At 41.5% G+C, this 288,358-nt stretch overlaps 4 protein-coding genes across 4 annotated transcripts; 1 reads left to right on the forward strand and 3 right to left on the reverse strand.

Moving 5' to 3' along the window:
- Positions 1 to 60,865: 60,865 nt before the first annotated feature.
- Positions 60,866 to 152,879, forward strand: BMP6 (bone morphogenetic protein 6). The gene is made up of 7 exons (XM_074146147.1): positions 60,866 to 61,301; positions 126,923 to 127,115; positions 141,243 to 141,391; positions 142,573 to 142,770; positions 150,220 to 150,296; positions 152,528 to 152,638; positions 152,730 to 152,879. The coding sequence occupies exons 1-7, from the start codon at positions 60,866 to 60,868 to the stop codon at positions 152,877 to 152,879; spliced, it is 1,314 nt and encodes a 437-aa protein (XP_074002248.1).
- A 2,830-nt stretch (positions 152,880 to 155,709) lies between these two features.
- TXNDC5 (thioredoxin domain containing 5) lies at positions 155,710 to 181,318 on the reverse strand. The gene is made up of 10 exons (XM_074146149.1): positions 181,080 to 181,318; positions 175,833 to 175,982; positions 172,986 to 173,091; positions 171,597 to 171,693; positions 169,211 to 169,326; positions 166,925 to 167,011; positions 162,748 to 162,888; positions 159,812 to 159,894; positions 156,451 to 156,580; positions 155,710 to 155,832 (listed from the first exon to the last, which is right to left on the reverse strand). Exons 1-10 carry the CDS (start codon positions 181,316 to 181,318, stop codon positions 155,710 to 155,712), a joined length of 1,272 nt encoding a protein of 423 aa, XP_074002250.1.
- A 30,282-nt stretch (positions 181,319 to 211,600) lies between these two features.
- Positions 211,601 to 225,137, reverse strand: BLOC1S5 (biogenesis of lysosomal organelles complex 1 subunit 5). Its single transcript, XM_074146673.1, has 5 exons — positions 225,005 to 225,137; positions 224,799 to 224,881; positions 222,429 to 222,558; positions 221,703 to 221,761; positions 211,601 to 213,683 (listed from the first exon to the last, which is right to left on the reverse strand). Exons 1-5 carry the CDS (start codon positions 225,093 to 225,095, stop codon positions 213,504 to 213,506), a joined length of 543 nt encoding a protein of 180 aa, XP_074002774.1. The 5' UTR covers positions 225,096 to 225,137; the 3' UTR covers positions 211,601 to 213,503.
- Positions 225,138 to 233,686: 8,549 nt separating this feature from the next.
- On the reverse strand, positions 233,687 to 251,204 carry EEF1E1 (eukaryotic translation elongation factor 1 epsilon 1). The gene is made up of 4 exons (XM_074146659.1): positions 251,060 to 251,204; positions 248,934 to 249,134; positions 241,350 to 241,445; positions 233,687 to 234,297 (listed from the first exon to the last, which is right to left on the reverse strand). The coding sequence occupies exons 1-4, from the start codon at positions 251,165 to 251,167 to the stop codon at positions 234,157 to 234,159; spliced, it is 546 nt and encodes a 181-aa protein (XP_074002760.1). The 5' UTR covers positions 251,168 to 251,204; the 3' UTR covers positions 233,687 to 234,156.
- Positions 251,205 to 288,358: the final 37,154 nt, after the last annotated feature.

Consider the following 288,358-nt stretch of genomic DNA (forward strand, 5'->3'; position numbering starts at 1 on the left):
AAAAATACTGACGTTTTAGAGGTGTTTTGTGATCTGACAGGCCTGAAAACACAAGAGAAGTTTTGTCTTGCCTTTTACATTCAGCCTACAAAGGACTCTTATATTATCAATGACAGTCTGGTATGGACCATAAATGGCACACCCCTCAACATGATTGATCTGGATAGTTCTGAAAAATACCTGGGTGTTCGTAGATATAGACCTATGGGTTGGAATATATAAGACAGATCTACTAGAAAAATGGAAAGAATGATTAAAGTGGATTGGATAGACTCCATTGAAACGGTTTCAGAAAGTGGACATCTTGAAGGGATATACTATCCCATGACTGATGTACTTAGCAGACCAAACTGATGTTAAAGCCACATACCTATAAAACCTCGATTTGGCAATTCAAGCAGCCATCAAGGATTGGTTACACCTATCTACCTGCATGTACCTGTGATGCCACCCTGTATGCTGGCACTCGGGATGAAAGGACTAATTCCTAGTGTGCAGGTCCACAGGCTGCATCGAACTGCTCAGTTGTTTGATGACACTAAAATGGGTCATTGAGCCAGAAGCTATAGAGAAAGAGTTGGAAAAACTATGGCTTGCACGAGGTGGTGATAAAGAAAAAATTCCATCTATCTGGGGCCCCAGAGCAGTCATGGTAATCTCAGAAGTTGTAGGCGGTGAGGAATGAGTCTTGGGATGGGAGATACTGCTCTGAAGGTCGTCTTTCTGAGGTAGTGTGACTGGCAAAAGCAGGAACTTTTGAATTGGACCAAGTTGCTGCCCAAGGGTTGTGGGATTACCAACACTGAAAAGAAAAGAACAAAATGAGTAACAACTGTATTGAATATGATAGGGGCATTCCTCACAGACAGTTCATCATGGCATTAAAATTCAGAGCTACCCCACAAGAGAATTTCTGGCAAGATGTAGGCAGCAATACTCAAACTAAGAACTGCCTGCATTGTCAAGCAGAGCATGAGACTTGGTCATGTGTTATTTGTTATTGCCCTGTAGTTCAAGGTGCTAGGATAAAGAGACTCAACCAGTTGTGTGAATTATCAGCAGAGGAAGCTAAAAAGAAAGAATGGGTAATATCTCAGGAGCCACTTCTAAAAGATCATCAAAATGAATTATAGAAACCTGACCTGATATTTGTCAAGGGAGGTCAGACCTTTGTGGTGGACATAGCTGTTAGATATGACAGTAAACCATCATCACTTGCTGATGTAGCAGCCAAGAAAGTTAGGAAATATCAACATCTAAAGGAGCAAGTCCAGGAGATGCCAAATGCCAGTAACAAAATACATTGGATTTCCTATAGGTTCACATGGGAAGTGGTATGCAGGCAATTATGGACTGCTAGCTGAATTGGGACTCTCAGGTTCCTGGCAAGAGAAGGTTACCTGTTGTGCCTCAAATTGGGCTCTGTCCACGTCTGTGGACATTGTACAAATATTTGTGAGTCAAGCAAGAACTATTGTAAAATCTTAATTGACTCTAAATAAACTGATTTGTTTTCCTTTTTTCTCTAAGGCAGGAGCCAGATCCCAGTGAGGAGTGAAGGAGAGAGGTGGGAGACACCTGATAGTGTGTAGGGATGAAAAGGGACTCTGTATCATGATGTGTCATCTTTCCCACAGACACCAATCATGAGCCTTATTTAGTTGGATGGGCCACCTTTACTTACCCAGGAAAAAGAACATGTATAAATTGTGTATGTTTGATAAATAGCCTGGGAATTTTAGAGTCTCCATTTCTTTCAGGTTGTTATTAGAGTTTCCAGATTCAATAAGGAACATGCTATACCCATTGCAAGCTCCTAGTGGGACATGTTTGAAGACAGGGTGCAAACTCTTCACTAGTGGTTGCCACCTCCTCTTACTGCTGGCTCTCCGAGGTGGTACACGTGAGCTCCACTCACATCCAATATCCAGTTCCACAAGAGTACACTGGACATGTACTTGCTATGTGTGATGTGGAAGTGACAGTACTTGCTATGTTACATGGTGATAGGCCATGATAGCTTCTGGGGAGTCAGCACAGTCTGTCACTGTTCTCGTTTGAGCTCTGTTCCCTGTGACTGGAGCCAGGACTGCATTCTGGGCTATGCTGTGTTACGCTGACACAGCTCTTACCTTTTTCCCAAGTGGCCCTGCCATCCTGGGAGGCCTTAGGGGACTGGTTAGTGTCATTTTTGTAAGGGGAGAGGCACTGGCATGTGTGTATCATGTGCTGCACACTTGGCTATCTGAACTTTGACTGTGCACTGATGAAGTTTGTACATCTGGACTGTAGGAGAAAAACATAGGCTTAAATATGACCAAAATATTGGTGATTCTAGCTGAATGTCCCCCAAAGGGATTTCTAATAAATCAGTTTATATGTGTGATGTATAGCTCATGGATTAGACTCTTTGTCATTCAGCTTGGCCCACTGTACCTGGAGAACAGGTATCACACCTGACTTGGGTAAGGCTGTAGAGAAAGTCTTTTTATTAGACCAATGTCATAGTTGCATGAGGGAAGGGGAAACTCCTGTTGCTGCCTTGTACTTGCTCATGGCTGCTCGAGTGCAAGGAATGATGAATAACCAGCGGCAAATGCTGGCAAGCAGCAGCCCTTCTTGTTTGTGCTAACTCTTGGTAACCATGCGTGGGCAAGGTGTGTCCCAGCTAGTTCCCTTTCCTTCAAAGACCACAAATAATAAACAGCGATGGGTAGATTAACAGTGCAGAGGCACTGTTGTTGCAGTGAGTATTCCCTGTCTTTTTCTGAACAGTACTGTGGCAGTCACAGTACTGTTTCCAGCTGTAGATCTCATAGATGACCTATTTCATACTGCTCTAACTCCTTCTCTACTCGCTTACCATCTCAGCATTACTCCCCGTGCAGCCAGACCACAGAGTCTTAGGCAATTTGAGAGCTCTCCCCCTTCTCCTACCTGCCCCCCCAAATAGCTATGCAATCCCTTGAGGAATGCGGAAAGGAGGTCTCGACTACCTGGGCAGTGCCAGTCCAGGCTGGAGGTGGGAGTTTTCTCTCTGCGCCTGGCGTGTGGAGCAGCTGAAGCAAAGTCTGGAGAGAGCAGCAGAGCTTTGACTTTATCTTCACAGCTGGTCTCTTTGCAGAGGCTGCCAGTAAAGACTCTGATCAGTGCCAAATCTGAGGCAGACTTGTGTGAAGTCCGTCACCTTGCTGGGAAAACTGGATTCTGATAAGCCAGCTTCCAGACCCTTCTCCAGCTGCATTGTAGATACTAATTGCCTTGTTTTCCCTATGAAGACACAGCCTGAACTGGTCAGCCCTGTTTTGGGGATCATTGGACTCTGCTTGTAGCAGGGAGGTGATGCTTCCTGTAGTCCCAGCTGCACCCCAGTTATCCACATCATTCACAGGAAGATTGTAGTTGTGTGTTCTCCTGAGATGGTGCAGTTAGACCTTAGCACCATGGCATCCTCCTGCCATCTACCAGCTTCCCTCCAGACTGCTGTCTTTCCTGCTCAGGCTTGGCAGCAGCCTGGAAACTGCATTCGAAGCAGTCTTAAAAAAAAAAATAAAAATAAAAAAAAAAATTAAAAAAATCACCACTTCCTACTATGCTGGCACATGGAGAGGCATGCACTGCCACATTTGTATTTGTACCAGATTGGATCCTAAAACTGGTACCCAAGCTCCACCACTGAAGAAGTGGCTTGTGCTGTGTAGTGCAATGAAGCCTGGTCTTCTTCAATCCTTGACCTTGTTCACCCTTAGCTTCTGCCAAGGCAGTTGAAAACATCTGGGATCATTCACTTCTGGAAAAGGGCAGTTAATGGTAATAGGCTTTGACCCAAGGTCGCTATGCAGTTAAGGTGAATCTTAAAGTTATTAAGCTGGACTCATTGTGGCTTACGGAACTCTTATTTATTTTTTTTAGTTCTGGAGGAATGATAAACATCTCTACTTCTAGTTCATTTTTACAGCAACCCTGACTAGCAGGAAAGGAGAAGCTTAGAAGGCAACAGCAATAGCCAAGGATATTATTGGATTACATGGCAAGCCTCTTGGGATAATCATAATAAAAATTAGGCTGTAGGAATCATCTGGAGTGCTTTAGCCACTCTTAGATTTTGGCAAGGCTTTCAGCTGTAAAGTCAGTCATACTGTTGGAAGGTAAACCTCTGGAAGATGTTATTTTCTGCTATTGTTTTGTTTCATTTTGTTCTATGTCCCAGTTACTATGAGTGCTAAAACTGATTTCATGCACTAGCCACACTGTATTGTCTTTTGGTCCCAGGGATCCTGTATTGCCCCATAGCCCTGCAATTCCCAAGGGATCCTGAGGAAACAAAGAAAACTCTGTCAGGGTATGCTCTTTGTGCCTGAAAAATGGGCTTCATTAACTTCTTGAAGTGAGTCCTAACTTGCATGCTTTCCTGGACTGCCATCCACTCCCGAGACCCCGTGCACTCTTTATCACGCTGGAAATAACAAAGCATTCCAAATAAAGCTCCCCATCTTGCTCAATATTTCTCAGTGTTACAGAGGATCTTTTTGGTTTTGCTTGTATATCTAAATGAATTTAATGCTCTCTGATAATCTGCTTTGATACCACTAGAAAATTATTTCCAACGTAGAACAGCTTCAAAGCTGGAAGTTTACACATCATGTTCCACTTACGTGCTTTTAGTTAGCCATCTTCAGGCACAAGAGAATAGCTTTGATTTTAGGCCAACTGAACAATGTATGGAACAGTTTGTTTTCTTCCATTTTGCAGCTCACCCCCAAGAGAAAAATCTTGTTAGCCTTTCAGCAAACCAGGGAAATGGCATTTTCTGCGCAATATAATGCAGTGAAGCCAAAGTATTGCAGTGAATTCTTTCCAGGAGTAAGAGTAAGGTGCTGATTCACAGCAAGGATGCTGGTAACTTCCAAAAAGGGGAAAGAAACAGTGTGAAATGTTTTCATTATGAATTCCTAAAACAGATTCTTTAAAAATGACACTTGCTTTTACAGAAACTCCTGGCCCAATTGATATCAACGACATGGGACCAAACTCAAAATAGACCTTGTTTTATATCACACACTCACCTTCTCCATCTCACCCATAACTCCTGTATAACCTTAGGTAAAGCAAAATTAAAAGAATGGTGCTGTAATTAAATTGCCTGAAACTGTGCGGTATGCAGTGTATGACTTCAAAAAGATTGTGATCCTTTGAATAATAGGCATCAGAAAATCACCATCTATAAGCTTTTATCAGTCTTGAATCTCAGAATAGTTGTTTTGCAGAGACCACCGTCAGGGTGAATCACCCTGTATAGTAATTTCCTCAATTTTTACAGTAATGAATAAAATCTCCTCAAGCCTGCAGTGTGTCTGTCTCCTATGTAGCTGTATATTTGGATCCTGTCCTTTGGCTGATGAAGAGAGATTGCTCAAGTGCTTTGTGCCCTTCCTAAGTAATTTGTGCAGAAATAGGAACCTGAAAGAGTAAATGGCTCTCGGTAGTCATATTTGTTTCAGCTAAGCCTCCTGAAAGTCACTGAATCCTGCTTTAAGCTTGACTTTTCCAGTCTTCTAGGTCCTCAGTCCTCCTGGAGTCAGGAGGGCACATTCTGGGGAAAGGTATTTCCATGAATGAGCAAGAATAGTGACCTGGTCCATGTAAAAGACGTTTTTGCAAGGGTGGTGTGGGCTAGGATGTATAGGGCCTGACTGCACTTCTGGGAGCACCAGCACTGGGATAAGTCCTGCTCCACTGTTAATAATCCTACTGGTTTCATTAATGACTACTTGAGTGAGAATACACAAAAGCAAATAATAGTTCTGTATATAGTAGGGCTATAGCGCCTAAATCCGCTGTGATTTAGTTCTGCAAAATTTCTGTGAATTTATTTGACCATGAACACATGAAGGTTTTGCACGTTCAGGGTGTCCGTTCTCAGCATCAACGGAGGCACAACTCATGGTTTGTCCTGCTGTAGATTTGCCATCTCCCCAGGTAGACAGTTGGATCCACTAACACCAACAAAGCCCTGGGATGAAGACTGGAGAGCTGTTATTCAAACACAGTTGTTTATTCCTTGCTAAATTATACCTGTACTCCTTTAGCCTCCACATGCAGCCCTCTGTGAGTTCTCTACAAATTCTGTGCCGTGATGAGTTCTCAAAACGATACCACATTTAAAATGATAAAGGAATAGGGCAAGTTCAGTTCAAATTGGGCTTGGGTGCCTCTCTCCTTGCCCTGTTTTACTCTAGATTCATCTGAAGCCACATGCCAGTCAATGACACCAAGCTTAGCAAACATTGATGCCTGGTGCTTTCAAAACTTCATCAAACTGCAGAACACAGGACTTAGGGATGTGCTGCTGTGTGCACCTCTAGGGATCTGGGTCACTCTCGCTGCATGGACTACCTCAGATGAGCCACCCCTGGGGAAAAGGGTTAGAGTAGCCGGAGCTGGGCAGAGCGGATTGCTTGCCGTGCCTGGAGAGCTGTTCTGTAGACAAAATCTGCTTCTTTAGGAGGCCCATCAATGCAGTATGCATCACCCTCATTCCTAGCCTTGGACATTTACTTGAAACTTCAGTCTGCTGCTTTCCATGCCTAATGATGTCCAGAAACAATTTACAGTCCTTGCCAAGTCGAGTCCCTAATTTTAAGACACAGGTCCAAGCAAAGGATTGTGCCATATCATCAAAGAACCCCAGTGACCCAAGTGAAGCCCTTGTACGCAGCTCTTCCCCTTGTTCCCAGGTTTGTACCAGCAGTGAAGGATTATTTTCCTTTTGCTCCTTAGCCCTATACAAGCAACTGTTCTATTCTGGAGAATGACAAAGCTGGGGATTTGGCTTATTGACCTTCATGTTCCACAGACGTGGACAATCAACGTAAGATGTACCGACAGTTCTTGTTCCCTTTTATACATATGCCGACATGAATCCTCCTACCTAACCTCAGCTTCATCTAGAGATGGTTTTTGAGATAATTTTTGCTGTTTTGTCTTTCTTTAAAAGGCTATTTGAAGTTAATTGTATTTACATCTAGCTGAATTCAGTGGGTTGGTTCTGCAGCGATGCCATCAGCGAATTGCATTGGGTCCATCAGTTCTTGGAAATTGTTGTTTTCTCAGTGCTGTTTCAGGACCCTAGTTCAAAACACAAACCCAAACCAATATTTTATTATTTTAGTCCATTTCTCGTGGAGGCCGTGCTGTAAATCCAGGCCAAGTTTGTGGTTTTAGCCAGTGCTCTCAGGCACTTGATGTCTCTGAGCAAAGCAATGTTTTTCAGCCAATGTATTCGGCATGCTCTCTGAGATGACCTGAGGATGTAGTTTCACAGGCAAATTATGCTGCTCAGTGTGTGGGATGTGATTGAAAGGGGAATCCTGCATTCATCTTGCTTTAGCTGACTTTTCTTACGTAACCTGAGCAGAGAATAGATGCAGCTGGAAACCAACGAATTTAAAAGAAAAAAACAAAAAAAGCAAGCATAGAAAAGGTATAGCTGCTCAGGAATGGTGTGGGTTTAGGATTGGCTTCTGCTGACTGTTAAACCACACCTAAAGAGAATATCTAGGAGCTGCGGTGGGCCCCAGTGGCTGTTTTAGCTACTTCATGGGCAGTAGTGTGTCTTGGCACGTTAAATTGGTGGGATCTGGTAAGCATGAAGAATATGTAATTTGCATAGAGAGGAAAACATGCTGATGTTTGAACTGAAATTTATCTTAAGGATAACATTGCCAAAAGGTATCACGATTAAATGTCTACTTGCAGTGAAATGTTACTATTCGGAATACTCATTTTTTTCAGATCTCTGTTTCTTATGAAGACAGCAACAAGATCAAATATCATAAATGCAGATTGCAATTAGGCTGGTATTTCATATCTTGTCTATAGCACATGAGAACCGCCCCCCCTCACTCCTACCAATACCACCCTGCAATGCAAAACCAGCTACTTTGAACGAGCAGTACGCTTACATTGACTCTTACCTAGCTGCTTCCAGCAAACAATGTAAAAATGCAAAGTATTAATTAGATTTACCCTGCTGACCTGGAAAACTAGGATCTCCCTGTAATGGAGAATTCAGACAGTTAAAAATAGGCACATTGACTCAATTGTGTCTTCATTTCTTGGCGTCACAATACAAACGGTTAGATGTTACTCCTTACTGAGTATGAATTCATCAAAACTAATTTTGGAAAAGGTCAATGAATGATGACAGCCCTGCGCTGCCTGGCTTCATCAAAACAACTAACAAAAGATTGTCTTTGACTGGGAAATATTTCAATCTAAACATAGGACAGGAATTTGCAAGTACAGAAGAGATGTAAACAAGGGTGATATGGTTATGTACTAATTAAGTCAAGCTTCTTATTAAAGGGGAGATATGAGGCAGTATAGAATATTGGTTTCCCCCCTTGAGAACTAACTTTATCTCTTTCTTCAGAAAACTCAACAGTTACTGATGTGATTTTTATACCAACAAGAAGTGGCATTGTTTCAAACCTGTGCACTGTGTGGTAAAATGTCTCTTTTTGGAACCACACAAAATCAAAGTTATTGAAACCTCACTAAGCGATTTGCCTGGCACCTCATAATGAAAAAAGATAAGAGTTACTGAAGAGAACAAAAGAACACAGCAACTAGTATATGTTTTGAAACTACATGGATTGTAATTATGTGTGTTGTTTGAAGTTTTTGATCATTTACCTTAGTTGCTGAGTAGCCAGAGGATCTTTCAGATCCTACTGGGTCTGAGTCAGCCTGTCAAATATAAAGCAAGTACTAATTGGAAACTCTGGAGCTGGGACATCACAGATAAGATGAAATAATTTTCAAGCTGACGTTCTGGTACCATGAGTAGTCCTGAAAAATGGAGGAGGGATGAAAGTCCTTCTGGAAAAGCTGCACTTGGTGCCCCATGGTGATACAGTCTGCAATAGCTCATACGTACTATATACCTTACGTTTTTATGTATATGCATGTATTAGGCTAGTCTAAAAACAGGTTCTTGGGGAGGGAAAGCATCTATCTTAAACCATAATGATCCTGAAGTGTTTCACTGAGAGGCTGTGTAGTAGTGGATGTGCTTGGTGCTCAGCCAAGTTACTAGACTTTCCTTTTTAGTACTACCAGCCAGAAGATAAGGCTTATAATCTGATAAAGAAAGCATTTTCTCCCTAAGCAGGGAGTGCATTTTGTGTGAAAAGCTGTCCAGATAAAAATCAATGCAGATGTTAGAGTGACTTATTGGGGTGTGTGGGGGAGAAGTGGGCAGCAGTGTCAAACATGTAATTCACACTGCAATCACTGATTGCTTGTAATTTCTGTTTCTTATAGCAATTCTTTGCATTTAATACATCTTATATTAGCACACCCTATCACTTTTTGTTAGCTGCAGTTCAAATGCAAGAAACTGCTTTTGTAGTGGAAATAAAGTTAGGACATGAAAAAAATGATTTCATTTCTAAGCATCTGATAAATAAGTATTAATTGCTATTCCTTCGTGTGACTACATGATTGCCCTCTCTGTGGTCACAGAATCACAGAATGGTTGAGGTGAGAAGGCACCTCTGGAGGTCATCTGGTCCAGCTCCTCTAATCAATCAGGTGGTTGCCCAGGACTATGTCTGGATGGGGTTTTGAGTATCTCCAAGGACGGAGACTCCACAACCTCTCTGGGCAACCTTTGCCAGTGCTCAGTCACCATCACAGTAAAGAAGTGCTTCCATGTGTTCAGGCAGAACTTCCTGTGTGTGGTCACTGCCTCTGGTCCTGTCACTGGGTACCACTGAAAAAAAGTGTGGCTCTGTCTTTAGATATTTGTACAGATCGATGAGATTCCCCAAAACCTTCTCTTCTCTGGGCTCAACAGTGCCAGCTCTGTCAGGCTTTTCTCATATGTGAGATGTGCCAGTTTCCTTACGGTATCTAGATGCCCCCCATTTTCATCCCTTGGATGAAGAGCACGAAAACGCTTCTGTAGGGTAAGACATGACTGTGGAAATGTTTGATCGGTCTTCACTTCTGCTGACTTCTCTTGGACGTAAATATGCTTCAGACTACGTTGCATGAATCCCATGTGGAGGAACAGTTCCAGTCACCTAACTACAAAGAATCTGTAATCCTTATTCTAATGGATTGGGATACCATACATCCATGCTTCTAATGGATCATTGCAGCATGATAATGCACCACACATCACAGGGACAGGACAGAGGGGTCAAGACTTCAGGCCAGAAATGTTTAAGAGTTTTCTGTGGCATTTCTGAATCCCTCCTCCAACTCAGCATACATCATTATTGATAAAAGCTAATATGTCTATAAAGAGTTAAGGAAGAAAAATCTTCAGAGACTAGAAAAAGCCTCTCTTCTCCAAAACTTAAATTTGCAGTGGCCCTAGAGCTGAAATTTACACTCAGATTCAAATACAGGTCCCAGTCAGAGTAACCACACCTGCTTGTAATCTTAGGTAAATTAAGAGGAATTAGGAGCGCTTTGATTTGCAGCTATAAGGAGAGAGGCTTTGCCTCCTGGAGATCTAGGATGAAGTTCTGGCTCTACAAAAAGAACAGGGGACTGACTACTGATTCCAGTGGGACCAGTTTTTCACCTTAGTCCTTTAATATTTTCAAACAAAATATTTTAAGCAAATGAGTAATACATTTTTGCAACCCCCTAATGCTTCATGTGCTGTTAGAGGCTTGTTCTACTTTAACCGGTAAATGTCTGTTCTCCTTAACAGGCAGACTGGCATGACCTGGCTCTCTAAAATCACTGCTGCAATCTGTTGGAGTTTCCACGTATCCCAAACTAGCACCCTTGCAGGGAAGGGAGGAAACATGCCACAAGAAAAGCAAATTAGTAGAGTGTAGCTAGGCTGAACTTGCCATTTTTAAGCTGTAGTTGACATACACTTCCCTTGTGAGTTCCAAGCTGGAGAAAATACGAATGTCTGATTTCCATTTTTACAAATCAGAAGTACTTACAGGCAAGTAAGAAACTTGCCTGTTCATCTTCCTATAAGGAAGAAAAGAGGTGAAGGAAAGAACAACAGTGAAAACTAAGCAAATGAATTTAATTAAAATCTCAGGGGAAAGAAACATCAAGGATGTATCATTTGCAGTCAGTCAGCTCACTACCCCAGGAACTTCACAGCAGGTTTCCTCTGCTGCCACGTTATGATCTATGTGAAGTTTAAGCTGTTGCACACCAACCTACAGGATAAATCAATAGGAAGACAGGCTTTAAAATCCCTCAATGGTTGCATTCTAACTCCAGCCTGTCTGCTTATCCATACAGACACCTTCACCAGTGTGTCTGAGCATTTCCCAAGTAGAGGACTGAGTGTAACAATTAATTCACAGTTTGTGGGAGAAAGAGCCTGGTAGGTTTGTGGATTTTCCTGCCTGGGATGGAGAGGATTTCTGGTCCTGTGGTGCTTGTATCTGAAGAACTAATTGTGGAAATATTAAACCTCAAGGAAATATCTTGTGCATTTAGTTTGGGGAGTGTTAAGGTCAGAAGTGATCTCAGCTGGGAGTGAGTTTCTAGAATTTTTTTTTTCTCTATGAAATCCTGTGTTTCTTTTTCCAGGTTGGATGGCCCCGTATTGCTCCAGTGATGGCTTTCTGTAGCAATTCAGGGCCACAGAGGGAAGGCAAATGCTATGGCTGCTGCTTTTAGTTTCCAGGGTTATTTTGGCTATGGGATGGAGACTCGTTCTGTATTTTGGAGGAACCAAAGCAAAGGGCAGAGCACACTCATAAGTCTCTTTTGTTAAACAGAGGGTTGAAGACTTTTGAGCCAGTCACTTCTAGTTACTGTGGAGCACAGCCTTTGCACCTGCAATAAAACAAACCCTGTTCCCACACCCTAAATTCAGACCGTTAACAGCATATCTGCTTCTAGAGAACAGTAACGTCAAAGGTAAATATTAATGAAGTAATAAATTCCTGCTATTACAGTACACAACCAAAGTTGTGCCTAAGGTAACTTGTGGCAGCCAAGGGCAGGTAGAGCTCTACGTACACAAATAAGGTCCTGATGATCACCCAGGGAGTCACATTGTCCTGGGTTCACCCTGCCAGGGCACCATCTCCATCTGCCCTCCTTGCTCTGTAGCGACTGCCAGGGGCTGTGCCTGCTGGCTGTCAGTCTGCAGACACAGTTTGCTGCCTTCTCCTACTGCTCAGGCCAAGTTTGTGCCAGGTTCCACCAAAATCTTCCCTGTGTCATCAAAGATAGTACTTTTGCTGCCAGGCCCTTCTCCAGCTGCGCTGTAGATACCAATTGCCTTACTCTCTCCACGGAGACAGAGCCTGAACCGGTCAGACCCATCTCTGTCCTTTATCTCCCAAAGGTCCCTCGTCACCTTAGAAGTGTCCTCTCTCATTCTGAAGGTGGAGATAATGAACTGTTCCTGAGGAAGAACAAATCTAGAAACAAACCACAGGACAATTTTTGAAGCATTTATTCTTTGTTGACACTGCAACAATATGAAGCTTCATTGAAATATTTTTTTTTTCCATTAATAATACCTGGCATGGGAAATTATGGTTGTCAGTAGAATGGGAATAAAGTTACCGAACAGGGTTTTAAAGGTATTGTAACACTCGACGAAGGAGAAATATCCAGAAAAATGAGTAAAATAGAATATTATAATTCTTGTATTATCATCATCTATTTTAAATCTGAATCGGAAGGAACTAGGACCTGCAGGTTTCAGTAAACCCAGTGGAGATACACTGATTTTTTTTTTTTTTTTTTTTTTTTTTTTTTTAGGAGATATAGATACAATGCATCGTTTTTAATGCATAGTGATCCCAAGCATAACTGACTGCCAAACTGCCATAGAAGATCAAATGTTTACCAATGTCGCCTTGCATACCTGTTTTTTCTTCTGATTTGCACACTTGACCCAAGCTGATATGCCGTGAGGTTACTCTGTGATCCTGGAAAAATATAGACACCAAAATCATTGTCTACATTGAATTGTTCCAACAGATCAATGACTGAAGGAGAAAAGAAATAATAATAATAATAATAATAATAAAAATTATAAAATACTTGAAAGAGATTTCTTTAAAAGAAAGGAAAACAGTTAAATTGTTCAAAAACTTTGGATGAAAAGCCACCTCCAAGACAGGTTTGGAGGGTTTCTGTAACTGAATAAACTTAAGAAAAAAATAAAAATGTTATTCATCTTACATTCCTTTTTTTTTATTTTTTAACAACGTGTCTAATATTAAAATTCTGGGGTTTGGGTTGATGGCTTTTGTTTGTTTGGTTTTTTTTAAGGTAAGCTTAAAAATATATTTAGGAAAAACACTTTAGTATAATTTTCATCACTTATTTTTGTGCTTGCCTATCACTTACCATAAATAACATCATTGAAGATACTCCTTAAATTGTAAGTAGAAAGAAGGAATTGAGTTAGAATTTTCCCCAGTGTTTAGGATCTATTAATTACTGAATCTGGTCAGGAATGTGAGTAACCAAGATGAAGTTCCAGCAAGACTAGACATTCCTGTCCAGAGAAAAAGATTACACAGAGCCTTTTATGAACACAGAGGAAGAACTACTGATTTTGAACACTGCTGAGATATATTGGTTATTTGTTTGGGTTTGTGAAATCAAGAGGCAAGTGCAAAATCTTAGTGTTAGTTTTGCTTTAGATCCAACATCTTTACTAAATAGAGTGTATTTATCTATATACAGAGATACAGATAAAGATTCAATTTAACAAAATTTCAACATTTAAAAAATGCAAATCATTCTGCAAAACAGAAAATGGGTTCAGCTAAAATGTGATTTAAGGTGTCTTAGTCTGTGACACATGGTAATTTTCACTACCTGTCTCTTCTGTCTAGTGGTTTGTCGCTTGGTGAATGCATCTAGAAATCTCATTTAAAATTCCTTTTACTGTAGTGTTTATAAATGAGTGCAGGTTAAACTCAATCACTGGCATTCATTTGATAACACAGTTTGATAACATAGTTTAATATCATAGTTTAACAGAATAGTTGAGGTTGAAGGCACCTCTGGAGATCTCTTCTAACAGCCCTACTCAAGCAGGGTTTCCTAGAACAGGCTGCCCAGGACCATGTTCAGAAGGTTTTTGAGGATCTCTAAGGGTGGAGACTCCACAACCTCTCTGGGCAACCTGTGCCAGTGATTGGTCACCCGCACAGAGACAAAGTGTTTCCTGATGTTCAGAGGGGACCTCCTGTGTTTCAGTTTGTGCCCACTGCCTCTGGTCCCATCACTGGGCAACACTAGAAAGAGTCTGGGTCTGTCATCTTTGCACCCTCCCTTCAGGTATTTATATACATTGATGAGATCTGCCCCCCAATCCTTCTCTTCTCCAGGCTGAACAGTCCCGGCTCTCCCAGCCTTTCCCCATATGTGAGATGCTCCAGTCCCTTCATCATCGTAATGGCCCTTCACTGAACTGTTCCCCAGTAGCTCCGTGTCTCTCTTGTACTGGGGAGCCCAGGACTGGACACCAGCGGAACTAGACATAATAACTTCCAATGACTTGTATGGTTGAACTCAATGATCTCAAACCATGAAGATTCTGTGATTCTGTGGCTTATGAGATAAAATGCAATGCAAAAATATTCGATAGTACCATTTTAAAATCAATCTGAATGTGATTTCAGTGGAAACTAGATTTGGGTGAATGGCCAGCTCTTTCTTTAGGTGGCTATAGGCATCTACCATTCCTGCATGTTATTTCTCCTGAAGTGCCGTATCTTATACTTTAGCAACACTAAATTATAGCTACTCTGGTGCCTTCTGATGTTTAAAAATGGCCCCTGAAATTTCCATTATACTCTCTAATTCTCATTGCTCTAAACAATTTTGCGTTATTTAGAGCACAAAACGACACAAAAATGCCTCTTCACTGTGAATTCCCATCTTCTGTAAAATTAGTCCTGCTCTATGGACTTTGGGATTCCTTTCTGCTGTTTCTGTGACTTTCTCTTTGCTTGGCGGGTTTCTTAACTGTAGCACTATTTTGTCTCTTATTGAATGGTCGCTTACTTTAATATCCATCTGAGATATAAGAAGGGTGGCCTTCTTTTTGTCTTAAGAGGCTGGGACGGAGAAAGGAGTTGTCACTTATTGGAAGCACAGATCCAGCACACCACTTCCAGGTTTAATTTTAAATTAAGATGCTATGGAGCTTGAAGTCATGTTTAAAATTATGTACATGGTTAAGTGCTTTGTTGCCTTTGAGCATGAATGAATACAGATCAACCCAGTGATGAAAATGGACAACTTTAATGATTCAGTGCTTCTCTGAAATGATTCTCTTTAAAAGTGGAACAAAACTTACTATAACAAATTATTTCAGTCACAGTGGCTTAAAATTCTGAAATGGCAGCAATTTACTCAACCTTCCCGTTACCTTGATGTGTCAGAAAGTCAGGAAGTATTTTACAATTTTAAGCAACAACTTTCTGTCTCCCAGTTTTTATTTCAGACCGAAAGTGTTTTTGACCCTGTAGCTATTTGGTAACATGTTACTCTTTTAGGCTAGAAGTCCTAAAAGCCAGCAGTTTACAGCTCTTTGTAGAATCTACAATCTCTTATTAGGATTGATGAAAGTAATATATTTTATTTTTTCATTGTAATATATATGTCATAATGAAGGGATACATGCATGTGTATGTATATAATATACAAAGATACATGTACATATATATACTTTTTTAATACATCAGCTTATCCAAGCAACTGCTTACCCAAGTAGGCCACCCAAGTTAGCAGTGTGTAGTAATCTGCAGTGTGTGTCAGATGTGTGTGTCACGCTGCAATAACTTTTAAGGTACAATTTTGCCTTGCAGATTACCAATCTGTCTGAGCATTCTCCCGTGGGACATGAAAATATTTCCATTTCATTACCATTTAATTTTAAATGGGATGTTTGGTAGAAGGTTATTCAAATCAGGCTGCTAAACTCAGTACTTTGCATTGATGTGGGAACTCCTGAAATGAAAGTTAAAGGAGCTGATCTCAGGTGAAGAGGAGGAGGTCCAGTGCAGTGGCTCTGGTGGAAAATGTGGCTGAATTAATTTTTAGTTTATTTCTTACTTGCCCAGAGAGTGAGGAATCGAACAGAGAATCAAAATACCGAGCTAGCGGTACTGGAATCACTTCTTAGAGGAGACAACACTTTGATGCAGCAGTTTTGTTTCATGGATCACACCATTGCCTGTTGGCAGTCTCAGAGCAACGCTGTGGCAAATACAGCCCTGCTGTGTTAAAGTAATACTGGAAAGGATATGCGTGTTTCCAGCTGCCTTTCCATGAAAGGGAAGGAGCCAGAACCAGGGACCCCATTGACACCCCACCAGGTTCAGCTGGATTGATCAAAAAATGGCCTGAATATTCCTGGGTGCAAATCTCAGTGAGACGGCTCACACGCTGACAGTTCAGCAGCTATTCTATATGTTGTTATACCGTTGCCAGAGTGTCTAGAAATCCAAGACTTATGACTGTATCTAACTTCCACTAGAGTGGAAGGACAAGAGTCTGTCCCCCATAGGTGACTGTGCAGGCAAGTCCATCTTTAATTATAGGTGATTACAGGACAGTGTAACATGAATGTATTTGCATCTTTTTTTCTCTCAATTTTTTCTTTTTCTAGCCTGAAGTTAGAAGAACAAACACATTTGCTCACCTCTTCACATGCAAAATACACTGTACTTTTGTCCTTTTCAGTCACATACAGTGTCTAATTTACTGTCATGCAGTTCTGCAAATGCCATAAACATTAGCTTAATAAATGGAGAAACAGGACCAGCTTGCAGATGACATGGAAATAGATGCCCATAAGAATGCAAGATCAGTCCAAAATTATATAGCCTAAAGTACAGTTCAGGAAATCTTTTTTATAAGATTCTGTCACCAGGATAAATTATTCTAGAAGCCACGCTGTCTTCCAGATCTAATTTTGAGAATAATATTCAGAGGCTGCGATATAAACAGCCTTATAATTAGCAAAAAATGTTAAAAAGGGAAAAGAGAGGTTTTACTATACCTTTGTACTTGAGTCAGACATAATTTCCCAATTACTGGCCTCTAAAGGCCCTAGCCAGACAATGTACCAGTAATCCCACATATAATAATAATTATTCTTTTAACACTTGCCATTCATATCTGCGTCTCTGTGTTTATTTCCTGTCTTCCTTGACTTTCCTTTCCCTGCTGAAATGGTTTTTCAAGGCAGTTTCCCATCAGCAACTGACTGGCAACTGTTGCGTGCTGATCTTTGTGCTCCAGCTGTGCCTATGGCAGTTCTCAAAATGGTGAGAAATACCTGCTTCCAAAATGCAAACGTGTCTGACTTTCTTAGTTTCTCTGATAATTTCTCATCATTTCACCCAGCCCTCACCTCAGAATGACCTGGGAATTAACTAGTACTTAGGATTTATGTATTTTTCATTATTCTTTCCTGTAAGAAGGAAATGTAAAAACCTGTATCAAGAAGAGTGTTGCCTGTGTCCCACTGAAGTGCTGAAATGACAAGTAAAGAACATTTAACGTTCCAAGAAAAATTTAAATCCAGCCTTATTTCAAATATAAAATATTTTCTTTCCTTTTCTATTTTGCAAATATGTGTATTGATATAGAATTTAAAAGCTTTTCCATAACTCACATTACCTCTTAGTATATGTTCCTAGAAGAAGTCCTGACTCCACTTATTTCTTTCACTCCAGCTGCACCTTTCACCTCACTGTCTTGACCTCTCCCACTTCTTTCTTAGATCATTTCCCTACATCTTCTATAATGAACTGAAAATGTCTTCACAAACATCTCCTGCTGTCCCTCAAAGTAAATACTTATCTCAGCTTGCCAGGATCTCACTTCTACTGTGGCAGGTGGTGATCATCTCTTTCTTTTTTTTTGTTCGTTCGTTGGTTTTTGGTTTTGGTTTTTTTTGTTTGTTTGTTTGTTTTTTGTTTTGTTTTGTTTGTTGTTGTTTGTTTTTTGTTTTTTATGTATCTGGCTGCTTTTTCACAACGCGTGAAGAGAACTGCATCATTATTTGCAGTATCAGGACTATTTTTATGAGCGTACAGTCTATTTAAATGTGCAATATAGCCAACTTAGCAGTGATGTAGAACTTTTTTTCATATATCTGAATTATTTGGAAAAATGACACTATGTGGCACCTTTTGACAGACAAATGTAACGAAGTAGAATACTTCAGCAACTTTACTTGAAAGGAAAGAAGGTTGTCATTAAATGGGCAGATTTGTTGATAAACTTCAGGATATAAAATGGTGAACGGACCGTGCTGTACATTTATTAGTTATTAGTCATCTTGTCAGCTGTGCTTAATCCTGCCTGCATCAGCAGCAAATACATTGCCTCAGTATTCCCGTTGGTACTTGATTTTTATCTTGTGTATTTACTAAGATAGGGAAAGATGTAAGGGGAAAAAAAATCAGCGTGTGGGGAGCTCAGCTGTTACAAGCCACCCTATTCAGATGACACACTGCGTGTATTTCTCACCAGCCCAGCGAGGAGTCGGAAGGCCTTGAATTGGGTCAATACTAAATTGACTAAGTTGTTCAATGCTTATAAATACTTAAAGGGAGGGTGTCAAGAGGATGGGACCAGTCTTTTTTCAGTGGTGCCCAGGGATAGGACAAGAGGAAATGGGCACAAACTTGAATGTAAGAAGTTCGACCTAAACATGAGGAGGAACTTCTTTACTTTGAGGGTGGCAGAGCACTGGAATAGGCTGCCCAGAGAGGTGGCGGAGTCTCCTTCTCTGGAGACATTCAAAACCCACCTGGACACGTTCCTGTGCAACCTGCTCTAGGTGGACCTGCTTTGGCAGGGTGGTTGGACTAGATGATCTCCAGAGGTCCCTTCCAATCCCATATCACTCTGTGATTCTGTAAAAAACTCATCTCTCTTGGCCAGCTACTGGCCTCTGCCTGCGACCTCCCTTGGCCTATGTCATACCCCGCTGCTGTTGCTACACGGGGGGTTAACGTTACATCGGCCGTGGATACGGTCAGGCGCGGAGGCCGCTGTCCTGCGGGATGTTCCCACGGGGGAACGGGGCGGCAGGACGTGGGGCGGGCGCTGTCCCCGGTGCTGAACGGCGGCGGCGGGGAGGCGGGCGAAGGTGCACAGAGGGGTCCTGCCCCCCGCAAAGCTAGTGCTCTCGGTCGTGGGCTGCAGTGCTGGTGTCCTGGTGATTATAGCAGTCTGGTGGTATTGTATATGCAAGGTCTATTGTGAGAAGGCCTTGCCCTTGCTTGTACGTTGTTTACTGGACACTTCATCCCTTGGAAATGGATGTGGCAATTCCTTTTGTCGTGCGTGAAATGAATAAAGGGGGATATCCAGAGAAGGAACAGGAGATATGCTGAAACATGCAAGCCACATTAATTCAGAGCTTTGTGTCCTCCAACAACCTGGTGATACAAACAAAACTTGAACCAAAGTAGCCTGTTCCTTAGCGTATGCAAACTAGTTTCACTGAATTTGCCTTTTGTTTCTCACTCAGACTCTGATTAGTCAGACTGTGAGTCACAGCTATTCACTCTAAGATAATAACCTTTCATCTACAATGAAACAATTTTGCATACCAAAGCATTTTTTTGTAAGACATACTAGTCACATACTTTATGTAGTATTTTTTTTGACAGTGTTTTTTTCAAATTCTGTGCTTGAATAAGCAGAATTTTTCAACACCTAGAGTACTGATCACACTGCAGTGAGTAAACTTCCAGAGACATGTATTCTGTCTGGAAAGCATTTTTAGAACTTGACCCCTTATTCTAGTGTCTAACTGTCATTCAAGTTCTTTTTTAAAAAAAGCAAGCAAACACCTGATTTTCATTCTTCCAGCGGAAAAAAAAAAAAAAGAGAAATTTATTCTTTGTATACTCTTCTTTTCAATGTGTTAATTTTCCTTATAGGAACCACATGACAGGAGAAAGAAAAAGCACATTGAGTATTGTAAGTTGCATCTTGTATAAAATGATCCCTTGGTCCTTGTTCCTTAGATTTTTGTCTCCTGCGTTATTCTGTGATACCTCCTATTCTTGTTAATTATCCTGGGTCTTAGCCAAATTGCACAATAGCTGGCTTGACAGGAACAAAAATACTAGCAAAAACGATGGTGAGAAGATCATAATGGAGAGTATGAATAAATGGGATGACTTTACAGATGTTGCTCTGAGTTTGATGACTTCCACAGAGAAAATTCTAAAATAGAAAAAATCTACAGTACTATCAGTAGCTTTGCATGAAAATGCTGCAGAAGGACAATATGCAGTGATCAAGAGCCATCCCTCCCTCCTCCCCACCCTCCCATCCCCCCCCAAATTAATGATGTTTCTGAACCCTCTGTACTTTCTCTTTACACTTAGGCATTGTATGTTCTTGGGGGTTTTGTGTCATATCCTATTCAGGGTGTAAAAAAGTCACAAGCTAGTGAAAAATGCGAAGTGGTAAGATGGCTCAAAGGCATCAGCTCATTCTGTGTTCAAAGACTCCTCTCCTAAGGTCTTTACACATAAGGACAGTCAGGATAGTTGATATAAATCAATGGCAAATGTGAATTCCAAATAAGTTTGGAACACTAAATTAAAGCGTCCTTGTTCTGATAAAAATCATCTACACGTGTATAATATAGTTTAACTAAAAAGCAATGCTTTAAAAGCTACAATAGACCAACTGTCCCAAGATACAGGATCTGTCTGGTAAATCCTAAAATGATATGTTTCTCTTTTACACATACATTAGAGGAAGATTTTTCCAGAGAAATCCAGGGAAGGATACAAATAAATACATTACAAAGGCAGAGTTGCTGGGGTTGAGCAAGACTGGAGTTAGAGACTTAGGCTGGGAGTCATTGGTGGGATAGTAGGAAACAGCCTGAATGAACAAGTTGGAACAGGAAACTCATCTTTGGACCAAGAAACTAGGAAGGGATATAGAAGCCAATGAGAGAGACTCTGACTCAAGCTCAGTGGGAAAAAGTTATGGAGGTTGGAGCCAATATGAGAAGTCAGAAGCAGCATTAGTAGCTGAGGAGACTAGAACTAAGGAGAAAATGGTAAAGATGAATAAGGGCAAGGGCAAGTTGTGGACTGGTGAATCAAACTGGTTCTTTTTGAATGGGTTAAGGAATGTGTGACTACCAGAGTATGCTTTTGACTTCACCAAAAGGTCATTCCAGAGGTTTGCCATTTTTCAGGCAAGTACTATGTTGCAGTTCCCTGTAGGGCTGATTCAGAAAGAAAATGCCAGCTTTGCTACCATGACATTTATGCTGTTAAGGTCATGTAATGAAGGCATTGTTTGGTGTCTGCATTTATCTCTTTTGTCACACATGTTGGACAATGCACATTAGGAAATCAAGCAAAAGGTTGCAAAAGGAGGAAAGATGTCATATGTTAAGATGTATATTCTTCTTCATTTAGCAAGTTTTCTTCTTCTAATCTTGATGCTACTGAGTCAGAATTCATGAAAAAGTAGTCTCTATTTCATTTACTGCATGAGAACTAGTGGAGTCCTGTCTAACTATGTAAACTGATGTAGAATAGTAAATATATAAAATGTCATGTTGTAGGAATTGCCAGCTAAGCAGCCAAAAGTAATGCTTTTAACCTTAATCTTTCTGCCTTCTTTCCCATCTTTAAGATCTCGTCTTGTTTACCCTCTGTTTACATGGGTATTACGAAAATAAATGACTTACGAAGCACTTAGCTATTCAAGAGCTGAATACTTTGGAAAACTTAATGAGCAAATCATAGGAAGGTTTAAATAATGTGCAGCAAATAAAGATCATACATAGAATGACAGCAAACAAAATATATACCAATAACAAAATAACGTTATATATTCTCAACAAAACAGGGTTGGTATGATAAGAAACACTACCAATCTATTATAATGAAATTAAAGACTAGCAGAATTTGTAGACTCAAAGGAAGCAAATGAATGGTCCATAAGTAAACTTAATTCTGGTATTTCCTGACTCCGATATGCTCAACTTTGCACCTTAAAGAGGTTCTTGCACTAGTTTTTGTGTATGTGACATAGGTATTTTCATAATAACTTTTCATTTTCATAAAACCTGTCTTTCCTCATGTTTGCACAAAGAAATTACCCTGGAAAACATTTTAAATGCTTCCTTGTTAACAAAAATTCCAAATCCTTACAGACTAAGCAGACTGCCGCAGTTAATGAGATTTCCATATGCCATCCAAAATGTTAGCTTAATGGAACTAAGCCTTGTCTGGTTCATAAATACAACTAACTTCTGCCCCTTTTCTCAACCACGAAGTTTGGAACTGTGAGAACTTTCCTCCAGAGCTTTACGTTTCTAGCATACCTTGAGCAACCAAATATATAGTGCGCTAAAGGTACTTCCATGGATTACCCAGTTTTACTCCATCTGCAGAAAATCCTTCAAGAGTTGAGGTCATACAGCTTTTATAAGGGCAGCCTTTCTACTGTCATGAAAACAAAGACACCCAGAGCCATTAAACCCCAGCTAATTCCATGTACTATGCATGCAGAGGTCTAAAAAATAACAAGATTCAAGGAGTGAAAGTGTCTGCTGACATATTGTTGGTAGATATTATAGACAGGAGTAGGCAATGAGTGAAAATAAAATTAGAAATTTTCAATCCATGGTGATGAATTCTGAATAGCAGCACACAGGCCTTCTATATTTCAGGTGTTACAAGGTTATATTGATTTGAAACCCACTTACAAAGACGCTAAACAGATTGTGGCCATCTGTTGCACTGGTAACAAGTTTCCATCTTTTTTGCCCTGAGCTAAAAGAAGTAGCCATTGTACTTCTAATGGCTAATTAGCAATATCTTGTGACTTTACATGATGGGATTACTTTTAATATGTATACTGCAGGAGAGTTTTGAGACCTCACTTGGTGTGCACTGTCATGGTGCTGAGAATAGAGAAACATAGAGACAGCCCTGCCCCAAAGAACTTATTGCCTAAAGCAAGTCTTTTCATTATCTGTTTTTAAAACCAAGTTCCTTCACCAATATTGTCTCTAGCATGAGTGGCTGAGAAGGAATAATATAGGAAAGTAGCATATAAAATATAGTCAAAATGCAATAGATTTTCTAGTCTTGTGGCTGAAAAATCTGATCTCTTGGACAGTTTTCAAACTAGGAAGGAGACTGCTGCTCCCACTGTGTCATGTATCTCATCTGTTGTGAAGTTCCTTTCCCTACAGATGCTATAAGAGTTATTGGATGTCATACTAAGGATCCCCATGGTTATATACTGACGGACTTGTGTTTCAGAGAGGATGATGCTATGGGGGAAGGCAGGAGAAATTCTGTCTTTGCTAAAAAGGATTTTTTTCCTTTGCCAAGCTTTTGAAGGGCAATCAGTATACATTTCAGAGAACAGCATTTATTATATAGGTTTACTGTGCACCTTGTGATGAGACCCAGAACCGTAGCTTGAGGGACAGTGTGCAAAACCATGTTTTGAAAGTGCCATCTAGTGGCTCCATTTTTTTTTTTTATTTTTTTTTTTTATTTTTTTTTTTTTTTAATTTTTTATTTTATATCGGAGGGTGAAGCTCATCTTCCTGGAATTCAGGGTCAGACCAAAGGCCATGACGGCTTCAGAGTCAAGGTGGTCAGTGGTGAAACCTTGGTAGCTATTCACTGCCTACAATAAGCAGTGCAAATGCTGTAATCTGTCCTGGCTAGAGGACGCTGGAACACGGAAACCTGTGCAAATGTTCCCAGGAATGGGGATGTCAATCTCATTGCTGCACCTGCATGTGAAAATGGAAGTGTGTGCAGGGATATATGAATAAAGGGCACACAGAAATAACTGAGTTTTAGTTTTCTGTTGGCAGGCCCTCTATTTTTTATATGAAGACAACAGTCCCTAAATCCCCAACTTAAACTGATTAGTAATAAAGATTCTTTTCTGAATTGCTATTCTTAAATACCTTAAAATTTGACTGCAGACCTCTAAAGGTCTTCAGAGACAGAGTGAAAATCACTGATGCGCTTTATTTTCTTAGAAATACAGGGACAAAATAACTGGGCCAAGATGGATGGGGCAGATTTTTAGCAAACCAGTGTCAGTTTTGTTCGGATGCAGGACACGGCTTTGTGACTAGAAAACTGGAGAAAGGAAACCAAACTTTGTTTTCAACCAGATTTTATTGACACAAACCCAAAAACTTTGTAGCTCTGTGTAACAACTTCAAACTGAATTCATTGTTTCCCAAGAGCCGCTGAATTCTATACGGGCTCTTGGTAGCTTTATTATTGTATAGTTTAGAGTTAGTTTGGCACTAGTTCCTCATAGAAATCATCACTTTGACTACTGATCCTTTTCTGCAACTGACAAAGGCGTAGTAAGCCAATATAAATCAATGTACTATTTCATCTTTTTACAGTTTCAGAAGACCACAAATCATTCTCAGAAGTTACAATTTTAATTTACTTGCCACTAATTTAAGGCTCAAATTTTCTTCTGGATTGTTCTCTTGTGTCTGGAATAAATGGGCCATAGACTCCTGGTTCCATTTATGCATATCCATCAGAATGAGTGAAGCTCTGCAGAAAGACACAAACTCTGCAACAAGCAGTTAGATAAGCAGAAATTTTATACTCATTTATAACTTAAAGGCAATGTATAACTGTCATGAAACTGGTCCTGTGTTAAATTTTATTCAATAGCAAGTGGGTTTTTCTGCAGTTCTACTTTCTTGTGGCACTGATAGTTGAATATACAATGAAATATATGATTCACAGAAATACCTTGTTTAGCTCCAGTTGTGCACTTAAATCTTGCCACTTCCATGTGGTTCATACAAATGTTTAATTAAACATATGTTGATTTTTTTTTTTTCTGGATATACATCCTTTCCTGAATTGGGGTCAGAGTACTAACGATTGCACTATACATAAAAATAGATGTTCATGTTGTTGCTTTATCTGTTTTTAATAATTTACGAGACACTCAGGCACCATGGTGTTGAGGCCTAGACATACTTGTTAACCTTCTAAGACCCAAATAAATGATATAACATATGATAAAAAGCCAAAAAGAAAGGAAAAGAACCCACAAAGAACCATCAGCACAGGAATCTTAAAGTCCTGTGGAAATAAGTCTGTTAATTTAGTTCAAGATTACACATTCCTGTTCTTTACAGTTGAAATTAGTTACATCTGGAACAGTAAGAGGCAATACCAATTTTTTTGGTTTTGATAGATATTTTGGTATTAAACCAAATGATGTCCCTTGAAATGAGGAATATGTCAGTGATAAGGAGCCATAAGGCTAGAGAGGAAGGCTGGCTTTTTCCTAATTCTACTGATGCATAAAATCATGCTAAAAATTGATGAACTTCTGCCTCTCTTACACAAATATTTTGGATATTCATTCTCTAATCAAAAGCATTATCAAATGAAAGAAACTCTTCCCAGAAAAGTTTTTAAAAAGCAAAGATTTTTCCAGAAAGTTTGAGAAAAAAAGTCTTCACCTCACCACAGAACATTTGCAAAAGCAAACTGCAGATGCTTCCTCAAGTTCTAGTCATATGACCCTTAATTTAAAATGTGTTTCTTTTTAAAATGTGGCCTATAAACATGCTTGGGGGGACCTCAACACAGTCATTTAGGAAACAGAAACTTGAGACATGTGGTTGAAATATGGGGAGGAGAAAAATAGAATGTATCACATTAATGACATTGAGAGTAATTTCAAATGCAATTTTCTAATTATTTTCTCTTCGAATGGGATACTGGAGAGCCAGGGGACAAAGGCAACAAGGTACATGGCCAAAAAGTTAATTGGCCTTGCAGTTTATCATTTATTGTTTGTACTTAGCTTTAAGTTTGTGAAACAAACCCTTCTGAGGTAAAGCACTCAAGTGAACAACTGTCAAACTCCTTATCTGGTGTTCTGATTGCCAGGATGACCAAGAAACTGGTGCTTTTTCTGTGTATATCTTCTGCCTATAGGTGATCAATTAGCGAACCGGTAGTTTGTGTAACCAGTACAAAATCTTATACTGAGATATTGCAGCCTGAGTCCCTTTTAATTGTGTTAATTGCCAGCCTCAACAGAGGGAGGACTGATGGGATGATAAGGCAGGACACCAGATTTGAATCTCTCATTGCTGAAGAACTCATGATATTTAGTGATCTGCCACTGTCTCTGCCAGTCTGAAAAGAAAGTTTTGCTGTTGAGAGCCTACTGTTCACTGCCAGCGTACCCCACTCTGAGAATTAAAGAGAAGGAAATTGTTGTACTATAAAATAGATTCATCTTTAGGTTTTGCACATTTCCCAGTGGATAGTCCAGTAGACTAAGGGAAGTTCAATATTAAGCTGATATTTAAAACTTGACATTTTCAGGGCTTCTATATCAAAAATTCTTCACGTCCTTTTAAAATACCACACTACTGTACACATCTTTCTTAAATCACTTCCCCAAGGTCCAGGTATTAGGTATGCAGCTGGCTCCTTGCTTTCAGAGCTCTGCTCTGGGTCATGGCCAAGCCCCTTGCAAATAAATTGCTAGAGGTTTTCTACAGGCAGTAAAGAGTGGCTACTGTAACCACCTCTGTTATTCATCAGTTAATTTACTGGAAACCTGGAGACTTCTGTGACTGGCCAAATACTCTTTCTGGAGAGACACAACATTCCCTGACATAAAATAATTAAAAAGGCATTACAATTTGCCAAATTATGTATCCAGATTGACAGCAGCATAAAGAACAGTCTTTTTATCTTTTGCCATTGTAGAAGACTACAAATTCTGCCAAAAATTTATTAAAGGCAGTAGGTATACATGGGAATGGCGCTAATTATTTAGTCATTCCGAAGATCAGAACTCTGGATGAAATCCTGGTTAGTGAAATGAAGACACTCTTCCCTTCCCTTCGTTTTGTAGAATCAATAAAATTCAATAAAAATTCAATAAACAGTCAGAAGGGGAAGGCAAATTTAATCAATTGGATATAATGAATTCTAAGGGATTTTCTCTAAAACTTTCCTCAGACAGAGGACTCCTGACAGAACAGAAGAGCACAGGCTGATTGCAGCAAGTATTTGGTGCATTAAGGAGTAAAAATGTAAGAAGAATAAGAAAAGTATGTGTTTTACAGGAGATATTGGGGTGGTACCTGGAAGTGATATTTCAAATCTAGTCCAGACTTGCTGCAGAGTGCTTGTGGATTGCAGACTTTATAAGGAGGAGCATTCACTGAAAAAGCAAACAGGAAACCACATTTTAAAAATGATAGCTGAACATATGGAAGTTTTCACATGCATGATGTGAAGTGAGGAGTGTGTGTGTGTTACTAACAGGCCACGCTGTAGCTGATTCTGTATCACAACAGGCCTGTATCACAACAGACTCCAAAGCACTATTCTAGTCTAAACTGTAGTCAAGAGCCCACGTCTCAAGACAGAGCTGGGGAGCCACTCTGTAATGATGTACAGATATGTGTGTTTTGACCTACAATGTTTATTATTTGGATGTGTTTCTTTTATCTAGTAAGACGTATGGAGAAAAAGCAAGCAGGAGTATTCACAAATGGCCCAAAGAAGGCCATCTGCCAGCAAGCACTTGAGATTTCATAAATGCTCAAAATTCTAACTTTGAAAACTTTTGCTCCTTCACCAGTCAAGAGCGAAGTTAGCTTTGCTCATACAATCTGAGACTAGCAGCATTCAAAAGTAGAGTGGGAGTTTTTGGAGTAAAAAGGACTTTCAACAGGGTCTCTCTTAAGAAGAAGAGGCTTTTGGAAAAATCAAGCTAGGAGTATCTGTAGAAGGCATAAAAGTTTCCCTTGCAGAGATATGCTATTAAGTGATGTCTGCAGCTGCAGATACACTCATGCTGGGATGTCTGAGTTGTAGGTTATCTGCCTAAGTTATTATGCAGGGGCAATAAAAGTGTTAAGACCCTGAGCAGCAGGATCCTGTGCAGACTGCTCAGCCTCCTGATTACCCAAATGGCTTGTTCAGTCAGGATGCTGCCAGTGTGAAGGCAGGTAGAAAACAGCAGCACAAGTTTAACACGAGATGGCCAGAGATGTCTCCACAGGGCTGTGCATTTATGCTTACTGAAGCCAGTGTCCCTGACTACTGGATATAGCAACTACAGCTGCCATGAGGGAATGCATAGTGCTGTCTGCTAGATTTAACAGAAGTTTAAAAAAAACCAAAACAACTGTCTCGCCTGCTGTTGGGGATCATTGCCAGCACAGTGCGTGTGTGAGCCTGAGCCTCTGTGCCATTCCAGCAGTTACTGAGATGCTGTTACCAAAAGTTGTCCCTCCGCACTCTTTCATAGAATCGTAAAATAGTTTGGGCTGGAAGGGACCTTTAAAGGTCATCTAGTTCAACCTCCCCTGCAGTGAGCAGGGACATCTTCAACGAGACCAGGTTGCTGGTCTGACCAGCCTGACCTTGAATGTTTCCAGGGATGCGGCATCTACCACCTCTCTGGGCAACCTGTTCCAGTGTTTCACCACCCTCATTGTATAACATCTCTTCCTTATACCTAGTCTAAATCTTCTCTCCTTTAGTTTAAAGCCATTACCTCTTGTTCTATCACAACAGGCCCTGATAAAAAGTCCGTCCCCATCTTTCTTATAAGCACCCTTTAAGTACTGAAAGACCTCAATAGGGTCTCCCTGGAGCGTTCTCTTCTCCAGGCTGAACAACCCCAACTCTCTCAGCCTGTCTTCATAGGAGAGATGTTTCATCCCTCTGATCACCTTCATGGCCCTCCTCTGGACCCATTCCAACAGGTCCATGTCTTTCCTGTGCTGAGGGCTCCAGAGCTGGAGACAGTACTCCAGGTGGGGTCTCACCAAGGCATGTTCTGAGGGCTGGGATTTGGGGGAGGGTGGGGGGTAAATATATATATGTATATTTTAATATAATCTAGGCTGCTCATTTGGACCCAGCAGTCCATCAGGGGCTCCAGCACAAGCCCAGCCGCACGCCAAGGCCACCCACAGGCACCCTCCCGCTCCTGGCTGTGGCAGTCGCTGTGGCGCCCGGCAGAGGGCGCTGCTGGGGTGGGCGGCACCTGCCCCAGGGGCCTGTGGTACAGACAGGCCTGTGTGGCTGCGCATGGTTATGCGGTGGGGGTTTTTAATTTTTTTTCGTGTTCAGCTTGTGGGTTTTATTCTATTTAACGGGAGAACCGGGGAAAATTCCACCCCCTTCGCCCAGGGCTGGGTGGGAGGGTGAGGCTGGCTTGGGGTCTAGTGTGGGGCCTTTCTGGCCACTCCCAGCAGCAGAGGGAAGGGGAAGGGCCTTGTGGTGCCTCCCACCTGGCAGCTCTGTCCAAAGAAATAAAATGCGTAGATCGCTTCTATTATTATTATTTTTTTAAGGATGGTGGCAAGGTAGTTTGCTACCAAGTGTCTCATTATTCAGTAATTATTACGATTGCTGCCGTCCCCTCGTCTCTGGACCCCGTGGTTTGTGCCGACCACTGCCCTGCGTGGAAGGAAGCTTTTGGTGGGACAGATGTGGCGAACAGGTTTTGTGCTGGCCCACAGGGCACCGAATCTCACATGGCACTACCTCTGTCCCCTCTCAGTTCTCTGGATCGCTGCTAATGGCGTAACAGAATAAAGGATGCCCTTTGTGCCGTTTGGAGTTGCTGTAAGCTGTCACAAGTGTGTTTTATAGGGGCTGATTTTAATTTTGCCACCCAGGAGACTAATAGTCCCAAGGAAATGAAGTGTCTTTCTGCTATTGTTATATATCCGAAGGAAAAATCCTGGCACATAATTGGCTAAAAAATAGTAGTGTGATGAGTCAATAAATTTCTATTGTGTAGCTTTCTCTGGGTGAACAATACTATGTTCTGGGGTAGTGTTAAACAATTAGTTCACATATCATACAAATAAGCACATCCTAGATGGATACATGTGGGGGTAGTAGAAATTATTCATCTCTGGCCAATCAGACAGCAGTTTTTATTTATTTCAGTGTTTAACGGAATACCTCTCTGGGCTCTGGGAGACCTCGTGAGCAATTGAAAATACAATAACTTTAGAACGAAAGCCAGCAGTTTTTCCTCACTCTCAATCCAGAATAATAATATATGACAAAATATCCTGTTCCCACAACTATTAGCCTTTCTATCCTGAAGTGTGTAAATAGATAGCTGTGCAGGCTCAACAGACCTCTTTGCAGATTATGTCCTGCGTGGGGCTCCCTGCCCTCTTTCTCTAGTGAAAGAGTTTTTGGCATTAATGTTTCCACCAGTACAAGGCAGAAAGAGAGATGAGTCCTTCCCCAGGTCCATCAGAAATGATTAATAAGGCCAGAACCTTAGTTTGTGTAAATGCGACTGGCTGTATTGAGGAAAGTAGGATGAAACAGACTGAAAGTCAGCCATACTGTTTCTTCTGAATTTCAAGCATCATCTCCCTCCATGGTGCTATTTAAAGTCAAAAGATGGTATTTTCAACTATGTGCACTGAAAACATTTATAAGGAAAGTACCTTTATCTGGTACTGGTACTCACCATTTCACTTGAGTTGTTTGGAGTAGTTCTGTGTAAATTCCTGCAGTTATTTTTATTGTTTTGTGTTACAATAGTGCCTAGAAATCTGAACCATTTTGTTAGATGCTGTTCAAACATGTCCTAAAGGACAATCCCTTCCCAGAAGGTTTGCAGGCTAGTTCCTTACTCTGAGAATAGAATTTAATTCCTGGATTTCATTTCTTGGTACATTTGAGTTCTTGTATCTCGAGAAAACTTAATTTTTCTCTGTTCTTATTTAGTCCCAATTACTGCCTAATTAGAAGTTAATGTTTTTTGAAGGGGGACTACCAAGAGAGTTTTCAAGCAACTTGAAGCATGCAACATTCTGTGAACTAAGTCTCTACAGATGGTGCATGCCTACAGACCCAACTAGATCTCTCCAAGGCATTAAGGAAAAGTTTAATATTTTTCATTTTGTATAGAGAGATTAGTGGTCCCCAGCTGTGCCTGAGACCATCCATTCTTCACAGCTGGCCATTCTTATTAATCCCCAGGAAACGGTCTATGTTCTAATTTGTTGATTTTTAAATACAAGCTGAGCAAAATCCATTTAAACACTGCAGTGTAAAAATTGAAATCATACTTTGTGTCGGACCACATTTGTGAAGAAGTAACTTCTGTGGGGGTTAAAAAATAATACCCTAGGTTCACCTCTGGTGTTTATTTTGAAGTGTCACATTAAATGTAATGGGAGAACACAAACATCCCAGACACCCTTCTTAATGAATCCAAATAAGGTTTTAGTCTGACTGGGTCTTTTTGTCTTTACTTAGGAAGAGAGAAGTCAGCACAGAAAAGCACCAGGACATTAAAACAATTGGGATTAACAGGCCAGAAACTAGCAGTGCTGTAAACTAGAAAACTGCTGCTTTATTTTTACTGATGCTCAATACGTTTGTAGTGGATTGCTCTAGCTGTGTTTCCTGAAAAAGATGAAGTTTCTTAGGACTTTCAACCCTGACAGTGAGTGGTCAGCAGATTACTACAGTGAGACCTCATTATGAGTCTTGTGTGCTTTCTAGCCAGATAAATCTGGGTGAAAACTAGTTCCAGTCTCTCTGTGCATATTCTCCAATTGTAGGGACTCTGTCTCGCCATCTTCCTTGCAATACAGATCCTCTTAATTTGCATGTCCAAGGCATTAAAGCAGGTACTAAACTTCTCCTAGCTCCCTCTCAGCCTGTGCTTGGTTTTTTGCAAGCCAAGCTTGGAAACTTCTAATTACTTGAGCACTCTAATTTATCATCCCGCTGGTCAAGAACAAACCACAGCTAAAGTAGAAAGCGCGTGCTTTGCAAAAGAACTTGCTAAAAGCACAGGCTTTTCTCATAAGCCATATAAGACAGTTACAGACAGTTACAGAGCAAGCAGCAGGGGAATATAAACCCCCAGCCCTGACCTTAATGCTGCAGAGGCTTCTGAGGGCTTTGGTCACTCTGCTTGAGAAAAATATGCAGAGCTGTTCCTGTTCCTACTTCTCCAACTGCAGTATTTCTTTCAAGCCCCAGACCAGCACTCTTTCTTAGGTTGCATCTGTGTTTAAAAGTAGTTTATTTGTGAATGCTCTTCTTTTTCTGGCTTTTGGCTGGGGAGTTCTTACTCCACCAGCTCTTCCTTAGCGATAGCTAGGCAGCGACTCGGGCTCTAGCTGTGGTGAACCCCTTTCTTCCCCGGTGGCAGAGCCATTCTGCTGGCACTTGCCAACAAAGGCTCGAGTTTACTTTACCAGATGTAATGAACAGGCTATCGGACCAGCATTAGCTATCAAGGGGATGCTTTCACACACAGTGATTTGTAATTGTAAATGATACTTCACCAGGAAAGAAAAACAAAAAAAATATTCTCTAAACAGTGTGAGATCATTTTCTTCCTCCTTTTTTTTTTTTTTTTCCTTGACAAAGCAAGATTGAAATTTGGGCTTTTCCGTATAAAAAAAAAAACCTGTCCTGATCTCCTCCGTCACTGAAGATGCTAAAATGGTTGGGCACTAGGAAATAAAAAGGCCTGAATGAGTTTATTTTACACCTCTACTGTCTCCTTGCCGTTCCTAAAACATGAGTACGTAAATTAATACTGAAATATGATTTGCCTCTCTGTACATTACATAGATGAGTAACAAAAAAGTAATTTGCATCTATTTAAGGCAAAAGCTCTTAATCCTCCACATTTTTCAACAACTGGATGAAAATGGGCACGTGAAAAGCTTGGATTATGAAATACTCAACTTTTTTCTTAGAAGTCCACTCATGTATTGAAATTAAAATTGAGGCTAGGTGAAACATTTAAAAACACCATACCATTTTTCTTTGATGTTTGCTGTAAAATGCATCTTTGTTTTCTTTTGAGCTAGTGAGTCTTATTTTTGTTGTCTTTAAAGATTTAGAGTAGCATGTTAATATGAAAAATTCAGTACTTTAGTCTCATCCATTGTAAAACTGTGTGGCTTCCTTTATTTCCTCCCACAAAAATTCTAGCCTGGTAATTATTTTCATTACAGTGATTGGGGTACTATTTGACTTCTGAGAATGTTTATTGCCCTTGCATGGAGGCATAGCTTATACAAAATGGCAGAAAACTCTAGTGAGTCATTTCATTCCGTGCTAGCACATCTGTGAGGGTGAAATATAGGATGCATCTCCACTGGCAAATTACTTTGGAGCAGGGGTGTATTTCTGAAGCCTAGCTCCTGGACATCCTCTCTTAATGTGTTTTCTTTTATGTCTTAAGTAGGTGTACAAGCTGGGTTGCTTCCACGTGACACTGAACTGGAAGATGCACTCCAGCGGCTACGCTCCAACCACTGACCAGTGTTCTGTCCATGGGACCACACCAGAACTAAGGTAAACCACCCTTGAAATGTGTGTAGTGCAGACATTGGATCTGTGGTGCCAGTTTTGGGCTGCTGTACTTGTTAGTGTAGCCATAGCCAGAGGTACATGAATATGAAACCCAAAATAGGGAAAGAGGGCACGCGTGTTATTTAATCTTATTCATGCTACATTCATTTATCTTGGAAGTTTAGCAGTGGAATAGTAGACAGGTGATATGTAAAACCCAGCTCTGGAAACTGCAACCCTGCACCTGACTTCAAAGAATATATCAAAGAACTTTCGTGAATTGTCAAACAAAGGTAGCAAAACTGGGAGAGATGTTATTAATTGCTAATTAGAAGTGCCCTGCTGTTGTCTAGGTGGGGAACATTTTTTTCTATTGTTTATCATTAAAGTATTAAGAATGCTTGCTGTAGTGCCTGCAGTGTTAGTTCAAAAGCAGTTATTTACATTTTCAGGGTAAAATCTTAACAATGACATTTTGCATTTCGTTCAGTAGGATCAGCACTTATAACTAATTGCCCTTATTATTATATTAACTTCTTTTTTTGCATGTATGCTTTTGTCATAGAATCATAGAATGGCTAGAGTTGGAAGGGACCTTTAAGATCCTCTGGATTACCTTAGAAACTATCCAGACTCAGAGCTGATTTTATCACTGCTCTAAATGCAAAGAGATTAAATTGAAGGCATATTTTTCCACTAAATTAACTAAGTTAGAATTCAAGTCTCTTTTCTGTAATTTAAAATACTATGAAAGATATGCATATGGACATGTGTGATGTATATAGCTACACACGCATAAGCTCTGCACCCTAGAGTATCAAATATTGATTATTAGCCTTTTAAATATCATTAATAAAAATGGGGTAATTAATTTTTATATGGTGGAATTTCATCACACTTTAAAAATGCAAACTAAATGCATGGAACTTACTTAGTGTTTCTGAAAATTTCTGGATTTTCTGAAATTTCTGGGTTTTCTGAAATTTCTGGATTTTCCAAATACAATCTTCCTGTCATTTTTGAGAGAAAACAGATATTTCAGAGAAGAAGCAATTCGAACACCCAAACTAACATTGCAGAGCTAAGTTTGGAGATGGCCAGACGTTTGCAAGCTAGTCCTCTCCAATGAATTTTGTTTTGCTAAATTTAGTGAATCAAATGAAAAAACAAATGAAAACTTGATCTGTCTTTACTTTGATTTATACCAAACCAGAATGTAGCCAACTGTATAATAACTTATTGCCCGGTAACTGCAGATACAAGCACCCTGCTGGTTACAGCCTGCTGGGATCTTAGCTTTTCTATGATTTTTATTTGAACTGAAGTCATATATGTGGCAGTATAGCGACAAACAAGGAACATGCTTGTGATGTAAGTCATCCTACTTCTCAAAGATACACAAAATAATGAATGTATCAGCCTTCGGAAGTATCATCCCCTGAGCGTCAGAGGAGATGGCCTGGAGCTTCAGGAAGAAGAGCTCCCCTCCCCTCCCAGTACTGGAACAGTTTTGTTTTTTCACTCCAAAAAAACCATGCCGGGCCAAATTTCTGTAGACAGTATCTTCATTTACCTCCACAGAGTTACAGCCTCTATGAATTTAGCTGTCTTTTTCTTCTCTCACGTCTCATGGTTTCTGTAGTGGGATTTACAGTATCTTTTTTTTTTTTTTCCTGCAAAGCTAGTTAACCCCCAAATCTTGAAAAACTCAGATATGCCTGCTATTCAGAATGACAGCATATTCTCTGCAAAAAAACCTGTGTCGTGATGTTACCAGCTGCTTCCAAAAAAATAAGTCACAAGATTGTTTGTTTATGTTTTGTTTTGTGGGAAGCTCTTTCTTAGGTATTGCAGTGCCTAAACAGATGGCATCCTTATGTGGTCTGACATCAACAAATGCAAAATTGCTCTGCTTGTGCTTTAAACTAGCCAGCCAGCATGACCTTTTGGCTCAGGCAGAGCTGTTGTCTGTATGCCTTTGGGACAGTTGCTGGCATCTTTGGAGTGAGGTAGAGAAAGCTTTTGATCGTTTGCAGGGTCTGAATGAGCATGGCCTGAGATACCTTAGAGAGGTATAACCCAAAGGAGCACTGACCACCTATTCTGAAAAAAATCAAACCCCCTCTAAAATACTTTAACTTGAGCATTCTGAAACAAAAACACTGGGAATGACAAGTAGTTTTTGAAAACTTCACCCTGAGCTTATCTACTCACTTTTTTCCTTAGTTTCCAGATTGTTGGTTATTCTATTTTGTAATACTTATGACATGATAACAATGCTAATATGTACATAATTACAAAGCTATGCCTCTTATCTAAAGGGAAATGAGGTGAAAGGAAGGAATTGGAAGCAGTGGTATCGTAAGTCCTACAAATTTGTGAAAATTACTGTAACAAACTTTAATAAAAGAAAAGATGGAAAAAAGAAAGGGACTTGTGTGTGACTTACAGCTTTATTTTCTTGGGGCATATGTGTGAGATATGTAGCACACAAATGAACTGAAGTGAGAAAATTATAACATTGAGTTTTGCAGCCTTTCACAGTGATTCTGTCTGTTAAACTGTACAAGGGAAATTCCTGCTTTCTTTTTATGTTTTGGAGATATTTTTTTGGTGTTGTCATACAGTCTGGTATTATAGTAAATGTCGAGTTCTGACTTCCATCAGTGTGGTTTGATCAGCAGCTGAGTTTTCTTGCAGCACTTAAAAATAACAATACCTCAGTTGTCCAAAAATGAATTTATTTTTCTCTGCCTGGCCTGGTTGCATGAACAGAGGAGGTATACCCCCAGTGATGAAAAACTATGGCTGTGGATTAGGAGGGGGCATATTTGTGGCATAGACTGTCAAAACTATCTGGAAATCTATTAAACTTTTTATTCTGTGTATCCATCCTTAAAATGCAGGGCACATGGCAGTTACATGCCTGCAGTCTCCCTTTGTGTTTTGTGGTATATACACAGCCTTGAGAAGTGCACACCATCCTCTCTTGTCCAAAATGCTCAAATTACATCATTTGCCTAACCTCCCTTTGGGTACCCCTTCATCTTGGCACCAGTCGTTGCAAGGCTTGCTTTGGCTCTGTGCTTGTTCTCATTTCAATGACACGTCTTTGTGGAATGTAGTATCTCTTCAGGGCATAATCAGTCAGGGTGCAAGAAAAGAACATGGGACAGATTACCAGAAAAATTATTGCAATGCTGATATCTTGCTGATAGGCAAGAATCTCCACCATCAGCATAGCAAGCATCTTATTTTGTTTAATCGTTATTTTCGCTTTTTGGGAAGCAATGTCTTAATCACAGTGAGTGCATGCTAGACTTCTCTAGTCTCGTCACAGTGCTGATGGTTGCAGCTCCAAGATGTTTGGCATCTTCTCTACCTTTCAGGGAGCCGTAGTTTTTGCATGGACACTCCAGAGCGACAATTATTTCTTCCCACTGCTTCTTAGGAAGGGTAGCAGGAATTTGTGGCAGTGAAGCTGTATGCTAGACTGTAATTCAGGTGTTCCATATGGTGGACACGGACCCTTTGGGCCTTAGAAAGCCTGTCCCCCTGCAGGTTTGTTCAGGATGCAGACTGGGAGTTCGAAAGTTTTGCCAGTAGATCCCTGGCTCCACAGGCATCCTGGAGAGGTTGAGCTTCATAGTTCTTCCAACTCTGTCATTGCTGTTGGTCTGCAGCTGGAAGAAAATTCCTTCTTTCATACCACTCTTGAATGGGAATTTGTTCTTTAAAATCTCTTTCTGGAGTCCTGCACATACACGCGTCCATGAAAAAGATTTGGGCCTGCCTCTGTCCTCAGACATTACTTGCTGGTTTTGGATAGGTGTGAGAGAAACAGCCCTATGCCACTAAACTATGAATTCTATGGTGTTAAACATAGATTCGAACTCGGGAACAAAGGTAAGGAGTGCGCTACAGAGAGCTGCTTTTGCCTCTCATTCACAAAATATGTCATCTTGGATGACCTCTAAGTTTGTTGGCCAAAACACTTTAGACCTCCTTTGGTACATTACATTGTTCTTCCCCGTTCAGACAACTGGGTTTAATTTTCAACACATAATTATTCTACACTTCTTTGTGCATTCCTTCTTCATCTCCCCAAAACTAAATGCATTTTGACAGTTACCACCAAGAAATAAAAAATGTTATATTCCATGGTTCATTGGATGCAATACTGGAAAGTGAATCATTCCTTTCCTGCATAAGTGCTACCATATACCGCATTGACTCTTGATTTGGAATATATATCTGTGTGTTTTGCTTGATCCTGTATGTCCCTAGGAATCTTAGCAGTTCAATGGCCCTGGCTAGAACATATATTTGAACAGTATTACATCTGGTCCACAGTGAGTGGCTTAATAGCCCTAGAGCCTACTTCAGATACAGTCATTTTTAAAACCTGCTTAACCACAATAGTTGAACCTTATCACATGGCTTTCACAGACACAGATTTAATAGTCTTGAACAGTAGTTCTTGGAGACTCTTTTAGCCAGAATACGCATTATTTCTTTCAACTATTTATGAAACTTCTTTCTTCTCTTTTTCCCTCTTTGAGATTTCTACACCTGATATTTTCTTCACCTCATTCATACTGAAAGCTTGAACAAAAAATTAATTCTGTATCAGCATCTCTTTAGCATTTGTGGGTGAAAAAAAAGCTTGGTTATCATTTAATCTGTTTTCAATTTGGGATGCAGGTAGGCGTTTAGATTTATACAGCTGTTGCTGACTCCCAGTGTTCATGAAGCGCTCCTTTAATGTCTTCCAAAAAGTGGTTTCATGAGAGATTTGCGTATGCATTTATTAATCTTCAACAGCACTGAGACTAACTCATGTGCTGAGATACTTTTCTTTCAAGGACATTTTTGAATTCTGTTTTGACCATCTTTGACAAAAAAACAGCACGTCTTTTTTATATGTGTTTTTCTACTTTCAATTTAAGAGCCTTTTCCTATACCCAGGAGAATACATCCTCATCTTTCACAACACACCCAAGAAAGGTTCAGAAGATAGTCCAGAGGCATGATTTCATTCTTAACCTATTGGCAGGCAAAACACCTCATTATGAGTCAACATACCGTCTTTCCAGGAGAATCCCTGTTCTGGAGCAGAACATCCCTTGTTGTTCATTATGCACTGACACAACTTTGCATCGCTCCTGCTGCAGGAAAACAAAATCCGTTTTATCTTCTCTTCTTGATGTCATACATACAGTGACAAAGCTTCAACCTCAATCTACACCTTTTTTTCCCTGCTGATTTATTTTACCGTATTGAATCAGCTGTTTGTATCCTTGTTTGTAACCTGGCTATAGCTGGCCCTGTAAGCTGGTAGCACTTTGTGTCTGGCCTTCGGTCTTTGTAGGCTTCTTTCTTTTGGCTTTCCTTTATGCACCTGTGTTTGGAAGGGTGCTTTCTTCCTCACAGGATGATGAAATACCTCACTCTCTTCGCTCATTGCAATACTTTACCATATGTGCGGTAGCTGAGAAATAGGGATCCCAACAAAAAGGAAGAACGCCACTTATCTGTGAGTGAAGTTCTTTGGATGGGTTTACTGTTCCCTGGAGAGACGTGCTTTTTTCCATCCATCATCCATCCCTGTGTTGTTCAGGTCATGGATTCCGACCTGTCTGCTTGCAAAGCAGTGGGCCACATTTTCTCTTGGTATAGCTTGGCACTTCTCTGTACTTGAGAGGATGTGCTGACTGCTGCTAGGGCAGGACCTTGCACGAAACTTTTCTTAGCCCCACGGATAGAGCTGTTTGCTTGGGGTGAAGGCAGAGGTGTTCATTTAAAAGTTTAGGAGTCGCGATTCATGACTCCCGTAACAGATGCTGAGGCACGTGCTTATGCAATTTAAAAGGCCCTCAGGAGGTGGCGAACATCCAGCAAACCCACATTAGGAAAGAGGCTTATCCCCTCATTGCTGCCTTAGGTTAGAGAGCACTAAAATGAGGAGTGGAAAGAGAAACTGTTAGCTATGAGAGTGGAATTGAGGTTGTCTGTACAACTTTCTCCTCTGCTCTATTTTATATCCATTAGCGTTTTATCACTCATTAGTGCTTCAACCAGCTATTTAATAGATGTAAAAAAAAAATCTTCGGTGTGCATTTAGCCTATTGCAGTGTTATGGAAATGGATGTCACTGAGCATGTAGTGCTGGTAGTGAGAAATGCAGTGCTGCTGCAATCTGCTCAGAATAGCCTATGACTTTTCCCTGCAGTCTTGAGTCATAAATTATACCTTTGTAAGGACCTTTGAATTTCCACAGTGGTGTAAATAGGCATTAATGTGAGTAAGGACAGAGTACTTTGTCTTCTCTTGCTTATATTTTATACAGCTGAAAGAGAGACCTGTATTAGAACTGTTGCTTCCCATTTTTGAGGGGAACATTTATGAGTCAGATTTATGAGTCAGATTTTCAGCTAGTTTAAATTAGTGTAATCTCCATATGTCAAGGAAACTACCCCAATCTACTGGCCCTGAAATATTACTTATTTATAGGGCCCAAAGCCCCGCTGAATTTTATAATTCAAATAATTTCTAAATGAAAATAAAATACTCAAAAGCAGGATTAGCCTGTACTAGGAACATATTTCTAGCTGTTAGATTTTTTCACTATGTTTGAACAGCTCTATCAAACATTATAATCCATTATGAAATGCTGTAGTCTGACCTAAAATCAGTTTCACAAGTGAGGAAGCTGCTAGTAACCCCTTCTGCAGAGAAGCAAATGACTGGAGAAAGCTGGACTCAGTTGAAAGCGATGCACAGTGACCACGCTGAGGCTTTGACAGCCAGAGATCTGAAAGGATGGGAATATCAACCTGGTGTCATCCGGGGTTAAAGTTGCTCCCATCTGAGACAGAGCTGCAGCTCTTGCATGGCTTGGGTAATGTATTTGCAGATTTTTAAAACTGGGAGAGTTTGACTCACTATGAATTAAACTGTACGCTTTATTAAAGACAATAGACATCGCTGCACTTTTCCTATTAATTCCTTTTGAAAATAATGCCTTCTGAGCTCTGTGCTGCAGACAGTGAATGGGTTGAAAAAAGTGATGATTGCATAAAATTTACATGTAAAGTTTTCTGCTCCAAATCTGTTGCCTCAAATGCTCATACATTTTTCCCCCACAAATTCTGAATTAGGCAATCAAGGCAACATAAATTTCCAAATAAAAGCAAACAGTGTCCTTTCAGCCTCCCCCAAAACAGCTCTTGGAAAACCTCCGAGGGAAAAAAAAAACACATTAATGACGCTTAATGCTGCACTGACCCCAAAATGAAGTTTTCCTGAGTTCGCTGCTGCAGACTCACTTTGCCACGATGTTTCATAGGAGGTAATTTCTGTGCTGGTTATGATTTGAAAGGGCTGGCCTGCAACCCGACCTCAATCAAATTGGAACAACATGTCACCAAAGGTCCTGGTCCCATGATATGTGCTTGGAAATACAGCTCCCCAGTGTGGAGAGGTTTCTGGCAATTCAGTGAAACTAAACTCAATTTCCATGGTTAGAAATTGCTGCAGGAGCATTTCATTGTGTTGCAGTTGTTGTGCTCTGTATGTTTGTGTGTGTGTGCGCGCTTGCACATGTGTGTGTCGCTGCTTTACTGCTAACAGTTAGGGCAACTCTGAAAGTTTGATTTGTAGACAGAAATGACAAATTTCTGTTAAATTATCGACACAGAAGGGAAAATACTTTTCTCCTTTGAAATTAACTAAAACCAAATGGGATTGTTTCCCCAAGGGAAAAGTAGGAGTTTACTTATGATGCGCCCCCTCCCAGAAATCTTTCAAATTATACATACTGTACCCTCTGTTTATATAAATATGAATTACATGATTGTGTGTACAGGGTCATTTGCAGTTCAAATGGAAATGCAATGCTGCTAAGCAGAGGCTATGGAGAGATTGAGGGGGTCCTAGGATCTGCCATTTAACCCTTTTCAAACACGGTGTGTTAAGTAGCTTTGAGTAGATCTGCAGGAAAGCTTAGGCCTGCTGTGAAATGGAGACACCCTAGTTTTGTTGGTGAATCTAGATTTCCATGAAGCTTTATATAAAGGGAGAAAGGCTGGTCATTTCTCATTTACATGGTGGGCTCTGATTGTACATTGTTGTTGATGGTGACAACCAACAGTTTATGCTCTGCATTATATTTGCTTATGTGTTCTCATCCAGCTGTGAAGTTCAGATTTTGCAAGGGATGTTTTCCCACATGCAGGATAAAAAATTTGTCAGATTGACCTAAGGGTTGTTCTTTTCCAATTTGCCAATGATTTCTTTTTCATTCAGCTAACTTAATAATAGTTGGTTTAAATGTCATTAAGCCATAAATAAATTGTTTTCTGAAACATTTTCTCTCTGTCATACCATTGTGTTTTTGTATGTCAGTGGAGATACATACTTCTGTCTGGGTGTCTTTCTATCTTTTAACCTGCGAGTGTATCAAATTTGATTTCACCATGGGACATTCAGTTATGTTTTTGCTCTTATTATCTATATCCTTGGACTTTGCTTTCTAATGCCTTGCGTCTCCTGCAAATTCTCTGGGGAAACTCAGATGGAATTGATAGAGTTCCCTAATTTAGTAGCTCTGGGCAGTCCAAAGTAGGAATGTCATGACTAGTGTCTTGTAGACAAATAGTTTTATTCCCAATCTGTTCCCCCTGCCCCTGTCATCCCGTCCCCCTACAGCCCCCCAATTTCATCAGTTTTCCCAAAAACCTTGTGAGCTTTGGGTAGTCTGTGGCTTATTCCATCTCTAAGAAAGCCTCCTGTCCACAAAATTTCCCACTTAGATGAAGTTTTCTACTGCATAAGGGAGTTAATCATCGTTGGATATGTGTGGTGTCTCCTAAAGACTGTCAGGATCAGGCTAACGTGTATGTTCTGTCTTCCTGAGACCAAATTAGACTGAATCCTCAGAAAACTGGTTGACATTGATTTGGAGATACTTCTTAGCGTGGGCAAAGACATGGCATCCAGCAAGAGCTTCTGAGCTGGTTCTTCAGGTGACCTCTTTTTGCAGTGTTGGTGACAAGCACGGTGCAGGGTTTGTCTGGTGTGTTGAAAGACCTAATTCACTCCTCTGCTCTTGTGGGTGGAGTCCTCTCCACGGCGTCTACTGAGAAGACGTCAGGAGAGCTGTCCCTGCCTCACAGGGGAATAAAGGCTCACTGCAGCATCAAATGCTCCTAAAAACAGTGACCTGTACTTTCAGAGCTGGCGATGGAAAGACTTCTGTCTTACCAAGGAGGCTTGTTACACACTAGCCTGTTACCAGGAGGGAGTGTTGGGCAAGTGGCTTTTTCTACTGCTTCTGACCTATTTGCTGCCGTATGTCCCGTGATCATTCTCCGCTCCTTATAAATTGTTTTAGACGGTATCAAGGGACATGTTTACATTTCCATTAGCAGTGAATTTGCCAGAGGCAACTCATAATGGCCTGTTAATAAAAAGCAATGCAGGTGGATACAGTTTCAGAAAGCAAACGCTTGAATTAGATACACAGGTATCAGTATTGGATTCACAGGTATCAGTATCTATCTCTCTTCACTGTATCTCTTCTGGTCTCACCTCAGGTAATGTTAGAGCCAGCAAGGTCGGTAGGCTTTTCCAGTTGAAATGGAAACACGGCAGTTGTATCACCTGAAATTTGCAGCAGCTTCTCTCATTTGGAGATCACTCTTGGTTTTTGACAGACAAAGCTATGTAACTAATACAGAGGGTTTGCTTCCTGAAAGTTCATTTTCCAAATGCTTTATTCATGTAATCCTAAGAATCTTAGCCTTGACATACTTCCACTGAGTAAAATATCTGGTCTGTTTAAAACTGTTCATGGATCATTGCGAACAGCATCACACTTCTGTTTTTTCTTTTGCTAAAGGCAGTAAGAAATCTGCTGCAGGCTTCTAAACCAGTTTGACGTTGCCTAACAAAAGGTATAGGCTGAGCTGTACGCTATTTTTAAAGTACTGGCCTGTTGAGAATACAGATTGCATTTTGTGACTCTTTACTCTCCTGCTGCAGATTCTGCAGCATCAAATAAGAAGCAGGGGCATAAACTGGTTGTGAATAACTTTAGACTGGAAATAGGAGAGTTCCCAGTATCAGAGCTCTGGTCTTCTGGAACAGCTTTCCAATAGGAGCAATGGAGGCAAGAACAAACTGACTAAATACTTGAAAGATGAATCATGATAAATTAATGAACAGGACAGTATGAAGTGAGTATGCCAGAAGTGTAAAACTCTGTGGGCTGGTCGTCGGACACGATCATGTGAGTTACTTCTCTACTAAGTATTAGTGATGCTCGGTGCTTAGCACTGTCCATTTGTGCCTAGTTATCACAGAGATATTGCAATGTGAAATTTGAGCACAATGGGAGAAATCAAGCTAAGCTGTTAAGCAAAATGATATTCTATCAGTTATCACACTCTATCCTTACTGTACCAACAGGGTTTATGGGGCTCTGATACCTAGCCAAAACCATAATGCAGAAAAGAACTTAATCATGTGAATTCAGTCAGTGGTCATATTGGCATTATCCGGCATTTTTAGATCACCCCTCTAACCTAATTTTCATGTTTTATATAATGGCATTGAATTCCTTCTGCAGCCAGTATACAGCCCCCTCTAACACTCACAGCTCAAACCCATCCTCTCCACATATTCTTGCACTCAGCCCAGCTACAGTGGCCAGTAGCCACAGTGATGTTCAGCTTAAGTCTTCTGAAATCCAGTGCTCCTTCTCCCCTTTACTATCGCCCTGCAACCCTTCATAGCCCACCTGGTTCCCTCCAGCTCCAGCCAGGCAGAAATTACAAGATTCTCTTTGTCAGTAAAGAGATGTTAGGAAGAACTAAAGTTGTTCGGAAATACAGAGAGAAAGATCCAGCCTTTTGAAAATGCTATCTGGGCATTTTACAAACATTTTCACGTTTGCGCAGTAGCACACTGAACCTTAACTCTGTCATCTCCTTCATTATTTAACTCTACAGCTTTAATGGAACACTTTCTTAATGAGCCACAGTAGAAGAAGTAATTACTTTTGGCTGGGTATTTATTGATGGTAATTTAAATGTTGTTTTGTCCTTTGTCAGATTTGTGCATTAATTTAAAGCTCAGTTTGGTTTTGAAGTGTGAATTAATGGAAAAGGTAGTGAGAAAAGTTTCATGTCCATGGACTTTCTTGCTTAGTTGACAAGTTAAAATGGAGTGTTTATTCTAGCTGCTAGCACCTAAAAATCTTAACCTTGGCAGAGAAAGTCAAAGGTTTATCCTACAGTCACATGGATGTTAACAGCCGAAAGACTAATAGACTTTACACAGCTGTTACTGGAGAGAGATGTGGGGTTGTGTAGATGCACCTGAGGTTGTATTTGGGTTTGCAGTTTTATTTAGCCTGTGTAGGGAAGCTTCTGTGTTGGAGCTTAGAAATTCACATCTGTTAACCCTTGCTTAACATCAGTTAAAACCTTGGCATTGGGTGAGTGTTTTGTTGGATTACCTTTTCCCTCATACAGGTCTGATTAAATGGAAGTGGCTCTCATTCAGTTTTATTATAATGCTAGGTGTTTGGGGTGTATCACACTAGAGCAGTCTCCAATAAGTTAAGCAAACTGTACTAATAAAACCATAAACTGATCAAAAGAAATCCAGGGTCAGCATGCACAGCTGATGTGTGGTGGCTGCAAACAGAATTACTGCAATGCACAAGCTTGTAAATACTCCAGATCAGGCACAGGTCTGAGGTCTTGGATGAAATCTTTGCATCCTCCATCCTGTCTATCCACTGAAGTGTGTTTCTGTGGAATTAGGTTCTTCTGTAAAAACAGTATATAAATGTATATATATGTATGTATTTTTTTTTTAATTTCAATGCCATTCTTCCTCATGAAAGTTTTCCTAAGCAGGGGCTGTTTAAAGAAGCAGGTATGCAGTGTTGGTGGACTTGAAGTATTTCTTCTAGCCAACCGACAAAGTGCTTTGGAGGAAAGAGCTCTTTGGTGTCCTCTGCATCACGTCGGAGCGCTTTTGAGAAAGTGTCTATAGAAAAGGCAAATGCTGAATATCCAAAAATGCTGTTACGTTCACAGTCTCTTCCATGTACATATGCACACACACTGATTATACATAGCCAAACCATTTATCTTGTTGCAAATCGTGCTCTTCAGCCTACAGGCATCTGGTTTATGCGTGCTCTAGGTTTGCAAACTTAAAGTTGCAAACCCACTTGAAAATAAGACCTAATCCCTTGTGATTTGCCACTCTTTTTCTTTTGTCAGCTTTTTTAATTGCCAGCTTTTTAAGGCAAGCTTGAAAAAGAAGAAACCTGACAATGACTTTAGTTAATATAGTGATAAGTGCAAAGAGGCTGAATTTGAATGGACCTTGAACATGTGCTGTCAATGTTAGCAAGAGACTTTGTTAATATATAGTAATCCAAGATGACTATAAATTATAATCAGTCAGAGCTGTCAACAGGAAAAGAAAGAGATAATTTGCAAATGCTGTTGTGCTAGGTTTAGGAAGCGACGTGAGAAAAGACCGTCATTTGGTCTGTTCTGCAGTGGACTGAATGAAACCATGATGCTGCTAAAAACGCCAAATCTACTGAGAGTGAAACAAAGGAGAATCATTTATTAGGCCAGTTAAACAGTCCAAGTAATTATTTTGAATATAGTGATAAAAGTATATTTTCAACTTTGTATTTTGAACATACAAGTTTGCAGTGGCAATAAGTAAAAGTGTCGTGGTTTTGACCAGATTGACCAATCAGAATGACAGGTGGTCCCTCCCTCCCCCCTCTAAGGAAAAGAGAGGGGAGGAAGAGATAAAAGAGATTTATGAGTTTAGAAAAAACTAAACTACCGTAATGAAAATATTAATAAATAATGAAATAATAAATAATAAGAAGAAAAGAAAAAAAGAAAAAAAATTATACAGTATATACAAAACCGTGTCAAGCTCCCAGGATGATGATCACATCACCAGCAGGCACAGGGGAAAGTCCCAGGCTGGACTTGGTGATGGACAGGGGCTGGATTCCAGATCTGGAGCCAGGAATGCTCAGATCGGGATCAAAGGCAGACGAACAAACAGGGTCCTCCTTGGACATCGGCCATTGAAGGAAGAGAGTTGACCCTCTCATCCCCCAGCTTTTATACTGGGCATGATGCTGATGGGATGGAATACCCTGTTGGTCAGTTTTGTGTCACCTGTTCTGTCCATTCCTCCCTACAGGTGTGACCCCTCTACGCTTTTCCACTTCTGATCTTCCAATGGGGCAAATAACAAATTTACCTGACCTTGGTTCTTATAGAAATAAGTATAAGCAAGAGCCTCTCTGCCTACCATTCCTTGGTATAATCAGGTCTTATCACTTTGAGAGTGAACAGTTTCTGAACAATATGCTGTTAATTTCAGAGTTTAGTTAGTTAGAAGAGGCCCAGCTAAAAAGGTAAAATTACTGAACAGAAAATTAGTTCTGTTTTACCTCAAACCAGGACAAAAAGACACCTTTTTAAAGATACTAAAGTGCTTGTTGCATGGAGGTATTTTCACATACATGGGATTTTCTGAAGTTTTAAATAGCCTGGTTCCTATTTAAATTGATGGGAACTCCTGATGTGATTTTGGAAATTCTTCTAGTGCCTCACAGCATGCTTGGTCCTTAAATATGTTTAAAAATCCACCCTAAATGACAGAACTAATATTATTTAACCCACTTATTTACTACCTGAGGGGAATAACTTATAACTTTCCTTTGGATTTGGTGTTTAGGGCTAATATTCGCAGAGGTCTCAGTCACTATACAGGTGTCAGAGACTACCAGGAGAAGTATCCTGGAGAAGAAGCAGTGGTGCACTTGGGGTGATTTGGCATGTGGTCAAAGAGAGGAGAGTTAGGAGGTGCTGGCCTCCTACATGTGAGGGATGGGGACTTCTGGGTCCTACTGAACAAAGAGAGGAAAACCAAAGACAGCCCAAAACAGGACCAGCAAGGCTTTTGGGCAAGGGGCAATAGCAGGGTCATGTTGGGGAAGCAGTTTTTTCAGTCCCGTTTCGAGGGCAGGCTGTGATTTCAGTAGCTGGTTCTGTTGAACCAACTGTAGTAGCCTCCAGTGTGTCCCTGGCAATACCTTCACTTGTTTTTTCCTCTTGCTCCAGTCTCTCCAGCTCTTGTATTGATTATTTCTTATTATTATTCTTCAGTTCTTCCCATTCTCTCTACCCTGGAAATGTTTCAAAAGCTTTTCTAAAGTGAATAATTCACTTGCTGTGCTACCATGACATAGGATGTTTCATTTATGCAGTTACTGTTAATTTAAATCAATCAGCTGTTAATTTAAATTCCATTAAAAGCATATCTAGCAGTATAACTACAACTAAGAAATATTCTTAAATTCTACCACTTCTTCTAGCAAAAATAGTTTGTGCACAGACAATGACAATGGAAATTAAAAATGTTAAATGTGTTTGATTAAAGTTATGGCCCAAAGGACTATAATAGCTTATCCACAATTAAAACTGAAGATGACTTCCCATTTTAATAAAAAAACAAAGAAAACCCTTTGTCTTAGTGTTTTCCAAACCGCATCATTGGAAGTCAGGGATATCTGGGAAATCCTGTGAAAGCAGAGTGTATAAAAGCATATTATTGAAGTATTTTCTTTTGTTGTCCTTGTGGGAAGTATGTTATAGAGAGGAGGAGTTGTAAGATTATGGAGCCTCAGGCAGGGTTTGCAGAAGCAAAGGAAAGTTTGAGGAATAGGGTGTTAGGAAGAGGCAGGGTTCAGGAAGGGGGTGGAGAGGCTCAGACCTGCAGAGTTGTACAGCTCCCTGTACTGGCAGCAATACTCAGTCCTGTTCGCCCCTTTATTTCAAGCAGTAAAGCCCAAGCCACTTTTGGAAGGTGCCTGAAATGACAGACAAGAGCCATACGACAACTGCTGGGAAGTGTTGGATCTCTGTATCTTCATTTCCTCTCTTCTTTGGAGAGTGGTATTTTCATGGCTCGTGCACGTCCTTGACTTTCCCACCAAGCTCACATCATCTCCCATGGAGGCATGCTCACCAACAAGTGGACAGCACTGCTTAATAACTGTCAGAGTAGTTATTTGCATCTCATTGGTCATTTACCAGGAAACTTTACAGAGCCTACACGACTTTGAAATACCTTAAGAAAATATATTTGCTTAAGCACAAGAGGGGAAGAACTGCAGGCTGTCTCATATGGAAATCCCCCTGATGTTTGGGGAGTCCTTTGGTGGGAGATAAAGGGAAGTTTTGATTGGTCATTGTTACTACTATTTACTTAGTGTATCTTAGCTGAATTTTCTTTAATTTGTGCATGTCTTGAACTAAAAAAAAACACCTTTGTGAAGAGTTGTCATCTTGTGACTGTACTTCACAGCACAGAGTTGTGTGCTCTGACTTAAGCAGACAAGGATTTTATTGATGACACTGTAGTATAGTCAACACACGGGCCTCTATGTAAAGGAAGTAGTTAATCAAGGATATATCTAATTATTCATTTGTTAGCAGCCTGATTTGTTCTAATACTTTCTTGGATGTGAGTTATGGTCAGATATTGAAGATGATGACGACCGTAGGGTGCCTGGGAATACAAAGCACTTTCACCACGCTGGCTTCAATATGTTGTCATGTTATAATTATTCATTGTCACTAACCTGTTTAAATATTTGAGAACAAAGTGGTGTGGTTATCTAAAATTTTGTGCAAGAAAAGACAACTCTGAAGATCTCTTTTAAGTGCTGCTGTTGGCATCTGCAGTCCCCTTTGATCCCAACCACATATCCGCATAGTAGCTCTGAGGATCTGTGAACCATTTCTCCCTTTCTCCCTGTTTCAGATTGCGGCTGATGCTCGTTAGAAGAGTTCAGAACATCTCTTTGAAGAAACATGGTGGTGACAGTGGCTGATCAAAACCCAAATGCTCGAAAACCTTGGAGGGGAGGAAATCCATATGTTAGAATCCTGTCACAGCTTGAATCTGTTATTGGAGGAAAAATAGGCTAATGTATAGGGCCCTGGTTGGAAATCAGAAAAACAGGATCCAGTGCCCAATTTCCCGTCTAACCACAGAATGACTGTTTCATTCTCCCTGTTCCTTAGCTCTCTGGGTGAAAATCAGTCTTTTCTTTCTCACAGAGGCATCGTTAAGTGTTGAGATATCCAGGTTCACTCTGATGATGGTAGGAGCTCAGATGGGTGTGATTGGAAACATGAGGTGTGGATGTCCTCTGGTGTGTGAGTGATTCAGACCCAAATGATGTCTGTTGGTAGGACAGGGGATGGTGGTTGTCTTGCTGCTTGTAACTCCTGAGAGTTACGTTGGTGTCGGAGCAAAGAGTGAGGTAATTTACCAAGGCACAGAGTAGCCACATGGAAGACAGCACTGACCCTTTGGAATTATTTGCAGCAACATCAGCTCATCTCAGTATGCAATTATAATACATCCCTAATCTGGAGAGTTGGTGTGGGAAAGCAGCTCTTACTCCATGGATTATAGAGATTCCCAGCAGGTCTCTGTTTTTTACTTCTCACAAGGTAAAGAGGATGTGATCTGGGAACTCCTACTCCTGCTGCAGCATTGGCCTAATGATTTACTAATTTACAGCTTCTGTAAAATGCTGTTGATGGCATCAAATCTACAAAATCATGTTTCAGGGCACAGTCTGGACCAATGCGGATGCATTTTCATATGTGCCTGTGAAGGAATGGGCATAGTCTGAGTCTAGAAATTGAGAATGATTTCATACTATTGATGAATAACTTGGAAATGAGTATTAGGTATCACTGGTGGGAGGAAAACACAGAAGTCAACACTGTCATTTTCAGAGTGGTTTCTATAAAATTAACCTTGCAATTGACATTATATATAATTTTTTCCCTCTTCGCAGGGGGATCTGAAGGGCAAATACTAAAAAACCTTTCTAATGATAGTGCTTAATTGTGCAGAGTGCTTCTGGCATGAAACTAATTCAAAGGAAGAGTCTATAATATCCATACGCTTCTGTTCTTGGAAAGAGTTTCTCCAATTGCCAGGGGCACTGTCTGGCTGCCCAAATGAAGTGATCCCCTAGGAGCTTTGGATCTCAGTCCAGGCAGCCAGCGTGGAGTCCTCACCTTGCCAAGCAGTGCTCCCCACGGCCATGGTTACTGCTGAATGAAGCCAAGGTTACTACTGAATGACCTGCATAGGGAAATAAATGGGCTTTCATGTGAGCTTTTTGACAGTGCCACCTTTAGGGCTGCTCTAAGAAGAGTAGACTGTGCAAAAATATTGATACATGTGATAAAAATAACTTGTAATTTCTGTTTTTAGGGAAGGGATCGAATACTTCTTTGCAGAGTCCAGCCTCATAGGGCCCTGAATCCAAAACTGAGGCCTCTTGGACCTTTCGTGATGCAAACAGTAATTTAAAATATACATCTGGCACAGTGCAAAGGGAGAACATCCAACATCTGTCACATTCCATTATCTTGCCTTGCTGCTATTAGGCTATTATTAGTATTTAAACTAAATATATCTTCCTGCAGGCTGCTAACCATAATACCTCATTCAAGTACCCATTCCTTTTATTGCCACAAACTGTTCTGAACATCACGTAAATGAAACTGGAACATCACTTGATGGACTGTTATCATATTTTATTGCTTTATTTTATTTTAAATGGGAGGAAACAAAACTTGCCAAATGTTGTCGTATGGTTTGAAGAAAATGAAGTGGATTTCCCTATCGTTTTGGGCGAGGGAAGTGAACAGAGGCTTTTCTAATGGAGATCAGCTGCAAGCATTTGGTTCCACACTAACAAGGGCCCATATGCTGTCACTGGTGTATCTGGTGTATAGGTTTTGTCTTGGGGCTGTAAGACTCTAGAATGATGGCTTTTTTTTGGTGTTGTTTTTTTTTAAACTGTCTTTTATAATTAATTATCTGCCTCCTCTATCTCTTCAAAGCCAAGTGAAATAAAGACGTCGTAAGAGACTAGAATTACTCTAAGCAAGAAGTTAGCTTAGAAATGTTTCCCTCCCAAGTTGAATGCTGTGTTTCCACTGGGAGCTCTGCCCAGCAGTTAGAAAAAACTGCCCAAACCCTCGAGAAGCCCTTTGAAAAATGAGTCATGTTTTTAATTCACATCAGCACAGATCGCAGCTGCTTGCCCAGGCCCGAGAGCGGTTCCCTTCCCTATGCTGCCACGAAGGATGCTCATGAAGCAGCCAGCCTGCGTCACAGTTTGGCAGGCGCTCGTGCTATGTCTGTGCCCATACATCAAGCAGTGCCCCATTACATTCCTAGATCCTGGGACAGCACAGTTGAATGCAGTGGTCTCAGGCATTATTTTGGCCAGGTAGTGCCATCTCAAATGGTTCCTGAGACGGGTGGCCGCTAGTGCAGACCAGCAGCAGTCCTGGGGATTGAGAGAGCAGTGGTGTGGACGTGAGCTTTCCCTGCCTGGGGGTTCAGTCCCAGAGAGCAGTCCAAACAACATTTAATTTTGAAGCAGGGAAAGTGAGGGTCCTGCAGCCCTAGGCATGTCTGCAGGGGCTGTCCCACCACCCCAGCTCTATGAGCTAGAGGGTAGCCACAGTGCTAGACTAGAAAGCCTAGGAAGAGCATCATGATAATGCAACTGTGCAGCTTCTAGTGTCTGAGCTGTGGTGTTCAGAGTTCCACCGAATATCTCAAAAGTGCCTGGAAATGACCTTTCAATTGCTTGTATCTGAGGCTCTTGATTTTTTTGCTGGAGGAGTCCCCCGGCACAGAGTAGAATAAGTTATTGGAAATTGGCCATATATCAGTCTGACAGTGAAGAACTGAAGCGAAGTGTATCAGTCTGATAGAAAAGATGCAGAGACCTTGTCCTGAGTGTGACCATCTGCGCGGTGCAAAAAGGGGGATGTGGTTCTGGAGCTGCCGTAGCAGTTCTCCCCTCTCCCCAAAATTGCTCTGAGCTGAGCTGCCCTCTCAGCTCAGGCAAGTTACTCCTATACACAGCAGCTACTTGGTTTTAAGCTAATCCTATCTTCTAGTTGACATTATTTATTTATTGGTTTACATTATTTATTATAGTACTGTACTTGTTAAATATGAAAACAGTACCAATATGTTAGGGGTTACACTTTCTGCCCTGTGCAAGGCACCTTTTTACGTATGAGCAAAGACCCATGATGACCCAGAGCAGATCAGCTACCCAGGTCCCTCCCAAATGGCTTTCCTGGGGCCGTGGCTGGCAAGGGCAGCTCTTACCTGCTTTTCAGTGCCACGATCACAAGCCTGCACCCACAGTCGTGCTGGCCTGCATGGGCGTGCTAGCTGGAGGGAGCAGTCACACAGCGTTACAGGCCGATGACACCGAGTTGCGATGTCCCACCTGGCTTTCCCAGCTCGAGCATCAGCAGCCGCGACCTCTCAGCTTGAGCTCCTCGGGGCTCAGCCAGGTCTGGGCTGCTGGCATCCCACAGGAAGGATGGAGGCTTTGGAGCTTGTGTGTGAGCTGGCTGAGACAGAAAATTTGAGCTCTGATTTGGGCCAACAGTGCAACAAAGACAAGCCTTGCATTACAGGCGTGCTGTTGCTCTGGAAACTTGAAGCCTCCCATAAGCAATGCAATTACTAGCTGGTTATCACTTGTGCTGCACCAAGGAGGAGATTTTCTTAATTTAGAGAAGGCTAAGAACATAGAAATAGATTTCTTTTAACTAATAGCCTTTAAAGAAACCACATTTCTTTCTCTGTGATCACTGTAGGACCTACTTCCAGAAGGCAAATGTATAAAATCTTTTCTATCAGCCTCTAAACATTTCCTGTAGAAAGAAAAATGATTACTTTCTTTTCTGAGTTACCTCATCTTGAGCTGGCATGGAAACTTGTTTAGCGCACAGTAGCAGCTGCATCTCTTCAGCTTAAATTGATATACAACTGCTGCTTACCTCAGCTCTTCTCCTGACTTGTTAACAAAATGTTTATTGCAATGGGCACCTCTTAAATCCAAACGTTAAATGGTGTTTGGGAAGAACTCATGTCCCCTTTCCTCCTGGCTGAATTAGTTCCCTAAAGGAACTAATCCGTAAGGCTATTAGCCATGACATTAAGGACAGGTGTTGAAAAATATTCTCTTTGGAGGATGAAGGAGTGTTTCGTTCCTGAAGTATGAAAGAAAAGGCTCAGCTATAAGACAAGAGGGTTTTTCATTTTTTTTAAGCTGCTACAGTTCTTGATGTCTAAAAGTCCCTTTGTAGACTTGCTGTCCAGTGCAGTGTGCCTTCTGAGACCCTGCTTTTTCCTAAAATATCCGTGTTTGGGTTGGCACTGTTTGAGGCATCATTTAAAGCAAAGGTGAATGAAACCGAGTGGCGCCTACCAAATGTCCATAAGCCGCAAAGAACCATAGGAAATGTGTTTTGTTTCCCAGAGCCTGAAGAGGCCACAAGGCAGAAAACCCTTTGGTGGCAGCTCTGCCACAAGAAGTGGGTACGGCAGCAGTGGGGAAGCCTCACAGATGGCTGAGGATGGGAGAAGACATCTGCCCACACTCCCTGCAGCTGCCCTACCCAGGAGGAAGATGTCCACCAGGGTGGGATGGGTGTGAGGGCACTTGGCTTTCAGGCACGAAACAGCTTCTGAGCCTACTGCAGCAAGGGACGATCTCTGACATTTATTTTTAGAGGGTGCTTAGGGACTTAGAAGACTCACCCCTGTGTGCAAATTAGTGAGGGAAAAGCAGTCCGAGTTCAGCCGCTTCTACAATGGGATGCTGCTGGGAACAGTGTTTGTATTTTCAGATTTAAATAATCTGGCAGTCCCTGCTGTGGCCTCATGCTATTTGGGCCTAGCCCAATTTTATTGAAAAGTGTTGTTGAAAAGACATATTTTGCACACTGGTCAGAGCAGACCTCATCAGAGTTACTTTAAATAAGATTTCAGAACTTCTTTTTCCCACTAGTTTTGTTCTCTCCAGGATATTTTCCAGTCCTATTCTCCAATATTTGCTAGCAATCTTAACAGCTGTTCTTTCCTTAATTATTATCATTGGTCATCTTGCTGCTTTGTTTTTTGGTGGGTTTTTTTTGGTTGTTTTTTTTTTTTTTCTGTTCCAAAGCAAAAGGTGACAACCAGGCCCCTGTATCTCAAAAATACACTTTTTCCTCCCCCTTCAGGAAAACATGAAGAGTTAAAACAGAAACTCAGGTGTGTTGGGCATACAGCTTTATAATGGATAGATTGTTTAGATTAATATCGTCCTAAACTTGTGAAGTGTAACTCCCATCTGATAACACACAGCACATTCTGCAGTTGTAAATAATACTTGAAACTATTCATATTTTTCTAGTTTTCTGGTTTCTTTACTCAGTTGCAATGGCTTTTATGAGCTCATGGAGCTCACCATTTGAGATATCCACTGGCACAGGGGCAGAAATGGCAGCTCCTACAAGCTTCGAAAGGGCCTCCAACACTTGAAAGAGCACTCTTCTGTTAATTTAGCCCCTTCTGTTAATTTGCCAAGGTTTAAAGCTGAGCTGGCCTAACAGAAAAGCTTTCTGCTTCCATGCAGTTCTTTGCACAAAGAACAAACATAAATCAATTGCTAGACAACAATGTAAGCCAGAGTTAGGACTACTAATGCATGTTTATTAATTTAAAGCATTGTAACCTAAATCCAGATCAAATATTTGAAAATGGAGAGCCCGATAAAGATCTACATATGGACTCCCCTTTACCCTTTGATCCTTTCCTAACCTTAACCTATCATACAGACATTTTGGCATCCATTCATTGTACCTTATGTGACCCTAAAGGTCATGACCTACCTGCTAAACCCACAGTCTTTCAGTTCATCCTCACTTATGAGTTACCTCAATCAGTGTTTAATTTTCGTTGTTCAAGACACCAGACAACGTACATGGAGGGACACGGGCTGACAGCTCACCAGCCAATACCAGCTGAGGATGGTATGAGGACCTCTCTTCCTCTCATCATCTCTTTGCAGCACTCACGTGCTCGCAGCCAGATACCTCTCTACTTTTTATCATTCCGAAGAAATTTGGTTCTTTCTCTGAGACCCCACTGGAGGTCACAAACTCCAGCTGAAGGCATCTACACAGGCCGGACGCAGCACTGTGTCTTTTGTACTGGTGTCATTGTTACCCAATAGATGTGGGGAAATCTGCAGAGGGGCAGAAGGCCGGGGGGCAGCACAGGTGTGCCCGCAACCCAGCTTGTATGGATTACAAGATGCATCTTTGCTACTGTTGTTATCTGTGACAGCTGAATGCAGGCTAAAGGTAGACTTTTACCTCGTGTTGGCTATTTCCACCTTTACTGGCCTCTCACTTACTCTTTACATGAAGAATTGAGATTGATGTAACTGCCCTTCTAGTTCACTAACTCACAGCCTGTACAGAGCAGATTTTGCTGTTTCTCTTTTACAGTCAAAGATTTACTTTTCCCAGTTTCAAACAGAAAAAGCATTACTAGCAAAAATAAAATGAAAAGCAAATACCATGAAAAGACTCAGAGAAAATATATTAATGATATGATATATTAATATTTATTTAATTGCTGCCATTTCAGGTCAGTTTCCCTTAATAGTTAATACTGTTAACTTCAAATAAACTATATGCTATAATTGTTCACACGTAAGTATATCCTTGATAGGGTGGAGATGGTGGCCAGGGTTGGAACAGAGTTGGAATTGTTTGTGAATTTGTGAATACTGGGACTAACTTCACTTTTAGCTGTTTGCTTTTGCAAGGAGAGCGGTCCAGTCATGTTGTTGAATTAATATTTATAACCCTTTTTTAAAGGGTTCTGATCTGGGAAATCATCATTGCATATTTTTAGATGAGATTTCTGAGTAAAGAAAGTAGTGGTTTGGTATGTGCAAATAAGATGATGTTACTATTTTTCAACTGTCCCTACTTGCAGTGGAGAAAGTAAGTTCAGCAAGCGAAAGGAAAAAATTGAGCTTTCATGGCAAATACTGTTTTTAGCCTCCTTCGATCTTTGAACTAAGATTATACTCAACCACTCTCTCCATTTCACAAGCAGACCTTGGAAACCAGTACACTAAAATTAGGAGGCATGTTTGCATTTTCAGCCTCTCCAAGCGCAGGACTGAAAATAGTCCATTCCAGCTATGTCATTATTGTACAACATAGCGTTTTTGAGGGTTTTTTAGAAAGCAAACGTCATTCTTCATTACTTACAGCTCTTCCACGTTGCTTTAAAAAAATACCTGCCTTTGCTTCGCAAAACAAGTGTGAAGACAGAAGCTGCCCTTACTGCAGTGTCCTTGCTGACCCTTAAGTGCAGGAGCCTGGGTTTGTTGCAGGCTCTTCAGCAGCCGATGGTTCAGCTGGAGGGAAGGTGGGAATGCAAACTTATAAAAGCCAAATGTCTTTTCTGTTTTCAAGAGCTGGAGAAGGGATCCCTAGAATAGTAAGTTCTATGCTATATTCGAAAGTATTACTACTCCTGAAAAAAATTAGACTCAAGGTATATCATAGAATGGTTAGGGTTGGAAGGGACTTTAAAGATCATCGAGTTCCAACCCCCCTGGGATGGGCAGGGACACCTCCCACTAGACCAGGTGGTCTATCATTCTGCTAGAGCTGTGTAATCCTGGTACCTGGGAAGGTGTACACCTAAGAGCATTGACAAAGGTTTTGCTTCATGAATCCAGATGAGATGGTGTGTTTTAAGGCATAGTAATGGAATGCCTCTATTTTTCTGTTTGGTTGTGGTTTTTTTTTATTCTGAAAGCTTCCAACTAAAGTTAAATTACCTTTTTATCATTTCAGTGTTTCATATGCCCATAACTGCTCCTTATAACTTGCACAAGTTGAAGCAACTAAAAAACTTAATTTGCTTAAATAAGAGCAAGGAAGATGGCCGAAACCCCAACCAATCCTTTGTGACTAGAAACAGGTAGCCCAGATTTTAATTGCATACAATCTAAACACTGGCACCGCCAGAAGAAATTAACTGCTGTAGTTAATCCTTGCTGGCACCATGCCACACCTTGGAACGGGAGTCTTGTGGGGTACGGGCTCTGTTCATGGTAGTATGTTCCCCACAAAGCACTGAGCAGGTGCAGCACTTTTGAATAGACTGAAGTTTGCCTTATGGGCAGAAAATTAAATAAGGATTTTTCTGGTGGAGGTAGAGGACGTCTCTGAATTATTAGGGTTTTTTTTAATTTATTTCAGAGAAAAAGAAAAAAAAGGGTTTATTGCTAACTTGCCAAGGAGGGAAAACTTCCAGGAATAGACCCGAATTTCTCCACTTTGCCACCAGATGTCCGTCATGAGCAGGGAAAGCTGATGACCTGAGCGATACCCAGAAGCCTGTAAGAACTTTTGACGATATGACAGTGAAAGGAAAGTCTGAGTGAAAGTAAATGTTAACGCAGAGTTTTGGATGGCGGATATGCTACGAAGGCTCCTTGGCAAGTGGAAAGTTCTGCCAGTAGCACGACAATATATGTTTAATTAACTCTTAAAACATGTGTGTCAGCCTGCAGCAGCTGCTGAACACAGAGCCTTTGCGTTCCTCCAGAAACGTTGCGCTCCTCCAGAGACTTAGGTATTCAGCTCTCTGCCAAAGTCTTAAAATCCTTTGACTTTTCAGGCAGCAGGAGTATCTGAAATCTGTTGCTGTAGGTGACCTCTGTAAGAAGACAATTCTTTCACCCCTCAACGAGTTGCTGAGTGATGCAGTGACTTTCATAGGTCTGATAACGTTGGCCGAAACCTATAGCAAAGCATTCACATCTACAGGCGAGAGGCATTCCCAGGGATAGGTAGTGTACATCTTTGGGAAGTACTGCTGAAAAAAGTGAAAGACTTAAGTTAAACTTAACAAAAGGTGCAATGACTTCCTAAGGAGGGTGTTAGCTTCCTAGCTACACATGGGAACTACCTTCAGCATAAGGCAACTTCACAGGGAATTACTGGAAGGTTTGCTGTGTGTCCCTGTCCCCAGATGGCATCAAACTCATACCCAGATGCTGCCAGCCGTTATTACAGCTGCTATTTATTGCAGTAACCCCTACGCAAATGGCAGTATTTCAAATATTTTTCTTTCAGAATAAAAACGTATAGGTGATACACATTTGAGCATCTGAAGAGCAGAAACGCCCCTCAGCTGCCCAGGAGTTTAACAGTGTCTGTTGCTAAATGTGCAACATCTCTGACTGGGTTCAAGAGGAGCTGGGGACACTTTGGATGCAAGGGTTCATTCTTCGGAGATAACTGTATAATAGAACGCTTCCCTCTGTCACTGTCAAAACAGGAAGCGGAGGCTACAAAGCTCTGCTGGAGAGAGCGACATGAACTACATCCGAACAGGCTCAGAAACTGGGAAGTGAATGGCACAGAAGTGGCTACTCTCCTCCCTCACCACCTGCAGGATAAATACCTGTCTGGGAAATGGCCCTCACTGACATCAGGGCTCCTGTACTTCCTCCCAGCCTCCAAATGTCCTTCCTAAAGTGACTATAAAACACCTCCTTGGCAGGCTAGGAGGAATGGAGGATAGCTTGTGCATCAGCCTCTCCCTCCAGGAGTCTGGGTTTTCCCGGTGGGAGCCCACCCCGCCTTGCAGAAGGAAAGGGGTGTTGCTCATCTCCTCTCTGGGAATGAGCCCTCCCCTCCCTGTTTAATCAAACCAGCCACATCGTGCTAAGCTGTGAAAAGCGGATACATTAATCAGCAGAACAAAAGTTTCCCTGGACGTTGCCTTCCCCACTCAGGGGATGATGCAGACCTCTCTCATGAAGGTAGTGGGGTCCAGTATAGCAAAAGGAGCACGTTGGGTCCATGCTGTCACATGCACCTTCATGTCCAAGTTCTGAGTATCTTCACAAACTGAAAATGAGGGAACAGTTGCAAAAGCAACTTCCATCCTCTTCCCTCCCACCCCATGGTATCTATGCTCAAATTTCCTTAAAGATGCATTTTTTTCCTTCCAAAACCAGCTTTTAAACACCCAGCATTACGGTGTTACTTGACTGGTGCAGTTAAACCACCCATCTGTAACCTTACTTTAACACAAGTGAATGCTTGCTGTAACCTCCACTTCTGAAAATAACATATTCTGTCTTGAATATTCTCAGCTGTGTCTCTGGGAAACTGAATATGAGTTTATTGCCAGATTCTGATTCTAATAAAGTTAATGGAAATTTTGCCAGTGACTTCAAATGGTCCAGATATTATTCTCAGGGCCAACTCCTATGAAATTATCCCAGTTCAAACCCAGAGCCATTGCACTGATTTCAGCGGGGCTAGCCTGGCTTTACTCATCCAACCCGAGCAAGATCCATGAAGTCAGAGACCAGCATATGGGAGAGCTGCTCCTTACTCAACCTAACCGCCGTTATGAGTGTTTTGGGTGGTTGGATTCCCCCACCCCCCCTTTATGAAAGGGCTGAAATCAGAGCTGCAGCCTTTACTGTAGGAAGGAGTATGTTCTTTAATACCAGTATAACATGTTTCACAGCGCACATTGGTACTTCATCCATCAGGGCTGGGGAGGAGTACCCGTTCCTAGCCATTTACCAACGTCCCGTGCTCAGTTGTGCGAGGTATTCCAGAAAAAGCTGTAGGATGCTGCAAACCGTTAAAATTAACTGTGCGGCTTCTTCAGATTTAGAATAGGTAGTACTGCGCCGATTTTCAGGACAATTAGCCTCCGTCCTCTAAGGGCTGGGAGCAGGAACGGGGTGGTTGAAATCCTTTTTCTAAAAAAAGAAACAAGCCAGCGGAGACGCACGGCTAAGGGGGACCGCAGCTCCAGCGCAACAAAGACCGACGGGGCCGGCGCTCACCGAACCTGCTCCTCCGCTCTCCGTCCCCCTCCCGTCCCGCCGCTCCCCCGCTTCCCCCCCCCTCCCGCCGCGGGGCCGCGCTACCTGCGCCCTCGCCCGCTCCCCGCCCCGGAGGAGCGGCCGCCCGCCCCGCCGAGAGGCGGGCGCGCTGGTGATTTGCCTTCGCCTCCAGCAGCCCCGCTCCGGCCAGCCCGCGGGGACCGGGGCTGCAGCCGCAGGAGCCGCTCGCTCGCTCCCCTGGCAGGGGAGGAAAAGTTTGCTGCTCTTCTTCCTCCTCGTCCTCCTCTTTCCCCCCCACCACACGCAGACCCCGCGGCCCGGCGCGGCGACCCCGGGCAGGGGCATGGCGAACTGAGCGGTCGGGCCGGGCCGGGGGGCGGCCCCGCCGCACCTGAGCGGCGGCGGGGGAAAGCTTGCACCGCGGCCATGCGCGGCGGCGGGGGCGAGCGCTGAGCCCCACCGGCCTGGCTACCCCCCGCCGGCCCGGGCGATAGCCGCCGCGGGAGGGTGGGGGGGAAGGAGGGCTGGAGGGCGGCGGGGAGCCCCCCGGGGAGAGAGGGAAGCGGGGACCTCGCCTGCCTCCGCCCGGCCGAGCGCCATGCCGCGGCGGCTGGCCTGGCTGTGCTGCTGCTGGGCGCTGCTGAGCGGCGCCTGCCGCCCCGCCGAGCCCGCGATGCCCGCCGAGGGCGGGGAGCCGCCGCCGCCCGCCGCCGCCTCGGGCTTCCTCTACCGGCGGCTGAAGTCGCACGAGAAGCGGGAGATGCAGCGGGAGATCCTGTCGGTGCTGGGGCTGCCCCACCGCCCCCGGCCGCTGCCGCGGGAGCCGCCGGCCCCGCCGCCCGGGCGGCTGACGGCGGCGCCGCGCTTCATGCTGGACCTCTACCACGCCCTGGCCGAGGGCGCGGAGGGCAGCGCGGGCGCGGAGCCCAGCGGCCGCCCGCCGCCCCCCGCCCCGCCGCCGTCGCCGCTGCCCAGCTCGCAGGACAGCGCCTTCCTCAACGACGCCGACATGGTCATGAGCTTCGTCAACCTGGGTGAGTGCCGGGGTGCGCGGAGTCCGTCCACCCACCCGGTCCGCGGACACCCGTGTCCCGCCGGGGCCGCTGCCCGCGGGCACCTTCCGTGGGGAAGGAGGCGGCTGCTGGCCGGGGAACGCGGCGGGGTCGAGGGCGGCGGTCCGCGGGGGTCTGCCGGACGGGACCCACCTCGGGCTGCGCAGGTTTTGGCCAGGAGGGCAGCTCGCTTCGGTGAAGGGCAAAACCTCCCGTTACCCCACCCCCCTAAAAAAAAAAGCCCCAGAACGCAAAACCCGAGGGGGACAAAAAAGAAAAAGGTGTGTCATTATAGTTTTTAATCGTCTTTTTTGTCCTCATTATGATGACAGTGGTCAGAGTCTGTCGTTTGGGATTAAACCCACCCTGCTGTGGTTCCCGGGCCATGCCGGAGCACCAGTTGTGTTCATTCACTCCGTGCAAGGTCCAGCATGGCACAGATGCCTTTGGGGCTGGAGCAAAGTGACCAATGCTACTCCATGGGGTCCCCATCTCCTTTCTTTTTGTAGAGGGAGTCTGAGCTAGTGTGATGATGAATATGTGACTCTGAGTAGGATATTCTGGCGATTGAGCCAGTGAACGTGATTAAAATTTGTATCATGGAACTCTTGAAATAAGTTCTGTTAGATGTCAACCTGCTCTTCAAACAGATCACGCTGTCAGCATGTTACTGACGTGAAGGGCTCCGAGGTGGGCATTTCAGTGGGAAAGCCATTAAGCTTTTTACTTGAAGGAGCTCTGAATACTAGACTGCAATTATAAGGAAACAGTGTAATTAGATTCAGCCTAATGTGGAGAATGAAAATATTTCAGTTGGCAAATTGCAGGTTTTTTTTTTTTTAGGGAATTCCTGTGAAGCTCAAGTGTCTTAGCTGGTCGGCTGAAAACTCTGTCTTTTCACTAGTGCTTCCAGAGCTCTGTGCCAGAATGATGACACCTGTGAACAGCTCGTCTTATTTTAAAAAAAAATAAAATTTGTGTTTCCTCATCTAGAAGGATAATATGTCACTGCAGCGGGAAACTATCAGTAGATGTGGTCAATAGGTTTATACCACAGTGTATACATTTAGAGCAAATTTAGCCCTAGTACCGAGGGATGGGTGATTTTTGAAGCTGGGGGGTCAGAAGTGTCCCCCTTGCGCAGCAAATGTTTGCTAAAGGATTTGTCTTTGTTGAAATTGAGGCGACTGCAACTCCTATAGGCACAGCGGAGCTGCCTGGGGCACGAAACCCTTACAGCAGGGCAGAGCCCCATAGGCTCTGCATACTGTGTGTGTAGCTGTCAGGGTCTCAGCCTGCTCATTTAAAATTAGTTCAAGGGTGTTTAGGGGTGCTGCGGTTTCAGAGTTCCGATACTTACGATTGAGACATCCTGAAATCGTCCGTCAATGAAGTCAGCGTGGTCTGTGTCTATCTCAGACCCTGGGACGTAGGAATACTGTATGCGTTTTGAGTCCAGAGGGCAGCTGCTTCTGTGCTTCTCCCTTCCCAGCCTCCCCAAAACTCTCTGTCCTTTGAATCCACAGAGCTGCTGTGGCTCTCTCTGTTCTTTGCCTTGGGGACTTTCAGGACCTGTACTTGGAGCTGTGAATTGAAGAGGCGCGTTGTCAGCTGTAGCTATCTGTAAGCAATCCCCGTAGCACGTTTCATTTAAAGGATGTGGAGCAAGGTGCTTGTGAGGGGCTGGGTGATTCACAGAGGAGCTAATTTCAGGGAGAAATGTAAGCATTTGGTGTTTTGGAAGGTATTTAGCCGCCTGCTTTATAAAGTACGAGGAGAGCAGTATTAGACAGTATGCCTGAAAGTATTTGTTTCTTCTGAAAATAATAAAAAAACATTTGTATGATTCAAATCAGGTCTGATAATTTGGATCTAGACACTTATGTAACAACAAGGAAAATTATCCATGTAATGTAGTAAAATAGTGCGATTGAAATGCTAGTTATGAGTCTCAGGAAGTATGAATCAACTGCAGAAATTTCTCATCAACTTCCAAGTTCCGAGTCATAAACCATAATGTCATTTAACGTGATTGTTTGTTACCAGAGGGTTGGCAAATCAGCGGGCTGAGACCGGACAGCTGTTCGGCTGTTTTCTGTAGCTCCTCTGACATGGCAGGGATTTTTGGTGTATTGGCATTTGCTTTTCCACTAAACAATAATTCTTGCCAGAAAATTAGAGAAGCCTTAAGGTTATATTGTGATATAGAAACTGAAGGTGTGATGGGAGAAAGCCAGCCTGTGATCTATCAAAGCAGCTTATCAGATGTAGGCTAGAAAATGCAGTAAAAGATGGTGGGATTGCAGCAGAAAGAAAAGACTTCCTGACCTCAAGGACACTTCCAATGAAGTGTATGCCAAGCGACCCTGAAAACCCACAGCTGGAGTCTCCTTATAAGTAGACCCTGCCAAAATTGTTTTATTTGGTGTTTTCTTCATGTGATCAGACCTGTAATAACATCGGCTTGGTTAAAATTGGCTTCTGAAGAACTTTGTCAGTGTTCAACCTTAGATATCTCTTTTCATTACTGACAGGGCAGCTACCAAAGACATGTGAGGGGCCCTTGCCATTCTCTCAGGATCAGGAAAGTATGGTATTAGCATGGGTATACCTGGCACAGGTTGCCCTGAAGGTACATGTGGGTATGAAGTCTGTGTGGGTGGCCGGGGTGACCTGCCTTCAGGTGCTGATACCGCTTCTGCTGCAGCCCACAACCAGGCAAACATTTGATTGTTGTCAGTTGTGCTGCAAAGACATCATCTAGGTCAGCTGTGTGGAGAAGTCCTGCTTTGTCATGAAAGTTTGCAGGTGTGGATGTTCTTTTAAAAGTGCGTTTATTTTTTCCAGCCCCGTAGCCCAAAAAGAGTCAGTAGCTTGTAGTCACTGCTAATTTTAAATGTTCAGTGCTTCCTGACCAACATACAGATTCCTTCAGTCTGGGGATACAGCAGACGTGTTTTCTGTCTGGGGAAGGCTATGTTTCTTTATGTGCTCAGGGTACAAGTCCTCCTTGTAGAGGTCTTGCAAAGCTCAGGGACTTTGGTGAAGTGGAAACATCTGCATTTTAGATTTCTCTATTTGGGATTTATCAGACCAAGCAGGGTACCAAGCCTCTGTGCCGAGGGATCCTGTACAGCAGGGTTATGGTGCTGGGGGGGAGTGTTTTGGGCCAACGGGTATCCTCGTGAAACTGATCAGCTCCTCTTCGGGAGCATCCTTGGTATAAATGTAGCACTGGCATGTCTTGACGCAGTGCTTTGGGAAAATAACATCTATTAATGTTTCCTATTTTACTAATGTACCTTCGTTGTGGCACCAGATAGGGTTTCTCCTTGCAAAACAACCTGGGGTTAGTAGGGAGATTCCTCTTTGAGGCAATGACACTGGATTGACAGCTGGACTCAGGCAGGCATCCCTGTATTTTGCTGCCAAGGCTGTTTTAGCGAGAGCCGTACCGGGTTCCTCACAACAAACCCCTTCTCCCTCTCCAGGGGAGTGAGGAGAGAGGGATCACTGCTCAAACCAAACTGCAACAAGGGCTGTGAGCTGTGGCAGACCTAAAGTCTCCCTCATTTCCTCTGGCTTGTCAGTGCTGATGTGAAGGGGAGCTGCTCTCCAGCCCCTGTTTGGCTGGCTGATGTTTTTAGACCGTGGTGTGTGCCATGTGTAGCAGCAGAAACAAGACTCTTGGAGACTTTCCTACTTTAACTGTGGCCAGAATTATTCCCTTTATAATGAAAGGTGCTGTGAAGCAATCCTGTGTTAAAATGGGGAAGGAGCTTGTCTGGTCCTCACCCATGCCTTTCTATTCCAGCATCTGCATGAAGGGGAAAAAAAACATGGGCTTTCCATAAGAAAAACCAAGGAATCCAATGACAGTCTTTGTGGGTTTCTGCTATGACCCAAATCTGGGGCTGTTGACAGCTGGAGAGCTGTGCAGGAGAAGTCTGAACCCATCAAACCCTCCATGGACAAGGACGGTAAAAAGTGTGCTTTCGGGTTGTGGTGCCTGGTTATCCACACCATCCTGCCTTTTTGTACGAGACAACAGCATGGATTCACCATATCTCTCTCTGTATTTTTGGAGAGTGGGTTTTCCCCTTTCGGTCACAAGACCCACAGGTCTCCTGGGAGGTCTTCAGGCAAAAGATGAGGGGAAACCCAGCTGTTTGCCAGGCAGCCCTGCAGGCAGTCCTGGAGCTCTTCCACATGATTCGAGCTGGAACCATGGTGAAAAGCCTCTTTTATCTTCAATGCCCAAAAACCCCGGCAATCCCTGTCTTCCCTGCAAGACTTCAATATCTGCCAGGGCAAGGGTGCTCCCTTTCGGTGCGAGGGAGCTGCTTGGAGGTCAGTGCGGGGCTCGCTGTACAAATGCTGTCTCTCCCCTTGCCTATAAAGCAGCAACTTATAGATGTGATGTCTTCCAAACGGGCTTTTCATCTTTTTGGCAGCCGTCGCCTACCAGATTTCCTTCTAGGAATGATCTTGCACAAATCCATGGCAAGCACTTAGGCGCAAGCAATATGCCTTCGCTCCGCGTGGCTTTTCACGGGAAGGAAGCAGCGCTCCAGCATCCCCACCTGCATTTTGAAAGCAGGTGAATTTTTTCATCTGAAGTGTTTGATGAGCCCAACTGTCTTTTTACTGGTATCGTGCTTGGTGTCAGGGGATGTAAAATCAGGCAACCAAGATGTATCAGGGACTTTGCATGATTATGTTGACGGGACCGTACCATTCATACTGTCATCCCATCTGTTTATACTCTTGGCCACATGTTGTAAAGGTCAAGACATCTACTCACAGGGAATAAGCGGAGTGTGTGATGCTGCGGATCTGGCTGTGCTGCCAGCTGGCTGTGTACAGCCTCGCACTCTCGGCATGCAAGCAGCGTCCTCCACGTGTGTCCAGAGCAGGCCAGTATTAGAAATCATGAAGCTGATGATGGGAATGAGTTTACTGACTTCTGCCAAACCTTGTATACTGGGCTTGGATGCCAAGACAGATCCCAAGTGTGGGAGAGCAGCCTTATATTTGCTGTTCAACTGATGCAGATCGAGGTCTTCGTTTATGTCATCTCCTTGAAGTAGTCATTGCTTGTGAGCTGCCTGCTAGTGTGCAGCTGACTGATGACATGATTAAAGGAAAGGCAAATGGTCCTTCGATTGCTCTCTGCCTGGCGTTGCTGTTAGAAGTCTTCAGCTCCTCCAGACTCTGCATTTGAGGGACTGCAGTCATCCTTCTGCCGTTGGCCAGGAGCCCTGGAAGATGTGTTGCTCCCAGAGAAGCTGCTGTTCAAAATCTGCAGTATTGAAATGTGTCATGTTTGAATAAGCAGTTTATCCAGGTCTAAATGTCATCTGGACTAAGCTGCTGGAACCAGACCATGTGGCGTTAGCAGGACGATTGTCCTCTGAAAGGTTTTCAGAGCCTGAAATTTTACACTCTCTTAAGTATGGGTGAAATGTTGAAGTCTTACTTACAATAACAACAACAAGTGATTGTAAATGGAAAAAGTTAGTATTGCCAAAGCAGTCATGATTGATTCGAGTCAAATTTTATATGTGTAAATAACTAAAAATTTGCATTTTGAAATACGAACCCAGGTGTGGGGTTGGTTTGTTTGGATTTTTTGGTAAAAATAAAAGCAGCACGTCCTAGTTCTTTTCCTCCAACAAAGTTGAAACTAAACTGTTTCTTATAACGAGGTTTTCTTCTGGCAGTTTCTTCCAGCTGAGCATGGCTTCATCAGAAAATCCCTTGCGCAGCTCTGTCGCGGATATCTTGTGCTGAGCTCCAGCAGGAACTTCTTGCCTCAGGCTTGTGCCTCTGCCGAGGAGCTGCATGTCCTTGCTGGGTCTAACCCAATGCATCATGGCAGTGGTGCTCTCTCCCATAGTTTATATTTAAAACTTTTACGTGGTGTTTGTGATTTAGGAGGAAGGAAGGTGGTGTTTAAACTTCCCATGCTATGGAGGCTTGATTCTTTTTAAGTCATCTTGCCTCATTGCTAACTTGTGGTGGCTTAGAGGAAGATATGAGTTACTTGGGATGTAAACAGTCCCATTGTCTATTCCTGCTGAATCCCAGTAGATGCACAGTAATGCTCTTAAGTACAGTCCAGCGTTTCCATTTGGCAATTTGAAATGTGTAACAGAGAGCAAACAGTATTGCCTGAATGGAAAAAGGGCTCATGGTTGAGAGATTCCTGTTTGTTTTAGCAGGAATCAAAGCCTGGGAGACCAAGGTTAAGGACCAGAAAGCCTTACTCTGGGCATCTGACTCTTGGAGGGTGGTGTTGGGTCATACCTGGGTTCCCTGTTTGATAGGCCAGTGGTTGTAAACATAAAGAGGGTACTTTTAGATTAGATATAAGGAAGAAACCTTTTACAATGAGGGTGGTGAGACACTGGAACAGGTTGCCCGGAGAAGTTATGCATGCCCCATCCTTGGAAGTGTTCAAGGCCAGCTTGGATGGGGCTTTAAGCAGCCTGATCTAGTAAAAGATGTCCTTGCCTGTGGCAGGAGGGTTGGAACTTTGAAGGACCATTCCAGCCCAAACCATCTATGACGCTAAGCGTGAAGAGAGTGTTTTGGACTGGGATTTTCCAGCTGTGACACGCCAACGGTGAGGGGATGTGTGAAAAACGGTCAGTGGGTTGTTTCCACCTTTTTTCCAGTCACGGCTGGCAGAGGAGGAAGAGTGGTGCCTCCTGGTGACTCCTGCATGGCTGCAGTGCTCGCAGCAGGGGTGGCCACTCCAGGCACCCCCAAAGAGGCACCTGCTCCCCAGGGAGCCCCATGGCCCTGTGCTTTGTACCCAGGGCAGGTTCCCAAGGCTGTGGCTTTGGCAAGGACATGGGGCCAACGGCTGCCACAGGGTTGTTGCAGGCAAAAAAAAGCTTAAGCAAAGAAACTGAGGCCCTGTGGGATTGCAGGGGGGTTTAATGCATTGCACTGGACTTCGATTCCTAAAATGTGCTCAGGGTCAGGGCTGGTATTCCCTGAACTTTCAATTACTTAGGCTCCCAGGTGAAGAAACAGCAACGTAAGGTTGGGTGGATTTTTGGGATGGTTTTGTTTGTTTCTTGGTTGGGTTTTTTTTTTATTTATTTAGTGATGGCATGAGATATTTTTTGTTTTGTTTTTAAGGGCATAAAGATTTTGACAGCACTGCCTGCAGCTCTTTTTATTTCACATTTCAGTGTTCATCATAGTACAATGACAGAATTGAATCAGTGGTAGCAACAGTGGGAATTTTTGGCAAAAAAGGATAATGTAGACAGAGCCGAAGTGTTCTTCTAACTAAAACAGTAGCTGTATTTTCAGAGAGCTAGACATGACTGTTTTGATCCAATGTGGTGTTAATCACAAGAATACATAACTGCTTTCCTATGAACTTTCCCCTTAAAAATATCCAATGATATCACCTGATGTTTTGCACGAACGCTCAGTATAACCAGAATTTAGAACAGCTGGCTCCATATAAACTTGGAATATTCATAGGTCAAATATTAGTGTATAAATAAAAACATTTCGAAAATGAAAACAGAAGCACAGTATTTGAAATATACTCAGTGTGCAGATGTACTTCATGGCTTGAATAGCTTTACAAATTAATCAAGACAGTGTTAACACTTGTTCCGAAGAAGTCAAATTTCCCGATAATAAATGAGAAAGTGTTTTTCAAACAGTATTCCAAAGATGTGTTATCCCATGTATTTTAATGGTCTTTTGCAGTATGAAAGACGTGTGAATTGGCTATTTGAAGCCCCCTTGTAAATAAGATGTATTTGACCAACCCAAAATTTTACCCCTGGCAAACGGAGAGTCACAATTTCTTTTATCTAGTGCAGACTGTAAAGTATGCTGTATTTAAACCATGCACAGAAATGTTCATGGTGAGGTGTACTACTGTATGCAGGCGCAGATGCAATATTCTTATCTTGTCATTAACAGCATTGCGTTTCTGTGGTGTATGCGGTCAAGGTATTAGACACTCTGTTTGTACAAGGGCTAAGGGGTGACATAATGTCTATTGAAGCACAGGCATTTAGCTCCACACCAGGCAACAAGGAGCACTTAAAACATGAGAACAGATTAGAGCTTGCGGGCAGGTTGTGATAGTTGCACCCACAAGCCAAGAGGTGTTGGAAGAAGGAAAGGGTCTGCAGCTTCGGTGTGAAACAGAGGTGCCTTATTACCTCCCTGTGTCTCCTGGGCTTTTTTGAGAGATATATCTGGAAGAATAAAACTGCAAGCAGTCCTCGTAGAAGGAATAAAATTGTCCAAATGTGTTGGAAAAAATGTTGAACGGTAACAAGCACATACAAGATGCAAAAGACTTGTCTGCCTCTGGCTTTGTAAACTCCGTAATAAAATTTGTGTGGACATGAACGCTCACGGCAGCCTACCTTCCGTAGTTTTCTAACCATGTTAAAAGTATCTGGAGTAAGGCTCTGTATCAGGGAATAAAGAAGCAGTTGGAGCTTTAATTCCTCTTAAGTTCAGCAGAGTTGTGTGTTGCAGAAGGGCAAGCTCCTTCTGGCTGAATCCAGATGAGCAAAGGTCGGAGAGGCACTTTTTAATCACCAGATGCTTTACAGCAAAAAAGGACGAAGCATTTTCTCTGTCGCTTGCCATGGGCTTCCCGTTCATATTTCTTCTCTTCTTGTACCCACGCTGCTGGTGTTGGCCAGCTCAGCTGTGACAAGTGCACTTCTTTGTGCAGAAAGAGGCATATCTATATTTTCATGATGATGCCAAGCCCGGTTCCTCAACATGTTTGCGTGCAAGCTGTGAGAGGCTTCCTGGTTCTGACCTGTCCTGCCTTCCTGGGGTCAGACGCAGGGTCCCTTTCTGCACAGGGGTGGTGTGAAGGCACTGTCATGCACCCACCTTGCCAGTCTGTAAAGCATTAGGGATCAAAACTGTCTCAGGCATCTCTAGTGGTCAGCAAGGGATGCTGAGCAGAGAGATAAAAAAAACAGGCTTTTAAAATTCCCAAAGAAGTAGAAAAAACTGAATCTCAATTACATATGTAAGTGGGAGAAGTTGTATGCTTATTTTTAAGTATCAACTTCATGATGAATTGATGGGACCAATTTGATAGGGTCCTCGTTATTAAATCTGCTTTTCTCATTGCAGTGTGCATCTAGGCTGTGCACGACTTTAGTGCAAAATAGTAGGAGCATAGTTCTAAAACTTCAGTCTGGTATGTAATTGGTATTTGAGTATCTACACAAAGATTAGATCCACAAGTATAGAATCCAGGTGCTTGCCTTAAACAACGAAGCTTGGAGAAGTCGTTTTAGAAAAGCAGCAGTCTCTCTTGCCCACAAACCATGATCATGAGACTGCATTTCAAGCATGCAGACCCTTTTGCTTAATTATTGTAACATCAAACGTCTTCGACATGAAAGGGACCAAGCAGTGGCTATGCAAGATAATGACTTGTTTATAAAAATAATTTAAACAGCATATGAAAAGGATAAACATGCGTGTCCTGCCAAAATTCACTGTATGTTCTGCAGGCTTTGGTGATTGTGAATCTCTTGGCTTGCCCTTTCAATTTCTCCTTTTTTTAACCCACAAAGAAAAAAAGGCAGAGGGGGAAGGGAGTGAAGGAAAAAGGGAGATGTAAAAAAAATTCTCATATTTAAGGAAGTTCCAACTTATTACGCTATGGAAGATAACTAGAGAGAAAATACGTTTAACACACTACAAGAGAGATTTTCACTTTGAGATGTCTCTGTCTTGTCTCTTGCATGTGATAGTTTTTACACTTTAATGATTGTAGCAGCTGTCCTGTGCAAAAATGTTCCATTCTGTAGGATGTGTAATGCTCATTACTTTACTAGACAACGTAAGGATACTGCTCTGTCTCTTATCTGGGACTTCAAAACACTTCATAAGCGTTGAAGTCTCACAGCATGCTCTGACGAATGTCAATTACTACTATACTCATTTTCCGAATGGCTAAGCTGAGGCTCAAGAGGGCAGGTCTGGATGGGGGCTGTGATGAGGTCCCTGAAATTCTTGCTTCCAGTCCTGTGATTTAACCATGAAACTGTGTGCCATGTTATTGTTCTGGCAGGTGCCCAAGTGGCTCGTGGAGTTGGTGGAACAGGAGGGTCTTATTTGGTGAAACCTGTCCTTATTGAGGCTGCAGCATCAGTCAGCTGGAGACGACAACTTCTCACTTGGCTGAGGCTTTAGTCCTTCCTTCTTGTGAAACTTGCTCATCTGTGTTGCACAATCTGTGCCTACGCAAGCAGATGTGCTTGCAAACAGCTCGACACCTCCAGTCTCTGTGGGTGCTACCTGAACACGAATATTCATCAGGCATCCATTTGTATGTGGTATCTATTATTTGCCTTAAGTGATGGCTTTTGCAAGAAAGCAGCTCTTCCTTTTGGGTCTCTGACCGAATGGTGCAGGAGACACCTGGGTACAGTGGGTGGTAGCATGAACTACTGGTTTTAGGCTAGGTAGCAGGCTCTGGTTTTAGGCTCTTCTACATAAACATAAGCTGGTTTCCATGAGGAGCTGAATGGGAAAGAAGAAAGAGGTCACAGGCTAGCACATTTTTCACTTCAAACTATTGGAGAGCCTAGTAAAGATTTGGTTAACTTTTGGTAACATCCATGATAATGGTAATGTCCATACTGCAGGGTGGTAATGTCTTTTGGTAATATCCGTACTGCAGGGAAGCTAATAGTAGGTGTTTTTCTGCATTAACTGTTAGTTTTGTTGAGAAACTATGAATAAAAATACGGTGTAATGGCTGAAGTCAGTATAATGACTCCTTTATGTTTCAGGAGCTATTGGGATTGGGTCTGCCTGATACTTTTGCTATCGCTAGTCTCAGTAAAAACAGTCTGTTGCTTCTGGCAGCCAGAGAGCTGGCAGCTCCGACTCACTGAGACTTGAAGAGATAGTTCATTAATTCATGGCACTTTCCAGAATAAACATGGCAAACCTCCTCTGAAATAACAGACGGTAAATCCTCCTTGTCACTCAAGACTGCACATTTGTCTTCAGAAAGGGGCTGTGAAAGAAGCTGTCCATCTCCTAATGAATGAGAAAATAAATAGAAGAAGAATTGTGCATTGTGTCGTACTTGACATGGCGAAGTTTCGGGGTGGAATAACAACAAACTTTTCCTCCCGTCTTATCCCTGTTAAATGTGGACTTAAACCAAGAGATGCCCTCTGGGCAGACTATCAGATGGCATAAACTATCGTAGCTCTTTGGCACGGATCCCTGGTGGGAACGCCGGCCTTTTTTACTCCTCCTTTGACTCTTTTTGGGAAGGTAGATTTCAGCACCTCTTGGCTTCAGGTCCTCGGGGGTGGGACCCTCTGATTTCTCTGTGCTACAGGACTTGTGAAGGTTGCTACAAGCTGGGGTTGCTGGGAGCGCACAGATGTTTTGTGCAGCTTGTTATTTTCTATGTTGGAGGTTATGAGTCAGATTACTGTTACCAAAATGTTTATGTGAAATCATTTCTGAGTCATATATTTGCATCATATACAACCTGTCTGACAATCAAAACATTCAGCGCTCAGCTAATGATTATACTAAGTTTTCCAACACTCTGCTCCAACATAACATAATTACACAGCAAAGTGCAATATATTACTTTGACAGGGCTCTTCATGCATCTTGTGATGTCAGAACATCATCATTGCTATTATTTGAAATTATCAGAGAAATATGGACTTTGTTGCACAAAACAAAGTTAAAAATAGTGAGAGGCATTCACTCAAACAAAATGCCCTCCCTGCAAATGGGCTTTTTTGGTCCCCAAGAAAACATATAATTGCTTAGTGCTTTTAACCTCATTCTGTCCAGAGAGGTGCCCGACCAGGGTTAACTGGTGAATTAACAGACAGTTGAGGATATTTGCATGGAGAAATTGTTTGAATACCAGGATTCAGCAGCTGCCCAGGAGGCTGTTTGGTAGTTTCTGTGTAATATGGTTTATAAGATGGAACCGGAGTATTTTGAGCAGCGTGGAAGACATAAACAGTCTGTGAACGACAACTTAATGCACGCTGTGTTTATCTGTTATGTGAGTTCTAGCATAAATAGGGGTTGCTTACAAAAATATTCTGAATAATTAGGGCAAACTTTTAAAATTATATTTACCTTCAGGTGTGTGAGAACTAGGGCAGGAGTGTTTTCTGCTATGTCCCAGTGAAATTAGATACTCCTCTTTAATTGTTTATTCTAAAATGGGATAGGAGAAAACCAAAGCACACACCCCCCAACTCTGTGCTGAAGAAATGGTCAAGGAGATGAAAAGTATGGAGGGGCATCGGGCTCCTCTTTTGTTTGTTTTTAAATAACTATGTGAAAAAGCATATAGATATTTAAGTGGAAAACGATTTTAGGGCTGACTTGTCTGAATTTGGTTTACAGTCTTTTGAAATTGGCTTTGGGAACTCAGTTACAAGTGTGGAGGGCACTGGCAGGTCCCTTTAAGTCTAAAATATCATTGCATTTCATTGCTCTTACTGAACTGGCAGAGTGCAATGCGCAGGATGGATTATGATGACATTCTTTACGTTCCTAGTGAAAAAGGTATGGACAATACAGTAGTGGACTTTCCTGGCTACAAGTGTCTGAACTGTGCTTAGTAATTAGGGATCCTGCATTCGGAGCATTAAAAAGCATCCCGTGCAGTATGAGCAAGCACCATCTTTGCTTATGGACTCTCCTTGGCCAGCGTCAGTGGCAAATACATAATTGGACTATGAGGACCAATATATTGTGAAGTGTAGTGGAAAATGCCAAAAAAAATTTCAGTTGGATGAAGTCCATTTGTCCTGTGCTAATTTCTAGCCCTGTAAACAAACACAGCTGCTGAGTGTAGAATCAGTGCTCAGAGTGGTTAAAAACAGTGATGCATTGCTAGTGAGATCACGGCAGAAAAAATATGTAACATATGAGGCTGCAGTAAGGATCAAGACTATCCTCAGCTCTGATTAATTGTTTCTGTTTATATATTTTCATCTATTTATGATGCTGTAGGGTAAGTAGAATGTAAAGATGGCTTTTTAATTGCCAGACCGTTCAGCTGAGACAGTCAGAGTATTAAGTATTACTGAGCCAGTTGTCATGAAGTTTTGCAAAAGGGTCTGAATTGGTGACCAAGAGCTTAATGAATGTATATGTACGTGCTTTATATTTCTCTTTTTCTTGCCAATATGTCAGCAGTTTGGTCAACTGGGCTTTGTTAGTATTTATTAATATGTATGAAGGATCTGTGCAGGTAGGTTTGCCTGTCACTTCATCTTTATTAAAATGTCTTCAGGAGTATTGCACTACTGAACAAGGGACCTGAGGCTTCAAACATTGGAAACCTCAGGGCCAAGCCTGCTAGGTCATTGGCAAAGCAGCAGCACTTACACTGTAATTTGTCTTGTGGCCCAGTTATGTGTTTTGACATCCCTGAGCTGACTAATTGCTCTGGGGAAAAAAAAGGAGTAAAGAACAATCTTGGTTACTGTAGTAGAAAAGACAGCTTCCAACCTCCTCTGTCTATCGCATCAATTATTCAGTCACTGCTGCATGGTCATCTGCAGGTCTAGCAGAGAGGGCTCCTATGGCTTGCCACAATGCAATTAATAATGCGCTTGATATCGTATTGTGCATCACCTATCCTACCTCAGCATTAAAGAGACTTCTTTTTCTGCTTTGGCTTTGAGAAAAGTGAAGGCTAAAAGAGCTAGATAGTTCAGGTGGAAAGTTGTGGAGATTAGACAAGACTCTGCTTCATCACATGGGTTGTTAGGGAATCCTATAGTGCAGCAGGCTCGTACGTATGTTGTGTGTTGAGGATGACTGAGGTAGCAATGTCTACATGCTCCATGTGAGGACTGACTTTTGACAAAGCCGTAGTGGTACCTATGAAGGCTTTTTGCCAGGCTATTTGCCTGGTCCTTGGCCACCTTGGTTGTACATGCGTTGCTGGGAGGTTGTGAAGCTGAGACCCAAGTTCTGGCAGCTCAGTGGTTTGCTTTGGGTTCTGCAGTTGCAAGGCAGATCTCTGTGAGCTCCTGGCTCTCTGCCCCTCGTCCTGTCCCAGAAGCCTTGACAAGCTGCCTAGAAGTCCCAAGAGCATCAGGTTATCTCTTCCTGCAAATCTCCATCCACTTTGTAATATTAGAATCTTCTATGAGATAGACTTGGTCTTTTGAACAGCTCCAGTTTGAGAGTTTCAGACATTTCACAGCCATCTGGGGCTTTGAATTGCACTAGATGCTTCACACTTTCCCATAGCACATGGTGGTGGCACCCTCTTCAGAAGCCGCTTGGGGCTTGAGAAATAATTGAGTGTCTGCATTGCTGCGTACTGGACTGTGGTATCGTGAATTTTGTCGTGTCTGCAGAACACAACCAGGGCCCATCAGTGGCCAAGATTGTGGAAACTCTCCTTGCCTCTACTCCTACTCAAGTATATGCCGGCATGGAGAGTTTAATTCTTGAACTGTCAGTCTGGCACTTTCCATAAACACTAAATTGACTCAGAGTGGCTAGGTCTAGTGCTATAAAACATACTGTTCAGGTCTTATTGCCAAGAAAAAAAACCCAACCTGTAAATAGCAGACTTACAGCATAGGGGCTTATTTCTGTGCTTATGCTTTTTACATTTCCACTTTTGCACCAGCTTGGCAAGAAGCTAACTTAAATGTCAAAACTATTTTTATGTAAATATATGCATTATTAAATCTCTTACTCATAAAGCAAATACTACTTTAAACCCACACAAAACAGCTGAAGCTATATATATTTTCTCACTACTGAATTTGGCTTTTAATGACTTGGAGTGGACTGTCCAAAATAAAGTTAGGAATCAAGGGCACTTTATTTTCCAGCTAGTAACATATGTATTCTTGGCTTTGGACTGTACCAGTTTGAGATGGAAGAAATCTTGGATTTGTACTGCAGATCCTCTCAGCAATTAAAAAGAGAGGGAGATACCATGGTTAAACAAACACATTATTTTTAAATTAGCAAACTGTTCTAAAATTCTACAAAGCTACAGAAAAATTTGAAGGACTGTTAAGGAAACCTTGAAGACTTTGATATCAAACAGTGGCATTTTGATGTGTTTCTCCTGCTGAAAGTACAGCCTCATGCCAGATTCACAGGCAGCAGTTACCTAGAGAAAAAAGGCTGTAGTCTGCAAAGAGTCCCGTAGATTTCACTGATGCTATTTGAGGAGTAAGGACAGCAAAACCTGTGCTTAGCAAGTATGAACAAAACCAAACCTGAAGTTAGGGGTTGTGTACCAAGCCCAGGTCGTAATGTCCTGGGAGGAGATGCTCGCTTTCCTTCCTGGGATTCATAGCTTGTCTCCACATCATGTGTTTTCTTGTCCCACCACCCTCCTGCCTGCAGGAAGTTGCCTGAGGTCAGTATCAGTTCCTGAAGATAAGGAGGGAAGAGTTGCTTCAGAAATTCATGCAAACAAGAGCTTGTTCCTGAATCTGAAAAATACCTTGCTAGTGCTTTGCCACAGTCTCTCGACGGGATTCACCTTATTGCTGTCATATTGCTCCCTGCCATGCGCTTGACATTGGAGCAGCTGTAGCAGAGTTGTCCACTGGTTTTGCCTTGTCCTCTGTGGCAGGCAGGCCTCCCCTGACTGTGCAGATGCGTTCAGGCTAACTGGAATGCAGAGAAGCAGTGGAAGAAGAGGGGAATTCTCAGCAGAATCACATGTGATCTGCCCACCCAGATTTCAGTTCAAAGTTTTAAGTCAGTTACCCAGCAATTCAAACCATCTTTGGCTGGGCTGCAGAATATTTGTCTGTTGCTATGTGTGGCATGAGGGGCGCGCATCACTACTTCTGCTCTTTCTGGTTGAATAAACCCAAGCTGTACTTGAGGAGAAAAAAATTATCAGAGTGCTTTTTGAGGCAGATGGGCTGTGAAAGCTGCCTTGGTTATCTGAGGCTGAAGTTACTGTGAAGCACAACTAGGGGAAACCCCTGAAAAAAAACCCACCCTTAAAATGTTGGATACAATCACAAGGAAAATTTGGAAGACCCCGCCAGTGTCGGAGCAGATGCTGCAGTTGGTCATGGGTGGGTCATGTCCAGATGATCTCTTGGGCTGGCTACACATGCCTGACTTCATGGGCATGGAGGAGAGGAGAGACATGGGAGGCAGGAGGAATGACCAGAGAGAGGGGTATGTGCGTGGGTCCTGGCCCTGGCCTGTGCAGGCAAGTGAATTTGAAGGATGGTGTCCAAGAGATCCTAGTTTTCTAAAAATAATGTTTCAGCTGGATGAAACCACGGCTCTCGCTGATGCAGCTTTTGATTATTTTACCTCTTATTCCATCTTTCCTAGTTTGCATGATTCAGACCTGTGTAAACACTAGTAACAGTGCCTCGTTGCTGTGGGAGCGGAGCTGCATGGAAGTGGCAAGGGTCACAGGGGTAAGAGGTTTGCCATCTTTATTAGACCAACCAACAGAGCTGAGGAAACAGGCACTAAAAAGCCTTCGTCCTAAAAGCCTTCTTATCCATGAGATCCCATGGGTGTCCCTCGGTGGTGTCCTGTTGAGCTCCCCGGGTGGCTGTGCAAGCGAGGGGTGAGCCAGCTTGGCCAGGCTTCCTCAGGAGGGAAGTCTGGGGAAATGAGGCTGTTCTGCTTTTCTTGTGATGTCCTCTCCTAGGAAACCTGATTGTAATGTTCTTCATTCTTTCTCATTAAATGCAGTGTGTGTTAAGAGGCTGCTAGTAGTAGGCTGGTCTGGGTTGTCTTTAAACACAAGCCTTAAGGAAAAACTGAAACAACAGATGAATAAAATGGTTGTGGTTTAGCTTGCGCCATAAACACTGTTTTCCTTTTTAAATACATTTTTGGAAGGTGAGGGGAAACCAATTACAATTGAGTTTAAAGCAAGCAGACTTTCCTTTATTTGACTGAAACGTGTGATTCATCTTGACCAGCTTCTTCTTCATTTTTAAATCATTGTGCTTGTGCCGCATTCATTCCCTGAGCTTATTTTGTTAACCTTGCCACCTGAACAAATTAAGTAATTAAGTGTGTGTCTTCATGCGGTGCTCCCTTAATTATGTACCTGCTGGTCACAGTTGGGACACCTATATTTTCATCTGCTTCTCTCTGTAGCCAGAGGACAATTCACCTTGTAGATGTGTGGGGGGTTTTTTTTGTTTTTTTTTCCTAGCCTTCAAAAACTTAAATTTCTGAGTATTGGGCAGATTATGTGAATACACTTAAATGTCCTGTTTTTCCATTGCTTTGGCATTTCTGTGTATGCTTGGAGTGCAGTGGCAGTAAGCTAAGGTACAACAGTTGTACAACAGTTGGTACTTTCATTAGCAGTGTCAGTGCACACAAAAAACCCAAATCTGAGCAAGAAAGGCAAACTGACGTTGGGACTAGCAAGGATCCTCAGGGCCATCGCAGACAACAAAGTTCTAGGCGTTTTGTCCAGGCAGCTTCACAGAAGTTTCCTCCCATGTCCCACAGGTCACAGGGCTCCTGCCAGCTGCCCTGGAAAAAAATTAAGAGCAAAGAAGTAAAGAGCAGCACCTACAGTGTAGGCTGCTGGGGCAGATGTGCCCAGGAGCAGGAGAGATCAGCGGTGTCACTAATGTCTTGGGTCCTTACAGCAGTGCAGCAGCTGTTGGGTGATGCTGGTTCCCAGGTGGGACACAGACTGCCCTGAGTGTTACAGAGGCAAGAGAAAATAGCTAACTCACAAACTCTCCCTGCTACTTTGATTTGAGGAAAATGTCCCTGTTGGTCTTAGCTTTTGCAAGCGTTGTCTTTGTGTGTCAGATTGTCAGTAACTCAGTAATTGGGTTTTGTCAGGCTCTTGCCCCACGAGAGGCGCTGACGCTCTTCCCCTAGCTGGGATCAGTATCTGATGCTTCACAGGACCACAGGAAAAAAGGCTCAGGCCATTGATGTAAGTCATGAAATGTGGGACTAATATGGTATAACTGTGGGCCAAACAAACAAGGAAAAACGATGATCACCTCCTACTTCATTGCGCTCTGGCGGTACTGACAAATTTGACACTTCTGGCCTCATTTCCCAAGTTTCAGGTTCCCATTTCAGGAGCTGCAGGAGCAGTGATTAAGTAGGACAAAACACTCCCCAACTCTTCTCCCAGTTTTTCATGTGGGTGTGTATATTCTGTGCTCACACTGTCTTCTCCTGCTCAGCACCGCCAGCTTTCTCTTAGGAAAATCTGAAATTTGCAGCGAGAAGGTGTTGGAGGCAGCTTGTGAGAGATGTAAATCATAGGAACTGTGTATTGGCTAGGGGGGAAGGATCTCCTTTTGTTGAAAATTGGCTTTTTGGTCTCACTTGTGACATCTGTACTGGTATAATAACACGTGCATTAATATTTGTAGAAGCAGTGGCTGAATGTCATTGTTCAATGAAGGCCCCAGACATGAGTGTTGGTTTAGATAAAGTTTGATGTTATATCCTTGTTATGTATACGACAGAGAATGAACTCAAAAGATCTTGAACTCCATGCAAAATTATTTCAAGTGGTTTGTGGCCAGTAGGTACCCTGTATCAGGGTAACTGGTTTAATTGGGATATTTTTCAAGAAAATGAGACAGTTTCATGATAATGGAGGAAAAACCCTAGAGTTTAACCGAAACAGCATTAACAGATTGTTTGTCTCTTGGAATGCAATCAGTGAGCTGTAAGGGTAGTTAAATAGATACAAAATTTAAGTGACTCTACTCTTCGTAAAGAAGCAGCTAAATAAATATTTCATTAAAACAGTGAAGTCAAATTGCAATAAATTTTATTATTTAGTGCACTTTTAAGGCCCCAGGACAGGAATATATCTGCATTCAGGAAAGCACTTAAGCACGTGCTTTCCTGAATAGGGACGGTCTAAGGCTTGTACTTAAGTGCTTTCCTGAACGTGGGCCAAAGCTTTCTAAGAGTTTATTTTAAAGACACTCTTCCCTTAATTAAAACACTTGGTCAAATTTAACAATTAGGTGTCAGCTTGCTTACTGTCACACAGCAACTTTCTGTAGCAGCAGGCGGTAGCACTATACAATGACTGAGGTCAGGAAGTGAAGACTACTTCATCGGTTGACACTAGGATAGGAAACTTGATTTTTATGGGCCTCCCAATAGTTCCCTCCGGCGAGTGCCGGTGGTCTAAAATAAATCGAAGAGCTTTGCCAAGAAGTGGCCCAAAACTGTTTACAGGGTCTGCATTAGAACCAGCCTGAGCTCGAGGCTTCTCCCCACTGCACCGGTGCTGAGCAGCGCTGGAGCTCTTGCCGGTGCTGTCCGTACGTGTGGCTGGACTGCAGTTGTCCCGCCAGATGTTTTGTTCTGTTTATGCAGACGTTAAATTTTTATTCGATCATTCCTCACAAGCATCCAGTTGCTCTTTTTCTCACTTTGGTGGCTGGGAGCCAGTTGTGCTAATGGCACTATCGGATGAGCTGGGGGAAGTGGAGTCATTGCAATGCTACTTCTCCCCCCGCTGGGGTCCTGGGCGGTCTCTGTGGCTCTGAAACGTTAGGATGGAGCACTGCTTGCTCCTCCTGCCCTTCCCTGCCTTTGGTGATCGCTGCTTCTTACCTGAAGGAGCAAGAGTTGCCGAAGCAGTTAGGAAGTTGCTTTGGTGGGAGGGAGAGGTGGGACCCAGTCACGCTAGTAATGATGAAAATGAAGCTGTTCTGGAATGTGTTGCCGATAAGTTCCCGCAGTGCCAGGAAACAGAATAGTAAGATTTTTTTTGCTAGCAGCTTGGAGGCAGACAAGTAACTTTTATGAGAGCATTTGCGTGCTGTGCTTTGGGCATCCCTGTCCAGAAGCCATGTTGGTGACGTGCTGGAAGTGGTGTTGGACTCATGTCTTGTAGCAGCCTCAGATGACCCAGGGAGGAAGAAATTCACTGTTTGATTTTACTGAGGAGTTGGACTTTAAACAAGGTGTATATGGTTTGAAAGCCTCTTGCATTTTCTTTCTCTCCTCTTAGGTTTAGTGGGCCTGCCCTTTGCCTCATAACCAAAGCAGTTCAGTGCCTTACCCTCCTGCTGCCTGGACTTGGCTGCATTGTTACCACTGTTGTCCTGTCTGGCTTATTTTTATTTTCTTTCCTCCATAATTTGAGATCTCTATTTGTGGGATAACTTGCAGCAATCTGAGCCATTGCCTTTGTGTGTGTGTCTTCCTCTGAGTGACACTTGCACAGGGTTTTCCTCAGGTTGCAATAACCTTGATTTTTAAATCAGCATTTAATTTCTGAAGTCGATAGGTTTTGCCATGGCAAGGCTATTAAAAGTGAGCTGAGAGCAAGTCCGTGCTCTCAGATTTTCCCATACAAAGCCTCGCATGCTGTTGTCTCCTCCTTGTACTTTTGGATGTGGTTTCTACCTGAGCTTGGGAGGACCTAAGGCTTGCTCTCAGCAAGGAGGCAAGGAACAAAGGAGAAAAGTATTTTCATGAAAAAAGGGGAAGAAGGATGTAAGGTCTGGTAAACAAAGTCTGCAAATTGAATTCCTGATAGGTTGAATTTTCCATTTTATGGAGAACGTGCCAAAATACTACAATAAAATACATAATGTGCTTTCTCCGCCTTCCCATTGTAAAACTTGAGAGTCATGGCATATTAACCAAAACCAGATACATCCATTGAGTTTCCATACTCTGAAGCAGTATAGGGTGGGGTGAAGCTGGTATTAATAGGTCTATTCATCACAATAAATTTTCCTGGTAGATGTGGGTGGTTCAGACTCAGTGAAGAAATGGCTCAGAAGCGATCAGTCTCCACCCAAAGAAGCAGGAATTTGTAGCAGGGAGTGTCCCACATACCGGTAATAAAAAATGATGGCTAACTGAAGAGTCTTTTCTTCAAGGGTTTCATTTTAAATTCAGGTGAGCTGAGGTTTAGTTACCACCAAGACTCATTTTGGTTCCTCATCGGTCTGTGCTCCATAGGTAAATCTGCGTTTGATTAAGAGCTGGCTTTAGGCCGTCATCTTCTCACTTCTGTCCCAGCTCACCATAAAAAGCCCTATAAAATATGGAGGTTCTCAAGGGAGTTGACGTTTGCAGTGCTGACCAACAGGAAACCAACATTTTTGTGAATTTGTGTCATTATGTAAATTGTACATTCTCTTCAGAAATTTATCTATTTATTCATGAGTTTAATTGCTATTTCTTTTACAGCAGGGCTTGGAGTTCGTAATGAGAAGTCTGTGCTGGGCGTTGTACCAATACATAACAGGGAAGGCAGCTCTGCCCTTGACAGCTAAGAGGACATGACGGGATGATAGGAGTAACAAAAGGGGCGGAGGACAGACTGACAAAATGCACAGAGATTAACAGATAAATTTGTGGCTTCCCACATGAAACACATTTTTTGAAATACAGTGTGTTATGTATCAATTAGGCGGGCACATGCATTTTAGAGTATTTCATATCCCATTTGGAGATCTACGTGGGGTTTTTTTTGAGGAAAAGTAAGCATTGGACAAAATGTATTTGTGTATACGCAGAGTAGTGTTCTGTAGCTAATCTTGCTTCCGTGTCCCTATACATGTGTACATGGAAATTGTTTTTAGGCTGGTGAAAAAGAAAATGAGGCATTGATGATGTCTGGGTTTAGAATTTGGATATCTGAAGGGATGTTTTGAACACTCTGCTCAGTGCAGAGCAGAGGGATCAATTCTGTTATGAAACGATGGACCTGCATTGACAGTTGGTCTTGGCAGAATATACAGAATCACGCTGCTTTTTGGACAGCATGGATGTAGGGACTCAGGTTGATCAGCTGAACAGGAGGGGAGCGGAGAAATTGCTGTTTCAGTGCAAAGCCTAAACACAGATAGAAAGGAACCTTTTCCTTTAATCTTAGTTTTTTGAGAGGATGGCAACAGTTAGGGTTTGTGACATGAAGGAGTCACTGAGGTAAAGGTAACCTGCCTTTTCCTGCCTGGTTTGCTGTGGGCATCTTCAGAGGTCATAGAGATGGCTTGGCATTTGGTGGTATATTCTGCAGGGGAGGAGCACGTTGTTCCCTTGTCTGCTAGATGAACTTTCTGGCCTTCCTCCTGTGAATATTCACTTTGATGTCCACACTGTGAAATCTCTGAGACCAGGTGGGATGAACGATGGACAAAAGTTGCCTGACGAGATGGGAAATGAAAATGTGTTCCCATTCCTTATGGTAAAGCTGATGTTTGTCTCGGCTCTTGAGTTTTTTTGCTGTGGCCTATCTGCAGCAATTGAAGACAGTCTATGAAGACAGCCCCGGTGGAAGAACATTGTCTGTTCAGCTATGCAACAACTCGTAATTTGATCAAGTAATTTGAGATGGTCACATTTTTGTGGACGAGTGTGGGAGGCTGTGCGCCATGTCACACCCTTACTGTCTCGGGTTTTACCACTTAAGCCTCCTGTTTGGTGATTATGTAAACGCTGAGGTTTCATTCTTGGGGCTTCTTGTTCTTCACTCCGAAGAAAGCAACCACCTCCACCGCAGTCCAGCCAGTGTTCACATTGTGCCTTCTAGGCTGGCTTCTTTTACCCTGTGGTGTGCACTGATGAACTGCTGGCCCTCGTGGGTGAGAGATGGTGGGTGCCGGGCTGAGTGGGGATGCTTCTGGGTGCTTCAGAAATATGTGGCAGTGAGAAATTCAGGCTGCTGGTCAGTGGTGGTGAAAAGAGACTAGCCCTAAGCCAGGCTGGGGTGGAAAAAGTGGCCAGAGGCTGGGGACAAGCGCCCACGTTGGTCAAAGATGGAGGGGAGAGACACTTGGGGCTGGTGAAAGGGGTGAGCTGGTGAGTGGGAGGCGAGAACATTTCTGTGTGGATCCCTGGGTGAGTGAATAAGTGAGCGTGGGAGCAAACGAGGTGGCTTCCCGGTGTGCTGTGCGAGCAGGCTGGGATGCAAGGGTGCTGCTGTACTGCTGGCGGTAGCTGGGACAGTGTTGTGGAAATCCAACATTTTTGTGGAAGGGATGATAAGTGGTGATGTTAAAGAAATTGAAAGAGCGTTCTTTAGAGTTGCGAGATGCTCAATTAGCCCACAAGCAATGTTTTGAGGGGGGGGACAAGTTTGCAAAGCTAGTTGCTGTGATTTTGCTACCATTGACTTTCAGTGGTGCTCCAACCTAAGTCTCAACCACACCCGCAAGAAGCAGGAAAAGGCTCTTGGGCTCTGGGTGCCAAGATTCCTGCTGCAGGTCATCTTTTGCTCTGTCCTTGCCCAGTTCTCCTTGGGGGATGAGTTGGGTACCAGCCTGGTCCCCTTCACTTCCCAGCACCAGCCTGAGCATCCCTGCCACGGGTATAAAATTATTTCAAACCCTTCTTCAGCGTACCTGATAGAGGGGGGGGGCTCGGCATGGCCTTTCCTTGCCCCTTGTTCTCCTGCAAGTGCTGGGAGCCACCAGCTTGTAGTGATTTTGGGGTCCGAGTTGTCAGTAGTTACCAGCAGTGAGAAGATGCAATTTGGCTTGGAAGTAACCCTCCTACTTCTCACCTTCACAGGTGAGAGGTGTCTTTCTGATTATTTCTGGTAAATACCAATTTTGGTATTGCATAAGTATGACTTGTCATGACTTGTGTTACTGGATTTCAGCATTATTGTTCGTCAATGTTTTTGACAAATTAACATTTTAGCTTTTTTTTTAAACAAAAGAACTAAAGCGTTATGGTTTGGACTTTTTAAGGACGTTATTCATTTTTCTATTGAAATGGAAATGAAAAAGGGAAGGGGAAGAAATGAAAAAATTAGAGTGTCTTTTCCATTAAGAAAGATTCTTTTTTCCATCCTTTTACTGGCATATGTGGTGGATATTTGTAAAAGTTTCTTTCATTTTTTTAAGAGCCCCCAGCCATTTTTCTTGGAGAAAATATTTTAAATATGGAAAACCTTATTTTTCATTTACTTCGTTTTGGAGGGTTTTTCTTGCTATGAGCTCAGTTTACCATTTGGAGCTACCTAGTTGGTCTCTTGAATCCATTTTTGTCAGTGGATCACTGCGTAACAGTTGTCCTCTTCTTTTGTGCAAGAGTAGGATTATAATGAGAGAACCAGCCAAAAGATACAGAGTGGGCAGAGATTAAACTATTAAGTCCAGACAAATTATGCAGAAAATGTGCATCTCATGCACTGTGAAAAACACCAGGGGGAAAAAAGTATAATCTTCTGAAGGTTAGCTTGTAGAGTGCAAAGAAAATAACCAGAGTGCTATACTTTGGAGCATTTTTTTTTGCTTCCTATTAAAAATAATTGAAAAATCAGTTCTTTTCGTACAGTCATGCATAAGTATTTCTTTCACAGTGTCGATCTTGCCTTTTCATAACTTTTTCTTCCACAGTACTTCAAAAATTCCTTTGCTGTCTTTCTCAGATTTTATCTCAGAACATGTGGTTTTGTCATTAATTTCTTTCTTATGCATTCATTGTTTTACCAAATTTTGGTTGGCTTAAAGTCTATCTGTGGGCTGCGTGTATCTTATTATCAGTCCCTGTTCAGTTTGTCCTATGAGTGCAATTTCTTCCCCCAGCCCCTGACAGACTCCCTTTGTAGTGCATCAGTGTTATATTATGGAAGCCATTGCCAAAGGATGTTGTGGAGGCCAGAGGTATGAATGGTTCAAAAAAGGATGGAGATAATACATCTCTTGGTAACTGATAGACATGATGATCTTCATTTCCCAGGAAGCTGCTAAGCTTCTGGTGGCTGGAATACTCTGTGCCAGGGTACAAATCCTTCTGTGTTGTCTCTGGCTTTGTGTTTGTCCCTAAACGTTTCTTACTGGCCACCCTTGGAGACAGGATGTTGGGCAGCCTCATCTTTGGTCTGGTCCGTTAAGACTGTTTCTATGGTCTCATGAATCTGACTTTGACTGGTTAGAGCTCTCCAGTTTGTGGTGCCAGCAGCATGTAGCTCATCAGCAATTTAATGGTGGAAACCTGTGGGGAAATGCTAACTATCCTTTGGCTTCGTGACTGCAGAGTTTATACCTTTAAAAGCCAAAGAGGAGGTAACCATCAGGTGAAAAGAATGATGGTTTTCAACCTAGCTTAGGCTCTGAGATTACACCTAAAAGGATGTTTACTTGTCTCCTGGAGGTAATCCTGCTCTAGCAGGGGAGTTGGACTAGATGATCTCTAGAGGTCCCTTCCAACTCTGACAATTCCGTGATTCATTGTGCACACGAGGGAAGGATTTAGCTCTTGTGTCTTACCTGTTTGTATGATGAGCCATTTCAGTGCTTGACAGAGTGCTTGACACATCGTTTGTGGCTGTACCTTCTCTCCAAAGCACTTTTACAGATCACCAGAGACCAAGGTGTCCCAAGAGGTGGCTGCTCGCTCTGCACAGGGCTAAGCTGAGGCAGGTGAGTAAATAAGAGTGACTTGCTCAGTGTAACGGCACAGACCAAAGGATCAGCTTCAGCCCCGCAGCAGCCTTTACTGACTGTGTATTTTGATTAAGCAATGGAAACGTAGGCATATCTTTCAGCTTTTGAGCTTATCATAGAGCAGTGTCAGGAGACTTTATTGGAAATTGTCCCTTTGGTTGACTGGTGCTGATATTCTTTCCTGGAAGGCTTCGCTCGGGCATTGCCTTAGAGCAGCCTGCCATCAGGACAGGAGCTTGTGAGCAGACTTATCATGGGCTTTTGTGTGGCAAAACCCACAGCTTTTTGTGATTTTGCCCCCATCAGCCTTTTCCCACATGAAAACTGTAGGGAGTGGGATTGCCATCTTTTCTTTTGTGTGTATTTCTAGAGCAGAAATGAGCAACAAAGATCGAACTCCTCAGGTAGTTGTCTTGGCTGAAAAGAGCAAGATGTTTAATGTTTTTGTTCTTTGCTTTTGGCTTTTGTTTATTCTTCTGAGTTTTCCTGTAGAAGCTTAGAAAGATACCATTATATATATAATTTAATACTAAAAGGAGTTGACTTTAGTTTAGTGGTTGACTCAAGGTTTGAATATGTGAAAACAAATATAAGTTATTATAAGACTCATGATAAAACTCCTCAATTTGGAATGAGATGAAGTGCCATATCGATGGTACTAGGGTATCGGCTGCACTGTGTCTGGAGGAATCCCGTTCCTATTGGTCTGCTGGACAGATGGTCTGCTGGACAGATTTTGCACAGGCAAGGTGTGTTACGCTGATGAGAAATATGTAGGTAGCAGTAACTGCTATTTTGGTTCTAGACCTGTTCATTAAAGGTCCATGGATGTATAACCAAGTGGAAAACTATAGACCTATAAAAAAGTAAACGCACTATTAATATGGGTTTTATGTTAAGAGAACACGCACAAGTGGTAAGCTTTTGAGGCAAGATTGTTTGGTTTGGACATACCTACAATTAGGAAAAAAAAGTGCAAACAGCTGTTTCAAGGTTTTGTTTTGTTTTGAATAAAAGTATCCAGTCCCAGTTCAGGGTTTTTTTTTATGCCAAGTTCTGGTCAAGACCAGAGGGAGGTCTTACAACTGATTTAGAAAGTCCTGAAATGACTCAGAAAGCAAGTGCCAGCACAAACTGTAATGGTACCCATGGACATCGCTGACCCGTGGATATGGAGTGGATGGAGGAACTGAGCCCCTGGCTATACCATGTGGTTCTGCCATCTCTGCTGAGTGGTGACCCTGCAACGGGGCTGTTTTGACTGGCCCCAGTCCATGTGCTGCGTGTTGTGTTTTGGGGGCAATGCTATATTTTTGTGTGTTTTTTGGATCCTGCAAGAATCTGCTTGTTTTGTACTTTTTTTTTTTTTTTTTTTTGGTGGAGGGGTCGAGTGGACAATTGGAATCTACCTACATGAGAGACAGATATTGATATTTGCATGGCTGGGACCTGGTTTCTAAATATTTATCTTGGAAAATGTGAATTATGTTGATGTGAGCTATTACTAATAGGAGTGCCTTTCAGTTATGTTGACAATTAAATAGAAGGACATGGAGTTGGGTAAAAGAGAAATAAGTTTCACAGATAGTTGCTCTTGCAAAATAACTTTGTTTAACTGTATTTGTGCCTCCTTCTACATTGTTACCTGCAAACAAGTGAATACTTTGGCAGGGATGTTGGTGAAGGGGTTAAAACTTGGCTGAGTATGGGATAATAAAAAGGGAATTTTGAATTAGAAGGTGTTTGTATTGAAAAACTATTAGACCAAAATGGGAGAAAGAAATGTCCTTACCCAGAAGCCTGCAAAAATGTCCGTGTTGCTGAAGCTAAGCGTAAGAGTGCAAGATTTTAGTAGGGCTGTATATGTGAATGAAAAGAAGCTGCAGATTTAGCGTCCACTGAACGAGCCAGTGGGTCAGACAGTGAACTGCTGCTGTGAACTGCCTGTGTGCAGCTGACAGTCCCTGTAAATTAATTGTAGAAAACAGTGGAGTGGATTATTAAAACTAACAGATCTGGGATGTTCACAAACTATTCATTGACAACTGGCAAGTGGAGGCTGGCAAAAGGAGTAACGTCTTTTGGCTGGCTGAATCCTTGTAGGGTTAGTAACTCTGAGAACAGCAGTGCTTGGTAGGGGGGAGCGCTTCAAACTAAACAAAGAGAATTAGTTCAAGATTTATTTTTATTTTGTTTCCTTTCATAAGTTAAAATATTTTTTCATAGCAACTTTCAGGAAAAGTGAGTGTGATAGGAAGCACCGTCACCCTCCCCAGTTCACCTGGGAGGTATCTGCAGCCAAGTGCACATTGTTCCTCTTTAGTCTCTGGGCCAATGGGTTTCCAAGAGCAGGATTTACTTCTTCCATACACTTCTTTTAGGCGCTTCTGACAATTAATCTCAGACCTTGAATTCTATTGTGACTGTTTATTTCTTCTATGTGTTCAGAACATAAATGATACAAGTTTGATTTGCAGTTTGGGGGATGCGAAAGGCTCTTTGGAGGACTCAGCAAAGCCCTCCACTGTATTCAGGGGAAGTAGGACTTTGCATATGGATAAATCCTCTGTAAATCAGGTGTATTAGCTTGAGGAAATACTTGTCAAGAGCAAGGAGGAAATGCCAGTAGCTGAGCATAGATTGTTTCAGTTGAAAGATCTTGGGCTGCTGAGCTGCTGCTGAATCCGGAGACCAGGAGAAACATGTCGTATGTGGCAGCTCTCCCCTGTGGCAGGAGGTGCTGGGAGTTTTGGGGTCCCCAATCCCAGCACAGGTATAACTGGAGGATCTTAACCATGGTCCCCAGCTGCGGAAAAAGTACATCCAATTTAGTCCAAAACCATATTCGAAAGAAATGAAAATTTCTTGACAACTGGAAATCCTGTTTTTCCGCCAGCTCTATGCCTGGCTCTGTTTTCATCTCCTAATGGAAACAACCTGCAAGATCCTAATTACTGGCTGACAGCTCGGGACAGAAGAGGTAATGGCACTGTTAAATGCAGGAAGCAGATTTCATCAGTGCTTTGTCAACTGTCCTGCCTACTCATTCATGTGAGGCAATGACTCAGCCATGGATCCGTGATCCAGCCCCAGATCCCTGCCTCGGACCAGATCACTCTGCAGTATGGATGTGATCTGGATCAGCTGTGAACAGATGACATGGGATTTAATGCTACCTCCGTGCTTTTATGTTGGCTTTATGTTACCTGTGGGAGGCAGAGACTGACAGACGACTTGGCTAGGAGCCTGCCAATACAAAGTAGAATAGGTAGCAAAGAGTGGAGCAAGCTTAAACCACCAGAGGAAATTTTTACCATATCTTGGTTCTTTATCACATTTTTTTGATTTGGTAGTAGGAGTTTGAAAGCTGGATTCACTGTACCAGCAAACCATAGCATCAGCATTAATACTGATTTTTCAACCCCTTCCCCTCTGTTTTATTAGCCAGATCATTTTGCAGATCTGACCTAGGGCTTGGCTCCACAGATGCTTCACTCAGCACAACGAGGGGCCAACAACAGCCATTGGGGATGAGGAGATGTCTAGAATGTCATCCTGGAAGCAGAAAGGCAGACAGCAACCTTTACATTGTCTCTGCCACCAGAAGATGTAGGACATGGGACTCCCCTCTCCAGAGCTAGGACCTGCAATCCTGGCTCTCCAGGTGGCCTCAGATGTGCTTCCTCTGGTGCTGGCTGTTATTCCCTTCAAAGTATGGCTTGTCTTTTCCTTCTTCTGTTTTTTTTTGTTGGTTGGTTGGGTTTTTTTTCCTTTTGGTGCTTCCAAACACTTCTGCGTGTTTTATTTCTTGCTGGAATTCTTGACAGTTTATCATTAGAGGCACAGTTTACGTATTGGTTTTGAAGCCCAGCCCATGGGTCCTCTCTTCTTGTAATGAACCTGAAGAAGGTAATGTAAATTATTTAGTAGTGCGATGTAGAACCTTTAAGTGTTTTTTGTAGGACTTTGGTTCTGAGATGGGTTCATAAACAGTAACCCCAAGTGTTCTCTATTAAATCTGTGCCCCAGAAGACAGTAGAAAGTGATCACCCCCCAAATTCCCCTTCTCTGCCCGTATGTGTGCACGTATACACAGCTACGGATATGCCTAGTTTGTGTGGTAGCCAAATTATTACACGATTTCATTGCAGTGCTTTTAAGATGACTGTCTCTCTTGCTTTCTGCATTGCAAAAAAACCTCATTGTTTTTGTCATTTTAAAATTAAATGTAGGTAGAACTAGTATAGGTATAGCACATATGAATGCTTATGAATCCATGTAAAAAAAGGAATGAAGTGCAGCTGCGCAGAGGGCAGAGTATTGCTTTTTTCTGTTGGAAGGGCCACTACAGTATTGATACATTAAAAAAAAAAAAAAGAAAAAGAAAAAAGAAAAAAACAAACCCAAAAACCAACACCCCCCCCAACCTTCTCTGGTGTGAAGACCCTCTGGGCTTTGCTCACATCTCATCTCCAGCTTTGGGTGAGAAGAGGCTCAGAGATTTGTTGTCTCTTAACTTCGTTTAAGAGGGTTTCCTTTAAAAAATCTGTTTATGGTTGGAGAGGACATGCCTGAAAAAACATTTGCACATAAAACAGCTGTTAAGTGAATCTCCACACACTGAGATCAAGAGAACGTGAAGAAATATGTACTTCCAAGGACCTCTCTGCCAACTTGGAGCCTCCTTCAGAAAATAAATACAATCTCCCTACAAGTCTCTGGTAACTTAGTTACTGAAAAATAAATTGAGCTACTTAGACCCTTGAACCTTCTTTCCCCCCCTCCCGCTAAGTCTGAAGCAAATGCATAAAATTGTGTTGGAATGATATGCACCGAAGCCAAATAGATTGATTTTAATGTTTCTTCGGTATGTTGTCAGCTAGTCAAGTGCAGGCAGCGATGGAGTTCGTCTGTGTGTGAACTAACCACTTCCAGTAGTGCAGCCGCTGGCCTTCCAGCAGTAAATTAAAACGTCCTGAAGGCACCTTTACACCTCCCCTCAATGCCACTCACCGAAAAGAACATCACCTATGAGCTGTACTACAGTGTTATTAAGGACTTTTCCTTATTTATAGTTTAATTAATTTTTCCTTCTTTTGCATGGGCTCCAAAAGCAGAAGGCTCGCAGCGGTGGCCCAACTCAGTTTTTTCCTCTGTTTTGATTATTTGTTTTGCTTTGGGGTGCGTTCGGTGCCAGTGTGCATCTTGTCAGGGTGGCTGCAAAGCCCGAGTCCTCCACTTCAGCATCGTGGCCCTTTAAAACCCTCTGCGGCCGCAGCCAGAGGCGGTCGGTCGGTGGTGCGCTACAGATGTTTTTACAGTTCATTTCCAAACAGCTGCTTTTCCCGTCTTTCGTCTGTTTTTCCTTTATTTATCAAGTCCCCTGAGGATGGCTGACGGCTCACAACCCTGGCCAGGGCTCCCTGGGTGAAAGCCCTGGCAGTGGCCCGGGGGCAGACCCCCGGGCCGGGCAGCACCTGCTACTGCAGAGGGGGGCTTGCTTCAGCAAGTTGCTGTTAGCCAGGGCACAGGGGTCCACAGGCTCGGCCCTGGGGCGGATAACCCAACGTACGTACAGCTTTTCCTAAAATGAGCCAGGAAAAAGATGGAAAAGGGCTTGAGACAGGGGATCAGTTGCACTGAGGCCCCTCTATGGTGGCAGGGGGCAATCTCTGCCTCAGGGACACGCCAGTCAAAGAGCTTTTGCCTCACTTACTGGTGCTTCAGTGAGCTCTGCGGATTAAAACATCAAGGGACATTCCCTGTCTGTCGTCCCGGTGAAGAGCGTGCGCTTGCTTCGCTGCTGCTGCTGCTGCTGCCGTCAGCCCCCCGTGATCCCTGGTGTGCTGAGATTTGACTTGTACCGATATAAAACATTTTGATCTCAGGTAGTGGGAGGCAGGAAGAATGAAAACAAGCCAGAGCGCCCTATTTGGCCAGCTGACAAAAATCCCCAGGCATTTGCGACTCAATCCTTGGCTCATGAGCCGGATTTTTTCCCATTCATATTCCCTTTCAGCAGACAGATTTCTCCGGATTGTTTAAGTGGGGGGGAAAGTCCAAAGATGAATCCTTTCTCCACCCGCTCTCTAACAAAGTTGTTTGTTTCTTAACTTGTTTGCAGAATCATGAATATGCTCCATCTGCTGCTTTTCCTTTTAAATTTTCTTTATGGCAGTTTCTTGCTTTGAAGAAGCGCAGGGCAAGCAAATACTGCCAGGGGGCTCTGGGCTTGTTGCAGCCTTATTTGCTTCCCTTGTGCGAGGCCAATAAATCCAGGGCTGCCTTTTTTTCTAAGCAAGGTTTCAAGTTTTATAATGGCAGGCTTCAAATGCTGCCTGGACTGGAGGATGCTTGGGAAGTTGGTTGGTTGAGGGTCAGGTCTGGCTTTGTTAACTTGGAGGGCCTGTCAGCTCTTTCGTCATCGCATTGTCAAGTCTGGGCTGGGCAGATAATTACTTGTGACAACTTTGCAACTCTGAGAAATAAGGTTAATTTTTTTCAGTGTGGATTCTTGGAGGGTGGCTGGCAGGTTGGATGGTGGACCAAGGGGTTTGCTGGATAAAGAAACAAGTGATAAAATGATTTTGCATCTTGTGTGATTCTTTTGTAGAAGGACTCAACTGGTTGCCCCTCATGCTAAGTTAAATTAACCATGTGATCTTACAAAACTGAGTGCAAGACGATGCAGTTCTCTTTAAATAAACGGCCACCACGCTCTGTCTTCTTGCAGAATGCGTGGAGTGGGGGCAGCACTGGCATGGAAGGAAAAAGTACTGCGAAATCGAATTTGGATAGAATAAATGTTATGCAAGCTGGCAGGGAGGTCTGCGACCTGGAGAGGAGTGACAGGGAGCCTGGAGGCTAGTCTTCATATTTAAGTTATTTCTGGAGATCCTTAGTGGAGTCTGTGGTGGAGGTTGTCTGCGGCAGAGGAGCAGCAGGACCGGAGGGCAGCACCCCTGCTGGGGGTTCTGCCTGTCCAGGGGCAGGGGAGAAACACCTGGGTTGAGCTGGGTGGGGTTGGGTTGCTATCAAATGCGTGTGTGTGCTTGTGTAGCAGGGAAGCCAAAGGGCTGCAGGGATCCCTTGCTAGGAGGGTTGAGGCAGGGATGTGATGGCACCCACCCTCTGATCTGGGGCCAGAGTGCCCATGAAAGAGAAGGATGTGAAGGTAATCACTGTGGAGACATCCCCACACCTTTCCTCCACAGAGGAGTGCCTGTTGCCCGGTTTCCTCACACCCTTGGATCAGAGATGGAGCTTCCCTCTCCCGCTTATAGAGCAGCCTACGGCTTTGCAAGTGGTTGGGATTCCCAAGTTTTACAGTGGATGGTGGTGAATTCCGGTTTGAAACATCTTTCAGCTTAGCTCTTGAACATGAAGCATATAATCAGACTGTAGTAACCATAGTTGGGTCCAGTTGGAGCTGGAAGGGTTAAAACACTAACTTAACTTTCTAGATAAAGAAATAAAACCAGTGCTGGCCATTTCAGATGTCCTGGAAATCAAGGATGTCAGGTAGTACCTGCACTCTCTGACCACAGACATTGGTTATCTGTTGATATCAGTTGAGATATTTAGCAAATATTTAGGGGATGTGGTGTTGTAGGGCAAAAAGCTTTGAAAGGGTGATGCTTTTAGGTCTTTTCTGTATGCTGGCAAGATCTGAGAAGTTCCCAAAGCCTTGTGCAAAGTACATTATGGAGCTGAGCAAGATATTTCGAAATTATTAGCTTGCTTGGACATGATAAATGCATTAAAGAAGATATATGTAGTTTTGACTAGCTCTTGGTTTCAATTTTTCTTTGCTTCTGCATTCCTTTTTGTTGGCATTTGGATGTTAGGACTCTCCTTTCTGTATCACAGTCAGAGTGATCTGCATCTCCCATGCCATATTAAATGGGTCCAAGCTGAACATGCCAGAATTACATGGTGTTGTGCAAAATAAAATGCAGTTTCCTTGCTTACTGAGTTGAGAGGGCCAAAACCAGGGAAGGTATTTGCTAGTTAACTCCATGCTTTGGGTATTTGGCAGTAGCTTTGAACTCTTTTTGCTTCTATTGTCAGGCAAAAGCTACAGCAGTTGGTTTGCGTCAGAGCTTATCTGCTGTTGAAGTAAACTCTTCAGAGTTAGCATGGTGAGGAGGCAGTTTAGCAACAGCAAAGAAATTATGCAGCAAGTTTTTCCTGTAATTTCTTTCTTATTACGGCATTTGCAGCATTAGGAAATGCGATATGAAAAACATAAGGCTAGAAAAGTGTATTTGGCTTTCATGTTTGTAAAATGTTCTTTAGGATGAAACTACTTGCTAAGGTTTATTAAGTAGTAAAAGTCAGGATTTTTTTATATCCTAAAGTGAGGCACCTTTATTCCTAAAAAATAAGAGGTCTGATTTCTTTTCTCAGTTCATGTTGACCTACCAGTCCTACCCAGATGCTAGCTTAGATAGGGAGCTCCTCTTTCTCTGTAAAACCTACTTGCTTCTGATTTAAGTTTGAATTCCACAAAAGCTTCAGCTGATGCCTAAACGTATGTACTCGGAGGAGACTTGAAGTTCAGGTGGAATTTATACAACTTCAAAAATCACGCACATGAATACCATTTTGGAGGACTGAGGCATTCACAGACTGATGAAGCAAAAATTTTCATTTAGGCTCAACTGAAAGAGAGCACTGCTTTGTTCTGTTTAGCCTGAGAAGAATAACCGTGCAGCTCCCTGAGAATCTCTATCAGCAACCCCTCCTCTTACAGAGTTGTTACTGACTGACTTCAGAGGAAGATCTGCACTAAGGAAGTTTATCACCCATGATTGTTGCATTTCAATGACTATTAAAAAAATTCTGTATGTAAATTCATCCTTAGAGAAGATGATGGGAAAGCAATTAATTTCACTTCTCTTTGGGATTATTTTTGGCCAACATTTTTACCAAAAAGGGCTTAGTTTCAGAATACTAAATGTGAAAATCTGTACTGCATGACTTCAGTTATTAACAACAGAAAAACTGTCCCATATGTTTTACTGGCAGAGAAAACATATTTTTACATAATAGAATTAGAGCAGAAAATATTATTCCCCCTTGGAAACATTATAGTATATTAAATATTAACTTGGAAGCTACATTTCCAAACAGTTTGATTCCAAAAGCTTATTAAAATTTGATGTATGCTCTGGTATCTTTGATTTATGTTGGTTGTATGCGTCCTAATTAGCTAGGAAAACGTCAATTGACGGCTGTAAAATTATGAATGTGTGTCTTGCCACTCCTGAGTCTTCAAGCAATTCTCAGGGAATACCTTCGCTTTTATGGGATTTACGAGCGGAAGTGCAGTTTTTCTGGCTAAATATGTGAAGAAAGTGCATACGCAAATGACCTTTTACCCCTTAAGAGCTCCTCCATACCAGGGCAAGCGTTGACATTCATGAACATACTGTTTTGTTTGTGTTATGGTGACATCTGGAAGCCTTGATCCAAACTGGTCCTCTCTTATTGTGCAAAGCACTCTACATAAGGATCATTCCTTGTCTAGGAGTTTACAGTCTAATTAAAACTAGATTCAGTAAGTAGCTTTACCTAAAAGGTGAAAGGAATGGGAAGACAGAAATGGTAAAGCCCAGTATTTTTTGTTGTTTCTAGATTTACAGTTATAAAAACGAAATTCATAGCAGAAGCATGAAAGCACTGTTTTAAGCTATGAGACTCATTGTTTTGCTGATATACTTTGTATTCTTTCACAGTTGGATTTATTCAGCTATGTTCAGATGAAGGTTACAATGGTAGAATGATCTCCTGGTGAGACCCTGGAAAAGTGCAAAGCTAATGGAGACACCTCTGCTGGAGTCTTGGACCTAAATACTGCAGCCTCAATTGTCATCAGCTCAGCCTGCAAAGAAACACAGGCAGAGCACTAATAAAAATCTCTGCATTAATGACACTCCCACTGGGTATTCTTGACCAGGCATTTGATACATGCTTTGACTTGTTGATGATTCCAGGTTGCTACTGGCCCTCCCTCTGCCTTTGATTAAAATCAGGTTGCAACTCATGGAACTGGCAGGAGTGAGCCCTGTTGGAAAAATGAACATATTGCCTTGTAAAGCAGGGGGGTTGAACTGCTGCCTGGTCATCCTTAGCAGTCCTGTGAGGCACATTTGGGATGGGCAGCAGCAATATACGCTTTGCTGTGCTGTTCCACTGGTGTCCTCTCTCCACCTGGGGAGACGATGGCTGCATCCCTCTATTCAGGAGCCTTTCCACAGGGATTGGTAGGAAGGACTCCATCTGAGATGGCTCCCAGATGTTGACATTTCTTCTAGAATCTGGCCTGGGAACAACCACTACCCTTCCTGTCACTGTGTCCTTCATGAATGGTTGTAAACATTTCAGCAAGAGTTTATTCGTTTAGGGCAAACTTTGGTGCAGTGGTGCCAGTAAGGGGAAATCTTTGTGGAAACTGCTGGAGATATCACCATTTCAGCAGCACACCTGGGTCATAACGAACTTATTGTCGTTAAGAAAAGGGAGACATTTCTTGTGACTCTGGACATATGAACTAAATCTTGTATTCAGCCTTGGCTTCTTAACCCCCACCCCTCCTGCGCCCCTCCACTTTTTAACATTGGATATTACTGGAGAGGGGGAGGAAAGAACGCTCTTCTTCAGAGGTGCCTCCAGGCAGTAACTGGAGATCAGAAAAATATTTAAAGACCAGCGTAAGCACATTTTAACAATACTAAAAGAAACCAAAGGCAAAAATCATAGCGTTTCTTTTGTGACTGGGTTTTTTTGTTGGCATGTTAAGTGATCTTTTTATATCATCGTGACTGTCTGGTCAGAGAGCTTTTTATACACACATTCATTAGGCAGAGCAAGTTGGAGTCTGTAACTTTTTTTAGTCTCTGTGTTGCATTGTGTGTGACATGTTCACATGTGCTTTCATGAGCTCCGAAGTCAGTATCTTGACTTGGACCATGAGTAAGTTAGGATTTGATTTAGGATACTTGACATGGAACATGAACAGATGAGGACTAATGAATTCCCCTGTCAGTTGGGATCGCGGGGACCTCCTTGAAAACGCTTCAGGCGCTCTTAAAAATCCCACCCATAAATAATCCTGCAAAATGCCTCTTCCCTCTTTGTATAACAGAAATCTAGAAAGCAGAGCGATTTGTCACAGAGCTGTTTCAGTCCCAGACTCTCTGTGACTGTGGCAAGCTTGCAGGCAGATGGGTGCTCCTTTGCTTAGCTCCACATGAGCCTGTGTGTAGAAAGAATTTTAAAAGAACCAGAAACCAAGCCTGCATGGCTTGACTTGAGGTGGTGCTGGACTCCTTAGCAGTGGTGGGGCTTGTGAGTGGCACCGCTGGTGAGGACCTGGCTCAGGTGTTTGTAATGAAGCCCTTGCTAAGGCTGCTGTTGGCATCTTTGGCCACCAGTGGAAAATCTTCTGTTCATTTTGTTGCTCTTTGGGTTGGTCCCTGAGTTTTGCAGCTGTTAGTTGATCGTGCTGGCACTGAAGATTGGTGCATTTGTTCTTAGTGGTCTTCCCATTACTACCCATGTTTATGGATGGGTTGCAATTGCTGTAGCCTGTAGCCACCTCTCTGTGCCCACGCTGACTTGATAACCAGATATTTCTGCAACAGAAAAGGGGATTAGTCACAGGAGGAAGCAGGTGTGTCAGATGTATAGGAAAGAGAGTGATTAAACAGTAGATTTTCTGCTTAGGCTTCTCCAGTGAACTGAAGGAGTCATCCTGGGCACAGCATCCCCCATGGGTCAGCTGCAAGGCTCAGGGAAAAGAACACCCCCAGGCTCACACCTGGTGGGCCACCAGCTGCACTTTCTACAGAAGCATGCTGCCTTTAACTAACCCTTTGGAGGTTTTCTCCTTTCTGCTTATGAGTCTTCAGAGGAGGAGAAAAAAACCCACAACTTCAATTCACAGCAAATACAGTTAAGTGGTAATCCTTTTGTCACCCTTTAAATGTCACTTTTTATTTATTTCCCCATGAAACGGCTGTTTTTGCTGAGTTTTGCAACCCCCACCACCACGATGGGGGGGATCTGGCCACCCCTGACCAAGGAAGGTGCTGTGAGGGGTGGAGGAGTTTGGCCTTAATGCCGTTGGTACTACTCAGAGCAGGTGGGAAGGTCTGCGCCTGCCATGCCATGTTTGTTCCTGGCTGTCTTGTTGGGACAGCAGCCAAACCTGGGTTTCCAGTGTGATGGTGTAGTTCCTTGGGGTAATTTTTCCTTTGCCTTGACCATTAGTTGGCTTTTGTTTCAGAAGCAGTTTTTCTCATAGGTCAAACTGCTGCCACTTGTGGAGGGAAGGTGCATAGCTTGACTAAGGCTGCACCTTAGCATCCTTCTTAGTTTTCCCTACATCCCTACTGTGCTTTTCAAACCTAGGTTGCAATTGCTATGGAACACTTTGGGTTTGTTTTCTTAAGTCCTTCAATGTTTTATTTTTTTAGCGTTCTGTTGCTAGACCTAAGTTGAGCTCTTTTGTCATCAGTTTTTGATACGTTGAAACCTGGTAGGGAGATACCTGTGAGAACTCACACTGTGAAGTTGGTTTTTGCCTGGCTGGATCTCAGTGCTTCTTAAGGAGAAGCAAACCCAGGCGAAGGGAAAATTGTTTCCCCTTCATCAACATTTTAGGAGTAAATTTCACCTTCAGGTGCACCTGTACAACTACCCTTGTGGCAAAGGGGTGCAGAATTTGGGCTTTGATGCTGTAATCTACTATGATTAAATACTGAGACGGGATACAAATGGGTTTTGCCAAGTCACATGTTGCCTACATATTTATTTTTCTAACATATTCTCCAGTAGTTTTAAGAAATGTCTGAAAAAGTCCAGCATGAAGCCAGAATGTGTTAAGTTTATTGTTATGCTACTGTTGTTCAGGCAATTTAGAGTAAAACACTACATATATTTTGGAAGAGCCAAAATAAATATTAGGACTTCATGCTTCGCTTCCCTTCCGCAGTTGCTCTGCATGTTGCCAGCAGTAATGAAGGAATAAAACTTACAGATAGTCACCTCCCTGGAGTAGTTTCCAACGTGCAAACAGAATTTATAGAGGTGACTTGTTCAGGAAACTCTTTTCTCTGTGGCAGATACCACAACCAAGTTCCAGAATGGTAATATGTCGCTGAAAATAATCCCTATGTATTTTGACAGCAGCTTCACAAAACCTTTATCTAGTTGGAGGATTATCTTAATCTGTCAAGAGATATTGCTGAGAATTTGCAGGAGGCAAAAGCATTTAGGGTGGCTTTATTTACTTTGGGCAGCTAAAGAGAGGTCACAGCTGTATCAGGTTTGCGTGGCAAGGTTTTGGTAGCTGGGAGGCTACAGGGCTGACTTCTGTGAGAAGCTGCTAGAAGCTTCCCCTATGTCCAACAGAGCCACGCTGGAGCAGGCTCTTGGCAGGACCTGTGGAAAGAGAAGCCTACCCTGGAGCAGGCTTGGTGACAGGACTTGTGACCCCACGGGGGACCCATGCTGGAGTTCTCTGTTCCTGAAGGACTGCACTCCATGGAAAGAACCCACATTAGAACAGTTTGTGAGGAACTGCAGCCTGTGGGAAGGACTCAGGTTGGAGAAGTTCATGGAGGACTGTCTCCCGTGGGAGGGACCCTACGCGGGAGCAGGGGAAGAGTGTGAGGAGTCTTCCCCCTGAGGAGAAAGGAGTGGCAGAGATACCCTGCGCCGCCCTTTGGTGGGCACCTGGCATCCAGCTAGGGTCAACTCACCACACAAATTCCGCTGATAGTCTAATTACAGAAAGTATCCAGAACGAGTAAGTGCAGATGCTGTGTTTGGAATGATGCACTGAGTCCTCTGATACGAACAGACATTGCCAACAAGGTCGCTCGTCTGTCTGGTGGTCATCCTGGGAGCACTCTTGTCATGCACCTAGGGAAAGAAAATGATAATAGAACACCAGGGAAGCGACACCTGGGAATGGCCTCATGTTAGGAGACGTGGCTGATCTTGTTCAGAGGAGGCATGGAAAGATAGCAGGCTTGGTGACCTGCATGTTGCTGCTGTCTTTAACCCCCATGGTTCAGAGATTGTATCATGAGAATGTGGCCAAAATATTAGGTCATCGGCAAATGAAAGATTATTACGAGGAGCGTGACAAGACACAAATCATGTGGGGAGGTTTGAATGTGAGTCACCTTTCAGATGCTAGTGCAAACTGAAGGATTTTGTTCATAAGCAGAGCAGTAAGGCATAGTCAGTCAGAAAGTGGGATGGACAGCATTTGATGATGGTCCCAAAGTAGTATTAATATTCTTTCTGTCAGGGGCAGAATTACTTCCATCTTCTCTGTCAGTAAACTTTTATTTGAGAGCCTTCATCCAACTGGTGAAAGGGCCAGCATCATCCTTCAAGTAATTGTATCCACCACAAAAGGTTTTTGTCCAAGGAGCCTGACCCGATTCATTAGGTGGGTGAGGGGCTTCTTTAATTGGTCTGAAATGATGATTTCAGTGATAGACATGGAGAGCAATGATGCTAGGCTTGGCTAATCGCAGGCTTTTCTGAGTAGCAATTAACATGTCAGAAACATAGTTGAGGGAAAAGCTGAAACTTTCCTTGCCTCCTATTAAAAACAAAAAAAGACCACAAATGGAAGTCTCCTGTAAACTAATGTGAACAATCTGGTAATGCTTTGGGAAGCATTTTGAGAGAACCTGTTTGTCAGTGGCGTGACCCGATCGTTGCCTGTCGGGAGATGGCTGTAAAGAGGGCTGCCAGCAGCTCTAGGTTTGCTCGTACTGAAAAGGGAGAAGATCATGCTGTGTGTACGAGGCTTGTTAATACCCCTTGGCAGCTGTAAGAATTTCCAAGACTATAAAAGCAGCTTATCTCCTGAGGAGGAGAGCCCCCTCGCCGCCCCCCTCCAAAATTAGACAGATTAACTTCCTAAGAAATGGAGAGTTATTCCACTCCAAACCTACGCTGCTCATTCAAGCTAATCTCTGGAGGGCTGAAAGGCCTCTTGTCTGTGATTGGAATCATATGATAAAGCCTTGCTTGCTTTCTCTTTTATTGTGCCAAAAAGTTTGTCTTGCTTTTGATCTGGCTGAGAGCTGAAGCGGCTTTTACTGTGTTTATGTGTGTCGTATGGAGCATTTCGCGACAGAATATTGGGTCTTGACTCTGGGCTTCTGGCATGGTATCTCCTCGTACCTGGCGTGGTGCTCTCCTTGGGCATCTGCTGTGCCTTCCCCTTCCTAGTGGTGGTTAAGAGCACCTGCGAGGGGGCTTCTCCATTGATGCAGTGGGATTTTTCAGACCTGGGGCAGAATGCAGAGTAAACAGGGGTGTTAAATTTTTACCTTAATTTGCAGATTATATTCTGCAGGTTGAGGAGAAGAGAATGCTGCAGGCCACCATGGTCATGCCTTCCCTCCTGCATCCTAGCCCTGCGCTGGGGATGGCATTTGGATCTACTGCTGTACTCAGGCATGACCTTTAAAAAATACTGGTAGCAAACACTGAATTGTACTAGCTGCAAAGTAATCAATAGATGTGATGGATAATCTCTGCTTTACTTCTCCCTACTAATCCTTGCTTGATGGGCACTGAGTTTACTTCTGAATGTTATTTTTTTCCCCAAAAAAGACAAACTTTCCAGTTTATTAAATGCTCGAGAGTCTTTCATAGCAATAATCTCTTACAGGATTTTTCCTTAGAGCAAGCACTCTTTCCTCCTCCCACCCAAAAAAGTCCCAAGGAAAAAAAGAAGTCCTTCCAATGTCCAATACATCAGAGTTGTAAAAATACAACTAGCGCTAAGCACATGGATAAAGTTTATGCTCCCCAGAACTGAATCCTCATTGCTTTGCAGAGCTATAGCAAATAGGCTTTGCTTGGATGGACAGAGACAGTGTTTCAGGAGGAGGCGGACTTCCTCACACCACATTTTCAGTGATGATGCCAGACGCTGATGCTGAGGTGTCCCCTGTGGGTGGCTGTGGTGGGAACCTGTCTTCTTATTTTGGCATGAAGAGCCTAGGCTTATGGCAGAGTGCCCTAATGCTGGGCTGGTGCTGGGGCAAGCTTAGGGATGTGGTGTGGGCTACAGACTCCCTCCACAGCTGGTTCCCTGTGCTTTCCCAGGGTGCAGTAGATTGATGCCACTCCTGCTTTGTTTATTGCTGGTTGGGATTGAGGGTCCTGGGAAAAACTTGTCCCTGAAAGCCCTGAAGGGAGGAAGAAAAGAGGAATTGCGGGGCATGTGGTTAGTTGAGCACTCTTTAATTTGGGAATGTCAAGGCAGACTCCCAGGCTCTCTTCTGATAAGATGAAACACTCTAAACTGTGTCAAAAAATGAGGCTTCCAAAAACGTCTGAATTCGGATCATAGTTTGAACCTTGGCTCCCATCTGACCTTATGTAAATCATATAATCTCCCCTAAGAAATATAAGGGGCCTTGCCCTTTGAACCTGTGGTTCTTGGCTCATCCCTCTTCTGGCTTTCCTGTTCAACTCCTGGAAGCCATTCTTGTTTGCCTTTGGGTTGGGAAACTGGCTGCTCCGTCTTTGGAGTGTTTCGCAGAACAATGGGGGAAGATTCATTCATTCATCCGAAAGATTTATCTTGTTTCTGTCACAACGAAGTTTTTGCCTCCCTCATTTTTTTGCGTCTGCCTTGCTGGTCTAAAGTCTGAGTGAGTGACAATTCAAAGCCTGCTTAGCAAACGTCACATGGGGAATAATACATTTTGGAGTAATGGGGGGAGGATTGGTATTGTTTTCCTGCAGCCTGGGAAAACATGTGATGTTCAGCACAGGGGAGCCTGTATCACCCACTGAGCACCCTGAAAGTCCTCTCTGAACCAGGAGGAGAGTAGAGCGTCTGCCTCGCTCGATTCATTTGAAAGAAACAAAAATGCAATGGAAAGCTTTTCGCACATAGTCTGTACTATGCCACATGCACCTATTTGTATCACTCAAAAGCGTTGTTGTATTTAAAATCTTCTCAGTTTTCCATTAATTGATCAGAAATATGGTAACCAGCTTCGCTTGCACTGGGTTTTGCTTCCTCCGTCACTTCTGTGAAGGTCAATATGGATGTCAGGGTGGTTGTTGGAGTGGAAGCTGTCACTCAGGGCTTCTCTTTATTTTTTTCTTTCTATGATGATTGTAAAAACTTTGTGTTTGTTAAAACACCTGTGGCATTTAATGCCCTATTGTTTTCCTGCTTTGCAAGCAGGAAGGGAGAAATGTATATTTTCCTTTACAACAAACCAGCCTTTGTCAGATCCCGACTGACTTGGCCTCGGCGTGCCAAACTGCTACAAGTGAGTTCATTGTAAACGTCTCTAACAATGCGTAGTTCATGCCTTGTGTTTTTTGGATTATGAAATCATATACTGATATACAGGTATGAGAAGGGCTCTGCATCTATTCAGCACAGGTGAGATTGTTATCTGGGCGGTAATTAGCTTGAATAGTAAACTGGAGTTAACTGTTTCCCTATGATAACTTTGCACAGTTCAGACATTCAGATGCTAATATTTTTTGCATTCCATAGGTTCCTTTTCTTCTCATAGCTTATCTCTATTTTAAATGGTTCAGAATAGATGGCATTTTAATTGTGCAGATGCATCAGATACTCTGGAATGAAAGCAGATCTTTCCCAGTGAGGGTCATGCTGAAGTTTTCATGTAATAAGAATGACTATGAATCAATTACTTGATACTTCATTATGACGAAAGAAAACAAACATGGCATCAACAGTGGGTTCAGCAGTCTTTATTTCAAAAAGGAACTTGCAGAACCATTTAAGGCAAAATAAAATCCCACAGAGGATCATCAAAGGGCTCAGATGAGAGCATAAAATACTGCACAAAGAAAAATGTCACAAAAGCTTCAATGCCTTAGATATGTATGTGAAAAATTTCAGGCTGAGCCTTCCCACACTATGGGAGGTCATCATGTAAAGCAGAGTTAGCTCTGTTTATCGCCAGTAAAAGCGACACATGACTTCATTTGGGTTTTAGTCTCATTACTGCTGAAGTGTGAAGTGTCAGGTTAAAAAGACTACACGCTTTTTACCCATAGGGATTGCTCTGTTTTAATGGGTCAGGTCAGCACTATGGCTCAAAGCATTACAAACGATTAATGTTTAATACATTTTAAACTTAAGTCCTTGAGAATACAAAGTTAACCCTGTGGACATCTGTGATTTGGAGTTTTTGATATTCACCCGTTTCAAGGAATACAGTGTGCTATTACTGCTGGCAACAGAGAGCTGAAACAAAACCAGAAGAACATATTTTTCTCAAATCCTATTGTTCTTCACAGAGTGGTCCTGGCAATCTGTGCTCTTGCATCCTCAAAGATTGCCAGGATGAATTATGTTACACAAACATGTCAGTCTTGGACTGTGAGAGGAGAGCAAGTGTCCAATCTAAATCCAGCAAGAAAGTACTGCCTTTTATTCCCCCAAAAGTTTCCCATTTCTGACTTCACCTCTCCCTGTTCTTCGTATTGTCTACCGAAACTTTAAAAAAAACCAAACAAACCCCAACTAAACAAAATAAAACCCCAACCAAACAAAAAAAAACCAAGCCAAACAAAACCAGCCCCCTGAAAAAAACCCCTTGTCCAGAAGGGAGGAGGTTTCTGTCCCATGTTCTTGCAATTTTTGTGACAAAAATTAGCAGACCGGTTGTCCTCCTAATGTCCACAGATTAAAAACATTTGATGAGGTTTTCTGACATACCATGCAATATCTCTGGTGACTTTTGACGTTGTAACTGTAGCAGTGGATGTCTAAAATAGAGTAACTAAGGAGAAATCGGTGTGATTTTGAATCTTGTCAGCGATGTTAATTTCATGGTGGTTTATCATGCCTTGCTGAGTATTAATAATTCAGAAAAGACTGGATAAGAAACTGCTTAATATACTGCCTTTTTTGGAGTGGCATGAGTACAATTTGCCTTAGTCATAATTTTAAAGGAAAGCAATAGTCTCTGCAGTGTAAGGTCTAAGAGGAGCAAATTTTTACGGTGGTAACATTGTTCATTCAGACCTTTTTTTCCTTTTTTTTTTTTTTTTTTAACCTAGAGTACTGACACATTTATTTCAGAAAGGCATAGATAATGTCAGCGTTGAGTTCTGTGGCTGTATAAAACAGTGGGATGATGAGTTAAATTAGTGTATATTGATTTGTGGCTTACTTTTTATATGATTTAGTAAAAGGAAGCACAATTAATTGAATGTCTTAAATTTTAAGATTAACGGTCTCCTAGATGTATCATCTGTCGAGGTCCTCTCATGGCTCTTGTTATTCCTATGTTGTGTGCCAGAGGAAGTATTTTGATCAGCAAAGCCTAAGAGAGGGAAATTTCTAAAATGGGGTTATGGATCTCATAAATCTTTATTTCGGAGACCTTTTCATTGTCTTGAAGCTGAAGCCAGCACGTCAAAATCTATTACTCTGAACTAAATGCAACAAATAACTCAATTGAGATTCTGGGTTTGAATTTTTGTGTATTTTTTTTTAATTGAACATTTGTTCTCAGGCAACAGAAAGGCTAAGAAAGATGTTGATATTTCCTCCTCACCGCCGGCACTAGAGTTGTCTATTTTTATTTACTTTGAGAGGCAGGGAGAATTGGACAATTGGCTGAACCACATTAACCAGTGTCATCCGCTTCTCATTATTTCTGATGCTTCCTTAAACTTCTGCAATCTTGAGACTGTAAAGAAAGCATACAGTTATTTCTTTTGAAAACCACACAGATTCTGGCAAAAATTCCAGTGCTTTCAAACAATGACAGGATATACACTGTCATCTTTGATCCATACATTGGGAAGGGCTTCGCCCCTTACCCATCCCCACCCTCCTCCTCTTTGCAGTTTAACTTGGACTGTCAGAAGTGGTTTCAGCGTATAACCCTTTGCAGACAGAAATAGATCAGCATCCCACGAGTGCTAATTTGGCTGGCCGTCCCCAAAAAAAGACTGGCGGTCCTGACATTTGCATCTGAGCTTATCTTGCTAGGCTGTGAGATTGAAGCCTTTTGGAGCAGATGAGCTGTCCTGAGGAGACGTGGAAGAGCAGCTCTTGAGTTGGGAAAAGAATGCGCAGCATGGATGTTGTTTTTCTTTGTGGTTGGGTGCAGGCAGAAAAGGATGAAAATGTGGTTCGGAAATCAATTGCAGACAACCGCTGTTCTCCTCGGAGGACTGCACAGAAAGCATGTATGTGCAGGAGACACTGCTGACCACTGACCACATCCCACTCGCCACCCATTAGGGATTTTCAGAATCCATAAGAAAGGCAATGGCAAGAGATTTTTATTTATTTTTTTTTTTCTGAGGGGTGATTTACTGTGAGTATCTCTTTTAAGCTTTTGCAGCTGGTGAATTCAGTTTGTATCTGAACTTGAGGCTTCATCTGTGCTGGGAGGGGGTGGGAATAGTAGGAAAAGGTTCAATAGACAAAGAATGAGGCATTTATACTGGGCATTTGCAGGCTCTTCCCGGGGATTTAAACTATTTGTAGACCTAAACCTCAGAGTCAGCTGCCCTTGTGGAAGGGGTTTTGTCTTCTCTCTTTTCACTTCACCCCTAGCTCTTTGAATACAGTAGCCTAAAGTTTTGAAAATACTGTGCTGAACAGTCTTAGTCTTAAAAGGCTTTATTTCAAAGCATAGTTGGCTACATCTAGGCAGGTAGCTTAACCCTGCTCAACTCCAATACGTTGTATATAGAAGTGTGTGTCTAACTCACTTAAAACTTGCATTCGGAGGTTGAGCTCTGCCCCCCTGGGAACTGGGCCAGTGCTTCCAGCCCACGTCCTGGCACTCGCAGCATTCCATGGGCTTGCACAAAGTTGGCAGAGCATGAGCGCCTGCCAATTACCCTGAGCTTGCCAGGTGAGCACTGGTACGGCTGGTCAAACTTCTGGAAAGAGTCTCTTCCGTCAGTCCTCTCGTTAGCTTTGCCCAGGTGTAAAAGAGGCCAGAATTCCTGTTTTCACTCCCACAAGCTTTTCACAGCTCTATTGATTCTTTTCGGTGGCTCTTTACAACTGGCTTTATATACAACATAAAAAACCTTTTCTCCTAGTCCAACTATTCAAAGCTAAATCTAACATGCAGAAGAACTTACCTTTCCAAAACTCTCATCCCCTTGATAAAACTCTGTGCTTGGTAAGAAAAAGCCAGGACCTTGCCACTGCTTTCCTGGTGCTGCAGGTGAATGTGCTGGGGGTGACAAGGGAACCAGTAATTTGTTTCCCACTCTGACTTTTCAGGGTGCTAGAGAGAAGGACGTCATCATCTCCTCTCAGTATCTCACCCCAGTGGTCTGTGACAATGCCGTATACAAATGATCTGATGCATGTAACAAGAAGGAGGGGAAGATTTAACTTTATGTAACTTTAATTTTTAAGCAATTGTCCTAATCTCTTATTGGAAGAGGTAAGAGAAGTGGATGGAGTACATCTGCCACAGAGATACTTCTTACAGATGGAGACAAGTGTCTATTGCTTGGAGTTTGTATAGCCTTTGTGTATCAGCTGGACACAAAGCCACGTCCCTCCCTAGGTAAAAGCTGGCGGTAGGGAGGACCCAAGGGATTTATGATGTGGATGCAAACTCGATATGCAAGAAAATAGGGAATTTGAACACGTGTGTAGACATACCTATTACCAGTCTCTCATCACGAAAATGTACATAAGCATTTACACCTCATCCCACTTTAGTGAGTGTGTGTGAGAGCGAGGGATAGTACACTTGGAAAGAAACAGCCCAGCTGGAGAGTGCAAGAACTGCATGCATGAAGGTCCACTGAGATAAGAATTTTTGAGCAGGAGTATGAAGGCCTGCTTACGCAGGCAAACGTGGTCATGAGTCCTGTACCAAAAGAAGGCAAGGCAAGGATTTTCTGTGAAGTGCTGAAGGTGTCTTAGTTGTGCTTTAGCAGTTCATCTCGGTGGGGATGGTACCTGCTGGTGCTTGCAAGCTTGCAAGCTTTCTACGCATAAAAGCGTAGAAAGAGCATGCATTGCGCACCGAATGAGCAGGGTGGAGACTAGACTGTTGTAAAGAGATTAGCTAGATTTTGAGCTAAACAGATGATGCAGTATTTGATCATGAGATGTGATTTTTATTTTCTAGTCTTTCTGAATGTCTGCTTCTGTACCTTGTGATGTAAATGCTATTTCATGCAAGAGCAAAAGTTTGTTACAGTTTTCTGCTATCTATAGGAATGCAAAATGAACTCTAAATAAATGGAAACTTTCTATTACCTACAGAGACCAAAAAAGCAGATGTCAGTCTTTAGTTGGGAGGTGAACAGCCAAATAAAGTTCAGCCAATTTTATTGGGAAATGAGGAAAATCCAGTAGAATATTTTCCAGCATTAAATTGCCTTGCTTGTCCAGCACGCTACTGGCATTAAAAATATAGATTTGTTACAGATGCCAGCAAAGTATTTCATCTTGTAGAGAGAAAAGCATTGTGAGGGAAGCTGCAAAATAATTTACATTCTAGTTTCCCAGGGTCTTTCCAAGGTATTTTTTTTTTAAAAAAACCAAAAGCAAATAGACTTGTGTTTGGTTTTATGTCAGAAGCAAATATCAGCAATTGGTCAAATAACTTGGAGAGAGCTTGCCTTGTGGAAAGGGGTTTTCGCGAGACTCTTAACAATGAGTTAAGAGAGGAAAGGGGTTTTCACAAGACTCTTAACTTACCTATTGCTGATTTGTGAAAGGTGTGGCTATTACATCATTGAATAAAATAACTTGTCCTACAGCGCTGCTCATTGAGGGACACTTTTGACTGCAGACTTCAAATAACTCAAGAGCGTCAGGTGCGGTTTTGGTTGAGCCTTCTGGCCCAAGCAGAGGTGTGTGCAAGACCTTCTGGTTTTCTGATAAGTGTTTCAGCTCAGCTGAGGTCTTTGTGAATAATCTGAAATGGCGTAAGTGTACTTCTGGGTACTACCTTACAAAGCTGCAGCCTCCCCTGAAACCAGGCAGATTTCCCTGAGGGTTCTCTCTTTGCATGCTCTGGCCTCTCTGATGGGCAATTTCACGCAACGTGATGGAAGCGCTGGCATCCACCCCAGTATCACCCAGGGTTTGCGTAAAGCTAGGCTTAAATCACTGGAGAAACCCCACCTGTGTCTCTGGAAAGGATTTGATTGAGTGTATCCATAAGAGGAAATACACACGGTGCTCCATCAACTCCACATAGAGGACTAACCTCTCTTAGTGGTAGCGATGGTATTTCTGCCTGTTGTGGTATCAGTGCCTTGAAAGTACAGTGGTACCACCGTGCAGCCCAATGCTGTTAAACTTTTTGGGCAAGGGATCGTTGCTGTTTTGGGGGGAGCCAAGCCCTGCAGCGTTCTGCTCCTCCGCTGATCTGCTCTCCCTGTGTGTGTGTCTGGCTGTCGTCAGTGGAGACAGCAGCCCAAGGGCACATCCAGCACTGCAGCAAGGGTCACAGATGGGACTGGGTGGGTATTTTGGGACAAAATTTTGTTTTCTGCTGAAAAATACAGTTTTGTTTGTAACAGAAGTATTTCCCAGGAGCAAGATTATTTCATTAAAAATAAAAAAATCAACTGACTTCTGAATAGATTGAGGGGAAATTAAGCCGTTTGTATCTTCTCGTCTATTGATTTCTGTTTTCTTGCAAGTTTGAATTTTCATGTACTGTTAGCATGAAACTTCTTGCTTCAGCAAAACGTAATTTCGGTATTCTTGGTTCACTGGTTTAACTTTGTAATGTTTTGCTTCCAGTCTGACATTATACAGTATCCACTTGGAAGTGTTGGTGTTTTGGAAATGGAAGATCCGTTTCTAGCCATATCATAATCCCGGGCCTTTTTAAGATGACTGGGTGTGTTACTGTGAGCTTCAGCTTTTAGTGCCTACCTGTAAAACATCTAAGCCGTGATAGTATTTGTAAAGCTTGTAAAGAATTTCTAATAGGAAGAAAAATAAGAACTTTTTACTGCTTATTCAGTAATATTCCTTACTGAAGCTCTGTTTTCTAGTAATGTGGAAATCAAGCAAGACCATTTACTTTCCCGGCAAGGTGGCTGTGTTGGAAAGGATTCTGAGAGGCAATTTCTTGCTGTCGCTTAATGCTGTTAAGTTTGAGCTTGTAAGGTGTATCTCCTTGGACAAGAAAAAGTAAAGTAAAGGGAAAGAAGTAATATTTGCTGTGTTCTGAATACAGCATATTTCTGTCCAAGAGACTTTTGGTTCCGCCTGTATTAGTTATTTAAGAGTGTGCAGCCTTTCCATTAACTTTTAAGAAGAAAACTAATCCATGTCAGGAAATACAATATTAAATCTGTGTGTACAAGAAATACAAGTCTTTGAGGAAGGATATAGTGAAAATCCACCCCACAGCCTTACCTGAGCCGTATAGAAATGCAACTTTAGGCTCTTCTGTTGTTCTTGTAGGACACCACCAATATGGAGCACAGAATGAGAGTTGTCTATTTGTATGTATTAGCAGATAAATTTAAAGGCATTTCACTGTGTTAATTTTTTTCAGTTTCAATTTTGCATCCATTTACCTGTTTTGCTTCTGTTTTTATGACTTCTGAGGTCCTGCTGTAACATGGGTAAAGTTGCTCACAGAGAGGCAATCTATGGAGATATTTTATAATATAATAGCAAAACTTTTTTATTTGAACTGAATCAACTTGCACTTGTTTCCACCCTTATATATGTATTAATTTGGAAAGTTTATTAGTGCGCATTTTGCCATTAGCAACATAACCAAAATAAAAGGACCTTAACAGGTCCTTGTAAACTTGTGTTTATTTATGGATAGACTAGCTCATGAATTTCGTCTTTTCTCTATCCCATCAATTCTGAAAGCAGTATGACTTTTAACATTGATTTTAACAGGGAGGAGGGGTCAAAATCTAGTTTCTTTTGGAGATCCCTTGCAAACTCAACTGTAAAGCTGCTGCAAATAAAACACTAGAAGAGGGAGGGAGGAAGAGATTTTTCCTTCCCTCCATTCCTGTTCACTTTATTCAGAAAAGTGTCAGAGTGGGCTTGCCAAGGTGCCCTGAGACCAGTGACCATGAGCTTTGGCAGACTCTGAGATTGGAGTAACGTTTGCATGGTCTGACCCTGCTACAAAGTGAAAGTGGTGGTGACACCGAAGGGCAGTGCTGGGAGCTGGGACTTGCCATGGGGCCTGGGTAGCTTTGTATTGAACAAGGAAAATAAGGCTGTTTAATTTGCAGAGCATTCAAGTCATCCAGTTACCCATGGGAAGGTTGTTTTCTTGAAAGGTGCTGAGCAGAACAGTCTGTGTGCTCAGAGGGTTCCCCTCTTGAAGGCAATTAGAAACAGGGGAGGCTGTAGGGGAAGGGAGGTCCCATGCCAAAATTCAGATTTGAGTGCCTCTAAAGGTTTTCCATTGCACTGCATGCAGAGAACAGTAGGCTTTTCAATTGTCTTTGTTTTTTGGTTTTTTTGGGGTTTGGTTTGTTTTGTTTTTTGGTTTTGGTTGTTTTGTTTTGTTTTAAATTAAATAGTCGTACTGTTTCAGATACCTGTCTAAAGATCTTGATGTTTTTATTTGGTAATCCCACAGTACCCAAAGAGGACTTTTCTGTGACACACCGAGCCAAATTAAATGTATGACTGTGGTAAATCACAGGTGATAATAACCTTATCTCAGGTCAGTCAGGCTGTCAGTTACCAGACCATGGCCCATGCCCAGGGCCTTTTTGGGTGAGATGCAGCTTGGGTAGGTCCTATGGCAAACAATGCATTGGATGCAGGATAACTATCCCAGCTGCTGTCACTGCATTGATGCTGTTCTTGCTGCCATGAAAAACTATGAAGAAACAAAAAGGAGGAAAAAAACTTCTCATAAAATTGAGCCAGAAATATAAGGTTAAAATACGTATCAAGAAGGTTTGTATCATCTTTGCTGTTGTTGAGCATCAGCTTTTTTTGTATTTATAATAAAAGCTAGTCTTTGGACCGAAATATTTCTTCCCACTAAAAATACCTCATTGTAGCCTTTTTGTTTTCCCTAATTTAAAAAAAAACCCACCCAAATCCAAAATATTAAGAGCATAATTACGAGAAAAACATTTCTAGTAGAAATACTTATTAGGAAATATATTGTATTTACCAGTATTTTTTCATGTCCCAGGCCTTATCTCAGTGCCTACAGTAAGAGCTGAGAGTTCTGTTTCACCCAGACTCTTTCTGGCTCAGCCGAAAGCAGAGTTGCTCAAGCTTTTGATGTTTTCCACATGGTAAAGGCAGAAATTTTGTCTTCGTCCCATAGAAAAGTTTTCTAATGCTGGATGGAAAGATCTTCTAACACTTTGAATGGATGCTATCCCCAATAAGATAAACCTTCTATCTAAAATATTTTCCAGCTCAGATTTTCCTCTGATGGAAAGATATCGAGTGATTCTTTCCATGCGTTTGGGTAACAGGGTGAGAAATAATGTTGCTAGAAACTCTTCAGGATCTTGAAATACAAAGGCATTATTATTTGGGTTTGTTTTTTTTTTTTAAAAATGTCTTTGGATGAAAAGCGTGGGTCAGAAAGAGTCTGCGAGGTTATATACATCAACACCTTGCTAAGAGATCAAGCATGTGGAATTCTATATTGCAGTGATTATGCTTTAAAGAATGCCCGAAAGAATTCTCCTCAGCTACCCAAACAAGTGCACGTACACCAGGTAGTCACAGGTCTTCAGAAAGCAAACAAAAAAACCCTCCTCAGAGTTGGCCTGTTTCCTGTCATTTTCTAAATAGCATAAAGTAGCCAAAATCTGTGGTCTAGACTGGTTTGTTCTGCAGATTTTTTTTTTCTTGAGGATTTACAAACCACAGAGAGTTGGAATGGATCAGAATAAATATTTGCTCATGCACCTACTGATTAGAGCTTTCAAAGTCCCCAATCTTGTTACAACACATGTGAGCATTAGCATTCACATAGGTTAGGTAAATACAAGGGGTTTCCTCTCTACCCGCTTCCCCCCCTCCTCAATTTCAGTTTAATGGAGACAACGCTTTAAATGTGGTGTGTTTTTCTTTTGGTATCCCGCAGTGTTTTCTGCCTGGCAATTCTCTGAGAGGCTGTTATTGTACCAGAGAGCACATTTTTTAGAATCCTTTTTATCCCCCTCCATTAATATCAAGCATATTATTACTCATCTTGGAGCGCTTCATCACTGCTGTTTCTGAGTTGGAGATTTCTCCAAGTATGATACCAGCTGCAGCTAATAACATCAATTGTACAACATTTAGGTTCTTCTTCTCCTATTTTAACTGGCGGAAGTTTTGTACTAGGATGTGCTGTATAATTGTGTTTTTTCTGCATGCAAACATTATACAAAGGCTTAGCCTTGCTGTCTCTACAGGAGAATGGCAGTAAAAACATTCATTCATGCAAGCCACAACCCCGCTTGTTAGGATCATTTAGTGCGCAGGGGTGAAAATGATTTAGTTGATGTGCATTAAAAAGAGTTTTCCCTGTCAGATCACCATACTGTCTATATGTTTGTAAGGAGAGTGCATTGAGGCGCTAACCTGATCCAAACTTTTTAATGGTTGATGGTTTTCTTATTAAAACACCAACACAAACCAACTAGGTATGGCAGCTATCTCCCTGAAGCCTTGCTAGCACTTGTCAGTTCTATAGCTTTACCATCCTACAGTAACTTTAAAAAAGAAAAAAAGATTTTAATAGACTTAAAAAAAAAAAAAAAGGCAAATTTTTTTGGTAACCAATGTGCTTGCCACTGAGTCATAAACTAAAATCTGTGTCTGGGCAATTCAGCTGTTGACAACATTGAAAACACTTCAGGCACGACAAAAGATAAAAGACGTATTTTAAGACCAAAATTTGAAATCAGTTTTGGGTATTTATTTCAATTGATCTCTCTCTATGTATTTATCTTTATTAAAAGTTGGAAGAGTCTTGATGTTTTTCTCCAAGGATGGCATGTGACCAGTCAAGGCAAGAGAGGAGGGCATTACTAAGAAGGAGCGGAAAAATAAAATCAGTGATGACAAGGCAGGATTGGGTGGGGCAGAGAAATGCTGGGATAGCCAAACAGCCCGGACATGAATCGCAAGGAGGGAAGACATAGAAGCCAAATGTCTAAAAATTAATTTGTGGGCAAGCGGTTCTGCTGAGAATTTTAACACCTTCTCCTTTGTTCATTTAAAATTCTTTCTCCAGGAACCTGATATTTTAAGGAAAAGGGTCAAGATAAACTGAAAGCCAAAAATGCCTACATACTGAGTTGGTTTATAAACCAGTGAGGTTTATTAATTTCCTATTTGTTAACCTGAGGACTTTTGGAGGCAATTTATGTGCTGTTACTTTAAGACCATTTGTATAAAACTTTGATTTTTTAAATACCTAGAGCCCAAGGATTGCTTTGTGTATTTGATGAAAGTGAGAGGGGGAAAAAAAAGAAGGGGAAAAAAAAAAGTAGAACTTGGCAGAGGCTTTTCCTGCTGGATGTTTTTCAGGTGAACTACCCAGCTATGCTACTGTATTAAAGTCGGGCCAACAATGTGGAACTAAGGATTATTCCACAAATCCTGTTTTAATAGTTCTTTTAATGGTGTTTTTCCTCAAGTCTTACTTTTTCCCTAGGATTTCCCACCCTGATCAGGATTCTCCCGTCTTCCCTAAAGCGCTGCATCTCCCTGGCTTTTGACCAGGCTGGGACCATGCTCTGTGGCCGGGAAGAAGAGCTGTGTCCCCTGCGGGCCCAGTGCGGGGCTGCAGCCGCCGATGGCTTTATCAGATGGACAGAGACATTCCAAGTATGTTTCTGGTCACTGGGGGATATGGGAATATAAAAATAATGAAAAAGGAAGGCTTAGAGAAAAGCTGTTAGGCAAACCGGGACTTTTTGTCAAGGTTTTTTTTTTTTTTCTTACTTAAATTTTTTTTTTAAAGCGTGAAATTCTTTACCCCTACGCGGATTGTTAAAGCTGTGTGATGTCATTTTCTTTTCTTTTTAAACCCGTGTTTTGAGAAGCTGAAAGGCTTCAGGTTAGGTAAAACTATTAATGACCATTTTGTGACCTCTGCTCCAACCGCCCACAGCGGCTGCAAATTTTTACATGTCTGACAGCTGCTTGGCTCTCTGCAGCATCATTATATTGGTCGACAGCAGATGAGATTTCAGAAGTAAAAAAGTCACTTCCCAGATCGCACCCTGCTGGCATGGCCAGTGGGCAGATTAAAAAATCGGATTTCAGTGGTTTGCTAAGGGTAGGAAAACTCCATTTTAATGAATGAGGCATGTCAGGAGCTCCCTCTGGTTGCCCCCAGCCGTATCCTTCCAGTAGGCTGCATGGAGGACGAATGTGCTCAGAGGTCATCTTGTCTAAACCAGGGTCCGGGTGGTGCTGGGCACGGGTTCACACCATGGTGCTTACAAAGAGAGGGCTCTGGGGATGTATTGGGTAGACTTGCCCTGTTCTGCTTTTTCTCAGACATCTGCTCTCGATGGGTGCAAGGCAGGTGGCAGGGAGCTGGCATGACTGGTCCCATGTAAAAGGCAGCTCTCATGGAGGCGTGTGAACTTGGGGAAATGTGCATGGTGGGCATGAAATGTGACTTGGGGCAAGTGTGGGGAGAGAGCTTTGCAAGATGTTATTGTCTTGCAGAGAGGACAGTAACCTCACATTGATGTAGTTGCTGTAAAATATTCTGGGATTTCTGCCTCTTGTTAGATTTTCTACAGTTTTCATGGTTGTAGCTCTTGTGTGCTTCCCAGAAGTGTTAGGGTTGCACAGCGAGAGCCATCCCTAAGGGGCTTCACAGCCTGTCTGCCTTGGCTGGAGGAGGATGTGGAAGTGGTGAAACTTCCCTCCTTCTTCTTCCATACCTCTTTTCCTGTCTTTCACTCTCCTTCCCAGGTCTCTGATTCGGCCTTAAAAGAAGAAGGGGGCTGGGGAGCAGGGTTATGTGCACCCTGTGGGCAATCAGGCTTCTCCTTACCTCCTGGGGACAGAGGCCATGTCTGCCTTCAACAGGTAATTCGGCAGAGCAGGAGGAATGAGGGTGGCTGGTAATGGGGCTCCTCAAGTTTCCATTAGAAGAGGGTTTGCTTTGCTTTATGTCTCCTCCAGTCCCCAGGGCCAAACACGCACAGCAGAAGGCTGGGGAGAAAGGAGTGATAAATTAGAAAGGTGGCAAGAGAAATAGCGGATTTAGCAAGGGTGCTGTGGTGTTTCTGCATAGACTGACATCTTCCAAGGCTCTGGCTCTTCCAGTTGGTGCAGGGGGTTATCATGGTGCCGTGGTGGTGTCTGACCCCAGCAGTGGTTGGGAGACTGCTGGCCCGGTGACATGTGGGAGCTGCTCCCTCCAAATCTGTGCTGAGCCGGCCGTGGTAAACGGAGGGAGGGAGGGGGTTCACTGCCAAACCATGCTGCTCCTTAGACAAATGCACATGACCAAGTATCATAATCTTTACAATTAGTTTATGTTTCCTCAAATGCTTTTGCTCTCCTCTGTCTTCAGAGCCGTGGCATCTTCTCGCCCATCCTCTCTCCCAGAGAGTGTTTGATCTGTAGTCGCATTGAACTTTGGGAACTTGTGGCATCTGCAGACCATGATTTTGTTCTTTTTAGCCCTGCCCTCACTTTCTGCCCTCCTTAGGTGCAGGGTTCCTTTCTTGTGTCTTATCTTTTCTCTGGCCAGTACCAAGTCTGGTGTCCTTCATGCTCTCTTAGAGAGCACCCTGCCAGTTCCCCAAAGCCCATGCTCTTTGGTGGTCCTTTGGGTGGACGCTGCTTAATGCAGTCATTTGAAATTGCAACTCTGTGTAAAACACTAAACAGTAAGTGACACAATCAGCATTCCATGGTGTCTGCTGGAGTCACAAGTCATGTCAGTGATGCTACCTTTACAGCGTGGTGGTGTAGGCTTCAGGACAGCATGACAAGCTTGGAAGCACGGCTGATTTTCTCTGTGTATCAGTGTCTCGAAGGCTGGATTAAACCTTTTCAATAATTTATAAAACTGTAAGCGCTCTGGGCAGTATTTTTACAGGGAGTGATTGCATTGTGTTCAGGAGGTATCTTTCTCAGCTGGGCTATTAAATGAAAAGCTGAAACCTGCCTGTGTTGCGAAGAGATGAGTGCTTAACAAAATGAAAGTGAGCAACTTAACTTGCAAATGTTATTATGTTGCCTGCTTTCCTATTTGCTGCTGGTTGATTCGCAAGCTTACTGATAAACATAAAACCTCCCCTGTGAAAAAAGCAGAGAGATAAATGCCCATAAATTAAAAAAAACTATCCCACTTTGCACGACCTCAATTTTGAAATTTAGCTCAAACATGAAAGTGAATTGCTTTGGACTGCCTTAAATTCCTGCGGAAGGGCGGATAATTTTGAGAGATGATGCGAGATAAGCCAGGCAACTGCTACGCCATTTCAAAAAATCCTGAAAACGTTTCCAGACCCAGCCAGTGCACCTGGGGCAGCTGTGCGCTTCCAGGGAGCCGCATGCCGGCGGCCATGCCAGCAGGAAATGCGGCGTGACCTGTGGCGAGCCTGGAGGGTGGGAAACGCGGCAAGGAGATGATTTCCACGGGTGGCTCTAAGTGTCCCGGGTGGTTACTGTGTGGGCATGGATGCAGGAGCCAAACGTAAAGCCAAGGGAGCAAACAGGAGCGGTAGGAGCATCCTCTTCCCTCCAAGTGCATAGCTGTGAAGCGCTTCCTATCGTGTGTCCCTGCCGGCAGGCTGAGGGCATCGACTTCTTCCCCAAACACTGGGCTTGCATGTGTGAAACCTGGCTGTGAAGTAGAAATGGTTTTTGGAAAGGATAATATTATTTTAATCATAAATTATTTGGAAACTCAATACAAAAATAGCTCCAGGTTGCTTCTTCCAGAGGGGTGTTTTTACCGTCAGGGTCTTTATCAACTTGTCAGTGGGAACTGCGTTAATATTGCCACAAAAATGCAAACAGTAGTGCCTTTGATAAAGCAATTTGGCATCTCTTAAGCAGAAAGATGTTTTGTTTTCCGAAGATAGAACACTGTTTTCAGTGCAGAGACCTGCCATATGTGCCAGCGTATGGAAAGAAAATACTGGTTTTGTTAACGTTTGTGTTCGGAAGCTGTGGGGAGGGGACGGAGGAGGCGGCTGCCTGTGCAGTTGCAAAGCGATCTCTGTTATTGCTGGGGGGACAGCACAGGAAGCCCAGAAGTGAGTGCCTGTGGTGGAGATGCCGGTGGCCTGCAGTCAGCCTCCCGGGCTTAGCTCCCCGTGGAGAGCGCTCTGTCGAAGGCTCTCCTCCTCCTCCTCACCCTCACTTCAGCTCTTCCAGAGCTGAATGTGCCAGAGCGAGGCTGGTCCCCACTGCCTCCTGCCTCCCAGCGTGGAGTGGAAAAGCTTTACTGGCCATACAGTAGGCATCTTTGTGGATACTGTGAAAATGCCTTTTAGTACTTTCTGGTGTCCCGTGGGTGTTATATATTTGGTTAGTGCATTATTTTGATTTTTAGACTGCCTTTGGTTCAAGAATCCTGAAAGGAAGCTGTTGTGCAACTGTTCAATCTGATTTTACAAGCTGATTCCAGCTTGATTCCCAGCACAAAGAAACAAAGAAGAGCTCAGTTGTTTTTTGCCCAAAAGTAGAAAGCCCTCCTCCTTTGAAGATCTTCTGTAGAGTGTTATGTTTAGAGAGTGATTTGCTATTGTTTAAATTTAATCTCCATAATTACGTTGGGATTGGATTAATGAGGGGTTATTTTTCTGAGTCATTCTTTTCTGGCACTCATAGCTATCGAGCATAAAGCCAGGTCTTCATCAGATGTAAACTGGCATTGCTCCACTGAAGTTAGTGGAATAATTCCACTTTATATTGTGGCGGCCCAGATGTGATATTATAGCTGTTTCGAAGAAACCACTCTTTTTGGAGTTTGTTGGCCTTGAATCTTCTTATTTTTAAGCTGTCTAGGCATTAACTTCCAGTTGTATTATATTTATGGTAACACAGCTAGCCGTTGCCTCTAGACCACCTCAGCTGGACCCAGACAGATCAACAAAAGATTCAATGCCAGATTCAACCATAAGTATCTTGACTTTTTTTCTGTTTAAAAACTGCTTTTTATCACCAAGAGTGCAAGCAGGAAAAGGTCATTACTGATGTCCAGTGAGCTTTTACATGCTCTTATCTATGAGAACAAACCTTGACCTGTTCATTGGGGATGCTGTATTGCAAATCTGGGGAAGATGTATGGGATGCTCCTTTTTTGAATTTAGTTATTTTTGCTCATTCTGCTTTTCAGAAGGGGATGAAGAGGGAAGAATCTGGGGAGACCTGGCACATCAGAGAGTGGCAGCAGGAGCAGTAGGCAGGGCGCTTGGTGTAGGGGACGGATCTGTCACCACAATCAGGGTGAAGGAAAGAAACAGTCTTTTATTAGAGATCCTGAGGGGCTGTGTAGAGTTGCTGTGATCATGGAAGGTATTTGAAGTTGCTGGGCTGAGAGCAAAGCGGGAAGAAGGGATCTACCCCTCCCTTGCACAAGTTGGACAGGGCAGGATTTGCTTTCAGACCTTTTATTTTAATGTCTCACCTGAGTTTTTTGTATTTTAAAGAATTTTCTTGCTCACTATTTGTGAAATGGCATGCTAATAAATCTCAGTTGGGAGAATGGGAAGGTTTTGCATTCTTTTGGGTCCTTGCCATAAGGAGAAAGTGGTCAGTCCTGTTTCTAAGCAGTAGTGGATATAGGACGTCACTGCGTATCTCTTTAGCCTGGTATCCAACTGACAGTAGCATGTACAATATGGAAGTGTGAAAAACAGACAGCAGTGGGCCTTTCTTTCCCTGACGCATCCTCACTGCTCCCAGGAGCCATCTGTTTTTGCTGCTAGCCTACTGTTGCATGTGCAGGTCCACTCAGTACAACATAACTTCTGTTCCGTTGTTAACCAGCAGAAAGTAGGTACGAAGCCTTTTAGTCTCCTGTTCTTCCCATTTTAAGACATTAAACTGGTAGTTTGTACTTTTTTGGGGCTGTACTCTTTGCTCTCTTTTACAGAGTATTTAGGAAATACTGCTTATTTTAGTAATAAAAGTCAGCTTTAATCTTTAGCAGTAACACTGCTTCTACAGTTGTGATCATCTGCCAGTGAGGCAGGATTGTTTGGGAGACTTGGTGTCTGGTTTTAGATTGACCTGATAGATGTGGAAAATACAGACAAGCCTTCGGGCATATCCTGGGCATCTCTTCAGAGTAAAAAAGATGTGCTGCAGGTCTCATACGTGAATATCCCTGTGTCTGATGGTCTAGATAAGCACTTTTTTTTTTTTTTAAAAAATAGGAGGCAAACTGTAAGACCCAAATGAAGACTAAGTCTTACACTGAAGTCGGACATCCCTCAGCTCGGATGCAGGAAAGACTGGCTTGTCTGAAAGCTCCTTTTCTGTCCTCCCCTCCGAGTGTCAGTTAATCTTATAAAAGTGCTACTAACTTTTGTATTAACCCTGCCCTATATTTTGATTCTTACTACGTTTTGCTTCTGTCTACAGCAACCGTGACCAAGGTTGAGGGTGGTTTTTTTTAAGCTTACGTAAGTGTTGTCCTGTGTAAGCTACTGACAGCTATTACTCAAGAAATTCTGGTGATGCAGCAGTAAGGTTGCAGCAGTAGATCAGTAATACATATTGTACATGGTCCTTTTATTAGAGGGGACTGTTGAAGCTGTGGTAATGCTTAAAGAATTTGGGGGTTAATCTGCTGCTTCATTGCTCCAGATGTGATAAATGCTGTTGACTTAATGCAGAAATTGGTGACGTAAAATGAAGAAATTGCCTCTGAGCTTGTTATGTAGCTACAGTGGCAAATCTCCTGTTAGCAACTCCAGTTTGCAGGGGCTTTCTCATTTTATTAGGAAGGGGGTCATGCATGAAGGCTGAGAAGAAATGACTAGGAATGGCTTATATTTGAACTCAAAGTGAATTCATGAATATTTGTGCAAAACTCATGCAATTCTTGTGCATGAGGTGATGAATACTGGTCACTTTGCTGGAGTGTGGTGGCAGCGGTCCTGCAAAACCAAGTCATCACTGAAGATCTTAAGATGCAAATGATACTTCTGAAGTTTCAGCCTTGATGGGGACAGGATGGATGGAGAACGTCCCGTCCCAAATAGTCATGTATCATTCATTTGCGACTCCACTCCTTGTCAGCCACCTCCAATGAGCCAGGTTGCTGTAGAAATTATAATAATTTATATAGACAATATATTTTAGAAAGTTTAGTTTTGGAGCTCTAGGTTTTGAGTATACTTGTTTGTATTTTTTGCTTTAACTCCTAGACTATGAGCTGACGACTTTCTTAAGCCAACCTTGAGATTCTCACCTGAGGACCTGACCTAACACTTTTCTCAACAGCTGAGAACTGGAGAAAAACACTAAATAGCGTGACGCTTGGCACTACTGTTCTGAGTGAAATTTGTGTTTACTCGGGAAAGACTCTTATCCTGTTATTTCTGCCTACCAGTTACTTCAGATCAAAAAAGAAATGCTGAAAATTCCTATACATAAGGAGAGTTTATTTCCGTGACCATCATTAGGGTTACATTTCTTTTTGTCCAAGGTATATGCAACACACTCAAATGGAAGTAGGATGGTATAGTTACCAAAATAGATGCATTGTGTTAATTTCTTAACTAATCTTTTTCGGTGCAGTGTTTTTAAAGTAACAAGTATTGTAAACAGTATGTTATTTTTAAACCAAGGACATTTTGTGCTGAAATTGGCTGTTGCAACACTGGGTTAGAATTAGAATACACAAAATTCAAAACCACAGTAACCCTAATTTTGCCATTCTTGCCTTTTTAACTGCTTAACAATAGTGTTGTGTTTGTATAGTATTTAAAAATATTTGTTAAGGGGAATGTAAAGAGCTACTGGCAGGCTTCTCTGTTAACTGTTTGTGTGTGCTCAGCCGCTCTGCTCAGAAATGAGCTGTAATGAAAACTTAGGGGCAAGTGTTCCTGGTGTCCGCAGCTCAGGCTCTCCTTTGTGTTGCAAGTGAAGGGGCAGCTGAAGCCCCAGCCAGGATGGGGGCAGAGATTTGCATGGTGGGGCGAACAGTCCCTTTGGCTCAGAGGACGTGCACCCATGATGGGCTAAAGCCTCTGGTTGCCATCTCCTTTCCCAGCTCGCCCTGGTACGTGCATGCCTGGATCTGTAGTCTCCAAGGAGCTACTCTGGCAACTGAGTAATAATGTTCAGGATAATATAGTCTGACCATGAGGATAAATTTTATACAGCTGTAGTTCATGTCATGACCCTACAATCCCTAGTTTTGCCTGGCTTGGTCCTGATGTTCCGGCCACTACTGGGGAGAGGTTATGGGAGGCCAGTACCACTCCGGGCTGCTCGCTTTCAGCCTGCCCCGCCTGAGAGATGCCTGATTTTCCCTGCAGGGGCTTTGCACAGTTGGGACATGCACATGTCCATCTTCGGATGGAAATTAGCTTTGGATTTCACATATCACCAATCCGACTGACCTGAACGAATTCACGTGGAAAAAAAAAATATTTGGAAAGCAGCTTGAGAAAGGATTTGTCCTTTTTTTTTTTTTTTTTTTTTTGTTGCCTTGGATTTTGGCGTATGCTGTCTGCATTTTGAATACGAGGTCATCTGATGTGTTGTAACGTGATAGCAATACAGACTGGGCAATCCTGGGAACCGGCAGCTCAGATCTTCCCTGTCCAAATTTTACTGTTCTAAAACTTGACTTCTTTGTTAAAAATGAACACTTTCTAGGGGGTAAAAAGCCCCCAGAGAAGAACTGTTGGCATTTCATATTTTTAAGCTGTCTTGCTGAATGAAAACAGTTGATTATTAACTTGATGGGGTGACAATGAGTATATAGAACTTAAATATCTCACCACTCCCACAAAGAAAAAAAACCCACCCTCCATTGTATCATGGGAAGATACACAGCCAGAAAAACTTTCCAACTCGTTAAACTTTTATATTTGCTTCATACAAGCTTAATGTAGGCTTTTTTCCATCCTGTGATGTTGTAGGGATGCTTCTGAACGCAGCTGAGGAGGACACCATCAACTTAACAGTATTTCTTTCTGAATGTGCCTTTCTTATAACAGACAGAGCTAAATTACTTAATCAGAAGGATTAAAAAAAGATTTCCTTGTTTGTGCATTTCAGGTTGTTTATTCAGCCAAGCCTGATAATGAAATCAGTCTGAATGTTTCCCCTGTAATCAGTTTAGTCAGCTTCTGTGGTTGTATGGGGTATTCAGACAAGGACGGGGATAAAGGAAGAAAGTTTTAAAAAACAGGAAAATACTATTGTAAATATATTGGGCAAGTTATAAACTGGGAAGGGGTACTCGGAGTCAAGCATCATACCTGCTGCTACTTTTGATGCTCTGTGGTAGGTGTTTGGGTGGGTTTTTCTTCCTCTTGCGGCTGGTGTTTGACTTTTTAGAAAAGGGGTATGGGAAAATACTGATTTAAAGGACTTGAGTCTGGCTATATTGCTTTAAAACTGCCTATTTTTTAGTGGAGGCGAGTGGAGGTCAGCCTGCCGTAGCTGATTTTGAGGTCAGAAAGTAATGACAAAACGTGACGTTTGGGCTTGTTTTGAGCCCTGTGCCGGGTGGGACGACTCTGCCTCGTGCGCTTTGAGGCCACAATGTGTTTTGATGAGGCTGGAACTGTTATTGAATATTCCCTCTGCTGTTTCTCTCTGGTGTAATTTTAGTTTTCTGGCACCCTGATGGGGTTCTGCTGGTCATCCTGGTTGTGTCCTCCTCCTTGCTTTTCCTCATGCTCCTTTCTCGTCCTCAGCCTGGGGAAAAGCCGCCTTGCTGCATCTTGCCCGTAGGTCAGCTCGTCCCCACAACGGCACAGGAGGGGACGTGGGTTGCTGCTCGTTGCCTCTGTGAGCAAAGACTTAGCAAGTTCTAAATTGAGAATTGTTGCTTCATACACACGTCTCTCCAAACCCGCGGATTTAGACATTCCCTCACCATTAATTACATCCTCTCATCTTGTAGCAGCAAGTAAAAAGGCCGAGTTGGGCACATTGTCCTGCTGCAAGCAGCTGAGTGTTGCTTGTTGGTTGGATGCTTGCAAGTTTCTGAAAGTACGTGGCCGCTCTGGTTTGGGAAGTGTGTCCTGCGGCACTCGCCTCTGGGTGGGGAGTAACCAGGCAGCTTCGGGCCCCTTCTCGGAGGGCGTATGCATGAGTGAAGCCAACCAGTCCAGCATTGCCAGAGTCGTTCCCAGGGCTGGATGCTTCAAAGGGAAGCTCAGCTGGCCAGGTGGCACTGGAAATGAGCGGTACCATCATTTGCCTTGGTGCAAACTCTGACGGAGGTGTCACCACCTCATTTCTGTCCGGAAGTCATAGGGTCCGGTCCCACACATGTGTCAGTCGTTCGACATCTAAAGTGCTCAGACGGATGCGATGCGAGACTGCCAAAATTGGCAGCGGCGTCTGACTCTGGCAGTGGTTTGTGAGTTTGCCTGTTCGCCCCATGGCAGCTCTTTAATGCAGCATCTCCGAGTGCGGTGTCCCACAAAATGCTCGGCAGCAGTCATGCGGAGGTGAAAAGATTTCCAGGCGAGCTTCAAAGAGAAGGATGTGACTAACTGTCTCGCAGGGAGCCAGGACGCAGACCCAGCCAGATGAGGCAGCTCACATGAAAGGGCTGCCAAAGGAAAAGGGAGAGGACACAGACGAAACTGGGTCTGGGGGATGAGGAGGAACAGGCAGTTGGGAAAGGTAGAGGGGAAAATCTCTGTGGGCTGTTTCCAGTGACCAGGAGACATATCTGCTGTCCGGGGAGGTAACCTGTGGGTAAGCAATGAACCTCAAGCACATTGGCCGTCATTCCTGGCTCCACCACAAGCTTCCACTGCCTGTCCTTGGACAAGTCACTGTCCTGGTGACTCAGTATCCCAGCTGTAAAATGGGGATTGCTGGTTACCTCATGGGATGTTGTGAGGGGAGGCTCATGGACGCCTTTGCAGTTTGATGTATTAAGCAGGGGTAGCGACAAAAAGTGAACAGAAAGATGAACGTGAAAAAGGATCTGTACTTCCCTTTCTGCCTTCTCTGAATGTAATTATGTCCCTAATGATAATATAATGGTGATTTATTCATCATTGACATATACTTCTTCAGTTGCACTGATGGGAACAGTTTTTTTGTTTTATTTTTTTCCCCTCGGGGCTTTAAAGACGTAATTTTATATGTTTATATAATAAGTTAATATTTTAAGCAATTTCTAATAGACAATTAGAAGAAATAACGAACAATAAATCAAAGTCAGACTAAACCAAATGTAATCAAGTAATACAAGAGTGGGACTAGAAGCAGAGTTTGCAAAGGGAGCCTTGAACAGAGAAAATGCAAATCCTGAGGCCTGAAGAAGGAGGGGTTCTGGTTTGCATCTGTCTTAAACTCTATATCCGATCGCGTACCTGAGGAGGGCTAAGGCCAGAAAGCAAAATGGGTCACTCCTCCTCAGCTCTTTCATTCTTCAGTAAGCTTCTGCGAAAGGAAGGGGAGCTCTGGTTAACTTTAACATGACATTTATTTCAAGGGTTAATCTTATTCTGCTCACAAGGAAGTCCAATGGCTAATGCACAAACTCGGGAGCCAGAAAACAGCTGGTTTTAGGACAGTTAGGGAATCGGTTGACCTGGTGCTAGCACTTAGCTCTGCCTGTGCCTTTATGTGCTAAAGCAAGATGGAGCTCATTGTCTCCTCTGTTGGAAGAGGGGTGCAAGGCTTAAGGAAATGCTGTAAACAACATGGAGATCCACAGGTGGAAAATGCTGGGGGCCGTCGCAGCTTCAGAGTTTCACACAGGAACAAAATGCACAGTCATATTTTAGCTGTCAAAGCTGGCCTTTCTTTAAAAAATAGGAAATCTCAAAGGCATTGGCTAGAGAAGGTGGACGTTCATCTTTTCCGAGTACTGTATTTGAAAGGCTTTAGCTGCTTAAACTTTCCTGGCACTTGCCAAGACTATCTTTGGAGAAAAAAATAGGATTCCTGTTTTTTTGAAGGAACAGGTGGCAGCATGTGGAAACCTTTTGTTGTTAAATTTTAGTCACGGTTCCCTTTTTTCCTTTTCCCATCTGCAGTTGAGTATGACAAGGAGTTCACGCCTCACCAGCGGCACCACAAGGAGTTCAAATTTAATTTGTCTCAGATTCCTGAGGGCGAGGCCGTCACAGCCGCTGAGTTTCGGATCTACAAGGACTGCGTTGTGGGGAGCTTTAAAAACCAAACTTTCCTTATCAGCATCTACCAAGTTCTGCAGGAACACCAGAACAGGTACGCAAGAGGGGGCTCGCTCTGTGCCACCAGCCGCTGTCCTGGGCTGAGCTTTTGTGTTCACATTGAGAGGACTGCTAAATAAATGCTGCTTTTGTTCACATTAACGGGGTTGCGTTATTGCGTGGTCCTTTCCTTGTGAGAAATGGGCATGGTGGAGTGCAAAACAGACCTCAGCCTGAGAAAGTCTGTGGTATTGTAGCCGAAGGTGTCGCTTAACTGCAACCTTTTTTTAAATAGAGCAGGAATCTGATGTGAGGCAGTAGATTTTTAAACTCGGGTTATTATGCTGGCATTGCACTTGTGTACTGAAATACACATATCTCCTTTCAACTTAATACTACCAGCATAAAAAGCATAGTCTGGTTGACAAATACTGGTATTTAGCGCAGACTCGACCTGCTCTCAGGACTTACATTAAAGTAAATAACGCAGAAGAAAATTCAGCATGCTGTCCACAGGTACAAAATCACTCCTGGGGTTTCAGTGGCAAAAGAGAGGCCAAACAGAAACTGACACGTAAATCTAAGCAAGTGTAAGTGGAAGGATTAATTTAAAAAGTGTAATGCTTCTGATTGGGGAATCGTGCAAAGCAAAAAGATGGAAATACAAGGTCAATTAAATGACACAGTAATGCTGTGATCCAAAAGTGTTTAATTACTTCTGCTGAAATGTGTCAGGACTGTAACTGTTCCTCTGTTGCAGGCAGAAAAAAAAAAGAAGCTGGAAACAACTGTGTTTTTAAAAAAATCTCCATTTCTTTCCTCTGTGAAGGCTTCCTGGGTGTTTTTCTTTCTGTTCCTTCTTTCTCCAGACTTTCCATTGATACCATTTGCGGGGATCTGCCTTTGATGATTTGCTGTTGTGAGGACAACATCAAATAGTTTTTTTCTGTGGGGAGAGTGGCTTCTGGGGAAATACAGAGAAATACTTGGATATATAAGTGATGGGGAAGGAGTTTTAGTTTTAAAAGGTCAGTGTTCCCCTCGTGCTTTGAGTTGCGGGTTGCTGGAGTGCCTCCTGGGGTAATGTGCTTGCTGGTCAGGATGTTACGTCAATACCCACTTGAAGGTTATGCAGATTTCATAGATGTTAGCTGTATTGTTCATTTGTAGCCACATTGAATAAAAAAAACAGTGAGTTTTGGTCTGGCTTAGATTTCAAAAGTGGAGATCCCACCTCTGGAGCTGGAGGAAAAGCTCTGCCAAGTGCCTGTGGAAGCTATCGATACGCTGCTCTGGGTTGGTCACCAAAGCAGGGCACAGACTATGTCAGGTCTAAGGTTCATCTTCTAAGGAGGACTGTCAGTTCTGTCAGAAGTTCATTATATGTATGTAAACCTTATTTCAGGGTAAACTGAGCAAACAAGCAATGCATTGCAGGAAAGAGAATAAAAGTACAGGATACAGCCCCTAATGTACCCTGTTCCTAACAAATTTGCAAACTCTTTGTTCCAAAAGTGGCTGTTGGTTCTGTGTACCACAATGATGCTGGCACCTCCTATCTTTGTTTCAAATACCATGCCAGAAACATGCCAAAATCATATTGCGCTGTGACACATGTGCTTTGGCTCTGGGCACTTTGGGGTCTGCACATTGGGCATCTCTGGGTGCTAGAGACCTTCCTGCGGATGGAGCAGAGTCAGCAGCTTGGAAGGGGATCACAGGGGTGGTCTCTCTCCAGAGCTGGCAAGTATTTCGGGTCTTTCAGTTCCTTTCTGTCATGTTCCTCCTGCCGTGGCCAGCAGCTGTGCCGCGAGGATCCCGCCATTGGGACTGGGAATCATGAAGCGGCTTCCTGTAGGTCCAGACTGCCAGCAGTCCGCCGTCCCGCCTGACATGGGCTAGGCGTGAACCGCTGACCCAGGGATGAGTGTCTGTAGTTCATTACTAACCTCTGACTCATCTGGTCCCTCAAGGCTCCCTTTTTGTTTCTTTTTCTTCTTTATTTATTTATTTTTCCTGGTGGGAAGGAGGGAGACGTTTGGCTAAAGAAACTTGCACTTCGGGTGAGTCTGCAGGACTTGTCACACCATCTGTGCAGGGATGGCTCACAGGTTCTTACCGTTGTAAAAGGATGTGCCCTTTTCCTCCCTTTTTCCTTTCGGCTTAAAGGACTCTTTCATGTAAAATACAAAAGCACATATGAAAATGTGTGCTTGTGTATAAATACGTGCATATGTATGTATTCTCTGTATGTATATGTACACAGAATCATAGAATGGTTAGAGTTGGAAGGGACCTCAAAGATTATCGAGTTCCAACCCCCCTGCCATGGACAGGGACACCTTCCACTAGACCAGGTTGATTGTCATCTATATTAATTGTCCCCTATATATTAAAAACACGCAGATATTTAAAGAGTGTCAAAATAAGATATTAGAAGCTGCTACCCACTCTTCAGTGTTACCTTCAGTTGAGGTTCTGACTCCATAGGCGGCTGCTGCTGTAAATTCAAATTGCAGCCACACTGATGACCTGGATGGACTTTGGCCTGTAAACATTCTTGAAAACAAGTACTATAAGTTGTATTTAGCTGTTCGCTAATATCTCTGCATGGAGGGGGAAAATGCCTCAGATTCTTCTGGTATGCCTTAAGGAGCTGTGTGCTCTGAATGGCTTTGGTTTTTGATCATCAATTCATTTACTTGCTTTTATTGTGTGGAAAAAAATCCAAAGTGCTTTTTTCTCCTTTTCTCCTCCTTTTTGTCTCAGTGGATTGATTTGGAATACAATGTTTTCTTTTCCTGTAGAGAACATTAGAAGGTTAAATTAAAAAAAAAAAAGCACTGTTTTTTGAAGGAACTTGCTAAATATTTGTAAGGCTTCTGTTGCATTTTAGCAGACATCTTATGAGCCAGAAAATAACAGCTGCCTTTGACTTAAAAAAAAAATACTAAAAAAAGTTGTGTCACACTTCCTTTGGACTAATGGTTTGAATAACAGCCTGATATTTCCTGACATCTGATGATATTTTATTGCATAAGGAAGAGTCTGTACAGATCTTGAAGTCTAGCTGGTGAACTAGCAGGTGAAACAGAAGGAGTTGAAGTAGCTCCTTTTTTCATCTTGTTCTGCTGACAAATACTCCTTCTGGTCAGGAAAATTTGTCTCTGAAGGCCACAGAAAGTACCTATTCAGTCAACATTGGCAGTCTCAAGAGAAAGTTCAAAGTCACCATGTTAATCTTGGCTTTTATGAGGTTAACAGTTGTCCGAGGCATTTATTGGTAGCTAAAAAAATACTTCAGGGCACAAATAATTCTTAACAGGGCAGCTCGCATGTATGGATTTTAAACCAGCAGTCCGTAAGAGAAAGGCAGTGTGCATCTCTGAGGGAAAAATATAAAGAAAAAGAAACCTGCCTGCTCCTCTCCAAGAAATGAGTTTGGGTAGGGCAGGAGATAAGAGAAAGATTTAGTAAATCCAAATCTTCACCAAAGCACGCAGCCTGGAAGTATCCCTTGGCTCCAATTAAGTGTAATGAAGTGGCTTAATTCAGTATTACTTGAGCAAAGAAAAAAAAAAAGGCTCATCTGGACAGTAAGAGCATAAGCGTGTGACTCTAGCCCAGATGTGCATGCTGCTGCACGGAATCGCAAGGCACTGCTGGCCGTTCCCTGATGGCTAAAACCAAAATGAAGCCTGAGGCTAAAATTTATACCAGTTACTGAATCATCAAACTGATTTTTGCCACTGTAGACAAGGCTAAAAGCAAGGATTATATTGGTTTCCTGGGTAGGGGTGTATGCGGAGAGAGCACAAATGATCAGCGATCAATGCTGATTGAAATAGCGTAACCTTCGGGGAGAAATTTGACCCTCTTCTCATTCGAAGCCATCAGAAATATGAAAACGATACTTTTGGAGGCTCCAGGCAGTGAAACGCACATTGAGGACAGTGTGGTCTAAGTACATTCTCTCTTAAAAAAGAAAACATTTTAATACTGACTCACTTGTGTCAGTAATATTTTCATCTCCCCATTCCTTCCACTCTTTCGTAAGGTAAAAAAACAGTGCCTAGAAACTAGGCTTTTGTTTTATAACCAAACCGCAGTTAACGGCCACGTTTTGTCATAACACAAACTGCTGGAGTTGTCAGTGGGATGCTGCGAAGAGATTAATGAAATTCTCAGGATAGGTCAAGCTTGTGGCCAGCCGTCAGTGGTATGCATGTTGGATTGTGTGGAGAAGAGGCTTCACCAAACAAGGCTGAGGTGACGTCTGGTTTGCTCTGAGGGGGTTGACTCTGGGTTTTGAAATGGGCTGTGGGGACTGAGGTCGGGAGGGGGAACTGGTGATACATCCACCGGATGCTGCTGCCCTTCAGCTTCTGACCCCCCAGAGGTTAAGAGGCTGTGCTGTTTGAAGAATAGGGCAGGATATTTTTTAATCTTTTTTTCTTTTTCCCTTTGGTATGCACAGAAAGTGGGGAGATTGGCCAAAGCACCACTTTAGGAAAATAAATGGCATCAGCTTCCAGGTGCTTGTCCCACCTTGGCCATATCTGAGGGGGTGCTTAGTTTCAGCAGGCAGGAGCTGCACAGCCTCGACTCTTCTCCCTTCCACCAACGCACAACAAATGCCCTGCACATGGGCTGGTTTCTAAGGTGTAGCACTGATTTTGTGGAAGGATCAGCAAAGCCCTCTGTGACTTCTGGTACCTCTTGGAAGTGGATTGCCACGTAAGCGAGACCTTTGCAAGGGAAGGGAAGAAATGAGTTTGCCCCTGGAAACAGCTCATTAATTTCTTTTCCTTTCTCAAAAATTCCTTGCTCTCACCCAGAGAGGTGTCAGGTCAGGACTAGTTTATGGTTGATCAAAGATGTTAGTCCTTGGTTTGGATCATCAGTATGTTTTCAAGTGTAAATATCCTGCTAATGCAGACCTCAAAACACTCCCACTCTGTCCAAACAACTGATCTATGAAAAACACAGTGGCCTGTGTTAGTGATCAAAGGAAGATAGGGTACCTTAATGGTCAAAGTTTATTAAACAGTTTCGTTTTCACCCAGAATGAAATATGAGGACTTGATGTACAGAAAGATTTCTCCTGTATGATAAGACACGTGTGGACATAGGTGTGCCCTGCAGAGCGACCGCCTGGGGAGTATATTCTTCTACTGAACACAATTCCTTAAGGGTTAAGGCACTGGTTGGTTTTTAGCTGCCAGTTACAGTGGTAATAAAGTCTTCCTCTTTGCAACAGGATATTTATACAAATGCGATCCGAGCTTCTAATCTAAAGGGCAAATTGATTTGCCGGCAGTGTTTATAGCTTAGAAAATAAATAACCGTCCTCAACTGGGTTTTGGAATGGGTTGTGTAATACAAATGACAAAGCTAGCATCAATCTGTTTCAAGTTGGGGTCAGATTTGTATATAGTGTGCATATATTTGTATATGATAGAGCTGTTTCCATGATGCTATAGAGAAGCATCTGTCCACATTTCAGTTCAACTCCCACTGTGGGCATGCAATTTGTTGTGTTTTAGAGTGGTTAGGTTTTTATAGTTTAAAAATCAAAGTTATACTGGATGAAACTTACTCCTTTTGCAACCAGCTGGCTTTTTCTACCAAAACTAAAGAATACCAAATCAGTGCCTTATTTCTTTTCTTAAAGGACAAAGATAAATACTACCCCTTTGCCCTCTCCCCCATCTTTATGCCTCAAACTGCATTTAAACTCTGAGGTGTAGTACTGTCGCCATCACTACAGCTACAGTGCCACATAGTCTCATTAAATCATAGTCAAGGAAATGAGAAATACATCTTCTGTCCCTGTGACTTGGGGTGATTTTTTTCTTTTTTCACTTTTTCTGTTGGTAAAACATTCATTCCTCAAGAGCTGTGAAGCTCAAGACCTTGAGCTGGATGTGGGGGGACACCCTTGCACTCAAATATCAGTGTTGGCTTTGCTGGGGATTACCAGGGATTTGTAGGCTGAACTTCCTGCAGTCTTGGCACAGGGAGGCCACATCCTCTAGTTCTAGGTTCTGACCTTCTACACTTTGCCAGATGCAGCCTTGAAACCAGTATTTCACTCTGGTGCTTTTCCAGTAAGTCTACAAGACTGAACCCCTCGCTCCTGCAGACCTTGTCTCCAGGTGAGATGCCCGCAGTGATACAGGACAGCTTCTTCAGCACAGGGGAATTTTTATCAGGCAGAGCAATGCTGGTGTGGGGCTGGTAAGTGAGCAGCGAGAAGCTGAGGTTACCTGCCTGTCCCTTCTGGTGCCTTCCCATGCCTAGATGCATCTGGAATGGCTCTCTTCTGCCTGTGCCAAATTACAGACCACATCCATAGTGTCCTGGCATCTCTGTTTAGTGCTTTTTCTTCCATGGCTGTCAATCCCTGCAAATTAGTGCCCAGTTGCCCGTCTTCTGTTTCACCTTGGAAGTAACTTCATTTGCAAGCTGACAACTCTTAGTATTTCCTTCCTCATTTCTAAGGCGTTCTTACAGGTCATGCACTTCTCTCCCTGTCCCCTGGCCCACAGAGGGTATAGCTTCTTCAGGACAGTTAAACTGAGCCTTATTTCTTATAAAACGGTAGAGGCTGCCTTTGCTTTCTATGGCAGCTCATTCCAGGTGCTGGCATTCCCCTGCCTGGGGCTCTCTGTACAAGTGAGCACTGATTGATTAAATTTTGTACAGCGCTTTTAAATCTTTGGAGTAATGGTCATTTAGACATACTAAATTGTTAAGGTTTTGTATTGCATCTGTTGGCAGTACCTCCTGCTGTGCGAGCCCCGCATACAGTCTGTTCTACAAGTAATAAACGCTTTTAAATTCAAAGTAGTGCTTACATCTACTGCAAGGTGATGTATCTACAGGTTTGAGAAGACTATGATTTCAAAGTTTTATCTATGAGGAGCTCCGTTCAGCTCTGTAAGACTGAGTCAGTTGTGAAGGCAGTTATTAGTTCGTCACTAGTTCGTCACTAGTGGATAAGAACAAATAATCTTGCTACTTTGCTATATGCAGGATAATTTTTACAGAAGGTTGATGTCGGTGCAAACTAAAGACTCGGATCCTGAGGTACGCAGAAGAGAAGAGCATTTAGAAAGTGCATTAATTAAAATGTAAATCCCACACACTTCTGTGCAAAATTCCCTTTTGAGAAACTGCTGCTAGGCAGTCTAGACTATTATGTCAACTTGTCTTTGAAGAAAAGTAAACAAAAAGGTTCAGCTGAGGAAAGTTTTAGGGACTTATAGTAATTAATGCTTTGGTAAATGGCTGTTGATGCGTAACAATCCTTTAAACACCTGGGTAATTGCGAGCTTTGAAGTTGGGCCAAAAATGTTGTTCCGAGATCTGTAATTAAAATTAGAGACCTTTAACTTGGTCATTTTGAAGGTGAGATTTCTGTTTGTTTTCACTGTCTCTCTGGTAAAACTTCTGCCTGGTTGGGGAAAGAAGGCCAGGGAGGGTGGGAAAGTAAAAAAAAAAAAACCTAGTTCAACAGATGCTTCTTTAAATTTAGCTTTTTATAGCTTTGGTGTTTTTCCTGTAGCAAAGTTCCATGTTGTAATGTGTACCCAGAACAGAGAAATTATTTTAATGTGAACATTTCACTAAGTAGCAACTAAGATTAACCACTTGACCTGGTTACTGATTTGACTAAAATCTAATCTAATTAGTGTTCAATTAAAGAGAATTAACACCCAGAGACATTTTGTTGAAAGGTTTACACAGAGGTTTCAGTTAACAAAATATTTATCTTACAGCGGGCAAAAGCACTGAAATTAAATGCAAGCTGTTTCTCCTATAAATGCCCTGAGTACATGGTTGGGATGCCAGTGTTAAGAATAGTAGCTATATTTGATATTTATATCTGACAAATCAGCTCACTCTCTGAGGACACTGGAGCTAAATCCTGCCTTCAGAATTACACAGGCCATATTTCTCTGGTAAACTGTATACTTCTTTCTGTTTATTGCAGCCACTTGTGATTGACCTTTGCTTCTCCGTCCTCCTCCAGAGTCTTCTGAAGGCCATGGAAACACTCCTGTTTGTTTCTTGGGCTTGAGACCATGCTTTAGGGCCCTGATCCAGAACAAAGAGCTCCTCTTTTTGAGTTGGGAATCTCTAACTTGCATCTTCCCATTTAGTGTCCTTTTATGTGTCAGGAAAGTTGTTTCAGCTCATTGCCTCAGTTTCTTCCATTTACTTGCTTCCCTTTAATAATCTAAGGTTAATACATATTATGCCTGCGGCGGCCTTATTATGGAAGTCATTAACTGAACTCATCCAGATGGCTGAACACACTGAAAAATACAGATGAGAGTGTCAGGCACCATAGTGACAATGAGGTGACAGCAGCTGTATGAAAGCAAAGAAAGAACAAAACTAAAAAAATCAGTTGTGCAATTTCTCCGTATCATGCAACAGACCACACAGCACAGGGAGTACAAGAAGGAAGGGAGGCAGAAACCCTGGGAGCAGCAGGAGGAAGCAGGGGCAGGTGTAGGCAAAGAGGATGTTAAGAAACTGCCTGTTTTGGTGATGAAATTTCTCTTCTGTACACTGAATTTGGAAGTCCTGCTGTGCAGGTGCCAGAGGTCCTGTGATGCCCTTGACATGCGGGTTTGCTTGGGCATGAAACCACTGGACTGACTGCTTTCTTCAGCCTGTGCTGAGAGCAACTACTCCCTCTCTGCTCAACGATGCTGGCTCATGCGTTTCTTCCAGCCTTTCTAGTTTTTCGTGTTCTTCATGCTCCCTTCCTGTTTCCCTCAGGTCTTACCCTGCCTCTGTTATTCTCAAATGCTGAAGTTTTCTGATATCCTTCGGTTGATGTGACCCAGTGCATGGTTGCATGCTTTCTCTTGGAAGGCCATTGCCTGCATCACTGCACAGGATCAATGTCATCACTTAATGACTAGAAATTCAATACTTTGTTTCATGTGACTTGCTTGTATATGATCTGTTTCGCAACTTCTTGTCACAGAATCACAGAATGGTTAGAGTTGGAAGGGACCTTAAAGATCATCTAGTTCCAACCCCTCTGCCATGGGCAGGGACAGCTCCCACTAGAGCAGGTTACTCAAAGCTCCATCCAGCCTGGCCTTAAACACTTCCAGGGATAAGGCATCCACAACTTCTCTGGGCAACGTGTTCCAGTGCCTCACCATCCTCACAGTAAAGAATTTCTTCCTAATATCTAATCTAAATCTCCCCTCTTCCAATTTAAAACCATTACCCCTTATCCTGTTGCTACATCTCCTGACAAAGAGTCCCTCTCCAGCTCCCGTGTAGGCTCCCTTCAGATATTGGAAGGCTGCTGTAAGGTCTCTCTGGAGCCTTCTCTTCTCCAGGCTGAACAACCCCAGCTGTCTTGGTCTGTCTTCATAGGGGAGGTGCTCCATCCCTCTGATCAACTTCATGGTCCTCCGCTGGACCCGTTCCAACAGGTCCATGTCCTTCCTGTCCTTCCTTCCTCCTGTCCTTCCTTCCTTGAGGACTCCAGAGCTGGACACAGTACTCCAGGTGGGGTCTCACAAGCACAGAGTGGAGGGGTAGAATCACCTCCTGTGACCTGCTGGCCACGCTTCTCTTGATGCAGCCCAGGATGTGGTTGGCTTTCTGGGCTGCCAGTGCACATTGCCGGCTCATGTTGAGCTTATCCACCAACACCCCCAAGTCCTTCTCCTCGGGGCTGCTTTCGAATACCTCATCCCCTAGTCTGTATTGATAGCAAGGATTGGTTTGGCCCAGGTGCAGAACCCTGCACTTGCTCTTGTTGAACCTCATGAGGTTTACCTGGGCCCACCTCTCCAGGCTGTCCAGGTCCCTCTGGATGACGTCCAGGTCCCTCTGGATGACGTCCCATCCCTCTGGTGTATCGACAAGACCACACAGCTTGGTGTCATCTGCAAACTTGCTGATGGTGCACTCAATCCCTCTGTCTCTGTCCACTCTTTAGTCTTTGCTTTGACTATGGGCTTGCATCTACTTGTATGTAGCACTCTTCAGCATGGTATTGACTGCTTCCTAAACTATTTCTTTTTTTGACCTGGCTATAGGGTGAAGCTAATGGCATTGTTCTCGTCATGCAGATGAGAATCTGATGCATATACTGATGGGGGTCAACTGTCTCTGCTAGGTTTAATTGCTACTTTCAGATGTTTGTTTACCCTTCTCCAGCACCACCCTTTGGCTTGCAGGAATCCCCTGCTCATCTGCTGTGTGCACTCCCAACTTTTGCAACAGGTAGGGCCGTAGAGTGTGGACCTGCTAAGCAAAGACCAGTGGCAAAAAGTGGTCCCTGCCAAAATCAGCCAACAGTCCAGCATCAGCTTTAGCTCTCGTGCTTCCTGTCTTTCTTTTGCAGCCCTAGTGGGAGAGGAATGGAATAAATGTGTTTTCCATGGTCTTCAGAAAGCAGAACTGGGGGGAAGAAAAATAATCCAGTTGTGTGGCTGTGTTTCCCTGGGGCAAGACTGGAAGTGTGAGATTCACATTGCTGACATCTGTCACCATGTTTGTTGGCAGCTGTGTTGCCGCAAATGGCAGCAGTAGCAGGTTGTAGCCCTCTGTGAGCCATCGATGCAGGAGGGTGCCAGTAGTTTCCCAACTACTTCTAGAAGCAGAGCAATGCTGAATTGGGAATAATGGGCCTGATTCACAGAGGTGTGGTGGCGATGGGTACTTCCTGCTCCCTCTTCTCTGCAGACTTCTTCCTTTTAGCCAGAGTCTCTCCATCTAGTTCTTGCGTGTTCATGTATCCTCCATGACTGCAGCAAATTCTTCAACCTTCCCCATCTAATTGGATATTCTTTCCCTTCCACCTGCAGCCAGCCTGGGAGATCTCCCAGTCCCTGTTGCAAGATCATACATCGTACAGCTTTTTTGCAAGAGTAGCAAGGATGTTTCTTCTCAGCCATGTGGCTGTAGGGGAGAGCAGATTCCCCTCAGGTGATATGTGTTTTTTTGGTTTACCAAGTGGGAAAGGAGGGGACAGTATGTTTCTTGCATACAAAAAGTTCAGAGGATTTTGTTGCTAAGCTCTGAATTTCTGTTGAGCCTTTGTGGGCAGCAATTTTCAAGTACTTGCTGTTTGGCCAGACTTGAGGTGATTTTCTTAAAGGAGGAAGGACATACAACATTTCCATTCCAAAACATAAAGGAATGGTTAAAGACTGTGAATTAAACAGTTGGGACTCTTTTTTACAAGAGTAAATTCTTTTTTTTCCCCCCTAATTTTGTCTTTGACAATAGATGACTGAATTTTTTTTTTAAACCTTCATTCCAAAACCAAAACTAGTAAGAAATTATATGCAATTTGTTGTAGCCTGATGAGGTTTGGGTGACAAACATTAATTGAAAACAGGCCTAAGCAGAAAGTATTAGGATGTGTTACCTGTTAGCATTACTACTATGACCTGCAATACCTGTGGGGTGAACTTTCAGTGTTGGCTTCATCCAGTTGAACAATGCAAGAGTCAGTTGAATAGCAGAGCTGATTGAAAACTGGTCCTGTATGAAATTTTTTGAAAAGAGTTAACTGGAGTGGAAAGCCCAGTTGTCCATTTTTCTGCATTTTGCAAAGGAATTTAAATCTTTCCAAAGTGAGTGTGACATACTGGGATAAAGTGGAGCATTCTCGTTTGGTAGAATTGTATCTTGGTCAGGCAGTTTGCTTGTTGCATTTGTGGAGGATACTAAGATGGGAGAGACCCACTGGAAGGCATGTCCATATTTTAAGTAATCCAATAATGATGGAGGTTCAATCTGAGGGGGAGGGGGGAAAAAGTGTGATTTGGTAGAAAGAAGAAATGCATTTGAACATGAAGAATCAGTGATGTAGATGCACCCCTGAAAGTGACTGCATCCTTCGTCATTCAGTGGCATGAATCTAAGGATTATAGTAGATCACGAGGTGAACGTGAGTTAACAGTGTGGGTTTTGTGAAGAAGCCAAAATCATACTCTGAGATGTATGAGTAGAGGCATAGTCTGTGAGAAGCATCGAAAGTATCCTTCCATTGTACTCAGCATCAGTGAGATCTTGATCTGAGTTGGGTCTATAAAGAGCAATGAGAATAGTCAGTCTGTAAAACATGGCTTCCAAGGAAAGACTGAAGGTGTTGGTTTTGTTGCTTTAATAAGATGGGGAGTTTGTTGTGGCATTTAAGTTAGCTATTATGGTGAAAGGCCAAAAAAAAAAAAACCCAAAAAATGCTTCAAGTGAAACCTATTCAATTTCCTGGAAAGATGGTGGAGTTCCTGTGGCTGGAAATCTATAAGATCAGGTCAGGCAAACATCTCTTAGGAGTGACGTGGATGTAGTTGATCCTGCCTAGAGTTCAGGGGAATGGACTAGATGATGCCATGTGGTCCTTTCAGGCTTTACAGCTCTCTGATGTCTAAGTGTCTTCCCAAAGTGCAAAGCAATGGGAATATGAGCTCTGAGCCTCCTCTTCATGTTTTTGTACACCTGACTGATCCCATGTGGTTGAGTGTTCATGAGGGTTTGCTCTTACAGAGTTCCCAGTGGCTCTGCAGCCAGACATGTTTGGTTTGGGAGGATGTAATGTCAAAGTTTCTCTAGTCTGGAGGCTCCAGTGGGAGATCTTCTGGAGTGGGCAAGCACCGGGGAAACTATGGCACTTAGAGGAGGATAGGTTGTACGTGAGATCAAAAATCAATTGGTGTGAGGGGGATGGTCAGAGCAGGTGCTAGGAAAACCGCTTTTCAGATGTAGTCCATTTCAAGCATTGGAGAGGACCAATGTGTAAGTCATATTCAGAGGTGGGAATGATTTAGCAGTTCATTCCTCTCTTAAACCTGAAGAGGGGAAGAGTGGTCTCAGCTGCAGCTGCTGTTTGCGGTCTCCTTTAAGCAACACTTCAGTTTAAATACCCAGCCTGGGAAAGCCCAAATCTTTCAACCTTAAGGTTTCCAAAATATGTAGCAGCTGGCCAGCCCCAGCAGCTCACTGCTGCTGGAGGTGAAGGTCAGAGTTGTTCCTGAACCCTCTTCCCATTGGAGAAGTGGTGGCAAAGACTCCTGTGGGAAAGGCTGCTGAGTCAACCACAGAGCGTGCGGCTACCAGCGAGGCGGAGGAAAGCCTCCACACCATAAAAATAGCCTCACTAGGAGCCCTAATATACTCAAGTGCTTATTTTTCCATGTGTGATCTCATGCAAGCCAAGCTGCTGGGCAGTATGACATAGCACTTGGCCAAAAATAAAATGTAACTCTATCAAATATTTTTTTTTTCCTAAAGTTAACCTTTGATAGGTGGAAGGGACAGGTACCTTGTTTTCTCATTTCCATTAAGTTATTGTTAGAAAACAAAAATCCAGGGGGAAAAGACAGGTGAAAATGAGATTGACACCTGGTATCCATTTTGTGATGATGGCCACAGGTTAATGCTGATTATTTTATTATGGATCTCTTGGACAGGAAAGTAATGCCTGTAATACAGTGAGAAAATGTACGTGGAATTTCCCTGCTCCTCCAGCTGATTTCATTGAACTGAGTTTTAGTGGGCATTTGATGCTGCAAAAAAGGTATGGACTTGATAGCATTTGAAGCTGAAGCCCCTGACGGAGACAGAGTGCCAACAGCCTTGGAATAACACACTCTAATCCCTGTTGATAATCTTCAGAAAAATGTCTTTAGAGATCTTCAGAGGTTCATTTTCCTTCACTGATTGATGCTTGTTCGGTGATTATTTTTTTTTATTATTATTTTTTCGTCAATTGTGGTAGATCTTTGTTGTGGAAGGTGGGCTGAAACCACAAAACCTCTTTGATTAAAGCTGTTGAATGCCTGGAAATGCTGGTAGTTTGGCCACTGTCCCGCCAGAGATAGCGTTACACTCTTCAGGAGGAAGAGTGGTTTACGAATCCCTTGCCAGTGAAGAAACACATGGACCTAAGGTCTAGGCTTGCTTTCCTCCATCCTTGAAAATGGTGAAAAACCTTTGTAATCCTGAATTTCACATGCAGAAGTACGTACATCTCATTGCAAAACTCTGGATAAAAACAGGCAGATTTGGGAGATTGTGGTGTTGGGTTTTTTTTTTTCTAGCTATTAACATCACTTTTACTTATTTCAGTGAAAGCCGGGGGAGAAAATCCCAGACCTCACAATCTTGTCGCTGCACTTCTCTGCAGGGCCTCCGACCTGTTCCTGCTGGACACACGGGCAGTGTGGGCCTCTGAGGAGGGCTGGCTGGAGTTTGACGTCACTGCCACCAGTAACATGTGGGTGATGAACCCTCAGCACAACATGGGACTGCAGCTGAGCGTGGTGACCCGGGACGGTAGGTTATGGGCCAGTCAATGTGAGTAACCTCATGAGCTTCTTGGATGCTGTCTAGAAGTGGTGCTAACAGAGTCTGGTTGTGATTTGGAGGTTAAGCACCATGCCTTCATAAGCAGCTGTAGCCAAGCCCTTGAGCAAAGTGTCTGAGGGCACAGATTGAGGGCTGTCAGCCTCTTGGCTGTTCCATCACAGACATGTACCAGGATGAGGTGGTGGAGGCAGGCTTAGGTAGGGTCTCGGTTCCTGAATTGGAGGTGGAAGGGAGCATGGAGGTGGGATCCCAGGTGCGGTGAGGTTTAGGGGTAAGAGGAAGAGAAGAGGGCAGGTATATGGGTATGCTCCTCCCCATGTGGGCTTATGGCAGCCCGGCTGCTCGATTCTCATCAAACCTGAGGTGGGAGCCCTGCACTGGAGAAGTGATGCAGTCACTGTGTGGGGCTGGTCCCTCTGAGGACAGCTGCAATGATAGCATTTCACAGCCCACAGAAACTTTGAAAGGTGGAAAAGGAGAGAAGAGACTGCAAAAGAGCATGAAATGGAGTGTTGGAAGATAAGCGGTGGGGAACGAGAGTATCTAGATGGGCAGAAATTGACCAAAGAGATGACAGTGACATCTTTCCTCTATAGGATCCAGTCTCAAACTTTGTTTTCTTCCCGTTGCTTCATGCTGAGGTTTGGTACACCTGTGGGGTCAAGTGAGACCAGACGGGCTGTCCACTGTTCTCCTGAGGAAACGTTAGTGCCAGCCTCCCCCTCCCGAAATGGGCTAAGAGCCCGTCCCTGTGCTCCTGACAAAAGCGTGCCATCTCTTTGCCCTCTGCTTTCCGTAGAGGTCTCCCAATCCCGTCTCTGCTTCTTGTGTTTTCACGGGCAGCAGAACTAATTTCATGATGCATCTGGGCTTTGTGGTTTATGTATCTATCTGTATACCTCTTCGGTGCCTAAGCCAGAGTAGAGATGACACAGGGGTACCAAAGAGCCAGGTGCTGCAGTGGAGCCTCTTGTCCAGGAATGCTGTCATAAAAATTCCATAGGTCATGGTGGCAGGAGGGGAGCATTTAGTGATAAAAGAAGAAGAGTGTGAGCAAAGGAAACACTACTTATGGCATGCCATGATGCTGGAAGGAATGATCCAGCAGCATCATTCCTCTAACATTCCCTTTTCTGTTTGATTTCAAGGCTTCAGCATAAATCCTAGAGAAGCAGGCCTTATAGGCCGAGATGGCCCTTACGACAAACAGCCTTTCATGGTGGCCTTCTTCAAAGTGAGCGAAGTCCATGTTCGGACCACGAGGTCAGCAACAAGCAGGCGCAGGCAACAGAGCCGCAACCGCTCCACCCAGGCTCAGGATGTTTCCAGAGTGTCTAGTGTCACAGGTAATCATGCAACACCCATTTTGTCTGGAAGCTGGAGCAACTTCTTGTAACGTTTCTATTTGCTTTGGAGTACAAAAGCAAGAAGGGGGACGTGATGTGGGATGCTCTTCCTTGGGGAACAGGTTACACCTGCAAGAGGATGGGAGAGGCAGTCTCCCATAGTGAGACTTACAGGAGTCCTCTTGAATCCAGGGTGGAGTCCAGACCCCCCTGTGAAGTTGCAGCCATTCCATTCAGGGGGGTGAGGCCCTTAAACTTTGAATTTTGTGCTTGTAGGTTGCTTGCTACACAGTATTTCCCTAGAATTACACCACAGGAAATGCAATGTTTAAAATATTCTGTCTCTGCTTACACTGGGATTTATGGTATTGCACATATGTATTTCCAGCAGAGTCCTTTTTCAGTTTTCTTTGGAAAAATGCTGGTAGAACAGCACGAGATCCTTTCTGTTTTTTCCTTGCGAGAACAGCAGTGTATGCAAGGTGAAGCGCATTTCCAGGCAGGCACAGAGGCTTGCCTGTTTGCTGTGGAGCGGTTGCAGGTGTTGTACAGTAGCCTGGTGAGTGCTGTTGTGGGCTGGTGGGACAATAGGATAACTCTGAAATTTTGACAAAAATTGAGACTCTCCTGTCTTCTAAGTCTTACCTGTTTTCCAGCCACTCTGCCCTGCATCACAGTGCTACAAGTCCCTCGTTCATCGAGTACCTTCTCTCCTCTGAAATGTTTCAGCCCGTTCCAAGTTACTTGATTAATTTGCTTATGCTGCCCCCTTCATTTCCAATAGGATCCCTGCTTTTTCCCATGTCTACATATAACTATACCCCAAGGAAGAGAGGCAACTGTATTTTTTAGCCTGTGACCAGACACAGCAGGGGGAGATGAGCCAGTGTTGCTGAAACTTAGCCGGTGCGAATCCATAGTCTGTCCCCCTGCATGCTTGGGTAGTGGGTGAGCCACGCTGCACCCGAGGTGTCCCCATGCTGGCTGTGGCCCTGGGAGCCTGCATGGAGCCAAAGCCAGGCTGGGAGCCCCTCCAGGGCTGGCGGCCAGGCTTTGGGCATGGCCATGTGCCAACGCAGCCCTGTTGCTCCAAGCCCATCATGGTAATGGACTTGCCCTTTGGGCGATTGCGTGCCAGCAGTAGTTGGCCACTGGTGGCCATTGTGTGACCTCACGGTGCATGTTTCAGCGTGGCACTTCCCATCCTGTGCAAGTGCCAGACTCGGTTGGCTGTGAAATGTCTCTTCATGGATTTTAAGGGCAGGAGGAGCAACTCGGTCCTGCAGCCAGACCTCCCCGAGGGGGGCCAGCCAGTGCCAGCATGGCATTGCCAGAGCTTCATCTTTATCCCCCCAGCTTCACAAGCGTTGCAGTGCTAAAAACAAGTTTTGACTACTATTAAATCAGGCAATGTGACTCAAAGCTCCAGAGGGAGCAGTTATATTGGGCAAAAAGGGCCGTTTTTGTATTGCTGCTTTCTTGAGTACACCACACATCAGGTCATAAAATTATAAAATGACAAAAAGGGAAAAAATAGCTGGTCGTTCTGTGGTCTCAAGGGCTTTTTTGAGCTCTTCTAACTCAAAGCCAGCTTTAATTTAAAACCTGGAATTTGGCAGTTCAGTAGTCAACAAGGTATAGTTGAGCCTCTGTGGATTTAAGGCGGGGGAGAGGAGGGAAATGTAAAGTTAAGATGTATGTTTGGTTGGTTTCTGTGTTTAGAAAAGAGAAACTACATCAGCTTATTTTCCTTTCTAAGTGTGACACTCTTGGATTCTGTTCTCCTTAAGAAGTGGTTGATTTAATAGGCCAAAAGGCACTGATAACCGATATGCATTTTTAGCGTTAAAGACATCACAGGGATTTTTTCTTTTTTAGTTGTGTGGGTTCCTACATCCATGCCTTGATGATGCATGGGGGGACTGGGGAAGTGTTTCCCCCAGGATGAAGCAGGAGGCGAGCCCGGGGGTTACCTTGAAGGCTGCCTTGCACTTCTAAGGGTGCCTTGATGCATCTGGATCCAAAGTGGGTGCAGAACTGCGATGCTGCTGTCCCCTCCTATGCATCTCCCCGCTTGCGTGTCTTCCTCTCTCACTATATCTTGCGTCTTGTCAGATTTTTGGTCTGTGCTCTTCCCTGAGCCACGATTGCCAAAATCTACCAGGGCTTCAGGACAGTTTCCCTCCTGGAGAAGGCAGGAAGGCAGCTTGCTGGTGTTGATATTTTTTTGTAGATTGAACCTTCCTTCTTCTGTGTTAGTGAATGCATAGAGTTTTCTTTCTTCAGTCCAAAAACGAAGCCCTTTCCCAAAAAATGCTGTGAGTTGGGCTGGGACAGTATGTTTTAAAAAGCCCTATTTACTATCTAAATATGGAAACCATTTCAAGTCCTGCAGTTTGAAGCGCTTGAAGTGTGCTGCTGGGCTGGTACCAGATCTGGTGGGCCGGGCGGTTATGTGAAGGCATGCTGCTACGTGCAGGATTGGGACCCCGCTGTGCACCCTTTGATGTGCAGTTGTTGTCCTGCAGTCAGTACCAAGTGCTCAGATGCTAAGGTTATGGCTGTGGCATAAGAATCTCAATGGTCTGTATTTTTTCGCCAAGAACGCTCATTTCCCTGTATTATAAACACGTAATTATGACTGGCTTATATAAAGCAGAACTGAGTAACCCCCACGGTTATAAACTGCTTTGACATAGAGTCCTGCGTCAATGCATTCCTGGAGCCAAGCTCTCTTCTTCTGCAGAAGGAGGATGAACAGGAAGAAAAGGAAGTATTTTCATCTGTTGAGGCAGAAAATCATATGCCAGCTCTGGCCCAGGACAGGGATGAGCGAGGTGGGTGGGAGGAGTGTGTTATCTGCTGTTGTTGGCAAGATCTGGAGGCCCTCACTTAGCCTTGTCTTGTGGTGGGTTTAGCTCGTGCGCTCACACTCCAGGCTGATCCTGTAGTTAACCCAAAGAGATGGGGACTCTCTTCAACGTAATGGATGGTGACCCTCGAGCCTAAGGACTTTGCTGCCACATGGCCAGCTCCTCTGTGAGTTATGGTTTCTCTATGGGGCTGTCTCCTTGCCCAGTGGCAGTAACCCTCCTCTTCTGCGAGTCAGTCTTCAGGCACATCCCTTCCTGTCAACCCCTCCTTATGGAGAGGGTTGCATTTAAATGTCTGACTTTGGGCTATACCTGCTGCTCTGAGAGCAACTCATGCAACACCCCTTTTGGGATCCTTCTCTTTAGCCACCCCAGGGCCTCTGGGATTGGTGTGAGGTGCTCCATGAGAAATGGAGAGGCCTTCCAAGTGGCCTTCCCTTCCAGCAGACATGCACGGCACCAGGCAGATGTCTCCACAATTACGGGAACTGAGTACTGCAAAGGGCAGCACGCACAAACATTGGAGGCAAATAAGGCCAAATGCTTTCGCAGTGGCAAGGGTCTTGTTAATAAACATAATTATCTCGCATCCAATCTTCCCTTCAGTAGAGCGCTTAGAGGCAGACAGGAGCATTTCTGTATGTGCCTTCACATGCAGGTTCACATCAGCCCGATGTCTCCCCTTCTTCCCACCCAAGCAGATCGCTTTCATGTGAAGTGAGCTGTTATTAACTGCGTGATCAGTTTACACCAGCTTTATCCGGACAAATCACCAAAGTCAAACACCAAGAAGAAGGGGCTGGCCTTGGAGACCTCTGTCAAAGCTATTTTGGACCACAGAAGCAATTAATTACCATGTGGAATTTGGTAAGCTGGCACCTTGGGAGCAGCAAGGGTGTTCTCAGACAGATCGACCTCAGTAAATATTTATATATTCTTTGCCAGCACTTAATGTGGGAGAGGTTATAGGAAATCTAAGGTGGGTGCATAAGTATCTGTAGGAGGAAGACCATTAGGGTTAGGCTATTCTCTCTCCCTTTTCAGCAACACAAATGCCAGTGTCCAACCTTAAGAGAAACATCTGTGCTCACAAGAAGTCAGACTTGTATTCTGGTGAAAGCAGACAATGTTCAGGGCAAGCAAGCCACAGAGACCACTGTCTTAACTGTGCTGCCCTGGAAGTTATTTCTAAATGCAGAACTAGGGGTTTGAGTTTTTAAAAAATCTCTGTTTTAGACAAAATAATCTGCAGTGTGATTAAATGCAGTGCCTTGTAAATGGCAAGCTATTGTTTCTGAATTGGTTCTCCTTGAACATTCAAGGAGAAAAAAGAGACAATTTTGCTAAACCCACAGTGAGCCTATAGGAGCTCCCAAAGCAGCTCCCTAAACTCACAGAGATTCTGAAGGTCTCTGGCAAGCAATCCTTGCAAATCGTGTCATGGCAGTGTACGCCAGCCCCACAGCAGTTGTTTACAGGGTCCCCCCTGTGCAGGGCTGCCGGGGAGGGACACGTACCCTCTTGCCTCTCGGATGTTGGGCCTTGCACTGCAAACCACCTCAAACAGCAATTCGGGCCAGAACAGTTGAGCACACTGAACTGGGGTAGCTGATACTGCTTTCCAGGCTTTGGAGAAAGTGTTGTAGAGGCCAACTTCAGTAGCTCAGGGAGCTTTAGCTCACCACCTAAAACCCTTTATTGTGTGGATTCCTCTTTTTTAAGGCCCGCAACTGGATGTATGTGGCTCTAACGCATATGCCGAGCCCTGAACTGTGGGGAATGGATCATTATTATGTGCATGTGTATTGCTGCATTTTTTTCCCCATTCAGAAAGCCACTGCTGAGGGTTGACTGAAGGTTTTTAACATCCCTAGAGTTGGGCTAAAGTAGATTCCCTAAAGTAGAGATGGTAGGCAAACATGTAACAAGAAGAGAGGGCAGGGGAGCTTGGGGAGAGGGTTAAACAGGGGAGAGTGCAAATCCCAGGAGAGGGGATGTTTAGTAAGTTGACATTTAAGAAAGCAAAGGCTGAGTTTGGCGAGTGAGGGGGCAGAGCTGTCTGCACCTACGTTGGATGGAGAGTCGCTGATGCTCAATGCAGAGTGTGAATCAGGTGACACGATGGCCAGCCAGAGAAATGGGGCACATTTTGGGAGCCAGTTTCAGGCAGTGTGAGAAAGGACACGTTCATAACATGTTCTGCTTCATGTAGCTTGTTGAGCGGCTCTTTTTTTCCTTTGTTTTCTTAAACTTGTGTGACTGCTCACAGCCTTTCTTCTCACTCCTGTTTCCTCTGCCTCCCTTGCCTTCTCCCCTTTCCCATAGCTGATTTGGGTAAGTTGTAGCTGGATTTGAAACGTAGCATCATGCTGCCCACTCGATTGTGAATAGATCAACTCCTCTGTGACTCCCTGTCAAATACAGATGGTTTTCCCCTAAGCAGAGGACATATTTCCCATTGAAGAGCAAATGAAATCTTGTTTTCAGGTACTTAGATGAAAGCCTTTGACCACTAAAAGTATCCTCTGCTCATTTTCTCCCCTTGTTGTGACCGGGTCATTTAGAAACCTCGGATGCTACAAATTTGCTCCTAGGCTGAGCCAGGGACTGAAAAGCTTCATCTGAAAAAACCCACCACCCCCTGGTTTCTACGGGCTGTGTCTGGTTTGAAAATGGAAAGCTTGAATAGAGAAACTCACGTCCGTCCTTGCTACTGGGCGCTCCTGAAAGAGCGAATGTTTATGCTGCAGCAGGCTGTTAACCAGCTCTGCTCACCTGATTAAATCCGTGATTGAAGCGAAGCTATTGAAAGTCTGAAATGCAATCCTTAGAGTTTAAAACCCAAGCTGCTTCTAAAAACAACTTTCTAATCTTTGGTGGTTTGGAGGCAAGGTTTGAGGTGTAGGGTTTTTTTCAGACCTCAGTGTTAACTGTACCCAGCTGTAATGCTGTGCTGCCCTTAATGTCAGTTGGATGTGCTTTTAGTATTATAGTTTTTCTTTTGAATAAATATTTGCATTTGTAGTTCCCAAACTTTGTGGGGGGGTGGTGGTGGGAAGAAAAAGAAAGGCTTATTCAGAGCCAAGGAAAAAGTCACTAAAAATATTTTTCTATTCCAGCTGCCGCGTTTGGGGAAAGCTAGGCTGGGAGGGTGCCCTTTCAAGCCGCGTTAGGGGCACTGGGGGGGCTGGTTAGCTGAAAGGCCCAGGGCAGCAGGGGGCAGGCACGTCAGTGTGTGGCATCTGCCTGCTGCTGGAACCGCCTTTACTTGAAAATGAGGCATTCGAGGGGAGAAGGAGTAGAGAGGGAGAGGAGAGGGAGAGAAGGGGAAAGGGAGAGGAGAAGAGGGGAGGCCCCTGTGGGTAAGGCACTGGAGGAACACACAGCCAGTCTGTGTCCAGCTCTGGGACGAGTGTCACTGCGCGGACTGGGACCTGTGCTCCCAAGCTGCTCGGCTGAATTTCCTGCCATTTCCTCCCCTTGCGCTTCCCATCAGGCACGAAGCATGGGTTCGAACCACCCCACTGCCCAAGGTGGTTTCTGCGGCTGCTGCGCTGATGTCCAGCAGCCGTCCTAGGAGTGATGAAGTCAGCCACCGCCTGCCAAGGCTGGATTTGTGCAGCCACCCGGGGGTGAAAGGCCCCTCTGTCACGGCTCAGCTCCTCCGCTCCCTGTGGTTCCAGGTGTTCGCATGCGGAGCCGCCTCTCTTTCCAAATATAAATGGGAAATTCCACTCGCTGTCAAAAGCTGCATTTTGTAGGGCCATCGGTACCAGCTCCTCCATGGTCGAAACATCCTTCTACCTTGCGCCATGGCAAGGCTGAAGGTCTCTGGTCAGGGCTTTGAACCCTGCGCCCCCACTCTTCCATGCAATATTAGCACTAAGGAGCAAGTTAACATTGAGAGTGCATCAAAGCCTTTGTCTTCTGCAGATAAGTGGGTTATGGGAAGGAGAAACTTGTTTTTCAGAGCATGGTTTATAAAGGTCCAAGAGTGGAAGTGGTGGATGGTGTGATGTCCAGGGCAGGCTTGGGGTAAGGCACAGAGAGAGACGGAGGCATGGCTTCACTGTCCATGGGACATCTTAGCTGTTTAGGGACTTCTACTAACTGGCACAGGGGCACAAGCCGATGATTAACCTTCCCGGGGTTGTAATTCTCTCAGTAAGTGGGCATGTTTTGCGCACACGTCGAAAACCATGGCCAAGGAGGCGGTGTGAGTTTGAGCACCCAGCAGGGACATAGCCTGTGCTGGGCTGAAGGAGCAGATTGATTTTTAAGAAGTCATTTTACTGGAGGTGTTTTACCAGCACTGCTTGTCAAGTTATTAAAGGCAGCTGAAGGAATTATAACCAAGTCACTGTTACTTGGGTGCCTCCATTCCCATAGGCATCTTAAAGGCTTCAGGCCTGCTTTGGATGTCCCTCAACACCCTGCTCCTTTTGGCTGCTGAGGGAGCTTGCTGTTTCTTGCTGCTGAGCCCGTAATGTGCACACATCTGGCCAGCTGTGCGCTCCAGTGATGCTCTGCCTGTTTTACTTTCTGAACTCTTGTTTTGTTCTTTTTCTTTTAACAGATTACAACAGCAGTGACTTAAAGACGGCATGCAGAAAGCATGAGCTTTACGTTAGCTTCCAGGACTTGGGATGGCAGGTGTGTGATGTTTCTCTCTGGGTAAACTAGACATTTTGTTATGAAATGTTATCTAAACAGTGTCACGGTAATTCCACTCGAGGCTGCCATTATGCTCTAAAATGTCCCTTGTGCCTCCTCACTAAAACCAGTCACAGGGAAGGGCAAATAAATATTGATAGTTGTGACATTTGATAAGATCCAGAGGAAGCTTGATACTTTATGAGATTCAAGTATACAGTCGTTCTCTGTCACTCATGGGAGTCACCGTACGGGCAAGGGCTCATATCTCTGTACGTCTAATGATGGGAAAAAATCTGATATTAAGCAGTGATTTTAACCAAATCAATTTTTTTCTAGTGATCAGCCTAATTTTAACCTTGGCCATTGTGTTGAAATCCTCTACCACTGCCCCGCAATTAGCACTGGCTGCGGTAGGTGGACTGAAGACTGGGTTTAGTTGCAATACTGTGAGGCCAGAGAGTTGTTTAGAATAAGTTATTTAGGACCAGACCACAGTGTCATCAAACATCACATTTCAAAGAATGCCTTCATCTTCTCTTTTTAAAAATTTTTTTTTTTTTTTTAATTCTTTCATTTAGCACTTTTGTGAGGGATGTCCCATTTCTATCAGCTAATGTTTTTACTAGATAATAACACAGGAGGCCAGGGCTGTCCCCGCTGCTTCTGTAATACCCTACATGTGAAAGTCCTCTCCCAGTTAATGGGACAGCAGCCTTTTTTGCAGTTTATGTCAACTCCAGCCCCCAGCCACAACTGTGGCTGCATGCTGTCTCCGTTCTCCATGACTTGTTAGTGGCTTTTCTTTTTACTTGGGCACAGTCTTTCCACCTCCTCCTTAGCTTGTTTGCCCTGCTTCCAGGCAGGAAGCGTTTTCCAGTTGTGAAGTTCATGGTCGCGAAGGCGCTGCCTTCACCTTTCTAGTTGCAGACTTGAGCAGAAAGGTAAGATGCTGCCAAAGGAAGGCCACAGACCAGCAGGGCTCTTTGCAGGAGATGGAATCCAGATCCTACTTGTTGTATAGAGAGGATGGAGGCAGGGCAGCAGCCCCCTGCCGTTGTTGGGCACTGATGGCTCCTTCAGAACATCCATCAGTTTTTTTAGCAGAGTGCTTCCCTTATTCTTACACCATATTAAACCACAAATTTAATTACACGGTCTGTACTGTACTTCTGTAGCAGGAGAGCGACTGTCTTATGAAAAAAACAGCCTGGTTTATCAGGAGCAAATTATGGGTGAGCTAGTACAGTAAAATGAAGAGGTGTTTTTGCTATGCCCAGGTATCCTCATGTTAGCAATCAAACAGCAACCTTTGTTCCTGCAGCTTTGCGAGCCGTCTCTGGCTGCTCAGGCCTGCTGTAGCACAAGTCAGGCTAACCCAGGTGATTGTTCTCAGGTAAAGGGGAAATCATCTAAGAATGATGTGCACGTGAAGCATACCAGTATGTCCCCCCCGCAGGGTCACCTGCAGAGCCCGACACCAAGGGAGGCAAAATGCCTCCTGCTAATTGGTGATGCTTTTAATTTACCTTTGGTACTTTTATGTCAGCAGTAGAGAAGCTGTAATTTATTTTTTTTGTTAGTGCTTTGGTGAAGAGTCACCTTCTTCCATGGCATGGCACTCAAGATTGCCACCGGGGCCACCTGCTTGCACATGCAGCTCGGGCTGGCTGTCCTGCCGCTACTTTAGGAGTCTGGCAGAGGTGAAGCTGTTGCGCAGCTAAAACTTCCCACACTAATGGCCCTGTATAAGGTTGAGTGTCTGTGAGGCACCACATCAGTGTTTTATATTCCTGTTCTGGAGCTCCCTGGTTGAATTGTATGTGTGTGCACGCACATGCAGGCATGTACATGATTTTCTCCAGGAGGGGACACCAGCTGAGGCTGTTCAGCCGGAGGGCCTAACCTTGGAAACACTGGAACATAAAGGCATCCAAAGCTCAATCCCCCAGCAAGAGTTCTAGGAATAAAACTCTCTTAGTTCGTGAGAGTTAAACTGTGCATAGATGTGACCCGTTCTTTGGATGTTAAAATCAGTGTGCCCATGGAAAAGTCAGGGCTCACAAAAAAAGCCAAACCACCCCAAATCCCAATAGCTTCAGTGAAAACACATTTTCACCCTCAAGAAAAAACTTAGTGGAAAATTTTCAGCTGTTCTTAATTGCATGCAGTTGTCTGTACAAGTTGGCAACTTTTTAATTTGAATCACGTTCTGTTTGTTTCCTAAAAAGGACTGGATAATCGCTCCAAAGGGCTATGCAGCCAACTACTGTGATGGGGAGTGCTCATTCCCACTCAATGCCCATATGAACGCAACCAATCATGCCATTGTACAAACTCTGGTAAGTCTCCACAAAGCTGGATGCCAAAGAAATAGGTGAGTTTGTAAACGAGTTGCCATGGTCTCAGCTCTGTTTTCTTTTTTGGCAACAGGTTCATCTTATGAATCCCGATTATGTTCCCAAACCATGCTGTGCACCTACCAAACTAAATGCCATATCTGTTCTTTATTTTGATGATAATTCTAACGTAATCTTGAAGAAATACAGGAATATGGTAGTAAGAGCTTGTGGCTGTCACTGACAAACAGTCTTCACATGGACTCTGTGATGCTACCATAAACTTCCATACTACCTTCCACGCTTCCATGAACTACCTGACCTTGGAGAAAAAAGAGTAATTGATGAACCACCTTCCAGAACACCATGTATGTGCCTTGTGGGAGGAAGGGGTGTGGGGAGCACATGCTGGGGCCCAAACAAACCCCTGGACTTCTCACAGACTGACCCTACGCCCCAGTGGCTGCTCAGCTCTGCAGAGACAGGGCGTGCAAAGCAGCAATATGCCCACACACACTTTATTTAGATGGGATGGTCTTAATCTCCCATAGCAGCTTGGCCTAGCAGTTGCTTGGATGTGTGCTAAAGGTTTACCAAATGGGCACCCAACACTCAAAACAAGTGAGGTTTTCTTTGTGGGGGGTGGGGAAGTTGAAGGGAGACACCGGGAAACTAGAGTAAAGAAAGTGGTGTTAGTATTTCAGACTTCAAGCATACATCTTGTATAAAGTAATAAAAAATTCCTAAGGTTTGGAATTGCCTTTTGTCTAGAAAGACCAGTTACTACAACTAACTGTTTAGTTACTACTAACTAACTGTTAGTCTCTTCCTGAAATCTGTCATGACAGTAAGCATCTTAAATTGTGCCAAAGCAAGTCTTTCAGTTCTCTTTTTCTGCAGCACAGTTTAAGTCTGGTCCTGCAAGCGTAAGATGGCTTGGCTGCACCCTGTGTTAGAAACACGAGCGTGAACTCAGACCCTGGCTGGTCTTTCCCATTCACTATTTGACAGAGCAATATAACTTTATACACTTGTTCTTATGCAGCTTCCTTCCACTCCCCACACGGAGCTGCTTCATCTACCCAGGAAGGAAGTTGGGATGCTTCTACAGCTGTAATTCAAATGTAAAAGTTTAGGGGCCATTCATTCTCTAGCGGGACCATTTATTTACAGGAAGACAGAATGTCAACAACATATGCAAGTCTTTGGCCAACCTTTCCCCTTCAACTCACGCAACTAACAAACTGGTATAAAGGATACATTCACAGTGTAGCCACAGTTTGTCTAGCAGAAGCTAATAGCAAATTGTTCTGGTCAATATTAAACTTGTATTAAATGCACTTACCTCTAATTCTTGCATTTAAAAGACTTCTTGTAAATACAAGCTATAATTTATTGCACTTGTCACTGTATATTCATTGTGCTGTATCATTTATAGAAAGACTGCTTTTTTAAAAAGTTTTTATTTAGAAAAATCTCAGTGTAAACAATTGTACCACTTTGATTTTATACAAGAAACTCATGAGATTGTGCTTCACTAGAAAGTTGTTAAAAACATGGTAATAAAGGCTTCCTTTAAGGCAGAAGTATATACATCGATCTAATACATCTGCCAGTACAACACTTAGCTTTCACTGTGGCTTTTTCACCCTTACATATTTTTAGATTGAACAGAATCAAAAGTTCTCAACAGACAGTGAAGTACCAGGAGAAATTCACCGATTTAAAAGTTTGTTGCTGTTTTGCCTTTTTTTTTTTTTAAAAAAAAAAAAAAAACAAACCACACAAACAACAACGCACTCCATATGATGGACAAAAATCAGCATCTTGACAGATTACTCAAATTAGCCTGTAGCCATTCGCATTCCATGAGTTTCTGTGCACACAAGATGGCAGAGTTCAGTCCTTGGTTTGCTGTTGTCTTTGTATCATATCATGACAGTCTCTGCAGTGTAAATTCTTTGGCTTTCAGTTATGATGTCTAACGTGGAACATCTTATGCACCAAAGAATAGATCCGTATTATAATCCAAGGCACCACAGAGTGCATGGTCCTAGCATTCAAACTTACTTATCAACACTTACCGTTGGAAAAAGGTTAAGGCTTAAGAAGAGTGGGGAACTATTTTACACTACTGTAGAACAGCTGAATGGAAAAAAAAATAATTAAGCATTGTACTACTCGTTATTCTCTAAGTACTCTGAGTAAGGAGCAGGTCAGCACAAAGTCTGGATTCAGGTGAGGGTAGGAAACACATGTCATCAGCTCTGAAGTCTAACTGATCATTTAATATTAACGGAGCATTTAAAATCGCGCCTATTCACTTTGGCTCTATATAAGTAGAGCATAGTTACTCCTCTGGAGCTGGACGGAAGCAGCCTATGAAAATCCACCTGACACATGTACACTATGGCATCAATAATGTTCAGGCACATGTTACAGTACCATCACTTTCATTATGGCTAGACCTCCCATGCTGACAGGATTAACAGGAAACAATCAGCTCATGGTGGCTTGGTATCTTCCAAAGGTGTGTGTGTTTTCAACCTCCTGTGACTTTCCATTTCTTAACCAACAGCTATATTAAGCCAAATAGGGTTTCAAGTACAGTTGTAGAGGCAAAAGTGACTCAACACAACTGTAAGCTTTTACCTTTCTAGTAACGGTAGGCAGTTTGTAAGGATTACACTTTAAGCAAATCTAACCTGAAGACAAAAATATTCTACTGGTGCCCTTAAGTTGGTTTTCTTAATGTATTTTAGTCTCAAAGGAAACCATTTACACTTCATTGCGGAAACACAGAAATGCAGTAATACTACCAATGCTGAAAATACTCTCAGTCTGCACAGTAACTACTTGTTAGTTTTCCTTCGCACACAGGGTAGCAAGCGTTTAACACACACACAGAGGGAAGATACCAATGTTTAGTACATTCAATTTCCTAAAAACAAACAAACAAAAAAATGCCCCAATCCCCACCCACACCCCCAAATACACTATTTGAAAATTAGCAATGATTGAAATCCCTCAGTTACTGTACAAAGACAGCCAGGGATGGAGCATCCAGACTTTTATTACAATTCATCCCTTGCCTGACGCAAAACAAAGCTATGCAGTGATTCAAGGTCTCTCGTTCCGTTGTGTTCACTGACTTTCTTTCCACCTCGGAAAAGCAGAAGTGTAGGATAACCCCGCACCTTCAAAAGACACAAACAAAAAAGAGAAACTTGTTACTAATGTCAAAACTCATGGGTATTCTTCGCTTGTTTTTACCTGACTCTGAAAAGCCACCAAACTCCTCTAAAACAGTAAACCATTTTAATTTAAAAAAACCAAACCCAAACACCGCACCAGAACTTCCAATGCCATCCTGCAATTTCTGAACATTTGTAAGTGAATGGGATAATACATGTTCCTCTAGGTTCTTCCATCAGCAGCTGGGAATGGCAGCTCCAACACTGCCTTCGGTTGTTTGCCTACCAGCACCAAAAGATACTTTTTTTCCTCTAGGAACATAATTTTGCATCAGCCACCGCAAGACTGCTTTGGTGCTTTCACAGAGGGAGGCTTCTTAAATTAGGGACTACTTCAATTTTACCCAATAATGAGAATGGCCAAGTCTGAACAAGCAGTCCAGGAAAGAAACAGTGTCACCAGGTGCTGCTCTGAACTACCTCTTTTTTTTTGGCTAATGGAGAACACAGCTGTGCTGTCACCAGGCTCCCGCAATGCAGCAGCCAGCTCAGCTGCACGCTGGAGCCTCTAACATTTGGTACACAATCCTGTCCTGTTCATTTCAGATCTTTCACACTTACAGAAAATCTGTTGCAGACGCTACGTTCCACAGTGCAGTCTACTTCTGCTATTTTGACATCAGTCAAACCTGGAAATTGCTCTTTGGCAAGGTTCTCCCAAGTTGGAGCCAAGTTCTTACAGTGACCACACCTAGAAACAAAAGAGAGAGATTTGTTTAGCAGATATACCTTCCAGTTTATCTCTACTGTCTTGCTGCAATAGCTCTAAGTTTAACTAGCTGCCTTTCCTATCCCCTAATGATTTAGCCTGCCAACTCCCTTGCACTATTATGTCAGTAAATGAGCTAAGAAGCAACTGATTTTTATGTAAGTAAGTTAAGCACTGAAGTGGTTTCTGGCCTACGTTAGTCTCATCTGGAATGGTATTCTGGATGTCGGTGCGTTAACGTTTTACCCTACAGAGGAATATGAAGCCAACTAAAGATGAGCGCAAAGACTGTTTAAATGAAAAAAAAGATTGCTTAGAAACAAAAATGTTTTAAGTGAGGCATAAAATGTCTATAGTACAAATTAGGTTTTCAGGTAGCACATACAAGTTATGCTAAAGCTACATAGCCCGAGTTTAATAATTTAAAAGAGATTTTAATTTCACTATTAAATTTCTTCCAGTTTGTAGCAGCCTCCTTGCCCAATACAGCATCACCCAATGCTGGAAACTCAATTTTAATAGAGGCGTTTGTCAACACAGATTCTGGTTTTATGAAACACTCCAGTAGCTTAATGCACTTTTTCACTGGGGGTACTTTGAAGTTTAACCACTACCACTTTCAGGTGGATCCACAATGGAATTGTTTGGTAGTCAATAAGTTTCACTTAGCAGATGGAAAAAAAAAAATAAATCAGGCCCTATTCTGATTTGCATTAAATAGAGAATCATTCCAGTTATATCATCAATAACACCAAAAAGTCTTTTTCTATTGTATTCCCATATGTCTTTACAGTAACTTGAGAATGCGGTACACAGAGTACACACAATGAAACACTAGTGTCAAGAGAGAAAACGGTACTGTACAATGGCAGGAACTGTAGTAAAGTATTAATTTTGTTTATATTTTGAACTTGGCCTAGCCAAGTTCATAACTTGAACTTCTTACTGCCTTCAAGAAGGATTCCCAAAGCACTTTAGACTTTAAAACTGCATTGCTCATTCTATTCTAACCCAGCTGCACCTTAACTGGGTTATTAAAACAGTCCCATAATTGCCTCAAGGCTGGATCAGGACATTTACAAAAACATTGAGAGATGTCTCTGCAAAAGTTTTCTTAATACAAGCCAGTGTATAGTTAAACCACCTTGTTAATATACAGTGACAGTATAAAAGCATTTCTGACTGTGCACAAAAACTACTAGAACAGGATGATTTTATGCTTACTATGCAAGTTAACATTAATATTTATCCAAAACTAACTGAAAGACAGAAGTAGCAAGCAATATAATAGCATTTGCTGAGCCCTACATAAGCTAATCCACTTGGAAAAGAAAAAGGTCATTTATATGCAGAGCACTACAACTGTATACATAAGCCTGACTTTCAGAGCTAAAACTAGGATACCAGCTACATAAATATAGGAAGTATTTTCCTAAATGGTGGCTTTCTGAGCATTACAGCCAGGGAGCACACACTTGTTTAAGAACTTGGCTCTCTGCATCCTGAACCACCATTTCTCAGCCTGCCATCCAACACTGATCATTTCTGTGAGATCCAGCAGCACCCCATTAGAATCTCAGGAGATGAGGAGATGGTTGAAGTGTAGTATTATTAAGAAAAGTTAATTAAAAAGGGAGCATTTCTTTATCTCAAACTTTTCCGGAAAAAGTTTCTCAGATAATGAACTATTACCAAGCCCTAGGTTCAGAAATCAGACTAGAAGCTGCAAGGTGTAAACTGAATTTACCAGCCAGTTCTGCTGGTGCTGTAGTAGCAGCACAAGCACAGATTCAATCTCAGTCTCTCACAGTGCACAGAGAGGATAAAGGGAGTGAGGAGCGAGCAGTAAATGTGGAGGGGTATTTGTGTGTGTATGGGCAGGGTATTTCTTGACACAGTGATGGCAGATACTTGCCCACATCCAAAAGCAGATCTTTCAAATGTAAGAGCGCATAGAAGTGGCTCTCAAGCAGCAAACCACACTGTGGTAAAAAAGGGTGACAACACTGGAAAAGACTGCATCACTGAGATTACGTAAAACGAAACTTTCTCTGGTACTTTTTGCCTACAATAAGAAACACATTCATGCTTACTGACAAAGTTAAGCTGCAATATTTTAACACTCCTGAGCAGATTTAAACATGGGTTGCATTTGCTTTTGTTGCTTTGTAATGGTGACCTTTTACCACCACAAACAAAAGAACTTTTTATATTTTGTATACTGCATTAATGGGATGGCTAGTGATGAAATCAGAGATGTGCTATCTTTCACACAGTGAAGTACAGCTTATTTTCATCTCTACCCTTATCCTAGGCTTCCTTCTTTTGGCTAAGAGACTGGGCAATGGATGAAGAAAGATGACATGCAAGTTTCATTAAATTCAATCCAGGCACAAGTAAGATGAAATCTATAAACCAGAGAGAGGAATGTCAAACTTTCTTTTTGTCTCAAAAAGGGAATAGTAAGAAGTCGGGGAAAATATTTGTTCTGAGTTTGAAATACTGAGGTCTTACCCCAGATGAGGTCCCAGGCTCTGCTGGATATGCCAGTAACGGCAGATGCCAGATAGGACACTACCTTTTTTTCCTGTACTTTTTTTCCACATCGGGTGTCTACACCTATACCATCTGCACTGGACATTTCTACCTTGGGTCACTATAAGAACATATTACATGGAATATACTCTTAAGAACATGTCAACACTGTCACTTGTGCAAATTAATTTTTTTGTCAGTTATTTGAAGAGTAACAGCCAATTATCCATAGCTCTACAGTTTGTACCAATTCCCAGGTGCTCAAATGAGGCTTCCAAGAGAGGTTGGTTGTGGCACGAGAGGAGCCAAGGCCAGCACGTTTTCTTTTCTCAACACTGGTGATACACTCCCCTCACCTTACCCTAATCAAGGGGCAGGAGCATGCCGAACCTGCAAAGAAAGCTTCACTCTCGTTGTTCCCCAGTGCTACCTGGAGGCCGACACAGTTAAGCTTCTCTGTCAGCCTTTCCACAGAGAGGCATCCCAAGAAAGCTAACACAGATCGAGCTTTTTTGCTGAAACTCTTGCCAACACGCACATTCTTCATTCAGTTAACTCATGTTTTAGATCCAGACAACAAATACAGTACTATACACAACTGAAAGACCAACAGCAACTAATGCACTGACAGCTTAGCCCAGCAATAATCCTGAATGGCCACAGGTGCGAACTTCTTACCATGGAGCATAGAACTTAATAAAGGTGATCCCCCTAGCAATGGTTGCATCAAAGTCTTTTTCAGAGAGAGAGAGCACCGCAGCCTGTTCAAAAAAAAAAAAGAAAGAAAAAAAAAAAGAAAACAAGAGTCAAAACTTTGTATATATAACATCAGGCAAATGAGCTTTTAGCTACCTGGAAGGGAAACTCAAACTGGAAAAGATAATGTTATTGATAATACAAACAAAAGTAGCAGCAGCACACCTCACTTCTACCCCTCAGCTGCTTTCCTCCCCTAGAGAGATGTAAAGAAACGCGTATTTCACGCTTAATCTCATCCATTTTTGGAGAAACAAAACATCCCTATTTTCAGGGGATTTGCTGTATCCAAGTTTTCAGTTGTTGGGGAAAAAAAAATTACCTTTGTTGTAATACACTGTCATGCAAATGTTTCAAGGAACAGCCCTGAGAGGAGCTAGCTTAAAGCACGTAATCGCCATCTGAGAGTTTGATGAGGTATTCCAGGCATACTAGTGATGTCTTGACAGCTGTTCTCCCTCTGCTATATCCACGCATTACATACGTAGAAAAATCTGTTACCAGAAACATGTATGTGCCTGTCGAGAGGACATCACCACACTACATTCAAATGGATGCCAGGAAGAATTTTTACGCCTGATAACATCAGGAGCAATGGCGTGGGAGTGACGGGAGGACAGCACGTTGCTTACAGACAGTCTCATATGAGAGCACAGAAGCATTACAAACTTCATTTTTTGTGTGACAACCTTAAGGGTGGGAGGGATTAAAAAAATACAAATAAATCTCATGCCTATAAAAGCTTCAAATTCAAATGAAAGCAAAAGAACAACAAGAGTGCAATTGACAGTATTACCAATTCTACTTTAAATGCAGTAAGTCTTATGAAGAGAAGCCAAGCAGAAACTTGAAATTAAAAATTATGCAGTACCTTTAAACATTTCTGTAAATAACTGTTAGTTCATGAAATTATTTCATTAAGTTGAAGTGTTATTACTTCTGAAGAATTATTTGAAATTATAAATTATACTTTCTAATTATTAAATAATTGTGAGTAATTAAATGATGAAAAAATGAGCAGTAAACACGTATTCTTCTATTCTGAATTTCCTAAATAGCTATCTAAAACAGATGTTCCAAACATCATTTGCAATCTAAGATACCAAATCTGAAAACCCCAGAAATAACTTCTTCCCCATGATCCACAGTAAAACTAATTTTAAAGATCTATAGATTACTATCAGAACAGCAATGCGAACTATAGAACCACAAAAATAAATTTAGTATCAGATAGCTCAACTTTAGCTTGTTTCTTAAGAAATCTTATGCGATCACATAATCTGAGCATCTGGTGGTTACTCTACCTTAATCCGTCTGCTAAAGTTACTCAAAAATGATCCGATGTCTGGCAGGAGAGAATTCTCACAGACATAAAAGTACAGCTTTTGTGAAAGGGCTGGCAAGTACTTGGCCCACGTAAGACACGGGGGAATCCACATAGGGGCTCAACACTGAGGCACAAATTTGGAGTGGGAACTCAGTACTTTTACTGCCTGTGGTACCAGCTGGGGGCTACTAATGGAAAATGCAGTCAGTGTTTGCTGGCCACATGGGCTAGTTAGCCCCTTGTTTCAAAATTCATGAAAACAGAACTAGAACAAAGGTGTCCAAAGATGAGCAACCAAGAAATGGTGACATCCAAAGCTGCGATGTAAAGTTACAAAGACAAGTTGAGTCCTACACTGTGTCTACTATTATTCGGCAAAAAAATTCCCCCACAATCCTTGCCTGTCTGTGTGTGTGCTGGTGCATACAAGGCATACGTGGGAATTTGCATCACATATGGTTTGTGTTATTTCTATAAAAATAGAAAGACAACTAATTACTTTCTGCACTGTACTAACACCAGCTTGTTAGGATTTTCCAAATGAGGTCAGTTTTGAAAAAAATAAAATTTGAGGGGTATGAAAATTGCAAATCTTTGTTGTCTATAATATTTGGTAAGTCACTTCATGCAAGATGAGTAATGCTGCTGGAAAAATCAACTGGGAAAGGTAATACTCTCCTGTGAGAAGCTCCATATAAACTGTATTTATATTAATAATATCGATACTTTTTAATTACATAAGTTCATTCTACATCACAAGGGAGTGTAGATCACCGCCCCTCATTTCCTAGGCAGAAGTATGTTTTCCACATTTCATGAAAAAGTATGCTTGAAAACAATCCCTAATACCAAAGTGATCAAAAAAGACAGAAAACTAGATTACATGAAGTACAACTATGCAAAGGCAAAAAAGTGATTCCTGCCAATTCCTTCGCAACATTCATAACCCCAAGCTCCTAGGACCAAGATTAGAATAAGCCTCCAAACCCGAGGACTTCTCTTGTCACAGGACACGTTATCTTGCCACGTTTAGATCAGTCTTCATAATCTTTGCTTGTTTGTTGTTTCTGCAGATAGTCTGTAAGAATGGGACCCTGCCTTTTTTTAGGGCCTTAGCAGCACGTGCCATCCTCCTGGGTTCAAATGAGAATCTTGCAAGAAACGTTCATCTCCACAGCAATGAAACACGCTGTCATACAGACTGAAGTGTCAGCAATTCCGCGGACCAAACAAAGACCACATTTATGCCACTCTATCTAAACAACTTATTGCAACCATAAAAAAGGAGCCAGATTTTTTTTTTTTTTTCCTTCTCCAATTCATCAGATAGTAAAAGTATCACTAGGATTTATGGCCTGATTCCCCTCATTAATTCCTAAAAAAAATAACCAGAAGAGTATTTGGTACAGTTTACATCTACAAATTGTCAAGCTATCAGAGAGAGAGAGAGAGAAACACATGGAAGACTCAGACGGGCTGCTGAAACAGTTGAAACACTTTTAATGCCACTGCAGGGTGCAGGAGCACTTACCTCAACACGGGTGGGTTCTGCGGGTGGCTGTGGAGCTTCGGCGGGTTTATCTGCTGGTGGCTCTTTCCCAGAGCTCTGTAGTTGGGAATCCACATATTCCTTTAAGGAATCAAAGTCCCTCTTTCCTTTGTACTGGTCACCCTACAATTATCAAATAGTTTGTACAAGTGTGTATATGCAGTTAATCTAGCAAATAAATAATTAGCAAATAAATAATTACCAGAAAAACATAAGATTGCCAAGTGTAAGCATATTCATAATAAATATGATTATCTAGTCTTTAAACTCTCTCCATGGCATTCCATTCACTCCATGTCTACAGGATTTGCCATAGATTCTTCTGTACCAAAAGGGAATAATCTAAAATTTCCTTGAAATGCAAGGTATTTTAGAAGCATAGAAGCAAATTTTAGAAGCTTTTCCACTTTGACCTTCATCTCTCACTCTAGTCAGCATTTTCAAGGTTTTAGTTTTTTTGAACCTAAAGCTACTGCAAGGAACAATAAAATACCCATCACTGTTTGGTGGTGGTCCCTGTTACCATGAGAGCTCTGGCCAGTGTTTTGACAGGGCTGAAAGGCTTGACTTGCATGTCACCTGACCACACAGTCGTTCCTCTGGCCCACACACTTGTCATACATCCTCAGAAAACCCAAATGGTAAGGCAATGCTCTCTGGGTGCCTATGTTCATCTGGGAGCAAGAGACACTGTCCCACATGACATCCTGGTCTCTAAACTGGAGAGACACGGATTTGATGGATCCACTCAGTGGATCAGGAACTGGCTAGGTGGCCTCACTCAAAGGGCTGCGGTCAACAGCTCAATGTCCAAGTGGAAACCAGTGACAAATGGCATTCCTCAGGGGTCAGTACTGGGACCGGTGCTGTTCAACACCTTTGTCAGAGATATGGGCAGTGGGATTGAGTGCACCCTCAGCAAATTTGCCGATGACACCAAGCTGTGTGGCGAGGTCAACACACTGGAAGGAAGGGATGCCATCCAGAGGGACCTGGAGAGGCTTGAGAAGTTGGCCCATGTGAACCTCATGAAGTTCAACCAAGCCAAGTGCAAGGTCCTGCACCTGGGTCTCGGCAATCCCAGGCACAAATACAGGTTGGGCAGAGACTGGATTGAGAGCAGCCCTGAGGAGAAGGACTGGGGGGTGTTGGGCTGCATCAAAAGAAGTGGGGCCAGCAGGTCCACGGAGGCGATTCTGCCCCTCTACTCTGCTCTTGTGAGACCCCACCTGGAGTACTGTGTCCAGCTCTGGAGTCCTCAACACAGGAAGGACATGGACCTCTTGGAATGAGTCCATCAGAGGGCCATGATGATGATCAGAGGGCTGGAGCACCTCTCCTATGAGGACAGGCTGAGAGAGTTGGAGTTGTTCAGCCTGGAGAAGAGAAGGCTCCAGGGAGAGCCTTCCAATACCTAGAGGGGGTCTACAGGAGAGATGGGAGGGACTTTTTATCAGGCAGTGGAGTGATAGGACAAGGGTAACGGTTTTAAACTGAAAGAGCGAATATTTAGATTAGACATTAGGAAGAAATTCTTTACTGTGAGGGTGGTGAGGCACTGGAACAGGTTGCCCAGGGAAGATGTGGATGCCCCTTCCCTGGAAGTGTTCAAGGCCAGGCTGGATGGGGCTTTGAGCAACCTGGTCTAGTGGGAGATGTCCCTGCCCATGGCAGAGGGGTTGGAACTCAATGATCTTTAAGGTCCCTTCCAACCCAAACCATTCTGTGATTCTATGACAACAGTTGCCTGCTGTGAGGCCAGCACTTCCAACAACAGCACCACTCTCACAAAAATGAAGTCACATTTTTGAACCTGCACATAAAGCCCTCAACCAACTAGATCTTCAAAAAGACACACTTTGCCTTAGATGTTTCCCCATATCTCAGGTACTTTCACAACTCAAGAGTACAAGAAATCAGAGTATCTCTGACCAGTTTCTAGTCCTCAAATCTACTGTTGGCCATCTCCAAGCTGGCTCTTGCATGATTGCCCTCAGTGCTCCCTATGAAAATTAATACTAATTTCTCTGTTCAGAAGAGAGATCATCACTTCAAGATACTACATAGCCATTTTGGATAGAATTCTTGCATTTTGGTCCCATGAGGTGTGGGCTGTAAGAAATATCTCCTCTCACAGATGAGGAATATTCTTCAAGGAACAGCATACAACCTTCCATACGTTGGAAGGAAGAACAGACACCTCTTCAACTCTTTCCTGTATCTTTGGAACTCTTTCTACACATTTTCCTTCTTTTGTCATTAATAATGTTAATTGTAACTACAGCCACTTTCCCCATAGTGGACTTAAATCACAAAGCAATTGATTTAAGATGATGCAAGGAGCCTGACCTGCTTGTTTCTATCCGTTTCAGCAGGGCAGAGGCAGTGCCCATTCCTTCCTCCCAGAGTTTGTGCTGCATCTAACCAAGAGGGATGGTGTGACGCCAGACTTCAGTTATGACAAATAGGATCATTGTATTACGGACAACAAGGCTGGATGGAAGAAGCAGTTCTCCTCCTCCTCCTCCCCCTGCTTACTGAACAGTATAATAGCAAGCCAGAGAGCTTTCCAGGAATTTCTGGATCAGATTATTGGAAAGTTGTTGGGATTGTTTTGTGTTTTTTTTTTTTAATATATTGTATCAGCCCACAAAGGAACATGCGATTCTGGTGGCAATATGCCACCAGGGAATACCACACTGCCAATGGAGAAAGGCCAGCTTGATGTCAACAGAAATATATTGTTCAGACTAATGGCTGGGATTCAGCTTTACCAAATACAACAGCAGTGATCTGACTTTTTCTTTCACCACACTCTTGAGTCAAATAACTCCAAACAACTCAAACTTCAATAATTACAAAGGGTCAAAAAAAAAAAAAAAATTGATCTGGCTTGTCGAGAAAAACCACAGCTAACTTTTCTAGATCAAGACAGTATGGTTCTGGCAAGGTATCTTGCCATCTGTAGCTATCTGAAAAATAAAACTAAAGCAGGTGGAAGCTATTCTGCAGAAACAGCAGAACACTTCCCGTTCTTTTGACTCACACCATATAGAAACAAAAGTTTGATTAACTGAAAACACCTCTAACCTTGGACATGCCAACATGTTTGACTTGAGCACTCCCTCAGCTTCCAATTCTGCTTCTGATGTGCCAGACACCGCTGCTTGAGCAGTAACAAGGCTGTGTATTTCTTGTGTGAATCGGGTTGTGATTCAAAAATCCAGGTGCTGCTTAATTTAAATTCCCTGGAGTGTCTGATATCAAACCTCACATGTACTGGTATGTACTTATGGTCACTTTTTATTTGAAGTGCCAGAAAACTGCCCAAAGTGACAGCTACTAAACTGGACTGAGTAGCAAAACTTAAATCTCTGATAATGTAGATGTTCAAAAAGGAATGCAAGATGGATGGGACAACCTCTCTCCCTCCTCCACTCCAAAACTTAGTGGGTAAAAGCTGAAAGGAATCCTGTGTTCTCTACTTGCAGACCTATTTTTAATATCCATTTAATACATTTAATTTATCTTGAAAGTGTGAAACATATGATAAGTAACACTACTATTTATATGTTTATTTGCTACTGTTCATGTACACGGTATTTATAGATATTTTACTTCTCCATAACTTCAGAATACTATCATTCTTTGAATTGCATTGGAAATGTGTCAGCTGGGCCCACAGGACTCTCACTCAGTGTCATATGAAGCGTTCAGGTTTATAAGAAGGAAAACTTTCATCACTCAGACATCACTCAGCAGATAGGCACCACCTACAGATGAGAACCTTCTGATACACATTGTGAAAATTACATACTTTTTTACTATTTTTATTTCATTCATGCTTTTGTGTTCCATAGAAGGTAAGGTATTAAGATAAAGTAAACCTAGAATTCTCTCACACAGTAGCGTAATTGGAGATACTGCTTATGAACATTTATGAACATCACACCAGGTATTTGCAGAGCACAAAGAGCAAAAAATTTTATCTGTGGATGAAGTATACCTCTTCCAGCACCCGACTGAACCTCCAAAATCTTTCCTCTCACAAGCAGACTTCTATACGCCCACTCGATCTTTTTTTCCTGGGATACAAGCGTAGTCCAAATGTTATCCAGAAAAAAGATGGTGTTATCTTTTACTGAGCTTGCAGACTCACCTTTTCACCATTCCTAAACCAGAGGAGTGTGGGATAGCCACGAACTTGGTTTTCAGAGCAGACTTCATAATGTTGGGTACAGTCCACCTACATTTTGAAAAAAAATATAAACCATTCAGTGCATAAAATGAACATACAACAAGCATCATAGCCTCCCTTACATTTAAAATCTCAGAAAAACATAGGAACAAGCAATACATGGCTTGGCAAAACTCAGTACCAACTATTGTCTTAAGAATGATAATGTCTGCCTCCCAAACGGTGGTTTGATTGTAGAGCTGGGAGGCTGTGTGTTTGACTTTTTTCATTTTTTTTTTTTAGGAGGGATCAGGGAGGAAGGATAGAAGGTAGTAGCAGCAGTTACAAAGAACAATGAAGACATAATTAAATATTTCAATTAAAAAGTACTTGGTATTCTCAGTGAATAAAATCACTGTATGGCCAGTAAGACACAAAATGCTAATGTGAGAGAGCTTTAAAGTGAAGATATATTGGCTCTTTAATTTTTTGAATCACCGCATCACTCTTTAAAGACTTCAGAAGACATGTCAACAGCTAGCAAGTTCACTTTACTCCAAGAGAAGTTCTAAGTGCACAGCAGCATTCAATTCTAATATGTTGTAAACCAATCTGTAAATGTATTAGTTCATAATCTTTTTTTCGAAGCAGAAAAAACCAAACCACACCTAACTTAAGCTTTGCAGCCTTTGCTCGACACAGCACTTGGATTTTGAATTTTACATTAGAAACACTTTGCACCAGATCACTGAAGATCAATTCTAAAGATTAAACAGCATCCTGCCAGTAGGTATCATTGCTGTTAAGACACTATTCCCCCGGATTACATGAAAGTCATGGTTCAACCTTCTTAGAAACAGTTGTGTTTCCTGTTTACTTACAGACTTACAATCTTAGCCCAGACATGTTTCAAATAGTTTCACAAGGTATACAGTTACACAAAATTGACATCAAGACAAATAGCAACTATCAATAATAGTAACTACGAACACAAAAGACAACTGAATACAACAAATTTCAGAAATTTCTGTTTTTTGATTTATTCTTCTCTAGGCATCAGAGAATGGTAGCTTCAAGAAGATAGTTAAGCTAAGCAAAGATTTTATCAGACAGCAAGCAAGGTTCTCAAAAAGTAAATCAGCAGATGCAACATTTAGTACAGACAGCATCAAAGGAGCAATAGCCTCTAATATTTTATTCTCAGAGGGAATCTAATTTTATATATAATTTTGAGACATGGTGGATATATGTCTTCTCTAAAGTTCAACTACGCTGACCTGTTCTGTACATCTACAGCATACCTGAATTAGCAGATTTTCATTCAAAAGCATTAAAAATAATTAAAAAAACCAACCAACAACTCATCACCCCTAGTAAAAGCTGAGAGTGCTGTGAGGGCAGAGGCAGGGGAGATCAGCTAGGGTTTTGTCCCTCTGCAGGACGGACAGCTAACTGTTACACAGTCTTTCAGATCAGCAGAACCGCTCTGAAAGCTAAAGCACATGGAAGTTGAGTCCAGTCAGTTTTTCACCTTTGGCAAATAGGGGATTCACATCATGAGCCACCTGGACTTAGGTATGGGTCAGCAAATAAAGCCAGTAAGTGCAATTGCCAGACCACCTCCATACCTCTGCAAGGAAGTCACTCCACGTACAAGTAACAAGCTCCCATGGTAAATACACCACAGAACCTGGTTATCAACCCTAAGGGAAATAGTAAAGCAGGACAAGATATCAGTTTTTAAGGTAGAAGACCCCCTGAAACCTTTATAAAGTTCTATGGGGGTAAAGAGGAACAAAAAAAAAAAAAAAACCAAACCAAAAACCAAGAAATAATTAATCATGAGGAGCCCTGTATGTCTAAAGCTTGCAAAGGAATCCCTTGTTGTAATGAGCAAATTAGAAGTCACTTTCCACTCAGAATAAATTCTGAAGTCTATCAAGTTCTGACAAAGGGGAAGCATAATAGAAAATATTATTCCCTGCATCTGAAGTATTAGGCTCATTTCCAGCTCTCTTGAAACACAGGGAGCTAGCTGTGTTTCTAACAAGTCCTTGCTTAAAATGAGGGAGTCCCGTCAACTCTGGATGTGGGAGAAAAAAATAACCATCCAAAAATTAAAATAGAAACTATATGACTATAAAGGGATTTAAGAGCTGACAAACAAAACAATTGTTACTTGTAAATCACAGCACAAAAAGCATGACGCTTGGCTGAAACATTCTTTCACACAAAACACATTTTTCAGGCTAAGAGCACTTCACCTACCTTGCCAATCTTGACAGTTTCCGAATGCTCAAAGGCTTGAGCCAGCTGTTCCCAGGTCGGGGCCAAAGCCTTGCAATGACCACACCAAGGGGCAAAGAATTTGATAAAGTGATTACCTTTTAAGTCAAAGAAAAAGAAAAAAAAAAAAAAAAAGAAAAAATATTTAACTCATTTGGAATGAATTTGGCTGCAATTAAAGACTAGGTACTAATCTCAGACTGCAAATTTACCATGGTATTTCCTGAGTTAATGATAGGAAACACTGCGAATCAAAGGCCAGGACAAAATACTTCAGCAATTAGGTTTTTAATACTGTATGCACTCCCACAGTGTTGCCAATTTCCCTGAAAATCCAAACAGCTTCACAACTTCAAGCCAACAAATGAGATATTAAACCTGGTATTTTTAACCTAACCATTTGCTACAACTTTTAATTCTTCCATGTCAATCACTTGCCCTATTACAGAGTAGAAAGAACCACCAAGGAGCATGTATTTATAACAGCATAAATGAAAGTATTAGACTTCAACTTAAACATTTCTCAGGAAGCATCACTGCATTAAGTCCATGAACTACCTCAATACTTTTGTTCAGCTTTCCACTCTTTTTCTGCCCCACTCTTTGTATTTTCATGTTAACTATTCAGAAATCGTTGCCTTTAGTAGATTTTTGCAGTGTTTTATAGAGAGTCTCTGTACTATCTCCTACTAATATTTAGTTTAAAAGTATAATCTTAATTGCAGAGTACCAGAATATGTAATTTCCTTTAATTAAGATTACTATTAATTCAAGATGCCGCACACTTTTGCACACATCAAGGCATGTTAATATGAAATAAAAATGAACTCAATTAAAACAAGGAAAAAAATCAAATTAAAGGAAATGCTAGCAACTGAAGAAAAGCTCTTTTAAACAGAATTATTCATAATCCTTTGAAGACTGCTTTGGGGCTGATATTACTAGAATTCATTTCTAGTTTGAGGGCTTGTTCACAAAAAGAGGTCAAAGGAAAGATGTCACAAAATAACTAGAAACTGCGAACTGCAGCAGCAGTGTACTCTAACTCGCCTGGTCTGCACATGGAAGACTTTAAAACTGATGGACGTGCTTTGGTCAGGTAAACTGCAAAGAAATTTCTCATGAGTGAATAAGAACATCTAGTCAAAATCAGCTATTCTATACCACATACTCTGATATACTCTCCTCCCCGCCAGAAAAAATAAATAAATAAATAAATTTTTTGCCTTAGAGCACCTAAAAGGTGAAGATTTTTAAGAACAAATCTCAGCCTTCCAGCTGGAACTGCTAAGCCTCCTGCTAAATTTAAGCACTGAACTTCTTGTAACTGAAGTCAGGAGAGGACAACAGCTCAACCATCGGGTATGACCATGAGAATGTCCCCTATGAATGCCAATGGGTACATAATAAAAATATTAAAACATTTACATATACACTAAACTATCTTCTCAAACTGTAAAGTTGTTTAGTGCTTAGCATCTTCCTGATGTCTTAGAGAATCCATGAAGAATTTTGATGTATTTCTGTGTTAAGCCACACAGGCTGGGAAATTTTACGTTAGCAGCACAAAAAAGAAATCTTTTACACTTGAAAATATTTCTAATCAGTTAACAGTTACTTTAAGAAGCTCTCGTATCTGCCTCACTGTTGGTATCATATGGGCACAGGTAGTTAATTTAGGTCTTTGTTTTTAGGAAAAGATCCTACAATGGTAGGATCATCTGTTGTTAAGGCAGCCCAAAGTTCGTACTGTAAGATATTGTTCATTCTCTAAAAAACCCACCATGTGGGGGGTGAAATGTCCCATGTTAGGTACCACTCCTGCCATTAATTCTAAAGCTTCGAGACAAAATATTTTTTTAAAATGGCCAAACAGGTGAAGTGTTTTGCCCACAATAAATTCTGGAGGAAGGAAGCTAAACAATATCAAATAAGGGGCCAGACTGGAGTGGGATGGGGGCAGTGAGTGGATTATATTTACCCAGAACAGCAGCCTGGGAGTAAGAACAAGCCAGCACCTAGGGAAAGAGGAAACGGGACTTGCAAAAACAGAAAGTGAGTGACAAGGCTGCGACTAAGCAAGGAACTCAGGGAAAGAGTTTAGTCAAACAAGCCCCACTAGCTTATTCCATGTGATTAGGGGCCCCACTTTTACTGTCTTTGAGTGGTGCTCTTAAACTTTCTTATGGTGTGCAGTATGTAATTAAATTACTGCATTTTTACACAGACTCATCCTTTTTCAGTAGGTATTACTGGAAAATAGAGGTGGGAAGGAGGTACTTTGAAAACTAACATTTCTACTGCAGACTTCCCACTACTGATGTCTTTGTAAGAAAGTATCTCCTGCTTATGAAAAAAAAACAGTTACCTTCTGCTATGTGCATCTTGAAATTGTTTGCTGAGAGCTCATACATTCCTTGCTTAGGTTCAGGGGCTTTTGGTGGTTCCACATCAGATTCTGAATCCTATTCGTGGAAAAAATTAAATTTTACTTGTCTTGTACAGTAATTACATAAAATTGGATTGCATCACACCATTCTGTGGTACTGTTGTAAAACCCGTACTCTGCCATTTTAAATTCCTAAAGCAGTGTTCTTATTTAGCTTGCTTTAGGTATCTAATTTTTCCTAACAAACAACTACTTGAAAGCAAAACGTGAAAAAGACTACCACACAGAAAAGAGCTATCACAGTCTTTGGAATAACAGAGTCTTTCGCCGTACTGCAGTATAGTCACAGAGCGCAGTAACTGCTTTGGCATTCACCACATCACCATATACTAATAGACTCGGATTGCACGACAGTTCCTCCATAGCATCACACATCAGCCACATCTGCCATCGCACCAGTTTCAGTGATCTTTGGGCTACTTAGATATAGCTAGTGAAAAAGATAGTTTCTGCTCCCCCAATGCCGGAAAGAGGGCAGCAATAACGAGAAAAAAGCAAACACTTTATAGGTATAACTTGCAGCAAACCCATTGCCACTTCAGCAAAAGCAGGTCACTACTTTCTAGAAACTAGGGTCAGAGCTGGAAAGTTTGTTTTTTTTTTTAAAAAACTCAAAGTAAATTTCTTAAAATAGTTCAGCATTTAATGTTTAACTATTAAAAAGACCATGTTTATTTAAATATAATCACATTGTAACTGCGGTTCAGCAACCTTTATCTTGATTAGAAGCAGTAATCACAAATTTAATTTTAGGCAAGGCTTGGCTACTGTATGTAAGTGCTACACCTAAACTCAAGGGTTTTCCTTGTGATGGTACTGGCTTAACTTAATTAACCAATTATTTTAAACTCTTTCTTTAGGCTACAACGTTATCAGATAATAACTGAGCTAAAGCATCCATGTTCTAAGAGATAATTAAGCCCAACACAAATGCAATTTATAATATATTATAGCTAAATTGCTCATGTTATTCTAGCAACATATGGCCTACAGGTGTCAACTGAATTGACACTAAGAATTCCAAACCCCATCATTCTGTGATTCTGTAATTGTATCTAGAAATGTCAAAACGCTAAACATTAAAAACTGTATTATGTGCTGTTGTTTTAAAACCAGGAAACAAAGGGCAGGTCACAGGATGACAGTTTTAGCATTTTGACTCATGTGGAAGCTGTTCCATATTGTTATTGCCACCTGACTTCTATTCTCAGGAGTCTATTTCCTCCTGGAAAATGAAACCTAACTTATAGAAATGACAGATAAGCAAGTCTGCAGAAATTAGTATTTCCTCATTTCCTTTTCACTTACAGATGGTTCCTCATTTAGTTTCTCCAACATCCAGTTTTCCAGAGACTGGAAGTCCCTAGGGCCTTGGTATTTCAGAGGTTCTTGTCCCGGTTTAAGCAGCTTTAGGCTAAAGGATCAAAACGTAGAAAAGAGTGAGGCAAAAATTTTGACATAGGAAACATTCTTGGAAAGCCAACACGCTTTGCTAATCCACAGCAACGCAACTCAGGCTGCAGTAACAGCTCTCTTGGTTATTAACATCAGCATAAGGCATCTCCCTCAACTTAAAGAGTCATGGCTAGAACTTAGGACACTTTTCTATTCCCATGTAAGCTTTTAAAGAAGATTTTTTAAATAGCAAAAAGAAATACCACATTAAAAATCAACATAGCCTAGTATCACTTTGATCAATAAGCAAGAGCAAATAAAACACTGCAGTGTTCAGTTCTAAAGTTAATCACTCATTATGCCTATTAATCCCATTTCAGTTTGTAAAAAAAGTATCAATTTTGTTTTGTTCACCTCTCTCCATCACCAAAGGAAAAATACCCAATGCTTATTTTCCCAGGAATTTCTCTCTCACATTTTGTTCCCTGACTGCTCTTGGAACGTAGGATATTTCATATGGTATTAAACTGAAAAAAAACATGCTGAAACAAGTCAATAGGACAAGGAGATAAGCGACTGCCTATAAGGATTCAAGAGTTCACGATTATGATATTTCATAATTGCTATCAAAACTTTCCCATAAACTACCTAAAGTTTCTACTGGTACACATTTAAATTAAAATTGGAAATATATTTGGTAAAGGGTCAACATTGACTTCTGACCTAGTCTTATTTTTTAAAGCAAATCATAGTTTCAGTTACTACTGTCACCTGGCCCTCCGTTCCCCTTGCCAAGCTGTCATTTAGTACTGCTTTTTATTTTTCTTCAAATGTTTTTCTCTCTCTTCTTGTTCCACAGTTGGAAAAAAAGATCACATGAAAGTGTTGAAAAACCACATAATGCAAATATATTCAAAAGAGATAGGAGCTCCCACTGTCTTTTCTATTTAAGGTATTCTTGAATGTTCCTTGTGATGACAGAAAGTCAAAATTTTGGCCGGGGGAGGGGAAGCAACTCATAATAAGAAGGAAACAATAAAAATGAAACAAAACCTTGTGGCAATAATTCTGAAGAGTAACAAGAAAAAAAGGTATCAGCTTAAACAGCCAGCTGCTGCTTTATTTTCTTCAAATGAGGGTAAGTTTTCTCTAGTTCAGCTGAGAGAGTATTTTGCAGCACCACATAATCCTGTGACAACTGTACTAAAGAGTGCAGGGACCTGCTCAGCCAGCTTTACTCTCAGAGGGCTGGAAAGGGGATGCAGCCCTTCCTTTGATGGGTGTTTGGAAAAGCACTGAAGGGACCAGCACATCCTGGACTTGCGACAATCCCTCTGTGCCTGAGGAAGCTGTGAAATTTCCCTCGCTCAAGGTTTTTAAGAACAGGCCAGTTAAAAACTGACTCAGACAGGAAGAGAATTGATATAATTAATTCCCCTTCATCTCTATATTTCTGTAACTAGCAGAATGCCTTATCATTTATATTTTTCAAGTAGATAAAAGCAAGCACTAACTATTCCTAGATATACAATGACCTTAAAGGGGAGAGTGGAAAGCAATTACACACTTTTTTTTTTTTTTTTCTTATTCAAAATCCCTGTCAGTCTCTCTATTTTACAAGGAACACCACCACAATATAATCTACTCAAATACACAAAGATGACAAATGCTCACTTTTGGGGATATTAAAATAGAGTTGCAATAGTCATTGTTTCTTGGTTTTTCTTAAACTTAGAACTTAACCACAAACTGCCCTTAAGGACAATTCCTATTTCAACAAGGACTTTGCTATTTATAACTCTCAACTTCTACTCAGTCACACTCATCTGTGTCCAAGTGGGTGCAGCCAGGAGCATATGTCAAGTTCAGGCTGTTGCTGGGGTCAGCAGTAACACTAGACAAAGCGAGCGATGGGAAGGAAACTGAAAAATACAGGCCATGGAAGGGCTACAGATTATTACATTCTCCACTTATCCCCACTAAGATGAGTAACTAGTAAAGCAGTAGAAAAGAAGCTTTAAAGAAGACACAAGTGAAAAAAAATCCCTGTTCTCCTTTTTGGCATCTAAAAAGTGACCCCACGTATCTAACCCAAAAGCACTCTCCAGTCTGACCTCCCATCGATACTCTAGATCATGCTCTGCCTACCAAAGCTGAGGTAGTAAGGCATACATCCTTTGTAACAGCACAAGTTTAATAACCTTAAGCTCCAACTGAATTTCTCCTAGATCAATATAAGCAAAATTACCTAGAAAAAGTCTGTACAACATCACCACTGCTATGCTAAGTGATACTATTAATTTATCTTTTTATGAGCACCAAGTTCACTCAAAAATTTAACAGATCACATACATTAATTATGAGTGGTGCAATATACTGATGAACTGTGACACGTTATTTTTAAAAGTACTGTTACCAGAGAGCAGCTCTATCATGCATATCACAGCTGTATGATGTACTGTTGCTTGAGAAAGAGGTACTCTCAGAGAAAAGAAAAGGACAATTTTGGGCTTCATTCAAACATAGCTATCTTCCAAGACATAAAATAGTTTATTTAAAAAAAAAAAATTACTAAAAGAGTAAGAGTAGTATGTATCACATGATACTTGGCAACATGGTCTAAAATGAACATATGAGGTCCAAAGGACTACAAAGAAACCCACCAAAAATGTAGCTTAGAAGTTAGCTTCAACCAATTGGCAGAGAATCATGGAAAACTAAAAAAGAAATAAATACGAGCAGACATCTTTTTATACTTACGTAGGGTATCCTCGTACGCCAAATTCAGAGCACAGTGGAGTGTCTGTAGTACAATCCACTTTAACAACATAGACCTGTGGGTTTTCCATGTTGTTGTATTTATCTCCCAAATCATTCCAGGTTGGCTGGAGACGCTGACAATGTCCACACCTGTGACAGAAGGAACAAGATATTTGCTTAATAGCTGCTCATGTTTAGAGGCGAATGAATCTATGGAAAAGACACATACAGACGGGTCAGAGATTTTTATAAATTTACAAATACTTAAGTCAGAAAGTTTCCATGCTCCAGCACTGATACAGTAAGCAACAGTGAATACTATTAAGCATTGTAGGATGCTGCAAACACACCTGGTGTACAAATTGTCAAGAGATAAGAACTTCTTGCTACTATCTTTTTACATGACAAAGCCTATTGAATACCCCCTGAACTAAGTGAGGCTATTAAGAAAAGCACTCAGTCTTCCAGCTTTCTAGAAAAATCCTGCGAGGCTGTCTAGCTTTCTTCCCGCTCTAACTTTTCAAAATACTGTATATTTTAGCAGAAGGTAAGAAGATAGTGGTTTCTAGCCTCTTCATAAGGTCATTTGTGCTTGTGTGCATCACAGGAGTTGTAACTCAGGAGTCACGAAACACATCAGGACTGATTTCTGAACAAGATTTCTCAAAATCCTCCCTTACCATGCTTTCCCCCAGCAGCACATTATCAACTAATTCTATCTACATATACACAGAAAACTGGCCTCATACAGTTGCTATAATATCAGCTCACCAGAAGCCAAAAATAGTTATTACTCTTTTCATTGTTTTTCTAGTCGTTCCAGTCATTACAGCAATACCTTATTCCTGTAACTACGATGAAAAATTTTAAGGGGTGGATTTTTATTTCTCTTTAATAGTTGCCTTTGCCAACCCTGCAAGGCATCTAAAAATACATAATTGGATTAACAGAAAACATTCTCAGCCTGACAGTATGGAAGCTGTTGTTGCCCTTGGCATGACTTAGTGTACTTTGTAAGTAACAAAACAACATTAGGACTTTGGAGAAAGTTACTCCAATTTAAGACAGTTTCATTTATATAACTGTTTTAAGTCCACTTGTAGAAAGGCTGCAAGGATTCACACCTTTCCAGGTATCCTGATATGATTAAGGCAAAAAAATTAACTTGAGATTCAACTTTATTCAACTTGAGATACAACTTTATGCTAAAGAATGTCTTCTGACTTTAATAAGGTCCTGTTACAGTCAGTCCCAGTGGGTCACACATATTCCTGCTATGTGGGGGAATATGACCTCCCAATGATCTTGTTCTGAATTGTCAAGGCAAAAGGATACAATGTGTTATTACTAAAATTAAATATTCCGTAAATATTTAACTTCAGACTGAAGTCCCTCCATAGTCAACTCTTTCACGGAGCTTGAATTAAGAGGAGGATTTTGGATTCCCTGGTCCCTTCCCCTAGCAGTTGTGAGTATTTTAAACACCAAATGAACACTGACTGGTGTTAAGGAACAGAGCATGGAAAAGTAGGTAACGCAATCTCACGTAATTAACCCGCTGTTTTTTAAGTGCAGAACAGAGCTGCCTTGTCCATATTTAACACTGTAATCTCTGCTATACGCAAAGTTCCCCTTTCCTTTCCTTCTTCAGATTCCATGAGCTAAAACTGGAAATAAAGCAGGAAAAATGCTCATACCTGAATCAGTAATCAACTAGTTAGTCAGTCCTGGTTTTCATAAAAATTCAGTGTTACGTAGAAGGAACTACAAGACAAGATAGTCCCCAAAACACTTTTTCTGAAATTCGTAAGGTGTAGCTGCAGAATATATAAAACCACAGAAGTCAAAGAGGGCGAGACCACGCAATATCGCACGCCTCCCTTAGCCCCATGTGCCCACACAGTGTTTCATCACTAACACTCCACATTACATCAGTGGGGTGGAGAAGCAGCCAGTTCTACCACTGGGGATGGTGGAGACCTGGGCATCAATGAGAAGCCCTGCTCTTCCTTCCCTACCGGGGCTAGGAAGGTGCAAGCATTCATAATCTCTGTTTACGAACATAAACGAAGATTCAAAGGAGACCAACAAGGCCATAGGAAAGATCCACCTTTCTGAAATTAAATCACAAAACAAACCCCCACTTCTTGTACACCACTAACGTCAGGAGGTATGGCTAAAAGGACATTATTTTTAAGAGTTTACAAATAGGTTGCCCATTTTAACTCTGAGCAACCGTGCGCCACAAGTGCTCATGCCTGGAGATTATTTTGCTGTGGCAGTACCTACAGAGTACCAGGCTGCTCTACCTCACACTGACAGGTCAGTGCTCCTCCCACAGCATCAGCACTTCTCATGTGCAAAACTGGATGGTGGACTTCCTGGGCAATGAGAAGAAGGGATGTGAAGGTACATAAGGACCACACATATCAAAACTGCAGTTACTGATAAGTTACTTCTACAGCCAGTGAAGAACATAGACATTTCTGGAGGCCACCAGTGGAGCTTGAGCTCTGCAGCTAGCAAGGGCAGCTCCACAGCAAGATATAGCACAAATCATTATGCAATTAAAAACGTTCATAGGCCCTGGGATAGACAGGTATAATGGTACAAGCAGCACAAGACCACCCTCACTCTGGACAAAAGAATCCAGCTAAGGCAAAATCCAATCAAGAGAGTTCAATTCAACAGCAAAAAACTCAGATGATGAAGTCTGCTTTAGATTAGCGGACTTCCAGAGGTTCACCAAGAGACCACATATGTTAAGAAGATCTGTAATACTCAAAATAACGCAATGAAACTAACATTTGAGATTTCTTCCAACTCGGAAGACAGAGGAACCTCTTTCCTCTGTAGACATACAACTGGCATAGCCAACATCATAACAATATCTAGTGCTACTGAGAGAGTAATCTGCTCACGATTCTGTCCCATGTCAAGTATAGCTACTAAGGGGGACAGCTGGATGATCAAAAACCTTAGACATCTGATGGTAAATAATTTGGAATGCTCTCTTTTTGGAGTAGACACAATAGTTGAAACAAATGTAGGACCTCGTGTACCACTGATGTCTGGGAATGAAGGCCTCAGCAACATTTCTTTCAAGAATTAGGAAGAGTTACATCAGCTGTGTCTAACCCAACTCTTACTGGTAACATTGCTATGGAGGCTGCTAATGTTGCAGTCAATCTGAAAGACAATCCTAGCTGAACGCTGGGTTGTTTCCTAGCCTTCTCCCTTGTAACTACAGGGAGCAGTGCCAAAATGTGTGCCTCTGTGAGAAGCATTAGATTAGCACATTAACATCACCTAGGAATACCACAAGAGGCTCTAACATGGACTCCAGGATTGTCAGGTTACTGCCTCATCCCACTGATGATAAAACTACTGGCGTGTATAAGCACCTCTCTCTCAAGCACTTGGATGTTGCCTTTATCCTTCTCTTTTCCTTGGACCCAAAACCTGGCCCTGTTGCTGCCTGTCAGGACCCAGGAGTCCAGACCAAGGTCCCTGAAGCCATGATCTGGACGTTCTTCCCACCCTTGGCAAGCCTCCTGCAGAGAAGCCGCGGCAAGTCTGGGAAACGACGCAGCTCCCTTGAGCTCGAGTGGGGCAGAGACCCTCAGCGACCCCAAGGGCAGAGCGTGGTCCAAGCTTGCAAGGCCAGCGCTCCCTGATGCACGCTGAGGATGTGCAGCATACACCAGACTCTGCAACAGCTCATTTGGCACAGGGTCTCCTATGAAGACTGCAGGAAGATAAAAGCTCATCTGGTTTCAGGGATGCCTGTGAAACAGTCGGTCAAAGCTTGGACAGACACAGACGTTATCACCTGACAACAGAAGAGAGCAGAAGCGCTTCTACTCTGCATGGGCGCTGCTTAGGCCTTGCAGCACTCTCAGGCAAAGGTCTTTCACCAGCAAGTCAGGCGTCCTCCACTTTTCTGATCTTCAGAGAACAATGGCAGGCATCTGGTCTTTCAAGCTTTCACTTAACGTTTTTGTATGGCATAAATAAGTCCATGTTAATAACAACAACAAAAAAAAAAAGTAGTAGTTCCTCAGTTTTGGAAGGAAATCCTTCTCTGCTGCTGATTTCAAAGAGCATCATGACTCACATATGCCTAAATGGCATATGTGTACCAATGGATAACTTTGGATCGAAACATAACTTTTGCACACTGTTCCCTTAACTTTATTTTACCTAAATTTAAGAAAACTTGAAGAAAAAAAAACCCACCCACCCCAACAACAAAATTCTCAATAACCTCTACTTGGTATCAGTAAGTCAGATAAAAAAGGGTAAGAGAAAAGAAGAAAAAACGAAGAATATGAACAACCACTAGAAAGGCCCAGAAAGAAGTACTGTCCTCTGGACATCCAGCAAAGCCCTGTTCTCCCACTCTTCTCCACCACTCTTGTGTCAAACCCACCAGTCCAGGACAAAAGCCCAGTAGGTCTCTTGTAAAGACTCTTGAGAACCCCCCAGCGCTGCTACAGTCACCTGTGGCCTCGAGGACACAGCACTATCGCTATACCGCTTTCACTGCAAATTTACCTTTAAATTTCACGATTGCAAAGAGAACGTAACTTCTACAGTGAAAGGATTTGTGAGACTGGGGGGGAGGGGGGGGGCACAGGGTAAATGCCGGTCACCGAATTGCAACTATTACCACGCACAGAGGCCCCACACTCTCGATCTCATCGAGGAACGAGGTGAAGGAGAGACCGGGGAAAGACAGCGAGAGCCACCAGGGACCGGGGCCGGCTCAGGGCCGGCAGAAACCCCAGCAGAACCGGGGCCACCCTGGCTTGCCCCCTCACTGCCCCGTGGGGCGACTTCACCCGCAGCCCCCACGCAGGGGGCTCTCGCCGGCTGCCCACGCCCGCCGGGCCGCTTCGGGTGCCGATGCTCCCCGCTGGGCCTCGGGGAAGGGGGCGGCCACAGCGGGACGGCTGCAGCCCCCGACAGGGCCAGCACGGCCCGCGGAGGCCCGGGCCCGGCACACGCCAGGCTTCAGCTCCCCCTCCGCGGCCCGGCTGCCATTTAACGCGTGTCCCCCCCTCCTCCCTGCCACCCCCGGGGAAGGAGCCCGGCCCGGTCCTGCCTGCTGGGGCTCAGGGCGGCGCGACTCCGAGGGCTCCCCCCGCCGCCGGCCCGGCCGCCTCCCGCCGCCACGTCAACGGGGGAAGAGGCGGGCAAGGAGGGCGCCGGGCCGGGCCGGGCCCCGCCGCTCCGGATACCCACCACGGGGCGAAGAACATGACGAAGTGGGGGGCGGCGGCGGCACCGTGCCGCAGCATCTCCGCGCTGTAGAGGTGCTTCCCGTGCGGGTCCGGCTCCCGGTCCCCGTCCGCCGCCGGGCCCGCGTCCGGGCCTGGGCCCGGCTCCGGCTCAGCCCGCCCCGGTCGGCCGCAGAGGACGGGGCCGAGCACGGCCAAGGAGAGCAGGCGCCACCAGGCCGGGCCGGAGCGAAGCGGAGCCATCGCAGCGCCCAGCGAGCCAGCGACCGGCCAAAGCCCCGGGCGGCGGCAGCGGCGGCGGCTGCCGCCTCCCGCCCCGCCCCGCCCCGCCCGGGCCGGCCCCCGCTCCCGCCCCCGCCTGCACCCCCCGCTGCACCCCGCGACCCCCTCTGCACGCGCACACACACACCCCCGCACCCCTCCTTTCTGGGAATTAAAAAAAATTTAAAATTGTATATCTCTCTCTCTCTCTCTCATATATTGTTTTATCTATAGATAACATATAACATTTAAGCTTATATTTATATATTTAATTATTTCTACATTAAATTATTAATTATTATTATAACACATATTTACTATATAAGATATAATTATATATTATGTATCATTTTATATAATACATATAGTATATCATATATAATGTATCATGTATATAGTAATTATGTATTATTGTTATACATAAATATATATTATATAAACTTATAATTATATATTGTTATTTACAAAATACATAAGAATAAGTATATTTCTGTATAATTATAAGCGATTAATATTTATACATTAACTTATTTTAACATATAAGCACATATCTATAAGTGTATATATAACTGCTGTGGGCATGCTTGAGTCACAGCAGTGTAACAATAATCAGTAAATAATAATAATAGCAGTAGCAAATAATACTAAAAGATAATCAGTATGAGATAGCTGCAAGCTGATATAACATGGGAGAGAGGTTTGTATTTCTGTAATTGCTCCAATTTTAATTAATTTCGGTTTAGATTTTAAGTACAAGTCCTTGAGTTTGGGATGGCAAAGTGGGCAAAAATCAGCGGCTCAGCGAGTTTAATGGGAAAGTGCATTTTGATGAAAACATCAGAGGGCTGAATAAATCAGCACACACACCTACAGGCGGACACAGGCACCCAAGGCCTTGGCTGGCACCTGGCATGACCACCTCTGCCCAGATCTGTCCCCCTGTCACACCAGGGCTCGCGCCCAACCAGACCAGGCCAACCTGGCACCGTCCTCGCCCTGATGAGCTGCTGCTTGCACTCAGGTGCACAAATGTGTCCAGACAGGTGGGCTTCCCTTCATACTGTGTCTTCCAGACTCCTCCTTCCCCACATTGTCCCTTCTCTGAAGGCTTCTCTCTCACCCTACCTCCTCTGGAGGGCTAACGCCAGGAAGGAGCTGGCTGTACTGTCCCTGGACATGTCCCCAACACCCTTGCATGGGCCAGTTTCCACTTAAAGCCAGCGCTGCCTTTGGTTGCTCAGTGCACTGTTATGCTACAAGGGCAAGGGGCCACCATTATTAAAAAACACCGCTTACTAAAAAAAAAAAAAAAAAAGGTAAAAATGAAAATTGGAGGTATTTTTTCTTTAAAAATTTTACATTACTTTTGAAAGCTACTACCTCCCTCAAAACCAGGCTTCCAAAAATCCTTACTATATATATGTCAAACAATTACAAAATATTCAAACTACATTTATTGCCAAGCTAAAAAAAAGGACAAGCCTAGTTTGTTTAGAAAAGTAGCTAATCACTGGGTTTTAAGTCCTTTGACAGCAGTAATCTTTTCTTTAAACAAAGTTTATTTCTGTGCTCTTCAAATTAAGTGATTGACTAATCATGAATTCAAAATGAAGAAAGGTCTTTAAAAAAGGCAAACACAGATTATTTCCCCCCTTCAGCATACAAAAAAATACCAACAGGCCCCCTTAAAAAAAAGGCAGTATCGGTGCGGGTGAGAATGACTAATTCTCAGACCTTGAAGAACAGTGTCCCGATACAACCAGGTGAGTTGTCTAACCACAGAAAGTGCCTCCTCTCATTAAGTAAGCTGGTTTCTAATAATACACTCACACTTCTAAGTGTATTTTTGGCCTGCTTTTTCTCTGTGCATCTAACGCATTTAAAAATAGACTTTTTAATTAAATTAGAATCTTAAATGATCCTCTTACCTTAATTAGAAATAGATTAATTAAAAGCTATGTTGAAATCCTTTTTAAGAAATGTGGTTTCCATCTAAGACACAGACCACATAAAAATGACAGAAATACAGCATCACTTTCAGTAGAAACCCGAGTATAATGGTTCGACATTCCCAAGATGAACAGGTACAGATTACAGTTAAGCTCTCGGTGATTAGCAAGAAGTACTGCTAGGTCAGAACTGCCGATAAGAATAAATCTTTCTCTGCGAATACCTCTTTCCTATCCAGAAAATGCTAATAAGATTAATATTGCTTATGTAAATTAGTGCTTCCTGCTTGCTGATTTGGATTTTGATTGAAATTCAATTAGCCTGTTCACCACCTCACTCCAGCTCCCTGCCCCCTCTGCCTTTGGAGCGCATAAACTTTCTTTTTAGCTCTCCTGTTTCTATTGACTGCATTGGGAGCACACCAAGGATGGAGAGAAGAACAGTCAAAGAAGCTCTGCAGGTAGCCTGGTGGCAACTGCTGTCTCTCTAAGTTTGTTTGGAAGAACACCCACAAAGGTGTCACACAACCCAAGCTGTACTCCTGTCCCATCGCACAAGGTGAAGGCACATCAGATAAGGGGCTGATGTGCAGAAGATTTCAGGCAGTCACCAACGTCCCTTTTCGCAGGAGCTGAACTTCCCAGGTGCCTGTCCCAGGGTAAGCACCTGAGCGTCAGCACAGAGCAGCTGAGCATGTAGGACCTGGGGCAGAGTTCCAAGGATAAGGAACCATCAGCAGCAGCTGCTGCTCAGGGATGGATCAGCCATGTCTGCATACGCTTGCCGCAATTGCTCCTCACTGATGAGCAGTTCGCAACAGCTCATTCTGGGTGACAACACACATTGGGGGAAAAAAAGCATGAGAGCCCATCAGGCCATGGGTGGTAGCTGATGTTTGCAATAACTGATCTAAACTAACCACCTAATCGAGAGAAAATTGTCAATACACAGCAATAAACCTGCATTGTTTATCGTCAAGAGGGGCTCATCCCTGAATGTCAGCAGACACTGCTGATTATGACTCCCAGTAACTCCTACAGCCCCTGTACACCATCTCCCAAGCTCCTCAGGGGTCTTACCTCAGTTCTGGAAGCACAACTAATCTCGAAATCTTTGCAGAGGAATAATCCCAATATCCCAGAGCCAGGCCACTGCCTCTGAACTCTCGAGGCAATCAGCTCCTGCTGGCTAAGAGGCACTGGCTCATTCCTGGTGGATGCTTTGGCCTACAGAGGTGAAGCAGTGCCAACAAGTTGTTTATCCACGTGTTGTGGTTGGCCGAGGAAAGTCCTTGGTGGGTAGTGTGTGGTCAGGGAGGCTGTGCATTGCACAGGCCTGAAGTAAAGGTCTTATAGGACCGAGGGAGCCTAGGGCTGGAGAGGACCTCAGAGGTCATGAAATATAGTCCTTGTTCTGCCAGATAATAACTTTGTACAGTCCTGTTTGTAATTTGCCTCAGCTCTATTTTAAAACCAGTGAGAGGTTTTTTGCCTACACCACTCTGAAGTTAGTTCCTTGTCTAGGATTATGAACTTTTTTCATAGTCAGCCTACACTTGTTTATAGCTCATTCATACCAGGATGTTCCTGTGCCAGCATTGTCCTTTAGATGAAAACTCCTTTCCTCTCACTGACAGTATTTAGAGGTAGCAGTGACATCCTTTCTCAGCTTTTGTTCTGCTAGACTAAACAAGCCACCAGCTCTCATTCATTCATGAGTACAGCCCCACAAAGCTTCTGCACAAACCAGACTGGCAAATAAAAAAATAATCAACCATCCTCTCATCCATTCACACATAGCTGAGCAGCAAATGTGTTTTAATGCCTGTACATCATAGTCACCTTATCCCCCATATGTTAAAGGCATCCCTAAAACAGGACCAGCATCTTATCTAAGAGTTTGACTATTTTGCAGATGTTTCCCTTTCTATTCGTGTCACGGACAACTACTTCTCTTCTGCGGCCCTGACATGAAAAGATGATACTATCTATGCATTTAGTTTGTTTGGGGTTTTTTTAAATCTGATTTGCTTACTGGCAACCAAAACAATCCACATCCCTCTGTAAACTGCCCTGCTTGATAGAGTCTAGAAATACATGCTCTGCAAACCAAAGCTTGATCCACACACATCTCTGTACCACACTTTTTTCTCTTCTGTACTACTCGGGTAATACAGGGCTATTTGCAGGTGGGGAAAATGACCCTCAGAAGCAGCTTTGTTGCTCTGTTTTTCTCAGCTTCCATTACTTGCTTATATTTTCCCCCCATTTCAAGGACTTCACTAGAGCCAGGCTTGTTTTCTTCAGAGCTTCCTGCTTCTGATATGTATTTTACAGCGGCAGCTGAAGTTGTGGCAGCAGAGGATGTTAATATCTGGAAGCAGTGAAGGAAAACAAGAAGCTGCCGGAGACCCTCAGGGAAGAAATACCAGACACGTCATCCAGTCAAGCTAATGCAGTCATCTAAGCAGGAAAAGTTGAGCCTCCAGGTTTACTGTTTTAAGACCTGCGCTGGCCATGTTGAGCTTCACTGCCTTCTGTCATTTAGAAATATTTTAACTAAATCGTTTTCATTTTGTGAAGATGGCATGTGCACGCTTCTTTGCGGTGCTCAGCTTTGGATGGAATAAAACTAACCTTTTGGGAGCTGCTGTGGCCCTCGTAAAAATTGCTCTGTTCAGTTCCATTCCTTCAAATGGAAGTGTGGCCATACATTTGACTTACTGTACTTGTTTTGGCTGGGATGGAGTTGGTTTTCTTCATAGTAGCTCCTACGGAGCTGTGTTTCGGATTTGTGCTGGAAACAGTGTTGATAACTCAGGGATGTTTTAGCTATTGCTGAGCAGTGCTTACACAGTGTTAAGGCCTTTTCTGTTTCTTCTGCTGCCCTGCCAGTGAGCAGGCTGGGAGGAAACACAGCTGGGACAGCAGAAGCCAACTGACCAGAGGGGAAAGAAGGAGAAGAGGGGACATTTGGAGTTATGGCGTTTGCCTTCCCAAGTCATTGTTACGCGTAATGGAGCCCTGCTTTCCTGGAAATGGCTGAACACCTGCCTGTTGATGGCAAGTAGTGAATGAATTCCTTATTTTGCTTTACTTGTGCACATATCTTTTGCTCTACCTGTTAAACTACCTTTATCTTGACCCACAAGTTTTCTCACTTTTACCCTTCTGACTGGGGAGGGAATGGGCGAGTGGCTGCGTGGGGCTCAGCTGCCTACCAGGGCTAAACCACGACACCTATCCAAACCAAGAGACTTTTTCCCAACCTTTTTCCTCTTTTTTATTCTTGTTTGGGGAAGTCTTCTAGAACTGCATGAGTTTTTCCCTTCCAATTACATTCAGAGACTGAGCCTCTCTGATTTAACACTCCTTCAGAGTAATTGGCAGGCACTCGGAGCCAGCGTACAGCGGTGGAGGGTGCTACAGCACAGCTGACTTCAAGACATCAGACAAAACCTGGAAAATCAGAGTAGCTTTTACTACAAATTGTATGGTGTGATAGTATAGAAAACAAAGGGAAAAGCCAGTTTTACTATAGACTGCCAAACTCCACTGAGTCAGCATAGCACTGCCATTTGTCTTAGCCCTGGCTGTGGTCCCCATGATTTACAGCAAACACTGTAAATTTTGGTGTGCCATTTTTATCTCAGGTGTGTCACTTAACTTGCTATGTAAATGTAGTTTTCTCATTTACATTCCACTGTTAAGTCTACCTATAATCCACCAAAAAAAAAAAAAAAAAAGGCAAATTCATATGTATGACCGCCTAAGAGACTTCCAAAGCTCAGAACAGAGCAAGTTGTATTTTGACAGCTGTCCTTTGAATCCCAAACTACAACCACTCAGGGGACATAGCATTATGTAATTTTAGTGACAGCACAATTGTCATTCAGCTAGAAAGAAGGATATTGTGATCTCAATGGAAAAGAAAAGCGATACTGCCATCTGTAAGCTTATAGCCCTTTTTCTTTGGTAATTTGTATCTCTCATGAAGGGTTGGGAGTGGAAATTACTACAAGCTGTTGAATAAAATGACATCATTTTGCCACCCACAAAATGTTACGAGTTTGACAGCCTAGAAAATGGCACAGCAGTAAGGAAAGAGCAATCTCATTGCAAGTGAGTGCTCTTCTTTCTGGAGGAAACCTATGCCCATTGCCAGCCGACCACTGTCTCTGTGGGACTCTGACCATCATGGCCACAAACCCTGGTTTCAATAGTTACACTCTCCACTGGCTGCAGGAAAGGAATATATAATTGCTGGAAATGCTACGCACTCTGTGGTCCTCTAATTCTTATGGTTTGGTCAAATGAGACAGAATTTTGCTTTCAGGCAGTTTACTCTCCATTGTAAGTCACTGTGCTGCAAAATTAATAAACAGGGAAATTCAGTTATGCAATTAGAAGTTGTTAGGAAGAATAGGATAATATAGATTGAAGATTTCATAGATCATAAAGAAAGAATTTCCTGTCTATTAATTCTGCAGCTGCTTTAATGTGTTCCTCTTAATGATGGAATACTGGAGGCTATTTTTTTCCATGGTTGAATTCTCTTCCATTACACTGCACACACCCTCTTAAGTAACCTGCAGCTGCTTTTATCTGCCAGTATGAATGCTGGTCCATTGTGATATTTGACATATTACAGAGCCCCTGTGATTTCTCAGCATTCCCTAAGTAAAACCAACCTGAAGCTCAAGAAATGGGGGCTGCAGGCATGAGCAGAATTTTCAAACTTTCTAAGATATCCAGAAGGTGAATGCAGATTAGGAAAAAGAACCCACAAAAAGCACTTGTGTAGAGAGAGTTACTCACTCACAATTTCTGGCCAACTCCACATGCTGTATAGCAAGAAAACTGGTTTTAATTATTTTTTAATCAGCACTTTCTCCCTGATCTGCCCTGTACCCTTCTGGTGGCTCATAACCAGTATACTCCAATATCCACCCAAAGAAAAGTTGGACTCTGATGTTACTCTTTCGAAGCCAGCTGCAATTTAGGGGACCAATAAGAGCATTTTTTTCCCCTTCATTTTTGTCTTCTGAACTGCGACGCCACCTCTGTTTAGAAAAGAAGACCCAAAACCATGGAGGACTGTAATTCTAACTGACAGTGCTGCCATTACTTAATGTTTGTTTTATACTTTCAGTATGTCACATAATCTAATTTGAATGTTTTGGACCAGTAATGAACTTCTTTTCCCTGTAACAGCTGATGTCAAATGCAGTATTTATGGTTTCACAGAAGCAAAGAGATTCAAGTCCAAAGATTCAAGTATAAAGCAAATAGCCACCCTTTTTAATGGGATCTAGCTGATTAAGATTGAACACACATGCCTTCCTTATGCACTTCACTCCCTTCAAACTTGGCTCTTCTGTCCTACAATCTACAATTTTGCACATCTGGTACAAGGACTTTTTTCTTTCTAGCTCTCACCAAGCCAACAGCTTCTTTCTTCACTTTTAGCTCTTCATCTTACTGCTTTGTCTTATATTTTTATACCTATATTTCTCAGTATTTCCGTTCTTCCGCTACGGAAGCATATTAATTGAGAAATTGCTGTATTGCACTATCTATTCTATGGATTTTAAAGTTAACTCTCTAGATATCATGTGATAAATAATTTTAAAAAAACATGTTGACTACTCATTGTGTTTTTTTCTACATCAGGCTAACATTCAATCCCCTTTCTATTTCATGTATGTGACAAATCCATCCAAGACACACAGAAGCATAACCTACCGGTCATGGTTCCCTTAGGTTCACAACAGGAATAGGTCTACAGTCAGGATTTTACTGCACACCATCAGAGGAACAGCACAGCACTAGTAGGAAGAAAATTTGAAGACAGCTAAGGAAAATAATTTGTAAAATAGATAATGTGGGAGCAGCAGGGTAAGACAAGAAGAAAGGTAACCAGATATGGTCTGCAGTAGAGCACAAGAATTTGTGAGGGGAAGAGAAGAAACATCTGAGGTAAAAAAGCATGAAGACAGGCATGTGGTCTGGAGGAGCCAGGGTGTTTATCCATACGGACAAAGGGAGAAGCAATTTAAAAAAAGAGCACCCGAGTCCAGCAACCTGCATGTGCCGGCTGCAGGACGTAGGGTGTATTGCAGCAGAGATGCTTCTTGCCAAGGTCTCTTGTTCTTAATCTGTCAACCAACTGGAGGCCACACGGTCACTCACTGAACTTAAGAGCATGAGAGCAGCTGTAAATTACCCTGGCTGGGAGACCCACACCTGGGGCTGCTGTGGGAATCGGGGGCCGCAGAGCACAACATGCTCCCCACTGCAAAATGTTACTTGCCGGGGAGCAGCCGGTGTGCAGTGAGAGGAGGTCTCAGAAGGGGCTGTCAATACTTACACCTTTTTGTTGATAGTAATACTCACGGATAAGGCAAAGGTTGTCAGAGTGGCAAATATTTTAGAGGATGCTAATTCCTTGGTAATATGGACACCTTAGCAACATCAAATATAAAGTCACACACTTTAAAACAAGCAATTATGCCATAACCTAGAGAATAAAGGATGGTGTTCAAGAGGCAAGAGCTTCACAAAGTGCTCAGGAAGCATTTGGTTATATGGTGAGAAGGCCAAAGACAGACACATGGTGGGACATTTCCCTAGAAACCAAGGAAAAGGAAGGGAGAGCACTCATGGACAAAGAAGGCAGGAAAAGAGAGAGGAAATGGAGAATAATACTGTCACAAAACCCAAGAAAAGACAAATCTTCAAACAAGATAAAGTAAGTCATCAAGGAGGCCAAAGCTAGCAGAGAAGCATGCCATCATTCCTCTGAACACAGAGAGATGTCTAGGAACTTTTTGGAAATGGGTATAACTGTATTTCTGAAGAGATACGAAAAGTGTGACGACTGCAGATAACAGTGATTAAATATAGCTAATTTGCCTAAACAACAATTTAGCTAAATTAGCTTTTTCTAGCTCACCCTGAGCAATCTCTTTAGCTCCTGTTTGGTGGAGAAAGACATCAAAACATCATGAATGTTAAGCACTGTGTTCAACAATCTTATTACCACTACCCCATCACAAGATAGAAAGAGGGGCTGTGGTAGGGTCTTTGGAGTTTGTTTGGGTGCCTGTAGCCAATATAGTTTCATCAGCTTTTCTATCATCTCCTTATGTGTCCAAATGGTTCTGAAGCAGAGAATTCTGTTTTAGGAGCAGTAACTGTGTCCTTACCATTTCAGTTTGCTCTAAACTGCTTTAGCTATCAGAGATTTTGGAATCATCATTCTCCATGAGAAAAGTTGGTCCTTTTGTAGACAGAATTTAATCTTATCTAGTGAAATGTGAATGTGTTTCTAGCTCATTTAATGTGCTAGAAAAGTATTAGATACCTATATTTCTGATCTAATCCTTGCGTAAATACAACCAAATCAGTGACTGTAGCTTTAGGCATTCAGCCAGGGACAAATTAATTTTCCATGCTAATGTTCTCAATGAAAAGTGCAGGTACCTCAAAGAGTTTAGCAACACTAAACATGCTAGTTTTTCTCTGAAGGCTCAGACTGTGTTAAAAAACAAACCACCCTTCCTTGATTGCCCTCGCCAAGATATATAGACTGTATGTGTGCCTACTACAAAAAAGTGTTAAATCAAATATTTTGATTATAAGCTTTAAAACAATTTGATAAAGCTCTACATGTAGAAAACAATTTAAAATCTTATAATTAGGCAGTTATAGTTCAATACATTTTGAACAACTTACATTTTATAGAAACCCTAAGCAGCCAACCATGCAAGGGCAGCTACTCTAGAATTGCATATTTGTCTTATTTTCCTCTCCGAGACAGACCTGTGGCAATGAAATCTTCCTCAAGAGAGATTGGAAATATTCTGAAAACAAAGGAAAACCAATCAGTTATCTGGGACTAATGCTGGAGTTGTCACTGAGTTATACTGACTCCAGTGTGGCATCCTGTAGGAAAACAGCGGTAGCTTGCAAAGAGGCTGGAGCAGGGGTAGGCACATCATACCACTAACCTTTGAACGGTTTAACCTGTTTTCTTCCTCCATCTCATGCAGAAGAATATTTCATTTGATCATGAAACAGGGAGATACCAAGGGTAGCCTGGGAAAATTCAGCCAGTGGCGTAACCCAACAAAATTCCTGTTTCTATCAAGCCCAGTCTTAATAGAAAACCCTTCACCAGGGGCTACTGTGAGTTCGTCATACTCTGTTGCAGGTCATAAGATTCCTTTTAAAGACAGTCACCAGCAAACACCTCTCTGAACCGTCATTCTATACAAAACTTCCAAGTAAATAGTGTCTCTTATTCCACGTATTCTGCTACTCATCTTCCTGCTTGAGAAGAGGAAAGGAGGAAAATCTTACTCTGTTTTTATGATATTAAAAATGTATTTATCCACACATATTGCTTACTGGACTCGTATTGTTTATACTGATCACTGATTTCATGTACTCAAAACTGGCAATTGGCTCAGGATCTGACTTTCTTTTACACTAAAGGACTCTCGAGCCCTGCAAACAGCAGAAACTGAGCTGTAACTACTTGCTTTTTGTGTGTACAGAGCACTACATGGAATTTGCTACGGCAAGCAGATCATATCACTAAATCAATAATACAAGGTAGGCTTTTAACTGTCGTTCCCACTAGCACAGGGCACTTGACAAAGCACAAATCAGGCATGCGTCTCACCCTCTAGGAAAAAGAGGAAAGCAACTTTTCTCTCACACCAGCAAGGTACCCTGCAAAGTGGACATTTTAACCAAATTACAATGTTATCTTCAAGAAATACAAAATCCTTTGAAACAGTATCTTGGGATTTTACACTGCCCCCCACAAACATTAGGACAATAACAGGCAAGGGCTAAGAATTTTTTGGGTGATGGGAACAGGAGAGAGTGGAAACCCAGGGTTAAGATGCAGCACTTGTTCACTTGACATTTTAGATGTGATTAATCCATTCTGCATATATTTTATTCCAATTCTAGCATAAATTTGAAATAAAGAAAGAACAGAATTGGGTCTCCTGCCTACAGAATACCCTTGCTTTAAAGTATTGCAGGGAAAACAACTGTGAAGAAGTGATAAACATTCACCATTCAGGCTTAAATGCCAAGGAATATTTCTACTTAAAGAGCCATGTGACAACCTTTCTTTGCTTGGAAATAAATACCTGGTTCTAGGACCTGCAGAAGCTTTCAGCAAAAAATCAGGAATCTCAGACTTTGAATTAACCACATTGAAATGAAAGGACATAAAACAATCAATGAAACCATCTTTTTCCTCCATGTGTGAATGAGACAGATTCAAATGAAGGCTGCCTGAAACAACTCTTTTGACCCTAATATCAGCAGGTTGGTGTAAGTACCAGAAGAACGGAAAGACATTTCAGCTGTACCTCAGGGAACACACAAGCCATCCATCCCCCATGTTTACAGGCTTTGGATCCTGTTTGATGCACAGCAGATCCTCCTTGAGCAGGTAGCAGCTGGGACAAGGGCGCTTGCTTCACCTGCTGAAATGTGGTCCTGGCCACCATTTATTTCTCTGTTATCTCAAAGCGGAGGCAATACAGGCTTCTCTAGATAAGGCTGTGTACATAGAGCTTGTTTAGAAATGGAAGTTATTTTTTAATGGAAGATCCTGCTTTTCAAGTGGAGCTTTTATTGTGAGCATGAGACTGACAGCCAGCTGACTTGAGCCTCCAGCACTCTCGGTGGACAGGCTCTGCTGGCGCAAGCCTACCCCAGTCATCATCGGCTGAAGTATCCGAACTGAAGCCTCTAGTGCTACCAGGGTTGCAGAGACACAATAAACACAAAACCTTTCTGATGACTCAGGAGTCTTACTTTTGCTTCACTGCAAAGAAATTTATGCTTAATCCACATGAATAATGTGAGGCTTAATTTTTGAATATTTGCAAATTACTTTGAAAAAAAGATAGAATAAATAGTAAATATGTTCTTCTGAGCACTCCAGTTAGCATGCCTAGGAACAACTTCTAGCATATGATTAACTTTTGCTTTATTCTTCCTGTAAGTTTGCTGCTTCTTGTTCCGTAAACATATTCACTCAAACTATGGTAAGGTTACAGCTGTCACACCACCCTGCTTGGACATCCCTACTGTGCACAGAAAGATCAAAACATGGATTTAAAAAAATATAATGATGAGAAATCCTGCTGAAAATAAGCTTTTTTAATATCTGTAACTACCATTAACATCTGTTGTCACAATGGCATCTGGCCTGGGACCTCTCTTTGTTGATATATATGAAGTTCAGATACCAGAAGAAGGAAGTGTAGTTCCTTGACACAACTCCTTAAGTCAACACATGTCATTGGCTTTATTACAATGCTCTTGCAGGCCTTTGCATGCTCAACATCTGGTGGTGAAAGGAGACTTGTAATTGTTACATTAAACTACCTGAAATGGTTATTGTTGAACTACAGTTACTATGATTGTAGTAGTACCGATTGGGACCGCAGTCATAAATTTGAGATGCATATTCAAACTCCTACAAAGTTGGAGGACACACTGAAATCAAGGACTTTGTGTCAGTCCTATCTTTAGAGGTACCACACTGCTTTTAGCTGCTTACATCTTCAGCAGTTGTCCGGAATGAGGGACTGAGAAGAAGGGTGTGGGAATTTATATGCTGCATTTCTCATACTGACACGCCTGAAGCAGTGAGGCCAATGGACCCAGTCTTAGGGTGTAAATCATTAATTTTACATGGTAATACTGTGATATATTGCATATTTATAACCACTCTTGTAAGGCACCTCTCTGATACCCCAGGTGCCTTCAGACATTGCTTTTTGCAGTCACTGACCATCACTAAAATAGGTAGAAAGGCTGGAGGGAGGAAAAATTTTCTAACTTTGTCAAAGTTAGAAAATTTTGTCAAAGAAACTTTGTCAAAGAAACAGGGAGGAAAAGGAGAAAGGAATGAGTTCGTAAAATGTACTTGAATTTTGAAAAAAGCTTAGACAGAACTCACTCTCAGTGGACTGAGGAAGACACTACCCACTGACAGAGGAAGAAGAAAAATGTCTTAAATCAGAAACTAACAAAGAGATGGGAAAAACCTCAAACCCACCGCAATCTGCAGAAAGGAGCAGTCGATGGACAAAAGCGTCCTCCTGAGCTTCTGCATATGTTCAGCACACGGCATAGACATGACATGCTCCATGGCCAGAACCTTACACACTATTACAAACTGTAGTGTAAGACAAAAACCAATACAAACTACTGGTAAAACATGGATAGCTAGGATGAGTTAAAATTGTCAAGCCTCCGGAAGGGACTTTTAAATTAATGGCCTGGAAAAAAAGTGGTGGCAAAAGGTGGCAAAATTTGAAAATGACACAAAAGTCCTTAAACTAGTGAAGAGAAGAGGTGGTCACATGGAACTACAATCAGCTGAAGTTATATGTTAATTAAAATTTTTCAGGCAAGTGCATGTTTTTTAGTTAGTGGTTATCAGGCACCTGGAATATCTCATTAAATGGACTTCAGCAGAGTACTTCTTCAGGTATATTGATATATATCTCTTAATACTTATCTATCTATACAGATATATAAATATATATAGATATACCACAATTGTGTTAATATTCAAGAAAGCAAAGCACTGGTCACAAAAGGTTATTTCCTTAAAGGATAAAACAAAATATTAACTAAAAATCTTTCTTGCAATTATTTTTAATCTTTAATACATTTTCAAATGTTGATTAATGGAAACCACTACAAGACATGGAAAAATCATTCTTTCCCTTTATGCCCTGGGAAAGCAAGGTGAAAGATAAGGCTGGTGTGCTGAGTCCCAGGCTGACCTAGTAAAAGCTCTATCAGGCACTGATCTCTGAGGTGGTGTCCCAGAAGAACACCTGCAGAAAAATCATAGTATCTTCTCCCTCGCTCCTCACAGCCTTATTCCCTTCCACTCCACAAGGCAACCTGGGAGGAACACGCAGCCCTGACCTACCCACAATGAGCATTTTCAAGAGTACCCTGTAAATGCAGTCCTGACATTAGGGGTCTCATCTCTTTGGAGGTGAGGGAAACGTTTGAGGTTTGTATCTCTCCTCCTTGCACACTCACCTACTAGGGAACCACAGCAACTGGTTAAGGCCAGTATTCAAAATGCAACTGTGACACCAGCCTCCCCACCATCTCATCAGGGCACTAGATTACACATTTCTTTGAACGTTACAACAATGTAGACAGCTTATTCTTGTGCTGAGCCCTACACAGTCAATGGCAATAACTAAATACTTTTTAACACTCTAAACCAGCTTCCTTCTTATCCAACTCACAGTTTATGAACAGGAGTCCTCCCTGAACTAAAGGTGAAACTCTGCGAGGTGAAGCCAAATTCAAGCTGATGTTTCAGCAGCTTCCAGACACCACCTCCTGAACCATCCCTCCAAATCAAGCTGCCATCCCACATTCGGTTTTCTTTTGCTGAGGGCTGTCCTGGTGCTGTGTACGCACCATGTCTGAAACTCTGGGAAACCTTCAGTGTCCTCTGCATTGAGAAAGAAAACACAAGTGTTTTTAATTACAAGTAGGAAGGCATTGTCCACAGACAGCTCAGACTAACAGTATTTGTTGAAAACTTCAGAGATCTCGTAGATCTCTAGGTCTCCCATCTGTTTGGATCTGTTAGGGGACAGATTACACTAAAACCTACAGAACTGGATTAAATTAGAGTAGGTCTTGACCTGTATCGGGAGGAAGGGTTATTTGCCTTTGCCGCTTTCAAATGCTATTTTGAAATAACAACAGGTGCTCTTCCACAAGCCGTGCAGTCTCACTCCTCAGTCTCAGAATTACCTACCAGGTGCATTTGCTGAGTGTTAGCAGATTAACACACCGGGGAGGGAAGAAAAACCACGAACAGCTGCATCTGCCTGTGTAAAAAGGAAGTGAGAAGGCAGTTGGAAGTGTTACCCAACTTCTAGAGTCCTTTACTCTGTAAAAAAAAGAAAGGCTACTACCTGGCATAGCTACCAGATATGCATTTAATCAATCTGTGGTGAGAAAGGGCTTGGAGAAAGATGAACTGGCTGCTTAGAGTGCTCTTTGAGCCAATGTTGCTGCTGTACATGAAGAAGCAGCCCTAAAAGAACCAGCTAAGGGTTCAAGTGGAAGATTCACTCTGGTGGTGTAGCCACCCAAAACCTGAAATACCAGGGTCGTGCCAATGCCAGTAGCGGCTGGAAGAGTCCCTCAAGCTCTTTGAGAGAACTCCGTCTTGCTGGTTGTGTGAATACAGCACAGTAATCTGTGAGATGATAAAAAGTGCTATCTGCTGCCAAACGTATCCCGAGGGTATAGGCGGAGAAATGATAAATTACAGTCCAATGTGTCTGGTAATCATAACTGCAGTGGAAACAACTGACAGTCTTGGCACCACACTAACAAATCTTCTCCATCCTGACACATAACTTCTCTTTTGGGCTCCTTCCTACTATTACTCGGGACTGACCAGCGTTTATTGGTCTTTCCAGGTCAGAAAACTATCCAAAGCATTTTGGAGCTCCAAGCACTCTCCTACTCAGACAGAGTCACGCTTCACCTGAAGTGGCTGTATATTTTGTTCTCTTTTTAGAAAGACATTTATGACAACGTTCCCTTCTGAGCTCATAAAAGGTGTTTAACTTCCTCACCCCCTACTTTTCTCTTAGGAATCCGATGTAGTTCATGTTCCTTATCTATATTTTGTTACTGGTAAGACAAGAAATCTACAACACTTTAAAGAATTAGATAACATTCAGCCTTATATTACCTTTGTAGCAGATAGATGGAGAACTGTGTTTCAGCTTCCTCAAATCCTTGTGAAAAAACTAGAATCAGAATGAAAAGCAGAACTGAATCTCAGGCAAGATTAATGTGGCACCACAAAAAGGAGGCTTACGGAGATATTAGATGGGAAGGAAAGAGACACAGTGAAAACTCAACAGGCAAATTGGTTTGATAACACATCATTAAAATAAAAGTAGTTGTTTTACATCAAATGCCAAACAAGTTGCAGCACTACTAATGCTTATGTTAAAGCAGAGGCCTGTCTTTGGTGACACTTACATGGCTTGAATACTTAGAAACATGAAGTAAGATTATGGACTGAAAAGCCCAATACCTTAAGGGAAATGAATACTAATGGGTTTTAAAGCCACATTGGTGACATGTTGACTCCGGGCTAACACTGAGGACAAACAGAAGCTCAACCACTGCTTACCACACTGATGTAAGTAGAAAGTCATGCTGATGTGAGCAGCTCCTGGCCTCACCGCTCCTTCTCACCTCTGGTCCTCCCTTTCTTCCTGTGCTGACACAGCCCTGCATACCCTTGCTCGGCAGAGCCCCTCGGGGCACTCATCCTGCTGGCAAACACCCAGCACAAGGGAAGGCCACTGCTGCAATCAGTAGCTGAAGGTGGGGGCCACTGTCAAGCTCCTGGTCCCTGCCTGGGGTATTGGCAGCCCATGGAGTATCCCTAGCCTTGGCCCTGTGGCCACTGCCAGCCGGCGGCTTGCAAGGTGACGCTTAGGGGAGAACAGCCTGTAGCACTGGTCTGCCTGGTCATTTAGGTGTCCCAAATGTCCTTCCACATCATGGCACTCTCTTTAGACACGAACAGTGCTACTATAGTGAAGAGATGAGTTTCGTTTCACAGAACACCAAATGCATTGATTTCTCCCAAGAGGGGCTGCATTTTGTAAGAAAAATATGTATTTCTAAGTTTGTCGATTTCTTATTTTGCCTTGTGATGTAATGTAGCTTTTTCCTCTCCTTCCCTGGCACCACACTGGCTATTATTTATTTATAGAGCAAGCAAAAATGGGCTAAGCTCTTTAAAAAAAAAGAAGAAAAAAGAAAAAAAGAAAAAAAAAATAGAAAAAGAAGATATGGGAAAGGTGTGGTCTCTTCCTCCAGTGCTAACAACCTAACTTTAGATGTGGTGGGATAAAGTGGGAGTTAGAAGACAGGAGGTTGAGATGGGCTTATGGACAAAGATTACAGCGTAAGTACATTTTGGATGTTTAAATTTTATAATAACATTGTTGATTCACAGAAAATCATTACTTTGCCACCCTGAACTCAGATGTACCTTGGAAATCAGCAGATTTCTCATCTCCTGGTATAGCGGTTCTGGAAAGTTTTATTGCAAGTTGTCTCCACGGTTTTCTTACCCCCCTCCTTTCTGTTGCAAAACAAAAATAATGTTAATGGCTTAGTAAACCCTAACTTTAGAATTCAAAATACCAGGAAATTTAAAGTTTAAAAAGCAACAGTAATTTTGTGTTCTTGCATCAAGGAAACTAGAGTCTTAAATTGGGTATGACGCTACATAGAAGCCAACTCTGAGATCTGAAGTGAGAAGTAGCATGATCAAACAAATAAAAGCAGAGTTTGAATTTAACACCTGTTTTGGGGGGGAAAGCACGTGTCTTTCTGACACTTGCAAAGAGCATGTTGCAAGAGCTGAAGAGCAACACATGGTACAATAAAAGCTCAAATGAAAGATTTGGCTGAAGTAACGGAAAAGACAGATCTACAGAAAAAGAAGTGGAAGGATCTCAATATGATCTAGCTGTATAGATGGGAGAGAGGAAAGAATAACAAAAAATTATCTCTACCAAGCCAGATTGGAAAGATGGTTTCTGACATTGAGTCAGGTCATGAAGAAAATTTGAGTAAAGCATATAAAAAAGATGCAGAACAAATTAACAGGCTCCAGTTTCTCCTTAATCTGAAGGGGGTTTAACAGTATGAAGGCCAGCTGTAGTAGGCAATCCACAACATACCATTTCATGCAGCTTCCCACTCTTAAACCCCAAATTTGCCATATTCTTTTGTTAAATTAAACATATTGAGTCATATTTCATTAACCATAATGAGTTTTTTGTCATACAGAATTCTGCCTTTGTGGGTGTTTTAATTAGATTCAAAATGCTATTTAATAAGATGTCTGCTTTGTCTAAAAAGCCATGCAAATAACAGCTGCACAGCTGTAACTGTCTGAGAGTTACCGTGTTTGTGAAGTATGAATTTATTCGACTAGCTAGCAGGGGGACCTTCTCCAAGAGAGAACCACAATGCAGTCACAAGTTCAGACTTTGATATAAGTTTTGTAAGAAAATTTGCCTCAGGTGTTCTAATTTTTTTCTCTCAAGCAAAAGAGCCATCAAGATGAAATGCAGCTGAGTTGATATGAAGAGCTGCTAATCATTTTGAAGAACAAGACTCGAGAGAAATAGAGTGAAATATCAAATACGTTCGTTTATGAGCAGATTTCACATCATCCGTAATGCAGGATCTAAGAACTCGCTCATGTTTAAATATATGTCTCTTCATCCAAGAAGAGCAGCTTAACCAGTTCAAGGATGTGTGCACATTCATGAACAAAACATACCTCAGGACCAATCTTCAGGTTTTTGTCACTGTGGACGTGGCACTTGAAAAGAGCCTTCTGCTTTAGTCTGCAGTGTCATAGGCAACTTAAAATAACTGGCTGGTTGCCGCAGAGGGTTTTGTTAACTGATGGGTGCTGGCCTCCTCCTCCACCAGGTAAAACCTGCAACTCCAGCTTGGCTCTTGTTCGCATCCTGCTGTTTATCTGCGGCAGGCAAGCAGCAACCCTCTGCTTCCAGAGCTCCAGCCTCTCCCTCCGCTGGTGATAAGTTACTCCCCAAGTCCTTTCTGCCAATTGTTCTTGGCAAATGGACCGGGGAAGACTATTGTTGTTGCTGGCTGTTATCTCTGCCTCTGACTCCACTTGGCGGGGGTGCAAATTCATCTCTCTGGTGTGGAAACAAGCGGCTGGACTCTGGATGAGTCAACTAATTAATAAACAAAGAATTATAAAGGAAATGGGAATCAGTCTTAACAAAATAAGTGCATAAAAAGTTTATTGGATGCTAGGGTGTTTGTCCTCCCCAGCATGACACTTTTATCTCGGCCCCCAGTCTTCCTATCAGAAAACAGGGAAGTTAGTAGTTTATCAAATTTTAATCAGCTTAAATGTTGATGTATTACTTACACAGCATGGAAAGTATTTTCTCTGTTGTTACTAGTGAAGGTGGGTTATTTTTAATTATTAATTTATATCTTTTTCTCTGTTTCTATACCTTCTCTGCTTAGTGGAATGTGCCAATGCTAACTGGAAAACCTTCCATCACCTACTGCTTACCACGTCTCTGTGAAGGAGCCCAAGCCAGCTGCTCTGCAGGAAGCTCAAGACTGAAGTATTAAATTCTCATGAAATTTTACTCATTGTTGAAGCCGAAGTATGTGATCAGATTCAGGAGCGCTGGGCTTGAGACTTGGAGGAGGGTGGTTTGCAGCTTTTTGGTTGGGGGGTTGGTGGGGTTTGCAATCTGCTACTTTTTTTTAAAAAAAAAAAAAAAAGGAGGTGGTTTTTGTATTTTCTCCTTACAATAGTAGCCTTGTCTATAGCTCCCCATAAGCCAGGGAAGATTTCATTTGGATTGGGCCTTAGTGCTTGTCCAGCAGTACCATTATAGTAGTAAAAAGAAAGCCTGGCTCTTCTCAGGTCGCTTGATGCTCCTTATACCCATAAGGACAGTACTACCACTTTTCTTGCAGGAGCAGTGGGCAAGTCTCACAGATTCCTCATCTGTGAGATGTCCACAGCCATGTCCCCCTCTTTCATGATCAGAAGCCAGTCTTTCTCTCCAAGAGACACTTCAACAGTCAGTCTCTACACAAGCACACAACTACAGTGATGTTAAAACAAAGCGAGATAGATACATTACGCTTTAGAGGAAAGGTTAGAAGCAAAACCAGCTGCAGGCAAACATACACTGCTGGACTACTGAGTTCCACAAAAAACACAGCTGGATAGAAAGCTGATTTACAGTAAACTCTTATTAAGCAAGAGCAACAAATCATTACAGGTTTGGCACAGACAGCAGCCACCTTGTCTTCCAGTATCTTTGCAAGGTAAATTTATTTCAAGGCCTCAGAAAGTCTTTCTAATTTCTAAATAGATCTATTTTCTTTCTAGGAAAAAATGGGATTCTTTGTGTTTTCACAATAGCAGTGTACTCTCCATCTCTCCCCCAAGTCATCATACTATGTAGTTATCCCCTGTACCACGTTCCAGTGGTGCAAGATCCAAAGCCACCCCACTTCCCACAAGGTATTTCTAACAAACAGCACTGCCTTTGTTGTTCTTCCAGCCCAAAATTCACTGACAAGTTCAACTCTGGAAATAAATTGAAGACGACCAACCATGTGCATTTTCCTCATTAAGCTTTTTGTGAAATACAAATGAATCTATATCTACCCAGAAAAACATCAAGCTGCAATAGGACAGGGGATTCAAAAAGAAAAAAAAAAAAAAGAATACAACAGCATACTTCTCGTAAATTTTTGTTTTATTGTGTTTTCTTAATGCATTCCCAGAGTTCCCTAATTAATTATGAATAGGACAGCTATTGTTACATAGACACACGGTGTGAAATATCTTTTGAAAAAGTAAAATCCATAGAAAACACATACCTAAAGCTAAGTACCTGATGAGATGCTCTTGTCTGTGTTAGGAACTGTTCTGAAAGGATAGTGCTCAAGAGTTAGGAAAGATTATAATGAAATTTGCCTAAAAAAGTCAACGGAAAGTTTCCTAAGTGGGATCCTTCAAGAAAGGGTGGGCAATTTTCCCAGAAAATTCACCTAGGAAGCAGTTGGTCAATGGCAACCTGTAGTGCAGACTGCAAATCTGTTGTGTCTTATATAAAAAAACAATTTATTTTATCAGTTGTAAAAGTCAAATAGATCTAATCCATTTTTCTCTCTACTCTTGAATAATAAAGAAATGTGAATAGGCATATGATTTACTTTCTCTGCACTGTTCACTCTATCAAAGTCTTTTTCTTTACTCTCCGAGTTAGATCTCTAAAGGTTTCTCCCTACACACACACTTCTCCAAACTTCATTTTGTTTTCACTGTCCTTTTTCCAACTCAGTCATACCCTTTCTGAGATGAAGCAGACTGTATCTAATAGTCTATGTGAGTACATACTATACATCATGGTATTACATTATTTTATTTTTAGTATTGTTCTTTAGTCTTCTCTTAATACTACCTAATTTCCTATATATCTACTTGTTTTTCAGCCAACACTGACTGATGAAGAGATGTTTTCACTCAATTCTTCACAGCAACGTATGTATCTTTTCCCCATCTGGTTTCAGTAAATTTAAATCTAGTATATATAAATAGTCAACATTATTCTCTAAATCTCATTACACTGCAGTCACAGCTCCGTCATCATGTCAGGTTGCCGGCTCTTTGTTAGATCCTTCTACATTTCCTTCTCATCCTTTCTGAATGTGACTGAGTAGGGTTTTTTGGTCAGGTGTTGATTTTATTGCCCCATTGCTTCTTCCTTCCTCTGAAATAAATATTAGACAGCGCCAGCACCAGTACAAATTGGGGAAATCTGCTTAACCTTGCTTAAACTCCATGAAAAAAACTTCCATTATAAAGCCTTAGACTTTCTACCATAAAGTAAACCAAACTCACCTTTTCATATTAAAGAAAGAAAAAAAAAGAAGGAAAAAACCATTGGAACTGTGAAACCTCTGATTTAGGCTTGTTGAGGAAAGGCACAGTCAGGGACAAGGTGGGTAAAAGAGGAACCAATCTATGAATCTATGAATCAGAGGACATCATTGTCCACTAGGAAGCCAAGCACAGAACAGAAACGAGAGGAGGGAAATCACCGAAGTGAACGCGCCCCTTGCAAAGCAACTCTCGAGGACAAGTCCCACATCCAGCAAAGAGGCCATACACATGATGTCCCACTTTCTGGGTTGTACCTCTGACATGCTGAATGGAGAAAGAGGGGACTGAGCATTACTGGAAGCGTATGGGTCCTAGAGGATCTCATCTCCTGCGAGTGCAAAGGCAGCTGCTGTACCCATTGCCAAGAGCTTATGAAATGTAAAAACCAAGTCATAAAAAAAACAAAAAAAAAAAGGTGAGGGGAAAAAAAAAAGTGCTAGAACTCTCCAATCCCCCCAGGTATAATTACAGAAAATAACAACAAAAATAAGGTGGCTTCTGGCACTTTTGGTGTGCCGAGGCGTTTACTGTTTTGAGTCTCGACTGCGGTAATGTGTAGGACGCATAAACAGTGAAGTTGGCCAACCAGATGGGGCATGCAACCTGCTAATTGGGGAAAGTCTGCCCTAGCATCCGGCCACCGGTTGACAACACAACAGCCCCCAGAAAGTAAATTTTTATTTCGATTTTTTTAATTATTATTTTGAATCCTGGCTCAACCTAAATAAAAATCTAAATGATTTAAATGATAATCTAAAAATAAAACAAATATGCATTTGGTAGGTTAAAGAATTTTTTTTTTCTGAATATGTATTAGTTTTCATCACTTCTCTGTTTATAGGATTTAATAGTAAGAAGTATAGGAAAAGGATCTAACTGCAAATGTCTTATCTGTCTATGTAGTACCACTATCCCTACAGCTTTGGTTTTATCCTTTTCCTTACTTACACAGAAGTTACACAGATCCCAGGAGCAAGATATTACACTTATCACAAAACATAGCTATTCCAGAAAGATATTCAGGAAAATAACAAAAAAACCCCAAGAAGCCTACTAACCTTGAATGCACAGTACAGTTACCCGTTGGAGAGAAGTATGATTTGAGACCTTTTCTTTCCCTTTCAATTTTATAGAAAATACATTTTGAGCTTTCATGACTCAGTTATTTGCAATGTAAGAAAAGGTGACAAACCTGTTTTCTACAGACGTTAAAATAACAGATAATAAATTCCATGTTGTCTTTTTTAAAAAAAATTAAAAATGCCTAAGGTTTCTGGACCACATATCCTACAATATCCTTTGTTTTCAAGCGAACTGACACCTGAGTCTTCTAATGTAACCTTTCGCCGGTTACCACTGAGTTAAATTTCTTCTGATCAAAGGGCTTAGCAAAATATCAGTATTATAGAATATCAAGACATAATAATGACTCTTAGCTTGCTTACTTGAGACTCTGAGTCTATTTTTTCTCTTTCTTCTTTATGATTCTGTAATGGAGCGAGGGTCTGATTCTCAGACCAGGTTTCAGCTAATAATCCTTTGTGCACGCCTAATTGCATGGGGTCACGAACACTCAGAGGATTATGTAAGTAAACTACATACTTGTAATTGTGAAAGGCAGTAACTGAAATTATGTTCCACATTGTAAATTATCTGAGCTTTCAGTTAAAAATCTGTTGCCAGCTTAATGACCATTGAAGCGCATTATAGTAATAGAAACAATTTACTACCTTTTACTCCCTTAAGGTTACATTGGCTCAGCAATGAGCCAAAACGAAGCCAAAGGAACAGTACATGTGAAAAGCAGAGCAACAAGTCCTATGGCAGGTTTGAATCCTATCATCAGTTGCAACTATGAGGACATTTGACAAGGATGGGGGATGAAGCTTGTTGGGCTCCACCAAAACAACAGTGAAAACTATTAGCATGTCACCTCTTTACTGTGAGCAAGAGTACAGAAAGCATAAAGAAAATAAGAATTTTGCCTTCATATATATCCCTGTTTATGCATCCCGGGCTGGCAGGTAGGAAAAGAAAGGTCTTTTTAATGGTAAACAAAATTTAAGCTTCAGTATTTTTTGGTTTATATGGAAGTTGCTGTACTACCACAAAACAAGTAAGCCTATTGTGACATTCCATTTGTCTTACTATCCACACTTTACAGGTAGTACTAACACAGTCTGATGTTCACAAGGCACGTTATGAACCATGTAATATGTTAAAGGCGATTGACATCATTATTGATGAGATGCCTAGCAGTTTTAAACACTTAGAAAAAGCTAGTATTGAGATGTGACGAAAAAATTAATGCTTGACACAGCAAACAGCGTCACACTTTTCATTATTTCATAAAATAGAAATAAGTAGATAAATTAAAAACCTGAAACAGTAGATTCAATTTGAAAGAAAGTATCTAAGTAGTATGGGAATGAAAGGTAGGTGGTATGAGAATAGTGCTTACATCAATCACATTTCTTTACCATAGTTCAGTGTCGCTATTAAAAAAAAGGGGCTGCTTGTGTTTATCCTTGAAGACGTGTGCCCGATTCCAAAAACTCTAGCTAAGTTCTAGCTGCAGTGAAGTTGAAGGGAATTTTGCTAAAGATTCCTACAGGAGTAGGATTTAGTCCTTCTGTTTCCCTGGCACAAACAGAACATGCTGTGGATACCTGCAAACCTCTCTGCTGAATCCCCTTCAAGATGTTAAGTACAGAGCTAGACCCAGCAACCTCTGCTGGCGTGTGGCTAGTGCTTATACAGGAACCCACCAAAGCTGGTAGGACTACTCAGTCAAATTCTCTCAAGGAAGTAACAAAAGAAAAACATCTCTCAGAAAGGCGATATGAAATGCAGATCTTCTCCTTAAATCAGAACCATCACTCTTTTAAATCAATTAATTACAATTTATGCATTTACCATTTAGGACCACTTTCTTCAAAATTCATCCAGAAGCAGGAATCAGAGTAAGTGTCGCTAGGAGCTTCTGGTTTAATAGTATTTCATTTTGATGTTAATTGATATGCTGTTTTCTCGCTATGAATTTACAAATTTATTTATAGTGCAACATTCCCTGTGCGACCTTGCTAAAATGCCTCACTTTGGATCCGAAGACACACTTCTTCAGAATTATTTTCCATCTGCTTACTAAACACCAAAAATGAGTTCTTCAAAGATCAAGAGCATCGACTCTTTTCCCAGGAGTAGCATTTCCACTTTTCTATATGCCAATATAAAGTCTATCATACGATCCAAATTTAGAATCCCATCTAAGAACTATTCAAACATGAATTAATGAGTAAGCAGAAAATTACACTTGGCAGAGAACCCACAAAAGCAGTATCTGAATCCTCTTCAGTAGTATATAGCAAAGAAGAGTAAATACAAACAAAAAATAAATGCATAAAATGAATACAAGCAGCAGATGTAGCTAGTCATTTCTGAGTGACAGAAACGGGACCTGGATAAGGCTGGCAATAACCGCTTTCCTTGAGATGCAAGAGAAAGTGGTAAAGATGCTTTTTTACTACTTTTTTTTTTTTTTTCCATTTCTTCTCCTGTTACAGTGCAGTTCTCAGACCATGCTACTGGCTTTATTTCACAGAAGCAAAATGGAAAAAAAATTAATCTTTATTATTATGCTTTCCTATCTCTAAACATATTTGCTTCAAGGTACTTCGCTGTCAGGTTCCTGCTTCTTCTACATGTAATTCACGCAATCGCTGCTGAAAGCCCATTAAGAAAGAAGCCATGCCTGTCACCGGACCACAGAGGATGTAAAAGCACTTCATTGTTCCTGCTCTGAAGAAAAACAGTTTGCCACAGCCAGACCCCCCCTCCGAGCAGTGCCAAGTGCGCGGTAATTTATTACCTCTGGATGTCTGATTCCAAGTGAAGGAAACTGAAATGTCATACCTTCATTCATAACACCGTCTCATGGAATTATTTTTTCCGGATTCCTGGGAAGTTGAAATATTTGAGAAGAATATCAGGAACTGTTGTTTTAGCCTGTTTGGTGAGTAGATAATTGCCTTCCAACTCTATTCTTTCAGGAAATGATGTGAGTGTTGCATTGTTCCTGGAAGGGGGCAACAATGTTTTTTAACAAGACACATACATATATATTTTTAAAAGAAACAAAACACAACAAAAACATGCAGTCTAAGCCACTGTGCTGAACCAGACTTCTTGAATCTGGTGCAGATAAGAGGTTGGCCCAGACAACGCGTCCACATTTCACATAACTAAGAGCATTCTTTAGAAGGGATGTAAGCAACACTTTTTGTTGAAGAAGGAAAAAAAAAAAAAAAAAAAAGAAATCTAAAACAAAACCCTTTATGATGTGGGAGTAACAACCTCATTATGTTAAGTGATATCAAACATGACCAGAAAAGACCCTAGGGAGAAATTACACTTTTTTATTGGATTCTGTGGGACAAACTAGCCTGGGAACTTGAAAGCGCAGGGAAGGTGCACGTGGAAATCACATCATATATGAAGAATAATTTCTTACCGTGTGAAAATTATTTGGAAATAGTTTTCAGCTAAAGTTTCTCTTTATGGCAGCTGTTTCAAAGGGAGCATACTGAGACAATGACCTACAGTAGCACTAATGCAAGAGCTGCTGGATAACCTCCTTGCAGAGGTATGTGCTCTTAGTCCAGTCCTTTGTCGACAGGCAAAATATAATCAGCACTGAAATTCATAACAAGAGAGGCTCAGATTGAGTCTCTTACTCTATTTTGACTAAAGATAATGGCAAAAATTCAACTCAGTTTTTTTTATTCCAATTTAATTTATGATAAAAGTAAAATTGGGCCTGGAAAAAGTGTAAAGAGGTAACTCCTGTTTCTTCTTCAGGAGAGGCTGCAAAAGACAGAAGAGCAGCATCAGAAATTCTGCTATTGCTTTCCATGCTCCAGTTTGACCACAACACACTTCTCTAGGACTTGCATTCTCTCAAATCAAACAAAGTGAAGAAAGATTTTGCATTTTGTGATCCTGTGGTGATGGTGACTGCCGCCTCAGTGACAAATACCAACCACCAACCTACAGCAACCTGATGTAGTGGGTTGCACCATCCCTTTCGTCCCTACTTCAACATCTGGCTAAGAAACAAAAAGCCAATAATTAGCCTTATTACATAAAATTCTATCTGTTCATGGATGTTTTAGAGGAAATTGCATCTCTTCTACCACCTGCAAGTCACAGGTGCAAGAAAATTTCAAAACAATACATCCTGGTCACTCCACATTTCTATATATAATGTTTTTCTTTTTTTTTTACTGCCAGAAATGGCAGCCTGTGTTTGTGTTCACTTCTCCTGGATATGCAAAAAGCCTTATACAAAATGAAAGAAAGGTACAGTCCTACACTGGGTGTCTGTGCAGCATTTGTATTCTGCACCCAGGGTGTTCCAAGCAACGAATTCAACACATTTGCCTGATAAAATAAGTCTCTAAACTTGCTCAGGACACAAATATCAAAGTCCCACTGCCTCTGAGTCTTTCCTGATTCCAGAAAGCTTTTGCACTGCTGCGATGTATTTCTGGATGCTTACTCTGAAGAATTTTTTGAACCATTTAGACTTTGGTAGTTTAAAGGAGAATTCCTCTGTAGGACTCCAAACGCTAATTAGTTGTTTGAAACAAACCTGCTAACCATGTCTACTACTATAATTCTACTTTACAATTTTCAACATTGTTTAGTAAATATTAAATTTTCCAAGTCATGCTCAATTTTCTTTCAAATCAGTACATTGGAGGGATGCACAGTATTTCCTATTTACGTAATTCAGCTTAGAAGCTTTCTAGATGACATAGTAAATATTGGAACAGATTTAGAGCCATCTGGAGAGGGGATTTTCAGGAACCGGAATTTATTTAATGAGTGCTAAAAACATCTGGAAAGGACGAACTTGGGTCCACTCATAAAGGACTTCCTATGACCTCAAGCAAGCCGGAACTAACTTTCCTGAAGTTACAGCTACTGAAAAGTGCCGTGCATATTCTAGAACACGTTCCTGCAAAAGGCATTTTTTTGCATACCCTAGCTTGGGAGAGCACTGGCTAGGTACCACCCCACCAGCTCTGCGAAGCAAGCTTGCAAATTTATCTTAAAATTAAGTCAAAGGCAACTAAAAATGCTTATCCAGGTCCTGCAGTGTTTGCTGTGGCAAGAACAAAGGTAGTTTTTCTCCAGATTACAGAATATAGGGACCATATGCCATGAAATGCTGGATAAATTTATGGATTATGTCCATCTCAAAACATTAGTAGTAAGTAACAAGCAAAAGCCATAACGAGTGCTTCAATTCTCATCAAGTTAAATGCAACGGCTGTTAAAAAAATCAATGATACTCAGTTGCAGGTCTCCTCGTACCCACCCAGTGAGTCATCAGTGGAGAAGACTGAGGAAATGCAAAGTTTTATTTTGAATTACAGTAATTTTTGAACTTTAATATACCGTGTTATCCATCCTTTAGTACAATTGTCTTGAAAGTTCATATTGAAAGGGCCAGCTTTTTCTTCACTGTGTATAAAATGATGTTAAATAAAAATCTGAACTACCTGGGTTCCGATTTGGCCCAGATAAAGCATTTAAGATGACAATCTGAAAATGAAGTGGTTATCCATCTCTACTAGGTTCCTAGATTGAGCCCCAGATTTTCAAAGCTACAGCTTTAAACCCTAATGGGACTTTTGCAAGCCTCTCTTCTTTCTAGTGCTCACCACCGTTTTGAATAAATTTGTTCTACTTTGCTCATTACTATATATAAAACTACCACCTATAAAGCTGCAAAGGTATTGCACATAGTACTGTACACTCTTCAGAACTTTAAGGTACATATATAGAGAGTACTGTAACTCTAAGGATTGAAATAAATCTTTTCTAAAACTCCCCTTGTTAATTGTACTAGAATAGATTTAATCCTTCCTTACTTCTCCCTTTTCTTTTAAATGTCGATGTTATTTGGAATTTCTGAAGAATCTTATGACTGAACTCCTTAGGAAAGTTGTGTTACTCATTAAAATCCAACTACAGTGGCTGCACTCCCATCTTCCTGCAGATTCTGCTCTATCTTGATACACAGACCATAAGCTAGACCAACAGCACTGAGTCTACTATGTCTTTAATACTTTGAGAAGATAATTTAATTATAAACAATGAAAATAATTGGCCTGTTTAAAAGTATGTGGTATGGTAATTTCATTCACAAAATTTTTTGCAGATTTTTTTTTTTTTTTTAATTATGGCATGTTCTCTATCAAAAAGCATAAACTTTTGCCTCAAACCTTCAGAAAACCTGATCCACTAACCTGGAGAGCTGTGTAAGAATGCAGCTCTTGAAGGTTTTAATCTCTGATACTAAGTCTAACTTCAAGTTATAAGAGATCTTAATTAGAGCCCATAAATATTATGGACAATATTGTTCAAATAAACACACCTTACATAAATAATTTTAAGAGTGACCTGTTGTAAGCTTTTTGAAGGACTAATGGGGCAAAATGATGCTGATAAGTAATTTTTTATTCAAAAGCATGTCGTTTCATCCAGAAAATGTCTTGTACTTATACTGTATTACAACTGAACACAAGTGTTTACTTTCTATACCTCATATAAAACCAGGCTTTCTAACTTTCCTCTTCAGGCTTGCACTGACACCTACTGGGGAACATTTGTAAATCTCAAAATCCATAGCGTAGAGACATAGGAAGCCTTTCAACTCGGGAATAACGATGCGTGATTCAATTCATTGGCCGATTATGCTGTGTCTTTGCTATTTAATTTGACTACTGCAAAAAACTCCCCAGGTTTTTGAGGAAAGATATAAGCAGCCATAAATTAAAATATCAGAGGAGATGCAATGTTACATCTGTAATTATGGAATTTTTCTATAAAAAGTGTCACCCAGTGTTAGCATAGAAAGAAGCAGAGTAAGAGCAAATGAATCAGCTTTCTCACTCCTTCCCAAGATTAAAATAACATGGTAGGCCTTAAATATAAGACATTGCAAGGAGAAGAGCACATAGGTTCATTTTTAAAATAAGGCGGTTAAAAAACAAAACAAACCCTTAGCTATTTCTTCAGTTCCTAAGTTTGTTATTACTCCCAAATACAGCAGCAGCAGATTTCATAGAGCAGTTCCAGCAAAGATACCAGTTTCTTGCCACGTATTCATTAGAGTAGAAAGACTAAGAAAATAATCAAGCGATTACATCACATCCAAACCCACTTCTAGTTTCAAGGAAGAACAGTTAAACCTACAGTTCAGTACAATAAACAGCGTTAATAGTTAAGGAAAAAAAGTTACATGCGTGATCTGGTACAAAGACAGATTGCAAAACTCAGCTGGCATACTAGAAATTAAGTGTTGAGGACCCTTTCCAGCTCCTATTGGAATCCAATGCAAATTTTTAAGCATTTGGAGAGAAAAAAAATAGGTTTTTCTGTAAATGTTGGCAAGCTGCTTCAAAGACAGTTAAAACCTAGAGCATATCATATAAAAAAAAAGTGAAAGTTACCAAATAAAATAATTCATCAACGGATAGCTTTCAGGTAGTCCCCACAACGAATAAGAGCGGGTCAACAGACAGATGTAGAGTATGAAGAAAAGTGTTTTCAAATGATCTTCAGCATAAAAATACCATTCTAAAAGAGGAACACGTTTTCAGTGTTAGTATTTAGAAGCTTTTCAAAGACTCAGGAACACACATCCCAGAAGATTTTAGAAATACTACTTTATTTTCCAGTGAATATCCAACTTGCAACACTTGTATCGTTGCTGAAGAGCCCCCGAATTGACGAAATACTAAAATCTACAGCTCCAGTGCACAGTTAAGTAGGTATCTAAATCTTAATAAAAATTATCAGTGCAAAAATAAAAATTAATCAGTATGCAGTTAAATGCATTTTGCTATAAAGGTATTTGGGCTTTGAGCACATATACATCAAATAATCTGGTAAGAGAGAAGCCATTTTCAGTCTGTGCTCAAAACAATCAAAACTATTCCACACCCAATTCTAAAGACAGGGTAAAATGAAAGTCTGAGCTTAGTTACAACATTCATCACGGGCACAGAGGCTGAAAAATATTACAGAGGTCACCTTCTATTCAAATAGGGGTTGTTCTAAAAGAGGCTTTCCTATTTTTCATGTGTGGGATACTTTTGAGACATCTACGTTTTTTCCATCCACAACAGAGAATTAACAACATTCCAGCGTGCCCCAGTGTCGGCAAGTCCTCTTTTCAGTCCAGATACACGAGGATGATTGATGAAGCTGCTGGGCCTACAGTAGCGGGCAGAGCAGCTTGGCAGGAATTCAGTGTTATTGAAAGAAATCTCAAATACTTATTCCATCTCCTCTACTAACTTTAATCACACTATCAACATGCTGCCAGGAACGGAGCCTTGACACCAAGCCATAGACTTACACAAGCAACCATTGTTGGCATATTGCTGCTGCAATACAGGTAAAGGGTAAATTCTGTTTATTTTTACCTGTTTCCATTCTATATTGGACACCAGCTGAATTATGGAAAGATATTTCCTGTACTAACGGTTAGCTTGCAGCAAATTTCATTAAGGTACTATGTCTCATTTTGCTTGGTTAATGAACTGATTAAGTTAACTTCTTCAGTTATACTGCTGTTAACTGCAAGTTTTATATAAAGAAAGCAATACAGGAGCTTCGCATACCCTGTAAGAGTAACGGTAAAAAAGCAGATCAGAACTACAGGCGTTTTACCACTAATCTGCTCATTTGTTAAGCTGATAAAGAAACAAAAATCTTTCCTCAATTGCTCTATAAGGTCGTGACAAGCTTATCCTAAGTAAACCAAAAGCATGTCAAATATTTAAGGTAAATACTGTACTAGCTACAAAGCTAATACAAAGACTGATATATGCTTCTCATGATTACTTTTGAGCTTGTTTTGGCTTTGCTTCGAAGAGTATAGCTTTGAGGCATTTACAGGGAGAGAAAAGAAATTGCTGTCTAAGCTCATTTAGCCATTTTTCCATTAGCAAAACCCATTTGAATCTCAACTCTACTTCATAATACTGAACATACAATCCAAAAGTTGGAATTACAACTGGATTTAAAACTCTGTTGAGATCTTTCATTGCTGAAGCTTCAGAGTAAAGTATTCAGTAAAACAAGTCGGTTTTCCTGAAGACTATGAATGGAAGTTACGGTTTTCCCAGTGAATTCTCAGCTAACTATGGCTGGAACCTATTACATCTACTTTTTGGGAAAGGGCTGTGGCTGCACACTGGGACAGTTCATGTTACATCAGTCTGTTTTCCCAAATGATACGATACTCTCTGCAGATGGGAGAGAATTCCAGTTTGCAATTCCCTGAGCTGATGTAGTCACACAACGTAATTTCCAGTTCCACCTTCCAACAAAGGAAGAAATACTGGCATTCCACTCGCCCTGAACAAAACAGGCATAGATAGGCACTTAAGTTGAAAGTATGCAAACCTTTTCTTCCCATACTAAACCTGTAGAGGAAATTCTCCTTTCTTCTTTTTCATTTCAGCTTTCCAAAAGAATCTCTATTTAAGTCAGAAGCAACTGAGTGTTGGCACAATCCCAGCATTATTAAAAAAGAAAGGTCTTAAAAAGAAACGTATTTGGCCAGTTCCTTCTCCATTTCAGAATACTGCTCTTTGAGGCGCTCCATAGCTTTTCTGTGCTCTTCGTCCACCTCTGCCTGTTTGTTTTGTTGTTCTTTCATTAATTCCTCCCAGTGGGCTACACGCTTCTCTTCACGAGCCATCAGCTTGTCCGCCTGAAGCTGGGAGAAGGAAAATGAGAAGTTTTAAGAATAATTTCCAGATTAAAACAGAGGGTTGAATGAGATCTACATAATGTTAGAGTATCAGAGAAACTGGGCTTTTACTTCAGTAGAGGAAAGTGAAACTAGCAAGAAAACATATGAAAAGGTGAAACTAAAAAGAAAACATTTCTATAAAGCATAGTCGATCCAAAAAAAAAATGTTAAAATGTCTATGATACTATTAACGTGATAACACTAACAGCAACAGCTTTTCTAAGCTATAGCCTGGTGAAAAATAATTAAATAAATGTATAGAAAGACACTTTTAAAGTTACTAGCTCGCTTAGTTTGCTTCTGTCGGTTTCTAAGGATCACACTTGTTGCATTATTTGCTCTGCTGATTACTGACAATGCTAGAAGTACTGTAAGTAGCTGATATAAATCCGTATTACCTCACAAAGATTTTCTTTTAAAATGAACTTCTGATTTTGAGAACATGCAGTGATTTTAGTCCCTTAGTTATAGGAAAAAAACCCCAACATCCAGAAATGGACACTGCTTCTGCCCCCCTCCTTTTTTCTTTTTTTCCTTCTTTTCTTGTGTTCACACAGCAAGAAGCTGCCTACTGACACGAACAGACTCAGGGAGTCCACTGTTCTGAAAGTAACCAAAAGAGAAATAATTTAAATAAAATGCAGCTAATATTTGATTAAATGATCTTAAAGGACCAACAACCTGCATCTAGTACAACAAGTAGGGGCAGATCTCTGTTATATATGATACAGACTGAAAACACACTGGAAACATTACCGTGTCTGCATTCTGAGGAAAATGCTAGCACCACTGTATTTCATGTTTGTGAGAGCTAGACACAATAAAATTCTCGAGTTACATATGTCTGTTATTTAGGCATTACCAGAGATTAAAGGATCCGCTTCAACATTGAAGACAACATTTGAGATGTTATGTCATATACATGTAAATAGAATGCTTCTGTTTCACAACAAATTACGAAAGTTAATAAAACTGTAAATTATGTTAGCCAATCCTTCAACATACTGCTCCTCTTTTCTTGACATTTACTGCTTTCCCCTCGAATGTCTCATTTGTTGCAACAAAAGTATTTTCTACATTCTTTAATACATTTTTAAAACTAGAAACAAACGACATTTCTATTTTACAACAATCCTTAGGTTCAGCACAGTCACCAGATACTAGTCTTGATGAAAGTTTCTAATACAAAAATGAAAGAGTGAAATAGATTATAACGACATAGCTATTCAATGTTTTGTAACTGGCAGTGAGTGTTACTGCTTTAGCCAGCTAGCTCTCACTGTGATTAATGTCTTCCTTCATAAATATGTTATTTTCCCCCTCATACTTTCATACTGTTTGGCTTCTTGTGAGTCTGATTCCTTTCACTCTCTTATCTTGGAAAAAGAAAATTAAAAAAGTCTAGCTATCTAGAGAGATCATACACACATCCAATATGCCTGTCAAAATGGGATGTACTTCTGTGGATTGCTTGCATACAATACTAACAGTCCAGTCTCCTCATATTATAGATGCCGAAGTCATAATAAATCTAGACAGTTGTTCTTACATTTGCTCCATCTTCCAGCAGAAGGGAGGATTAATATTTTTTCCTCCTTTTTAATGTATCAGCAAAGACTCTTTTCTATGTACAGTACTTCTGTGTAGGAATAAGTATACTCATACACCTTTAATAGACATTTGGCATTTTTGTCAACTAAAGGCAATGGGAACCCATTAATGTATTCTTCAACATACTCTCTGCCTTGTTCTTCAAGATCCTACATTGTGGGTTAAGACACTATTTTTGCCATGCAGCATTTTATATGCAATGTGACATTATGCCAAGATCCCTTTTGTTTGCAGCAGACACAGTTTCAGCCACTATCAAAATACACCAGGTATACTAATAGTTCAACTAGTACACCGTTTCATATCCAACAGGTTTTGAAACTGTTGGCACATCATATACTCTTTGATGGGATTACACAGCACCTACCCAGACGACACTTCAGCTACACTAACCAATGCTCCTCACAACACAAATCACTCGCAAGGAACATAAAACTCATGGTTCTACTTGCTTCTACCCAAGGATATAAAATTATTTACCTGGTTAATCAACTGAAGACATTTCTAGAACATGAGATAGCTAAGGTTAGTTTATAAAAAAAAAAAAAAAATCTGTGGTCCAACTCCTTTCTTCTCCTCAAAACCCTCTTGCCTTCCCCTGCTCAAGCCTTTAGCTTGTTCTGGCACAGAAGTGACATTGTGAAATAAAGGGATATTAGCAGCCAGGCTATGTACATTGCTTAATCTGTGTCTAAACAAAAATTTAAACAGCTGAGTACCAAGAAGCAATTGCTGGAAGTTCTTATTCTTTAAATTTATATATGCAAGCAGCATTCTACTGAAATAGTAATTTTACAGACTAAGATTTATGTTGGAAATTAAGTAACTTCATATAATTGCAATTTACAACTTTAACAGTAAAAAGTTGCAGATAAGAACAAACACTTTAAAAACTGGAAAAAAAATTATAAAATTAAGATATGCTAGAGCAAGCAGGTAAGAATGACAAAAAATACCAACTAAAAGACACCAAAGACTTGAATACTGTTTTCACTCTCCCACCCTGGTAGCAATTTAGAACCCTCCCCACAGAAGCTCAGTGCACACCTTGCCAGTGCAGCTCTCCTCCCTAGAAAACAAATTCAAATCCAAGTGTTCTCAGCAGCACCTCCAGTTCATTAACACTGATGGCTGCTGAGCGGATACGTTTGTGTGTGTGAGACACTCATAATCTTGAAACCAATACTCCTATTCTTACCGGACGAATAGCTGTGTGAACAGCAAAAATAAAGTATGATTCTTAATGGATGGATGCCTTCGGGTACAGATCTTTCAACCAAAGCATATGCTGCGGTGCAAATTTGCTTCTTATTAGAAGTCAAAGAATCCATGCAGGAGAGAGATACGAATGCTATAGCTGTGGGATAAGCTTCAATGGACACTTCAGTCTCATTAGGCATCACAGAAATCCTGACCAAGGACAGGTTCCTCCTATGCCCAACTGCAACAAATACCATCTCTGAAGCTAAGGTACTAATTGGCTTCCCTCACCCAAGCCTTCTCCAGTGTCTTGTAACACTGCCTTTCTCTTAACAGAACATCACTAACAGCCTCTTCAGGATGCAGGCTCCCACACAGGACATCGACACCTAGCTCCGGCCATCAAAAGATTCCATTTCTCAGCACAGAAGGATGACTGTCACACTGTAGCTCTGCAAGTACCCTTGAGGTTTGCCCTGTATTGTCTTTTCGTACCACATTGCTCCTCATTCCTACCACATCCTCTTCGTATCCACTGCTATTAACTTCACCGCTTTATTCAATTGAGCATAACACACAGGAAGAAAAACAAATGAAATCAAGCCACTATGCAAGAGATACTGTGCCCTAATTGTAACTGCAGCTCCAGCACAGCTAGAAAGCATAAAGGTCCATACAGGCAGATGACAATCTCTCTTGTTAAATATGGTGTTGGCAGTTATGAAAAATCTTTAAAATACAAAGTTTTTCAGGATGGTAAGACATCTTGGCATGGATTTGTATTGGTTAAGTAAAAAGTCACTCTCAAAAAGCAAACAGTTTCCAAAAGCCAACATAGTTACATAAATTAGTGATCTGTAGAGACAGTACAGAGTATTTTATACTATCAATTCATAATTTCCATATTTATAGATTTGCAATAAGTTTGTTTTCCAGAAAACAATACATGTAGAATTTGATAGTGAGCCTAGCAAACTAATTTCCAGGGTGATTTTGTAAAGCTGAGGAAAACAACATTTTCATTTTAAGATAATATGACTTCAAGTTATTTTCCATCAATTTGTTATTTAGGAAGCTTTCAAATGTCATATTACAATTCTCACTCCTCAAAGTCTGACTATTTAAAACCAAAGAAATAACCTCAATCAATTTAAATATTAATACAAATCAGTGCTGCCATGTTAAGTGTCAGGATCCCTAGTTATGAAGCATTAATTCATTGCACATTTAAACTCATGCTGAGTAGAAAAGAGTAGATGAACATCATTCAAGAGGAGCAATCTTTGAAATACATACCTCCTCTCGCTAAATATGAACTAAAAATTTAAAGAAAAAGCTAACGTTCTAGATAAATATTTAAATAAATTCTGGTCCATGCACTGTCAGCAAAGCACTTAAAATGAAATAAAGATTTACAGAACTCACATATTGCTGAAAACTTTTAATTACAAATTTTGGATTGCTGGTACTGATTCAAAACCCAGAAACAGACACCTTGATTTTTAGGTTTCATTCTTGTTTCCAGGGCTGCCAACCGGAAAAACTGTTACATGTAAACTAACAAAGTATCACAAAGAACAGCACACACAAGCATGGAAACCAATATCCTTTCACAGAACCGGTTTCTTTCAAGGAACCGGTATACTTTCAGAGTATAGCCTAATTTTAATTCCTACTTTTTATCATTTCAAATGACTGCTAAAACAAACAAACAAAAATCTGTAAAATAACTATAGTCCAAACTCATAAGTCAAAAAAAACCAAATAGAAAGAACACAATCCCCTTAAGTCAGACTTAATTATAAATTAGAAAACAGCAGCTAATAAGCCCAACATAGCCACCTCAGAAGACATATAAAGTTCCACTGTTCTCATCCAGTCAAGAAATGTCTAAAAAATTGTTTTGGTATTTAATTGTACAAATATACCAGTGCGTGACAACAAGACAGAAGCCAATATTATGACACCACATTCAGCCTTCAGAACACCACGTTTTGTTCTTAGGTAAAACCTCATGACCTTTGTAACATGGGAAAATTGCCGTATGAGCTAAAGCATTCAGACACATATACCTGAGCCAAGAGCAAGTCTTAGGTAATTCATGATGTTTTACGGTATTAGTACAATATTTAGCCACTAACCAAAAAAAAAAAAAAAAAAAAAAAAAAAAAAAAGGAGTCTCAATAATTAGCTATAAATTGTAATGTTTTAAGAAATAGACAATCACAACATTTCTTTTCATGGTATAAATTTCTATTTGAACCAAAAGACTGTTTCATTGTCAGCAACAGTACATTATGCTTTAGCCTTTCGCTGTCTACTAGAGAAGAATGCGTAACTGACAGACTGAGTTCAGAAAACTGGCACTTACTATCACCTACTGCATAGAAAAAAAATATTTTTACCCCATCTGAAAAGATCTATAAGGTAGTACAAATGGTAGTTCTCCATGGCTGCTAATTCAGCAAAATTTGGATAGATTTATTTGTTTACTTAATCAGAGAATTGTCTCCTCGTGCCCAAACACTCTTGGAACTCCAGCTCTCTCCTCCTATAAAGTTTCCAGCTCCAGACCACACAGACACAGCTTTGTCCTGTCTTTGATTGCTGGTCATCCATTCTTTCAGTGATTCCTCTTCTCCAAACAGTATTTCAGTTGTTATGCCAGAAGTTCCACAGAACAAGCAGTTAAAAGTTCACTTTTCAGATGTAACCCGAATACTTCTCAATTTCTGCCTTTCAGTATAACTTTATAAATACAAGTTTGGGAAACTCAAACTAAACTTAGAATCTGTTTTATATTTGTAACAATGCTGACTTCTTATATAAGTATTTTTTTAATAAGAAATTCAGACATCACTAAGTTTAGAAGATTTTCAGCTTTCATGTTCATATAAAAAGTTGAGAATAGTTTTGAGTTAAAGTTTCATAATTTGCTTTAGCTATAAACCAAAGCTTGTCTAAATCACAAGCATAGTTGCTGCCTTATTAACTTCTGTTCTGGGAATTCCCTTTGGTGTGTTAGCAAATTTACATATTTTGGCAGTGATGTCTTTCATATTCCTCTTATATCAACACCTAAGTTCAGACATTAGTTATTCGGAAAAAATCTAATCTGATTATGAAACTGTTTTTTTCACTCAAAAGTGCATACTGCTTGAACTTGAAAGATAGCGAAGTTTTCTTGTATTCAGCACTAACTCACATGAGCTGGTTGTATTTATTTCTATTCTTATTTTACTGTCATTAGTTATAGCAAAAATTAAATTTTTTAACATCAAACTTTTCAGTAAATTTGTTTTCAGTATTACTCAACAACAAGCAAACCCCCCCAAAAACATCAAAAAACCCCCAAACCTCCACCATTTGAGGCAGACACAGGCTTTGAGAAATGTTACCACACTAGCTCATGTTACAAGCTATTAAGATGTAAGGCCATAATGGGAAGTACTGGGTAGCTTCCAGTATAAGCCTGCACAATTCCACATAAAGATATTTAAATTAAAGAGAAAAAAAGAAGAATGTAGTACACAAAAACATGTTCGCAAAATTTCCTCAAGTCTTCTCTAGTTGCTCCCACAAGCTTAAAGTAATCCACAGGTTGAACTATTAGCTAAATATTACTATTCTTAATGGGAAGACTACTCAATGAGACAGGGGATTCTACAAATGCTTCTTTCAGTGACACTCCTGTAATCACAAATTACTTTACATCTTAAGTGAAAATGTGGTAGGGAGGATGCCATTTCCCTTTTGTTACTTGGCTGATACCAGCAGCTGAAAGGAACTGCAAAAAGAGATAATTAGTAAAGCAAATAATCTTCAAATTCAGCAGAGATTGAATTAATTTCACCGAGGGCTACTAACAGTAATCACTTGACACTAGATTTTACCAAAAATCCATTCTTTTTTGAGAACACATGACTTCAGAAGGAAAAGTAAGGAAAAAGTATTTTTCCTCAAGTGGCTGCACTTCAGTGACAACTTATATCTATAATTTTAAAAAGTTTCCTGTTACTGCTCACATTTGGAAAGATTCAAGCCAAAAAAGTCTTACCATACAAGCTTAAAGAAACACTACAAACCCTGAATAGCTATTAGCATTGCTCCACTGCATATAGAAAAAAGTTGACTGGAAACATACAGCTAATATTTAAAAAGGAATAGTTACCATTCTTATTGAGTGTTCATTTTGTAAGTTATAAATTTTTTTATTGAAGTTTTACTTCAAACAAACAGCAGCAGGACTGTAAGAATTTCCTACTTAATTTCTCTACCAATATCTGCTCCAGTCTTAGACACAAACAAACTTTGTCAGGGTTCAGCAGTGTGCTATTCACACAGTGCCAGTATTCAACTGCAACTGGCCTGCCCATCTTCATCGATTACAAAAAGGAAAGAAAAACACAACTATCAGCTTACATAAATCAACACACAGCCTGTTTTGCGTGATGGCCACGGAAACGTCTTCAGTTTTTCTGAATTAAATGATTATAAATAATATTTTGCAAGTAAAAAAGATAACACAGGAACACAATCCTGAAGGAGTAATGGGAAAACACGAAACTAATTTCTTGTATAATTTTCCAAATTTTAGATTCAGAGCACATGTATTTCAAATGAGCAAACTGTACCCAACTGAAAAGATTCCAATGATTCGCATGTTCCTATAATATAGCCCTTCATTAAATAACCCATCCACAAGTGAAAAACACACTTCCTTTTCAACAAGCAATATATATAATACGGTCAAAGTTCTCAGCTAACTAGGAAAGATTTACATTTCCATTTTGGTAGGTTAGTAGGTGTTTTTTGTTCCACAGAAAATAATTTTTTTATATTTAAACTTTCCCTGTATGTGAAATTACATACATTACCTCTATAGAGCTAGGAGGGAAAATAAAACAAACTAAATGAAAAAAAAAAAGTTTCCACACATCAGGAGATTGTAGGAAGAGCTAGTGATCCATTAACTTTGCAGCCACGAACATACATGCTGCATGAGTATGTATTTTATAAGTACAGAAGTCACCCCAAAAGTTTTACTGCAAGCATGTAAAGTATGGAAAAATATGCTTTTAAGTTTTCCTGTACTGAAGGCAGATAAACTCGTTGTAGAAGCACAAGACTTACTTAGATCATATTATAAAAATCTATCCATCCATCCTTTACCTTTCTCTCTTCATGCTCCCTCTCTTGGAGTCTATGGATCATGTCGTTGGCAGCTTGCACTGAAACAACAAATAGCAGTAGATCAGTCTGCTGTTCTAAATCAAAGAAACTCACCTGAAAGGGATTTAAAAGACATGAGGCTTCTACAAGTCAAAGATTATATTCTACTGTGTCACTTAACTCTGCACAAAAAAGATCTGTCAGTACTTGCAGAAAATGCTTCACACTGGTAACTGTATGTAGGCACATCACCAAGTTCAACCCTTGCGCGTTCTAGAAGCCAAAAAGAAAAAGGCAGCCAGGTCCTCTTGTGCCCATACTACTCAGTGCTGCTGATGAGCTAGAGTGCACCACTCAGCACGTCAGAAGACATCAAAAAAACTCTCAAGTCAGTAAGTAGAAACAGGTGACCAAACTATGTTTTAGTTGTATTTTGGTTTGTTTGGTTTTTTTCCTTATTTTTTCCCCCTCAAATGTAAAAAGTGCTTTAGTATAAACAATCTACATGGAAAAACATCTTTATGCTGGAGCCATCCTTTTCTCTTGTGAGACTAAGCCTGGGAAAACAAAGAGTTAGACAAACAAAGAGAATGAGAACAAAGCACAGAAATGGTAGAAAACTTATCCAAGGATGGTAATTTTTCCACAAATCTTGTTTTGAATCTAAACTATTTAAATTATTCCTCAAAATGATGCAAGAAGGGAAATAAGAAGCAACGTGCTTACATCTCTTGATCGTTTCATTCAAATTGTTGTGCATTGCCTGCTCACACTTAGGAAGAACGCGTTCGTTGGTTTCAAAGATTGTGTTCTTCAGATTTTCAAGTACTCGTAGTTCTCGGAGGCCACGTTTTTCCTGCCAGAATAATTGAAAGAAAATGAGTGGCTAACAAAGAATTCTACTTTCCAAAATAAGATTGTTTGCCAGTTGATAAAATAATAGCTTTATGTCAAAGATTATATAGTGTCTATTAAACGGTTACTCTATGTACTTGGCACAACTCATACAATTAGTTTTGTGAAAAAAAGAGACTAATGCTCTATTTCTCACACTAGAATACAGGAATACTTTGAATGATGCTTCTAACCCTTGTGAGAAAGGTAGTATGTACCCATGAAAGCATTGGGTGGAAAAATATGTTGTTTTGTATAGATAATTTACAGCATATCAAAAAACACAGAGAGAGCTTGAAAGCACTGCGTTTTTACAACTCAACTCTTACAGAGAAATAACATAGCAGTGATTTTGCTCGCTTGATGTCTGACCTTCCAGATTTAGCCTGGTATGAGGTTAAAACAATGCAAGTAAAATGGTTTTTACTGAAGGAAAGCAAGGAAGGCAAGACTAAAAAAATAACACAGCTGAATGAAGAGGCAGCCCTTCTGGCTCACTGCTGATCATGATTACTTACAAGAAGAACAAGCTTTTGCTTATTCTTTACATTAAAAAAAAAAAAAGTTTAAAAAAGTACTATTTTTCCAAAGCCATAGCACTCCTCCCACTCTGAATTTCACCTGCGCTTTACTGTAGACAATGAAAAGGATTCTGAAGTCTGCTTCGGGCTGCTGGCTGCCCCCGCTTCCCCCTTCCCAGCCTCTACAGACTTATGAATAGAGTTGCACACAAGCATCCCTGTACTGAAAGTTGCCAATCATAAAGCAATTCCAGATAAGCGAAAAATACTGCATCACATGACGTGGGCAATTAGATCGCCATATTCATTTTAAAACTTCAGAAATAGAGGCACAGACAAGTAAAGTCACTTAATTAAAAAGGTTCCAGACTTCCTGAATGCAAGTCTACATTTTTTGACATGGTAAATGCTTATCACTGAAAGAAGAAGCTTATGTCCTACTACAACCAAAAGGTATTTGATATCTCAAAGTTAGAAACAAGTGTAATTTTTGGAAAAAATTCTAAATTGCAAAAATGTAAATAATCTTCTGCTTTGCTATTTCCCCCCTAAAAGTATAAACTGGAAATTAAACTTCAAAAAAGATCTAAGCATACACAAAATTTGTCTAAGAAACAGAACAAGGGTTTGGGTGCAACAAGAGAAATATACAAATTATAAAGATAAGAGTTCTAATTTTTTAATTGAGTTTAAAATACCCATTCTGATGAAATGCCACATAAAACTATTTACCGTATCCCATAACTTGTCTAGGGAAGGTAAAGAAAAGAAATTATTCCTTGTGACTCTCAAGCACACGATACGCATCTCATGAGAGTTTAGTTCACAAAGTGGTTTTGCTAAACCAGTACAGAGGCAAATTAGACCTGGTTGAAATATTAGCTACAGTACAGGGGCAGGGGAAAGACATTCTGATGTCATTGCTTTAAAATTAGCTTTGCACACTAGAAATGTGAGTTATAACTATATTTTCAGGAGTAGTTTTAAGATTTTTAAATCCCACCGTCTTTAAGAATTAAAATGTAATCCAAAACAGCCTTTTGTGGGCACAAGATTCTACTTTTCTAAACTTCTGCTGCCATCTCGTGGAAAGTGTGTGACGCTTTCCAAAGTAGTAGATAAGTACTTATACAATCTTCAGTACTGTAGCCGTATTTGCAGCCAATCAGATAACAGTAATTCAATGTGTAATAATTTTCTGACTTTGCAGAAAGCGTTGCTCTTCTCTCCAGAAAGATTACTTTCTTTCATAGAACAAAAATGAAAGCAAAAGGAAATTACAAATAAATTAATTTAATTAAACCACAGTTCTGCTACATGAATCCAGCTGAGGCACAGAGTAGTTTCTTAATCGGATGTAAACCTGTAATGGCCAACACGTTTCCTTGAACCAACGTGACTTCTCTAAGCTGTTAGGACTATATCATTCTCCTACATCAATGTTCCTGCCAGTCTTTTCCAGGAAAAAAAAGTTATGGCCCTTTAAAAGGTTTTAAATAAAAAGACTTAAATGACTGTGCCGTTTAGTAAAGATGCAGACATACAGGGCTGGCAGTTGCTTTGGACAAGAAATACGTGTCAATTCTTTCTAAAGGAAAAGAGATACATAGGCACAAAGATACATAGTATAACCTCTTAAAAGAGATACAAACTGTTTGAAGTGCCACTTACAGATACTTACTTCAAATTCTTTAACAAAGTAACGTATTTCTCCCTGAATGACTGGCCTGTGATCCAGCAGCCTTGAATAGATTTCCCCAACATCTAGAAGAGTAAGGAAAGTCAGATTTTGAGCTTTTATGTCAGACAGAATAGGCTGCAAAAAGCATGGTATGGTATGGTATGGTATGGTATGGCATGGCATGGCATGGCATGGCCACTACTCACCTTTGATTATAGGCTGAATCGGGGACCCGGCCGCCGGCGCCTCCCGCCGCCTCTCGCCGGGCAGCGGGGACGCGGGGCCTGCCCCGCTCATGGCGCCGGCCCGCCAGCAGCCCGGCACGGCTGCCCTCGGTCCTTCCCCGCCCGCCCCGCTTCCGCCTCCCCCCGCTGCCTGGGTGTGACGTCATCGCCGCGCGCGTCGGCCGCGGCCGTTGCCGCGGTAACGGCGGGGCAGGAGCGCCTTCAGCGCAGAGCCCGGTGAGTGGCGCCCTCTGGGCCCGGCGCCCGGCATTTTTGGAAGCGAACACACAAAACCCCACCAAAAACAACCCCCCACAACCCAAGGCTCGTTTGTTTGTTACTTTTTTTGGGTTTAGGAGAAGAGATTTTCATTCAGATACGTTGCTTCCGGATGTTGCGAAGATGAACAGCAGCTGTTGGACTTGTGGTCTACAAAAGTTAAGAGCTTGTTTTCTCTCAGCCTTTTTTCTAGAGCTTGAAGTAGTAGCGATGTCACTCAACAGACACTGGAGATTTGAGAGTTGATGGCATTTAAGCCAGGATTTTACATACAGAACTGCGGGCAGGAGGCAGCGAGGGTGTGGTATCAGCAGCCCCTGGACTGAAGTACTTTCAAGAGAGATTTTCTTGTCAGCCTTGTCAGCAGTGGGGAGACGGGAGCAGCAGAGAGACATGGCTTGCAGAGGTCAAACAGAAGCTCAGGCCTCAAGCCCAGTTCTCCTGAACCTCGACCCTCTGCTCTGCTCAGGAGGCCATACTGACTGTACCCAACTCAGAGCAGCTAGGAAATAGCAACTCGGTGACTCTCTGGGCCAGGACACCAGGTGAACTCCTTTTATATCACACCACCACTACCGGGAACCCAGAGCGTGGTTTCACACATCCTCTGAAGAGGTGGTTTCCAGAGGCGCAGAGCTCCTTGAAGGTGCATGGTTGCCAAGTGTGACTTACTCAACCCAAAAGCCTTGTTGATTTCCCTACTTTAGGACCCAACCCATCACAAACAGGCTCTGCTGGTGTCTTACTCCACAGCCATGCTCTTTCAGGTCTCACTTTTTCCTGAGCACTCCCAACATCGTTGTGTGGCCTGTGCGTTGGAGGCATTTACACATGACCATGCTGGCCAGCAATTCCACAGGGCTCCTGCAAGGTACTGGGACCTCAAGCAAAGGCAGCATTCACATGGCACACCCAGCACGCTTCTGCCTGACCTTGCCTACTTCAGGGATCACCAGTTCACTGCAACAGGGCATATCTCCCCATGCTGATCTGTATTTACGTACAGGCACTAACAATGTCTGCCATTGCCATGACTGCAGGCCAGAAACAGTGGCAGGGAGGTGGTTCTTTTCCTCAGGCTGCAGAGCTGAACACCCTGCCTTGATGGCCTGAGCAACCTCAGACGTGCGGCCCAGCTCTGCTGTGTGACAGGCACAGCCACAATGGTCTATTTTGTAACTATAAGCCAAAAAAGATTTAAAAACCCTATACATTTCTTTTGGAACCATTTCAGAGTGTCAGGGTATTTTCAATATACTCCCCCTCTTATAAACTACAGTATATTAACTTCCAGGATTTTTTTTTTCAATGCTATATATACTCAATAACTTTTAGAACAACTTGATCCTTGTTTAGGTAATTGTATCTATAGTTTGTTTTTTTACACATCCTTTTTACTTGCAGTACGTACCACACTGCTCAGTGTCCTTGTATGGTAAATGAAGGAAGAACTGGACCACAAATTCAGCTAAAGCTGCTGCAACCTACAGTGTCCTGACCTGGAATACTTGGAAGGAGCCAGTTTAGCTGGAAGTGGCAGTATTTCTTTTGTTAGAAATTAGTTCTGCCCATATTCTATTGTGCATAGCTTCTGTAAGTAGGAGCAATTGCCTAGCTGAGAAAAAATAAGGACTTTTTATTGTATAAAGCTATTACAACAGAAAAAATGATCCTATTATTGTATCCCACCATCAAAGCTCAGAAATTGCTCACTGAAATCACTATAACATTTTTAAACAATACATATCATCTTCTAAACTCAGCCTTGAAAATGAGTGAACTAGTTTTGTTGAAACATTTTCTCCCAGATCAGTCAAAATATGGTTAAAAACTAACTACATAATGAATGATTCTTACACTGGGAAGGGTGGAATACTTCAACAAACATTATTAAGCACTTGACAATAAATTACATTAGTGCTCATATATTAATAATATCTGGAGGATATTCCAGCTGGCTTGATGATCACTAATAATTAGGGGTAGAATTTTCAAATGTTAATTTTATCCCCTTCCACTCTAACTGCCATCCTTTCCTAGTCTCTCTCAGAGAAGTTATTTCTCCCTCTAAGCCCTATGCTCCAGCTTTCTTTTCATTTGCTAAGGAGGAAATCCTGTAGTGAAGGGGGTTTATAACTACTGCATTTCTAGGAAAGATTTTTTACATCATGAGTAATGTCAGGTTCGGAATTATGGAACTGCAACAAGGGCAAATCCTGTGACAGATAAGTACATCTCCTTTGTTTGAATACTGTTTGTTTTGATTTTTAAAGAATATGCTTTATTTGCTGCATTTATGCCTGTTGTTGTTTTGTGGTTGTTTTTTTTTTTTCCTCTGCTTACTCTCATTGCCTCGTCAAGCTTATTCTCAGAACATATTTAAAGAAATTAAGGAGGACTTAAAGAGGTGATGGCTATAAAAAGACAATACTTGTGGAGCCCCTAACCTGTCAGTTTGTAGGAAGTAGTCATCAAGTCACAAAAATATGGAAATAGCTATGGCTCGGAGCATGAAAATCAACATATGTAGTCATCATCTATTTTTTGGGAAGATAGGCTAAACAACCTCTGTCACTTTTGCCGTGCAATGGAACCCGCTTTCTCTTTGAGGGATCACCCTGCCACTTCCCGTTAGCATTAGTGGCACTCCAAATTGCAAAATCTTCAGATGAACGTGCCGAGTCCTGTCATTTCCCCCACAGGCTGTCTAGCGATGATAATCCACTAAAGGATTGTTTCATCCAAGTGGCCGTGTCCGAGTCAAATGCCGGCAACAGGCAGGGAAACCCAAACCTGTTGAGGCAGACATCTGCCCAGACGGCAGGAATCGGAGCGACGGCCCTAAAGAGGGCGAGGCGGGGGACATACTTTGTGCCAGCAGAATAAGTCCATGGGCTGCACCCGTGATGGGAGACCGAGACCGCCATCGTGATGGCTGGAAGTTTGCGGGCTGCGATGCCAATGCCGGCCAAAGCAGGCCCGGGGCTGCGCTGTTTGGAGGAATGCCTTGTCAGATTAGCCGTGCGGCTGCTGTATTTGATGCTCAACCTGGACGGACAGGCCTGCCAGGCAGAAACTGCTCAGGCAGATGATGCTAGGGAGGACAAAAATTATCCACCGCAAGACTAAGAAGACAGATGACACCCAGCAGGAACAGCAAGCCAAATCTGCAGAATCCACAATGCAGCTGGCTAGCCCGAGGCTACCTGCCTCTTTGAAGTGGAATAGACATCACCGATGAGCTGTCAAATTAGATCACCAGCCTGGAAACGCTGAAAGAGATTTAGTTCCTCCAACAGAGAAGGAAAAGTTTAATAGACGAAAATCTTCCTAAAGGGGCCAAGGTAACGTGGGAGGGGAAGGGGGAATCCTTCAGATGCAGCAACAATGAAAAATTACTCACCTCCCGCCTGCCCTCAGAGTGAGAGATGGGATGTGCGGCGTTCAGCAGCAGCCGTGGTGGCTGTAGTCACCACCAGCACGGAAAATAAAGGCCATGCCTGCAGGAACATGCACAGAGCAGCAACAAGTAACCCTTGCTATAAAAATTAATGTCCCCCGCCCCAAATCTGTGATATCTGTGTACGTCGCCCTGGAGCTGGGCTCTGAAGTACTTACTATAAATCTAATAAATTTGAGATGCGCAATGGTGGGATACAAAGACCCAGCTTGAATCCGAAAGCTCAGATGCAGCAGAGGCGCATGATGGCATCTCCCCTCACACATCTTACACAGTAAAATTCAAACTGAAAAAATGTGCGAAATACAACTCAGTTTTGATAAATCCAGAACAAAAATTACAATTGCCAAGCGAGCAAGCATGTGCTCAGGTGTATGGTGAATATAAAACCTGGCGTTTCCATTAGGGACAGCAGCAGCACGATCCAATTATAGACGCAAAGAAGAAAAACCGCTCTTAGGGGGAAAATATTAAATGTATTAATCCATTAAGCAGCTGCATCATTGCAATTACACTTTGAAGTTAAAGACCGTGAAACACACCAAAGATTAAAGGAAGTGATAAAATTGAAAAGCAAAAGAAAAAAAAAATCAAATAGGTCCTACAGATCCCTCTTCCTAGCAAAAATAAAGAGAGAAAAAAATTTCATATGAGGCTCTGTATGCACATACAATTATAAAATCAATTTATGGCCATACCAAGGCAAATTTACTTGGGAGAAAAATCATGATAATATCTCTATTCCCAACTTCACCATTCATGTAGCAGACAAACCATAAATCACCTGCAGAGATGCAAACAGAAGATGCTACCAGGTCAGAAAGAATATGAACCAGACCTCTGAACAGAAGAGCCTACACTGTATTTCTTGATAATGATTTTACAGGTGTTATCTATTCCTTTATTTTCATCTCTCTCAGCTAATCTCTTTTTAAGTATTTTGTCCTCATCTCTTCCAAATCCACAGCACTGAGTAGCTGAGTTTTGATCATCTATTGCTTTTTTAACCAAGAAGAGAATAAAGATGCTCAAGTTCTACAGCTCTCTTCATCTGTCACGTTACTGGGGTGTGTTTTATTTCATGGAAAAAACCATGCTAACACTTCTAAGTCACATTTTCATATAAAATAGTTCATATAAAGGACTGTCTTATTTGAATTACAAAGTACTCATGTCCATCTTAAACCTTAGTTAAGAGTCCCTGCTAATAACCCAGGATCCACACCCACAGTGGAGTCTTGATTATTTCTGTTATAATTATAGCTGATGAAAGAGTAAATATGTGTATGTGTGTGAGAGAAAGAGAAGTTGAAGAATTATTTTATGAAGATATTTCAATAATCTGTAACACCTACTGGAAATTTTAAGCTGCACCTTACAAAAAATAAGTTCCCCATTTCTAGGCCTATGTTCTTCCAAAGATTCAGATGGTAGTAAGAAATTCCTGGGAGAAGGGCTACTTCAGTGTAAAAATATTTTGAAGAAGGTGGGGTAGGTTAGAGAAGGATCACAAGGTAAAAAAAAACGATTAAAAGGATGTGAAAGTATCACCTCTCACAGGCAAACAGCTAAAATGCCAGGTAGGAGACTTCACTGTCCAATCCTTATTCCTTCTACCCAAAGAGTCGCTGGCAATTCAATAGGTGCAAACCTCTTGAAAGCAAGTACTTACTGTGAAAAAAGGTAACAAAGCTTGCTTGATTGGACTGTTTTAATTGTTAACCAGAAGTGGCATCTCCTAACTTCATTTCTGTGCGGAAAACTGGGATGCCAGCCTGGTAGGTAAATCACCGATGACACAACAGGAACTTGACAAAAAGCATGTTCTACACTTAAACTATCATTAAAAAAATCTTTACAGTTTTGCTGCTGAAAAGCCTACACTTCAGTTCCATTGAATGGACAGATTTTCTTGGCACCCAGGTCTAAACTGGAACTAGTTTTTTTTTGTTGTTGTTCAGTGTAACACATCTCAAATTTCTCATTCCCACTCACTCTTCTCTAATCCCCTATTAAACGTGGATGTTTATATAAATCACTGTTGCCCAGTTGTAAGTCTCAGTGCAAGAAGTGTCCTGCAGATGCCTGAAGTCAAACTGAACTCTCACTTGACAATAAAGTTACACATACAAAGACAAGACAACTAAAAACCGTCAGCACATTCCTAACACACCTGATGCAATACTTGAACATCTGTTTCAACCTGGCTTGTCTGCAAGCAGTGGTCATCTTGGCATCACAGGGAAAAAGACAAGTCAAAGTGTAAGATTTCACTGAACACTTACAATTATCGTATTTATTTCACTGCTGAATTCTTCAGTTGCTGAAAGGTTGTCATGCAGCACTATCTCACCATATGGCAACAACCTCAAGTCCTAGAGGCACATACTTAAAAGACCATAACATGTCAGGCCCCTTGAATAAATTAGATAGAACAATTATGCAAAATAATAATACTGCAATGATGAGATACGTTAACAAATGAGAGTGTCACTGTTCATGAAACGCTGTGAAAATAAATTCCACACATCACTGTGGTCATCATCATCAAACTGCGAAGCAACAAAAGTAAAACATCACAGTATTTACTGTGCCCTTCAGCAACTGAAATTTTAAGAAAGGAGAAGGGGGTTGCAAGGAAGGAAAGTCACTTTTACTAATATTCAGTGAAAGTACAATAAAGTAGTAGAGAAACAGAAAGACAAGCGGTAGTAGCTTTAAAAGCAGCAGAACGTTTACCCACGCACACTCTTTACACAGACCATCGATGTTAATTTGAGCACTCAGGCACACTATGCCTCATCTGTAAGTAACATGAAGCATCATCTTAAAAAACGTAGCTCCATACAAACTTAGATACGCCAGGCTACATTTGTGTGATTTTTCAAAAGTTTTTTTACAAACTTAGTTGCCCTAAATGACTAAAAGGCATTAGACAGAAAAGGGGAGAGGGAAGGAAATCAATACCATCTGGTTTCCCCAGTCATCTCTCTAAAGGCAAAGTCTCAATTCATCCTTCTTTGCTTTTAACCCTCCACCCCCTTAAGTTTCTCCATGCAGGGGAGAGAAAATTGAAATGCTAAAGTTCGCATATGACCATGACTGAAGGCCTTTTAGACAGGTCAGAGTTAAATTTTACTAATCTACTTTTAAACATTTCATCTTTCTATTAGCTGAACATTTTTTCTTGTTCTTTTTACCATTTCAGCAGCCAGTAACACTTTTGGTCTACACTAGAGAAAATAAAACTGGCACAAGAGGCATGGGGATACTGCAGCAGTAGCATGTAGCCACCTTGAGAAATCTCAACAGTTGGAAACAGCGGCTGTTTGGGATTAAAAAAAAAATACTTTGTAGCATCATCCCTACAAAACCTGCTTGAAGAGATGATAGTGTTATTTTGAGAAATATTTTTAGCTCTGGTTCCACTTCACTGTTCTTAGCTGTAACGCAAGCTGCTAGTTCCACGGTTGCCGGCTTGCACATACGCTGTACAAAACTTAAATCATTCTCATTTGCAATAGCACACAGAAAACCCAACAATTGGCAAGATGAATGTGAAATTTCCCCAAACCCTGACCAAATGCACTGATGATTCCCACTTGTGCTTCCCTTTAGGAATAGAAAATGGTTCATTATAGCAGAATTTAGTAGAAGCGTAGGTATTTTTCTAAGTCTCATCATCGCTTGCTCCCAGCCATAAGTGAGAAAAAAAAGCAAACTCTCTTATATACATACTACTAGGCAGGAACTGTTTGAATAAATTGGGAGTAAAAGTGCAAGTACCAGCAGTAAAAACTCCCTCCTGTAGTCAAATATGAAGAGTTCAGAGTATGAAGTTTCTAATGTACATTTGCACTAAAGACCACTCCACAATTCTTGAACAGATCTCAAGATTTCAGTGAGACCTTGATAATTAAGTACACAAGGTCAGCTTCTAAACAGCAAGGAACAAGAGCAACTAACAGGAGAAATGGTAGAAGCAGAGAATTAATCCCCTTGGAAAACGATATATATATTTTACATATATGTATTTTTTTTTCTTTTCATTTTTAACAATACAACACATTCCTAAAAGTAACTGTGTGCCTGTAAACTCTATAAAGAAATGATGTGGATACAGAAAACACCTATTAGAGAGCCTGGAATCCTCCAAGTTAAGCTTACTCACACAATTTTCTTCTGCCCTTTTATATGTTAGGATATATTTTAATTACCTCATCTCTTATTTACCTACCTTTTTCTTAAGGCCTTGTAACATTGAGAACGTTCAAACAGCTATCTAAGATGTCTTTATATCTACCTTACTGGCTGGGAGGCTCCTAAAGCAGCACACAAGTTAAGACCAAAGAACATACAACTGAGAAGTTGTTTGCTGAACCCTGCCATAGTAACCAACATAGAAGTTTATCTATTAAAGTATCAAAATATTTTTGTATTTCTTTCAGCGTTTTAAAGGAAATGTTAGCTGAATTGTGCAGAAGGTAATTACCCAATTCAGATGTAACCTGAGGGCATTATGTTTGAACTTTTAAATCTGTTAAAAATAAAAATGGAGGGACCATGTTCTAAAGTGAAACGACTGATTGAACAGTAGTGTCTTTGGTTTTAGAACAAGCTTTAAAACATTGAGAACGAACTTGACAAAGCTCATTGTTATCTTAAGTTGAAGGTTTGGGGCTTTTTTTTGGTTTGTTTTTGAAGGATCTTGGAAACTTGCATTTGCACTTGTGTGGAAATACCACATGAAGTGAGAGATACGCAAGATCTTGAGAAAGGCCAGTTTTGTTACCCAGTTTGAAAGTAAATGCTTCTAGAATCAAAATAAAAGTCCATATACCACAAAATGAAGTATTAAGTGAACTAACCTTTTAAAGCTTCATTTTCTTTATGGAAGAAAAACTAGAAAGTTTCACAGCCAAATTAAGACTACAGTTTTAAAATAATTTATTCAGTCACATAAATACTTTGTAACATTTGCGTGTTCCCTTTTTCACATCCTTGGCACACAATATAGCTCTGAACTTTTTACAAAACTAGTGTAAACATCCATGGAAAATAAAATGAAAAGAAAGCGGGACATATGTAAAAATTCAATAAATAGCAAAAGGAGTGAATAATTGAAGGAACTTTTCATTTTTTAAAAATAGTGAATTAAAACTCAATTTCCATATTTCTACCACTGTTGCATTTAATCAGATACATGACACAATTCTTTAACTAGTTCAAATTCTTGAATGAACAGCAGCAATTCAATGCAATTGTATTATTTCAGGCATCAGCAGTTTTGGTTCACATACAGAAGGTTACAAACCAGGACTTGCAAGGTAGTGGTTTTGGGTAGTACAACTTCTGAACTTCCAAACACCCTTCCAACGTGACATGAAGGTTTTCCTTAATGAGCATTAGTGTATAATCTGTTCTTCAGAAAGATGACTTTAGACAGATGTTGTCGAACACCTGGATAATGCTGAATGTGGTTGAACCAACGAGACACATTAAGGTATTTCTCCTTTTCTTGCACTGTGAGGTCCACCTGCATGGAGAAGAAATACAAGGCACTGATAACACAAGTCACTGCAATCATTAGTATCATAACATGTGGTGAGGTAAAATAAAAGTGGATAGTTTTGCAGCTGATTTCAACACCCATAAAAAGTTGTTACAGTCCAGCAGTATTCCACCTTAATTTCACGTGTTAAAATTCACAGCCCAAAATAGGTATTTACTTTTAATTTACTAGAATGAGCAGACCTGGAGGGTGGAACAAACATTTGTATGATAGGCAGGGTGGGAAAAAGGGCTTGCTTGAATTGAATGCATCTATCTGTTCATGGGATTAGCATACAGCCCTGGGGGGGTGCAGGGAAGAGGAGTTCTATGACATGCACAAGCCTTCCATGTTCATCTAGCAGGTGGTCTTGCCTCCCAAAGGGACTACTTTGGATTTCAAGGTGTACTGTAAGTACAGGAATAAATTATTTTCCAGGCAATTTCAGACCAGATAGAAAAATTGAAAGTTCTTCTCCATTTTGAGCAATAGTCATACAATAGTTACTAAGAAACAGTATGGCTTAACTGTTCGGATGTGCTAGCTCACGTTATTAACATAGCAATGGCATGATTCAAATTACTACAGTAAGAGAAACGGAAAACCTGTCCATACTTCATAAATGCATTTAAAATACTATCGCTTCTACAGTTTGAGGTCCTGTTGTTCACTTGAATTCTCAAGTCAACAGCATAGTCCCTTGCCTGGTTTGACCCAGATCTAGACAGCTGCACACTCAGTCAGGAAAAAGCCTCCAACTCCATGTAGCTGTTGCAACAGCTCCTTATCACAGGAATTGTGGCTAAGATTAATGACCAACTTCAAGCCTACCTTTACTTTTATCAGAGGACTGGTTCGGGTAAGTAATCTACAGTTATAGATCTTAACTACACCTTTTCCATTTCTTCTAAGTTCAAGTCAGCAACATCCTCAAAGCTTCACTACAAAGTCTTTTATTACTTCAGCGTCTTTCAATCCAGCTGTAGACGAACTATTTCCATCCTGTATCATGTATTACAGTTCCTTGATTAGTGATTCTAGGTCTCCTCATTTCTCTGGTATGAAGTCAGCTTATCAGTTTAGACAATCTGTTTCCTCACATTAACCTACCACAACTGAATTACAAATGGGGTAGTCCTCAAAACAGACTACAAAACCTGCAGCAGGAACAAAATCCCTACCTTATCTCACCAATACTTAAACCAATCAGTGCAGGATTCACCTCACTTCACTTTCAGTTAGCTAAGTTAGCCATCAAGCTGAATTTAGTCACCTTGACAACACCTGCAGTCAGTGAAAAAGGGCACACCTGTAGAGGAGTTTTAACAGACAAATCACTAGCTAGACATGCCTAGTATTTTTCATGTTTGGACTTCTAAAGCTACTCAAGGTTAATCCCCTCCTCAAAAGCTGAACAGATGGCATATTCCTTATGCATTGTTCTACAAACACCAGATTTCATGGATAATGCAGGTTTATTGCAAATTTGATCTTGGGCACAGGACAGCTGGAAACAAGTATGTTCCAGCAAACTTTAAATCACAGGAAGAGCTATACATACTCATTTACTCAGCTGTACAAGTGAAAAGCTGGTGTTCTAAACTATGTCTCATGTTAAATTTCACCTCATGACACACCAGCCCCCTCTATTTCAAGCGTTGCCTGTAACATTTGCTGCTTCTCCTTCCTATTCTCTCACACTGGTCAGCACTTGGCTTAGAACTGGAAAGCTTTAAACATGCAGAGGTAGTAAGAAAATAAGGATTTATAGTAGAAGAGGAACCACTGGAAAATACCAAGGAAGAAAAATTTCCAGGAATTGCAGAAAGAAATTCTAAATCAATAGCATTAAAGCTCTAACAGAAGGTTAAGGGCACAGTTACTGCGGCAACAACGAAAAAAAGCAGGGGTCTTGCAGCTGCTGCCCAAACCCAAGCAGCTCTTCTTTCCGCAGCACACAGAATACCAGCACAGCACTGCACACGTACTTCCGCAGAAACTTCTGCAGTCTTGAACTGTTATGAACCACGGTTCAGGCAGTATGAGAAAATCTGCTTTTCTTGCTGCTGGCATGGAAATGTAAACAATATCCCTACAGCTGTACAGAAGTGCACAAATCAGTTAAAACACAGCCATATATTATTTTTGCTGAGCTAGGAACATAAGAGAATTAATCAGCATCAGCCAAGTGGAAGAGAGTAACACTGATAAGGCCAAAAACTCCAGAATTTTTAAAAGCATTACAAACAAGAAGTGGATGCTATTAAAATGTAACAATGGGTATTTCACAAATTGCCCAAGCTTCTGCAGCTACAGAAAATTCAAGACAAAAAACCCCTATGCAGTAGCATTTAGGGGAAGATGCTTTTGATCACCTGCAGTTTGCTATAATTAGTGGTAGTGGGAAGCTGTAGAACCATTTACAAAGCAACACAGAGCATAAAAAGAGCAACATGTGTACTTCAAGGCCATCTAAATTACGGAAAGTACCAAAGTATTTAAGTATGAGCAGATACCAAAAATACTGTAAGTTCCAAGTGTTGTACACTTAAAAGTTACAATTACAATACCCTTTTTCAAAGTTTTTAATGGGTAACCACTTGGTTATGAAAATGCTGAACTAACCTTCAGATTTTGCAGCATATACAGTATTACCTCCTAATTTCATACTGGTAATTCTCAATCTTCACATTTCTCTGATGTAAATAAAAAATAGAAGCCTGGAAAAACTAGTCCTCCTCCATTCTGTTAGTGTAGTGAAAAAACATCTGAAGGGCAAACCAAACAGCTACTCTAATAACAAAACCCTTTTTGTACTCCAGGCACAACAAGCAAGATATTTTTACTTATTTACATAATGTACTCTATCAGTGAAATATATTAAAAAGCACTTTGTGGCATGCTCTAGTTTTTACTCGGAACATAACTCTTAGGTTAATTGTTTAGAGATCACTTCCATGGCATTTTTTTACAACATTTTGTTAGATGGGTATTTTTTGTTCTTCCTCATTAAATTAGATAATTCCCCCAAGTTAAGAAAGGCTGCTGTTCTGCTGTTAAAATAATTATTTGCTATTAAAGCAATTATTTTAATAGCAAAGAAGCAGACACTCAATTTGACAAGCTTTTTTTTTTTTATGTCATGGAAAAAAAAAAAAGTCTTATTCTTCCACTATAAAGCTCACATAGGGTAACCAAGGTGGTCATCGTACAACCCAACTGGAAGAGTTTCTAGAAGGGCTATAAATACACAAGCTTTAATTATACTTTCTTTCAGTAGCATCAGGGATGCAGGCACAAATTCCCATTCCCACACCCCGCATGCAAAGTCTTAAAACCACCTGCCTACATCTGAAGTTCTTCAGCATCAAGAAAAGGATAAGATATTACCTCATTTTTTAAAGTTAGCCTTTAGATATGAGGGAAAGAGAAACCAAAACCAGTTAAATGGTGTATTTAATGAAATACATGTAATTTCACATATTTTTGACTAGTTCTATGGTGTTAAAGAAACGTGTTTAAAATTAAACCTTTTCTTTAAGGCAAGACTGTTTTTTGTAATCGACTTTAAGTGCCATTTTTAGCATTATTTTTTAGAAGGAAAATCTGTTATCCCAGGACTAAGATAAGCAGTATCAGTGAATATTAATAAAAGTTCATCACAATCTGTTTATTACAGGAAATGTTTATTATGGAAAAAACTACTACTGCAGTATCATTATAGTTCAGTATTAGTAGTTCTGACCCGAGGAGAACAACTTAGTTTTGTACTTGATTTGACCCTGAAATTTTGACTGAGGCTTCTTCCATTTGCAGATACAAATTTCACCCATAAGTTATTTTCTAGACCTTATTAAAGAAATTTCCAAGTCAGACATATAGATTTGAGATTCCTTCTTTGGTTCTGACAAAATTTTTCAAGTATAAAAACAGATCAACCTTTGTATTGATTATTTCTCTTAAATTCAACTGGACTTGTGCTGTTTGAAAATACTTCAGAATAAAAACATAGGGAAACTTTTTTATTGTTTTAAATAAAAAATAATATGAAAACAATTTCATTACCACAGGGGGAATTTAATGCTTACTGATTGCCTGAGCTATCCTCAAGCAATGCTTCCAAATCTGTGTTTCCTCTGCAATCTATGCTTTAACCTCGTAGAACTTCATTGTTCATTATATTTATCCACATATTTATGTAAGCGAAGTGTCTGAAGACAACTTGATTTATAGTAGATACATGGAATTACATACGACAACGTAAATCACATTGACTGAAAAAGCTCATTTAGACAGTATCAAGCATTATACTTTTGGGGTGTTTGTGACCTATGTTATGATGCAGAACACCAATGCATACAATTTAGTTCCTGCCTTATTGTAAGTGTATATTTCTAATTAATAGACTCAAAATAGACTCAGTCCACAAGAAGCTTAAAACGTTATCTGTTAATCTGACTCTCACTCATTAAAATATTAATTCCTTTCCCATGATATGAATTTTTTAAGCACATAGTACTATTGTGCTTATTAAGAACTAGAAAGGATAGGAAGAATGAAAAAAGGCATACAACTGGAAAATTAATAGCTGCTGCTCTTCAGTAGACAAGCGGAATATTTCACTTCAAATGGACAAGCCTGGACACTGAAGAATCAGGTTCCAGAACCCACCTGGGATAATGAGAAGGGCAAAAATGAAGGTGGGAGGAGGGGAGGAATACGAAGATGTATGATCTATATACAGAAACAGTAAGAAAGGAAAGTGAAACCACAGGTGAAGTAGTAAGCAATAGGATTGGGTGGCCTCAAGAACCTTTCCAATGAAGTGTGCATCACAAGGTTTTTAAGGTTTTAATAATACTTGGCTCATTCAGGACAATCATGGTATGTCACTAGTATTTACAGAATTCTGTTACTAATGTTTGCATTAGCGCATATTTGGTAGTCTATGAAAAGCAGACAGATTAATCCTAAAATCAGCAGGATTACCGTATCAGTAACATTGTCAGATCAATTTTCTAGACAGCTTGATGGACAGCAAGAACTGTGGGTCTCCCCCCTGTGCCTCCCATTTCTTCCTCCTCTCTTGAAGGATTATAGGAAACATTTATTGGTATTTTGCAAAAGGCTTAGCTGAAATAGTGGTGGATATGACAAACTGCTTCCCTGGACCACATCACGCTAAGAGATACAGCAGCCCCTCTCGAAGCTTAGAGGAGAGAAGCAGCTCTGGACATACTCTCTTCTCATTACAGGAAAAATAAAAATAATAATAGAGAAATTCACAGGATTCTACAGTTCAAGACCTTACATGTATAGTTAAGTACTAATACTAATCAACTCTGAAACCTTCAAAATACATGTAATTCCTAGGTAGCAGCTTCTAGATTTTCCTCTTTATTTAGGATAACCACCGCATTGTTTGCCCTTTATACCTTTCCGATTCAGAAAGTGATCTTCCATGAAAGCAAACATTTCAGCAGCAGATGCTGTACTATAAACTTGTCCCAAGTAGTGTCTGGATGGTTGCAGGCACCCAGGAGCACCAAGTCATTTGTTTTTACCATCTGTTCTATTTCCCAAAGCAATAACTTGTATCTTTTCTCCTTGATTAGGTGGTCTACTCTAGAGCAAACTCTAAATTTAAAATATGCTTGATTTTCCCCTGCCTAAGTTAAAAAAAAAAAACAGTCATATTTTTAGGAAGTACTTAAACGTTTTTTCTATGTCTAAACATCATATGTGAAAGGTAATCCACTCTGACACTCTACTTAACACATCTATCCCACTAAAGATATTTTACAAGGCAAATACGATTTAACAGAATTACTTCTAAGTGACTTTAACATGTTTTCAAAAATCTTCTGAAATGAAGCTTCCCTTCCCTCTCCTCTGCTTGACGCTCTCTCATTTGAACTTACTCCTGGACAGTCAAGATACTACCAAAAATGAGAAGAAACATAGATATGTGTATTTCATTACTAGATCTTTCCTCCCCCCACATCAGCCTCCCTTTTGAAGCACAGCATTCTTGCACTCTTCTTCCAAAGCCCTGCTTTTAATATAAAGTACCCATTCACCCACTTGATTAGAGTCACCAATTCTCAGACACAGAGGCATTTGTCAGAGGCATCTTTTTGTGCTTACCCTCCCCCCCCAGCCCCGGCTAATTTTCTAATGTAAAATTGACTGATTTTATCTTCTACCAAGAATTTAGCAGACCTTTTTTGTATATGTACTTTGGCTTGTTTAGTAGTACCCACTCCAGAGAAGGATGCCTCATTTATAATCACATTCCAGCCACCAAAATACAAATAATTTCAACTGCTTCATCTTTAAATTACCTCTTGGGGTTCAGAACTGAGGTGCAATGATTTATAAGCACTTCATAGCAAACCCTGAGCTCACTACAGAGAATCTCAACATCTTCTCCACTCAGTACAAAATTTGTGGTTTTTTTTTTCCCCCCTCTCCTAAGCACCAGCTCCCCATATTATTTTCATATTCTGTATGTTATCAAGTCTTGAAACACAAATGACGTTTTGTTACAGGTGACACACTTACATGTATTCATCCTTCAGGAACTTAATTTACCTGCACCTTTCATAGCACCAGTAGCGTTTCTCCAATACTAACAAGGTTAGTGCTTTCAGTTCCGATATGTCCTTTCAGTGTCATTTTTCCCTTTCCCCATGTAGTTCTGTAAGCAGTCATGTTTCAGATTTGAACAGATACGAGTCCTCATACCCAGTAACACAGGGGTAGGCACCGTCCTTGCTACATTACATAGAGGAAGCTAAAGCATTCTGGACACTACAAATAATACACTTCTTTTGACAGATGCATAGCTAAATATTAAAAAAGTGAAAAATGAACAACTTAAAGTTTTATTTGAAGTTCTTACAAGAAATCTCTCCATTTTTGTTCTGTAATTGTCACTGATCAACTCAGTACATCAATTTCTAAAACAATAAACTGCCCCTTAGATAAACAATTATGACAGTTGTATGTATAAAAATAATGCAAATAACACTTACCATGATATGATGCAATCCATAGTACATCAAAATGTCTGCTAAGGTAAAAATGTTTCCTGCAAGGTAGACTTTATCTTCAAGGTGTATGTTAAGATCCTAAAAAGGAAAAAAGTCATTATACCGCTGTAGTATTGACTTTGTAAGACAAAATATTAAGTTAATTGTTAAAAATAGAAAACTTCCTCTGGAGACCATGCATACAAAATAAAAGCGAGTTTTAATTTATCCCAACTCAGCAAAGTAGAAAAACAATAAAAGAGGAAAAAAGTTCTAAGAAGTTTCAGGATAATAAACTAAAATAGCATCATTCTTTGACAGCGAGAATTCACTAAAATGTAAATGTTGGTCTCTAAATAAAGTGCTAGCCAGCTTGCTGCTGGCACATAATTTTTCATAATTCTCCCACTTACATCCTCTCAAATTTTTGTAAATGCAAGTGTGATTTATTTTACATATTAAGCTGACTCCACAGAAATACTTTCAAATCTCTTTTCTTTGCTTCAAATTACTCGAAGTCAAAATGCAGAATTGTGTAATTTTTTTTTTATTAGTGCATATGACTCAGAAGCACTGCTGTTACATGTTTAACATTTGGTAAGTGGAAAATGCAGTCCCATGATGACAGGAGAGCATATCGCTCTTCCAGCAGCAGCTTCTCCTGCCCTCCGGGACTCACTCAATACAGCTGGTCAGCAAGGTTCTGGAACTGCAAATGTGTAAGAACCAGGGAAACACAAAAGGATAGTGGGGTGGGAGACAACATGTTTCAAGCTCAATGCTGGTATCATTTGACACCTTAACAATGAAATCACTGCAAGCAATTCTTAGTGACTGATACTGTCAATTCAGTTGCTAAGTCCATATGAAGAGAGCACTGCTTCAGCATTTTAGGATCACCTCTCAACAATTCCTTATCAGAGGCTATAAGGGTGGGTAGCAGAAGGCTTCCATTTAGGTTCAGTGAATAAATATTTCCAATCTGTATTACTAAAGACTCTTTTTCATGGCTTTTTGTACACAGTCATTCCCTGCCAGAAAACAGTAGGCTGACACACCTGAGTAATGATGAGTCTGTCACTCCTGAGAACAGAGGCATCACACATCAAGTCTGCCTTTTAACCTGTCCTTTCTTTTCTCCACATCTTGCCTACTTCTCATCCAATTCAAGCACCTTTCTGCTCCCTACTTCCCTCTAAAGAAGGAAATGTAACAGCAAACAAAATTATCTATTTAACTGCGATCCCAGAATAAGCAAGTTTTAATTTTATAATATTCTTTTCAAAAGTGTAGAAAAGTTTCCCAGCTTTCCTTGGATTTGGAAACTCTCCCTATTAGTATTCCTCTGCTGGTTGAAAAAAGATTTGTAGTAAATGCAGTCCTTTTTCCTCAAAGATCTCCTTGCCAGTTTTTCTTCAGCTGCCTCCTGCCCACCTCTGGAAACAGAGGCAAGCAGATTAAACATAACTAGCATTTTTCAAAACGTCCCTAAAATAATTTTTCAGTCTCAATTACAAGATGTTCAAGAAGTCTGGGGCAAGGACAAGGTGCTAATCACTAGTGAACAATTTAAGAACTACATTTAGCCTTGAGCATATTGCAGTTTTTGTGGTTCTATAATTTTACTGATATTGAGATATCCTACAGTGCACATGTGAAAAACCCACCCCTAAACACTAAACTAAAATGCTGAGACTCTAAGACATCTGACCTAGCATTTGAATTTGACGAGTTTGACTCCATTATGCCACCTTACTGGTTCTTTGAAAACCTCTTCATGACAGGACTCCTGTACTTCCATAATATTTAAACATCCTTATGTCTGCTTTGATTTCTTTTATTAGAACAAATCGGGAAAAATATTAACCTCTGCATAGTTAAAATTCTGGAAGGTCATCTGCCCCTGGCTATGTAGCTTTTTTTTCTTTTAAGACTGGTTTACTGCTTTGTTCATGTTAGTTAACTCTCAAATTACTTTAAACATGTAACTACAGTTCTGTGGAATTTTATACACACAACACAAAGGCAAATGCAACGTTACAAAGAAAAAGCTTGCAGGAATTAAGAAAATAAATATCTAGAGACCTGTTTACTAGAAAAAAAAATAATTATAAATTCAGCTATTCTGACGCAGATTCTCTGACCAGCATTTTTCATTTTGATTAACCAGAAATTCAACATGCATTATAATAAGTAGTAATGCCACTGAAATTATAACCCTCCCTCTCCCATCCCCTTCCTTCTTGGGCTAGGCTATGGAAGCAGGATTTTGTAAAGTAAAAAGCTCATGATCTCTGAAGGTACAATCAACACAATTATTTCCCTGCTCAAAATTTTGGATTTCTGTATCAAAGAAGTTACGGCATGCTAATTCTTAGTTTTATACATCTTCAAGAGGTAGGCTTGTTTCTACACAAAAATATTGTTTGCCCAGTTGTTCAGGATGAGTTAATATCATACAAAGATGGGTTCATATACTGTGCACGTATACTCAAAATATTCATCTATAAAAAAAAATATCTTGAAACTTTAAAGGCAAGGTAAGCCATTACAGCGTGAACAGTTATTTATTCTGGTTCATCAGATTTTACAAAGTCAGTTAACTGAGCAAATGGAATTTGACAAAAATGGTTTAGTTGGTATAGTCTTGGATGAATTAGCATTAGTTTACAAATTCTGTTTTTGAACATGTACTTTCCTCCCATAAAAGAGACAGATATTCCGATTTCATTCTGTAAGTCAAGCTAATTCAGAAATACCACAGTACTTTTTTTTTTTTTTCCATGTGCACTAGGCACATTTAGTTAATCTTGCCTCATGGGTTATGCTTCCCACAAATGATTACATTATTGGGTAGTAGCCAACTGTGTTAACATTCCTGAAAGTCGAGCTTTAAGTGAACACGGTATTAAACTGAAGTAGTGTTCCTGTCCTGGAAAGATTAATGAAAATGCGAATACAAAACTGTATTCAAATTTCTATTACATCCAGGAAATTCAGGTCTATTAGCTGGAGTTTGTATCATTGTCTTTCATGTACTGAATATCACTGCTTAAATTGATTACATATATATAATCCCAATATCAAATGACTGAAATAGGGTTTCCTGAGGGATTGGAATAATAAGTTCATATAGTCAAGACTTTCTCAAACTTCAGACAGGTATTTAAGGCACTAATATGCATTGAACAACTGAAGCAATTCAAATTCCATTTTTGGGTATGATGGGGGAAAAGCAACAGAAAGATGTTGCATTATTGACGGACTAACCAATGGATTTCCATTTGCTTGCTCTATGGAAAAAAAATCCAATTTACAGCTCATATCTAGACCGACAGCTCAACACATCCTGTCCATGGCACACTTCTGGCTACCCCAGAGTGTCACTTAACTATCTTTTAAGTATACCATCTAATTGCCTGTAATCCAATTCATCCATTAAGGTGATTGAATCCCTTCCAGTCACCACAAGTTGAGACAGCAGCTTGGATAAGTAACACTTGCTTCTTACAAGGACCCAGTAGCTCACTAAGGATCTAATCCTACACTGATTTTGTTTTGCTTATTTTGTCCACAACACCACAACGCTGGTGTATGCACTTCCCTTAGAGAAGCACATCCTTTCAGTCAGCAATATTCTCAAGGTCATTTATGCCCTAAATGCCTTTATACTACACCATGCAAAGACAAGAGCTGAGCACTCTCAAATGCCCCAGGCAAGCCTCTGACAATGCAGAACCCAAGAAAAGGATTCTGCAGCCATATCCAAGAAAAGCAGAATTCCAATGTTAGGGCAAAGCCATATATTTAATTCTAATGCAAGATGTTTCTGTCTAACTGGCAAACTATGAACAAAATCTGGTCTGGATGAATATTATATTCAACATGCTGAGTTTCCTGTAGAAGGCAGAAGAAAAATAATCAACAAACCTTGCACAAATAATGAAAATTCAAGCCTTTACACCTGTAAGTGCACAAAAATATCCCGGTGCTAAAAGAAAAGGGAGAGAAGTAAACACAAAGTTGAAGCTTAAAAAAATGCTTGCTGGACAAGCTTGTCAAAGTGGGTAGGCAACCCATTCAAAAGTCTTGTCAAGAAATAGTTTACACGAACTGTGAATTAATGATAAGGACAGAGTACGGATTAACCTGCCCACATATCTGTGGAACAGTAATTTTTCAAACAAGCACATTAAATAGGAAATGAAGCTCTTTTATTTAGCTTTCAAATTGGATTTCATGATTACAGCCAGACAGCACAGGAAATTCGCATAAAACTAGCTGAAGTCATGGAACATTTTTGGTATTAGACACTGAAAGTAGTACACAAAAATTCTTGGTTGTATTTATCTTTCAGAGATTAGAGATTTCCACATATCTGTGGAAGCTCTTCTATGAATTCAAGTACAAACTCACAGTTATTTAGAATACGCCTCTGAAGATGGGGGGAGGGGAAAGAACTCTCAAGTTTTAGATATCTAAAAATGACAAAGTAAAAATTCAAATCTCCTGAACAGAATTCATTAACACGTAAATAGACATTTAGTGGCACAAACGTTTCACAACAGTTCTCAGTTCCTTTCCAGAAGAGTAGAAAAACTACTAATTATCAACAACTCAGTCATTTTCAGATTTTTTTTTCCCTGTGCAGCTTAATTTTCCACTAACCAAATATCAAAGAACCAAAGAAAAGCATTCACCCCGTGGAAAAAAAAGTTAACATAATGCACTGGATATTATGTTACCACCACTATTGACAATCATCATTCCTACATATCTGCTGAAGAACAGTTGAGGGGTATTGCTCCTATTTATTTTGTCCAGTACAGGAGCACAAATAAAAAGTTAAACAAAATTCCAGAGCACTTTCATTGGCCAGTTCTGAACAGCATGGCATTTGCTCTGAATGAACATAAAAACCCTGTTGAGGTGGTGTGACTACTTCATGGTTGTTTTCCATGCCAAGTAACAGCTTTAGTCAACACGTCAATAAGAACAATTGAAGAACGTATTTTCCTAAGGCCAACAGAAAACCCTTCCTGTTCAAGTTAACAAATGTTAAACCAGTTATTTACCGACATTTTTCAAAACCACACTACCTCAATTAAGGGTTAAATAGATGCAGCCTAAAGTTTACAGCAGAAGTAACTGAACTGTTTTTGGCACAGCTTATTACAAATTGTCGCTCTAGGCTGCAACTGTCCCAAGACTGCCATTGTGTATTCCAGACACGTTGTAAAACTACAACCTCAGACTCGCCTCCCTATTTTAGTTTTGCTTTTTTTCACTTGTACTCCCTTTTGGCATAGTATACTTTAATGGTAGGCTGCCTCTTTTTCTGATTAATCATGGTGGCAAGAGAACAAATTAAAAAAATCTTAATTGCTATACTATGAAATTATTAGTGCTGGAACAATTCCACAGCAGCCCTGTGTCAAAATAAATTCTGGGTATTCAACATCTGCTAAGAAAAAAAAAATCCATAGGAAAAGTTTAAAGTGGCAATAGCTATTAGAATATACTTAAAGACAGAGATTCTCCTGCAAGTGACAGTTTCTTAGCAAGGAAATTTTGCTTTACTTGGAAGCACTTGATTTATCTACATATTTGAATTTCAGTGTATTGTCTTTTCTACACTGCCGGTGTTGCTAAGGCTAAAACTGAAAAGAGACACCAGCTTCGGCATGAAGCCATCGTATCTCTGTGTCTGGTTTTAATACTCGAATGCAGATCTGCAAATACTCGTGTGTGTGTGCTGACAAAGCAGGTATCATCACTTAAGCCATCCAGAGCAGATGGATTTTGTTTTAACAAGACAGAAAACTTGCTTTTGGTTTTTATGTGATAGAAGGGCAAGAAAGGTAAAAAAAAAGTTATTTATTCTCATATGGTCCTCTCACAGTTTGGGAGGTAACAAAAGGCACCACAAGGTTGTTTGAAAAATGACTGAAGTGATATAACACTTGTCATAAGGGGTAGTTTTTTTTTTTAAATTAGACAACAGGGACCTCTGAGGGTCACCTAGTCATACCACCTCTCTGAAGTCCAGCTAAACCTGAAGTTAAACCCTGATTAGTCAATGCCTCCTTCAGTCAAGTTCTGAAAATCCCAAAAGCGTAGACAGTTCTCATGCGGTATCTGTAGAATAACCATGACTGTAAAGGTTTGATAACACTTGCATGTAGAAAGTAAGACCACAGATGTTACAAAAAGAGAAGCAGTGTAAACAAACTCATGTTTAACCAATGCAAGATATCCCACAGATACAATGAGATCAAGATAATTCAGATTATCTGGGTTGTAAGTGAGAGAAATGATTCTTCAGGGCTTTCACCAAGTTGATCTTTCTAAAACAGGACTGATATTCTAAGTTCTCAAGATGAAGGAGGCTGTCAGTTTCAAAAGGACAACAGCTTACTAACAAGGTTTTGCTTTGCACCACTTAAGATGTTCCTTGATTTTAAGTAACACAATCTGTTAACTTCTCAACACTGCTTCAATTTATCTTTGGTTTCTGCAACAGTTCTAGTTGACTCAGATTCGCTACACTTAAAAGTCAGAAGTATTAATTAAGCCTCTGCTAGCCTCAAGTAAAGTCAACCTTCCTAATAGCTTTGTGAGCTGCAAGGTATTTCTAAACCCAGACTGACTAGTAGCACTGAGCATGGCGTACCTTCCATCTAAAACATACTTTTAAAACTAGAAAAAAGAAACACTTTAAAAATTAATTGAATTTCACTGCTGTTTCATACACACTTAGTAAATAGAGCCCTTAACAGTGTAAAGCAAATTTTCTCTTCCAGCTCTGTTCCCACAAGACTGCAAAAATACTAATTACCAGTCACAAGGAGTAAGAAGGAAAACAGTAAATTTTGCTATCTGCTCCCTGCCATCTGGCTGCTCAAATAACAGGGTGACCCTTGAGATTCTCTTTTCTGCTTCCACCTGTTTAAGAGGAAATAAGCTTCAGACTACAAGGAAAGTTTAATACAGTAGACCAAAGCCTCCACACAAAGGACCTCAATATGAAGGGCAGTTTTGCAGAAGTTCCTTTATGATCTCAGTTTTAATGCACAATTCTGTCCAGTAACTCCTTTTGGTGTCAATACCAATTACTGCAACATCAAGTATGGCCTTTATTCCATAATTACCAAATCAGTAAGAATAGCTCTTAAAACAATCAGAGCAGCATTATCTTGAAATATAACACAACTTGTTAATGGCTGAAGTTTTATGAAGATGGTAAGAAACTGGCATCTTACATGGCTAATAGGAGATTAGACAATGGAACACGCTAAACTATCTGGAACACTCGGGGTTGTTTACAGCCATAAAATGCTGTAAGAGCTCTGCTTTGTATATTTTACAGTTTAAGCTGTTTTCCCTCCTGTTTCAGATCGTTGGGGTATTTTTGTCAAAAGTGAAAAGCAGCAAGCAGAATAAAAGCCAGTACTTAAAGATACTGTCAAATCTTCAGAATTTTCTCAGTTTTAGTAATTGATTGCTATACACTCATTACTACTGTGACTAGAATTCAAGGTCTAGTCACTCCCAACTTCAGTGGCAAGGTAATCAAGTACTCCTTACCTTCAGAATTATTCTACTATCTTCTTTACTAGAGCCTCCATCTACTCGAGTCACTCTATATTCCAACCACTGCTGAACAACAGCTTTCTCTTCTGCAGTACTTCCTAGCAGTTGGTCTTTCTTAGCCTGTTTAACGAGGTGGGCAGCTATGGTCATTAATCCTGTCAGACCAGGACCATTGTTTGTTTGAAGAACAGGAACCTAGAAGAGGAAACAAAAGTGTATTACTAAATAACTAATTCAAAAATTAGTCTCCATAAGAATAGCAATTTTTTTTTAAGCCCGTCAAAAGGATATTTAAAGCAATACATTAGAATTTAGAACTACTCATACTAAAGGTAGTAACATTAAAAAAAAAGTGTATGGGGTTTTTTTTTTTTACTCTTTGGGATAGTCTATTTTCAGTTTTTACAGAAGAAATGTATTTAACACACGTACATGGACACACCAAGACACCTTTAGCTCCAATTAATCAAATTCTGCCAATATCAGCACAAAATAGTATTGCTCATCCTAACACCAGCAGAAATCCTATTAACTAACTTTTAACTCTGTTTCTAATTCAGGAGTCTTGACCTACAATTGTAAAGTCAGCAGCATCCGATTTCTCTCCAAGCAGACCGCAGCAGCCAGACTTACTGAAATGCTTATTCATACTTACTGTTCTACTGACAAATGCTGATAGAAATTAGTAGTTCACTGGTATCAGGGGAGGACAACACAACACACTTCTAGCTTTAATCATGTCTTTGTCAGTGACATTACCACATTACCTGTAAGTGTTCAAGGTCAGGCTGGATGGGGCTTTGAGCAACCTGCTCTAGTGGGAGGTGTCCCTGCCCATGGCAGGGGGGTTGGAACCAGATGGTCTTTAAGGTCCCTTCCAACTCTAAACATTCTATGATTCTACGTTAGAGCACGCGAAAGGAATCTGAACCACTTAGAGTCAGAAATGAAATGAATGAACTGAAACTCACTGCAACAGACTAAAACTCAGTCTATTACAACACCAAATGATAGAAGAGAAGCTGATTAAAATACAGTATTTCTTTAAAAAAAACCAACAAAACAAACCAGATGTACCTGATCACATAGAGCAGCCTGGCTATGTTCAGATTTAATTAACATAAGATGTAAGCTGAAAGCATAATATTAACTTTGTAGTTGTACCAAGAGACTTTGACTACTATTTAATTTTTCCACTGAACATGCAGTCAGAGAAGATACAGACAGATATAGTTACTTGATTTTTTAATCTTATGCTTTATATTAAAACACCAGTTGGGTTGTTCAATAATTAAGGAAGCTTTTGCAACCAAAGAATACATATATTGCTACTCAGAACTCTAACCATAAACAGTAAATAAAGTCAAGAAAAAACACATACAAAACCATAAGGCAACAGTACAGCTTCTTTTATCTGTTGTCTTTCTCATGTAAAGGCACACATTTGTAACACTCTCAGCCTCACATTATATTTTTCATGCCTCAGGTGCCTCTTAAAACCACAGAACTTATTATTCCCATACAAACTTCAAAATGTCAAGACACCAGCTTTAAAAGAGAAAAATACTTAAGAACGACAGTTCTTCACTACAGATGCATTTCTGATATTAACTACGTATCTTTTCCACATGATTAAACCACACCAGCACAGATATAAGCGCACTGGCACCAGGAAAACGCAGGCAGGACAGCAGCGTAAGAATAAGTACATGGTAGGACGACATCCCTTCAACGACCAACAATGACTCTTCCACAGACAGAAGGAAGAAGCTCCCAAAACCTGCGTGCAGGTAGCGAGGCCCTACAGCCACACCTGAAGGTGGGCTGTGAAAAAAGACACTGAAGGAGAGAAGATGAAACCCCTGCTCAAGAGGAAGAGCCGGCCGTGCGGGGATGCGCGGCCGAGACCGACACAGGGCCGGCCCGCCCGGAATAAGGAGTGGGGCCGCTTCCCCCCCCCCAACCACCGTCCCACTGGCAGTGGGGGGGGAGAACGGCCGCGCCAGTGCCCAGCCGGGGCGGCGAGAGGGGAAGCGGCAAGGTAAGAAGCCGTTGGGGAAGGGGGTTGGCGAAGACCCTCCCGCCCCTGCCCGCTCCCAGCCCCTCCTCGCTCCCTTCACCTTCCGCTCCCCCTGGACGCCGTACTTGTTCCCTTTAGGCAGGCCCAGCAGCTTCTCCAGCAAGGCCAGCTCCTCACAGCCCGGCCCCTGCCGCGCGGCGGCTGCCATCTTTAGCGGAGGACCACCTGGGAAAGGAAAGGCGGTTCCACCCGCCACCTGACAACAAGCACCAACCCTATTGGACAACGACACCACCCCACCACCAAAGGAACCGTCGCTACTATTGGCCTGATAGAGCCGGCCAGCCAATCAGACGCTGGGCGGGGACGCCGCATGCGCTGAGCCGGATTTGACTTCGCAACCCCCCGGGGGCGGGGGGAAGAACTGCGGATCACTAAGAGCGCATGCTCAGCCGCGGGCACCGCTCCTCCAATCCCCGGCCCACCTGGTGGTTTGCGCATGTGCGCGCCGGGGGTGGAGCACGAGGGGAAAACCCCGCCCCCGGGGAGTGGCCTCTGCCCGGGGGCGGGGCGAGCTCTGAGGGGCCACCGAGCTGGGGCCGTCGACCCCGGGGGGAGCGGGCACGGCGGGGGCGGGGCTGAGGTGTTCCCGGCTCCCGCCCGGCAGGGGAGGGAACATCGACCTGGCGGGCTCCTCTCCGCTGCACGGCCCGACCCGAGCAGCCCCGGCGCCTCTCAGAGCAAGGCGCTCCCGCGCCGGCCCTGCCAGGGTCGGTTCGTTACCCCTTCCCAACGGAAATAACGGCTGTTTTCTTCCCGGAAAGGGGCGAGAGCTGCTGATGGGTTCGTCGCCGAATAATAGGAGGAGGAATTAAAGGAGAAAAGCCGGTGGCTTTGCCTGATCCCGGTGCCAGCACCGCACAGCAGGCGGTTGGCAGCGGTGCCGCCCAGCCCTGGGGTTTCCCGGTTGCCGGCGGCGCGCAGGGCCGGCCCGGCAGCCGGGCCGGGATCCCCCGCTCCTGGGCCTCCTAGCCTGCTCGGTCCCTGGCTGCCGCTGCCGGGCTGGGTGGATCGTTTAATGCAATTGCAGTCCGCTGTCTTGTGGATACCGCGAGGTCAACCAGACAGATGCGTCTCTGCCTCCCCTCGGCTTTCTCTGGAGCCAAGGCCCATGAGATTACGCTCTTTAGCCACCCATTACCCATCCTGTTGTCCTTCACTCGGTACATCTTGAACTTGTCCAAGTGTAGCCAAATTTAGCAGAGAAGCTGAAGTGCCAGCGTAACATTACCAGAAATTTTGTGAAAGGAAGGACGGTCACGCAGAACTGAGCCATAATAGGCACCAATCAAGGGCATCAAAAGAAGAGAGACTAAAAGTAGGGTTAAGTAAAGCATGTTAACGAACTGTGGTTAATGATAGTAGTGAAGTTAAGAGATAAAAACCACAAAATGTGTGCTGGCCATGAAATAGTGTGATTTAGCTGCACATTAGTGTTTGAGATCTGTTAAAGACATGATTTAATCCCCTCTCTAATTGAAGATACTCTACTGTGGATATCATCCCTCTATGTCTGACCATAAACGTTAGAAATTAAAACAATTTTAGATTGGCAGGTCTATTTGTGCAAAATGTCAAAATGCAATTCTTGATAGGAGACTATTAAATACCAAACTAGCATTTTTACTGAAAACAACAAGCTAGTCTTGTCCTACTACTGACAATTTCAAAATACAGACTCAGGGCTATCACTGCGTTAGTCATCTTAAATAAGATGATCCTGACAAATGTCCCGGTTCTTCAATGAAACCCTTTGTCTTGATACAAGGTGACATTTAGATTTGTACCTTCTGTTGCAGAAAAAGTCTGAAAGTGGCCACAGAGCCCTCCTCTGAGTGGGGAGCAATTCTGAAATTGTAAGTGGATTTTTAAGCCTTGGCAGGAATTTGTCTGATCTTTTATATTAACATATGCAAAGCACTTTGTTAAAAGCAAAAAATTGTTCTCCCTTGAAACTGGCATTGCTCTTTGCAAAATTTTTTTTTTTTAATTCTTCAGCTCCTTTCCTGCAGCAATATTTTGAAATGTTAGTGTTCCAGCTGTGCTCCAGTGTGATATCAATGAATGATTTAAAATTGTACAGAAAGCCTTCATTTTCAGTGGGTAAATTGATAGAAATATTTTGCCATTTTTTTAAAAAGCTAATTGATTGTTTGAACCATCTATCAGTAAATATATACCTACATTTGCAGGTTATTTTCTATATTTATAATTTTTAAATTATTTGGAACCTAGGTGGTGAGATGTATCAGTGGGAAATATTAGTGTAGATGGATTGAAATATCTATCAGTAACAATAAAGGTAACAATCTCAGTCAGATGAAAAGATAAAGTTGTTTTTTTTTCTTTTGGCTTTCCTCTGACTTCAAAATTTTAAAGTCCTTGGAAGGGGAGACTTTATAAATCAGATGTAGGTGGAGGAGATTAACTGCTTATGGCTGTATAGCAGTTCTCCCTTGATATCAGTGCTGAGCAGCGTCTCTGCTTTTCTATTTCTGTGCTCAGTTCTCCCCTCATTCCATTAGGTGGAGCTTTGTGATTAAGACTGCAGAAGAAACTTGCTTCAAAGTGCAAAATAATTCACCATGGAATGGCAGGGGGAGGAGGCGAACGAAGCCTACTTTGCTTAGAGGTATCAGTGTCCTGTACGCAAGCTCGATACACAAAAATCTGAATCAAGACCCTCACATACGAGGAAAATAACTTGAAAAATCGATTCTGTCAAACGGAGTGCTGCTCTAATCTGCTGTTATCATAGTCAAGTTCCAAACCTAAAATACCTTAGGTTATAAATTAAATGTCAAATATAATTAATTTGGCACTTGAAACATGAAGTGGATGACTGTCCTTTAGAGAAAGCCTGACAGCTTTATGTATGTCACATTGGTATCTGTTAAAACGAGCTTTACATGCCAGACGATCCTTGTGTGAATCATATCGCTGTTAGCTCTACCAGAATTTTGTCAATGTAATAAGTCTCAGAACAGTTTTCTCCTTAATTGTCTGAAGCTTTTGCAAGACAATATAAATCAAGTGTCATCTGCCTCATCTGGGCAAAATAATGGTTTTATCATACATCAAATATGCAATTTATTTCTTATTCATTACCAGAGAAGTTATTGTTGAATATTTACATACAAATCTATATTTTATACAAATGGAGAATGTTTTCTGCCCTGTGCCTTGGCCCCACTGCAGTTACAATTTGAATGCAGTTTTCCTTCCACTGTCTTAAATTCGGCAGCAGTGGCTGTAGCCCTGCAGTACCCTGTCACAGGGAGGTCCAGGCTATAGCTGCCCGTACCGATCCTTCCCCCGCCCGCTGCCCCAACGCATGGAGACCCCCTCTTGCACACCCTCTTCCCCGTGCCCCCAACTAGAAGCAAAGAGGTCTTTCTTCGCTTTTTGTATTTTGCATCCCTGCTTAGCACAATGAACTACTCTAGCTTTAACGCATATTTATTGACAGGTACCCCTGGGGAAGTGGAGAAAGCGGGTTTGCCCAATGGACACTTTCACATAGTTGTTGAAATAAAAATGTCAATAGACCACATTATTTCCCACTAATAGGACCAGTAGGACCTTCCTGATCCAAACCTCCTAAAAATTCCCCAAGCAAAGATTTAATAGCGGAGTGCTGCAGCAAGGTTTCATTCCTGTAGTTTCATAATTAATTTTTAAATGCATGTAACAAACTGGCTGAATGTTTGTGACCGATACCCTTTATAGTGCCTGATGTACAGCCCGTGTGAGCAGAGCTATTCCTTTAGCTTAAGAGCAAAGCAAAAAAGAAACTGAGACCTGACTGCTGTTACTCCGCTTGTTGAAATGAGGGGAATGTGTTCAGTCAAACTAAAAGATCTAGACTTGTTCCTGTTCCCTGCGGTGGCTGAGTGAAGCAAAGATGAAATTGGCTCTTTTTTTTTTGTTTTCTCAAGTTCTCTTGGAAAATCGAACACACGAAAAGAATGATTCTTGTAACAGCCATCTCTCCTCTGCTTCAGCTTCTCTTTTCTTCTGCTGAACACCATGCTTTACAACAGAAACACGAGCCCCAGGTCTGTGTTAAAATTTAGCCATTCTTGTGCGTGTCAGGCAGAAAACAACTTAACTCAAAAGCAATATTTTAAACTTAAGAGGCATGATAATTTTATCTTTTTGTCTCATTCCCACAAGGTTACACCAACAAAAGGACTTCTAGTTAGAAGCCTTTCTGCAGGCAATGACTCAGAGATGTTACTGTCCCAGCAGCTGATTTTAGCCTAAGCGCATATTGAAGGAAACGAGGAAGTGAAAGTTGCCGTGACCCTACTGCTGTGATAGTGCGTCACCAAAAGCAGGGCAAGGGAGACTTGTTATATTCCTGAGAAAACTGATCTCATGCACATGTATGTCTTAATTTAGCAAAATATGCATATGCTTATATTCACTGAAGTTGGAGCAGTAACAGGATTCATCACTGGCCATTACAAAATTGACTTAATTCTTTTTGTCTTCTGTTCCATGGAAGATGGCATTGCCCAGGCATTACAGCGATTTAAGATCATCATCTTAGTTGCAAGGTGGTGCCAGATCCACAGGCAGGGTAGCTGCGTTACTGCACTGCTGCGTAACAGCTAATTAGCCCAGGTAGGCAGCAATTAGCTTCACACTGCTGTGCCTGTTTTTAACGTGTTCCCAGAGATGACTCACTTGTTCACAATGCAGAGTTCCCTGAACTTTGTCTGTTATAGGCAAAGTTTAGGCCTTTGGATCTCAAAAGCATTGTGACTTAGTTTTGAGATTAAACAACTGTTGAACATGAGTGTGAGTTTGGGTTTGATAATTCCAAAATAATTGTGACTATTTTCCATGGATCTGGAGACCAATCAATAAAGATCATGTATGTATTCATATATATATATGTATCTATTAAAAATGTCTCATTGTTCCTTCACAAATTTCATTTACCTGAGACAAGAAAATATGGACCTGCATGGAAAATTTACTGAGAGATCTGTAGAGACATATTCGTCTCTCAGTTCCATCCTTGTTTCCTAAGTCAAATTTACTATCTTTTATTACTCTTTCCAAATGAGAAGCTTTCATTAAAGAAAAGCAATTGAAATTGATGGGTGTAGGAAGTGATGAATTATGGAAAATAGCTGATTGTTTGTCACGGAAGGGAACAAACTGATGTCTGACATATGAGTCTGAACGCTTGGGTTCAGTGTGGCAGAGAACCACTGCTTCATTCAGCGTCTGTGCATTTCTAGCACAAGCAGTTCTGTTCCAGAGAGACAGCTAAATAGAAGAAAGAGATAACTAATTTTAAAAGTAGTATACCTAGAAGCCTACACCTAGTTTATTGTGTGTAAATGTGGTATATTTGGTTGTTGAAGATGTAATCTGCTGCCTCTTTTACAGCTGAGTAGGTGCTGGGTTTTGTCTGCTGTGTTCTTGAGAACAAACATGATCCTTGTAACTGAATCGCTACTGGCAAGCTGGTTTTGGGGGGGTATACTCTGTTCACATAATGCAGGGTCCTGGGATGAGAAGTCTAAGCTATTTCACCGTACACTATCAGCAATGTGCCACGTTAGTTCAGACTAATTCTGTTCTTTGTTCTCCAGCTATCGCTGTGCTGAGCTGGAAATATGTCCTGAACATACACTAGATGGCAGGCGGGTCAGGTGGCTGGAAGTGAGCCTTGCCTGTTCATCACACAGCCTTCTCTCCTGCCTCCAAAAGATCACTTGGTCTTCCTCAGGCCTATACAAAGGCACATTTGGCTCACTGTACTGGATATGAGTATGCAGTCAGCGGACTAGAAGCTGATCTAGCCCTCTGCCCACAAGGTGCTAGGTCATGTTGTTTCTGACAGATTTGCTTTTGCCTTTTAGCCGACAAGGAGAAGATGCCCGATCAGTAACAGCTCGATCAGTAGCAGCTGTTGTTGAGAATAAGGCTTGTGTTAGAGAAGTGGATGTGTTAAAGAAGTGCTGTCAGCACCTGAGGCAGGCTCTGATGGCTTGTCTTCAACAGTAGGCTCCTGTATTTGCCCTGCAGGAGATGATGGCAGCTTGTCGCAAAATTTTTGTAGCAGAACATCTTTCCAATGCTCTGTGTTTGCCCCAGGATGAAAGATGCCCTCAACGTTGCCCTTAAAGTGGAGATCTCGTTACGATGCCAGCATGTGCGGCCTTGAATACATCAGCGCTTACTGCAGGATCTTTTGGGAGCTGTCGCGACACAAGGTCAAATTTGGCCCTTGTGTAAACTGGTGTGGTGCTCGCTTGACCCAGAGCTCTGCCAGTGTAACAGAAATGCTGTCAGCTTTCACCTCTCCTGATGTCCTTGAGGAAAGGACAGATTTGAAAGGAGATGTCACATCACTATCAGATTATGCTAATGTCATAGGTGAGTCTCATAGGGCTGTAAGAGTAAATCACAGTTTAAAAATAGTCTTTCTAATAGTTTGTTTTGTTTTTTTTTTTTTTTTTTCCCATTAGTGGTATTCCTAGGAATACCATTAGTGGTTATTGACTGCTTTTTTTTCTCAAACAAAAAGTTTCTTCAGTGTTGAGTTGCAATCAGATGCATTTAGGATTCCTGACACGGGATGTAAATTCCTGAACTGGTGTACCTCTTTTGATTTTAATTATCAATTAATCTCCAGATTTTACAGACACAACTACTCTACAGTCAGACTCATGCTTATTAGCACAAATAAAACAAGTCTATAATGAGGATTTTAGGGAATTTGCTTTATATGTTGCAGGGCCAGAGCATTTACATAGAAGCAAGACAGTTTTCAGTTTTTGTTGCCAGTTCATCTAAACCTACTCATCACCTCCCTAGACAACAAATGGGGGAAAACCTGCTTTTTTTCTAGGCTTTTCTCTAGAGTAAACTACTACTTGTGTCTCTGTGTCAGTTGAGAATTATGGAGAAGCAGATGCTCGTGTAGTTTCAATTGCCTTATTCACCGAATCAGCTGGTAAAATAGTTGGGACTTGAGAAGAGCAATAGGAAAATCTCAGTTTGAATAAACAGACATAATTAGAAACTAGAACATTTAAATTCAGTTTATAAGTGGCTCTAAATACAGTGGTCTTTTGAGTTCCAGACAGATTCATACTGAGGTGGGTTAAAACCACACCTGGATGCTGTGCACTGTTGCACTGTGCACAGTTTTGAATAATTAATTACCAGTCCCAGAAGCTTTTCTGCTCCCCCATTTATCCCGTCCATCTGCACTGACTACATGGTTATGTGAAATTGTTCAGAGGAACATTTTGTTTTGGAGGCATGTCTCATGAAATAGCAGCCCTGGTGGCTCTCCAGGGCGGATATTGCCTGTATCGCTGTGTATCGGATGTATTGTGGTTATTCATTGTTGTGAGAGGATTCTGCCTCTCCCTTTATGCTTCTCTCCCAGATGAAAAGCTCTTATGACCTTCACTATTGCATCTTGTAGCATTTAGGGAACACACTAGCTATAACAAGAAAAGAGGAATCAGGCTTCAGTTGTTGCTAATCTAACCATTTGACACTTCCTAGAGTATCTGTACATTTTCTCTAACAGGACAGGAATGATCAAATACTACACAAGCACATTTTTCTTTTGATCTTTTTGAGTCAATGAGGAACCACTTAATAAACCTAGGAAATGTTGCAGAACAGAAAAATGAGGAAAAAGTAATACAGACTTGACACAGTGATTAGGCAGGTGGATCTCTACAGACATGAACAGCGAGAGCGTCCTTCACTGAGCGGCAGGCAGCCTCCAAGGAGAGTTTACAAACCCTTTCCCCTGCAAACGTGGTTTGAGACAAGTTCCATGAGGACAATGGGAGCAAACATTAGGACACAACCAGGCAAATGAAAATATGGAGCAAGGGACTCACGACAGTTTGAGTTCTCTTTTGTATACATGCAATTGCAAGGTTTATCTGCAGCAAAGCCTCTTGAAGCCGGTTATTGCTAGTGAAAATGAAAATGTTATGGTCTTCCATTTGTTCATTGCTTCTGTTTACTGTTTCTTTCAACTTTTAACTACTGGAGACATAAATCTACAAAGTAAGCAAAGATATTAAAAATGTACAATTGTAATTAAAGCAGTACATTGCATAGCTTTTTAAATGCATTTGTTTTTTCCATTAAAGCAACTTTCTTAAAGCTAAGATATGTTTGGAATATGTGTTATAGATCCAGACAAACACAAACTCTGTCTGTGAGAGGCTGCCTTTGTGGGAAGAAATTTACATTTAGCTTTTGGCAAGTGTATTTGACATGAGCGCATACATCACCCAAAGGAAAATCTATATTAGTGTAGAGATGTCACCTGGTGCTCTGCTACTAAGACACATGATGCTTCAGCCAGGACAGCAGAAAGAATTACACAGCAAGCTTATGAGTTGCAGAACTGCGGATTATGTTGCACCATAACCCATGAGTTTGATAATGGATCAAGAAGAAGATGATGATAATGGACAAGAAGAAAACAAGGCGGCAAATAGAAGATTATCCTGTCGTCCAGCACCTCTGCAAAACCATACAGTTCTTCCTTTTCCTAGGTGTTTTTTGTGTTTGTTTGGTTTGGTTTTTTTTTTAATTTAGGTTTTTCTGCTTTTTCCTGTTGCTCCCTGCAGTGATCTTCAGTCTTGCTTCCTGTCTCCATCCAAAACTTGTCAAAACTGTCTTTGGCGGTGCAGCCTTTTTTTATCAACTGTTTATTTGCTGCTGTGTTTTGGAAAGCATTTTGTGGAGGTGAGGAGTGAGGCTTATTGATGATGAGTATTTTACTTGATTACATCAAGGAAGTATAATGCAAGAGAAGGTTATGAATATAAGCTGCTGGGTGTTGTTCAACACATCAGTGACATTGTGAAAAATCTGGCTTAGAATTATTTGAGCCCACAACCTGGGAGTCTGTAATTGGGTTTTACTCCACAGGAGCTCACAGATGTTCAGACAATAGTTTATAAAATATACACAGAGATCAAAGTGGTTTGAAATTCAGACTGATTTTCTATCTTTTTTTTTGGTGTGGGAAAAATGAATAAACCCTCAAAACACTTTCATTTAAGGCCAGTTCCTGCCAGCAAGGGAAATTTAATCCACTCAAGCCACCAAATCATTGAGTACATTTATTCATTAAAGTAATCAATCAGTGGAAATAGGTTTTTCTTTTTATATATTAAATGGCAAAAATGATGAGTTCATAAAAATGTCAAGAAATTTTCATCTCTGCTATCTCTTTTCTTAGGTCAGCTGTCTTCAAATGTATTATCCCATTTGTGGGAATCTTACTTATTCTGTCTTTCTTGTAGAAAGCTGAGTATTGGGTATTACACAGAGATTAAAATTGAGTAGAAACTATAGAAAATGTCAAACATAGCAGAAATCATGACACTTGCTCTTTTGACTAGTCACAAAAGCATCAACAGTTGTTAATTTTTGAAGCTAGTACTCTGGCAGTGTTACATTAATACATCAGTCACAGCAACTTTTTGTTTATATTTTTGCTAGCATCTACAAGTTTGTCAAGATCTATCGTCTCTTTCCCTTACGCAGTTGGCTTCTTTTATTTTGACAAATGGATCCTTGCCAAGAAGTTATGTATGTGCCTTGCACATCATCATTTGGAACCAAGAGACAACATTGCGATTATCATTTTTCTCTACTATTTATAATGCAGGCTGCTTCTCTGAGATCTTTTAGTGGAAAAGACTTGGTGAAGAAAAACATCAACTGTCCATTTGCCACGGTAAATAAAATTACACGCGTTGTTTGTCTGACATACTCTAAACCTAGAACTTAAGCTCCTTTTCATTTGGGAAAGATGAAGTGCCTCCCAAATTCTTCGTGGAGCTCATGTTCATTTAGGAAAGTAGGAATGTAAAGGGACCAACTGTGCATTGTGAAATTCAGTGTCTCACAACTGCAGGCAGTCCTGTAATACAGACTAACCAAAATTTATAAAAGATCGCCTAAGACTTTGAATGAAAGACCTTACAGTTGTTATAAAGATTCTAAACCTCAAAAATGGTGTCGCAGGTTAGGAAGAGATGAAGTAAAGGGCATTGCCAATATTTTGGATGAAGCAGGAATTTCTTAGTGGGTGTTTCCAGATCTTCCTGGGAAGTCATGGGACGATGGGCCATGGCCCCAAGCTCCAGAGGAGGAAGGATATTCCCAGATAATTTCCTGAAGTAAAATTCTGTCCTGAAATTTGTTGCTATCAAACCATCAGTCAGTTACTATTGAGTCTGGTAACATGTTTAACCCTGAGAGTGCGCAAAAGGCATGCTAAAGAAATACCTGATCTTCCTCAGCAGTGTCAGCAACATCCACTACCTCCCCTAGCACTGCAGCTCCATCTGTCGCCAATTTTCAGAGGAAATTGATCGACAGCAGCCCTGAAGTATGGACTAATTAAATATATCATAAGTAGGTTGCAGCGAACACAAATCAGCTTGACCCAAAAAATTTTGGTTCCCAGATGTCAGCAAAATTTTCTGTTTAGCTTTTTAATATGGTCAGAGTCCAGAAGCAGTTTCTGTAAATAACAGGGGCCTCTTCAATGCAAATTCTTGCTCCTCACAGTTTTAAAATTGACTAACAAATATCTTTGGAGCAACCAGACTCTAAAGGACAGCCAAAGGCCCCTTTATATGGGGATATCAGCATGTGGTAAGGTAAGATGAAAACTGATGGTACAGTAGCTGTCTGTGCTCATTCTTCATAGGGACAGTGGCGAGCCCTCAGGGCGCTCTCAGATGGCCTCTGCCAGTGCTCACTGAGGTAGTTTAAGGGGTCACTGTCCCTGGATATCTGCCTTGTCCTTTTGCTGGAGATTATGGCCCCTATTTCGGCGGTGATGGAAAGGAGCACACAGCCACACTTCCACCATCCTTCTTCAGAGCCTGCCATGTTCATTGAAATTACCAATGAAGGCTGATTTGTGCTAATGAGCTGAGTTGCTGCTGAAGGCTGAAGAACTGAACCACGTTCGGGTTTGCTGCCCCAGCTAAGGGAAGAAAACTGCTATCGGAAGAGTGGGGCAAGTGCCATATTTGGGATAACGTTTCAAAATTGCTGAAGTCTTAAGAACATCTCTTTGTGAATGGAGTGGAATAAGATATAATGTATTTAATGATGAAAAGAATCCACGGGGGAATCATGGCAGAGTAACGCAAGTTAGTGGCTTGCACATTTGCAGTTTACATAGTTGTGTATGTACAGTCTTGTGCCAACTTCTTGGGCACATCAGCAGAAAAACCTCTGCAAATTTCAGTTATTCAAAACCATAGTAAGACTGTTCCTTTTTGGACAGAGACCATATCTTGGACAGACACCATATTTTTTAATTGTTTCATTAGAACTTGGCAGCCCTCGTATTCTTGATGACAAACAGAGCAGAACTTTGCCTGAATAAGGGTGCGCTGCTACAATGCAGCTGTCGTTGACTTATCTCCCTCAACAGAATAACAAAACCCTTTCAGATCCTGCTGAGCATTTCCTTACGTGCCTACTGCATGCAATGCAAACCCCTTTTTTCTTGAGATTTTGATGTGGATCCCAGAGTTTTAATGCACATCTTTTTGAGACCTTAGGATTGTGCTGCATCATCATTCCACAAAGATGCAGTGTTTAGGTAAAGAGAGCAAAGAGGCAGATCAATCTCAAAGGCTATTTATGCAACCTGGAGGTCACATTGTCAGTATGTAGTAATTTGTTGAAGACTCAACAGAGAGCTAACAGAATATCTTCACTTGCTTTGCATTTTTGAAGGAATTCAGGTATCTTAAAAGTATCCAGAAACACAGTTACATTTCAAGGTACTATAGGTAGGGCTCACAGGCTCAAAAGGACTAGTCTTTACTACTCATCAGGAATCTCTACAGATGAAAATTAACAATATTGTGAGTATCACTTCATACTTCCAGAACTGGCAAAACCAATTTTGGAATAAATGGGGTATACACAGACAAGACTTTTATATACCTGGCTGTTATAAGTGCTGCTTATAACAAAAGTGCTGCTCGTCAAAAGACTCTTATTTTGTAGGTCTATCAAAGAGGGAATGTAAGTGGAAAACAGGTGAAAAAAAATCACCAGTGCTGCTCAAAAATGTTCCTTTCCTATTCCAATACTTGGACTTGACCTTTCTTATTAAAATTACCATATCCACTGGAAAGACTTAATGATTAACACTGAATCCCGTTTAACAGGAAATCCTGTGAGAACACACCTTTCCAGGCCCAGACCTACTTCCACTCTTGGCAAGGAGAGTTTTGCCACCAGTTCCAATGACAGCTCTTGGATTATGATCCAAAGCCTTCTGCAATCACCAATTCTTGTTCTCTTCTAGTATTCATTCATATGATAACAAACCCACAATGAAACAGAAGTACTTAGAGCTGCTTGAGGAAACACAGGACAGGTCCTCAGATAATTAAATTAGCACAGTTCCACTGTAGGCAATGACATACCATATTCACTGGAGTTATGCTAATTTTTCCTAGCCAAGACTCGGCCTCACAGTGTTTGAACACATCACTGTTCCATAGTCTGCTGCTCTATGTGTATGTGTAGGTGAGATAGAAATCAGAGGCCAAATGCAGTCCTCACATAACACTCCAGAAGTGTTACAGAAGACTGCGTGGTATTTTGTATTAAAAAAATTAAATTATTTTCAGAGTTAATTTAGTTTATTTTTCATCACTTAGTTTTACAGAGATGTGTAACTGCAGCTGGGGATTGCTCGTACTAGCTAAGCTATACAGCCATGGTGAGGGGCCAGTCACTTGGAGGGCTTGCGAGTTCAGCTGATCGGTCCCCACGGCCAGACCTAAGACATACTGGCTTTCATCCACCTACTTAACCTCACAGATGAAAAGCAGAAACTTTGCACCTGGTCTGATCTCTCACGTATGTACGCATTTATAGGCGGCAAATCATTTACTTACTTAAAACCAAACAAAATGAAAGCAAACACAAAATTGGGAGGTACGACGTGAAGCATATAAGCGTGTTGGAGGTAAATCCCAGTTTCCAGAGGCTACTGATGATTGCCTCATGCCATAGGGAGAGGCGCTACTTTCCATAATACATGGAGCCAATTATACCAGTGCCTTGACAGAGGGGAGGAGGGAGAAGTCTTTTTGCTGACCCTAAAAGAGAACAAACTTGCACCTTGAGGCCTGATGTCTGATTAGTTGTTCAGGTTTTTTACATTGCATGGCTGTTAAGTAATAAAATAATTTCTTCCTAAGACAATAGCATTTCATATACTATTTGGTGCTTTCCTCTTAGTTCATTTCCAACATCAACTTAAAGATCTGAACCTTTGCTCCTGAAGATGTGGAACTGCAAACTGACAAGCCCGGTAAGTGGGAGCTGAGACAGTAATACCTCCAGGGATTATGGGGACAGAAAATTTATAAGCACTCTAGTGTTTTAGAGTACTTTTTGTTAAAAAAAAAAGTCTAGCAATTAGGTACTAATATAAAAAGCACTAAATTTTAAATTACTAAGGCGTCATGTTTACATAACATGTTTTGCCCACTAGCCACACAGCGGAAAAAGTTAAGCATTTGATTTCACTCTGAACTTTATGCCTTTGATAAATTTAAGATTATTTTTGTATTAAAACCATTTAATGTCCTCAGTGGCAGTTAAGGCCTTCAGCACTTGCAGGATTGAGTTTGAAGTAAGGATGGGAGCAGTAATGTGACCACTCTTGAATTGTACTGCCTAACATCTGAGAAGGATCAGGAAGACAATCCTTAGCCCTGAGCATTATATACAAATGAAATAGGGGTTATCTGGGGGCAGCATAATTCATTAAATGTTCCCTCTAAATGTAAAACACCAAATTCCCCTGACACAGTCAGCCTTTCGATCTGCAGTCTAGTTGTGACATAAAAAGTGGTATTACAGTAAGAGTAAACTTAAATTCAGAAAAGCTCGGAAGTTCACTATTAATGCTCATTCTATTTTCTCATTGCATCTCGTAACAAACACCCAGGAAAAACATTATAGATATCATAGTCCTTTGAAAAAGTGTCTGATTTTAGAAGACAGAACTGGATTCTCAGCTGGTGCCAACCAGGAGTTTTACATTAAATGTAATCCAATTACCCTGTAGCTCTATCAGCTGAGAATCTGGTCCAGGAGCTGTAACAGTCAGTTAGAAATGCATCCCTATATAGCTTCATCTTCCCCTTGTACATCTTTCTTTTTTACTTCACACCAGTGGTGGGAAAAATTTCAGACTAATAATTGTGATCAGATTTTTATGAAGACTGGATAAAATTACATTATGACTGAAAAACAGTTTATTTCAAGGGAGTGTGTAAGGTGATCAGACCATGCAAAGTTCAAAAAAAACTCACAACTGTAATTGTACTGTAAGACATGTATATCACTGCTGTTACACAGGCAGAAGATGCTCTTCTCGTCTTTGATATATTTATCCTCACATCAACCCTCCCATGAAACAAAGAAGGATTATTTGTCCAGTTTGGTCAAACAGGGCACAACAGCGTAAGTGGTTTGCTTAAGGCTACACAGGAAACCTACATCAGAAGAGTGAGTCTTTCTCATGCTGGGCTAATGGTCCCTGGGCCACTTCTGCCTGCCTAGTTCACCTTCTGTTATTTAATTAATACAGGCTCTATCGATAATCTTTGGAAAGTCAGTTATTTATGCTGCAGCTTAACCATCAGAGAAAAGTTGAAATGTCTGCCTTGTGCGCTGACAAATGGAGGGTGCTATATAAAGGCAATGGTTACAGATTTAAAATATACTGTTACTGTGCCACTAACAGGAGACCAGACCAATGACTAGGATGATTCAAAGATGCTCCCCTCAGCTGCACCAGCACTGCCCAACACTCTGCTCATATTCTGTGTCGTGCCAGACAGAGGCTGTCAAGTAGCAGCACTGATGCCCTCCATCGTACAGCCCCATCTGTCCTCATAAAGCTGGGACCGAGTCTCAGGGTCCGAACGAAGGCTACTGCTGACTCCGGTGGATGTTCATTTATGCCAAATGACACTTGCTTTCATTATAAATTGCCAAAAAAAGTGAAGGAAAATTAAAGAAGTTAATGCTAATATCTTGGATAAAAGCTTTGTAGGAATTGTCCCAAACGAGGATATAAAAATACTTGTGGAGAAGAGGGAAAGGAAAATCCTTACTTAAAGAGGAGAATTTATATTTTCCTTTTTTTCGTAATAGTGTTTTAAAATTTCCTCGTGGAAATGCTGCCAATTCACGTATTTGACAAATACAGTCTCTGCCTCTTCTCTCTCCCAGAGTAGGGCAAACCTGATTCACCGTCCACTGAAGCAGACAGTTGTACTTCCTTGTGTTTGTGTTAAGTTTGACCTAGAGATTCTGAAACTATAATGGAAATACACATCTACGGTCCCTTCAAAACTCAAGAATATATTTTAACTACATATATTGTTTAAGTCCTTTAAGATATGGTGTATACTAACAATGATGTTGCAAGGGGTTACCAGACAGATTTAGCTCCTTTTCAACACGTCTGTGACCATGCAGCATTGCAAATGGGATGGTGGAAGAAGCTGGTGAGTCTGACTACTTACTGGCTTTTTATTACCTTAATAGAGTGAGATAAGGAACAGGAAAAGTATGCCTTTTTCTGAGTGATTCCTTTTTTATTCAAAATCTATGAAGGCTTACCTTAAAAATATATGGTGCAGAAAGCTGCATGATTTATAAAACCAGGGTCACCATTTCTTCCTGTCAGTTATATGGGATCAGTTATTGCACATGCCTATCACTCATATATTTATTTATTGGAGCTTACCTGCCTGTGAAAGTCTTTAAAAAAAAAAAAAAAAAATCAGTGGATAAAACCCAAGAATTAACTTTCAGTTAGCCAGCGAAGTAAATGTTTTGGGCCACATTATCAGTTGATAGAAATCCTTGTAGCCACATGCTTTTGATTTACCTCAGCTCTGAGAATCTGGCCTATTATCAGTGACCTTGTACCTGACCATTTTTGGCACAATTTTGCTCTGGCATGGTGTAGCGATGCCGAGACATTTTCCCAGAAAAATACAAAACGTTGTACACCATCTCGTGTCAGGTATTCTGTACCTCAAATTGGTGGAACAAAGCATGTTATTTCCACTTAGTGGGAAGAAACCAACATTGTTATTTCTACTGCTCTAGTGTCAGGGCTTTTTATTTCCACTGCAATGATTGTACAGGCTCTCATAACCAATAAGCCAACATCCACCCTGCTGAAAAAAACAACAAAAAAACCCCTTGGCTGATCTGAAGCACATTAGAGCACACAAAAGAAAACTGACTCCAGGCTGAAGCTAGAATGGAAATGTCTGTTTTCCTGATAGCAATGGTACTGTTTGACTAAAAAAAAAAAAATAAAAAATGACATTTTTCTGAGACATCAGCAACTTTGGGATTGTTTCCGGTTCTCCAGATGATGCAAGCAGGAAAAGCAAAACAGCAAACCAAGGGTGTATATATGTTCCATGCTAACTTCAAAGGGGGGGAAGGAAACATTCTACTGGCTTTCAGTTGTGTAAAATAAATGCAGTTCAGGTCTAAAGCTTCTGAACACAAGTGGTCAGATAGAAAGGACCCAGATACACCATATGAGACAAAAAACCTGTCATATCTTTCTACAGCAGTGCAAGTTTTAAGAGAATTTCCTCTGAATAAAGGATACAGCATCACTTCTTAGGATTTTCTAAAATGAGAAGCAGCTCAAGGCTGAAGTTGGGGCTCCCTGGAAACCACTCCATCACAGAGCTGACGTGAACCAGTGCAGCGTGAACGCTGGCTGCGCCCCATTCCCAGCCCGCTCTTTCCACTTGTTAACCCAAACCGCCCTCAGTCCCCAGCCCTCTGAGCAACCTTCTCTTACAGCACAGCCTGGTGCTGTGACCTCCTTCAGCTCCCAACAACAGCCTTTCTGTTTCACGGCGTGTGAACCTGGGCCAGGAGAAGGCGGGTTAGATTTTATGAGGATTGCAAACTACAGTCATTGCCCCCGAACACACAGAAAGCTGGACTCCCAGTTCGGTGCAAATCTACATCACTTCTTGTATCCAAGTGGAACAAAACAAATGTGTTTTAGCTGAGTGTACAATCTGTAGATTGTGGGGTTACACAGGATTTATTTGCTGTGGTGAGAATTAGAAGATCTTGGGTTTATTGCCTATCCATGGAAACAAATATAGGTCTCTTATCTATGAAACTAAGGCTCACTCACTCATGTTTATGTGGCTTTATTAACACCTGATGTATTTTGAAATGAGGGAAACTTCAAGAGGGAAAATAAAAGATGCTGTTTTCCGGGGAAAATGAAAATTCTGTTATTTGTAAATGAAATGATCTCCTCAGCTTGATAAATTAGCACAAAATTTTTGTGGGCGGAAATATGAAAATGAGTTCTTTGACAGAGATTATCACATTTCACCTTGTAACATCTATGTAAATGCTTTTTACAGCATTGCTTTGTCATGAAGCTGTACTTTGGACTCTGACTTGAAAATTCACAGTATAGGAATATGATTCAGAACATCTTGTATAGCATAGCTATTTTTATAAAATGAATTTACTTCATAGAGGGTTTTACTGAGAATTATTTATTTCAGATCACCCTTAAATTTGAGGTTGATGCCAGCATAAGATATATGCTGCTCATACTACTAGATGTTGGGGGGACAGTTTCAAAACATCTCCTCCTACAAGTACCCACAAAAAATATAAAAATTAATTTTAACCCATGATACACCCTTCTCACCACTACTAACTAACATCTACCTAGCTGTTGTCATACATCCTTACCCAGTGGCAACAGAGATGTGGCCATCCTGAACCCCTTTTCTCAGGGGTGACAAGAATGGGGAATAGGAAAAAATCTCAGGCCAGTATGAGCTATGGCATCTGGATTTGTAACAGTGAGTAGAAGTAGTACCACAGGGCAGGAAAATGCTCAGCACCCTCATGGCACGGTGGAGCTGTGGATGCGGTCCCCACTGAGGCGCTGGCGCCGCACGGTCTCTCCAGCGCCGGCTGAGGTCACTGTGGCTCCGTGCCTCCTGCTGCTTTCAGAGCAGCTTTTTGTGCTGCTGGAAGAAAGGAAACAGCAACAGATTTTTCTATTTTTTTTTTCCCCAGCACATATAGTTTATAAAAATGGGACTAACTGATGGTTGTAATTTTGATGGAGATTTACCTGTAGGCAAGACGGCAATCAAACCCACACTATTAACGGAAGGCTGATTGAGTTAATGAATATAATTGTCAACTCTACAAACTGATTCAGTCTGTCTAACAATCTATCAGTTTGTCTTTCCTCTCACAGTTTGTCCTCATTTATATCTTGCTGTATGGTGACTGTAGGTGAATACCTAAAATCCCCATAAATATAAAATTGTTTGAGGGAGGACTGATGGATGGTTGGGAAAGAAAAGGGGATCTGCTATACAGAGTAACTGAATTTATCACTGTTCAATTAAACACAGTAAATTTGGGCTAGGCAGCTGAACTAGTAGGCAATGTTACCCTTTGTATTTTTTGTACTGCTGGTCTGGACCAAATTCAGGTCTTACTTGTTGGACTAAGTCTGCAAATGACACATCCTTAATGACCTACACTCTGTTGGATGGTTCAGGAAACTTTGCATAGAGCTACTGGAGACTGGTGCTCCAAAGTAACAATAACACCTTCTGGGGAGCAGGGAAGAGAGAAAGAGATGGGAGGAAACATCAGAAATGCCTTCCGTGGGTCAGAACTTCTGTTTGCTAAGTCTTCAGCCTGCCAGCCTAAACTGACACTGCAAAGCCTACCACCTGATCTGCAGATTTCCTTCCCTACAGGCAACTCCAAGGGCCTACAAGGAAAGACTTTCTATCCTCCCCATCGCTCAGGCTCAAAGTTCAGAGGTGTTAGAAGATGATAACTAGACTACTGACTAGTCAGAAAAGTGTAATTCACAGCTCAGGCCAGAGTCAAATCCAATTCAGAAGAGCCCAATCCAGATCAGACAGCCCTTCTAGGAGCTGTTACTATAAATGACCTTTTCATATATATCAGAAAAAGTTTAGGCTCAATTTTTGGAAGAGGCATGCATATTCTGCCTTTCTGCCATAGCTTGACACTAGCGCTCAGAGCTGACACCACTGAAGAGATGAAGGACAGCACACAGCAAGAGAGTTACCTGCCAAGAGTTACAAGCTGAAAAACAGAAATTAGAGCAGAGGACACGACTGCCAATAACATTGTAAAGAACTGTGACATTGACAAAATAATACATACCTTTTAGCATGGAAAGAACCCCTGTGCTTACCAGGAAGTCACTTGTGAATGCTACCAGTGAAAGTAAGCAGCAAAAACCCATAGAGAGAGATCAGAATTACACTCCCCAGAGCAGGTGCTGCTCTTTTTGAAGGAAGCTAACAGATCTCTCTCACCTGCTGCAAGAGAAAGACCAGGTGGAATCAGATTTGCCGCAGCTGTATTCGTCTGTTTGCAAGTGAGGCTTTCATGCCACTAACACCAGGGACAGAGGCAAGGTCTACAGCTGTGTTTTAATAGAGGGCACTTGGCTGTGGTATGGGCCTCCTCTAGCTGAGCTCATAGAAGAAACGCAAATATAGCTGCAATCTGATTAGCCTATGGATGCACTGTGCATGATGTATTCCCTCACTGAGGGCAAAGGTGCCCTTACTTGTATAATCAAAAAAAAAAGAGTTGTAAGCAAGGAGACTTATACAAAGTCTCCTAATAAAGAGGTGACCAACTCTTCTGAAATCCAATCTTGTATAGCTGTCTGTAGGTAATGCTAGGTTTTGCCATCTTCCCCTCATCTACAAGTCTTTTTCAACACATGCATGATAATACAATATCTATCTGTGTCCCAACATGAATCTGCATTCTTAAAGCCTTGCATACAGCAGGTGGAGAAAGATTTATAACCCATTTGCTCATATTTCAGCTATTCCTTAACTAGCTCTTGCATATCATTCATTTTATTTAATAGAAGAGTATTTTGCATGTCCCGTCATGCAACATTGCAAGCCTCTTTCCAGCATAAAGAATCCTACCCCTCCCAAATTTTCTTATGCTGTGTCACCATGTATGTGTCACGGTTAATAGCTGATTAATACACATTGTCTGTACAACTGTGAGTTTATCCTCAAGTTAGTTGGATTAGACAGGGGGTTCAGAGACTACACTGCCACTGCATACACTTACTTCAAATTTAACGTGAAGTTTAATCAATAAAAATAACAGCAATAAATTTGTCTCATTCTGCTTTTTTATGCTGTAGAAATGCCTGAGTATAAATCGCTTTCGGCTGTTCCTCAAGAGATACCTTTGTCATTTATTGAGTACTTTGTGCTTCACAAGAATTCCTATTAGAATGTCACCACTTCAATTTGCCTTGCCCCGATGCTCTTGAAATGCCCAGCCATCAGATGGAAAAGGAAGTGTCATTTGGTGCTTGCATATAGATATAAACTAAATCAACAGTGTCTATAATATATTTGTGCATGCAAACACTAAAAAACCCTGAAAACAGAAAAAAGTGTAATTAAAAAAAAAGTGAAAAATCCCACTCCAAAGAACAGAGTGGAACTGCTTGTTAGGAACTTCAGTGAATGAGTCAATATCTCTTGCTCAAAAATGAAACGTTAGCTAAAAGTTGAATTAACTGACTAAGCCAACTAATTGAAGTCTTAATCATGACCCATAAAAATAATAGGATTGTTTGCTTTTTTATTTTTATGCATATAAAAACTGTCTGGTAGGCATTTTTAAAGGAGGTGAGAGGAAAGCAGGGATTTTACGTTCATTGTTCAAGTCCTGCCTTGCCTGCCTGCCTACGAGAACTAAAAAACTATTTAAATTATAACATCGGAAGAGTCAAGAGCAAAAATGCCAAGTGTTTAGAAGAGAAAGGGTTTTTAGCCTTGACTGTTTTGATTTTTTCAGTTTGTTTAATTTTAGTGACTAAAAAGCATTTGGAAAGAGGATGTTTTTATTTAAAATTCAACATCCATAATACTTACATTATGGTGTGAAAGCTGTACTAGATGAGTGATATCTTGGCAGATCTCCCAGGGGCTTAAGTGGTGCAGGATTTTACCCATTATTTTTAAAGCAAACAAGTATAGGGAACAAAACAAACAGAAGAAAAAGATTCACATTTTTCATTGTAATAAAGAAATAAAAAGAGCACCAGCTTAACTTAAAAAAAAAATCTTTTGCAGATCAGCCTTTCACAGAAGGGGGTTTGACAGACCACTGGGTCAGGTTTGTTGTCTGAAAATATCTGCCCTAAATATAATTTAGAAATAAAAGGAGTTTTGAGGTGGTGGTGGTAATTGTTTTTTTTGACTCAGTAATTTGGCAGAGACTCAGCCTTTCATTTTATCTGAAGGATTTACTAAAATTCACAATCTGAAATAGTAGCTCAAACTCAGACACATGCATAGTACCATGGCAGACTGTTTCTCATTGGAAATGGCAAGAACATTTCTCCTTACTTTTAATACTTATTTAGTGATTTTTATGCAACACCAGTAACACCATTATCTCAGCATTGACAGAATGAATATAAACTGTAAATTCTATTCTTTGAGATATTTAAACCTTTGCTGGATAAAATGCTGGCAAATGTGATACTAATTAAGAAATAATCCTGCACAATAGTAAAAGAGAGATCTTTATGAGTAAAAGGAGTTTCTCCATTTTTAATGTTTTTAAATCTGTGGTAGGCATAGGATAATGTTCTTAATTTGTTACTTTTTAGTTGAAGATCAAAGCGCATTATAAATTAACCTTGATTTGAACAATACATTTTCTTCACATTCTCTAGGCCTGGGGTTTTTTGAAATCATCAGTAACTTTTGGATGGGTGTGTAAAGCAACATGCACTCCCTCTGTGGCCAAAAAGTAATATAAGTAAATTTCCATGGTTGTTAACTTAAGCGTAAACATTTTTAATCTTAAAATCTAGTATAAAATGATTGACTTTTAACTTTCAAAATGTGCTTAGGTACTATGATTATGGGCAAACACGACATCCAAACTCAGGAATTGTGTTAGAAGATTGCTCAGCACATGGGTGGCTGCTCTAATTTGTAGTTCCCCGCTCTCAGCAGCTCTGGGATCAGCTTTATGCAGAAGAGTTTCTCCCTTCTCAACCGTACCAAGGCATGTATTCAGGGAGCTGTGTATTCACATGCTTATTTCATGTCCCTGGAGTTGAGCTTATTGACTACTCCCACACTTAAACACATGCTTAACTTTAACAGCTTTGTTAAACGGGGGACTCAGTCAGTCTCAGTTTTGTGCAATAGGGATATACGTTAACCAAAACAAAAAAAAAAAAAAAAGAGAACAAAAGGAACAAACCAAAAAGTATGTATAATCTTAAAACAGGCTTTAGGCAGATTGGAGGCATTCAAGTCCACTATTGAATCTAGCCCATAACGTTTCTGCCTTGTTTCTTCTACGGCTTTGAGTTAGAATTGCTTTTCTTTCAAAACATGGGAAAAACCATTAATGTCTAAGGGCATTAGTAACAGTGACAGTGTAAGACAGACATTGGTGGTGAGAAAAAAATAGGCTGTGTAAATGCAATACTTTATTCAACATCACACACTACTAGCATAATTTGTTTTGGAAGGTTAAAAGATGTATTTTTGGAACAGCTAGTAAGTAGGGTATGGAATGACTTCTGATCCATACTATGCCATTTTCTCTCAGTTGGTTGTTTTTTAAAATAATTTGGCTGAACAAACATAAATTTCATCATACTATCTCCACACATCTATTTTTTAACTGTGTGACGTTTCACAGGTTGCCATCATGTGAAATCACCTAATACTGTTCACAGAAGTATTTCAGTCCAGTAATAAAGAGGAGAAAAACACCCATTAGAAAACAGAAAAATGAGCAGATGGACAAAACGGCGAATATTCAGTTTCATCTAATTAATTACAGAAGCAGAAAGATTCTCTCAGTACCAGTATTTGCAAATGTTGGTGTTGATCTCTGTGCCCCAGAGCACAGTTCTCAGAAAGGTCTCCTTTGGACTAATTGCATCTATAGGATGGACAGAGAACCAGTTTATTTCTCTAAAAGGGGTTTTCTGAATAAAAATAAAGCTCCTTATTTTCGGAAACAGCCTCCAACCAACCTTTAAAACACAGATGTTCTCCATTCTCACGTATCTCATCTTTTTATTTTATTTTATTTATTACTATTGTTTCTTTTTGTTTTCAAACACTCATTCTATCCTAGCAGGATTTACTTATATCCTGCAGTGGGACAGTAAGCCCCCAAGAGGTAAGAGTTTACAGGAACGTGTTATGTCCCATTTTCCAGCTGTGGGAAAGCGATTCTCAGGGAAGGGAAAATGACTTGTCTAAAATCACACAGTGAGATTAACGATAGAGCCAAGCGTTGAACATTTAGGCTGTGGTCAGATGATCACTAAGATTGGATTTATGCATTACTGGATTACCTGGCAATACAAATTTGGTGCAGGCATGCATTCCTATTGAATTATTCACAGCACATCAGATAGTGCTTATGTCAGCTGGTGCCATGAGATAGCCCAGAATACAACGAATCCAATATGCCATTCATTCTCATCTCTTAAGTGTAGTTTGGGATGATGGCCTGTTGCACTGTGGTAGGAAAGTGCTTATGAGGCTGTTATTACAATGGGGACAACCCTAGAAAATCACCACATCACAAGTAAGGTGCTGGTTGCATATAACCACATGCCAGGACATCACATTTTCTAGGATGCAGTAGGTGGCAACATGAATCTGTTGCTGGCTATGCCCCTGAAAGTGGCCTTTTCCTAGTAGAGGCTGGTGATAGAGACGTGCAGATGTGATGCACAAAGAATGGTGTTTCACGCTGGGCTGCACAAGCAGGGAAGGGGGAACAGGGGACAGAACTGATTGTTTTGCCAAACCTTTTGTCATTGCTGATAAAACTGAGTACAGTAAAGCCAAGGAATTGCAGGTTCCTGTTCCCTGAAGTATCTGAGTCTGTGAGAAGATCTACGACTACCAGCAGAGGGTTATACTTCAAATATGGGGAGATCAGCAATCTGGTGAAAACCTGTGAAAGGAAATGTTCCCAAATATCTGCTTGCAGCTGTTTCTCAGGATGGTGCTCACCCAATCATCAATGCTCACTGAAGACTGAGGAGAAAAGACTTCAGCTATCTGGAAAGTGGTAGCTGTTCACTCCTAACATTAAGCTCCCGATAAGGTTGGGGCTGAAAAGTCAGAAGGACACTACTGAAGTTGAGAATGCTCTTTGGAAGGGCCCCAGCTCATGATGTGAGTGTGACATGCGAGAATTTATAGCAAGCGTTGATGCTCAACTGAGTATGTATCCTCTCCCTCTGTCCTGTGACCCATCCTGATTGTTTATCAGCATCTTGGGTCACTGCAACACCGTGCTGGGGTCATCTTCATCTGATCTCAGAGACCTCACGAAGCTTGTGTTCTCTCAACTGATGCCCTGGAGACAGGACAGTCTGCAGTCATGGTCAACCACTCATGTAATTTGGTGCTTCCAAAAATATCCCAGGCCACACTTACTTCTCCTGAGAATCCTAGGGCACAGTGCTTGCATCTAGTTGGGGCTGTCTTTCCAGGGTCTGTCCACTGCAATCTTTAAGCTTGCAATGCCTTACTGATCTGCTGGGCCAGGCCCTGGCTTGGAGTCACTTCAGGTGAGACAGCAAGCTACAGCTGTTGGCATTGATGTGTCCAACTGCTCTACCTTGAGACAAAACCAAAGTGATTGGGCTCAATGAAAATAAGATCATCTGCAGAATGCCCTAGTAGATGTGTGTCTCATAGGTTGGGGAGTGAGGTCATGATGATGACTGGTGTGATGGTGGGAAAAATGGCACTGGTAAGGAAAGTATCAAGCATCAGTAAACTTTCGAACAGGTGAGACAAGATATACGTTCAGTCTGCTTATCACATCAAGAGACCATCACTTAAAAGTGCAGAGAACAGGATGTGAAGAAAAAGGGACTGGTGAACACTTGAGAGGCTACAGAGGGATCTTCTAATGAAATAAGGTGGTCAGTTAATACTCAGCTAGATCATATATCCTGATAAGTTAAAGTTCCACCATATTTTTTTTTTTTTTTAATAAATGCCAATGATTTACACTTTTGGTCATCTTGTTTCTGATTTGGGTTTAGGTGCTCTAAAACTGAAATAACTATAGTACCTAAACAGCTCCCTGGCTTCTCTACATAGCTAGGTCATATGTACTCTCCCAAGTTCAGCCAAACAGAGATCATTGCAACACATTCAAAGATGACATGATGCAATCGTACCATACATCATTCCTTGTGATATCCTGAGTGGTTGAGTAGACAGGCAAAGCTTGAGTTATCTGTGTTGATCTATACAAACATTCTTTACTTAGCAAAGCATCTGTCAGATAACATTTCTGTGTACCCATGTTTATCAGTGTATGCATATAATTCCTATCTAGGATTAAACAATAGACTAGTTGCAGCCAGAGATGTAGAAGAGTGTGGTCTCCAAGAAACAGCAATTCATCACACAGGATGCACTGTTGGTCAGAAAGAATGGTGTAGTCAGATTTACTGCTGCAAATGCACCTAGAGAAGTTGAAGAAGTTGTCTCTCCCAGCTCTTCGTGACCACTGCTTAATTTTATGACAGAGCTGCCAACATTATCCTGTTTCAGTTCATCCAGATCAACCTAAACCAGAGATGAAGGTAACTTGAGAATATCTGGTTGATTAGGCATTGAATCTGTTAGGATTTACATAATCTGTTCTGGTGGCTCAACTATGGGTTGGTAACCACCAGCTTTATAAAAGATGGTAAATGACAAGTGGGGACAGTAATGAATAGTTAGAGGTTGTAATATTTTGAAGGCTCCAATTACTGCCATTGCGACTCTGTGACTATGGCCCAAGATAGAGTGTGGGAGTGACTTGACTCTGCCAGTGACTAAGCAATTAGCCCCAAAGGCGACATGGCACATTTCTCTGGGCCTCCATTTCCCATCTGCAGGAGGAGAACAGTGCTGCACATTCACTTTTGCTTAGCACATTCTGCTTTGACACTAAGTGTGAGGATTCAACATTAAACAGGAATTTCTCAAATGCATCGTGAGGGAACCAGGCATCTACTGAAATACAGCTAAAATGGTAGTTAGAAATGACTAGAGATGCGCCCACGTCCTTGCAGTAACAACAGTTACACTTCATCTCCTTCATATTCTCTTTTTCATATAGAGAGATCAGAAAGACCTTATTTGCCCATATTAAGATCATATGGCAAGCCTTTTCTTGGAGCAAAACGCTGCTAAAACATTTTGGTTTATGTAAAGGCACAAAGTGGTATTACCTATGGGGCTTCGGGCTGCAGGGGCCTCCAGGCAAAATACTCTGCATGCTGAAGAGGAAATGCAGTTACTGAAGTCAAGTTTATGTTTTTTAACCTATTTTTCTTGAGATAACTTTGTCAGATTGTCAAACAAACTCTCCAAAGGGATTTGAGTCACAACCACATTAAACTGGAATCCAATCTTGTTATGCTGGCCTCAGCGAGTGGATATTCCCTCTGAGCAAGCCTGCGCTGTATTAAGCTGCCTTCTGTTTCTTCAACCTAAGCTGTGAATGTATAATCATATTTCCTTTTGAAAATGACTTGTTTTTCTTCATTACAGAAACAGGATTGATTTTCCTACAGAGTGTTACACTTGTCGAAGCAGCTATAATCAAATTTCAGTGTAATGTCCCTACACAAGTAATTCCCACAATTAAAACTGTAACTGTTCTGGATACCTGTTGGGTTGGATTCTAATCTTCATATGTGTCTGGAATAGGTCCACTGAGAACATGGGCCAAATCCACAGCTTGTGCAAATTGAAGTCACTGGAGCCTCATCTGTGGATACCAACTGTGCGTATAACTGCCTACTTTCAATGCAATAAACAGAGTCACTCATTAATACTGGTATGACAAAAGGGAAAAATGGGACCAATAAATCAAGTAAGTTCTCTCACATCAGTGAATGACAGAAGCTACATAATTTTAAAAATTTTCCAGTATTCCAAACATTCCCTCATCTAACCCTAAATAAAATTAAGCGGATACAAGGATAGCAATGTTTCAGTAGTTAGCTCAGAAGAGGCTTCAGTGGCCCAAGAACTCCCATGCCAAGCCACGGTAAAAGTGCACTGGCTCATAGCTCATGCAGTAGGCTACATTTTGGGTGAACAGTGTTGCAACATAATGAAGACATTTAGGTCAGTCTTGAAGAAAGCATGGGCTAATACTACATCCCTTTACATGTGTAACTCTCAAGCACTGCCTTTAGTACTTCCTCAGCAAGTCCATGATTTTTTTCTGAAAAGCTGTGATTAAGCTGCCATGTCTTCTTATATGGGATAAGGAGCACAAGATCTAGGCAAAGTTAATTTTTGGGAAAAAAAAACAAAAAACAAACAACCCACAAAAACCAAACAATAAAACCCAAACCATTTAAGAATACTTTTTCTAGGGCTTTACTTTTCCCCAAGTTTCTTCCCCTCCATTGTCATCTGTACCTTTGGAGGCTTTTCTTCCTTTGCCTTCCTCCATCAGAAAAGTCTCAGCTGAATGGACTTTAGTTTAAAGAGATATTTTCAGGTTTGCTAAGTCCCCCTTAACTGAGCTGTCCTTGAATATCTGCAAAACGGAAATTAAAATCAAACACAGCAAAGAGATGCAAACAGTTCTGTGATATTACTAAAATGATCCCGCAGGTCATTCCCCAGACCTCCATCATTTATAGACTTGTAAGGGAGCACCCATTTGTTCAAATTCGCCTTTCCTGGATAAAACTTCTGAGAGAAGCTAAATACGTCTGCCTTCCCAAACACATCCTGCCTTTCCCATGCACCGGTCACTGATAAGGAAGCCACAGCACTCCTTCAATTGACTGGCGTTCATTCACGTGCTCTGAGTCTCCTGCTTCTCTCTCATACTGTGCTGGTTTTGACTGGGGTAGAGTTCATTGTCTTCATAGTAGCCAGTATGGGACTGTGTTTTGGATTTGTGCTGGAAACAGCATTGATAATACAAGGATGTTTTAGTTATTGCTGAGCGGTGCTTACACAGTCAAGGCCTCTTCTGCATCTCACACCACCCCATCGGGGAGTAGGCTGGGGGTGCACAAGAAGTGGGGAGGGGACACAGCCAGGACAGCAGACCCCAACTGAACAAAGGGATATTCCATACCATAAGATGTCATACAGAACTGGGGAAAGAAGAAGGAAAGGGGGATGTTCAGAGTGGTGGCATTTTGTCTTCCCAAGTAACTATTATGTGTGATGGAGCCCTGCTTTCCTGGAGACGGCTGCCGATGGGAAGCAGTGAATGAATTCCCTGTTTTGCTTTGCTTGTGTGCACGGCTTTTGCTTTACTTATTAAGCTGTCCTTATCTTAATCCATTAGTTTTCTCACTTTTATTCTTCTGATTCTCTCCCCCATCGCACTGGGGGGAACTGAGCAAGCATCTGTGTGGTTCTTTGTTGCCAGCTGGGGTTGAACCACAACAGTCCTTTTTGGAGATAAAAACAGTTTAATAGAACAGTAATAGAAGAGAAAATTCCAATCAAATCTGTTGTTATCTTGAACCCTTCGAGCCCCACGTTGGGCACCAAAAAGGACTGTTGTGATACAAAACCAACTATAAACTTGCCCTAAAGGGCAGCTCTGGATTTCCTCCATTACAGGGGGATGAATGTTTAAAGCAGTGCTAACAACAGCGCTGCTGAGTTTGCAGCTCCAACTATTTTCTGAAGGTCAACCAGCCTGACCTCCTTACAGACCCTGTGCATGTGCGCGCGCACACACACACACAGGAGTAAGTAAAAATAAACAAAGTATTTGCCAGCATGCCCTTCGCTTACATCCACTTAGTATTATCTATTGTGGTCATTCCATTGGAGAACATCATGTTATTAAGGGAGGCCAGCTCTGCCAAGTGTTAGTCCCCCAGAGGGGACTCACCCATGTGTTAAACATTTTAGCTCTCATAATAGAAGGCTATGCTCTATATTTCAATGACAATTCACTTAGTATTTACAGATGAGATACTTGAAAGTGCAACCCAGCAAGCAGTGTTTGCTTTTGATACTGAGAGAGTGGGCAATAAAATCATGTAGTGCATACTGTTTATGAGACGGATGTGTCTTGTGGCAGCCAGCAAACCAGATACTGAAGTTCCTCTCAGGCCCTTAATGTGTGCATCATCCTTGCTGAGTTATGGGGAGCCCTGAACACACTTGACTTCCGGAGGCAGCAAGTAGTTAGGAGAGTGGAGTGGCTGGAGAGTTTCAGAAGTGCAGCGTCCCTTTACAGTTAGGCAAACAAACTGCTCTTTTTTACACGACAGTCATTCTGAAGGCATCCTGTAACCGAAAAGATGGAAATATTTCAGGCTGCTTCCTCTGCTTCTAAAGCAGAGAGCAGACTTCACACAACCTTGTTGCTATAAACAGAGAGTATGCAAACATGAAGGAGGAAAAAACCAGGGAATTACAGGAGGGAATTACAGATTCCTCATGGAGTCTTTCACCCAATGCTCTTCTAAAAGACTCTGGCGTCCTGAAGCTGCATGCACTTTGGAAGAGTGTTCCAGTTTCGGTTTCCTTTAAGTAGATTTGACTTTGTCTCATTTAAAGCGAATGTGTTGCTTTGTTGACATGAAAGTTTTGATGACACACCACCCTAATTGTTCGCTGCTCTAGAGAAGCACAAACCTGCAGCCGATGCTCTATGACATGTTTTTGCGCTTCTCGTTGTTATAGTTTTCCACCAACTGATCATCACAGCAAGTCAACCTGCAAATAAGTACTCCTGAGCACTTTAATGAGGCCCTTATCTCTGCCCAACTTAAGGATACTCATTGGGCTCTCCCCTGTTGAACAGCAGCAACTCCAAATAACCCCCCCATTAAAACGAATGCGCTGCTGTCAGAGATGTCAGGTTGAAGGGGCGGCAGGCTTCTGAAGCCGCTATTGCATCATTCTTTTGCTGGGCCAAGGTACAGTGCCTACCGGAGTGATTAGAGCAATTACTCAGCACTGTTTGTCACAGTCAATCAGATCTGACCAGCATGAACGCAGCCATGACCTAGACCTGCCTCTCTAGCAAAGCATTATTATTGGTTGTCATCTTTGTCTTCAGTAGCTTTATGCATGTGCCTAAGTTGGAAACACACTAAGAAAACTTCCTAGCAATTATTTCTTGTTTGCTTCTCCCTTTGATGGGCTTCTCCAATCATCTGGTGCATGCTTTCTTCCTCTTTTGTCTTTCTGCCTGTGCTCCTGCTGATATGTACTCTGACTTTCTGCCAATGAGTTAAGTAGCAAAAGCCACTTGGGAGTCTCTGACGTGACCCCTTCTCAGTTGTTAGTTTAGCACGAACCACAGAAGGCTGCTCATTGGGAGCTAACAGAAGACATGAAAGAAACTCTGGTCTTTCTGAGTCCAGATCTCTGTACATCTCCTTTACAGCATTTTCTATGGCAAATGCAACCTAATATGAATATTTCAAATATTATTATTAATGGTTATTAAGATAAAAAATGCAGATAAAAATATGTTGGTCAAATTCATGTAAAGAAAGTTCTGTGTCATGTTTTTGTATGGCTGGAATTAGGATATTTAAGAAGAATTAAACTTGAACTCCCTGACTCAAGTTGCCTGGCCCCTGTACATGCCTTCTCATTCTCACTCATGCTCTTAAGCTTTGCTTGAGATCTGCAGCAAAGCAAGGGCAAGCACATCTCTGCTCTCTACTCTTCTGCTTTCCATACACAAGCAAAAGTATCCAGCTGTGCTGCACTTCTGAACTGCCACATCCTCTCCTCTTTTTTCTTTTTTTCCTGTGCACGCAGAAGAAAGATACTTCATCAGTATTATCAAAGAAAGAGCCGAAAGGCATAGAGACATATGTTTCAGGAGGCTGAGATGCCACAGTGATATAACTTCAGACAGCTGAATGGGTGAGGAAACTTGAGGCTGCTTAGTACTATTCAACAGCACACCAACACAAATATCCCGCATGCAGATGTGTGAGGGAGACTATAGGACATAATTTCATGCAGGTTATGTCAGCAGAGGTTCTTACATGGGCTCTATCAGCTGCTAGTGAGGAAAAGAAAAAAGCTTGTGACAAGAATGTGTGTCTTCACAACAACAACAAGACGACTTCAAATATCAGTAAGGGCAAGATCTTAATTGTGCATTATTGTGATTATTGTTACTAAGAAAAATGCCTGTGTTGTTACTTGCAGCTATTACTAGTAATGAAGGAATAAAGGGCTGGCTCTCTGATCACAAACAATCCCAGCAGCAACTTTGTCACATTAGTACAGTAATTTCAGTATTGCTTTTATAGCAGTTGTTCAAAGCAATCAGTTAGCAATACAGTATTAAACACAAAATGCTTTGTAATTATTTTTCCAGGAAGTAGCTACATAATAGAGTTTATAATATACACTGTGCTCTGTGATGGTCTAAGGACCCAGAAGTTTAGACAGTTTCCTAAATACTCTGCTGGAGTCAGGAAATATATATCCACCTTACACAGGCCACTGGTGATGATTCTTTTCTCAGCTTGGCTGAATCAGAAGTTCAGGACTCTCATACTCTTTGGATACCATGGATAAAGATATTGGGATGTGGGGCACAACAAAGAGTATTTCAGCTCCCTGACTTCAGGGATAAAAAACTGGGATGCTTTGTAGTTTGTCAGATCCCTAAATCCTTTGAAAAGGTTTAAGGATAAAAACCTACAGTTAGCTAGAAAATAATACACATTTGCAATAATAGAAGAAAATTACAAATAGATGAAGTAAAAAAAGTATTACTAAGATTATACTTAATAAGTATCCTTCTTAGCTGATTTAGCATCTCAGCTGCCTGTCAGACTGGCTGATTAGCCTTTACAACATACCCCAGGGCTGGTATACTCTGGCAAAATCTTAAAGGTATATCTTTTTTCTCACTAGTGAAGGTGGTTGCCAGAGCCACTCACTGCAACTGTTCTGAACAATTTGTTTCTTTTATAGCTCAATAAAGAGTAATTGTCTCTTCCTGTTCACTCTATTGACAGTAAGGAGCTAATGCAGGGGATCAATTATTTTACCTCTTCTTTAAGGTTACCAATTGCTTATCTTAATTGGCAAATTCCTAGCTTCAGCTTTAATCTGTCTATTCTTGAAATCTAGGATACAATAGCAAAGCTTTATAAATCTCACAGCAACTGTCAGTAGATGCATCTTATTAAATATGTGTAATCAGCCTTTTAACACCAACCTATGTATTCTAATTAAGAATGAAGGATGAAACCCTGGTTTGGGTTGTTTTGATTTGGTAACATCCACATACTTGCTGTTAGTTAAGGTAGGGTCCTTACATACTTAGCTTAGAAGGCAAAACTGAATATTATGGAGGAAACCAGACGCACTCCAAAGCTCTGTCATCTGACTCGGTCTCATACCGACCATTGGCACCAACTGTTGTGACATTTCTTTATTCTGAGGCAGGAAAAAAGAGAATGTTGGTACAGACTTAAATGTTCTTATAATTTATTACTAGGAAATGCATGGTCATGAAGGCAATATGGCATACAAAATAACTAAAGTAATTCAAAAGTTCAAAGGCTTAAATACGTGCATACTTGAATCTAAGAACTGAGTTTAATTACATGGCTGCAAAACGGGTTTTAATCAATTTACTTTTCCTCTGCTGTGCAGCCAACAGGTTGCTGTAGGAGCATTGCCATTTCTGCTGCAAATTTTCCCTTTGTAAAAAGTGGTTTGAGAGCATGTGCTGATACCCTTAGAGAACCTACTGAATTTGGTGATTCTTCATGTGGGTGAATGCACTGCAGGCCCAGAGCCTTAATGGACCTTAAGAAACTGGCAAATGCTCTTTCTCACTGTTTGACTACCCTCATGTTTGGAGATTGTAGAGGTGAACATGCTTCTGTGGTTGGTGGAAGACTTCACAGTTCAGACTCTACTTGTGAAACTCAAGGAAGCACTAGGGACTGGTAAAGTCAGTGGAAGCGTTAAGAATACATGTAAGGCACAACCAGGCCATCAACTTGGTAGATTTTTCAAAATTTTGATCTCCATGAGATTAACTTATCCGTATGAAATGGTAACTGAGCAATAATCACTTGTGGGTCCTAATATTTTCCTAAAGTGTTCTGGAGTCCTACGTAATTTGCCTCTCACATTGGCAGTTCTCCCACTGTGAGATGGCTCTTATGTTCAATCAAAAATGGCTTTTACAAATAAAACCCCCTAAAAAACCAGGTTAATAACTCTTAAACGAAACAATTTTCCTAATGCAATCAGTTCAGTACTTGACTGAACTAATGACATAGTGCTGCTCTCAAATTAATTGTTAGTAAAGCTATGACTGATTGAAACTTTGCCAACATTGGTCTAGGGGAAGAATGGCAGATCTTAGTGATCCTATGAAGTTCTGCAAATGCTGAGGAGAAGGCAAAGCAAAAGTCAGGTTGTTGGATCTGATTCCACTGCAGCTGATTGCTCTGGCAGTCCGTCTCCATCTGAGTTGGTAGCTGTCTGAGTACAGTACAAGGCTGCTTCTTTTTGCATCCATTAAATCTGAACGGATTAGATAAATTCAAATATCAGCTTTCTTTTTCCTGCTTTCCTGACTTTTCTCTGGTAGGAACTGACTTCTCTCCATGTAGCTGAGTCATCATTATTTTTATTACCTGCTATTTTAATTGCAGACAATATGCCCAGTGCTGTGCAAGACTAAAACAGTCTCTTTCACCAAAAACTTCTGACTCCAGCACAACCACTCTTGAGACAGTGACTGCACTTAGTCTTCCGGAAGAAAGATTGACCAAAAAAAGATAACTAGCAACTAACTAACTTACTTTTTCCAAGCCTTGTAGAAAGTTTACACTTTTCAAACTGTGGTTTTGGAATACCTTGAGGAATATTAGTGCTGCGGACAAACATGTGGGCTTACCCAGGTTAGTTTCAAATGGTTTAAGTGGTTAGCTATGGCAGCCGGAGCCCCACCTGAGTTAGTTAGTTACTCCGCTGAGAAGCAGAAGATTAAAGCTTTTATGGGGATGGGTTGCACTTACACTGTTCACGCTGATTAACAGCACAAAATCATTGTTTTTTTTATTACATGTTAAACAGGAATATCAGCAGCACCTGAGATTCAGCAAACCCCTATGATAAGCCAAGACAACAGAAAGCTTCCTCTCAAAAAAACCCACCAAAACCAACCCCACCAAAATCACAGGTTGCCTTAGAGTAGACACTTCAATGTGTGTAGATATGCTGGGGTGGTGGTCACCCTCCAGCTCTACAATGAGCCAGTAGTGCAGAGAAGAAAAGCTATTAGCTGAATAAATCTGTGGCTACAGTAAATCTGACAATAGGGGACTAATTCCAGATCAAAAACTTTTTAGCTATAGGATATAAAACACTGAGCCAGGATAATCTCACTGCAGCAATTTAAATGTGGTAAAAGTATTTGGATGCATTAATTTTGTCCTGCTGTGGTTTCTGCCAAATGACATCTTGTCTGCCTGCTTCATTCAAACTTCTGCTTTAAACTAGCAGCTGATCTCTCTCAGCCTACTACAAAAAAATAAAGCTTGCATAAACTCTGTATAATGTACACAGGCTAATTCAACAGAAAGCAGCCATGTATATGTGCATACCTAGATAGGACCTGTACCACCCTGGGCTCCAGTGGGGCGAAGGTCGGATGCGATGAGTGCAGAACATCGGCCTTATGTTTAGTGTGGAATTAAATGTGAGGAAATGTTTCCCCTTAGCCTAAAACCAGACTCATGAATTCTTGCCCTGGTCTACACTACATATAATATTAATTACATATTAATAGTTTGTTCCCATGGTTACAGGAAGTGGGTTCTTTTGTATCTGCTGCTGCTGGGTTCTAATTCCCCAATTCAGCTGCAATAACGTAGCTGTAGCCAAACCAGGTGTATGAAGTCTGCTCCTGTTATTCCCCTTGCTCTTACATTCAGTTGCTAAAAGCATGTGTGTATCAAGTGCAGATTATCTGTGTAGGAAGCCTAAAACAAAAGTAGGAGAATTATAAAGCTTTGATCTGGTAATTCATAAAATTAGAATTCATAAACTGCACATAGATTGCCCAACATGTCACAATTTTGTTTTACAAAGACTTACTTGAGAGGCAGTGCTTGTGGGTTTCAATACATTTAACATCGCCTTAGTAATGAAGCTAAACATCAGTTTGAATTAACAGTTTGAAGATTAGAAAGAGGGAAAAGGGGTTATGTAGGTTGTCTTAAGTCACCAAGACAGAGTGCAGAAACACCAGGGTAGAATCACATTCTGAGCCCTTTTCTTCTGTTTTAGCTACCATGGCTTACTTCCCTACTACTCTAGTCGCAGTTTAGCAAATTTAGGTCAGACTGTTGTTTCAGCAAAACATAGCTACCCATTAATGGAATTAATATGTAGTTCCAATTCACATTTTAACAAGATTTCTGTTAGGAACATGCAGCTGGGTAAGCACAGTAAAGCTACTGCAGCAGTGGATGAGACTGGGTGATTTTTTTAACAATACTTTACACATTGCTCTTTTATATCAAGAAAGGCACATTAAAAAATGCTCAGATCTTATGTAAGAGCAGGATATTTGCAGAAAGTGTTTGCTTCTATCACTATATAAATAAAAGACTGAAAAACTCTAATGATGAGTAATAGGCTTTTCAAAAAATGACAAGGAGAAAATTGTGCCAAAATGAATACACAAAAAAGTGCCCCTTAAAAATGACTGTCATTACAATTTACCTGTTGACTTGATATGCAGGACCTGAAGGGCACTTGCTAAAGGAAGTTAAATAGGTTTCAAAGTATCTTCTTTGTTGTTTTACCAGAGGCTGTTCACAAAAGTAAGGTGTTTTTGCTCAGAATTTTATTTCAGGTCCTTCTAAAATAAGGAGGAGAATGCAAGACTACTGAATGTTCAAATCTTTGATGATGATTTAAAACTTCCACTTTAGCTGGTGATTACTTGCTTTTCAGCCCAGTTGGTTCTGTGGCAAAGTATAACAGCCATTTTTTTTCCAGAAAAAATGGATTGCTTTCTAATATATTTATATTTACTTCCAAGGTGATCCAGCACTCCTTGCTAATGATTAACCCACAGTTGTACTTAGCATCAAGTATTTCTTATCACCAATTTCTTAATGAAATTATTGATCTAATTTTTACCAGAGTTCAAACTCCCCTTGCTTTGTGGTCTTATAAGTCACATCTACAACATTTTAATCATCCATGTAGGATGATCACCTGTGCCCAGGCAGTATGTTCAAGTCCTGAGAGTCTTTCCTCTCCTCCCTGCCTGGGTTCCCCAAAGCTTGGGTGTGACCTAGTATGTGTGCAGTGCTGGCAGTCAGGGGACAAGGACACCGGTGATAGACAGTGCCAACAACTTGACAGTGCAGTGTCTTTATAGATACTTTTGGCTACCATCCAACTCCAACAATTCTGTGATTCCGTGACCTTTATCCCATTGATATATGCTGGCATGATGCACATCCATAAAACAAGCCACAGCATTTTAGGGAACATATCCTGGTGGGAAAAGCTATAGATAGTTATTTATTTTAAAATAAATAAATAAATAAAGTCTCCTGCATATTAGTGTGGCTTATTTAGCTCAGCACGTCAACTGGTTGTTTGCCATGTCATGCTGATCTAGGACTGTTCTCATATCAATTCTAAAGCTTTTGACATCCTGCATTCAAGATCATTTTGGATTAGTAGGGATTGTGGACCCTAAACTTTTGAATACTTGTGACGCTTTTGTTCCTTTGGTCCACAAGCATGTACCAATGGATCATTTTATTGACATTAAAAAATTAACTACTTCTCCATCATCTTTAGATTTATTTTTCATCCCCCATCCCCATGCTAGAAATATGCACATAAGCACACATGCAGCCAGTAGGACTTAGAGACATATATCCACAGTAACACGATTCGATATCACTAACTGTAACAGGAGCAGAACAGTAATGCTCAGGTCCCTAAGTGGATGTGGCATTGTTTAAGCCTCAGGCATACAAATTAAAGCACCTACTAGCTGGCGTAATTTGCTTGGTCAAATATCAAGACAATTCTTCCACTAGCTCCATCCTAAGAAAAAAACCCCAAACTTTAAAACCAGCCTCTGCTTTCTTCTATTCCATGTA

This window comes from Numenius arquata, chromosome 4 (genome assembly GCF_964106895.1).
Source record: "Numenius arquata chromosome 4, bNumArq3.hap1.1, whole genome shotgun sequence".
NCBI classification, from domain to species: Eukaryota; Metazoa; Chordata; class Aves; order Charadriiformes; family Scolopacidae; genus Numenius; species Numenius arquata.

Bases quoted from the DNA above. Each gene is read 5' to 3' on its own strand.
- BMP6 (XM_074146147.1), top strand. From the start codon at position 60,866: ATGCCGCGGCGGCTGGCCTGGCTGTGCTGCTGCTGGGCGCTGCTGAGC. The intron at 61,302-126,922 runs GTGAGTGCCGGG...TCCCATCTGCAG, and splicing joins CATGAGCTTCGTCAACCTGG to TTGAGTATGACAAGGAGTTC. The intron at 141,392-142,572 runs GTAGGTTATGGG...TTTGATTTCAAG, and splicing joins GAGCGTGGTGACCCGGGACG to GCTTCAGCATAAATCCTAGA.
- TXNDC5 (XM_074146149.1), bottom strand. From the start codon at position 181,318: ATGGCTCCGCTTCGCTCCGGCCCGGCCTGGTGGCGCCTGCTCTCCTTG. The intron at 175,983-181,079 runs GTGGGTATCCGG...CTTCTGTCACAG, and splicing joins GTCATGTTCTTCGCCCCGTG to GTGTGGACATTGTCAGCGTC. The intron at 159,895-162,747 runs GTAAGTGCTCCT...TTTTTTGAACAG, and splicing joins CAGAACCCACCCGTGTTGAG to GCTGCGGTGCTCTCTCTCTC.
- BLOC1S5 (XM_074146673.1), bottom strand. From the start codon at position 225,095: ATGAGCGGGGCAGGCCCCGCGTCCCCGCTGCCCGGCGAGAGGCGGCGG. The intron at 224,882-225,004 runs GTGAGTAGTGGC...TTACTCTTCTAG, and splicing joins GATTCAGCCTATAATCAAAG to ATGTTGGGGAAATCTATTCA. The intron at 213,684-221,702 runs GTAAAGGATGGA...TCCTTCTCCCAG, and splicing joins GGGAGCATGAAGAGAGAAAG to CTTCAGGCGGACAAGCTGAT.
- EEF1E1 (XM_074146659.1), bottom strand. From the start codon at position 251,167: ATGGCAGCCGCCGCGCGGCAGGGGCCGGGCTGTGAGGAGCTGGCCTTG. The intron at 249,135-251,059 runs GTGAAGGGAGCG...TTCCTCTTCTAG, and splicing joins GCGTCCAGGGGGAGCGGAAG to GTTCCTGTTCTTCAAACAAA. The intron at 241,446-248,933 runs GTAAGGAGTACT...TTTCCTTTTTAG, and splicing joins ATAGTAGAATAATTCTGAAG to GATCTTAACATACACCTTGA.